General features: G+C 42.5%; 4 protein-coding genes and 1 long non-coding RNA gene across 5 annotated transcripts; 2 read left to right on the top strand and 3 right to left on the bottom strand.

Annotated features, from left to right (window-relative positions):
• Positions 1 to 39772: 39772 nt before the first annotated feature.
• MDFIC2 (MyoD family inhibitor domain containing 2) lies at positions 39773 to 87808 on the top strand. Its single transcript, XM_010390228.4, has 7 exons — positions 39773 to 40022; positions 40698 to 40785; positions 57665 to 57675; positions 70460 to 70487; positions 75045 to 75113; positions 80057 to 80278; positions 83821 to 87808. Exons 2-7 carry the CDS (start codon positions 40698 to 40700, stop codon positions 84078 to 84080), a joined length of 678 nt encoding a protein of 225 aa, XP_010388530.2. The 5' UTR covers positions 39773 to 40022; the 3' UTR covers positions 84081 to 87808.
• Positions 87809 to 130538: 42730 nt separating this feature from the next.
• LOC104683367 lies at positions 130539 to 164264 on the bottom strand. The gene is made up of 11 exons (XM_019280192.2): positions 164031 to 164264; positions 160252 to 160411; positions 158524 to 158615; positions 157264 to 157496; positions 150075 to 150311; positions 149359 to 149436; positions 147915 to 148131; positions 143051 to 143259; positions 142458 to 142530; positions 137156 to 137273; positions 130539 to 131145 (listed from the first exon to the last, which is right to left on the bottom strand). The coding sequence occupies exons 1-11, from the start codon at positions 164044 to 164046 to the stop codon at positions 130950 to 130952; spliced, it is 1629 nt and encodes a 542-aa protein (XP_019135737.1). The 5' UTR covers positions 164047 to 164264; the 3' UTR covers positions 130539 to 130949.
• A 2233-nt stretch (positions 164265 to 166497) lies between these two features.
• Positions 166498 to 174452, top strand: LOC104683510 (2-epi-5-epi-valiolone synthase-like). The gene is made up of 5 exons (XM_019280413.2): positions 166498 to 166778; positions 169086 to 169719; positions 171349 to 171582; positions 172252 to 172504; positions 173124 to 174452. The coding sequence occupies exons 1-5, from the start codon at positions 166606 to 166608 to the stop codon at positions 173261 to 173263; spliced, it is 1434 nt and encodes a 477-aa protein (XP_019135958.1). The 5' UTR covers positions 166498 to 166605; the 3' UTR covers positions 173264 to 174452.
• Positions 174453 to 179229: 4777 nt separating this feature from the next.
• On the bottom strand, positions 179230 to 280522 carry MITF (melanocyte inducing transcription factor). The gene is given in 11 exon segments (XM_039558834.1): positions 179230 to 183257; positions 185347 to 185494; positions 186582 to 186657; positions 187657 to 187713; positions 190254 to 190371; positions 195876 to 195971; positions 197319 to 197402; positions 198525 to 198752; positions 224825 to 224856; positions 224859 to 225070; positions 280419 to 280522. Coding segments are annotated over 11 exon segments (1557 nt in total). The 3' UTR covers positions 179230 to 182855.
• On the bottom strand, positions 255267 to 273395 carry LOC120410652. Its single transcript, XR_005602953.1, has 3 exons — positions 272868 to 273395; positions 263553 to 263616; positions 255267 to 255347 (listed from the first exon to the last, which is right to left on the bottom strand). It is a non-coding gene; the product is annotated as an uncharacterized LOC120410652 (long non-coding RNA).
• Positions 280523 to 288358: the final 7836 nt, after the last annotated feature.

The raw sequence follows: 288358 nt of genomic DNA, 5'->3' as shown, positions 1-288358 counted from the left end.
AAGTTATTTAGCTAATCATCCCTACATGAGTATCACTAATGTAGAATTTTGTTCAGGTCCAATATAAACCAGGACCAGAGCAGGTCAGGTCTTAGTTGAATCCTGTGGCTTTCCATTGCAAAACTGGTCACTGAAACCATACATGGACAGTCCAGTATTCAATGGCATCAACCTAATGGTATCTGTCTCAGCCTTTCCTGTCATGACATATAAGGATCCACTGAGCAACCTCAAATTACAGGATGTTGGGGCTGTGGTGGGGTGTTCTTTGTGGTTTTGTTTAGTGGTTGGTTCAGTTTTTATTCAGATTTTTATCAACTAGCTGTCTTTTTAAAAACTTATCTATAGATTTTATAGGGTATATTTATCCAAGTTGTTATGGCAATGGTACATTAGAAATCAAATGAAGTATTTGTTGGCATGACAAAATTAATTGTTGCCTAGGGTCTGGAACAAACAACAATAGAGATAACATGCCACTAATATGGCTTGTTTGAAGTGACAGTACTGTATCAATTAAATTGGGGCTATGGTACACAGCCTGCCTAAGCTATTTAGCTGATGCTTGGGGATGTGAAACTTTACATTCTATGTCAGGGGAAAAAGGATAGACTTACTGTGTTAATGAGGAGCTGGAATTTACCATTTTCTGTAACACACACTCACTTTCTTGTCCAGTGTTTTGTAATCTTGTTTCCTTCCTCAGTTGGGAATATGAACAGTATTTCTGTCTGTGCCTCCCATAGAAACAGCATTACGGGTGTCTATTTTTCTTCCAGGTGTATAGTGGACTAAATTAAATTTTGTCTCAACTTAAGATAAGCTTAAGTCACAGTGTTCTAACATCCAGGCATCAAACTCACAGGAAAGGCTGGAGCTGTAGGGTTTCAGGCCATTGCCTAAAGCCCTTTTTTTAGGATTCCTGATCATGTCTCCACTTTGGCAGTGCTTATAATCAAAAATTTGTGGCAAGGTGATCTCCTGACTAAGGGATACAGAATCACTGAAGTTCAACTCTGCAAAGAGGAAACAAAGGCCAGGACAGCCCTCTTTTGGAGGGATTTAGTCGGTGTATTAGCCTCAGCACAGATTTTTGGAAAGGAATTAATTTCATCTGCAGAATAGGACATAAATCTCTCTGTAAGGAACATCAGTAACACCACTCACAGATGCTATGGAAGCTTTTAACCCTTCACACTCAACACAGTCAGTGGACAAACTCGAGTCCCAAAACTCGTGAGGTGAATTGTGCTCATCAGGTGGAGCATCCAGGGTCTGGCAGTGTGAGCCACATTGACAGGAGAGAGCATTTCAGTCCCGCTTTCCCTGAGTTTTAACCCTTGGTCCTGTGCAGTAAAGGCATATATGTGACCCATGTACTTGTTCCAGTGTGCTATCTTAGCTGACACTGACAGATGTTGGCATGAGATGGATTTTGATATGAAAACACCAAGGGTCTTATCTGTTGCCCAGAGAAAACAACTTTTACTTGCAAAATGCAATTTTTTTTTTATTTGTCTTACCAGGGTGCAGCTGAGCCTTGTGAAGGAATGCGCTTTTCAAACCATACACTCAAAACCAGAAATCGGCTGCTAGAAAGACCAGCACACATAACATAATAGAAAAGATTTTGGCCCACAAGTGTAGCCAAGAAACAAAACAAAAGCAAGAGTAGCTGTACACAATTGTATTCCATCCTGTCCTAGTAAAATGCATGTTTCATCTCGATTCTTTTGCATGCAGCCAATTTTTCCATACAGCTGTACTTACAGCATAATGCAGCCACTGAATGCAGCTATGATACTTTATAGGAACCTTTAATAAGACATCCTAACTTTTGTGTCCATCCACCAGGAACGTGCTGCCAGGAGATATCATATTTACAATATAAAAGGGGACGTATTTTAGATTTGTCCCAATTAACCTTGTAATGAGATGTATTGGAGTGCTTATTAATGACAGTAATGAGATGCAGACAAGACAATGTATTAAACATCATTGGCATATAAATTGAATTCATATACACAGATACCTTTATGCACTGGACATGGAGGGAAAATATGAAGGGGCAATTTTGGAAGGAAAAAAAGGCTAATTAGAAAAAAATTCAATACTTTTCCTAGCTTGTATCCATCAATGTTAGAAAACCTGTTTGCCCACTGACTGAGGAATTGTTTCCACTGCTTTTACTGTACAAGTCACAAAACTAATTTTATGATGGTTCTCTTGGAAGTATTTACTACAAACAGCAAATATCCATTATCCTTGAACTATGTATTGTTCTGTTTAATTTACTTTGGTATAAATACATGATTTAGAAATACATCTCTCTCTTTTGAAAGCTACTCTAAATATAAGTTTATTTCTCATTGACACAAGTTTCAATGACCTTGTTTACAAAGATCCCACAAGTCTAGATTTTGTAAGGCAGCATAAGAGCCCTAATTCCCTGCCTTAAAACTAGCATTCTCAAATTATGTGAAAAATATCCACTTAAAAATGTAGATCTACTCATGTGAGTAAACTTATTCACAAACTCAAGTGTCCTGTTCTACCATCACATATCTTCATTAAAGTTGTGGCTAAATCCCATCCAACTTGGAAAAAATCTAAGGTGTGCCATTAACAAAATGGAGACTTAAGAATGATTGTCATGGCCAGCAATAACAACAAACTGATTACCATGCTGAGCTTCATAATAGCATTTCCCTTTCTTTTCATTACTGGAATTATAATAAACAGATAAATTACATCCACACATACACAAACAGCTAGGTAAGCATGGCTGAAAAAGTCAGAAAATCACTTTATCAGGGGAGTGATTGGATCTCAAAGGATAACAGAAATTATGTACAGTAAAAGCAATAGCTCATGCATGACTTATAGTGATCAGGAGAGGCAGGAGGCAACAGAATAAAGCTTCAGATACCTCAGAGTTTTTCATATTATTGCAATTGTATCCTGCCGTGTTACTTATTACTTCTTTAAAATACTAAATGAAGGGAAAGTATTTTTTTCAGTGCTGTTTAACTCTGAAAATCATCACACCTCCCCAATAACTTTAATCCCAACCCCCCCCTTTTTTTTTTTTTTTCATTATTTGGAAGGAGAGAAAGAATAAAGGAGAAAAGAATGAGTGGGAAGATGAGGGAAAGGCAGCAACCGTCTGGGAAGGAGTTCATGCAGTGAGTCAGACAAGTTGCAGAGGTGAAGGACAGGCCTCCAAAACATCAGAGCCTGTCCTCTGCCCCATCCCTCTCTGCAGAGCTGCCTGTCCCTGTGCAAGGGAAGGGACCAGGTGCCCAGACACCAGGTGCCACCAATCCTGCCATCACTCAGCCAGCACTGTGGAGGTCAGTGCTGCTCAGCACCCCAGAGGCAGACCCCAAAGGGGGTTTCCCCAGGATCTGTACAATATTTGGCAGAAGGGTCCCAGACATGGGTGTGGAACCACCCTTGCCCAAGGAGACTATAATCCACATGGACAAACAATGGACAAGGGCACCCTGGAGCCTCACTGAAGGGAAAAGGTCAAGTCTTCTGGTCAGTGCACTATAATAAGCCAGTTATCTTCACTTTCACCAGATGGGTTTAAGCTAAACTCATGCAAAATCAGTATTTTTCCCCTAATGCAACAGCTTCTGCTCAGCACAGGTTTGAAATCTGTGCTGTGAAGGGAGGGGAACCCATTCCCACAAACTCTTATCTCAGACTGGTGCCTCTTTTCTAAACTGCCGTGGAGTTTTTAAAGTCTACAAAACTTAGCATGTGACCACGTGAAATGTTCAATATCACACCATGTGCTGTTAGTTTCAAGTTCATCCTTTGAGCTGCCACAGACAGGTTTAGGGGAAGCTGTCTGGGTTTTACACTCCTAGAAGATTTTACCGCTCCTTCGCTTAGGGCTTTAAATATGAGCTGATGGCTACTGTGCACAGTATCTTAACTTCTCCATTTTATTATACAATATTACTCTGGTGAAGTGATAAATGCAAAGCAAGGCATGACTGAGTGACCAAAGTACTGGGTTGGGACTACCTAAGCTGCCAGATCCACAGGAGTGTACCAGCAGTGTCAAACCAGCTCTTCTGCCTCAGATAAATTAAGCTCCATGTAAACTACTATATGGGGTCTTTCACACTTGTCTTTGGAAAGAACTTGTTCATATGGCCAAATCTATTACCACTTTTAATTTTTTTTTGCAAGAGAAACATTTATTTTAGTGCTCTTGCTTCAAGTGTCACAGCCGTATGTTATTTTGTAGAAAGCTGTAGGTTTCCTTTATCTGGATTACTACAGACCTGGGCCTGGCACCTTGACATACAGCAGGCCCCATGCTGAGAATCAAGTGGGTACTAAAGTCTACAGGTATTTCCTTTACTTTATACTCAGGGTTTGTGGAAGTTTTGCTCATTTCTTCTCATTTAGCAGAACAGAAAGCTCTGACTACCATCACCACCTCCCCTTAATATGCAGTTATGACTGAAAACAGGAGATCCAGAAAAACAATTAGCAAGCAGTCTAATTGCAATTGATACACGAAATGCCAGGAGATGAGTGGCATCAGGAACGAAAATATGCGTTTCATAAATTCTAGTTTTTAATTCAGGGATTTGTTTGTTCTTTGCTGATGAAAAATCTCAGCTAAGGGAACTAGGCACAAAAATCTTGCTGCTGAACAACAAAAGAGCTAAATTAGCTATTGAGTACCCATTGCCAAGGGCAATACATTCAACAGAGGATATGATAATGACAGATGAATCCTCACTAAACTCTCACTCTGCAAAATAAATGTACAGTGTCTTAGATAGTTTCACTCATGCTCGAGTCACCTTCCTTCCACAGCAGCTGCTTGCAGCTCTGCCAGTGAAAGCCAATAGAGGTATGGTTTCCTGTCATGAATATGACAGAATCACTCCAGTTTTCAGCTGACAGCACTGGATTTTTATGGCTGTTCATGCCTTTTTCTTTCCTGCTCCTCCTTTGTATTTATTTTTTTCCCTGGGAGCTTCATTCTCTTCCTTTCCCTGTTTCCCCTATTACTATCCCTTGAGCCAACACAGATTCCTACCCCTTCTACATCCCTTTTTCACCTTTCACAAAGGTTGTTTTTTGTGCCAGACAACAACAGAAATGAGGTAATGACAGCACAAGGTGACTTCATTCAGTCCAGCATCTTTCAAACAGATCCAAAACACAATCTGGTGATGAGCAACACAATTTCAGCACTAAGAAACAAGAAAAGACTGGTCGGAGTGGGTAAGACTCATTCCTGAGTATTCAAAAGCCCTACAGGAGGACAAGTTTGTGAACCTTGTGGTGGTGGGTCCTCCTGGAAGAGTTGATTTGCCATGAAGTGAGAAGCTCAGGTAATCCATAGCTGCCCTAACAGCACCCTCAAATGGACATTTCTGTTGTCAGTCCTTGTTGTCAGGGATCCAGCATCTATCAGCCACTCTCAGCCAAAAAATGCCATCCATTATGTACACGGAAACACCATAAATTTAACCTGTCTCCTTGTTTTTGCTTGGGATGTAAAAGTCCTGAAGCTGCTTGTGGGCTTGGCATGGGGACTTGTTATAAAAACACAACATCGAGGTCATCCTCACACTGGCACAAACTTTGTTGCCTTCTCACAAGCACAGCCCCAACCACAGCCATGCCCCCATGGAGCAATTACTCACTGTGCTCCAAGATTCAAATCAAACTTTCCCTTTAAGCTAAGCAAGCACATTCTTAACAAAGCCATCAAACCCATCAACATGCTTGCTAATTATTAGGAAATAAAACCATGGCCCATGCTCCCAGGATTCTGAAATTACCAGAGACCAATAGGAAGATCCAGCAGGAAGTGCATGAAAGTACCTTTGTTAACGTTCTTTTTATTCCTTCATCAAATTCATTTTGTTTAGAAAGAATATTTCTCCTTATTTTCTTTTGCCAGATAAGCCCAGAACTGGGGAGCTTTTTTAACAAGGGCTAGCAAACAACGTAGAGCTTCGGAAAAAAACCATGTTTAGACAGGCAAACCACGGATAACAGCGATATTGTGTGTGTCAGGCAAGAGAAAGGAGGGACTACAAACTAATAATGACAGGGCTATTTATTACTGAATAACCAGCCTCTAATTTTAGAAACATAAGATCTCCTATTTTCTATTGTTCATTTTAATTAGTATTTTCCCTAAATAGCCTCCCTCTTCCTATATGCTATTTATACAATTGCAGAGAAAATATAAAGTACATGCAATGTTAGCAGAATGGCAACAAAATGTGCTGTGAGTGGTATGGGAGCTGTGCATTGTCTGCAGCAGGGACAATCCAGGGAATGATTTTGTCTTTTGCAACAGGACATTTTTATTTCCTTGTAGAGAAAATATTTGGCCTTGAGGATCCCACCATAGCATCCCATCCCACAGACAGAGTTACATGAAGTACTTGAACCCTGTAAATAGGGTGAAGTAGGTAAATATTTCTGTGAAGAACAGCCTGGAGCAGCTGGAGGGATCAGCCCTGAAGTGGGCTCTCTCTCTTTAAAATTCTTTTAGGTTTTTTTCCTTACCAAGCTGACAAAATGCTTGGCAGTGGCTCAGAGGCTGGTGCACTGCAAGATATCCTGCCTTGCTGTTTCCTTGCACTTCCCTCATCTGCTGTAACCACTTGTTTCTTGACATAAGTAGGTGAGAAACCTGTGATTTAATATGCAGGGGCCCTCAGCTACGCCCTTCACTCACATGATGAAGGGCATTTGGCAAAGGGATATTTTCATCATGGGCAGACAGGGTTTGTTTACCCTCAGAGTACCTAAATATGATATTCAGAATGATGTTGTATTTCTCCTTTTTTTTTCCTGTAGGATGGCACAAAATTTTCTGCCTGGCAGCAAAGAAGTCAAACAACCATAAAAATGGCTGCACTGGGCAAAAGTCCTTCTCAGCCTGGGTCTGCCTTCACCTCCAGACACAAGTAGATGCCTGGGCAGTAAACAGTGACAGGTCAAGCTTAAATAAAACTTCTTCCCTTAAATGCTACTTAACTCTGGTTTTCAGTCGTGCAATTTCCTTCTTTTGACAGCAATCTGTGGATTCCTCCTCTAAGAACTTGACCAGTCTCCACCTGGACTCATGGAAACCCTTTCTGCAAGGAGCTTCTCTTATGCAAAAATCCTACAAAATTTTTGTATGCTTGAACTCAACTCTGCTAAATTATTTTGATCTTCACCTATGATGCTCTTGCATACAGGGACTTGAGAGCAGATTTTCTTTTGACTAGAGCACATATTTTCTAGGCACTCTCCAAAAGTTCCAATGCCCTCACTCTTATTAGTGCTAACTTAAAATCCAAAATAAAGGAAAGTAAAGGAAACAGAAGTGGCAAATCTAAAGGTGAACACAAAAAAGTTCAAACTGGCTTCCTATAGGAAAGTGGTGCTGCAGGGTTTGTGTGCCTCTGCTCATTCGTGCCATCTCCCCACCACACACAGCATTTCCATGGGGAATGCATGTGTATTTGACACTGTCAGCTCTTACAAATAGGAATGGGAAAGGTGCATTTGGTTCTAATGCAGGGGCTCTGAAAAAAGGGTCCAGCTAGAACCAAATTATACAGATCAATGTAAAATGCTACTTGTTTCTGAAAAGGATTCAAACTCAAATATTTAAATTTAGTGCATCTCCAAGTACTATAAATGCATATCCCAGGAGGGGAAAACAAATAAATAAGCAAAATCTGTCAGAGCAGTGTAGATCTCACCATAAAAGACAAGGGGAAATGGGTTTAAACTGAAAGAAAAGAAATTTAGAATAACATGAGGAAGAAATTCTTCTCTGGCACAGGGTGCCCAGAGAAGCTGTGGCTGCCCCAGCCCTGGAAGTGTCCAAGGACAGGTTGAATGGGGCTTGGAACAACCTGGGATAGTGGAAGGTGTCCCTGCCCATGGCAGGGGGTGGAACAAGATGATCTTTAGTGCCCCTTCCACCCCAAACCATTCTGTACTTCTGGGATAGAATATTCTTCCCTGGCTGCTCAACCCCCAGGACCCCCGTGCCTGCCTGCACTCCTGAGGGTTTTCAAGAGAGCATTTCGCACCGCCAGGACCAACTGCAGTTGGCTGCTCCGCCCAAAGTGACAAGAAAGCAGAGAAAGGCAGTCCATGCTGGGATGTTTTGCCCTTGGGCAGGGCTGAAGCTCGTATGAGGACTCAGGCATTTCCTTCATTGACAGACTCGCTTCAGCCCTCGCCAAAAGTGCAGTGAGAGAGCTGGCAAAAACCAGCTGAAATTCAGTTTCTGTTGTGTTGTGCCATGATCCTCCACGAACTATTGGTGCCAAGTTTTAAGCAACTCCATGTGCAGCGTTTTGTAAATCACTTCCAGATATGCAAATAGCATCATTAAAACATTTGCATATACCCGTAAGTTTCTGCTTCAGGTCCATATGCCCAGGCTGTAGGAGAGGGCAGAAAATAACACCTCAGCATGGCATGAGGCAGGTACGTGCATGGAGGGTGGGGAGCAATGGGAGCAGGGAGGTGCAGAACGTCCCTGGAAGCCCTGTGAGAGCTGCTCCAGGAGCCCCAGGAGCTAAAACCTATTTTGCAAAGGAGAAAAATGCAAAATACACCCCCCCTCTGCTCTAGGCAAGGAGCAACTGGCCTGAGTGAATGGTCTGTGACATCTGCAGTAATGGGGACACCTGTCCACAGACTTGCACAAAGGTGGGGATTTTTAACCACTTATCCCACTCACTTCAATACTCTCCCACTCTGCAAGCCCTTGTAGCATCAAGGCTTCCTCAGCTAATGACATGCAGCACTAAAACTTGAGAAGTGTGTTTGGAGGAAGAAGAAAACCACCCATGTGCAATCTGGAAAGTCATTGCAGGGGTACAGACCACAGGGACCTCTGGGGAAGTGAGGACTGTGGTGGCTTAGCTTTAAGAAAACAAGTCAGGCAGGGCATTGGAGAGCAGAGTCAAACACATAAAAAGCTGCTGCAAAGAACAGGGTGGAATCTATTTTCCATGCCCATGGCAGAGAGGAGAGGCAGTAATAGGATTAAATTGAAGGAAGAAAGATTAAGGTTAAACATTAGGGAAAATTACCAAACAATGAGGCTAAGGAAGCACTAGAATAGATTGCTTGGGGAGGATGGAGAGACTGACCCTGGCGGTCTTAAATAGATTAGACAAGTGTCCATCAGATGTGACAAGTACAGGTGGTAGTGCCTTAAGGTGGAGAGAGGGGGAAGATGGGACTGATACCTGTCCTGCAGCCTGGGGAAACAGGCAACACACAAATCGTATCTATCATATCCCAACCTGCAAAACTATTTTAAATAACATTTTTAAACTACTAAAAGTCAAAATTGTAGCCCTCCTGGGGGAAAAAAACCCAAACATCACATACATTTTACTCATAATGCTCTTCTAATTGTATCAGCCCTGATTTTAGTCTTCACTGGTTTAGGTTTTTGTATCATCAGTCATGCTCTGATGAAATCACTGGGATTTCTCAAAGCTATAAAAGGTAATTTTGAAAGATTCCAGTTTATAACAGGAACATTTTCATTATTACTTTTCCTAAAAGGAAAAGTATCAGGAAAAGAAATAATTTCATTGACTAATGCAACTGTATTTTTTTTTCATGTTCCCCCTCAATTATCTTCAATAAACACCAGTTGCATACTTCATTCACTGAAGTCATGAAATATAAAGACAAGCTGAAACTGCCAAATTATTTGTTGAAAAACTATCTTTTAACCCAGCTCTATAATGAAATGCAAATACTCATCCTGTAAACCCTTCAACACATGCCTAAATCCATAACAACTACAATTACCTGGTCATAATGCCATATCCCTAAATTTTCTATAACATGCATATTTGACAAAACAAAGTGGGCAAACCCACTGTCCAGAAAAGGCAAACCAAACTGCACTGCATTTGTTCACAGAAAAAAAACCCCCAAACTTTTCCAGCTTCTTATTCTCCCCGATTCCAGAGCTGTTGCAGAGCTGAGTATTACTGGCCATATTTTTCAAGGATAAACCAAGCATGTGCAGCTCACCCCGTCCCACACAAGGAAGCCGAGTCTGGAGAAGAAGCTGTCAGAGATTTTGGATGTGTTTAATTCAATGAGAATTTTCCATCCACTCCCATGAAGCCAAGTTTTCTCCCCAGATCTGCTGTTGCTCCAACAAGTGAGGCGTGCTGTCATGTGGCTTCCCTTACTCAGACATACAGACCTAACACAGATGAGTCTATTTATGGATGATTAGAAATAAATCTACAGAACAGAGTCCTAGAAAAAAGTAGAGGAGAGATTTGCCAGTGCAAACAGGTGCAGAACGTCGTCTGGAGGGGACCTGTGCTGCAAAATGAAGCATTTTGCAGGATGGTATTTGAGATAAAAGTGTAAAACAGTTTACACTTTAAGTGTAAATGATCAAAGGATCCTAAACAGGCTAGTGAGGCTAATTTGTGGCTTGGACATCCACATGGAAAACACCGTCAGGTTTACTGCAATCCTAGTTAAACGAGCAGTGACTGGCATGGCTTCTGCAGACCACCACTCCTGCCTGTGCAGAAAGCACTGAGCATACATTGGTTTCTTTACACAAAATCACTTTTATTGTTCAATTGTAACAACTGAACTAATAAGATATAAACAGACACACAATTCACACTGCCAGCTTCATAAACAAATCTTTGCCCTTGGCCACAAAACATCCACAAAAGCAGCACTCCTGCCTGGCACTAACTCATTCACAACAGCCTGTTGAAGAAAACCTTTCTAACACCTTGCATTAAAGAACATCTGCTCAAAACCAAACCATTGCCCTCAGAATAATAAACCCACAACTGCCAAGGTGAAGATCCCAGCCCACTGCCTCGTGGCAGCATTTCTGCCCAGGGGGCACACTGTAGACAGGCACATTTTTCTTAAGAGTCCCAGACAATGGGAAGGTGCATAAGTGATAACATGCCAAGAAAGATAAGACTGAATTCTGAAAGAGGGGATTTCAGAAAGCTGGGCATCCCCCTTCTCTATCCCTGCAAGAACAGGGAAAAGTGCACAGCCCCCCAGCTGACCTGCCATGCCTCTCCTCTTTAATCAGACCAAAATATTTAAACAAGGGCATAGCAAAAAAGCATCATTAAAAAAGCAGGGCACTCTAATTCTTGAACAAAAATACATAATTCATAACGAAAGTTCCCAGTTTGTCAAAAACCTTAAATTCCTAATGCTCCAAATTCTTTGTGAGCCGTGTCCTATATGACAGGTTCAATATGACACATCCCTGCAGGCCAGCACAGCCTTCTGCCTGCACTAACAGGTCTAGTGGATAGCAAAAGGGACTTAGGATTGGCCTTTTAAAAGAAAACACGATTCAGATTACTCATCTAAGAGCACTAGTTATGCAAGTTTCTGTGTCAAAAGAGTTTCTGGAGAAAGAGTGATCTGTGAAAACAACATTATAATTTGTTCTCCAATTAAAGTAACTGTAGGAGTAGGCATGTTCTGTTAGAGCTTGGTTTTGGTAGGAAACATGGTCAGCTAGCAGGAGAGTTGGCTGTGAAGGTCTGACCAAGCCATTCCAAAGCTGCTATAATGTGCAAATAGTCTATAGGAAACTTTTATACATATTCCTGACTGATTCCTTCGCTGAGAAGTCAACATTCAGATCCTGAGGTGCTTGCTAGTGCTTGGCAGGGGGGAAATATCAGTGTTGTGCTGGTTTTAAAAGAATCAACAGATTGTCGTTGTGTGCAGAATGGAACCACCACTGCTGCATCTCTGTGGTGCGACAGAGAGGAAAAAAGCAAGTGCCAGATATCCAGTCAGGATATGGACCATCTTCAGGGTTCAGCTTGCCTTTGATTGCAGAAAGAAACAAAAAATGGGCCCTTGAGAGTGATAAAGTAAAGCATGATAAAAATGAAACAAGATGAATCACTGAAGACCTCATAGAAAAAGATACCAGAACAGGTGGCCATCCAAAGCTATGGAAAGATGAATTTCCAGCATGGAAAAAAGTGCTAAGTGAAGCATAACTATACCAGGAAAAAAATTTTATTAGAAACAGATTTGTTAAAATAAAAACCACCCCAAACTATTTTAAAAACCAGTTTTCAACAGTGCTGCAAACATCTCAAAAGTTTAAAAGGATGATTCTTCTTATCCTCCATATATTATCATATCATTTGCACAGAATAAAGACCCATCAGTTTAATTATACAACTAAAGACAGGTGGTTGTTGTTGTTTGCTTTGATGGTGATGCACTGCAACAATAAACAGGCCTGTTATTTCTATATTAGCATATGGGTTCTTTCTTTGATGATACAACACCTGTGGTTACAGTGTATGTTGAACTGGAGAAAATACCTCCTGGAAACATCTCCACAGACTTAAGATTTCAAATTTAGAACAACAAAAGCCCCGCTTGAGTCCCCTGTTGTTGGAAGGAACAGCAATTAATTATCAGAAAAGGAACCAAAACATTACCATCAATCCTGCTGACAAGAGGTGCTGGTGGTTGCAGTGGACAGGGACAATTAAGCACATATCACGGGGCTACAGACAACTTCTGAATTACAATTACACCAGGAAAATAACTACAAATACCACAGATGAATACCACTGAAAAACATTATCAGGACTGGCTTGAAACATGTGTTGTACTAGTGCTGGGGGGAAATAAAACATACCCCAACTTTGGAAGAGGTGCCTGTCCAGGCAAAATACATATTTTAAAATTCCTGTGCAAAGAAAACACACACACAAAAAAATCTTATGCTGCAGTAACTATTTTTATTTAAGATATTTAGCATCACATGTTGTTAATATTACTAATATTTAGTAAGAAAGTGTCCAGTTAGAATTTTTTCAAGTGCAAGAAGAAGAAATGCACTCTTGAAGGTTTTTCTGATGGAGGTAGTCACGACCATGCTGATGAATTCATCAAAAGAGGATGATCAAAGGGACTTAGCAAGATGTGCTTCAGCTTGAGCAGGCATCACTAGGGTAGATGGGCAGGCCAAGACAGCTCATCATCTACATCATTCTCAGACTCTCTTACTGGCAATGCCATTTGCCCAGGATTCTCTTCATATAAGCTCATTGAGAAAAATAGAGGTAGAAGAACAAGGAAAATAAAATCAAAGCAGAGAAATTATAAACTGGGGAAAAAAACCCCTTTCCTTTGAGGTGGACCCTGAAATAAGACACTGTGTGTTATTTTCGTATCAATATTTAATATCAAGCAGGATACATGTCCTGGGTGTTTGCTATAATGGGTTAAATTGTCTTTAGAAAGAGGTAAAGGAGATGGAAAATGCCAACTGAGCACACCTGTAAGAACAATTGAAGTGACCTGGCCCTTCTTGGTTTTAAAAAAACCTTGGGTGAGCAGAAAAATGACTAAAGAACAATCTGTACACAGGAAATGGGGAAGAAATAAAGAGGGATAAAATTGGAAGGTGATAATTAAAGAGATGTTAAGAAATCCTATAAATATAGATTCAAAGATGGAAAATTCAGCAAACAAACTTCAGTAGTTGGCATTTCTTATTCTCAGTCCAGGTTTCTTTCCATCAGTGGATCTCAAAGCAGTTTACAAATATTAACTGATGAAATTTGTTCTTCTGCCAAGTTCCCATTGACAAAAATCACATCTGTTAATGCAACTAAGTAATGGAATATAGTTTTAGTCATGAAGATTTGAAAAGCATTTGGATGTTCGGTGTCAAAATATCATCTCTAAAGTTTTCTAAAGTAGCTGGCCTGGGAAGGGAAGGTTTTCAGGCTGCTCTTAACATGTACAATTTCCATCAGCAGGGAGTTTTTAGCAATCCTCCAGTGTCCCAGTAAAAAAAGTACTGATCAGTGAGAATAACTACATGACACAGACCTAATGGTGCTTTAATTCAGTCCTTACTTGTTAGATATGAAGTAGCTGAGCTTGGAATTACAGAGTGCTTTAGGTTCCTTGGTCACATCCTCATCTGCTGTAAATTGGCATCTTTAGTGATTTCAACAGGGTTCTAATACTTTATTCCAGTTGAATAACAGGACAAATATCACTTATGAATGTCCCCACTGTGGTCTCATAGCACACAAAATTTAAAAGTCACTCTATTTTAGATAGCCACTGTTAAAACAACAAAAAAAGACACAATATAGCCTAGAGTGGCGTAATAGCATTCTGTGATTCTGCTATCTTGACATCATTTACCACTTCTACTACAACCTCTTTTTTTCTTTGCCATGTTCCAATTCTTCCAGAAAATAAAATCTATAATACGTAATAATTTAGAATTAATATCTTGATTCCCTAGATCCTTTAATGAATTCAAATGCACCTAGGGAATCCAACCAAAGACATCTGTTCATGAATAGTGAGAATTATTACCAAGTCCTGGTGGAGACGGCAAGATGCCATCTCTTCCTGAAGTACCTCCCAGCTGAGAAATCAGCTGTCTCCTGGCTGAATTTCCCTGTGTCAAGGTTTTACCGTGTTATGTCTCTTGGGATTACTTACTAACAAGAGCTCCCTCCCAAACTTTTACAACCCCCAGAAAGAAGGAAGACGAGCCTGGCATTCTTTTGTTGTCCAACTACACCTGCATAGTACCTTTACCATATAAAATAATGATGGCCTCAATTAATACTAATTACTACTCCAAACTTTCACAAATCCCTTTTTAATCATCTTTGGGTTTAACTGATTTACCCTAAACCCCTCTGACTGCCAAAAAATTAACATTTCATTAGACAAATCATAACCTACTCCCTATTCTCCAAAATCCAACCCATCTGGAAATATTCTACCTCATCAAATGTCAGACTTGCACAGTATAATGGGAAACTATTTTTATTTAAAAACCACACATACATACACATAGCAAGTGTGATGCATCTATAAGTATAGATGCAGATCCAGAAATATCACCACACCCACATCCCACCCACCACTCACTACATTCCAGAAGATGTCCACTGCCTTTACCAGTTACCATCTTACTTCTTCCTCACTCTTTGCAAATTTCTCTCCCCCTTCCAAACATCCATCAGAGATTAATTTACCTCTACTGTCAGAAATGTAAACCATCAGCAGCTTGTTATATTGAAGAGGTTAAATGAAACATTTGACATGACTTGTGTTTAAAATCCATCTTTAGCTGATGGGATGTCATCAGCTAGAAAATGTGTAATCAGGAGAGCAGACCTGAAAGTCTGAAAAGTCAGAGAATGCAAAGTTCTGCTGGAGGCTTTTCTTTCCTCTTTTTTTTTTTTTTTCCTTTAATTTAACAAGTTCTAAAATATATTTTCTATTTTTGGCTTCAAGTGTGGCTATGGTCTGAACAGTGACTGTGTAAAAATGGCACCTTCCTACTCAAAAGATCTGCTCCTTCTATGCATTCTGAGAAAAAAAAAAAAATAAAGCTGCTTCAGAAAAACTATGGACCCAATCTCCAGATGGATAATCAAGGTATGGGAATGCAACATCCATTCGAGACCTGCCCCTTTGTTTTCCTGCTTTGTAATTTGTTAGGCCCACATAAATAATAACACATAGCGATGCATATGTTTTAATCTTTCTCTAAATTGTCAGTTTGTCTTTTGTTGGTTCATTTTTGTCTTTTACAAGTTCCTGTTTGCAGCTGTCAACAGCACATCTGATGGTACAGGAGATATGGGACAGTTACAGCATGTTTTGTTCACATCCAGCATTACCCACCAGGTTAAGGAGCATCTCTTGTGCCTTCCAGCACCCAAAGTGCTCAGACTCACATAGCCATGGGGGTTTTACCCAAATTCTGCTTGAAATCCTATTATCTGACCATGCATCTTGGCTGGACCTTTATGTCCCAAATGCCTGTCTCAGACCAGTCTTGTGGACAAAAGGTTGAGGAACAAACTGCGGTGAGCTTCTCTACCTTCAGGTCACAGTCCAACCAATACAGCATGTGCACCTACCCCCTCAGCATCAACACCCCTCTGCATCCCTCACACTGATAAGATCATACATGAAGGAAGATGATCATGCAGGAGGGCACTGCAGGGCCGCAGAGACCGGTGTATCTGCTTTTGTATCTTTACCCTCAGTTTGCAAAGCCCCTTATTTTAACTCAGTCCACAGTGGTCCTTATGAAGACACTGAGGGCCCTGTTTCACAGTCAGTAGTACAATTCTATGGGCTCACACTTACCAAACACCAACTCGTCACATCTCCCAGGAGCTCTCCCTGCACGATTTCTAAAGAACCAGCGAGACACAGCGACCACAGAATCCCAAAAGACCAGTTCCCATTGATTCCCAGACTACAGCCATCATTTAACTCCTGCACCAGCTTCTCCCTGACACCACTGGCTCACAGCCAAATCACCTCCAATTCATCCCCTGACCTGTGAAGCACAGATTTGGGATGTTCAACCCCTGTTTGATATTGTACATGTTCTGATCTGTTCAGTGTTTTTTCATGCTTTCTGATTCACTTTTATCCATAGTACTTTCATTCCCCACTAAATTATCCCAATGCATTTCATTAAAATATCTCATCATCAGAGGTATTATTCTCCACTTTCTACCTCTTTTACCTCGTGTGGATTGATTAAATCAGCATGATGGTAGCTGAGTAGTGTTTAGGACTCAGTGTGACCACATCTGATTTGTTCATAAAGGATTTTCCTTTCTCTGGATGCCAGGGGGGTGCAACTTGATGTTCACTTATTAGTGCCTTTTCTATTTAGAAAATCAGTTACTGAAATTGTTCCAGGTTAGTTTGTTTAATCAAAAGCACCTGATAAAATTAACACAATATTGACAGAGAGAGAACTTTAAACTCTGCAACTGTGCCAGTATTAGCTGCTCCAAGGTAATTCTTGCAGTCTCGTTCTAACTTGCGGCAAACTTGGGATAATAATACCTTAATAATAATAATACCTTAAATTTATATAGCAGTTGTTCTCCAGAACTATCCAAAGGCACTTTAGTGACTATATATAGTCATTACTTCACCTACCACCAAACTGCGGCTACCTTAGGATGGAACAAAGCACTCCCAGCTCCCTGCGTCTTTTAGAGTGGGATTGCAAAAGACAGAGAAATTCTCTATCCTTTCAGGTAAGCAGTTAAGTACACAGAGGGCTGATCTCCAGGAGAACATTCACAGGACAGCTTGCCCCAGTCCTGGGCAGTGTTTCCATGCTTGGTTAGATGCCCCAAGTGCCTGGGGTATTTGTGTTTTCTATGCACATAAAATGCCTGTGTCTCTCTTAGTGGGGATGTCTCAACCTGCAGCAAACCCATGAAGGGAGGATAGTACCCAGAAGACTAAATTACACCTCAAAGCCCTTAGAATGGATCTATTTTCCATCTTGTCAGTCCACAAAGCCATGGCTTCCCGATATTTGCAATTCCAAATTTTCTGTGTGTTCAGTTATTTGCATGGTAATTTGCACCAGAATTTGAGCCTTTCACCATGTGCTTGTCACTAACTGCCTTGCTGATAAAAGTGGGAAGATTTCATCTTGTTCCTAAGTCCCTGCTTGCAAAAATACCTCTTTTTCTGCATGCAAACAGCAGAATTTGTTGAGTGAGAAGCCTTATTTCTACATATGCTCTTCTCTCTCTCTCTCCCGCCCGCCACAGTCCCTACATGGCTACTCAGTTTCTTGGCTACAGCAGCCACCAGCAAGTTAACAACATGTCCCCCTACATGCTTGGCGAGGCTCCACGACGTATCTGCTGGCCCATTCTCTTGCTTGAGAAATGCTAAAAAGCATTGCTGGCATTTACATGTCTCATTGCTGCACTGCCATCGGCCCAAACACTCCCCCTTCCCTTCCCTTCCCTTCCCTTCCTTCCCTTCCCTTCCCTTCCCTTCCCTTCCCTTCCTTCCCTTCCCTTCCCTTCCCTTCCCTTCCCTTCCCTTCCCTTCCCTTCCCTTCCCTTCCCTTCCCTTCCCTTCCCTTCCCTTCCCTTCCCTTCCCTTCCCTTCCCTTCCCTTCCCTTCCCTTCCCTTCCCTTCCCTTCCCTTCCCTTCCCTTCCCACCGGGTACCCAAGCAGCAGGAGCAGATGACAAGCATCCTAACCTGGCCTCATGTGGTAATCCCAGCCTCGGGATTGAACAGCCAGGCTTGCTGGAAGCCTGCTTCTGGACACAGGGATTTGCAGAGTAGAAGGATGGCCTGTGCTGGAGAGACCCGTGGCAAAAATATGGGATGCGCCATGATTTACAGCACTGGCAACTGGTGATCTGCCACAAGAAACTGCTTCAGCCATATGGTCTCACTCCAGAAATAAACTCATTACACCAGATAAATACTGTTTCTGGGCATAGTGGAAGCATTTATCCTCTCTGGAAAGATGCAACATGCCTCGGGACATGGCAAGAAGCCTGGGATGAGATGACCCAGCTGTTCCTACCAAGTGGTGACACCCTGAGCTGGTTGGTCCTTGTAAAATCTCCAGTTCCTGTTGCCTCCCCACAACCAGAAGGTCTTGCTGCCTAAACCTTAATCCCATTTGGATATGGGCAACCAATGGAGCTGGAGCAAGGCAATATTTAGCCTTTTATGGTCAGACTGAACCAGAGAACAGCCTACTTAAGGCATCTTTCCCCACAATTGAGGCACATGCAATTAGATGACGGCAACAGCATTACAGCATTGGGAAAATGCTTGATCAGAGCTCTCATACCTGTTGGAGCAAAGTCCCCATGGGATGTTTACAAATGGTTTGTCAAAGCAGAGCCCTAAGCATTCACATGGTACCCTTTGGAGACACCGCCAGCACCAGTTCAGGTGATGGCTGCATTTGTAATACACAATTTTCGCACTTCGCGTTCTGTGGAGTGTGTGAGGTGGCACCAGGCTCTGGTGGCATTGGGTCCCACAGAGGTGCTATGAATGTGTCGGGGCACCTGATGTTGGCAGCGAGCTGTGAGTGTCATTGCAGGGCCAGCACTTCCTCCGAACGGAGCGGGACCTGGATGATTAACTCTTAAAGGAAGGCTGCATTGTGCTCCGAGGTAATTTCACTCTGGCATTGATTTGAGGTGCAATTTGAAATTCATGACAATCTATGTAAACGTGCTTTTGACACTGAAGAGACACACAGTGCGGATTATGCGTGACATCTTAAGAGCACACAGATTTTTTCATAAATACTTATACAGTGTCTGCCTTTTAGACATCCTGGACATTCTCTGCTCTCGGATTACATCCATCACATTTTAAATAACCCCCATGATTATATCAATACAAAAGAATTTAGTTTGGCTTCTAATTCTATCTGCAGATTTAATAATCTTCTCTGTGTAAATGTAGCAGAGAGTAAGATATTTAAGGGTCACAGGTACTGATCGTCCATCTTTTAAAGTGGGAAATGTAAGAGGAAATGGAAACGGTGAGGAGGGGAAAGGAAATGCTGGACAAAGGAGGAGAACGCAGCACTCCCTCCCTTTATTTTCCCCATGCATTGATAAGGCTGCTTGACCACAATGTGGACACCGGTGATATTCTACTGTTTCTTAACACAGGATGGCCTCCCAAATGTCAATAAAACAGCCATGAAGAATTAGGGACAGACAGTGATGTCCTAAAGCAGACAGTGTGCTGACACTGTAGATAACCCTAAAGGGGTTAAATCCAAAACGAGTTAGAGAAAGAGGCTCTTTCATGAGTGAGATAAATATGACTAATGCACTTTTACTAGAGACAGTTAAAAATAAAACCTTAAAGAAGAAAAACCTGCATTCATTTTACCCGACAGACACTATTATTTCTAGATATTTCAGATTCATTTGCAACTTAGGAAAATTGCAGCTGGGGAAAAAAAAATAATGTTAGCAATCCCATTTACAAGCAGAAATTCTACTGTGTTGAGTCATAAACTGCCCCCTTGCCTCAGCTGTATTCGGCTCCAGAGTTAAATCTATCCTTGTGCTCTTTCCTCACCTCATTTAGCAGTGGGGATATCTCTTGGATTAATTAGAGCAATCCTCTCACTCAGTAACAACCAATTGTTTCCTGGTCAACCATTCTGCGTAATTGTTTTCTTTGAGCCATACAGACTCAGGTTATTTTTTACGCGCAACTATCGCGGCCGCCCCCGGGGCGCTGCGCGGGGCGCGGAGCCGGGCGCGGGGCCGCTTCTCGGCTTTGCACCGTTCGGCGAAGCCGGCAGAGGGCAGCCAAGCAGGAATAATCCCAGCCGAGCAGGGATACTGGCTCCAGGTATTCCTCAGATCGAACAATTGGCCTCAACCCCCTTTTTTTTTCTATCCCCCTCTCCAGTTTTTCCCTCCCCTCTCTCCCTTCCCGACGCGCGCATCCCTGACAGGGCAGCTCGCTGCTTCCTCACCCTGCTCTCTCCACCTGAAGAAGAGGCACTGCCCTGGCCAGATAACTGGTGAGATTTTTAAAAGGCATGTTTACTAGAGGAAAAAAACCTCCATCCTGAAAAAGTGACCACCAGAGTGGTAACTGGTGTTTGCACAAGCTTCCAGTCTTACTGCGTGATCTCGTTCTAACGAACAGCAGGAATAAAGCCGTGCTTTTTGTCTTCAAATTATAACAGCAAACAAAGGCAAATGTGTTTTGCAGTGGAAGAACTGCTAGCTAAACCCTCACAGGAGGGCAAAGACCTAGGGGTCAATCTCGAAAACATTCATTCATGGAAAACTTGAGGCTTCTATGACCATTCTCCATGAGTTTAACATGGATATCTTCTACAGATATTTATAAATACCAACATACATATAAAATATATGTAAACACAAAATTTCTTAATACTTCTTACTAAATAAAAATTTCTAGTTCCTTACAATTTGTGTGTGCATATGTATTTATAGTTGTTTGGATCCTTTTAAGGACATATTTCCTTTTTTAATGAAAAATCATACTTGAAATAGGATTTCAGCCATCAGAAAAGAATGTGACATACACAAGAGCAAAATAACACCCAAACATCCTCTGTCTTAGGGAATAGCATTCAGACTACTCCCAGGAAGGTACAGGGATCAAGCTGAAAGGCTCTAAACTACTGGGAATGTTCAGCATAGTTAGGAGCCACTGTGTATTCCAACCTATTTCACTTCATTATTGCTTATGAAAATTCCTTACTCTTCCCTCCAGCTTGAATAGAAAATAAGTTAAAATGTTTTAAAAAAAAATTGGTTTGAACAACCAATTATTTAAGAGTGTAAACATGACCAAGTTGCTCACTTTAAGTTGGACATTTTTCTCCCTCTGACCACAATTTCCTCCTGCTGAGAGCATGGGAGGGACAATAGGGATGCTGCTGGATCTCCTGTTCTCCAAGGCCAGATCCTGTTCCCTTTCTCATCCCGACAGCCCGGGAAGCAGAGCAGGGCCAGGATGTGTCCCATGATGAGCTGCCCTGGCTTGGGTCCAGCCTCAGCAAACAACTTCCACCTCTTCCCAAGATTTCTGCTCCCCAGGCTTCTTCTGGCCCTGTGGTCCTGTCCCATCATTTTTTCTTTAGTCAACCAGATCCTTCAACCAATTCCTTCTCCTTGGGATGTGTTTGAAGGCACTAAAGGTTTTTGGGGAACAATAACAAGACCTCACCTCTAACCCTGCTTTAAAGTGTCACCTATCAGGATGTGTAAATGGAGGCATTCACAACCCCTCTGGGATTCAGTGGCCACGGGGAGGGACCCCCATACCCCTCCTGCAACCCACAGAAGCAGAGATGCGCCATCATCACCCCTCAAATACCAGCCATGGATGTGGCCCTGGTCTTGCAACACCACAAAGTTATTTAAAATTATAATTTTGGAGAGAATATCTACTAGTTTTAGGTTACTTTACAGGTCCATCACTAGGTGCATCCCTCTATCAGCTCACAAAGAACAGTGATTGTTTTCTCCTTTTTATAAGCAGCAGGCAATGCTACTGTCAAAAGAATGTTTTTATAGTAGTGGAAATAATCAGTGCAAGGCTAGTTTTTAAAACCTGCTCCTAAAGTGCTTGGAACATTAAACAATTATTTATGAACACTTGAAACATTAGCTGTTCCACTTGAAACCATTGGCAGGGCTTTAATAACAGCCCAAGCAATGCTCTGGAAGCAACACCAAGGACTCTTGCTAGTCACAAACCCTTTATTTCATTTTTAAAGCTGCTGTTACTGTGCACCAAAATTAAAAGGTTTATCACTATGATTAAAACAAAATCTCATCACCAGCATGAGCATCTATTCCCTTCAATGCTCCACTGAGACATTCCCTTCATTTTTTGACTGTTTGGCATGCCTTTGCTTTCCCTTTGCTTCTTCCTAAAACTAGTTCTTCCTGGGGAAAGCTTGACTGGGGCACTGCCTGCCCTCTCTCCCAGGATTTGGGTGTATTTTCACATCAAGGAGGCCAATTGACACCAGGTTAAATAGATTTTCTAATCAGGATTGCAAACTCTTTGATAATGCAAGTACCCTAAACTTTTACTAAAATGAAACTCTTTCTGGTAAGAGAGGAAAAGGGGAATTCAATGACAGATTTCTCAGCATAGACCACATTTACTGAAGTTTGCAGGTATGCCTGTTCCTGCAGCCCATGTTGCCCAGGGAAACAAAAGCATTCAACCTTCTTAATTTAATTTATTAACATCAAGATGTTCCAACCCAAAGCAGAATCCCATTACATGGGCTGCAGCACAGGCACATGGTCCCACCGCTAGGATGGCACCTTTGAAGAGACAGGAAAGTAAGAGGCTTTCCTGCTTTGCAGTGAGGAAATCGAGGTGCAAAGAGACTGAGATACAGTTAGGGAGGGGCTGCCTGTCCCCTGGAAGGGAAACCCAGTCCTTCATCAACCTACCTGTGCTCCTGGGTCTGGTACTTCCAAGAAATACACACCCCAGCTTGAACCCATTCTCTATCCAGCATCCTAAACGTGCCCTACACAAAGACCCAAGGAGGGAGGCATTTCACAACCGCCTTTTAAATTTAAACTCATATTTCAGTTAAACAGTTTTTGTCCAGAATGTGAAAAAGCCCTGGCCCTGCTCCTGGGAGAACACAGCAGACATTGCTCAGCTGTAACCAAGTACCCAACAGGGCTCCTTTGTCATTCCTCATCTTGTGGCTATGATGTAGATCTAAACAATTAGATTTATTGATTAATTTTTACACAGAGGAGGATGGAGGCAGGCAGGGGGCACTAAGGTGTTTCCCACCTTGACACAAAGTTGTTGGCTGTTCAGTGGAGGAATCAAGCAGTGGTCGCTTGACCATGTGTGATAAACCCAAGCCTTACCAGAAAGGCCACTTTCTAGTGGATCGAAGGGAAAGCAGGCAGCATGGTGTTAAGAAATAACTGAGGCAGAAAAAGCAGCATAAAGAATCTGAAAGACATGAATGCCTGAGGAAATGCAGATTTTGGGGAATCTGTGAGTAAACAGGCATATGACTGACTGAGCCAAAATATATACAGGATTTCACAATATTTAAATCGTGGATCTTTGTGTTCTTAAAAATAAATTAAAACTATACCAATGCTTACACATGGGGATCTGACGCACGCTGGGTGCTACCAAACCTGCAGCCAAGGGCCTCATCCTGCAGCCTCCACAGGGGCAGGGCTGGGAGCTGTGCACAGCCCCTGGGGAGCTCACACCGACACCAGTGGGAGCAGAGGCAAACCAGTGGTGAGTGGCTTTAATCTCCCACATGAAGAGCCCTAACAGCATTTGAGAATCACACAACAGAACGTGCATTATCTGCCGTGGACCCTGTGCCCTCTTTTTAAGGTGGCTGTTAACTTGGGGAAGGTACTGTGCCAAAGAAGCGGAAAAATGATTTGATCACATTCAGTGATATTGCTGAGAGCAACAGGGAAAGACATTTGAAAAGTGGCTTGCAGTCATTTATATACCTCCTTCCACATGTTAACCATTTTTACTTTCAATAACCATGCACCAGCGCTCTTGCTGCATTACCTTATAACTCCTTTTCTTCTTTATGGTCCTTTGTGGACACATTTTCACCTGTTTAAATCTCTGCATATCTACTAGGAAAAAAATGAGAGACATACACACAGGTACTCTGTCCTGAGTTATAAATATATTAGGGACATACAAATGTCATCACAGCCCTCAAATGCAGCTTCACTGGCTCCCACTACAGAGACACATCGTTACCTGCTAGAAATGCACCAGCCAAAATCTGCGAGTGTTTCTAGGTCTGCTGCCTCTCTTTCACCAGGTAATCTCTCACTCAGTGTGTCTTGATCTTATTAAAAGAGCTATTCCTTCCTTTACAACTCTTTGCTGCTCTGCTAGTTTTCCCTAAAGGGATGTAAAGCCTGCTTTGCTTGTATTGACAAAGCAAGAGTAATTATCTTGTCACAATTCTGGAGTGGAAATCTTGGACTTACAGGGCTGCCAACAACTTCTAAAAACTTACCAGAAGTTTGGCCACCTAGATCAAGGGCAACATTCTTGTAAACCATGCATTTGCAAACAAAAGACAGACAGCTACCTGTGTTTCCTCTCTCTTCCTATCTTAGGTCCACTCACTCCTCCTCTCTAAACTCCTCTGTCATCTCCTGGAGGTGTTGGACCCAGCTCATCTTGCTCATCCCTGACACAATTATATGAATAACAGAAGTATCTGCAAAACCCCTCAGGCTCTTAGTGACTTGCCATTATTCTTGTTGACTTGGAAGAGATTTTGGATCCTCCCTGAATTATATTTTCAGAAAGATTTTGACCCTTCTCTAGACACCTGTGATCACCATATGTTCAGGAGGGCTCAGCATCTGGAAATGTTGGCTTTTTGGGAGTGTGGCTGAAACTTCCACTCCTGGAGATGCTGATTCTTGTGATGGTCCCTACCCCAGCTTTAGACATGGAAAAGGAAGTGGATAGATCTGGAATAGGTTCAGATTGAAAAGGCAGCTTATAGCTCATGTAGGACTCTTCCCAGGTGCCTCTGGGATCCCTGGTACATGCATCTTATGCAAGGTACTTCTGAGTTTAAAGATACTCCTTTTAACATGGCAAACAGCATCACACTGCATTTTCATGATGTCTCTCTAGTCACACTCTCACATTGGGTAGAAACATTGCTTCAGATTTCAGCAAAACCTTCAGAAAAACACCTTGAAAAAAGGGGATGGATTCTTTACCATTTTCTGTATCCTTTCTGATGCAATTCCTGCAAGCAGATAAAGCTGGGAAATCTTTGCACCTATAAGCAGTCCAGTTAGAAGAGCTGAGATCTATGCAGATATTGAAAAGATTGGGTAAAGCTTGGGTGAAGCATCTAGACAGCAGCCAGAACCACCTTCTGTCTCCTCAAGTTCCATGTCCTTAGCACTGCCTTCAGTAGAAGATTTTCCTAAAGGGATGGACTGAAAATGCATACAAGTGGCTGTGCAGCAAATAGCTTTATCAATGATTTCATTTGCAGTCTGGAAATACCAAACAGCTTTGCAATTCAAACTGTTAACACACAATCTCAGACCCGGGGAACTTGCCACTTAGAACTGAAAGTATATGACAAAGAAAAGGAATTAATAAGATGCTCAGGGTGAAGATGTAGAGAATAAATTTAAATTAATCTATATTTTAGGACCCCAAGCTCTAGCTATGGTTCATCTCTTTCCCAGTTATTGATCAAATTGCAACTTACTAGTTCTTTATGAAGGAGACAAGACCATTATACTACTACGAATGCTTGAGAAATCAAAATATCACCAGCATATGAAGTAGTTGGATTTCCAGTTATGAAACACACGTTTGACTCCTAAGAATGCTGGAGGCTGAATAAAGGTTAAAAACTCAGAAATAATATTGTTCCTGCAACTTTTGCAAAAATCTTTGAGAGATGAATTTAGCAATATGTGGCTTTTAATGGTGTTACATTAAACAGCAGGATTTCCATATGGCGTGAATCTGCTGAATTGTATCGAAGATGGGGATTTTGTTCCAAATTTCTATGGCATTCTGTGATTGTGTCATTAGATACCCGCAAGCCTTTGCTACAATGAAGAATACAGAATGTGCCAAGTAAAACAATCTTGAGTGTGCCTTCCAAGGGAAAATACTGAGACTAACGTTTAAAATTCCCCAGCCCCATTTTCTTTGAAACGCAGCGAGTTCTTTTTGTTAGAAAAGGGTTAAATGGAAATGTGTCATTTTCATAATAATAATGTGTTTTATATTGAAATTTGTTCTTCGCGTCTTTTCTTTTCAGTATAAGTGTTGGTGTGTATGAGTGATATGAGGATAAGTTTGTGAGGGCAATTACCCATTATTGTTGAGTAGCTGAGTAGTCCCCTGAGCAAACTCATGCATAATTTGTTTGTTCATAAGATACTGTAGAGCTGAGGCTGCAGTATCTTCTATGCCCCAGCTTATGGGAAAATGGAAGCATTTTCCCACTACTCTGCATTTCTTACCCTATTGTTTGAACTCTGATCATCCTTCTTGCCCCTCTATTATGGGCACCTTCGCTGAATAGGAATCACATATCAAGAGGGTAAAGGTCAGAAATACATCATATAAAAGGGGAAACAGCAAATTCCTTTTACAAGATTCATTATGATAATCATGTCCAAATACATTATCAGAAGCATTAAAGAAATCCTTTTCTAATTTATTTTTGTGCTTCTTACTATCTGCATATCCCTGTTATCTAGGAGAAACAGTGTGGTGTGCAAAGTTGAGGTTACAAACGTGCAGTGGTCTTGGGATAGACAGGACTGGCTTGAGATACAACTTCAATGTTAAACAATTTTCCACTTTTTAAAAAATTCTAATCTTTCCTTACATGGTTTTCTCCTCTTACAGCTCTCTCTTCCTTTATCTGTGAGAAGACTTGCCCTTTTCCTCAGGTAGCAGCATCCCTATTACCTCCTTCCCCTGCACACACTACAGCAGTGATTTCCTGCTTTACTGATCAGCTCTTGTGCAGCTTCACCCTGGAGAAGCCCCACAATTCAAATGTTGCTGTCTGCAGCCCTTCTACTCTAAAGAGCTGCACACATTTAACATCAGGCTGTCTGGGCAATGTGTTTTGTTATTAAAATTGCTGTAATAGGAATGTGAGCTTTTCAAAGTGATTCATAAGTGCACTAAGACAACTGTGTGCCTTCATTTGCAAGGGTTTTCCACCCACCTTTTTTTGTTTTTAAGCCAAGGCAGTTCTATCCTGTACCACAAGGAGGGAGGCAGGCTGATAAACAAGACATCTTAACAGGAGATACAGGTATTTTTGTCGAGACATCAGTTTTCTTACAGGAGTTAACACTTACTGTTACCCAAAGCCCCCCACTTATTTTTGCACAGGGGTCACAAATTTTTTATCAGTAGTTGTTCAGAAGTTGGAGACAGCACCAGAAGAAGAAACAGGGATGTACCAAACTGTGTGCCTATTTGGCATTGCTGCCATGCCATTATTTTGGAAACTTCCAGTTTAGGACAGAGACATTTAAAGGGTTTCTACTAATGCTGCTAAGACATGTCATACAAAAACCATACCTACAATTTTTGGAGTACATTTCGCTAATTCCATAACTGATTTGGGGTGAGGTTTTCACAAGAGACTAGATTTACCAAACCAGCAGAAAATTTAACCCTAGGTTTATCCTTCTTTAGGAGCATTACTAGGCCAACACAAAGCACTAGACAATCCCAGAGTTACGTTTTCCTGTTTGGACAAAGAATTATCATTTAAAATGAATTATATTTATATTCCGCCTGTACCAAGCACTTTTTTTTCATGACAAAATGCTTCTTTCTGAAAGTAATAGTACAGACAGGACAATGAAGCATCAATATCCAGATGTCAAAATTATGTATTTTCAAATTGTTTTAAATAAGACAACTGATTGGAGAAGATCCTCATTTCTTCATTAGATGCTTTATGAGCATTCCCTCCTATTGGTAAAGCAGATCAGAATCTAGTTGAAGCAAGATCATAGTATCTCTAATATAATTTGCATCAAGTCCTAATGCTTCAGTTTAGAAGAAATGCTGGACCAACAATGATGCATCTGTCCCTATGTAACTCTCCTTGGGGAAGTCCAGCATAAGGCATTTGTCAAAGCATCTCCCAAACTCACTCACACCTGGACAGAATGAGCTGAAAATTGAACAACATAATCCCATATAAGAAAGAGAAAAAAATCCATTATGTGCCTGAATTCAGTTATCAGCCTCTGCTTGTAACTTATGAAGACACACTAAGTATCCTCGTTCTAGCTCCAGAGAAATTAAATACTCCAAGAAGTTCCAATGTAGGACTCTCAGACTCACTTTCTCCTGATGAAATTTCCCAATAAATACATTGGGGTTCCAGAGGGATTTAGATGACAAAGGCAGTCATTAATTTTGGTACAAACTTTAGACCAGCCCTCCAAGACTTTATGACACCTTCCTTCACACATGGAACTCTGCCACCAGAGCTTTTATCTCCTCTTTTGCTCTGGCTCATGTTATTAGTACCAGAAATGCTGTTTGGATGGAAAGAGGAAATGGAGGTATAGCTAATTTCTTAAAAGGTGAGGCCATTAATCCTATCAGAGGAATATTTGGATCTCAAGAATGTAGATCCTCTCAAGCTGGTGGCTCTCAGTTATAGATGAGCCTGAGCACACAGTCTCTGAAGCCAGTTCCATCACTGCACAGCCCTCGAGTGCAAGGTGAAGTCTTTGTGAAAAGGATTATAAAAAGATAAAATATATTTAAAAGAAAAATATCCTGGGAACACATGGCACACCCAGTACTGCTGTAAGAACAGCCTATACTGGACAAGACTTATCACCATAAATGGTTAAGAAAGTAGGAGATTGTAGAACCTGATGTATTTGAAAAGCAGTTTCAGTGGTGTTGATCTTCTGGGGTCAGGACAGCCTGTCTGTGACCCAAGAAGAACTGCCCCTCCTTGAGGTTGGCATCAGCCGACCATGAGCTGCCAATATCAAATGTCAATAGAGTTATGGGTAGGAAAATATAAAACACATTGGTTACAGATAACAAAGCAACTTGTGCCAAGAACTGAGAGATCCATTGAGATCACCAGCAAGGAACAGGGAAGTGGTGGGACAAAAAGGCCTTAAACAGCTAATTAACTACTGAGAAAATGTACATTTTTTCCCCACCATCCTCTGGTGACCCTAAAAATGATTCTGGGAAGGGACCTGATCTTTTCTTCAAAAGGGAGTCAGTAAAAGAGCTGTGCTGCATTTCGTGTTTCTCATGACCATAGCTCTCTAAGGCTTTGTATTTCTTGGGACGGCAAATTTACTGACAGAAGAACAGACCCTGAAGTTCCTAAGACCATCCTGTTCATTGTCCCTTCAGCTTTTCTTTTCACTCTCATAGAGTTTTAATTTAAATTAAATACTCAACAGCCTGAAAACAGACATGGTGCTAGTTGTGATCGTCCTCAGGTCTCTATAGGGGATTTACACAGATCCCTCATAAAACAAGGGACTGACCCTTTCTTTTCAAGGTAGCTGGTACTTGCAATACCACATTTTAGCTCTAAATCATTATTAGTTACTTGAATTTTTAGTGTACTTTAGTGCAATCTTTATCATCACAAGTCTCAGAGAGTGAAAGGAACACACTCCAAAATACATGCTATGAAGAACTGTTACTGGGGAAAAGAAAAATGTTTAGATCACATCGCTCAAAGCCACATGTAAGGACTAGAAATTTCTGTGCAATGGCTCCAGGGGCTAAACAGCAGCAGGACCATCCTGACATAGAAGATGTAGTATTTGAAAACTTGAAAGTAGCTCTTGGTGTCCAAGACAGTTCTACTCCTCAGCAAGAACTCATAAGAGCTGAGAAGACACTGGGGAATCACTTAGAAAATATGACTTGCAGTTAAGCCTTGATCAATCAGTGTAGTGAAAGGAGCAGTATCACTCTTCGGAAGTTAATTAGACACTAAGAGTAATACTCTAGAAAGCTTTGAGAGCAGATTGTGTAAAGACAGCTCCCCATATAAATCATTACTATACCTCAACTCTGAGTTTCCATTAATTATTAAAGCTTTCTAGGCAAGCTAAGCAGATATTTCAAGATGCATATTTCAGAAATTTCCACATGTTAAAAATTAAGTACTGTCAAACAAGCTGGGCCAGGCAATGAGAGCCTTTGGAGCTCCCCATCCCAATGTACTCATGTCACTCATCCCATCTCTGAGGGATGTGTCAGGCTCCACTGTGCCACTGCCCCATCCAACCAACGCTTTTGGAGCTCTTCTCCCTGTATTTGGGCATATCTGAGGATGTTCAGAAACTCTCCCTGGTTCTCAGAGTACTTTGGGTCAGCAGAGTTCTTATATTGTGGCACAAACTAAAGGAAAAGGGGGTGTGAAATAAAGGATTAGGCAGAATGGGACTATGGAGAGCAGCTTGTGTGAAGAACCAAAGCCTGGCTGGATGCTAGGAATAGAGGCACTTCCCCTCTTCTTCAAATTTCTCTGTGATATTTTCCTTGCTTTTGTGATCAGACTTGGAAAGAAACAGATCTGGACCAAAGATGTAATTTGAACAAACCCTCCTGGCATACTCAAATGTTGAGAGAACTCAGACTAAGCTGATCCATGGCTTTTTTTCAGAGTTTAAGTAGAAACAAAAATCCACTAAAATGCTCTCATTTGGGATGACGGCATTAAGTTCTCTCTAAGTCCAGCTTCCCAGTAAAGTATTGGAGCAGGGGTGTTGTTGCTGGTTTTACTTAGATTTCCAGTATTTCCATCTAAGACTAACAAAAATATGGTTTAAGGTATTCTGAAATAGATCTGCTTCCTATGTAGGTATCTCTTGAACTTCTGCAGTTAAAAAAAAAAGAAGAAAATCAAGGTATTTTTAGTTGTTGCAAATATGTGGGAATACACCCCTATTCTATTTGGTGGGTCATTTTTTTTGCATTAAATACAAGGTAACTTTATTTGTAAATAAAAAGTAGGCTTGGCTTCTTTCTTGTTTTTTTGGGTTTTGGTGGTTTTTGTTTGTTTTTTTAAACAAACAAAATAGAAAAAGATTGGCAACAAAAATATTTCAAGGATTTGGAGGGAATAGCATGGTTTGGATTTGCATGCAAAGCTTTCAATGTGATGAAATGTACCCAAATAGAGTGTCGCAATTTTCGATTATTCAAATCAAGATACTGCAATATTTTTGGACACTCAAGGCTTTGAGCTGTTTATTTATTCATTTTCTTTCCTTACTGCCTTTTTCCCCTGAGAAACCTAACAACTGAAATGCAGCAACAGCGCAGAATATTTATTGGAGAATACAGGCACTTAACAGGATTGCAAAATTCCAAGTTCTCAAGAAGAAAAAGCAGCAGGCATTAAACCAAAAGCTGCTGATACTGTACAACTTTTCACTTCTACAGATAAGAGACATCTTCTGCTTTCAAGAAGACGACTAAGCTAGCTGAATTGGAGTGTGGAGTGCTTGGAGTGCTTGTCATCCAAACCACACAGCAGAAGGAGAGCCTTGCAAAAATGTATAAACCCTGTGTGTTACCACCCAGGTAATATTTGAAAACAGAGTCACTGTTGGATTAGCTAAGAGCTAATAACTACTGAGGTAGCAAACCAGTTTTGGAAATAGAGCAGCCATGGTGAGTGGTTTGAAAGATTGCAGGCAGCGACATCAACAGTATTTTCAGTTGCAGTGTTGGCAAGGATAGGTGGTGCTCTACAAGAGATAAAGAGCTGCCTGGTCCCTGGAAGTCCGTGGATACCTGTCTGGGCAGAAGGATGCTGCCTAATGTGAGAACCACAGCTAAAAGAAATGGGCACATGGGGCTGTGGATACAGAGGCTGGACTGCATGGGCTGCCCTTGGGTAAGAGAGCAGAGGGTGAAGTGTTGTCCCCAAGAAGGCAGAGGGTCTCCATGCCAGGACCTCACAGAAGCACAGTTCTCCTCAAAGATTTTATTCACATTTGACAGATTTTTTTCAGATTGGCCACAGGCCTCCTGCTTGCTCCTCACACTTTCCAGCAAATCATGTGAAGTGTTTGAAAAACTGAGACCCTGTCCTCAGACTTTCCGTGGCAGGACAAGTGGTTTTGCATGAATCCTTGTCTGAACCCAAGATACAGCAAGAAATAAGAATTAGCAGCTTCAATCATATGATCACCTCGTATGTTAATGGATGAGGGAGTAGAAATAAGGTTGCCTGAGCAACCTCAGTTCTGGCATTGCTTAATATCAGAGTATTTGGCTAAGCAACAGGAATCATTTCCTTTTGCTGCTGAGTGGGTTTCTTGGACAAGTCTAGAGAGCACATTGCCTACTTACACTGCTGGGAGTGAGGATACAGATGAACATCTCACTTCCACTACCTCAGCAGAAAAGGGAAGGATCATCCCAGTTTAGGGTTTGAGGCTGTCCATAGGGCAAAATGACACATGCAAGTTCTGCCTGAACTTGCACCCAGGCAAGTTGTTCCCCAAAATAAAGCACGTTTCCACTCTGCTCTGCCCTTCCATGATTTCTCTCACTAGAAGCCAACTGTACCTCCAACAACTCGAACAAATTCCTTTCAAGCACAGGATGGAAAGCAATGCCATCCTCAAAACAAAACAGGGAAAAAGGAGACAGTTTCAAATACAAACATGAATTTGATACTATTTCACCTGTGGTACACCTTTCTCCACCTCATTTCAGCCTGCTACATATTGGAAAGATTTTGATACTTAAAAGTACAATACAACAAATACAATACAACAAATAATTAAATATTATGATTGTGTTTGAAGTATCATGGTACATTGAATCAGAAAATTCTCCCCTTTTATCTACAGTCCAGAGAACCGCATTTTTTTCTTGAAATTCTGTAGTATTTGAAAAGAAACGGTCCCGGTTTAGAATGACAGTGCTCCAAACAGTTCTTGTGTTTTCCATTAATTTTCGGTTGTATTGGTATTCTGTTCCAATTAGCCTCTGTTAGTGCTTCAAAGCTCTATCTTATCTGCAGATAACATCAAAGATGAGAGCTTCCAGTTTTAAATTTGGTTTGTAGTTATTTTAAAGATACAAAGGCATCATTTGTGAATAGCTGATCAAATAGAATAAATACGTCTTTATTTTGGCTCCAAAACTACTTTTCTTTTTGAAGTTCAATTTAGTTTAGACATCAGGCCTTATTTTCAGGGTGCTGAACTCCTGGAGCTCATGTTTTCTTCAGCTGCAATTGCATGTGCTCAGGCAGGAAACGTATTTCCTCTTACACAAAACTTTGAGACTTCACGATTTTCACCTTTCCATAAAATCGTAGGATGGTTTGGGTCAGAAGGAATCTCAAAGATCATCTGGTTCCAACCCCTCTTCCATGGAGAGGAACAACTTCCCTAAGACCAGGTTGCTCAGAACCCCATCCAACCCAGCCTTTAATGCTTCCAGGCCAACTTTTCATTAGTCCAAATCACAGATCTTTACAAAGCATCTCATAGAGGCATTACCAAGAAAGACTCCAAGTAACCCCCTTGATCACCAACCTGTTGGCTCCCTTAGGACAAGCTCTTAATCTCTCCTGCCAGACCTGTTTCCCTCCAGCTAGAAGGAAACATAATCATGCAGAAGGAGCTTGACCTGAGGTTTCTTATACCCCAGGGAGAGCCTACCTAAGAGTTCACCAAGTTGCTGATTTGTCATTATTGCTGCCTTCATCTGGCCTGAGCAGGGTTTAAACAAGCCAAACAAACTTAGAAAAAACCCCCCAAAACTCATTTCAGTAGTGGTTAGTGTCATGGTTTAGTAGAACCAAACCACTACAGTTAGCTAAGTAGTAATAGTGCTGACTTCAAGACAACTACAAATTCCTTTGACACCTTCCTGAAATAATGTAGAGATCTAATTTTGTCTTTTTCTTATAAGAGTAATTCAGACAAAACCCCTCCTTCTCAGCTCTACTCAGCACCTCCGAGAAGCGACCACATTTCAACCACTGTTGGGAAGCAGCTTATTTAAAAGCATGAGGGGAAAACACTCAAGTCAGTTTTCTCTCTGTTTAAAAAGCACAGTGATTTCACTGACATCTTTTCTGGGATAGTGCTGTTTAGGGAGCAGCTGTCAAGCTTTGCCAGTCAGCAAAGAAGTCCGTAAGTGCTCAGGTACCTCTTCATTAGAAAATACTTGCCACCAGCTTTTTACATTTGATGGAAGATGAAACAAATCACTCTTGTGCCTACCTGGCTCACAAATAATGTTAAAGACAGGGTGATCTGCCTGTCAGTGTTCCCAGTATGCATTTGCTGAAAACATGAGGGATTTTTCTCTGTGTTCCCACATGGGTCATACTGATGCTCAGGAAGCTGCCTCTGTAGTTTATCAGACTATGAAGAGTCAGAGATTAAAGATATGCATGGATTCCTGAAAGGGAATAAACTGTGGTGGCACATGTGCAGTTTGGGAAGCACAGAGCTTCATTTCTGGCCTGCTCCAAGCACCTATAAGGCAGAGGCAAGGGATTTCCACAGAAATTCTGCAAATGTCCACCTAATGATGGTGGGACCACAACTGGTCAGGGCTAATGAGCACTTTAGAGGACAGGAAGAAAGTTCAAAATGACCTTCACAAACCAGGAAAACAGTATGAAGAAGATTAGGGTGAAATTCAGGAAGCACTGCTGCACAATCCTATGCTTAGGTAGGAATAAACAGTTGCATTAAAAAGGAAAACAACTGGTTACGTTGCTGTGCTGCAGAAGAGAATCTGGGGAACAGTGTGAATTATAAACCAAACATAAGTCAACAATTTCATGCCGTCATGAGAAAGGCAAACATCATTCTGGGAAGTGCAAACAGGAAGAAAGCTTGTAAAACCTGCCAGTAACCTCACTGCTCTATTCCACCTGGGCAAGGCCTTAGGAGGAATGTGACCACTTCTGGACACCTCACTACCAGAAAGGTGACACTCCAACAAAAGTCATGACCACAGACAAAAAAATTTGATCTAAATGTACGCAGAGATAAATAGGGCACATGTGATAACATTGCTTCATATGCTGTAAGGATTGTTGTAGAGGGACAGGAAACTCAGCTTTGCATGAGCACTATAGAAAGGACAAGAGTTATGGGTTGAACTTACAGTGAAGGAAGAGTTAGGACAGACATCATGAGAAGTTTATGTATTTGTTACCAGGACTGAAAAGCACTGGACTGCCTGGAAGGGGCATGTGCCTGAGTGTCTTCATGGGACTTCAAGAACAGCTTGTCTGAGCGTTGGCAAGACAATCCTGCATTGAGCTAAACAAGGTGACTGTAAAAATACTCAGCTAGGGGCTTTGCAATAATCCAAGATATCCAGCTCCTAGACAGCAGTACAGAATTGTTTCAATGAAGACATTACCTTCATTTTTGCACATATTACACCTGTACACTCCCATATAAGTCATGTAACTATTGTTGGTTGCACCAATCTGCCAAAGGATACAACACCTCCATGACATGGTCACATTCTTGTCTCACTTATACCAGTAAGTACGGTGATACAGCAGCAATTATTCAGTTTATTTTCCATCTCATCATAACAAGTCTTTCCCAATTTTTGCTGTAATGCCCAAGAGGCTTTCAGTTATTTGTCCAGAAGGTCTCCTGTAGCAGGGATGGATCCCTCCAGGCCAAGGGACATGGGGGGCCTGTTTCACCTGCCTTTCCAAATGCACCAAACTGAGCCTCTAAAAGATCAAATCACCCCATAACCCCAATGTTTTGAAAACCTCTTGAGTTTAAGATGCTTTCTACCCAAATGACAGGGCAATGCAGAAGCACCTGTAAAGACAGCACATACAGAGGTTATGGGGAATGTGGCCCATGATGGGCAAAACATGACACAGTGTGGGAGGATTTCCTGCTACAGGCCAGGATGTACAGAGGCACACATAGCTCGTGTGTTACTACAATCTCATTATAACCTCTGGGCTTTAATTTTGACGGGGGCTTCTGGAGGGAGAGAGAGACCCTCTCCCAGTCTGCATGGGGCTTTCATGGCTCCAGGGCTAGTGACTGGGTCTTTCTGCCTTCCCCAGCCCAGCACCACACTCATCCTCAACTTTATTTCACTCTGGACCTTCATCCTCTTTTCCTAGCAGTGTCCCAATTGTCACTTTTTCACACAGAAACAAAGAAAACTCCCTGCCCTCTTGGGCAATGAAAGAGGTGCACTCTCTCTCTTTTCTTTACTGTTCAGTGGAAATATGGACCATTCTTAATTTCACTTGTTTGGGCTTTCTCCATGTTATTAGTGACCTCTATACTAACCTGCCTTTGCAATCCTTTTCAAGGTTTTATTCCATTCTCCAGCCTGAACATATTCCCAGACTTTCACTGACCTACAGTGGCACCGAGTGGAAAAGTGAAATAAAGCCCTGTGTCTCCTTTTGCAGGACACAGAATTATTGAAAAATTATCTGGAGTGTCTACAAGGCAGAGTGATGAGGAGTAAAATCCGGTCTTTGTACTGCTCTGGGTCTCTGCAGCATGTAGATCATTTGTCAGTGCCAGTTTGAGGTAGCCTCTCCAAACAGCCTGTTTTGCATTTGAAGCACTCACAGGACATGATGGTTCGGCTAAAAAACCATGCATTTTACATGAAATCACCAGGATAATTTGGCTGTATATCGTGTTCCCACAACTTAATATTCTACCTACAGATGCGTGATCAAGAAGAGATTCCTTAACTTTGACAGGGCACATCACATTATACTCACTTTATTATTGGAAATGATCACCCCAGGGTGCAAAATGGAGCAAAGACATAGTTTCATCATACTTTTTTTTTTTTAAATAAACCACATTTACTGCAGTGTGGGGTATTCCAAAGCTACAGAGCGCCACTTGCCCGTGGACAAGTGGCTATATTTTACCTGGATTGTGCAAGAAAGAAGTAACTGCTTAATTCAATACTGAGATGTGTAAAATTCACGCTGGAAAATTCAACTTTTAGGCACACTGTTCATATCCTCCAGTAAAAAGTCATTTTAGGGCATGAAATTAAATGTTTTAAATGCTGTACCCACAGATGTAACCAAAAACTCTCCTCACTGTGGCTACAAATCCTTGTACTCAGGATAGGATCCAGTACTGGACTCCTGACCTTAACATTAAGGAAACTTTAACAGTTTTGATGCTTGCTAGGACCAACGACAAGATTTTTCCTCCGCTTTGATAGTTATTACAACGAATTAAAGTTTCTTATTCTCCAAATCTGCAAAGACTTGACTGCAGTCCCAGCTGAGCAGACCAGAAAAATATACTCTTGAATCTCAACAAGCACTTGATACAGTACATTTATCTGGGAACTGATTGATACCACATCTATTTTGGCATTATGATTTTTATTTTTAATCCTCCATTTAAATACCCTATTTCACAATCTGGAAGGACAAGGAACATGGGATGGCCCATAGATATTTAGTAGCTATAAAATAAAACCTATGAAATGAAAATGAAATGAATTATCAAACCATAAACTAAAGTTCGGTGTTTAAAATGGGCCAGGGCTTTAAAAATTCAATTACAGCTTTAACAGAAACAAGTTTACTCAATATCTTAATAACCTTCTCTCATAATGTTTTTTTCTTCCTTTGCAAAGCCCAGCATTACTGAGGATGTATGGCAAGGTTGCCTTTCCTCTAACTACTTTAAGATTGATTAGGAAACAGAAATATTGATGCATTTATCCAAAATAATTAAATGAAGCAAAAAATAGCACACAGGAACATGTCTCAGTAGAAAACTGGAGCTGATCAAGATTATGAAAGGTTACATTTAATATTCCTGGACTGAAAACATTAGGACCATTAATGGAGAATACAAAGAGTAGGAAAGTTATTTAATGTTTTCTTAACTCACTGATGAGTTATTTCATGTTCATTAATTTCTGCAGGTTTACAAGCTACCAACACCTGGGGGTCCTGCAGGGCATCTCAGGACAGCAGGTGGAGAGAACATCTCAGAGCACTAATCTGCATTACCTTTGTTAAAGCTCAAAGTCAGGTGTAAGGTCAAATACGAAGGTATAAAACCCGATATAAAGTCAGGTTTGTGTTTGCCTGGTGTTGTCAAATCGGCATTGTCATGGTTTGGAGACACATTCAGCAATGGGCTGCCTTCAAGCACCACTGGCTGCTCACATTCCTGGAGGTTGAGTCCAGGCTCGGTCCTTGCTCCTGTTGGCTTCAAAGAGAGTTTAAGTGACAAAATCCCTGAAGGACAAGACATTGGGGGCTGCTATCTCAAGCAACAGCAGCTTTCAGGTCTGTGGTTTTAGAAGGGCTTTCTCCTCATCTGTTTTACTTTCTTTGGGAGATTTTGAAAAAACCTTTAGAAAAACAGCGAGAATGTGCCAGATGAACTAGAGAATTGTCACTCTAGTTTAGTTTGGAAACCACCCATATCTTCATTTTAAACAGTGGCTTCTGAAATGCAGAGAAGCACCAGGTCCAAGTTACAATCAGACAGGTCTAGACAGCTCTGTGTGGAGCGCAGATGATTTTATTAGGACCCACCAGGAGCTCCATAGCCTGACAAATCCAGCTGAAGAACCAGCACCACTGATAAATTTAAAGCATTGCAGATGCAAGAACATGAAAAATAGGTGTTTCTGGGAGAAAGAGGAACTGCAGTTGAAAAGATATGATTCTCAAAGCTGCATCCAAGGAGAATGGAACAAAGATCTTAAAATACTACCCCTAGAGTTTTCCCCCCTGTGGTTGTAATTGTTTCTGAAGTACCCTGCTTAAAATAGGTTTTCAAACTATGCAAGACTAATCATTGCTATTTGGAGATGTAAGTAGGCACTTAGCATGCAATTCACAATTAGCTAAAGATGATAGAAGAATCTCAGTCATGTTGGCACAGGAGATTTTAAAAAAAAGAAAGAAAACATTTTTTTTTCTTTCAAGAATGACATGTGATGGGAGAATAGAGGAAGATAATTGTCATAACAAAGGGAATATGTTATTATTTATTGGCCACACTTAAGCACTGGAATCCTGGATTATAGTATCTGGTGACAAATGATGCTTGAAATTTTGTAAATATCACTTAAAAAGTATGATAAATGACTTATTCTGCACCTACTTCACAATCAACCCTTTCAAAATTCAGTTCTGGGAAGCAGAGTGACTTTTTTTGTCCTATATGAAAAGATGAAATGCCTGAGCACCCTAAAATCTTGCTCTCTTTAGGCTTCACCCTACTCCTACTAGCAATATTGCTGGTAACTATGGCAAGAGAATTTTTAAAAACAGCTAACAACCTTAACTTTGTAGTGCCTTCAAGGCATGGCATAGTCCAGGCTGTGCTGCTGTCAAGCCCACCCAGCCCTTGTGCTGTCCCCAGCAGGGACCACTCAGCCCTGTGGCACTGGAGGTAAGGGCTGAGCTGCCCTTCGGGGTGAGGATGGATTGCACCCTCCTGAGCTGGGGAGAGTCAGCATTCAGCTCCCCATGGGCTGAGACCATTTCTTTGCCAAAGTGACAGCTGTAAATAGATATTTAGTGTCTAATTTCTGTATCCCTCAGTATCTTAACTTATATTTAGCCAAAACCATGACACATTTATCTGATTTGTTGCTATTAATTTCCTGGTTCCCTTTCTATTTTCTTCCTCCTCTCACAGATTCACTGGGTTATGAACTGCAGTAATAACATTTCCAAACCAATTTTTTTCTATTTGAAAAGCTTCTGATTTTTTTTTTTTTTTTAGAACTCCACTAGTGCTGGGATGCTGATTACCCTCCTCCTTCCCTACCCTCCCCAGCTCTAGAAGTGCATGCAAACAACAACGGAAGGGGGGGAAAAAAACCCCAAACCCTCAGCAGTAAGTTGGCTGATGCTGGCAGCAAGACAAATCTGGCACCACACAGCAGGCAGGCAGAGAGTGCACTGCTCATCCTCTCGGTTTGCCGGTGTGTGGGAATGCTGGACACCAACACCCAGCGAGGGATTCAGCCAAAAGCTCCTCTCCTCAGCGCCTGAACCCTGCTGCTCTCTGCCCCGGGTGAGAGATACAGGTAAAAATAGAGAAATGCTTGAGCTAACTGCATTCAGTGGCAATATAAAGCAGTTAGGAGAAGCCCAGACTGCCTAATCTTATTCCTAGCAGGCAGTGGAAGTAAACCACAGTGCAGGGGCTGTGCACGTAATGCCCTCAGGTACCGGGACTTGTTCGGGATTCTTTGCATTACAGCAAATAAATTGGTGCAAGTGCGGTAAAGATTTTTTTTTTTGGGGGGGGTACACTTTGTTCAAGTCTCCTTTATAAATATTTATTACTATTTATATAATTATACCTCTCTGACAGCAGGCTTTACAGCAACTTTGAGCCACAATAAACAGGCAGCCTGGATGCCTCCTCCTCAGCCTGACCGTACCTATTCTATGTGTTATGTGTTTATCTATTACCACCATGCTTTGAGCTTATAATTCATTTCATAATGTAATTTATAGTTACATTACAAAAGCCTCCCTCTACAAATAGCAACTATGTAATATTGATAAAGCATTTAGGGACAGAACATAAATTCAATGGCTCAGATATTATATAGTATCAATAATCTGCAGGAAAAAAAAGTGTCTGTGTAAGTATGCACAATTTATTATGGCAGGAATCTAAACAGAGAACATTTTTCTCTGTCAAACTTTCTTTAAGAGAACTTGACATCCCCAAATTCTTTTCTCTCCCACAGATGTCAGAGGATAAGACAGACAAGGTAAAAATCAAACCAGCTGAAAGTTTTGAACATGACAAGCAAAATATTTCTTGGCTGAGAAAAGGTAAGTTACATTGAGTTATTAGTTACTGGTTTGCGTTCAGACATTTCTCATTTTTAAATTTTTTTTAAAGAAAAATGCAGAAAAATACCTTATAGGCTAAAACATGGCCTGAAATTTCTACCATAAAAATTCCATAGCTTGACTTCTCTGTAAAATGCATGTACAATCTCTTTTGGTACAGAAAGGCCTAAATTACCAAATTTTAGGGTAACCTGAGAGCTCATTTTTCCAATGTCCTTGCATTCCTGGGTAAGTTTTTTTTTGACCTGAACTATAAGAAGTATTGGTGATCATCTTAATTCTGATGAAAAGTTTTTATTAACTGAAATGTTTAATTAATGTTTTTATTAATATTACCTGTTACTGAATTGGATTAATATTAATTTCATTTTCTCAAACTTGAGTAAAGATCAAGCCTGAATCTTTGGATTTGGCAGTGCATTATCTTAGAATAAAGTAACTTCAGTTGTCAGCGGTTTGTATGTACAAAACCACGGACCCTCAAATGTGGAGAAGTCATAAAAGACAAGTAAGGGGACCATTCAGGTTTTAAAGGCTGAAAAATAAAGGGCATTAAGTAACTAATTTGCAACAAATACCAGTATTTCAAATACTACATTCTACTTGTTAAGCTACTTTTTTTAAAAAAAAACGAAAAAAATTGGAAATATTTCCTTACTGTTTGTACACATAAAGAAGGAAGGTTCTTAGGATGTATTTCTTGCTGAAAAAAAATTGATTTGCCAAGTTAGGACACAGCTTATTACATCTTTATGCATATTTGTTGGTCATAGCAGAATCACTTTATTGCATTTCATACAGACAAGTAGGATTTGAATTAAATAGAATTTCCAAGAGTAGACTTTCAAGATGCACAGGATGGACGTTAAATGTCCATGGTTAGGTGCAAATTATGGCTTTTAATGAGAATGGTTGTATTCTAATCCTAAAAAAATTATTTTGTAAAGACTCAACAGGTGACCTCATATTTTGAAAACACCAGCTATGGGGGTATTGGGCAAAAGGCACATTTATAGCCACTGTTATGTTGTCTGCAAGATGTGCATCACTGTTTTAAGCTCATGTAGTTAATTGTACATTTGATCTTTTAGTTGCAGTGGGGGTTGCAGCAAAGTAGGCCTGAATTAATGCCCCTGCCTTGCAGCATTCCATGTTTACACAGCATTTGAACAGAATGAAAAGCTCCTGCTGGAGCAGGGCTCACTGACCACCAGGGCTCACTGACCAAGATGCAGACTTGGCTTGGCTGGACATCCAAAGTCCTTTGCTTGCAAGGGGTCAGTTAATTTCAATAACAACTCTGCAAGCAGAAACTTTGTAGTTTGAGTGTCCCAGAGAGGGATACAGCTGAATGGGCAAACAGCAAACACATAACTGAATTGAGTATCTATTCCATCACTAGAGAGTAGAACACAAGAGATTTGCAACATTATAAGGGGATTTAAAAGTCCAGAGGACTTTTCTCTGAACAGAGTAAGATGGATGGCAGGGCTCTCAGAGTCCCATATTGTTATTTACCCTCTGGGCCAGACCTCCTCCAGGAGCCAGGTACAGCCCTCACAGCTGTACATTACCTGAGCTCATTTCACTTAGTGATGCTGCTTCACAAGGTTTTATTTCTCCAGTTTCTAAGGAGACTCCATGCACAGTTTCAGGATCATTAGCAACGTTTTGATTGTTCTGTACTTGGAGGAGCTACAGTCTCTCAGAAAGAGCCAAGTGTTGGCTATTGGCAACTCTCTTTTCCAAAGTGCCACAGAGCAGAATTGGGCCTTGAAGGTCTTCTACAGCAATTGAGTCAATAAATGATTGTGTCTCACAAGGAAAGAAAATATTCCTCTAAATAAGAATATGGAAATTATTTTGTCTTAAATTGAAGTTTGTTTCTTTAAAAAAAATGTTGTTGTTTCTTTGCTTTAAGCACTTCTGTGGTAGGCACTGGGATTTTAGAATATGGTGAAACAAATTGTCTGGAGCAGAAGCTTAACTTCTATGTTTAAATGTTTTAAAAATACCTCATGTATAGATTTCAGGCATTCCAATAAACAAAGAATTGTGGAGAACAGACTTGTACTGTTTCCATCAGGCACAGTAAGAAGACTATATGTTCTTTTAGCATCCAGTGTTAAAGAAAAGTTATTTTTATTCATGGTTTTGTATTGATTATTTGTTCCTTCTAAAGAAACAATCATGAACCACATAGTATCAGAAATAAACAACTAGGCTGTGGTTTTAGTTTCTTTCCTAGACTTCATTTTTTTCTAATGCTTTGCAAAGTAAAAGCTCATGGACTGGTAGTACAGTGGGTCAACAGCAAAATAAGGTATCTATAAATTTTTGTTGTCTTTCAGCATTAGAACCTGTTTAATCAGGGCAGGGGGGATTTTGATCTGGCTACCAGTTATTTATCTTCCACTTTTTCTTGGAAGAAGATAGTTTACTTCTGTCTTGAACCCTCTAACAGCAGAAATCAAAGCCTCATTCTGAGGGAAAACTTCCCTAAAGCAAAACAAGCCAAATCAGCCTTGTGAAAAGTGTTAGAGAAAAAGAGTAGCTGGGCATCTAGGGTTGTATCTTATCAGCTGGAAGAGCATAAACAGTTCAGCTCATGCCTCTGTCTCTCAATAAGTCATTTTTACTCACTGATGTGCCCTCACAACCCTGCCACAAGTGCACCAGAAAACTGATAGGAGTTAAAGATGACACAGGGACATAAATGTTGCACAAATTAGCACAGTTTGGGACAGAAACACATACATAATCATAGCCTTGGTCTGTATTTTTTTTTAAAGGATAATAACACATCTATCTTTTCCTTTTCTTTCTTGATTGTACTACAAGGCTTTTTCTGGTGAAGGGTCCTCTGCAGCACCTGCAGATTGTAGAACCATAATGAAATAATAATCAAAATGTGAACAGGGGAGAAAGTGTTAAATGTGTTTCCTAGGTTTGCTTAGACTTTAAAAAAGTCCCAAAACATCTCTATCTCTTGAGGCAATTAGCAGGGAAGTCTAGATGTGGACAACATGAAAGACTCCCAGGGCTGAAAGTGAGAACAAGGATGGTGAAACGTTTACAATTCTATTCCAAGATGTCTCAGGGTAAAGAATATATACACCAGCAAAGTTTTCTGGTAGTATGGAATATTCTTCAGGACTATTATTTCTAAAGATCACACAACAGATGAGAAACTCTGCATCTGGAGGGTATGCATCAGACCATCACATGCAAATCAACCAGAATCAGTATGAACGAGCATGGAGAAAAGGCAGTTCTGCTTGTCTGACCTTAGCAGTGATGTGAACCAACCCAAGGAAAGCCTGGGATATAGCAGCAAAACCAGACAATGACCCCTACTTTACATAGGGGTGGAGACAGCTATTACTGGTGGAGACAGCTATTACTTTCTTCCTCCCATGGGGAAGAGCTCGTTGCTGGAGATGGGAGTGACTTTTGGATGGAGATATAGAGATCCCTGTGTTAGTGCTTACAAAACATCGGGGCAGAGTGAACCATTGGATTCATTAGCAAAGAAGGACTTCAAAAGTTATCTGCCATGAAAAACTAGAGCAGGAATCCCCAGTGTATGTGTTGTCTCCACTTGTCTTGCCCTGACATGCACAACATAGAATGTGAATGTACATGTATAAATAAAGAACAGCCAATATAACTTGAAGATAATATTAGAGAAATGTCCTCTGCAAGGCCTTGAGTCCCCACCTGCTTCATGCACTCACAACATTCCATGGAGACAGAGTGACAAGAAAAGTGAGAAGTGTTTTAAAGTGAAAAAAAAAAAAAAAAAAAAGGAGATATTTGAATTAAATGTTAGGAAGAAATTCTTCCACGGGAGGGTGTCCATGGCCCGGTTGGATGGGGCTGAGATAGTGGGAGGTGACCCTGCCCATGGCAAGGAATGGAACTGGATGACCTTAGAGGTCCCTTCCAACCCAAACCACTCTGTGATTGAATGCGCAACAAGCAGATCCTCACACTCCAAACAAGAAGCATCTCTGGGCCCCTAACCAAACATGGTCATTAGAGGGTCCTGTAAAATCTGGAAGCTACACAAGACATGCCTTTAGAAAGGCAACGCTCAAGGATGAGCAGCACTCCCAGGAGCTGACTCTGGGATGGTCCCACCTTGCACAGCACAGCCACGGCGCTGCCTCTTCCACAAGGGCCAGGGGCTCTTTCCACCGTGGCAGTGATTTAGTGCCAGATTAGCAGCCATCTGGTGGGAAAGGAGGGAGGTCAAAGCAGAGCTAAATTCACACCAGCCTCAGCATGTGGCTTTTGGAGTTCCTTACAAACAAATCTCTCGGTATCACTCGATGATTACAGCCATATGGATACGTGGGAGCAGGCAGGAGCTTATCTGACGGACATAAAGCTATAAAAGGTGACACTGATTTTGCACAGGGGCCACAGTGGTCTGTTCACTATTTCTGCATCCATTGCAAACGCAGGGGAAAACAATGTGTGAGGGCCTCACACTGCCCTCCCATGGTTTCATCCCAAACTGGCCACGGCAGTCCAGGAACGCAGATCCAAGTCACACAGAAATGAAATTTCATTTCAGGATATTTTCACACAAAGCCCTCCTGTTTTATGCTGCCCAGCTGTGTACACAAATGCCCTCCATATATAACTTCCAGTGAAAAGTTAATGAAATGGCTTCCTTGCTCTCCTGCCAAAAATATAACTGAAATTCTAATCTCAAGACTTTCTCAAAAATAGCCCCTTTTTGCACTAAAATTCCCATAAATCAGAGACATTTTTGTCTAAAATAAGCCTGTTTTCATTGTCTTGCAAATAGTAAAAAGTCTAGCCCCAATTTCTTTAATCCACTTCTCCAGCCAGCAGATTTTCGCTGTAGGGTGAAATTCAGCCCTGTACTGAGGGTCAGTGCAAGGTCAGCACTTAAACCATAAAATAGGGCTTAAGTGGTAAATAGAGCCTCTGTTCAGGATTATATTTCACCCCTTAAAAGGACTACATTTCATATGAAAAGAGAGATTTACTCATATCATAGACCTGGCTGTAGTGACATTATTCAAATAATACCTTATTCCAGTATTAATCCCATTGGGTGAGACTGGGCCACATTTCTTCGTGGTACATCCCAGAAATCTGACACAGGAGCAGACTATTCCTGACTTCATCAAAACTTCCCACAGCCTGGTCCTGGGATAAGAGGAAAACCTTTCTATATGGCAGCACTCAAAAATGCCTTTTTCCCAGAGCACTCCTCTCCCATTTACCCAGGGGCTTCAAGAGACTTTTACAAGCATTAATAAAATGGGAAGGACATAATGCCACAAGACTGGTTTTGCAGAAGGAGAGTTGTCCTGGAGATACTCGGGGAATTTCCCAGTTTTTACAACCTTCCAGTTTTATCCCTGGTTTGGGAGGACTGGAGTAAAAGTACAAGGCTTGTACTTTTGCTGAGACTATTCCCAGCAGAGTGTTTTGATCTGAATTGGATCCCTTCTTTTAGGGAGTTAAATGACATTTTTAGAATTTCTTCCTAAAATTTCACAAGTCAGTGAATGCAATTTTACATACAAGCTTGGACACTTGTTTCCTGAATTTTGCTGACTTGGGTCCAGAAGCTTTTTTCACTCTCTTCTTTCAGCCTGAATTAAGTCATTGCATTGAAAAGCTTTACAGAAGACTGATAGCAAAGAAAGACTTCTCAGTTTCATGTAACAGAAAATGCCAAATGCCTCTCAGATGAATGTTCTAATCCAAGCAGACTGTTTCCAGATAAGAACACCACACACACAAAAAGAGTGCATTTAAAAACTGATGACAAGGATCCCAGGGGGCTCAAATTCCTGAAAGATGCCTTGTCAGCTTCAGGACTATGACCAAATGAATTAATGAAGACAACCTTTCCTTTAAGTTGTAAACCAGCAGATTTAAAGACTCTTCCAATGGAGAGGGAGTATATGAAACCTGCAATGGTCCCAGCTCACCACTCCTAATTACAATGTTATAAACTGAGGGGTCCTTGACCTTTGAGCTGGAAGATCCTTGAAGATGTAAGACTTTGGATGTACAGTAAAGACAGGGGTATTTCTCTGGGTGATAAAGTTTTTAAGGCTTAAAGTCATGCTTCTATGTGTGGATATCCTGGATATCTATTATAAAAATATAGGTGAGTGTTTATTTAGGTTTGATTTCCTGAAGTAAACTTGTTCTACAAAGGAAAAGTTTATTTAATTCAACTGTTAGTGCTGGGGAAGACCTGAACACATTGTTTCATTCACTACTGGAAATTTTCCAGACCAATTCTATGCTTTGCTGTACTTGGGCAAAATATTCAGAATTTTGCCCATAGTTGTGTCAGTAGCACAAAACACGAAATAACAGTACAGACACTCTTTAGTTGTTGAGTATCTCAGCAACATAAACATTAAAGCAGAACCCACACGTCCAAGGGCCTCCATAGCACTTCCTACTTAAGATGGCAAACTGGTGCATGGAAAATCTTAGCCTAAGGGTCAGTGTCAAAGCAATGAGTAATTCCATTAAAGCAACAGAGCTGCACTGGCTTGCAAAAAATCTCATTTGTCCCAATATGCTTAAGAATAGATACCACTAATCATCCCAGGGCATCACTGCAGCAGGAGGAACAAAGCCATGGCTCATTTTACCACCTCATTTCATAGAGGGAAGGGTCAAATGCCAAACTGGTCTGCTAGATCTGAGACCATCCCAAGTACAAGCCCATCCCAACAAAAACTATGCAGGCCTGATTGAGTTAGAAGGCAGAATAATCATGGATTATTCAGAGCCAGTTTTTAGAAGATGTTTTATAGGCCTGGAAGATTACACACTGGTATGTAGAGCCAAACTGACCGTCACAGTCATACAGAGGTGTAGCAAAATCCTTATTATTGGAGGAGTTCAATGAAATATTCAGATTAAATATAATTAGGTTATGAAAAAAATAGATCTCCCCTCATCTCACTGAAGATTTGCAATCATTCTCTAAAATAAAACTGCCTCCAAGTACTCAAGACAAATTGCTGTGAGGATGGACTAAATACTGGACAGGCTGGTGGTCTATTGCTTTTGAAAGATATTACAGGAAAAAAGACCAGACATGAAATTAGTTTAAACATTTCTTGTTAGCTGAGATTCAACAGAATTATTTTCCAACTATTTTTAAAATAAGTATTTAGAACTAAGTCCAAATGGAGAGAGACATTAATAGTGACTGCTCTAAATGACCAGTAATAAAATCCTGGACACAAACCCCTTCTCCAAACAGCTTGGTGATTAGATCTGTGACTTCAGATCAGGGCTCAGAGCACATGAACATATGAAAATACTCAAATTCCCTCCTTCCAGAAGAAAACTCTCATCCCCAGCTATCAGATACTCTATGGAGTATCAGGGCTTGGAGATTCCCAAGTGGCTCTGTCTCGATTGACTACTTAAAGCTAATTGCTCCAGAGAGACAAAGGACACCTGAGTGAAGGGCAGGAGATGAGTTCTGACTCCTGTCAGGGAGATTATTCAGCTATCAGTAAAAAGTGGAAAATCCTTGAGATTCAACACCCCAACCTCTCCCCTCACTTTATTTGTCCCAGTTGCCCAACCCTCTGCGTGCACTGTATAGAAGGTTGAACCTGCTGCCTTCTGGACAGAAGGGCACATGCAAAAATTAGGTGCTGAAGCTCTCAGTGTCAGCTGAGTTCCTTAATAACTCTACTACTCCTGAGATTCATCTCTTTGAAGAGAATTGCACAGGCCCTCTTCACCCCCTAAGTGATATTTCAGTGTTGCAGGGATCTTTGTTATCCCCCTCAACTAAATTAATTTTTATTTTATAGGAGTCAAGCAGTCTCTTAGGGTCTCTTGATTATATAGTCTCATTCTAATTTCAGTCTTTAATCTGAATAAACACATTAGAAAAACACAGACACAATTAACTTAATCATAAATTCAGATGGATTGTTTATTATCTGTCTACTTAATGTGCTTATGATTGCAGCAGTTAAACATGATAATGTTGTCTTCTCTCACGTATAAATGAATACACACAGCATAGAAATATGCCCAGGAAGAAAAACTTCTGCCTGAATACATCAGTGGGCTCCAGAGATAGAGAAGTAGATGCACCACTCACTGCTGTGCTCTACAGAAAAACAAACATTGCCATGATATTGTTGAGACATGAGAGAGCTGATTACTGACAGATTATGTTCTTCTTGCTGAAATATGTCTACAAACAGCTTCAAAAGAAAGAAGATGCTACTGCAGCAGAGATGCAACTAGGAACACTCTTTGCTTCTACCACTGCACCTGTAATTTAAAGGAAGTGTAGATTTTGGGTAAATAAGACCACTTGAGTTCTTCAGTGTAAGACACAGGCCAAATCAGTGTCTTCCAATTGAAGAAAATTCAGACATCAGACTTAGAGAACTTTCTGCTTTGTGATCTTTGTAAAGATAGTTGTCTTAAATAGAAGTTAAACCATTCTAGCACCAAAAATTTTGTTTAGTTACACGCCCATGGCAACTAAAACTTGTGCCAAAATGCTTTCATGTATCCGCAAATGCTTGGATGCCAAAATTTAAATTGGAATATGATTCTTCCTGTTCCTACAGCATATTGAATATGAATAATTATTTCAAACATGCATCCAAGTTAAGCTGGCGACTATTACTCAGACTTCTCTGTCACTAGACTACTTTTTTAATAACCACACAGTATACCATGATGAAGTTTTATTTGCCTTCAGAATATTCAAGTTTTAACTAAATTTAAAACACACTACACTTTTTCCCCTCAAACAAGAAGCTCTGAAAAGTATTCACTATGAAATTTCACAGGCAAAGGGGAAGAAGGGGGAAGATAAAAGAATGGAAACTCAAAAGTCAATTCAAGTGTCTTCAGTTTCACTTTCTGAACAGTTTCCCTTGTCTATAAATATTTTTAAAAATATCAAATTTCCTTATTAAAAAAAGAAGTTGTAGGTTAATTTTAAATCTCTGAAATCCATGTTTATATTCCAGGAGTGGGCAAAACAATAAAAGAGATGATGATATTAGGGGAAGAAAGCCAAGGGAGGGAATCATAGGAAAAAGCAATTATGGCACCTGGTAGTCATTCTGGCTAGGTGATGTGGTGATCAAATTTAATGTCAGCAGATATTTTAAGTGCTTACTATTTAAAAGAATACTATTGCTACTATAAAACAAGGCATATAACGTATTGAAACTTATCCAATTCAGCTTCCAGCTAAGCAATATTTTTTCTTTTCCTAGTTTATTTATGATTTAAATAAATAAATAGCCCATGAGCTTCAGGAAGATATTCACTCACACTCCTGGTCCCCAACTTTATGACCAACCCTGTTCCACCAGAGGTGATAATCACTGAGCAAAGAAATTCCAAACAGCAGTGGAAGCTTCCCCAGCTCTGGCTTGGATGGAACCACCAATACCTGTAGAAGGATAGTACAGTCCCCATGCCTTGAAATTTTTTCATGAAAAATACATAAAATACAAAAACTAAGCAGTGGTTTTTACAGTATGACACAGCAGTATTACTTGCATTAGGCCAATTTACCACTTATGATAGCAGTAATAGCACTAAAAGCCAATAAAAGCGGTCTGTTCGTTCAGAGATTGGCTTTTATGGCTTATTCTAAATATTATCAAGTGAATCAAAAGCTGTCATTATAGTGTCTAAAAAGCCTTCGTACCTTGTAAGCAAACAGTGTGACTTTGACAAATAATCATTAATATGCCTGTGTGAGACCAGGGCTAAAAGAGAAAGAAAAAGGAAAACCCAATATTTCACTTTACATAAATCATTAAGATCATTTCAGTTAAATTTCACACGAAATAAAGCAGATTTATATGTAAAATGCCATAGTTTTCCCAAGCTGTTTTTTTTTTAATCTCTGTACATTTCCATAAAACAAAAACTTGTCAGAACACTGAGCAATGGGTGATTGGACTGTAATGACGCATTCTCATCAGCTCTGGGAAAACAAATGATGCACGTGTCTAGGTAGTGTCTTTTGGGCCACATCTAAACTAATCTTCCCTTGACTCTCATCCTGCCTGCCAAAAATTTTCTTTTCCATGTTCTCCTGCTGCACAGCCTGATGAACCTTACAAGGTGGTATTCAAGGTCACACCTCCCATGGCCAGATATCCCTGCTGGCTGGCTCTGTAGTGCCTTCATTTCTTATTGGATTATCTTGCATAGGCATTGCCTGGGCTACCTGGAGACAGGAAGAAAGATGGACAGGGTAGGAATGCAACAGGAGCTTCAGGCCATCATGTGGGAAGGGTGAGCACAATACCACATAAGAGCATAGGTATTGGAAAGGCTGGGCATGGATCGTAAAAGAGTTTGACTACATAGTCCAGACTTTTCTCAATTAAAAAAATTAATTAAAGCATAAAATAAAATAAAATAAAATAAAATAAAATAACAGTAAAATCTTAGCTGCACACACACCATATGCCACTTCTGCTCATAGAATGATTTTTCAGTGCAATGTCAGCAAGAGCATTTGGGAGTCCCAGTTATTCTGAGCACCTTACAAGGAGCCTGCCCTTAGGTCTGCAGGGCATAGCACCTCCTCCACCTCCCCTTGGCCCCCCAAGCCACCCCAAGTGACCTCTTAGCCACTCTGGCAGACATCCAGGCTCTGGGCATGTGACTGTGGCCAAGAGCCTGGGACAAATTAAGCGCCCTGTGCCAGGCACGGCCACCTGTCAAGTGGCCTTGACTACAAGGCTTGGGCAGCTGGATCAAGCATTCCTTCTCCCACAGGTAGTGCTGTGCCTCCGGGAGGTTTTTTTGCCCACTCTATTTACAGTTTTGGGGGCCCCCAGGGATGGCCAGCTGGCACTGACAGCGTTATGTGATCCACTGTCCAGCTGCACGGAGCACATGGACAAGCCGGAACATGTGGTGCTGCTCTGCCAGGGGAATTATCGCCCCAACACGGCCCTTGAACAGCCACGTGTGTTTTGCAGGCAATTTATGGGAGCAGAAAACCAACAGACCTCCAATTCCAAGCTTCTAATTTCTTTGTCTGTTCTTTCTTATTTTTTTCCCCAAAAAGAACTTTCCAGAAACACTACATTAACAGTGAGTTAGTTACCAGGTTTTGCCTAAGGTATCCTAAGCCATGGTAGGAAACCTGTTAGGATTTACTACATGCTTGTGTTTATCCAAGAGGTGGTGTATTATATCCTTGAAATTGACACCAAATAGAGCTGCTTCCATTAAAAAAAAAACCCCACCCACTGAATTACGGGTTAGATTATTTCAACCCAAAAAGTAAAAAAAGCAAGTAAGAGATGCTTATCTATTTAGAATCATAGAACATTTTGGGATGGAATGGAACTTAAAAAGACCATCTTGTTCCCACCCCCCTACCATGGGCACAACCTTACAAGGATAAAAGGACTTCAGTCCATCTGAACCCCCTCTTCCAGGCAGAGTCCAGCAACTAACAAGGTTCCTCCCAGACCCAAACCACAAATTAAATATCTGCTTTCCTATGCCCAGGCTTAGGTGGTTTAACAGAGGGTCAGCCATGAAGACCTAGAGACCAGAATCTGCTCACTGAAATTAATTATGTCAGTGTTCCTCTCCCATTCCCAACAGCATTTTGCAGTGCTGATTTCAGTCTCCAGCACTCCTATAAAATGGGAGAAAAAGATTTTGGCATTCAAAGATTTGGGTGATTTGGTCTGTTTGGTTTTCAGGCCGTGGGTCTGCAATGCATGTATTCATCGCACACAGTTTTCCTGTATTATTTTTCCCAAGTGTTTAATCCCCTCATACTTTAGCCCCACCTTCATTTCTGTCACACTCAAGTTCTCTATTACTGCTGAAGAAAATCAGAGCACAGGACACTGCAGGTTGCTGTGCAACCCAAAACAACCTTCACATGCTGACAAAATGAAAACATCAGATACGATTCTTTAGGCCAAGATTTCAAGAGCAAAGTCACCAGAATTACTCATATGTCTGAAGTTAGACTTGTGCTTAGGTCTGCTGCTGAATCTGCTTCTGATAGAAGATGAAGAATGCCTTGGTTTTGATTAGAGGCCGCATCTTGGCTATAGTGTTGCCCTGCTTCTAATTGTTGGTGTAGTCAAGAAACTCTATCCTTCCACTTGAGACCACCTGGAGAAATACATTCCCCACCCCACCCCCCTGAACTTCTCCCAAGACCCCAAAACTTGGCTTTAATATAATACATATTTTCCATTTTCCCCCCCACTAATGAGATGCATTGATATTTTTACCTGCTTGTGCTGTATTTTGTTAATGGGAAATGTTTCAAACACTGTGTGGTAATGGGATATGGGATTATATACTTATTAATCTCAAGAGCACAGTGTAGACCGTACCAATAAGTTACAAGCAAACTGGCAGCACAGGGTTTGAGTTCTGGCAGGGAAACTCTTCCAAGCCTTCCCTGTTAGGCTGCATTTGGCTCTGCTTTAAAACTTTATGCTGAGCTAAAGCTGCTTGGGTCAACTGTGCTGCAAACAGGCTGCACTGACCCCTCTGCTCTGGGTCAGTCGTGTCACAACCAGGGTGACCTCGTGGCCAAGGAGATGCACTTTGAGCAGCTGATCCTTATGGTTTGCTGCATAATACAGAAAACCTTGTTACATGCAGAGAAAACAAAAAACTGTTAGTCATGGTGTGTTTCCGTTGACAGAAAAAAGCTCTTTCCACCCGTGGAGATTATATTTATATGCAGTGAAGTCTAAATCTATCTGTATGTGAGTTTACACCAGATGCTGCAGTCAAATACACGCTCCACCTTCTCTCCTGCCCCAGTAGGTCAGCCTAGAGTTCTCAGTTTGGTGGCTTCTACAGAATTAAAGACATTTTTTGCACAACTGAAAGACTGTCACTTGAAGATGAAGCCTGATTCACTCCCCGAGGGAAACTTGGAGAAAACTTCATGGATTTGCCCTTTGTAATATTCAAGTTTGTGTGCAGCAAGAGGAGGAAATAAAAACTAATGGAAAGAGACATTTCCTCTAGGATCAAAGCTGAATTCTTCCAAGAATGCATTCCCAGACTTTACTCAGAAGAAACAGCTGTGAGGTCAAATGATTCACAAAGTCCAGCTCTGCTCAGGCACCTTATTTTCCCTTATGAGGTAAAAAAACCTGACAAATTTTTACTTTTCATTTGAGAGTCTCAAATCCTTTTCAGCCATTAACCACTAAAGCAGCCTATGTGCTCCATGAAGGTGATTAATAGGAGTGGAGGTGAAGCAATTACTTAGAAGTGTGATTACTTTAGGTACATGTAATACTTAGATATTCTAAATACCCAGCTTTATGGGTATCTGAGACCCTTGACTGCAGTTTCCAGTGCCCAGCACTTCTTAATGAAGATGAACTCTCAAGATGAACTCTGCATGTAGCCAAGAAATAAACAGAAATAATTTTAGCACCCAAAATTATTAGCTGCAGGTGAGGTAAAAATCACAAAGGACTGACATTGGTTTTAACGAGAGAAATGAGCCCTTAATAAAAATGCCAGTACCGAATTGTTAGAATCTGGCTTTCCCTGATTTCTCAGTCTCATTTTGTTATTTGTTTTATCACTCTTCACACACACACAAAAAAAAAGTGGCAACACCTACTTTTCTGGCCTCTGATAACCTTGTTTGTGCAATACCAGTTCAAAATCTTATATTTAATTTTATCAGCTCTGAACTGAAGCCTTAGAATTGGTTTTAAAACTAAACTTTCGCTCCAGAAAATAAATATTTTTGAGGCAGATGCTCACAGCTTTGTACATAAATTTTAAGAGGTGTCTCTCGAGGTCACTGTGACCTCCTTCTCCCATCAGTGTCCCCACTGGAATGCAGGTTTTGTTAAAAATTAGATCTGAATCCTGTAAGTACCTCCAAATCCTGGATTCCCTTGGACTGCCAGGAAAGAGACAACAGTCACCATTAGCCAGGTACAACACTGGAGTTGTTGGCATGGCTCATGTCTTGGAATGTATGTAAATTTACACTACAGTTATTTAAGCAGCTGATTTCAAACTGCTTTCTTCATCTACATTGTCGATAATGTACATTATAAAAATCCTTATTTTCACTATGGTGAGGACTGCCTAAACTCCAGCTGGATAAAGACTCTATTTGCTTTGTCTAAACAGTGCAAGCTCTCCCATATTCAATGACTACTGGAATTATTGTGTGATCTTTTCAGCTTCTAATGCATATTAATTTGTAATATACAAAACCCTTCAATAAATAATTGTGCAGACTGAATAAAAAAGCAATTTAAACTTTTTCCCCCCCTAACTGGAGACACTTTTTACAAATAGTTCTTTTAAGTAGTCTTAATAGTATCTCTTTAATATTGCCATTAAAATTCACCAGAGTTCAAGAGCAGAGCAAATTTACATCTGTTAAAATAATGGAATTGACACTGATATTACATCATTGCTATTTTAAATAATCATTCTTCATAATTCTAACCTACTTGCTTTAAGTTGCAAATAAAGGGCTTGTTCCTACTTTCATCAAAGTCGATGGCAAAACTCCCTTTGGCTTTCAGGGAGCAGCACCTAGATTTAGAGACAGAGTCTCTGCTGATGTGTTGGGGTTTGACTGTGTTCCCTAATGCAGCAGAGAATAAATCCCTCTGAAAGAAAAATTACTGAGGAGAGTTCTGTGAGCTCCAGACAGAGAGGATAACTGTACTGGGCTAGCCTGTTCCCAAAAATCACAGAACTCTATAGACCACTCTGAATTCCAAGGTAGTTACAGTTCTTTTGCTTATTTTCACAAGAAAGCAACATTTTATATAGGTGTTTTATGCCATTTTAGTGCAATTTTGTGGTTTTCCTTCCTTAAAATTTTGGGAGAGATTGTTTGAAAAGAAGCGCAATGACAACCCTCATGAATTCACCTTCTCTTGGGAGAACATTAAAACTTTCACTGAAGTTACATTAAGTGTTCTATGAACAATTCAAACTGAACCTATAGGAATTAAAAATATACACTGTACACAGCTGGAAAGCCACCTAGAAGGTGAATCAACGTAGTTCTTTCCCTGATGACAGCAGAAAATGAAGCAAGGATTTTTAAGATATAGAGAATAAATGCTATAGCTGAGACTATTTAAAACTGGAGAAGAAATAGACTTTTCATTATCCATTTAGCACTCAAATGAACACAGTTTTGTGCCTGACTTTACCTGAGCTGCTTTTGTGTTCTTCAGAAAAAATAAATCTGTGTCCACATTGCCAGTTATCATCTGTAAAATCACCGTAATTCTGCTGTCTATGTAGACCTTAAGTTTTCAGGGACAGAAACATTTCACCTGTGTCTGCACTGTGCATTTAGTGTGACAGATTTCTGGCCATGGCAGAAATCACCAGTCACTCCTGACTGCTAATGCACCACTGAAATATGCTGAACATCTACAGGACAATAACCACCAGCTGAGTCTTAACCATAATTTTGCACTGCAGTAACGGGGCTGTTACATGTTATCTAGGAACCAGAGAACTTTATTAGCACTGTCATAAAAGCTAAAGCAGAATCAACCCCTTTTCCTAGCACCACTGACACTGCCTATTACAAATAAGATATCCATCAAGCATACTTAGATCCTAACTGAAATGGCAATTGCCTTGGGTGTCTTTAAGGGTAATTTGATTTAAAAGAAAACCACATGAGAGAACAAATATGACCCTTTGCTGTGAAGAAAAGCACGAGTAAGCAGCACCACCAAGACCAGGAGGAAACAAATTATTCCAGAAATACCAAGTTTTCAAGAATCTGCAGTGCTGACTTCTTTACTCCACTTGGAATTACCTACCCGTTATATAACTTTCCACTTTCTCAGTGAGACACCTGTCCTTATGCTTATTTGGGGAAAAGAATGAAACAGCTTGAATGTCAGGGAAATATTTTCCAAGCAAGGATGAATAGGCAATGCTCTGCCCTAGGAACTGTTTCAGGCACCATCACTTGACGATGTTTAAGGAGAAATGAGAGGGAAAACACCTAAGGATTTAGCTCACAGAGATTTTCATGTCATGAAGACTGGGTCAAGCTGAACTAAGAGGTCCTTTGCAGCTGCATGACCTGTAATTCTTTTTGGCATCATTCCTCAGCTTTAAAATATTCCATCTTCCCCCATGCCAGTGGCCCTAACACAAGATGATGTCTGGTGCAACCCAGCCTTCAGGATAGTCCTGAATAAGACAGCAAACCAGGGAAGGGCAAAGGAAATATATTACAAATATGTCTTTAGGAAGAAACGTATTTTGTTGCTTTCCAACCATTCTAATAAGGGGAAACATACACCTGACATGGAAGACCAGCTGTTGGTCCCAATTCTTCACCACTGAAAGGAGGAATATTCAAATACGCCTATCCCTATCTAATTAAGCATATATTACACAGACTATTTTTATATTATAAATGTACAGTCTAGATTCTTCATTCCAACACTATTCTCTTCCAACACTAAAACCTGCTTATCTGAAGACTTCATGTAGCTGCAAAAATTTTTATTGGAAGAAATATGTTCTCATGTCATCTATTTTTGGCTTTCCATGCTGCGACAACAGAGGCTGGCCTGGTGTTTCTATATCTGAACATTTCTCAGGTAGCAGAAGAGCTGCCGCAGATTGCCTGGCACCTGCTTGAGGATGAGGTGAACAGAAAGCAAAGCAAAAGTATTTTTATTTCATCAAGAACGTTTTGGCCAAGCCATATTTGAAGAAGATAAAAATTGAGGAAAGTGTAAACCAATGGGGAATGTAATCTCTCAATATTTTGGGAGCATGAAATGGTGAAATCAGAGTTCAGAACTAGAGCAGGTTTAAGATGGAGTGAAACAAAAGTGGCAGGTGCTGGGGAGAAATATCTTTTTCAGGATTAGTGTTTTCATGACCTGGTAGTTATATTTTGGTAGTTCTAATCTTCCTTAAACAAAATAATTTCTGAGAAGGCAATATAAAAAATATGGAACACAAATGCCAATAGAAACCTATTGCAAGTATGAATCATCAGCAACAAGCCTATGGCTGCTGAGTTAGGAAAAAAAAACCAATGTACTTAGATGCATCGTCTTTTGCTAATATATTTTTTGAAGATCTGACTCTTTTTAATAGAGCAGCTATTAAGAGAAACTAATTATGATTTTATTTTTAAGGGCCTGGATTTTCTCTTACATGCATCATTCTAACTCAGGAGAAAAACCATTCAAGCAAATGAGATGAGGTTGGTGTGAACAAGTTTAAATGATCACACAAAGGCCTCAAGATATTTATGGATAGAATGAGTCATTCGTGTTCTGGTTGGATGATTGCATCAGTGGAGAATTAGTCTCTCATCATGCAGGGCTGGAGCCTCCTTTCTCTTACATCACCATACATCAGGAAAAACTGTGTCTCGGTTTTTGAGACAAAACTTCAGGAGGAAGCACTCTAGAATGAGTGTCTCCTCCGAAGGGAAAAGGGCCTCCCCTTTTCCTCCATCAATGAGACAAATGGGTCACAAGAAGTGACAGTGGAGAAAAGAAACTGTTTATAAACACACGAACAAAACAGGGCAGAACAGAATACAAAAAAACCTCAAAATACAACAAATTCCTGGAAAGGGAACAGACATGCGGGCTCAGACCAGCCAGGGCCACCTCGCGGGCCCGCCGGGGCCACCTGCAGGCTGCCCGGACCAGCGAGGAGGGAAGGGAGACAGTGAGGCAAGGGGAAGGAAAGGGAAAAAAGAACAAGAGAAAAACCCGAAGAACCTTTTCCCAGCTAGCTGGAACACAAAGGAAACCCAGAAAAGCAGCACAGTGCTCTCGGTGCACTCCCTCCCGAGCCCTGCCCAGACCCTGGAGCCGTTGGGCTGAACCGTTCAACCGCCCCCTCGGGTCCGTGGCTCCGGCCCCGCCCCCGGGTCCATCCTGAAGAAACAGTGTCCTTGGGCATTGAGTAGACAGTTAAGGAATAATGAGGCTTCATAACATCATCCCAGGACATACTGTGTGAAGTTAGTGTTTCAGTAGCCTAAAACCAACAAGCTGGTAGAACTGAGCCCACAGCCCCAATTCCACAAAGTAGCTGTGCACAGACTCTAAAGAAGCTGCCCCATCTAAATCAGGAGATCATCTGGTCTTTCTTCCTTAGTCTGTTTACCTAAAGTGACTTACTAAAGTTTAGTAAGACCTGTTTCTCATTTAAAATGTAAAGTAAATGTGGTCAAACAACATTCTTTTTTCTAGCAACACATCCAAAAAAGTAGCTTTTCTTCCATCAGTCTCCTGCAACATGTCTACAAAGAAGGAGATATTAAATAGATAACACAAGCTGGACTACTCAAACTCCCTCCACACCAAATGCAGATCTGTGAGAAATCTTCAGCAATCCAAGTCTTGGAGTATTTTGCGGTGATTTCTGGGTCAAAGTAAAACAACTATGCCAGAATCGACAGGATTATTGCCATTTTAGGCACACACCAGGTTTGGTGGTGCTAGAACACCATGAGATCCATCCATTTTAGCTCTAAGAACAAGCAATGCCAGGTATTCAAGAAGCCAGCTCACAAAGTGTTGTGGTGGGCTGCTGTGACTATCTAGAATAGATTATGGGAGAAAGAAATGGCTGGAATATCTCCAGCAACTGTTGGAGTTCCCAAGAAGTTTTTTCCTCACAGTAATGACTTTAAAGCTAATTAGAGGCAGAAAACCAAAATGGCAAATTCCCCAGGCACCAGGTGTTTACCAGAAAAATCTGTTCCCCAGCCAGACACCATCCCTGCTCTCAATGGTTTCCATGAGCCTCTCCCCTACCAGACAGGAGGTGTTCTGCCTCCCCGGTATGTCTGTGCACTTCTCACTTTGGAGAATTGGGAAGACTTAAAATCACCTTCAAGGTGGAGAAAACCAAGCGTGGATGCTGCTTGGATCCATCTCAGCAACCCCAGGAACTGTCTGAGAACCAGAGTGAGGTTTTTCATGCTGTAGGCAACCAGAGCATCATGTCTTGCTGCTCTCCTGTCCCTGCCCAGCCAGTAGTCCACCATGAACAAGAACCTGGGTAACGCTGGATTTAAACAATTTCCCATGCAGTTTTACTTCCTACTATTCCACCTTTTTCTCAAGATATTTAAGCACCAAGCATTGCAAGTATGATGGTTTCATATTCATGTTATATTTTTTAGTACCGTGTTTATCTGCATTGTGGTGTTTTTTCTCTTTTCCCACAAATAAGAGATGTCTGCATATAACAAATCCTATGGGCAGCTCTATTCATGTCTAAAGCCTGAGGATTTTTGGGAGGGGGAAAAAAAAGAAGATTTATGTATTTATTCAGAAATTAAATGAGATTAATAATTTTGAAAGCAATTTACAAATAGCAATCAGCCACTGCAATGAAGGTCAAAAGAAAAAGGACACATTAGCAATTGAATCTCTTCCCTTCCTTTAAAGTTTTAATACTGCATACCTGTTAATAATGGGAAATATCCTTCTTCAAGAGTAGCATTTTCAAAAATTGGTAGAATCCTTTTGCTAATTCTAATCTTCTTTTAATAAAATAATTTGCTAAAAAGGATTATAAAAAAGCATGAAAATTAAATGCCAATAGAAATATTGCCTATACAATAAATAGTTAATGTATTTTCTAAATGAATGATTTAAAATAGCTATTAAAGTAAAGAGAATGAGCTTATGTTTCTAGTAATGACTTCTCTGCCTCAGAATGAAATCTGTAAATCCCTGAGTGCAATTTCACATCCCAAAAGAACAAGCAGTCCTGGGACTGATGCTTATTGCCTTTATCATTAATACTAGCACACTACATATGTGATTTTTATATCACTGGTTTGAATATTTAGATTTATACTTGTGTATGCTTTATATTTTAAATCCCACACAACCATTCTGTCACAAAAATAAAGCTCTCCTTCAACAAGGCTTTTTTGTACGTACATGCATACATGTATACACAGACTTTCAGTATAACTACAATTTTATTCATAAGAGTGCATAATGATTCAGGCTGTGATTGTTAATAAAAATGCATTTCTAACCATCAAATTTGAGTCTATTATTCTAAGTTAATTGCATTTGCCCTAAAGAGACTTGCGACTGGCTGTCAGCCTATTTGTGTCAGTTCCATTTTATTCATCAGTCAATCTTGTCTCCTCTTTTTTCACATCCCATATATTGATCAAATAGATTTGTTAGCATGCCTCTGCAGCTTTAAAAAAGTTTTTGTTATTTGTCAGGTTTATTTGATTACTATATTAGTTGAGTGTTATCTTAATTGTTATTTCAATAGAAAATAAATGCCCTTTGATAGTCCCCCAAGATTCACTTTAAATATAATCCATATAACAAGTCAGTGGATGAAGCGAATGTGGTAAGAAAATAAACACATTAAACCTATTTTAAAAGGTGGTATTAATCTGCAGCTGTATTGTACTTGATCCAAAAGACAGGAATAGAAATAAGTACAGTGTAAAACAATTTTGATAAACATCAGTGCCGTATCATTGCATATTATGCTATGTATAAAATACCTTAACAAAAAGACATGTGATATAAAATAAACTGAGGTCATATCTGGAAGAATGGGGTTTGCGGTTATGTGTGAAATTGAACTGTATTAAATATGGCTTTCGACACTAAAAATTAGGCTAGAGAGGCAGTAAGCAAAGACAGGTGGAAGTGCTGTTATATGGGGCAAATTTTGGGTAGGGAGAGAAAAAGAGGAAACCAGCTTTCAGGAAAGTATTTATTGCAGCAAAAATAAGCATGTATGCAGGTAGCTTCTTCCTCCACAAAGCTATGATACACTGTTTAGTGAAATAAATGGGAGATAGATTAATATTTTGTAACAGCGTCTTGTGCACATCAGTCACTCAGTTTTGGTAATGAAGTCACAATAGCAAAATTTTTACCTCAACCTTATCAAAGGGGAAGGTGATGCAACCAGTTTTCCTATGTGAATGTCCCAGAAACCTGTCTCTCATGTCTTCATTATCAGCAAGGCTACATAACCCTGGCTCCTTGCCTAACCTTAAATCTGGGATCTGCCCAGCTGGTACCTGAACTTACATAGTGTCAGAAATACCGTCCATATGTTTTAAGTCCATATGTTTTAAGATAGCTACTCAAGATATAGAAGCATTGATTTAATAAAAATTTTAGGAAGCAAAATCTACTGCTTTACTTGTATTGAAGTACGTTGACTGAACCCATTACTCCCTGAAACTGAGATGAAGAAACTTATGAAAAGCTAAGTTTCTCTCATTTCTTTTGGCCAGGATCATCTGACTTCAGAGAAATTTGGGTTCTCATCTGCATAATTATCTGTAGCCAGCTGCAGGGGGAGGGGATGAGAGTAGGGACAAAACCAGACTTCCAAAAAAGCAATTTTTTCCTGGCTTAATCTCTTCAGTCAAGGTGAGATGATTTGCCAGCAGGATGGGCTTGTCTTTCATTGATTTCTGCAGGAGTTTAGGCCAGACTGAACACCTATCATACCTATGAGGTAGAGCTGGAATGATGAACACCACCCTAAGGAGGACCTCTCTCATTAGAGCAGGAGCATTTTCAAGTGCCTATACCTGGCTGAGGATGCTTGAAAAGTCCAACTCCCAGACTGTTTTTCATCTGGAACCTCTTTATCAGTATTTCATACTAAACTACCATGCTAAATCTTCAGATGCCCTAAAAAAAAAAAAAAGCTCAAATTTGCAGTTGTCCTAGAGCAGTTAGCAACACTCCTGTGATTCAGAAGCACACGGTGTGATGATAGTTTCAAGCTAAACAGTTATGACCAGCTAGTATGGAATATAAACAGGAACAGATGAGAAGAATACAGCCTCAACATTTGAGACAACAAAGAAAGAGTGAAATGATTGCTACATAAAAGACATTTCAAAGACCTCCCAGAAAACCAGGCATAAAAATCCCCAATAAAAAGGCTCAGCAAGAAAACTGTCACACCCCCTAATCCTCAGCAGACTCTAACAAGATGTTCGCATGAGCCAGAGATTGTCTCCTTCCCTAGAAGACAAAAGGCACAGAAATCAATACTGTCTAGCATAGGATTAGGAGGCAAGAGATAGATAAAAAGGATTCCTTAACCTTACAATTAGAAACCCAACTCTCCAGCCAAAAAGATAACCAGAAACAGACTGCAAACCTGTGTCACAGTAATTGCTGCATCTTTTACTCTTTGAAAACTGATATTTTTCAGAAGATTTTTTTATAATTTATTGCCACCCCAAAAAAGGTTTTGATGGCCACTTAGCTGCAGACAACTGCTGCTACCAAACCACAATTCAGCACACATGGCAATAGAATTATTTTTCATTCTTTATGTTTTAACCACCTCCAACCAAGCAAAAATTATATTACCAGTGCTTGCACCAACCTCCCAGTAAATTGTACCACTAAAAGCAAAATGATATGTAATGCACTACTTCTAACAAATGATCAGCTTACTGTGCCCTGAACCAAACACTTACACAGATTCTTCATGCCAAACCTGGCATAAGCATGTGCTCTGATTAAAAAGGAAGCAACTTAGTTGTTATAACAAGCGTCTTAAGCTTTATTTGGTATTACTAATGCTTTTAAACAGAAGGCAGGGTACTGGCAAGAGCAAAAAACAGACTTGAAGGGGGAGGAAACCTGCAGGCTGGGAAGAAGCTGCAGTCTCCGAAGTCTGACCCTCCTGCTGTAGATAACGAGTGACCATAAGCTGTGAGAGCTGGAGAAGTTTGCTGAATAGAAATTTCAGATTCTTCCTGAAGCTCAGCAAGGCAACCACAAGACATTGACAATGACATTTACAAAGCCTGTATTAACTTACAGCAATGACTTGAGCACCAAATCACATATGCTTAGGTACTACACATTCCCACTTTATAGGGGGCTAAATAGCATGAGCACTCATTGAGGGACGGTCAGAATTTAAGCAGTTGGCACATCCAGCGTTACGAGTCTTTCCTGGTCTTCCTGGTGCCATCAGGAGAGGAAAAGTCAAATAATGTCTTTTTTCTCCAAGTGCAACACACTTGCAAACCATCACTCCATGCTCTTGTGATCCTACTGTCTACTGAGCCTTACATTTCCTGCCTTAAGGCTAACTTTCCATGGTCTTGTTCAGTGCAAGTTAGACACTACCTCAGAGCTGCCTCATGTTCTGTGGTAGATGAAATAATCCCTGTAAGTAAACTACTTGAAACCACTTAGAAAGATGTTGGCAGAGATGCAACTTAAACCATTGTCATTTGTCATGGAAAGACAAACAAATCACCCTTCCCAGAAGAATCGCAACTCAAAATAAACATATGGAAAAAGGCATGAATTTCTGTTCCTTTTTTAGCAAGCTCAAAGACAGCATAAAGCTTGTCTTACACATTCTTGGAGAATAAAAGGGAGAAATGTTTTCTACAGATTTCTAAGCAAATCTTCTGGACCTCAGTCCAGATGGGAATAAGTAATTCCCTCAGACCACCCCCAAAGGCTGCAGTGTACCAGACAGAGCAGCCCAGGATGTGAATCAAACAGGGTGGGAGCAGAGGGCAGTGTGGTCTGCACGGTGGCATAAGCAAATTAATCCCTTCTCAGACAGACAGTTCCCCTGGGACTCCATGTCTGGCTTTTGGCAGAGCGTCAGAGACTCATGAGCCTTTGCCTACAAGCACACTTGTCCCCAAGCCACAAGAAGCTGCACTGCTGTCCTGCTGAAAGGCCAGCTATGCTGGATTTGAGTCTGGGAATAGGACCATGGCATCCTGCCTGTTATCTGAATGTTATTTCCAGATAACATTTTCCTCATTTTATAACAAAGCACGCTACTGGTTAGCACTATTAGAAGCACAACTTGAGATTTACAAGATCGGCTAGTGTTTTCCACAATTTGTGTTCAGATCAAGATTTACCAAAGAAACTGCAAAACATTATTTTAGTGACCCCTGTGTGGCACAAAATCCCACTTCCACTGGGATCACAAGACCACCCCAGTATTCAGTCATTTAGATAAGGACTACATCTTCCCCTCCAAGCAGGGGAGAAAGGCACAGTGCTACAGAAGCCACCAAGTTTTCAGCTTTGCCACTGTTAGCAATTTTGAGATTGTCAAAACCCATGGTGGTGAGAGGCAGTGCAAAAGCCTAATACACCTAAAAAGGTAGGAAGCATTGCTGTGCTGAAACAGGGAAATAAAGATGGGTGAGCTAAACTTGAACTTTCAACATATCCTAAGCCCTTGAAAGCTGGACTAGGGTTATGTTTAATAACTTAATCCACTATGTTCAAGAAGTCCAGCATCTTCATCTGTACCATTGGTAGGAGCGGGGATGTGATGAAGCATACAGTTCATTATCCATGGTTGCCTCAGTTGTGATCATTTTAATAAAGATTTTGCATAATTAAGATTTTCATTTTGGTGTAGGAATCAGATACAACACTTGATATGGTTTGCCCTGCAGCCAAACATTACCAGCACCTTTAACAGGCATTGGGATGGTCCCTCATGGATCGAGGCAGACTCATTTCACGGGTACATAAAGAAAACTCAGACACATGCTACCGAAAAAAACCAGCAAAAGACAAACTTTGCTCACTCAGAAGCTCAGGGTTCAATGCTGCATCAGTGAATCAGAATCCTCAAGCAGTCTCTGTCCCTTTGGGTAAGACAAGTTGTGTTGACGGTATGAAAATTGCTGTGTTCCCTGGGGAAAACACAGAATTATAGAATCATTTTGGTTGGAAAACACCTCCAAGATCATCTCAGTGAGAGGCCACAGGACACTAACTAGATCATTAAAGAGAAGGGGTATCTCCTAACTTCTATTAAGAGTTATTTTTAACATACTTGTGAAGTCAGTTAGGGGACATAGCTTGACTTTCCTCTTTCCTCTGATAACAATACGGTTTTGAGGTGTTGACAGAACACCCATGTGGGATAACAAAGGCACATCACCAGCTGAGAAGCTTTTCCTACTTAGTGAAGCTTTCTTTTCACGTTCTTATTTTCTCAAACTAGGCAGCCCCTTATAAACTTAGGCTTCATCTTGTCATCTCCTTCTCCCCATAGCACATAGGGCATGGAACCACAGCATTTCAACCACTGACATGGCACCTTCCATGCAAAAAAATTAGCTCCATTAGTGTAATTCCATTGGGGGATGTAAGCAAGAGCTTTTCCTTAATACTTTTCATCTGTTTCAGCCTACAGCCCATTTTTAAATCAAGATTATTTTTTGCGTTAATCACGCTAAAGAAACATTTTAAGGTTTACTCAAAGCAACAGAACAAGCACAGAAATGCTGCACAGGGGGCTAAGCCTAGAAGCTTTAAAGCGTGAGAAGAAGCTCTTTCTTATGAAAATTGAGTAGGAACCCCAAAAGGGTCAGTTTAGGAGCCACACAAAGGCTGCTTGTTCCCATTTGCAGGATCTCAGTTGATTACTTTGGTATCAGACAGCCCTCAAACTGTCTCCTTTCAGGGGCTACTAATTCTGCACATTACCTGGAGAACTGCCATGATGTTGTTTGCCCTTTTTCCTCTATTTATCTGCTAAAGGAGAAGCAAGGCCTGTGGCCCTCTCCCCTCCCAGCTGAGGATGTTTTCCTAACTGAGGCTTCTCATACCAATTAACACCATCTGAAAGCCTTTAGAATGGGAAGATATGCCAATTTATCTGCTTTCTACCCAGCCACTCCAGAAGTGGGTAATGCTTATCTGCTCCAATTACTTCTGAAAATGGCATTTGGAGAGTCCCAGCTGGAGCCAACCCAAGAGACCTTTCAGAATTTGGCAGTGGCCCTCAGTACTCCTCACCATGACCGTTAATTGGGGTGTTGCTGATTAAAGGATGAGTACACCAGGCTGGGCAGCACCCACAGGCTGGGCTCTTCCAGTAACAATAAGTTGGCTGTGTTAGAAACCACATCATCCAAAAATTTTAGAAAGCACCATGGCCCCATTAGGACCTTTCTTAATGGGGCACCCAAGACACAGTTGTTGCAACCAAAAAGCCTAAACCCAATGGCTTCAGTACATGATGGGGGCCTACAAGAGAGCTGGGAAGGGGCTTTTGACAAAGGCATGTAGTGATAGACTAGGGAGAATGGCTTATATCGGAAGCAGAGTAGGTTTAGACTAGATATTAGGAAGAAATTCTTTACAGAGAAGACAGCAAGGCACTGGCACTGGTTACCCAGAGAAGTTGTGAATACCCCATCCCTGGAAATGTTCAAGACCAGGCTGGATGGAGCTCTGAGCAGCCTGATCTAGTGGAAGGTGTCCCTGCCCATGGCAGGGGGCTTGGAACAGGAGATTCTTTAACGTCTCCTCCAACCCAAACCATTCTGTGATTCTGCTTGTACTGGAAACACACATGATGCAAACTTTCTCTGCTGCTTAGAGGACACTGATGAGGCTTTGGTAGGCAAGGTCAAGATGTTCGCCTGCTCTGATAAAGCATGAAGAGGTAAATCATCCTGTGCAACTCAAGTGATTCAGATGGTACTTTTGGCATTTTCCCCCCCTCCTGCTTTTGTTCTGTCAGTCTGAAGAGAACAGCTCGTGTGATGTAATTTAGAATGGAGCTTTTTTAAAGCTTTCACTCAGGAAAAGCTTCAGGAGCTCTGGGGGTATAGCTTAGCTCGGAGAAATAGAAAGAAAGCAAGTTTGCATTGACAGCTTGATCCCAGAGAGAGGTGGCTGCCTGCTTGTCTAACAGGTCCTCTGGGTCTGGATGAGGCAGAGACAGAGGAGCAGTCATATTAAGTGAACGCGCGCTGCCAATGTTAAAGGAACAATTACCATTATTCTGCATAGTTCACTGTTTGCTACTGCTATTTCCTTCAATAAAACCTCTTTTCACTTGGCAATTGGAGCTTGTCATGTAACAATATTTCTTATGCACAATACACATACTAAAATGCCCCTGTGTTTTTAATACATTTATAGTTGTTAACAATAGCGGTATAGCGACAGAAAAAACTGTACTTGCTTTGAATACAGAACAGATTGAAAAAAGAACAAACCAGTGGCCCTGATCTGAAGGATTAATGGGGGTTAGATTTTGCCTAAACTGTGTTAAAACAGTGATACCTCTTCCATTTCTTTGACACCCACTTCTTCCTCTCAGGGCCTGGGCTGTGACCTCCTTGCTTGGAAGGCGTTGTACACCTGAGCCTTGTGCAAAATTTCAGTCATGGTTTTGATGTCAGGGAGTGTTGAGGAGAGGGTTGGGCTCTCACCTGCCCCTGTGCCTGGGCAGCCCCGAGTGGGGTGGACAAGGGGTGCCACTCCGAGGTCCTTGGCAAGCCCAGCCTGCTGAAGGTTGCCCAACAACCCTTCGATCCTTGTGCATGGTGCACAGACAGGTGGGAGCAGTGTTACTGTCCAACAACACCTGACACTCTGGTGTTCAACTGCCCACATCAGACTAACAAAACTCCTTGTGAATGCAGCTCCTGGTGAAGCAGGACAAACAGACAGCTCTGGGCATCTCCCCGGGGCTGTGGAGCTCTCCAGCTCTCCTCCAAAAGCTCACACAATGGAGACATTGTGTTACTACTGAGCTTGCCAGCATCACAAAGCCAGGTGGAAATGACCGCAGTGAAGGTGCCACGGTGAGAAGAAATTACGTGTTTGCACTTCTGAGCAGGCTGAACCTCATATTTCATGCACCCAAAGGAACAAGCAGCTGTTCGGAAACCTTTGTAGCACAATCATGAAGGAAACTTTCTTCTGCCATTAGATTCATGTTTTCTAAGAACTCTATTTTCTTCAGAACAAGTTAATATACACAGGAAAAGACATCTTGAGTGTTCCTGACTCTCCTACACTATCCAGGAATAGTGATAGACTGCGAGTTTAAACACATTCTTCCACTGCACAGTGAGAGAAGTGTGTTTAATGCTGTGAGCAGAACACTTACCATGTTTGCCTTTGCCAGAGCCGGCAAGACTACACTGTTTTAAGAGTACTTATTACATACATAAGTAACAGTGGATGTCATCTGTCTGCCCCCAGAATAGATGTTCTGCATCTTCAGTGCAGGTTAAAAAAAGGATTTGTGAAAAGATGCACAGCATGATACATCTTCTGCTTCAGATATTCCTAATTGCTTTGTCTATGGCTTTTTCTGAGGAAAAGAGAGAAGACACCCAGAGAAGGCCACCATAATGGAGGCTGATTTGGAGCCTGATCTGAGCTCCCTGGAATTGTTTTCTCTGACATCTGGTGATACAGGATCAAGCCCTTGCGAAGATAAATAAATGGTTTTCCAGCATGGTCCAGCACAGGCTGTTCTGCAACACCTGGGGAGGTGCTCAGATGGCAATAAGATTAATAATGTTTATTACAGTGTGCAAGTCCAGCTCCCAGTTGTGTTCCAGCGTGGCATGCAGGCAAGAGAGAAACAAATGGAAGTGTTTGCTAGGAAAGTCTCATAGAAGATGTAAGACTCTCGCAGACTACCACTCACCATTGGGTTCAAATCAAAGAAAAGCTTTTATACCTTATTAGAAGACATGCAGGGTTGTAGTCATATATTATCATGAGTCAATTTACCACCAGTACAGCTCTGAGGACAATCAGTGAGAAATGCTGCATCTTCTGTGATTTGCAGTTCTATTTCACAGCGTTTAAAGTGTTTGAATGTATTTTAAGAATATATATGGGTTTGATGGTGTTAATATAGATGGGTTTGTTGGTGTTTCCCCCCACCAAATGAAAATGTTGACAGTCTTGGAGCTGCTCTGGCATTAATGCCATCCAGGGATATCTTTGTGACCATAACTGTGTGTAATGCCTGCTTTGGGAATAAACATAACTTCAGTGCCATTCAGAGAGTGGCACAGTTGTCAAGGACCTTGGGACGTGAAAGGAAGACACTGTGCTGTCTTTTCATTGGAAAGTTCACAAATTCTGCCTAGAGATCCCTCTGATATTTTCGCTTTTCAATATATAGTGCTTACCAAAAATAAAACTGAGAATTTTAAGTGCTTTCCAAATTTAATGACACAGAGTTTTACATGGAAAAAAAATTCTGTTGTAATAAACTCAGCATTTTCTGTTTTACATTACCTATAAATTTCCCCAGCTAAAGAGTGAACAATTACACAAGGATGTCCATGGGTGTGACCTACCTTTAGGTACTGTACCAGGGTATTAAATAAAGCCCCGTCCACTTCTGGCTACTCTGCTCTGGTTAGGATTTTGTTTCTGGAACTTGATCATATCGACAGACAACCTTAACCTTATTGTGGGGGGAGTCATTAACCATGAGAGGAAGGAAGAGTGAAATAATGCAGCAGGGAAATCGAGGCAACAACAACAACAACAATAGTAATGTTTGTTTTTTCTTTGCTTTGAAAACAACAAAGTCAATTCAGATGAGACAATGCATCAAAACCTCCAGTTTCACACTGTGCAGTGAGGAATAAAGAGAATTTGAGAGGTTTGAGTTAACCCTGCAAAACAACAAGCAGCTGCCCATGAGCACTGGGATGGACCTGCTCCAGCACCCGTGGGATGTGCAGGCAGCCCCATCAGAGGGTAGCCTCAGGGGAACTGTGTGGTGTTGTGCATCCCAAATCCCAGCCCAGGGAAGAGGACAGGGGCTGGCACAGCCATATGGTGACTGGGGTGGCCTACTGACATTAATAAAAACAAACATTGCTAAGCCCTCCACTTGGAGGGGGAAGGACAGGGCTGTGTGTTTTCAGTTCAAGTTCAGTTTGTGACTTACTTGTTCTGAGTTTTTTTAATTATCCCTTTTAGCAAATATCAGCAGAGTGCAGTCTTAAACAACAAGAAACAAAAGAACTTGGAAAGCAGACTTTAGCTTTCTTTACAACACTTCTTAGGGCTGTTTCATATAATAGGGCCACCACACACCAAAAGTTCCTCCCCATCCCTGGGGTGTTCAAGGCCAGGTTCCACAGGGCTTGGAGCAACCTGGTCCAGTGGAAAGTGTCCCTGCCCATGGTGGCTGGTTGGAACTAGCTGGGCTTTCAGTCCCTTCCAACCCAAACCACTCCATAATTCCATAAGACCAAAAAATCCAGTCTGGGGCTTAAATACAACTTCAGGTATATCCACTCCATCACAGTGACTCCCAGAGAGGACGATTCTCTTTCAAGACCTGCTGGAATAACAACAGGGTGCCAGGATGCTGTGATCATAAAATTCAAAAGAGGCAAAACATAAAAAAACGACCTAACAGCAAGAAGCATGTGAAATACCATGAGATCCTGCTGCTCCCTGGACTAACCCCAATTCCTGTAATAGATTTATCTCATGGAAGCCATTTCATAAAGGCACAACCGCCAGGACAGAAATACGGACCTAAAGAAAAATGTGATAGGGAAAGAAAACAGTGGGTGAAGGAAAATTTAGGAGATCCAATCTACAAACAAGTCCTGGGGGCTCAGATAAGGCTCTCCTGAAGGATGCACAGCTGTATCCCACATCCAGCCCCTTGGGTTTCAGGGATTGCCTTGCCTGTTGACCAGCTGAGGTTGTGTTTCTGCTGCAGTTAACACTTGATACCAAAGCTGTGAGGTTCCTGCGAAAATTCAGTGATTTATCTCGGCGCTTATCAGCCTAGGGCTCCCAAGGACCTCTCGCCAAGAGAGCGATGGACAGGGAGGGCTCTGGGCAGGCCCTGCAAACCACCCAGTGAACAAAAACCCACTGTGGATTTTGCTGTTGTGGTCATTTAGGGCATGAATTATGTCCAGCCTTTAACATAGATGATGATGTCTGATGCAACAGGGACTTTGGACTTAGCACATAAAAACCTTTTCATAAAGTGTTTGGTCCCCCTTCTTGCAAAGTTGTTACAACTCCAAGGTGTAAGAGAGCAGCATAAAATTCACACTAATCCCTTCAATTCTTTTTTAAGCATCCTTAAATCCAGCTTTTTTTTTCCCCTGCTATACATCTTACTTTTTATAGTTAAAAGTAATTTTAAAGCAAAAAAGAACATAAACAATATACACTGACTCTTGACACTCCATTGCTTTTTTAAACTAGAATAATAAAAATTTGCAAATGAACAAAAGAGTGGGAGGAAGATATCTGATTTACAATGTTTTTGAGATAAAGAACACTATAAAAAAAGATCAATGTGAATAATAAAGCATTGTTAACTGAGTCATGACATTTCTATTCTCAGTGAAGATTTGAACAGTAGAGCTCTGCAAATGAGCACCTTGTGCCATTTTCAAAGTGGGAGGAAGACATATAATTATAATTTTTAAAGTGAAGAGAATTAAAAAAAAAATCTCTGTGAAAAAGTTTATTGAAAAACATATCGACATATCAATATGACATAAATTACTTTAATTTTATTAAACTAGGATGGGGGAAAACCTCTTTTTGAAGACTGGCTGCAGAAAGCATTCCTTGAAAAGAATTTTCTTTATTAAAAACTCTTTGCTAAGATGAAACAGCACTGAATGTCAGCACTACCGTATATTTATTCTGTAACTCTTCCAACAGCTGAGATCTATAAAAGAAACATATTTTCAAAACAGTTTTAACCTCCATTGTCTTGATCATTCGTATTAGCATTTTTCATGTCACCTATTGAAATCCCTTAAAGGAACCTTTTATTCAGTCAAAATTAATGAAGCCGTTTTCTTAAAACAGCCTCCAAAAAGCAAAAAGGACGTAATGTTGTGCATTTTATTTGACATACGTTCTCTGCCATTTCACTTATTTGTGTGATGAGAGCAATACTTCATATTTATGCTATCAAATCTGCAGAGAAAAGTGATTTTGAGAGAGAAGAAAACCAACTCTGCTCTTGCTGTGTGTGCAATTTAAATCCACAGTGAAAATACAGCATTGATCAGATTACTCCAATTGAGTCATTTAGTGCTTTGGCATTCCTGAAGTTAGGGCCCAGCTGTGAAATCATAGTTGGGGCCAAACATTGCTGTTAGGTGAGTGCACATGGCTCCCATTTTCTTCAAAGGGAATGACACACATGGCCAATATTTAGCTTTCACCTCTTCCATTCTTCAGCTAGCAAAGCCAGAACCAATGGAGTATATGCAGGCAATTTAACAGAATTAAGAATACAATCAAGATTTTCCAGGACTTAGTAGTGATTTGGGATATATAATTCAATACACCTCAAAACGCAGATGCTCAGCATATTCTGAAAATCAGGCCATCTCAAATGTCTTGTTTTAAGCAGGTAAAATCATAAATTACTCTGAGTATTTTGGCCATTAGATCCTAACAAACTGGGTGTAGTACACCTCTTCAAAATTATAAGCTCCAATTTCTGGCTTGGCTGGGATGCCTGAGAAAATTACGACATCCCAACCCATTTTTATTCCTGTGCTGGCACACAATTCTCCCCTTCTATTACCATTATGGGACTTGAACACAGTGCAGGTGCCCTTCTGCAGCAGGTGACCCCTAGGGAAAATCCAAGTCCTGGCTCTGTAGGTCCCCTGGGATGGACTGGGCTGCTGGGATGGCCCACAAGACCTTGCAGCATAAGTGCCATGGAGAGAAAAAAGGATGCATCCCAAAAATCTAGCTGCCCCATGCCGCCTGCAGATCTTCATTTCAACTCAAGGTCAAGTGGAAAACTTTTCTACCATCCTTGCTGACTCTCCTCTTCACTTTCTCCTGACTCCATCTGTTCCTCACCCATCTCCTTCGTTCCGCACTCGCCTCCCTCTTCTTCCTGTGTCCATCTGTTCCCTCCTTCCTCGACACAAGTCGGGGAAGGGAAGTAAATTCAGTCATTCACTGAACAGATTTCAAGATGAACCCCCTCCCTCTCCAGTTCTAACTTCATTCATCATGGCAAAAATTATAATGAATAGAAATGTTGAAGGTGAAAATTTATTAGGGATTGTGTTTCTTTCTTATATGAAAAGCAGTTAAAGCGGCATATAAACATTGGCTTCATTCATTTTTTCTTAATATATGGTATAATTAGTGAGAAATATTAGTGGAAGTGCTTGCTATGCAGTCCATCAACACATGCCTGTCAGAGCTTAGGATCTGGGCCAAAAGTTTTTGCCAGTCCTGTGATAGATTTATAATAAGCCTATAGAAGGCTTTACAGTTAGCTGGGTCACTAATTCATGAAGTTAAAATGTATGCAATGAGGTCAAAAATACACTATTGATAAAATACCCCCTCCCGGGATTGCACCATTAGCTTTGTTACTGCAACAGCAAAATAAAGTAAACCCAAAGCTCCTGTGAATTACCAGTCCATCATCGTAAATCAGCAGTGAAGCACTTGCACGAGTTCATGATGTCATCTGAAGCCCGGGATGTATTTATAGCCTTGTGTACTATTTCCTGTTTCCTTATGACAAAAATAAACAGTCTCTAAATCCCCTGCATCCTTATGCCTGAGCTCAGCAGAATGTAATGGGCACGAATCTCTGAAAGGCCCTGTGATATATTGGTCTAGAGCAGCTCCCTTCTGATGGGCCGTGGCGCCCACGCTCCCTCCAGCCTCTCCCATGTGGGCAACAGCAGTTCCCATGGATTTTGCTCCATCTGCTGCACTCACTGCTGGGATAGTCCCACACCCCCTCCTGCTTTCCCCCCCTGACACTTAGAGAGAGGAGGAAAGAAGATTTAAGCCCAGGCCTTAGGCATGGAGTGAAGGGCCTGGCAGGCACAGCCAAGGTGGAGGAGCATTGCTCCATGTGGGGGCCTGGGCTTGCCACCACGGGGACCTTGGGCATCTTGTCCACCAAGACTGCCAGGCCATGAAGGTTGGAGTTTGGGCTGAAATTTCCTCTCTCCTCCTTTGTTAATGACTTGGGAACCTCATCTAAGGTTTCTGGGGTCTGTGGGCATGGATGATGCCCCATATTACATCTCAGACCTCCCAGCTCTCAAATTTTCTGTACCTACCTGAATTTCTGTGTTTGCCAGTGGTCCTCTTCACCTCTTCTCAGGTGAAACTTTCTCTCTTAGCAACTTGTTTGATTTTTTGCTTCCTTTCCAGCTATGAGACAGAGGGTAACACAAACAGCACACCATCCCATGTAACCTCCCTTTGCAAGGAAGCGCACTTGCTTCTGTTTGACCTCAGAGCAACAACTGCTGAAGTCAGTGACTGTCACTAAGTGGCTGAGAGTGATAGCTGTGCCAAACCACATTTATTTGATATTTATCCCTCTTCAATTTTGGATTTTTTTTCTCCACCAAGACCGTCGCACCAGCTCCCTGCCTCTGCTGGCCCTCCCTGGGGTGACATCAAGCAGTGAGGACCATCCAGGTAAGCTGCTGGCCCCGTGCATGCAGATACTGCCTCCCTGATAGAGAATTATATCCTTTAAACTAGCAAGAAAAAGTGTTTTGTTTTTCTTTTTACTTCTGCTTTTTTGAAGCACTGCCATCAAACCCTGAGGTTTGTGTTTCATTGTTCTGTGAGTCCTTTCAAACCAAGTGAGTTCAGAGCAAGCCTTTATATGTACAAGTTATCATCCATCAGGTCTGATGTGGCTCTGCCTGTGTCATCTCAAGACTGAAAGGACATGACACACAGCTCTTTCAGTGATGAGCATGTGATACATTAAACAGACAGGTAGCAAGAGCAGTGCATGGGATAGCGAATGGCAGGGGGAGCAGCCAGGCGTTCTTTGGTGCTTTCGCTGCACTGATACACAAAGATGCCTCGGGGGAAATTAAAAAGTTACAGGTCCTAAACTGCTACAGTTTTCCACACAGTTTAGCATTAACCCTTGGGATTCCTTGTCACAGGGGCGTGAGGCAGAGGGCCATTGCCAGGATGGATTGGAACAAATGCCAGTGTCGAGTAGAGCCACAGGCTCCCTCGTCCTTTGCTTGTAAGATGTGGATGAGCCCTTTCAATTCTCCTTCTCTTTCAGTGGCATCTCCCCCTAAACAGTTGCTCCAAGAGCTGCTTTGGATTACCTGCACTTCTGCAGTCCCTGTCCAGCAGAACAGAGCACCTCTAAAATCCTCTGTCCTTTATCAAAAATAGGCTTAGAGCCCTTGTATGCCTCTATATTAAATCTAATTTCAGAAGTATGCAGGGAAACTGCAGACTCCTCTTCTCCAGGACTGCAAGATGCTGGTTTGTGCCTAAAGCCAATGAAGAGAAACAGAGGTCAGGGGACATACTGCAAATGCAAGTCTTGGTATCACTGCTCCTCCCTATTAACCAGAGGGATCTGGGGCTGGCATCAGTGGAAAGTAAGTGATTTACTTTCTGCTTTCATGAATTTAGACACTGTAGTCAGCCATCTGAATCACCCAACTCCAAAAAGAAAAAGAAAAAAGAAATTCCATGCGAGTATTGAGACTATCTTTAATACAAACATGGGTGAATGATCCCAGTCTTCTTCTGCAACAGCCAAGGCGAGTCCCAGCTTCCCCATGTGAGGAAGAAAGTTGCTACTTCATACTATTTAAAAATGGCACATTGTGGGGGTGTACCTTTAGCAGCCTCTGCCTAACAGTCTAACACTGAATAATCTGAGATTTCTTCATCATGATACACTTATTTTTCCCTTCAAGTTCACTTCAGTGGTTGATTTCTATATGTTAAAAACACAGACATATGTGGACATCTGAAGTTGAATACAGGCTCTTAAAAGAGAGTTGGAAAGTTTGACCCTCTTCACATCTCTAATTGTAATTTAGTTTTCTTTTTATATTGTCATTTAACAGTAATCATAAATAGTATCAGTGGTATGTAATATATTTTTAAAGCCTATTTGGCTACATCTATTTGTTCCAAACTCTCAAACTACTGCTGTTCTACCCAGCAACAAACTATAATAGAAAAAAAAAAAACTGCTAGCCACCTTTTTTTTTTTTTTCTGCTGGTCTAGCACAATCTATTTCTTCAGACACTTTGTGCAAACATTAAATTGATAAAAGACATAATGTAGATGGACCCACAGCTGAAATGAAGGTAATTGCATAAAAATGAAATGGAGACCTATAATTGTACACTGCTTTAGCCTCTCCCGCAGTGTTTTCTGGAAGCAAGGATCTCGCTTGTCATAGCAAGTTGCTTGTTACAGTGATTGCATGAAGACTTGATCTAGCTGTACAAGACAAGTATAACATTACTGAAAGGGAGCTTTTCAAACTAAGAGTCTGACACTAAAATGTACTGTATTTTCCAAGATGTAGTATGCTTTAACAAACAGAAGAGTCCCTGAGTGACAGCTTTTGTTACCCTTTTGTTTGATGGTGCTGTATTGAAAAATTCAGGTTATGTCTATGCCTTTCTATTTCTGGTTTTGATTTCTCTTCAACGGCACTTCAAGAATAAAAATTGACTCAAAGTATGAATAGTAGAAGTCAGTGGATACAGTAAATGTTAGTCTGGCATTTACTGATTACTTCTGTCAGACTTTTTGCAGTCTCGCTCTTGAATGCTTAAATGCATTCAGTGGGCCATTGTATTGTTGCAGAATTGGGGAACTCAACAGATATATTGTTAATTAACAATATGTCTAGTTTAGATTTTTGGGCAGATTTTGAAAGTGGAAAATAATAGTTATTGTTGCCTAAGCCTTTTGATCTGATCCATGTGTATCCAAAGGCCCAGCCTGGGGGTAGCTCTCAGTGCGGACACACAGGATCCATTTGTAATATTGGCACCTGAATAAAAGCTGAGGCTTGTGTTTTTTGGACTCAGAAATAAATTATTGTCCAATAAATCCAATGCATAAGCAGGACATCGCTTCCTCCTGAGCCCTGCTGCTTCAATTAGCACAACTTTTCCTGGTGATGGTTTGTTATTGAATGGAAGTGCAGGCAAACTTGTGGAATGTCATTGATTCGTAAACACTGGAAAACAGTCATTACTGTACAAGTAAGGACATCCAAAATACATGAGTTTTCACATTCTGGATTCAAGAGGCTGGCCAAGAAGTCAGAGAGGGAAAAAAAACCCTTTATTTGCTTATTCTGGGGGGAAAACCATCAATAAATCATCACAGATGGGCAAACCCAGACATGCATAGCCCAGGATGCTGATTTCCTCTGACCAAAGGCACAACCTCAGGGGAGAATTGCTGTGCTTTGCACTGCTGGGTCACACCCAGCAGAGCCACTGCCTCTTCTGCCCTTCCCATCTCACCTGCGGCTTTCCTTTATCTTAATGCTCACAAAACCTGACAGTTATAGGTTTCTGAGACTCCTCTCTGTGCCACTTCTCTCTTACTGCCTCCATCCCATCGTTCACTCCCTGCCCAAGGCCAACCTGTAAACTCTCCAGGACAGGGAAACTCCACATTTCCATCACAGTAGACTTTGTTGTCATTAAGACTTCAAAATCATGGCAATACCTCTGCCACACAACTTTAAAGCAGTGACTTAAAATGAAAATGATAGCCTAGTTTTTATGCTTACCTTATCCCAAGGTCTTACTCTACTAACCTCTACCCAGATTTTCTGCTTCTACATATTTCGCCAGGTAAAAATTATCTAAAATGGCATGAGACCCTACTACGAGCAGAAATTTAAATGAATTGCTCACTCATTCTGTAAGTAAATTGAGTCATAGAAATCACAGAAAGATTAGTTTGGAAGGGACTTCTAGAATCACATTGTTTGGCCTCTGTCAGAAACCTGCAGTAAGAGCAGGTTGCTGGGGTCCATGCCCAGGTGAGCTCTTCACACAACCACAACCTTGCTGGGGTCTGCTCTGGTGCTTTACACCTCCCATGATGAGAAATTCATTCCCTAGGCAGCTCCAGCTGCCCTTGCTGCAGCTTCTGACTGTGCCCTCCTTTTTTCTCTGCACACTGCTGGGAGGAGTTGGGGTGTGGCTTCTCCGTCACCCTGGCTCTGGAGGGGAGCACAGCATCCAGCACCCTTCTTTGCCTTCTCCTCCAGGCCAACCAAGCCCAGCTACCTCAGCCTCTGCTCACACAGAAGGTCTTCCAGACCCCTCACCACTTCAGTAGCCTTCAATGGGCTTGTGCCAGATGCCACTTAGCCCTCAAATCCTTGCTTCCCCCCTCTTCAGGCCTTATGGTTCCCCTGTTTTTTCACTTACCCTGCAATCCATCCATCCCATCCACACTTCCTCCTCTCGGCCGCAAGGATACTGGGGGAACAACTACAGTCTCATCAAGGTTTCACTCTCTGTGAGCCTTTCCTTGGCTTTTCTTTAATATATGTCAGAAGTCAAAGGTACCTAAAACCCAAGAGATGTGCAGGGTCTCTCTTCAGGCTCCTTGCAGCTGAGTGTAAACAAACCACTTTAGAGCACTTACTTACTGATCTTCTCAGAAAGTAGCATTTGCAAAACTGAGGTGTTTGTAAAGATTGATTTTCTGTATATAGCTCAAGAGCAAGCATATCACAAGATTTAAGTAAGATAAAAAGTGAGGCTGTGCTTGATGTGAGGTGCAGGAGTTAATCAGCTGTAGATAAGAACTGATGAGGTTTTATCATCCCTGCCATGGAGTGAATGACTGCGTTTCTTGGCCTCTTGATCACTTCAGAGAGTGAGTGAAACTATATATCAACCCGTGTTTATCTGTGCCTGAGAAGTTCTTCAGGAATAAATTGAACTCAGAACTCTTCTTAACCTTTCCCGTAGTTGGGGCTTAAAATTAAGCTCTCCCTCTGGTTTTTGAGCTGCCTCTCTGGCACGCTGACAGCATGTGAAGTATCCCATCTCCTAGTTGACTTCCAGGCCAACAACGTAAGTGGGGATGAAGTTATGAAATAAGGAATCTGGATGCTAAACAGAGACCATCTGGCTTTCTTTGCTACAAGATTATGAGCCACAGTGAGCTGGCACATCTGCATCCAGATACCGCCCACGTGCACATTGTTGGCTGTTAATTTAGGGACACAAAGTTGCAGCTGAAAAATAACAAGATAATTGTTTTGCCTTCTTTTATGTCACAAATTGAAGTTAGGATATCAAACTCAAAATCGATGTCAACTGAGGCAATAGTTCTGTTTTCTTTCCAAACCTAATCCCACGAACTGGAAGTGAATTATTACTTAGCCTCTGAGTCCTCTGGGTTTGAGAGAAAACCTTAGAAGGCAAATTCACAAATACCTTTGCTATGAATAAGCCTCTGTAAAGGGACTGAAATCACTAGGTACGAAGGGTTAGGCCTTGGAAGTAAACAACTGTAGGTTTGAAAATTCTGCATATGTTATTCTTTCAGATCTCTGCCTTGGTATCACAGTCTTTTTTTTCCCTAATCCCACCAGATAACCAGCTTACAAATGAAAAACACACAGATGAAAAGCCTATGAAAGGTATTGTTATGAGTTCTGTCGCAGAATTCAGCATCACAGACGCTTCATCAAAGGGTACCAAAAATGAGAAGAAATTGTCAGATGCAAGCAGATCATCCATTGCTTCCCTGGAGAAATGCAGAGAATTCACTTACATTGAAGATGATGCATCAGTACATCAGAGAGACAGTGATGGTATGTTTTATAAAACAGATCACATTTGAGCTGATTTCTAAATAATGCCCACTGCAAAAGAACTATGTATAACCAACTCGAAATTAAATGTTGAACAGGAGGTTCAAGAACATCGCCAAAAGCAATGTTAAGTTGCCCTGCAGACATTTGTGTGATAGATGAGAATTTCTAGAAGATGATCTTAAATTGTCAGTGATATTAAAGTCATAGAAGAGGAGCTTAGAGCCTATTGTGCCACAGAGCATTTGTACTTTAGTAATGAGTGTTTGCACAGAGGCACCAGTGTCAGTGTCAGATAAATGCTATTCCTGCTTATTCCAGTGGATGTTGAAAAAAGGCTCTGTGAAGCATTTTAGAAGTTTCTTTTGAGTGCCTTTCACAATAATGGATTGGTGTGTTATATCCAATGGAGCTGGCATCTATCGTGCATATCATTTAACAATTCCTAAATTGAGCATTTCTAAATACAGATCAACACAATAAAGTGCCATGTTCTGCAGGAATCCTTAACATCTCTATTGTGTCACTGATCCTCATAAAAGGGATGTCTCTGATATATCTATTGGAATACACTTAATTTCAAGGAAGGATCTGAAGTATTTATTTTATTTAGGGGACTTGTCCTCTTGTCCAGATACTCCCTGTTTGTGAGTTTGAGGACTATCTCAACCGTTACTGGCACACAGGTGTGTCCCATGTGATGCAAATAACAGATTTCATACTCCTTAAAAAAGCTGAACATGAAGGAAATTAACAACAAAAAAAAACCCCAATCTGTGCTTAATTAATAATGTTAAGGGCTGGATAGAAGCCAAGAAAACCAAAGGAAGCCAGATTTGTGGTTGTCACTGCATACTCAGCTCACTCCACTCTGACAACTTACTGCTTATTCCACATAGACGAGGCCAAATCCTGTTTGCTGGTGCTTGGAGAACCTCTGAAGGCAGAGCAATAGATGAGGAAATTGGTGATTATTTTGTTCCCTGTGCTCAGACAAGAGCAAATCCAAAACTCTTTGGTTTCTCCAAGGATGACCACCAAGTCTCCAGCAAGCTTTGGACCAGGGTTGTTCTGAGCCTCATCTGTGTGGGCAGATGCCAGCAAACAAGAGCAGGAAAGATTAGAGATGAGGCATGCTAGAAAAATTATTATAAATTCTTCTTTTGTGCTAATTAATCTACTAATGTAGAGAACAAGAGTTGAGGTCATTGTTCTCACTGAGATAAACATTGTAAAGCCGTTTGGCAAACAGCAGGGAAAACAGAGGGGAAAACAAGAGATTGCATCTTCTTTTATGCAGTTTGTGGGTAATTTATTTTCAAATATATAAATGAATGCATAGGAATGGATGTCTAATTGCTAATATCTATTATTTATATACATTACCCCACTTAAAACAGGACCAAAAAGCCTCACGCATGCAGATTTTTTGAAATGTGTTACATCCATTATCACAGTTCATGGTGTGTGCTCTGATGGGAATTTAAAAGCATCTTTACTGCACATCACAGAGTCGGTGCTGAAACATTACTTTATTATTAAAATCTTGTGCTTTTTGTGTGCTCTCTTTCCTGGATGAAGCCCTACGAATCATATCTATTCTTTCCAGATTACATAAGCACCATTATGGTTAACACATTCAAGAAAAAAAAACCTGTTATTAAAAAAATGGATCTTTGGAGAGGGAGAAAAAAAATTGCCAAATCCTTAATTAAGACATAATTTTGAATTCTGTCTCTCACATCTATGTATAGGAAGGAAATTTCAAAAACATAAGAGATCTAAAAAGAATTGTCTTAATTACACCAAGGACTACTGGATAAAATGATTACATTTTCTACACTGTAAATTTCATACAATTAAATGCAGTGGTGTCACCTTATTAAATGTTTCAATTTTATAATTATTTCAGTTCATTTAGCTAGAAAAAAATATAAGAATGAATTTACTAAGTATCACTGAAATCTAGTCATTCTTATTCAACAGAACTGACTTCGAAGTTAGTTGTGCTTGTCTGAACCTAAATAGATTTTGACATATTTAAATAAGTATTAAAATTGATAACATTGGTGATGATATGCCACTTAGAAAGAAGTTCAATCATATGCTATTTATTCTTGCTTCCTGCTTTAACTGCCGTTGTTTTTTTTTTCTTAATAAAGAAGCTGGAATGTTTTTTTTTTAATTTTGTTTTTCATCAAGAAAGCTTTCTAAAAAAAAAAAAAAAAAAGAGCATAATTCTGGAAACTTCCTGGCAGTGAACTTAATGTTACGTGAGATAGAAAATGCCACAACAGAACCAATGCAGTTGAATGAGTTCACAGTTAGTCATCCTAGGGCAAGAAATGTGGTTATAACCATATGCTTTCCTGAAAGAACCAATGAAAAGACATTCATATTGTTGAAGGCATTTTTCCTTTCCAAAAACAAGAAGGGAAAAAAAAAAAAGGAAAGGTCTGGGTCTGTGCTCCAACTGGATTCACACAGTTGGAATCTCACACCTGCTGCACCCGAGCAGCCTCCCCAGATGCTGGAGGCTGAGGGATGGGGAGTTAATTAGTTGATTTTTGGAGGGCACAAACATAGCACAGAGTTTTAGTCATGGTGACCAAGTTTTCAGGAATATTCACTGGCTCCAGACACACATCCTACATGATCTATTTTCCAAACTTTTGACTCCTTTGAAAAATTGACATTTGTGAACAAAAAAATGAGAACCACATTTAGTGGGTAGTTGGCAGGACCCTGAGCTGAGACTCGACCAGCACACTGCCCTCTCTGAATGCTCTTTTCCGGACCTGCTCTCCCTTCCTGTCCTTGGTGGTCATTAAACTTTTTTAGTGTAAACTCTTGTGAAAATGAAAATAAACTGCAGCGTCACCTGTGCTGGCATCGTGGTTTAAATCCTGGGCAGCAACCCAGCCCCATGCAACCCCTCACTCACTGCCCCTCTGCAGAATGGGGGAGTCAGAAGGGTAAAAGGAAGAAAACTCATGGATTGAGATAAATACAGTTTAATAGGACAGAAAAGTAAGAAAATAATAATAATAATAATAATAGTGATAAAATAATTAGAATACACAAACATTGCAATTGCTCACCACTCACCAACTGATGCCCAGTCAGTTTTCAAGCAGAAACTCATGCTTGTTTTCTCCCTAATTTAAATTGATGCCATATGGTCTGCCATATCCCTCTGGCTAGTTAGGGTCAGCTGTCCTGGCTGTGTCCCCTCCCAGGTCCTTGTGCCTCTCCAGCCTCCTTGCTGTCCGAGCATGAGAAGATAAAATTTGGTTTAAAGGGCTTGTTCTTCTGGATGTCACTGCCACAGGATATTTTCATTCAAATTATTTTCATGCAGCTGTTGCTTTTCCAGAGCAAACAAAATAGAAAATAAACTTTTCACTTGTCTCTATAGAAGTAGTTATCATCAGTGTATTTTTAGCTCACCCCTCTCACTTCTGTGTAGCTACACTGGCCTAAAACTGGGTAATCTCAGCTCACCCTTGTTCTTACATCTCCCTGCTTTTCCTTTCTCTTAGATGAATGCGCAACACTTATCCTGGCCTGCTTGTTCTGCCAGTTTTGGGACTTTCTTATAATGCTGCCTGATACCTGTGAACATTGGCTGACAGATACCTGTTGTCCATCCAATAGATATTACCAGACCTCCGACGAAGACCACGGCAACAACGACTGCAACTGTGACTGTGACATTGATTGCAGCCTCTTTGAGTCCTGCCACGAGACTGGGGAGTGCCTGGAACTCGCCATGGAGATTTCGGAAGTCTGCTATCGCTAATAGGAAAATAATTGACAAAATTCCTCAAAACAACCTGACAAATTACAAAGGAGGTTTTGGTTTGTTTTTTTTTTTAAATATTAATCATAACCAGAGGTTTTGCCAATGAGGACTATGTGCATCTTGCTGCTCCCTCCCTGGAGGTCTCTATATCTGTACCATTCTGGTGGCATGATATCACAAACTGCTGAAGCCAATAAAGGACAAAAAAAGGTCTTCTCTGCCATAGATGACAACAGAATTCCTAAGTGCCAAGCATGCTCGCTGCTTTAGCCACTGTAAATCCAAGGCTTTTATAAACCTTTAATTCCTTTAAACACGGATTTCCCCATTCATAAACACAGAACAAATTACGATATTATTTTAGGACTGATATATATATTAGTTCATCTTCCTAATGGATTCATACCTAAACATGTATTACACATTGTTGGTTATTATAAATAATTTATGATATAGCATCATTTTATAATTAAAAATTTATTTATTCAATCTCTTGAAACACTCTTATATGCCAGTATAGGTAGAAAAAAAAATTAAATGAATTAGAAACCATGCTACTGGTAATTACAGCAAATGTCACTAAAAATCTCCAGCAAATTTTGTGGAGGAAGCATTTTCATGGGGTAGTGCAATTCAACAGTGTATTAATGTGCTGGCCCACGGTTATGTAATAACAGGTTATGCCTATTGTTCATTAGTTATAGGAAAGGGCTCCTTAAGTGTAATTAGCCTAAATGGGAATTGACTGCAGACTTCCAGAGGAGAATTACCCCGTGGATAGCCAGTAACTCCTTTGCTTGATTTTCATTTGTAAGACTTCTGCAAGAAACAGAATATTGCCACCTATTCTAGCGCAAACAGGCATCTCCACCTGTGCACCAAAGATTACAAAACGACAGTATCTATCCTGGTTGTGCTTTCAAACTCCCTCTGTCTCTTTTCTGATGGCAGGTCTGATTGATAAAAAGGAAATACATGTTGCACATTACACATGACAACGAAAGCATGTAAATTCTGCTGCCTGAGGGTGCAGAACACAGGTATTAAGCACAGAGAAAAATACAGAGTTGCTTGCTCCCATTCGGTATTTATAGACTAACACCAAAATCAGTGTTTGCTTTGTATAAGCACGAAAATTTCTCCCAAACCCCCCACTGATCTCAGTGCAGAAGTGCCTGTGGAATCCCAAACAAGGATCCTGGGCAAGATACTGGGATATTAAGCATTTCTAAAATAATTGAAGCCACTTGCTTATTAATCAGAGTAGTCCTGATGCACGAATATTTAATAGGAAAAAAATAATAATGAGATTTTCCTTTCTTTCTGTAAAACTCACATTTTCAAAAAATCAGAAAGTAAGAAGTAGAACCACTAACAACCTTTGTCCAGGTGTCTTACAAAACCTAGTGACCAGAAGACAGCAAACCTCAGCAATGCAGTGAGCAGCCCAGAACACCTCGTTTCAGTGCTCCTTCCAGGACATTGGTGGGGAATAGAAGAGATTTGTTTATCTTACATTGTCACATCATGAGCTATAGTCACCTAAAGGAAAAAAATCATTAGTCCTTCATCACCACACCAGTACCAGCCTGCTGGCTGTGTCTGGACCCGAACCCCAAAGCACAGCCCACTGCCCTCCAGGAGGCACTGGTTTGGGTCACCCACCCCAGGATGGGCAATGCTGAGTTTTAATGCTTCAATTTGCATTCTCCCACAGACTTTTGATCTTAAATCTTCCAAAGCTAAGCTAAACTCTCACTGCTACATACCAGGCCACGGACGCTTGCATCATTCCATCCTTTCTACCACATGTTGTCCTTGACAAAGTGGCATTTGAGTATTTGTGAATAAAAACTCTGACCCGAGGCATTTAGGAGTCAGAAAAGCAGAAAGCTTGTTCCACATACCATTTCCTAGAGAAGTACCAATAAAGATGCACATTGGCAGTCCTTGCTCTTGATGCCACTCTCCAAAAGGGGAGATTTCATGTCCAATGGCTGGAAGGAGCCCAAGAGGGGAAACTAGAGGGTGGCATACCCCAAAATGTTGTCAGTGAGAGAATCAGAGATAGGGAACTCGCCTTTCAAGCCAGGATGTCTTGTTCCAGTTCTGAGTCTGCAAGAAAAAACACATTGGCCACACTGGGATAACTCAGGGCAACTGAAGTCTCATTCAGGTGTGGAACTGTACCGGGGACTTTTGGCTGAAATGTGGAATTTTTTTCAACTCTTTTCCTAGGAATCATTATTCAAAGATTTTTCGTGTTGTAATCCATAAATTAAGGCCTACTGAGGTCATGTCTACTATAGGACACAGGTAAGGTCAAAGACAGAATTACAATGGTCACAGGTATAGCCATGATTAGACAGGATGTCCCAGCTGCTGTTGTAGTGAACGGTGGTGTTTTAAATAACACAGCAACATCTCCCTCCCTGAGGTGTACAATGGCACATTGCTCAGTTCCCTGCTTTAGGAAGTAGGTTTTTTGAGACCTTTTTAAGCAATGAAACCTTGAAAAACATGTTTTTTTCATACAACACAGTAGAATCAGCAGCTTATGATAACTTTGTTTTCTCTCATAAAGTTGTTAATTCCAACATTGAACATTTAATTATATTGATACCAGAGAAAGTCAATCAGACTTTGCCATTAACTATTCCAGAAACTGTGTTTCCTCTTTGAAATGCCATCCTATTCCCAAACTAAACTGACTTCCTGGTGCAGAAAAAATACCCATTTATCAGATCTGAACATGGGTAGATACTCCAGTGAAACCGAAACATTTGGAACAATTCGGGGCTGTCTCTGTATTTTTTATTTACTGGGAAGGAAGGTCTGGGTGCTTGAGTAGGAGGCGTTTGGGTGGATGGCTGTTGGGAACATGTTGGACTCAGCTGTGCTCCCGGGGAGATGTCAGCGTGTGAAACCAGCTCCTGAGAACAACAAATAGAAGTTCCCATTTTGCAAACGGGAACATCGCTCCGACACGACGCCTCTCCCCAGCACCAGAAATGCGCTGACAGATTGCTTGGGGGAAGAGAGAGACAGAGAGAATAACGGAGAGCTGCATTGCTACCTTCCACAGGAAAGGACCATGGGATGCTGTCTAAGGATCTCCTCTTGGAAATGACCCAGCAGTCTCATCCTTGAGACAAAAATGTCTTTTCACCTCCTTTCACTCTGTTCTCAGAACACAATATGGATTAGGATGTAAACTTTAGAGGAATTGATGTTTGCTAAATATTGGAAAAGCCTCTGGGGGCTTGCAAAAGTTTAAAGATGAGTTATCTCAGAGGATATTAAGTTGTCTGACTGACCATGAGCCCTTCCATAATGTCGTTCTGGTGCCTTACTCTCCATGTACAATATGGGTCCCATGTACACCCCCAAGTATAGGAATGGAACATATTATATTACCTCATTCAACTTTCCTCTGCTTCCTAAAGCACTTTGATCATTCATACTCTCTCAAGCAATCATCAACCTCTTCCAAATGTCCAGACAATGCACAATTCTGCCTTAACTCCAATGCTGCTTAGGGATTCAGGCTGAGTGCTACAGCTGAGCTCTAGAAGACTTTGGTTCTCAGGAAGAAAGCAAAATACAGGAACAATTAAGATGTTTGCAATTGTATTTCTCCTGTTATGCTTGTACAGTATCAAGAAAAGTTCAGTAGTGTCGAAACTAAGAATGTATGTATCTATTAAATTTTTCTTTTAATTATATGAAATGGGTGGTTCCATTGCTTTCATCTTTATCTCTTTGGGTTCTCTTAAATGCAAGGTAAGTTTCCTATTATGCAAGAAAATGAGTTTACCAAGCAGACTGGGATTTCCAGGCACTGCTCCACTATAATTCACTGTAACTGAGCATTAATCATGATTAATAATCTATCATTCCTGTGGTTTAGGAAAAAAAAAGGAGGAGTTCATTGAGAAACTGCCCTTTCTCTTAGCATACCTCATATAATTGCACAGTGGAACAATTCTATGGAATTCATTATTCTGCTGGTAATGATCTAGATTTCCTTAACATTGCACATGAATGGGAATCGTTGCCATCTGATGGATGTTCCATGGCCTGTGCAAAATGAGTTGGTGGGTGCAAGCCAATTCATAATGGATGTGTGCCCATATCACAAAAAACACCATTATAATTGGTACCCTTAGGAAAAATGCCAAGGTCTGAGTGTAAACAGAGCACTTTCTGTCCCAAGAGCTCGTGCTTCCATGGTCAGAGTTGAAGCACAACAGAATGAGCAATGCCGAACTGCATCTGCTGCCTCTGTAAAGGGCTTCACTCTCCTGAGGTAGCACTTGGCATCTTGGATGCTCGGTAAAATTAAAAGAAAACTCACTCTGAAGGGCCACACTTGTGTCTCTTCCTCCCACAGTCACTACAGTCATCATGGGGGCTGTGCAAGTATAAAATGGAGTGGAGACGGTCATTGTTACAGTCCATAATTTGTCCTCTTTCTAAGTGTATCCAGAAAAAAGATATTGTCACTATATGAGAAGAGTCTGTTCACTAATTGTTGTTAGAAATCTGAAAAATCTTTCTATCAGAAAATGCTGAAAGTCACTGGCTTACCATCTCCTAGTGCTTTCCAGTGGGAGACACCATTTCCCTTGTATTGAAGAGGGACCAGAGACTTCCCACAGAGAAGTTCACAGGTCGCTGGAGTACATTGCTTATAAAATGAAGAAAGAAGAATGAAGATATCTCATGGACATCCTATTGGTGGCCTGCATGAACAGAGCAGTTTAAGCAGCAAAGTAATATTGGAAAAGTTTTCTTCCTTATTAGAGAATCCTGCAAATCAACCAGTCATTCACACGCTCACACCACAGTATATTGAAATGACCATGGTACAAAAAGAGGGAAAAAAACCCCACCTTATCCAAATGCATGCAAAAATCACCATCAATGTCATTAAAATGCAGACTCAATTTATATTGCCAGTTTTGCCACGCTTCCTACAAAGTAAAAAATAATGCCAGAGAGCAGTGAAGAAAATATTATTAGATCAACTGTATAAAAAGCATGAATGATTCCATTAGCAAGCACAGCTGAGAAAAGACAGGATTTAAATCAAATCTAAATATGATAAGATTATACAGCCAAAGTGACATGTCCATTTTAGAAAACATACAGAAGAAGCAAAACAAAAGCAGAATTTTGGTTTTATGCTGTAAAACATGTTCCATCTCACACAGCATTTAAAAACCTGATGGAAGCATCCTGTCAGCTCCTCAATTTTATACTGCATTTGTTCTAGGTGAGTCACAAATGTGCAGATAATTTAGAAGAACACCCTTCATCTCTGTTGCAGTATATTTGCATCATTCTTTCCTTCAGAGAGTCACTGTGCTGCATCACTTGATACAGTCATCACACAAACCCTTCTAATGGAACAGCAAAGCTGCCCACAGAACCATAATTCTACTTCATAAAAGCTTTTGGGGTATTGTAACCTGGTGTTGCTCCATGTGGAGAGTGAAGCAAAATGTACCAAATTTTGGTGTTAAATGGGACAGCCAATAGTTTTAAATAAAATGATCAGGTTTTCTAAGGAGTTCTCTTCTGGAACAGGAGAGTTCAGCCTCCGCTTCACAAGGCTTTCAATCAAAAATACAGCTGGAAAAATCTTTCTCCAATAAGCATTTTTTGGATACTACTGTGTCAAACAAAGTCTCCCATATATGTGTATGGAGATAGAGCTAGAGAGAGAGAGGTAGAGGATTAAGAAGCAGAAGGAGATGGGTATCTTTGGGCAATGTAATTGAGAGCAGTTGTTTCTCACTTGTGGTCTCCAATTGCTCTGTGAAGTTTTCTCTTGTCGGGGTAATCCTTGTGATTTCTGCTGCGCCAGAGGCAAATGAGCCATGGGATGAAAGCAGGATGAGCCTTTGCCCCAGGTCCCAAAGGTTTCTGCTTCCTCCTGTGCTGCTCACTCCTGTTCTTGTTTACATCCAGGTGGTCTCTCTCATATAAGTTTTGCTTGTAAGGGATTTCCCCACAGTTCAAAATCAGGAGTGGAGAAGGACACACATCAGTATTCATCTTCTCAAAGATATAATCAAATATTAATCCATTTTAAACCCCTTGTTTTACTATGCATTTCAATTTTTCCTGTAATCTATAACCTGTACACACCATAAAGTCATCACTGAGAGGGGAAGCTGGAAAAATCCAGCTACCTTTCCAAATAGAAATCAGAATATATATTTTTAGCTACATTAAGCCAACTGCATGCAGCTCTGCACACTTATGTAATTCCCACATAAAAATAATCCATAATATTCCAGAGGAACAAATCCAATTCTTAGTCATATAAATTTTCATATAAGTCCATCAAAACCTATTCCAAAAATGTCTCAGTCTTTTTGAGTGCTAGAGTTGGAACAAAAGAGCGAGTCCTTTAAAATGGCTTTGGAGCTTCCAGGGATGTTAAATCTAATTGCCCTTAGCATAGCACCGATCCACAAAGGTTTAAGTCATGGAAAATGTATTTTACCTTTATACAAGGTATACTATGCAAAGTTTATCGTGGCACAGTAAAGCCATGTCTAACTTGCTTCGTGCAAATTTCACACAGAAAGAAATTAACCTTTGATGCTTCACTTTGACTAACCAGGACAGAAAAGTGTGTCTTCTCACTACAGACACACAATATTATATTAAATGATATGACGCAGCATGGTATGACATGATAAAATGTCCATTTGTGCACTTAGGTCTATATGTGCAAATAGAAATCCATATTTAGACTCACAGATATTAATAGCAATGTCTCTATGTTCCAAGAAACAAAAAAGGATGGAGACTAGGCAAAGATTAATTGTGATAGAAACCTTCTTAAGACAAAGCCAGTACCAATGCTATTTGTTAATACCCTTAGAAGCTGTATAATCATCCCACATGAGGCTGAGGATAAATTTTCCAGTGAAAGGGTTATTCATGACAGAGGGATCACTTGCTAAAGCAGACCTTGCAGCACCATGGGCATTGGGAACTGCTCAGTTCCCTGGAGAGTTCCACAGATCTTTGGCAGCCCACAGAAAAAGGAATGACCCAAGCCCTTGCCTGGAAGCCTGGAAAGTCCTGGAGATTCAAGTCAACCCTCTGTTCCATTCCATTAAAATATTAAAACATAACTAGAAGAGAAACCTTCCTTTTTTATTCCAGAAAGAGTTGTCTTTGATAATCCTCCTGCATGAGGTTTTTAATTTTCTAAAATCTATCTGAACAAATATTTTTCCCCAAACTCCAGAATCTCTGGTGGAATAAATCACTCTGGTTTTGCCCATAGTGGCTCTGTCACAACCCCTGTTTATAGGCATGGGAGAGACAATGTCTGAGCCAGAGAGCTCCTAATTTTACAGACAAAAGAGGGAACGCTACAAGACTGCACAGTCTGCCACAGAAAAGCAGAACAAAGAGACCAAGGATGGATTTTTTCCCCCTCAGAAAACTTTATTTCTCAGCTAGAAACCTGATCTGCAGCAAGGGGAGCCAAGGGACAAGCCGTGTTTATAACACAGCCAAGGATGCCGTTCCCTCGGTTCAGTCCCCCAGCGCACTCAACACTCCTAAGCTACATCTGCTCTATAAAGGCCCAAGAAAACTTAGGCAGCCTTAAAAAAAAAAAAAAAAATTTGCAATGGCACGTCTTCTTAACCAGCATCATGGAAAAGTCATGCTGCTCTGCATATAGCCTTCAGGATTGTGTCTGTAACACTTGAAATCCTGCCCAAGTCTGGCTCCGCTCGCGCTAACAGGTACTCTGTGTGCTTCTGCATCTTTTCCTACAAGCAAATGTTGCAACTTTCCCATTGCGACAGCTGTAAGAGGCATTCACTTTACTCTGTTTTTCCTTAACACTCCCGATTCCTTTTATATCTAGTTGGGAATACACTCAAGCGCTAATGGCACTTGTTCAGCCATCCAGGGAAGGCGCAGCGTCGCCTTCCTAGCTATTTGTATTTCTTCATTTTGGCAATCTGAACTTTGCCAAGATCCAAATGCTTGATATTTAACTTAAGATTCCTCCCTCTTAAGGTCAGAAGGCACCAGTAATATTATCTGGCAACACAAAATCGGCATCCACTTGGAGAAAGGAGGTTTTAAATCAGTCATTTCTCCCTCTTACTCGGGTAAGTAAGAGGATTCCAGGTGCCAGTTAATTAAGTCACCACTGACAGATGAGCCAAGTGATAGACCTGCATCCCCATGCTATCACTGCTAGTTTGGTAACCTCAAGGCTGCTGCTGCACAATAGGGATCTACAGCTGCTGGTGTTTGCTAATCAGTCAGGCTCCTTCTGCCACCACCTGATGGAAAAGTCCCAAGGGGACTAGCAGAAATGTAGCTTTTAAGGTTCCAAAGACACTGGTTCATGGAAAAGGACCTGCTCTGGGGTTTCAGACCATAAACACTTTCAGCTGTAAGCCCTGTGGGGTGGTTCAAAGCTTAGGGAACAGCATCAGTGCAGCCCTGCACAATGGAAACTAGCCCAAACCACCTTGCAAGCCACTTCCAAATCTTTGAATCCATGTGGAGAAAGTGGCTTGAGCGGTATGAGAGGAAATGGCATTAAAAGCCCTATGAAAGCCATTGGTAAGGCAAAGCCAGCAGAGCTGCAGGGGAGCTAAAGGAGCATGGCAACAGCCAAAAAATTCAGAGACTCCTTCAGCAACCAGGAGAGAGACAACCCACCACCCAGGCAGGTCTGACATCAGGGTTTTGAACAGGAGCCTTCAAAGTTTTATTATGAGGCTCCTTTTCGTGAGGCAGGGCACAGCAAATACTCCATTTAAGGCTTCCATGGAGTAGAACCAGAAATATCCAGCCTTGCAAATATCCTCCCCAGCCAAGCGCGGAGCCGAGACATGCAAAATGAGCGCCCGTCAGCTCCGTGCCAGCGCAACAGAAGGCAGAAGTGCTTCAAGGAACTTGTGACAGGTTCTCTGGATGCACCAATTCGAGATGGGCCAATCCCTGCTTGAAATGTGCAAACTCTCACACTCCCTGGCATGACCGCACAGCCAAAATGCACATTTTTTAAAGGATTCAAAGAAAACACGACCAAAGGGACAGGAACGCAGAAGAATTTGGCAATGGGGAGCAGATGCTTCCTAGGGAGGAGACAGGACTTAGTTCGAAAAAGGTTTGAGGGAAACTTTATATATAGAAGTTGAATGTAGTTGCTGAAATCTGTTTTATGGAAGAATATCTAACTTACAGGGAGGACTGTACCCTAAGCAGTCACACCTAGAGGAGCAGCTCTGTGGAGATTCACTCAGGGGAGTGAGGCAACTTAAATGGTACAAATATCAGAGTTCTGGTTTACCTACAGCAGCTGCTGCTGGCAGCCACCAGCACCATCCATCACAAGCCAGGTTAGCCAGGTTTTGTCATCGTTGCTCTTTAACAACCCCTCTGGAACCCCACGGGTGACGTATCAGGAACGGCTGCAGCCAGAGGGTGAGCTGGTGTGTGGGGTTGGAGTGGGAAAGAGAGGGGATCAAAACACATTTAAGGCACAAAAAGAAAGGGCAGAGACTCCAGATGAACTCCAAAGTTGCCGGCAAGGAAGAGAAGAAACCTGACCAGCAGTCATGAGGAGGGAGGTGGTACAGCCCAGGCTTGTTCCTGGCTAGTGGGATACAGAATTTGGTTGAAATTTGCCTGAGAACTGTAACGGTGCCAAGAACAAAATGGAAAAAAAAGGAAGGACAGGCTGACTTGGGAGAGATGGAGTTTCCTACCCAAGAAAAATAGCAGGTTTGAGGGAAAATGTCCCAGGATAGAATAGAAAGTCCTACAAGCGAAGGAAGAGAAAGAGCATCACTATTCTCCTTTACTGCACTAAAAAAGTGTTTGCATCCATAGGCAAGAATGAAATACTTTATTCCAAATGGACCTCAGTTACATCTTGAGCTGAGCTTTTGCATCCTTTCGTTAAAAAAAAATAAGACATTTGAGGTTCTCTGGGGCTCAGCCCTTTTCATACTGGCGTTAATTTTATTTTTCAGGCTGAACAAGATCACTCCTCATTCACATTTTAGGGCCTCCTCATAAAATTAGCCTGGGAAAGCAAGACAATTGGACTGAAAAGTTTTGGACTTGCCTTGGCTTTGGGACACTGTAAAAAAACTTATGTTTCCTTGGAAATGCTCCCCATTTGACCAAACTAAACCTGCTATATTTCCACTAAGTGTCACAAGACCATACCTCCTTCCAGCGGGACCAGAAAATTTCCTTCCTATAAAGCTGGTTTTAAAGACCAGCTGCACTCTTGAGGCTCCAGCACAGCCTGCAGCCTCCAGCACACCCCATGCCAGAAACCAGCCTCTCTACAGACTCACAAAGGCTGTAAAATATCTTGTGCAGCATGGCGAAAAAAAACCTAAAAACCTAAAAAATGCCAAGGAGCTTTGCCAAACACTTTCTGCTTCCTCACACCTATGCAAAATGCTTTGCAGTCTTTTTGGGGGGGACATCAGACCCTCATGGGTCAGCCCAGATCTGTCCTTTGCAGAGAACAACTGATTTTGAGTTAGCTGTGACTCACCCTCAGCTCCTGCAAACTGGCATCTTCAGGCTGGAGTGAGGGTTCCTGCCAGTGACTGCCAGGGAGGACATGCTCCTCTGCATCAGCAGGTGATACAGAGGATGGACAAGCATCCTGAAGGCACAGGATGGATGGTCCCAGCCATCCCACAGCCAAAGGGTTATCCCTTCCCAGGTCCTGCCTCATCCCTTGCATCGCCTCCTGCACCTTGTGCAGGCGTCAGTGCAGGATCTGCCCTGATAAAGGGATCCAGAACCACCACATCTGATGTGGGCCTGACTTTTGTCAAAACCTATCATTACAGCTCTGTTTCCCTGCTGTTTTGAACCTTTGTACCTACAACATTGAAGCCTCAGATTTGTCAAAACACGCAAAGGTGCTGCCAGAGGCTGAGCAACTCATTTTAGTCCCTTTACAAAGCCATTTTAAGGAAAGAAACAACATGTCAGGGCAATGCCAACAACTGACTGTACCAACAAGGAGAGATTTGACGTACCTTTCTCTGCTGCAGTGACTGTTATAATAAAAGACAGCAGTGCATTAGTGAAAGATTTATGCTCGTATTTCAACAATGGAAAACATGAGCTTTGCTGTATTCTCATTCACACCGAGACAGGCAGCGAGGGCATGTCATGTAACACTATTTCCAGGAAAGATGTTACAATTGAAGAAATGCTGATTTGCTGGTACAGTAAGACAATTCCTGGAAGCAGGACAGGCTCTTGTGTTATTATCATTGCAGAGGGAGAATTTGACTGAACAGCCTCTTCTCCTGAGCTGTTTAGGAGGGGCGGCTCTCCTGCTCCTGGAGGGTAGGGAGAAAAGGTGAGCCAGGAAGGCTGGGAGAGCTGCCGTGGCCCCCTCTGCTCAGCACCAGCCTCCCTGGCACCGTCAGAGCCCTCCATGCCAGCAGGCACAAGTGCCAGCTAATTGAATTTGCTAATGATACATTCTCTCGAAACCCTTCGCACTGATCCCACCATTTTGCACTTGCAATTAAATTACAAGCATAAAAAAAAAAAAAAAAAAAAAAAAGGAAAAAATGCCATGTGGTGTCATTTGACATTTAGATGTCAAAGTAACTGATTGACAGGGAAAAAAATCAACAGCAAAAGGCCCGTTCCTGCCAAAGCCAGTGGGGAGGTTGCCAGCGGCGTTGGGAAGAGCAGGATTGGGGCCCTTACAGGCCAAAGGGATGAGGCAAAGCATGGGGTGAGCAGACAAGCCCCGTGCCAGGCTATCCTGGCCCTGGGAGATGCAGGAGGAAGGAATCAGCCACCTCCTGGAGCATGCTTCCCCATCCCTAGCCCTCCAGCACAGCCGTTGGGACCTTCTGGGGGAGCAGACTCCAATACCTTCATGGGAGGATTGCTCTGGGAAGTTGGGGTTCTCCCACCTTGTCAGAGGTTTTGACCTCACAGTGGTTTTTTTTCTCTCCCTGTTTGGGATGAAGAAAGGAGGGATTGTTTAAAAAAAAGTATTTCTGGGCTGACCACTGGGGAAAAAAATGCAGAGTTAAACAAATCACCAATTTTGGTAATTTTGAAACCCTTTCTTCAATTTTTTTACCTTACAAATTCTTACTGGTTTTAACCTAAAAAGGAAAGTAATGACTATTTCAAAGAAAACAAAAAATTTAACAGTCAAAACATGGACAGGTTCCATATTTTGAAAAAAGCATTTTTTCACCACAAACCTTTTCAAACAGAAAAAATTCATCAAAATAGGCCCCATCCTGCAAAAAGACTCAGCAATGTTTAATACAACATTTTTCCAATGGGATTAAAGGTTTAGACACGGAGATTCCTGGTGAACGAGGGAGACCTGCCTTAGGGGCATTGAGGTGGGAAGGGAACTGCATCCATGTCCCAACAGCCTCCATCAGCATCTGGATGTGGTCCAGGAGTGCAAAAGAGAATTTGGATTGGGAAAGGGAAAAGAGAGGGGGAAAAAAGGGAGTTGCAGGTGCACGTTTCCTCATTCACAGCTCTCACATGGATGTTGGGTAAGTAAATGAGATTTTGGGTCACCACTGCAGGCAGCCCCAGCTCCAACCACACAGTGCCCTGCCTCTGGAGGCGTGCAAGTTCCTATAAGAGAAGAAGAAAAAACAAAATTTATAAGACAAAAATAGAAGCTCTCTCCCCTGCCGGCTCACTTACACACTGTCCGTAGCAAACACAGCACATCAGTGAGCCTCCCTGCCTGTCCCCTTCCTGCCTGCAGCAGTAAAGTCCCACAGATCTTTCAGGATGTGGTTTTGGTGGGTTCCCACTTCCCCCCCCCAGACCAGCACTGGACAGGCAGAGGGTGCTGACGTTTGTGTGTTTTAATGGAATGGACAAGGTATGTACGTGGAGTTAAAAATAAAGCTTTGGGGCTTTTTTCCTGCTTTAGATGCAGGTGGGGCTATAAAACCCTGTTAGCATGAGTCAGAGAGCCAGACTTGGCAAAGCTTGGCTTGCCACTTTAAAAACAGAGCACTAATTAAATCAAGTAACAACAAGGGAAAAAAATATCTCTTTTTTTCCAATAACTAATCCAGCCTGAAATGAATTAAAAATATTTTACCTGGACGCTATTCATGTACAGAATAAAGCAAAAAAACATGCCTGAAAAAAAAAATCGCTTGGCAAAAACCTAATGCAAATTGATCTAGCATGAAAGTGCAGACTCTTTTTTAAGCAGTTTAGATAGACTTAATCATGAAGCTGAAAGCCTCCTCCTTCTCTAAGGAGAGGTCAGATGAGTAGCCCTCCACTAGGTGTTCTTTGCAAAGGAGAGAGGGTGAGACTGTCAGAGTCATTCCAAGTATCCCATTACAATCTGACAGGAAAAAATGTATCCTTTATCTTCCAGTGTATAGTTTACACCCCAATACTGCTGTGAGTGGGTTCATTAAGGTGAGGTTATGGCAGAAGTTTAGAATTTGGGCTGGTCCTGTATCCCCTGTGTAGAGGTCAGCCTTCACTGGGCGACACTCGTTTGCCTCAGAATTGTCCCTGACACAGAGATGCTGGACTGGTCCTTGCAGTACATCATACAGGCACAACCAACCTGGAAGATTTTAATAGTCATTACAGTGATTTCTTTCCCCAAGTGTTCCAGATTCATGCAAACTTCAGGAAAATTAGATCCATTTTCAACCCGCATCAGTGCAGAAAAACATTCATTCTTCCAGCACTTCACAGTTCCTTGGCACTATCCTTACAGATTTTTTTCCAGGGTTGTTTTTTTCTTTCCCCTAATAATATGCTGTTTATAAAAAAAAAAAACAGAAAACCTTCAGAAATGTCAGTATCAGTGAGACACAGAAAATCAGTGTGAAAAACACTCAGTAAAAATACTGGGATGTGACAGGAAGTAATCTATTTTTAAAACCAGCTAATTCCTCCTGAGCACACCGCACTTGCAGAATTAGTTAGCAACAGCCAGGCTTCACACAGGAGTCATGGGACAAAGCTGTACAGTTGTGCAGGACATCTGATCAGCTCATCATAGGATGCACTTGCCTATAAAATTACTTGGGGCAAAACCCTGTGCAAATCCAGCTCAGTGTACATGACAGCCGTGCCATTAACTCCAATAGAAACCTGCTCACCCGAATAAAATGGGAAAGACTTGCCGGGGAATTTCTCCCAGCACAGCGAGAGGTAATAGGTACAAAGCACACAGCCTGCAGTTATTCACTCTGGAAATTTATTTTTATTGGGAGCTATTTACAGAGGTAGCTGCAGCTGCACACTTGTGGATGCTTGGGCCAGCCTGGACCGTGGAGTGCGATCCCAAGGGCCACCAAGTCACACAGGCTCCTCTCCCCAGGGTTTGCTGCTGCAGGCTGTGTTCTTGTGCTCTGTGTGCACCCAAACCTGCCAGTAACCTCAGGGACAAATCTGGCTGCCAAGGAAGGTGATGTCGGGTCTGCTCAGCTGAGTGGGTAGAGGGCACACCATGGGCTGCATCACCCATGAAGCCTAAGCATCAATCCCATTAATGGTCATTAAAATTCCCAGCTGGCTGGAAGGAAAACAGACATTGGTTGGCATGCAGGGAGTTCAGGAGAGGGAGGAGGGAGCTCTCCCATGTTTCTCCAGGTCAAACTTGGTTTGGGTATGGGTCACCAAAGCATGGGGACACACAGCCACAGCAGCTCAGTGGGCACCGTGCCGAGCCCCCTCACAATTTGTCCCCTCACTGTTCCAAGCACCTCACGTGAACCTGGCTCCCTGATATTTCTGCAAGGAAAAGAAAACTCAAGGACCATACCTGAAATTACAGAGGAAAGTAGTGTCACCTGAGACTTTCCAAGTCCCATCCTGGAGTCTTTCCACTAAAGGCTTCTTTGGGTTTTTTTCCAAGTGCTCATTTAAATTACGTTTAATAACATAGGCACGTCACATTTTGTTTATAGAAGTTTACTCTTCAAGTCAGTAGGGAAAATAAAAATCTATCGACTGTGGGTTTTAAACAATAAGAACACAGATTTTTTTTATTAGCACTTCATTTCAGTGCAGACAGAAACATCTCTGACTATCACTGTTGTTTACTGTTAAAGGCACAGCTCCTATTGCCTTTCCACACATAGAATATTCCCATGGCAATCAATGGAAGTTTAGCATAAAGAGCAAAATATACTCCATCATGTTGTCTCTCTATGTAGTAAATGCTAATTTCTTGCCAAATACAAACCTGAAAATTTCTTGCAGTACATTGCAACACAAACCTCTTCTCAGTGTGTAATTTAGATTTTCAGGATGTGTACATTCCCAGAGGAGAGTCATTTGTGTGTGTGTGCGTGAGCACATGTATAGAAGAAATGAAATGTTAATGATTTCTCCATCTCTGTTTCTTTACTTTTTAGCTTTTCCTATGAGTTTTCTTCTGCCCTTCAGAGTGCTAATTGTGCCTGTAAAAGTCCAGGAAATTTGTGTCATAAATAGTTTCTGCTTATTATAGCCAATGAAATACATACTGAGACAAATATATGGGACTGAATCACAAGTTATTTCACTGAAGTCAGTGGGGTTACTCTGCATTTTGACTTCGATTTGGCAAAGCATGTGGTCTAAAGTTGGTCTTGGAGACAGGAATAAAATTAAGCACATGCATACATTCTTGTCTGGGGCTTTTTTTAAAAATTGATTCCATACAGGGAGCAGAATTTAGCTAAATATATTGAATATTGCTTCCTTCTGATTTTCATCACTATAGATAATAGCTTGTATTAGGAAAAGCGTGCCATAAGTATCAGGCATTTGCCAGAGAGTGGGCAAATAGGAAATAATGATGCTGCTTTTGAATCAGTAGTAGTGCTGATTTATGATGGCCAGGTTACTGCCATCTGGCCATTAATTTTTCTGGTATGTTGGAAAATAATTTGCTGTTCTGTGTTAACTAATTAATTTTTTACTCAGGAACAACAAAAAATTCTTTGGATTCTCAGGAGCTCAGAAGTATTACTGTTTCTTTGCCTGTTCCCTGGTTTTCAGGGTGTGTCACTCTCTCTGGTGGGTCTATTCAGCTCTTAAAACTAAGTTGTTCTCTTTTTTTCATGTGGTACAGAACGGTGTGCATGTGTGTTTTTAAACAAGGGCACCTGCATAAAAAATGTCTATCCTCATTAGATCCATTTTCTCAATTAAATTCAAGTTTCTATGTCCAAAAGGCATAAATCTGGGTATCGATTTAGCCATAAAATAATGAAACTCCCAGCAGTCTTCTAAACCCATTTTACTTGGATGAGCGTATAAGCTTTTAAAATATCGAGTTATTCCAGTATTTAATACACATAACTGCTTCCAGAGGTCTGAAGGCAATAAGGCATATCTTCCCCACTCCATTTGAAGCACTGCAGTGAGAGCCAGCCAGTCCCTCACTACTGGTTTTAAGGCTTTTGACAATTTTACTCAGTGTGAGTTTGATACTTTCTCAACAGGGGCTATATCCCCCGAAGCCAAAATCAATAACCTATCAAATCAAATCTCTATAAAATACCAATGGGCTCTTGGTGGTTTGGTCCCATAAATACAATTCAGCTTAACTCTACACTTTCAAAACAGGCTGATTCTAGATTTTCTGACTTCTTCCAACATGTTAACTGTGTCAGCAACAGGCACTTCCAAAAACTTCTTTCTAGGCAACAAATAATGATCTGTTCCTCGTAAAGTAAAGAATTAAAACCAATTCCACTCACTTGTATTCAGGGATAACTCTGTGTCTGGTTTCTTTTTTTTTCCAAATGGGACAGAACTTTGCTCCTCCAGTGCCTTCTTTGCTGGTTCAAAGGACATCCACAGCTGAGCAAGTGCAACCTTTGTGGGGATAGCAGGAGCCTGGTAAGAGACTTATAGTCCTCTTTCAGGTTAAACTGGATTTCACAGTGCACAGATAAATGTTGCTAAACAAGAAGGTACACTGGCCTCTTACTCAGCCCTATCTATGCTCAGGGCAGTTTGAAAATATAGAAAGAACAGTAAATTGAAGCAAAATTTTTTAAATGCCACTTTGTTTTATTTGAATCTTCTCCACTCCTCACACACATGTTGAAGTTGCTGCTTGATAAAGCAGAATCTCACAGAGATGAGCATTTTATGAGCAAAGAAACCTCCTCTCCTACTGCAAAGTTTAGCAGTGCAAGGAGTAACTTACCTTGCTAAATAAAAGCAAATTCTCACGTGGTGTTTTTCCCCAGCTGACAGAGTTTAGCAAACAAGTCTGACCTGCCTAATGTAACAAATATTCTTCTGATAACTAGGAGCAACATCTCAAACTCAGTGGGGTTGGAAGGTGTTCACTCTGTTGATGGAAGCTGTGGTTCCTTTGCTTTCCTCACCTTTAGCACCACGAGCTCGGTCCACTGCCACTATCCTGTTATTCCAGGATTTGCGCTGATGCACAACTGGGGCAAAGCACCTGTACTGGAGGTTTTCAAGTTGTTTCAAAAGAAATTAACTCTCAAGTTTCACTGAAATTACACACACCAAACACTGAAGTAACACAGCAATGAATTAACCTCCAAATACAAGTGTTCTGATTATTAATGAACATGAAATATGCTTATTCCTAGAAGTTCCTTGTATACCACCTTGAGTTCTGCTCAGCAGCAAGATTGGCTTCTAAATATAGTCTTGAGGTCAGCATGTAAAAACTGTAAAGTGTAGCCACATTTCAAATGTGGTTGTATATCATAAATCAAAATTAATGCCTACAACTTTCATTCAAATTAGTGTCTTTTGGCTCTGCCTCTCCTTTCTTCTCTCTGATTAATGCTTTTCACATAAATATAGCAAGGTAGTTGCTCTTTTTTTCTCTGAATGGCATTTACATAGTTCCCTTACAGCAAACATCACAGGATCTTATTTGTGTGTTGATCTCTGGTGTCCTGCAAAAAAACAGTTCCCTAATGCAGCACTATTCCAAATGGGTTCTTACATTCGTGATTCTGTTCTGCAGAATTAATAAACATGTTTTCTTTTATGTTAATAATAAAAAAGTTAGAGTGGTTGTTCAGATCGACTGATATTATCTGGAGTATTTCCTTCCACTACTAATTCCATCTCTGCAGCTAGCAAGGATGATGGTCAGATTTGGAGGGCTGAACAGCTGCCGAGCAGGGCCACAACCTTTGTTTCATGCCATCTCTTGTTTTGACCCCTGCTTTCTGGTCACCGGAGAGATGATTGACTAAGTACACAGCAAAGTCCTTTTTTAGTGTGGAGGACTGGAGCACGGCATGACAAACTGTGATGTCTGAGTTTTGTGTTACACCATCTGGCCTGCCACTTCCAGAGCCTCACATCAGAGTCCTGATGATGTATGTTTAAGCCTGGCACTATCATTTATCTCGTATCTTGTGTTTAAACAGATGCAAGCTGAATATAACAGGAAAGGAGACCTTGGTGCAGGAGTTGCTGAAGAAAGCGATGCTGTTGAGCTGTCTACAGACTCCAAGATTAAGTGTAAAATCTGACAGGGAAGATATGTATTAAAAAATATGTGTTGACAGAATGATTTAGCTAATATTTTAAAGGCAAAACATCAACTGAATTTCCATATCACTTATAATGTTAGTGAACAAGGTACTACAAAGCAGGCTATCCCCTTCTGTCACCAGCATCTTATTCACAACTTTATTTTACAGATCAAGAATGTTTTAATAAAAGGAAGCTCTGGAGCTTGATTTTCAGCTGTTGTACATCAACCCAGCTACACTGATAGCACCGGAGTAGCCACATTAATGAAGTGACACAATTTACATCAGCTGAGAATCTGTTTCGTAGTTCTAATACAAGTTTTTATACACAGGGATAACCTGCTGCATTGCCAAGAATAAAAGACCTCCATGATCAAAATGAGCCCATAAAATGCTGTGGGTGGGAATGCATTCAGCCCAGGAGGAGGAGAGGAAAGGAGAGGGGTCTGCCCTGTGCCACAAGGCCGTGTGGTGGTGCTGGGTGTAGGGTTCCCACTGTCCCAATTTTGCTCAGCTCTTTTTTAACTCCATCCCACATTAAAACTATAGAATCAGAGAATGTTTTGCGTTGGAAGAGACCCTAAAGACTATCTTGTTCCACTCCCCTGCCATGGGTAGGGACAGCTTTCACTAGACCAGGTTTCTCCAAGCCCTGTCCAACCTGGCCTAGAACACTTCCAGGAATGGGGCACCCACAGCTTCTCTGGGCATCCTGTGCCAGGGCCCCACCACAAAACACTTCTCCTCCTGGATCTAGCTTACATGAATCAGCAAATCCAATGGAGGAAAGACATTTCACACCAGCTTTGGAGTCATCCTCTGAAGCCTACACAATGTTCAACAAACTGTAGAAATTCGACTAATGGCAATACTTAAATTGGCAGTCCAGGTCTGCACTCCTAATCCACAGAACGAAGAAGACCTAACCAGATAGGTATTCAGCCCTTTTTAGGAAATGAAAAATTAATTGAGGGGTGAAAATCTAATTTCACTGACAGCAAAGGGAGTGCTGAGTAACTGCATTGTATCTTGGACAGCTCTGACCCAACACCCAAAAGAGAAAGTATCCCACGGCAAACAAGCTAATTGATGCAGGAAAATGGGAACTCTGGAGGAGAAACTGGAAGTTGGAAGGGGAAGAAAATGTGGTGAATTTAATAAAAGAAGTAGGTAATTGAGACGTGAGCAGTTTGGGATGACTGAACTGCACAAAACCTGGATATCCCTCTTATTCCCCCAACACTGCTGTAAGTGACAACAGCACTTCCGTGATGTCCATGGCACATCCCAGTGCTGAAACTGGACAAAGAGCAGCCCCAGTGCCAGGGGAAGGAGGCAGCAGTCCCTGAGTGACATACACCCTGCAGCAGCTCCTGAGCAGACAATTTTCAGCCCTTATTAAAATGTTAGCAGTTTATTTTGTGAATGGAGCAGTACTTTCATTGCATGCACAATTAGCCTTTTCGTATTAGCAACTTCCTAGCAACTCTGTTTCTTAAAATAGGGACTTACAGTGCAAGCTTTTATCTTATATAATCCCTTAGAAAAAGATAGCTCAGACACCTTTTGGGGGTTTTATACATCAAACCTTCAGCTTGAGACCTGTCTTTATCAAAGGAACTAGCAGCTCTATCTAGGGTTTATGTTCTTTAGAGGAATTCCAAATTGCCTGTTTTTTATAGACTACCTACATAACAACCTCCTACAGTATTTAAATTTTTGTAATTTTCTACTCCTAATGTGATCTTCACATTTAAATGCACACAGATTATTTTACATTTATCTATTTAATATCATAGTTATGCCTTTCTTTAAATGCCTGTTATTCAACAACTTATTAATAGCGAGCTGTTTTTTTTGAACAGAAGCCATTTAAATTTAGTTAGTTTATGGTGATTTCTTGTATCTTTTCAGCCAGGAGAAAAGCCTTAATAGCCTAGAAGACTATATTTATAAAACATATTTGTCTATTTAACCTCAGATATATCATGATTATGAGAGGACTAAAGTATTTTTCCTGACTTTTCTCTATACAGATATTCCATGGTGGTGCATTAATAAATGGGTCTCCTCTGAAACAGGCTTGCTGGCTATTACCAATCCATACAAAGAGTTTTGGTATTAAAATAGTCCTTCACAGAGTGTTTAAGCTGTCCTCAGAGACAAAGGTCACAACTAGAGACAAAAATCACAGCAAAGCTGGGCTTACCTTGGCTGTCGCATTATGGGGTCCAAGTGAAACAGTCCCTCAGCCATCAGCTGCCAGATGTGACCCCACCCATGGTGACACAGAGCACCCCAAGGCCTGGGCTGTGCACCGGGGTGAGCGGCTTAAAGAAACATCACCTTGTCTGTGGAGGGTATCTACCATCTCCTGGGCAGGAAAAGATAAGGGAGGAGAAGCGATGTGGGGTCATTTTGCTCCACACTCAGCCCTGCAACCTTCTGACTCATGTGGACTTCATTTTGATGCACAGGTGGGCTGAGGTCTGGAGCAAAGCCTTGGCATGGGCTGTATGTGATGAGCAGAAAAACTCACAGGGTCTCAAGGGTGCCTTTGGCCACTGTTCTACATGAGTGGAATGTGTGTTTTCCCGGCTCTGTAACACATGGACAGGAAGAGAGGAGGGTTGAGGGAGAAATGGGATCAGCTGAAGTGGCATTTGGAATGACCTGCACAGGACCATCAGTGGTAGCTCCAGCTGACAGTGTCGCTGACTTCACCCACACCGTTGACTCCAGAGCATCTCCCAGGCAGGAGGGAGGTGACCCCCTCACTTCTGATGGGTATCTGAACATCATTCCTCTGGAACAGGCTGAACAGGAGGAAATGAAGGGTTTCACAAGGATGGGAACAGCCCTGCACCCTACATTCCCACCAGATGATTGTGAGAAAGATTTGGCTGTAGGGGTGGCTCTGAATGCAGGAAGGGCCTTGGACAGGGAGCATCTCACCCACCTCTTTGGGCTGTCCTCCTCCCTGCAGGACCTGATCTGCTTGCAGATCATGCAGCTCCTGGATCCTCCCCTGCTGTGGGTACCTAACAGAGAAGCTTCAAGGAGTCCTTTTTCTCCTTTTTATTTATCCACTGAGCATACTTTGCAAGAGCTAATTTATATTTGAGCAGCAGAGTGTATGAAGGTCCACACAAGGCAGCTCAGCCACCAGAAAAGTTAATATGTGCTTTGCATTTGCGGTCTCTAATTACAGAAGGGAAGGAGTGGAGGTGCAGCCATGGCTCTGCACAAGCCACTTTGCCTATTCGAGAGCTAATTAAATATGTCTCCTGTATATAAAATATATCATCTCCAGATAACAGCATACTGTTAAATTCTTCATCTTATTAAAAGCTTGCATTAATGCTTTTCCAACATAAATTTTAACTGTGGACAGGTACTATTTGAGGAGCCTGACAATAGGACTGACCTAGATTAGGCTGACAGTGCCAAAAGATATATCACCTCTAGCTGTCTGGGGGAGAAGAAGGATGAGGAATACATTCCCCATTATTGCCTAATGCTGATGTGCCAGCATTATCTCCAGAAACCCGGTGCTGCTTCTCCTCCTGCTCCCTTGGTGTGGTAGGTGGCTGTACCATACTGAGGAATGATATTCTCTGCTTGCTGCCTCTTATTTCCCATCTTATAACTCAGCTGCGGGGAGATTTAATGGGGCATTGGGTAATGATTTTAAAGCCATTGATAAGTCCCCCTACAGTTTACAGAATTACAGGAGGAGTCAGATAATTCCAGGTGGTTGGGTTTGTGCAGTGAGTTCTTGCAGGCATTTGGGTCAGGGCTGTCTGCAGAGGGGCAGAACGAAGCCAGACTCAACACTCAAGCCTTCACAAATTAAATTCTTCTCTAAAGTTGCTTGGATTCTTGCTTGCAAGGGGCAGTGATGGCAGCTTTAGAGACCTCAGGGTGTTTCACCACACAGGGAACATTTTTTTTTCTTTTAGCATATGTGCACAGAGCTGAGCAGAGATCTTTTCAAGGCATCCTTGTAAAAAAAGGAGACAGCAAGTGGGCTTATAAAAAAACCTTTACTGTCACACAACTTCTAATGCAGAAAACAAGACTGCTGAAGAGCAGCAATATTTCTCACATGCATTACTGAATATTCAAGAGATATGAAAATAGCTTTAAGAGTCTAAGAAAATAGAAATTCCAAATATTAATAGGAACTCTGCCATTGATTTTAGCACAGAGCTTGCACTGACACTGTGAGATTGCTCTGTGTTAGACACTTGATTGACACAGTGATGGCTCATTCAAAGTGTATGCAAAGTCAGTGCAACTGTATTAGGCTTTTCTCTTGACTTTGGATTTTTTAACTTTTACCACTGACATCCCAAGGGCCATTGTATTGACAGAATAATGCTTCTTTCACAAAGCTGCTGTATGAGACACTTTCCATTTTGGGAAGGGGGAAGGGAAGACTTTTCACTGCTGTCCTCCCATATGAAGAGCTCAAGATAGAGTGAATGAGGTGCAGCTGCAGAATCTTCAGCCCACGAAATTCTTTTTGGACTAATTGGTGGGTTGCACATGCAAAAATTCAGTGAAACCCAATGTGAGCTCCCTCTACAAACCAGCACCTCTGAACGTGAGAGCTGATACCTACTCTGCTATGTGGACAATAAGGACAAGGATCAGTTTTGGAGCCACACCTCTTTAAGAGCTGACTGGGCTGTTTCCCAGAGCTGGCTCAAACCTCCTCAGCAGGAGAGCAGAAAACCAGCATTGTCACATTCCAAAAGAGGACAAAACTGCTTCCCAGGACAAGAATGCCATTTGGCATGTTCCTTCCCCATGTACCCAGCCAGTCATCTGCTGAAAGGGATCCATCCCTTCCCCAGGCAGTGAGCACACGGTCCCTCAGTCATTGACCAAGATACCAGTGCAGGCAAAAGTGGCCTACTCAGAGGGGAAAAAGATCCCATTGCCATCTGCTTGTGCTGTACAAGTGAGTGAAAAAGAAAAGGAAGGGAGAAAAACTGATGGAGGGAAGGCCTCTCTGGGGGAAAAGTTATTCCTCGAGCACAAGGACAATAAAGAAAAATTTATTGCATCTAGGGATTCTGTCTGATAAAAAGAAAATTCAGTGCAAAGCAAAACTGAGGATTGGAAACACAAGAAGTAGAGGGTCTCAGGATCACTTCCTAAGCAGTAGTAAATGGCTATAAATGCACTGGATTTAATACCAAACAAGAATATTTCAGGGATCTATCAGTAATATCCTACAGAAACAGATGTTTCCACCTACTCAGAGATATGGACAAGAGTCTCGGTTACCCTAAATCCTTCTCATGCTCTTCTAAATATATACCCATCATATGCCCCTTAGAGTGTGAGAATGATGCAAGACAGACTTCACGTGTATGAAAATTTTATCCTGGATTTTTACAGGGAAAAGCATAGTTTACCATTAAACTTTTTTCTAACAGTTCCAGTGGCTGTGGAAATTCACCTCCTCATTTTGGAAGGTGCATACAAAAATATGTCCAACTCAAGGTAGAAAAATGAAAAGTAACAATGAACTATTACAATCTGCTTTATCAGCTGGAGCACAGAAATAAAAAAATGCTACCTCTTAAAAGAGTAGTTGGAATTATCTTGATTTTTACATAGAAATAAGTGACAACAACCTCCAGATAGCACCACTTCCCACCCGCATATTTAACTTAAAAGTCAAGATTGAGTGAAAAAATATTGCTGCCTTGAAAGATAAATATATTACTTATATTAGCTATATCAGGAATATGTGCTAGAGTATAAATATTTAAATTCAGGTTTGGAAACCATATATTTTGAAGAAACCTAGGCCAATAAATATTGGATTACAAATTCATATTCACAATTTTCTTTAAAAAAAAGTTACAATTTCTGTTTCAGTAAAATGGGGTGATATTAATTTATCTGTGTTGTACAAATGCTTTATTTGCGCTCTGTTCTCCAAGCTAACATTTCCTAATGCCTTTTAACTACTAGAAAAAGTGAAAACATTGCCCTAGAATATTTCCATTCAAATTTCTTAGATTAAATGATATGCTTTTAAAGCTCACTCTGTGATCAAGACTGCTCCTGCAGCACTGCAACCCAGCTAGTTGAGAGGCATGAAAAGCAATAGAGTTGCTTTAACAGAGCAGTACTAGTTTGGAATAGATAAAACAGGAAGGTTTCACAGTCAGCAGCTTACGAAGCCCATAGCCAACAGAAAGATCCTCTTGAAAGGAAGATCTTTGCAAATTTTTGAAAATGAAGAGGTGGGAGGAAGAGACCATTGTACATAATTAGAGCAGAAAGGGCTTGAAATGTCTTAAAATATAAGACGTGCCAGCCTGTAAAGAACATGAGCAAGGAGGAGGCATTTCCTTTGGCCTCCTCTTTCATTCTGACCTACTGTAAAGATTACTGCATTTAGCTCCAGGGCAGCTCTTATGGGTCATTTTTACCTACAAAATTATGCCTCCATAGCCTGGGGTCTCATATGATCTGATGGTTTCTGCATTAATTACTGAAGAGCAGGTTCCTCCCTTCTTGCTCAGATAAGCTGCTGTTGGTCTCTGATGGTGCAGGCTTTGAATCAGAGGATTTGTAGCTGTGTCATGGCAGGAGCTGGGAAATGATAAACCAGGAGTAACAAAGAAAAGACTGAAAATTAACTTGTCTAAAAGCACTAAAAGTTTAAAGTATGCAAAGGACGTTTTTATAAAGTTTAGGAAGAATATAGACTGCAGTCACATAGATTGCATGGAATGAAATGCTTGAGTGGTGCTAACAGTAAAACAGTGAAGGAAGAAAATTATCTGATTGTCCCATCCTGCAAATCAACAGCTGCAATTGTTCATGCTAGGTGAGATCCCAGGGGCTGAAATATCATGTCAGACTACTGTCCCCTGGGGCTGGACCCCCATTTCATCTCAGGACGGAAGGCAGCACCTCCAGGCAGGCATCCCAGGAATGCTGAAATCCTCCCCAGCACAGCTGATGGTACAAAGAACAGTACATCACTCTGGATTTCAGAACGAGATTGCTGGGTTTAGTTGCTCTTTTTGGGTGGCTGCCCAAGAGAATTGATTGCCAGAGAGCAAAGGCTTGGGCTGACTGTGAATCAGGAGCTAATAAAACGTCCCAAGGGACAGGTGAAGGCATGCCAATTGTTTTGGAAAGCGTAGGCTTTTAAACATGACATGACTACCAAGAAAACCCAAAAAAAAAAGAGAAAGAACCCAAGAAAAAAAGAGAAAAAAGAAACTAGTTTTTGTCATAACTAGCACAATAAAACATATTATTTCAAGGGAAAAAAAGAAAATAAGGGGTTTTTAATGCAAAATCTGACTAGAAAACCATTCAATATTTGAGCATCCACAATGCTGACTCAAATAGGTAAGACTTTTTTTCCTCTGGGAAAACCTCATTATCTTTTACATTCCCCTCCTTTTCTTTCTAGAACTGACTGCTGTGACAATGCAGTGTAACTCTTCTCCATTACTGGACCAATGACAGTAGCAAAGAAAATGCTGTGTACAGTTAGTGCCTTGATCCAGAGGGAAACACTCATGACAAAGGAGTTCAAAGAAGCGTTGGGATAAATTCAGTTTCACTAATTTAAGTTACTTTACCACTCTTTCCACCAAGTTTACCTCAGCACTGATCACCCACTGCATTCACATGGAGTGTGGCCATTATGTAAAATTAATTTTGACAATTCATCTCTCTCTCTCTGGGACAGAGCAGGCTGACCACTGTGTTTCCAAACCCTCCCCTTCTTGGGAAGTTTTAGCACTTGTTCATTAATACTTAGCTTAAAGGGCAATTTGCTGCCCATTAGAGTGTGGCCAGCATTTTTAATAAATAATGCATACTGTGTAATGAGGACAATAAAAGCCAAGGTAAAAAATGTAAAACATTTTAAAGGGATGTCTTGATAAAATCTTCCCATCACCTTCTCTAAACACTTTACTAATGATCTAGCTTGGGGAGATTTTTTTTCCCTTAGGAAAAAGTTCATAATGTACTAATGATACGCTGTTAATTGTTGATGTAGCAAAGTTCAGATGTGTTATTCCAGCTTTTATCACTGAGAAAATGTGTTTGTGTCACACACCAAAATGTTCAGGAGGGTGTAAGAGTTACATATCTGGGATCCTCTGCAGCTCTGCACTGTCTGGGACAACTTCAGCCTCTCAGCACCAGGGTGGATTCCAGTTTTCAGTGGTGGAATATGGAATAATGAAGTGAAATAATAGCATTAACCAATACCTAATTAACACACCATCTATTTAATTTCTAGCTCCACCATTAGGTTACTATTAAAGTATATTTAGTCGGCCTGTGTAAAACCACATTATGGCAGCTTTTCAGAGTCAGGCTATTCACAGGCCATTTACAATGTTCATTTCTCTTCTCTTTAATGTCATAGATTTAACTTCATGAAGGTCTAGTGCAGGTTAGTGCAGAAGATGGACGATTACAGCCTAATAGGTTTTCCTCTTGGCCCCTCCAGAGGGTGTATTAGAAACCTGCACAGATTCAGAGCAGCAATGTGTCTGTCTCCTCCTGGCCTTCCAAACTGAGGGGGAGCTGCATTTTTAGGTAAGAGGAACTGGGATTTTGGACAGAGCTGTATGTTTCTCTGCTGGGCAGCAAAGCATTTAATACTTTTGGAAACTCAGGCATGTAAACACAGCCAGTGCCTGAAAGAAGACTCTACATCCAATGAAATGCACAATGTGTAAGGTCTGGGTCTGCACATTCACAGTTAAACTGTTCTGTCTGCCTCAAGCCTGACTGTGGTCACAGGTATTATGGTCAGCAGCTGAGACCTCGGGGAGTCACAGTCCCATGTTCTTCCCTGCCAAGACACCCTGCAGTGATGGTCCATAACCTCAGCTGGTAACTTTAGTAAATCATTCAAAATACTGCCTAGCCCACAACATAAAGGACAGCTGTGATTTAGTAAGGCTGCAGAGCATTCTGTCTGTGTTACCTCAACCTAGAAAAGGATGAGTTTTCAACAGACCTCCTCAGGATATTTTAATTTGTGTAAGTGCATTCAAAGCATGAAAGCAGACGGACAATATGTGAATTATGAACTAATTGGGGGAAGATGAAAATGAGAAGGTAAATTTCATTTACATTATCTCCCTTTTTATGCTTGCTAAGGTCTAAGGTAAAGGCATGGTCTCTTTCTGGTCCATAAAATATGGATTGCTATTTTCAAACTACATCAACACTGCTAATAGCCATTCCCATTAGTCAGCCGTATAATAGCATTATGATGCTATGAAATATTGACATGATAAAACAATGTAGCCAGAGGTTACTGACAGTGCACACCCTGATATTGACAAATAAATGCTGATTTTTAATGCACTCCTTTTGCCACCTTTCTACCTGGCTGGCAGTGTATAAAAAACATTTTTCCAGATCCTTCACTCACTACTGTTAATAACGCCAGCTGATGGCAGAGGACCACTGAAATTAATGGGGCTATTCGCCTGGTGTTTTTCAGGGTGGGAAAAAGATTCAGAACTTTGGTTAAAATGGGGCCAGCACTGCAGATTTTATATCCCAGCCAATGTAGTGAGAAAAAAAATCCTGTTTGTGGAGGCAAAACAGGGGTGGAGGTTCAAGGAACCAACAAAGGAGTTGCAAACTTGGTGGACAATGTCCAGCTTTTGGGAAATGTAAGCACACAGAAACGATGAAGGGAGGAAAAAGTGACAGACCTGGTTGCTCCAGCACCTCTTTCTTGCATCCACATGTCTTCTCTGGAAGGGATCTGCCCTGTACTCTGTCTTCTTCAGCTACTCCTTGGATATCTCCTTCAGCTACCTGCAAAGTCATCTTTGTGCAAGACAAATATATATAAACACATATCCAGCTACCCCAAGGGAGTCTTCTGCTGGGAATTTTTAAATATTAAAATCAATTATATCATCAGTTCAATGCCTAATTTTATACCCTAAATCATATCTGCAGTAGTATTTATTTAGTGTTTAGGCAAATTTCATGTAACATTTGATAATACAGTATAGATGAGAGGGAGAAGCCTAGTTTCCAGAAATAATGATTACTAGTCACCTACTAGAATGTATTCCAGAAACATTGAACCAGAAATTATATCTTTAATTAAATACATATCCTCTGGACCAGAGGCACTGTACCATTCATTAGTGTTTTCTTCTCCTCTTGTTTTTAATTTTACCCAGTTTCACTGTGTTGACTCTTCCTTTGTAACCAAAACATGTCTACATAAAATTTCAGATGTGGCCATCTTTCTCTGTCAGTCATTTAAGTGTTGTTTCTTCATTTACAGCTTTATGTCCCGTCAGAATTTGGAATAAAGACTCTTGCTAGGCAATGGTGCTTCACTCACTGATGTTTCTAGAGCAATTGGATGTACCCAGGTGCTAAGGTCCAGAGGACCTCTCCTGCATGTATTTCTGCTTCCTTTACACCCGAGAGGAGCCCAGAACAGTTTTTTGTGTCTCCTGGATGATGTGTCTGCTGGACTCACTCCCCTCCTCCCAGGACTCTACCCTCTCATCCCTCCAAACCCATCTGGTTTAATGATGACTAATTTCCACTGCACATAAATCACCAGCTCCCCCTGGTTTTCCTGGATGAATCCTTATTCTGTGGTACATACCTCCTTATCTGTTTCTGTAACCAGCTGTCCTTCCTTTGATGGTTTCTTCCAGAACTGCTACACAAATCCCCAGACTATATAAATCCCATCCTGTGGAAATGTGGTGGTTTTGCCACCGGGGTGTCCAGCCCACTCCTGAGATGACAGGACCCGAGGAAGGGTCTGTAACAAGCACTGGCTTTGATGTTGTCTTCCCACACACTCTGTCGCCTCGTGTCTGAGGCTGTTTGTCCCGCAGGAGGGTACAACAAGGGCAGCCTGAGGAGAGCTTGTCTGGTGGGGCTCGTTCCAGGAAGATTCGTGTTTCTGGTCTCCATTATCTGCAGGAGTCAAACAGAGGACATGTCAGAGCGAGTTGCTGGGGAGTGCTGAGCTAGGGAGAACACAGCTGCCTCTGAACAAACACAGCTCCTGTGTGCCTTTAACAACTTACACTTCACAGGCAAGGTCTGGCTAAGACAGGAAATTTCCCCACCAGATGCTGCAGCCCCTACCTGCATCACAGACCACACAAGGGAGCGGAGCAGCGCGGGGTGAAGAACAGAGGGAGGGAAGGATGGGGTCACTGCTCACCTCCTGTGGTCTGGCACTGGTGGGACAGTGAGATCTCCTCTTGCTTCCAACGTGTGACACACATCTTGCTTAAGATACAAAGAGCGGCTTTTGAGTACAAAGGCACAAGGATGCTCCTAACTTCTGCACAATAAAAACAAGGATGAAAGGAGAAACAGGAGAAATAGGAGAAAAAGGAGAATAGAAGCAATTAAGAGTTTGCAACTGTCACTGTTGTAGTGCCATAGGACTGACAGAAATCCTGGAGGAAGCTTACATCCCTGCAAATCCCAACTGCTTTCTCTGGTTTTATTCAGGAGACAACTCATGAGAACAGGAACTCAAAACCAGACCTTCCTGTACGATATACCATTACCAGATTGTAGCACAGGTCTGAAACCTTGCTCAGACTAGGACTGGATCCTTGGAATATCTTCTCCTGAGTTAGCACTTTCTCTGCTGATCTGGCTCCTTACCTGAGCAGTACTTAATAGCTATGAAGTAGCAGGGAGCATCCCAAGTTTTGTGCTACACTGCTGAGCTGGTGGGTGAAGCATGGGCAACTAAAAATGCAGTCAGAAATAATTTTTCAGTCACAATAGATAAGTGATATGCAAAGCAGTTGCTTGTCCTTACTACTTACCTTGGTTTAGAAGCTGATGGCAACCCTCCAAAGAAATAAGTTTAAACTGAACACTGAACTCAGTTTAATTAGTTTTAAGGTATTGACACCACAGCAAGAGCCATCAGACAAAACTTCAGTGCTGGATCAAACATACGGCTTTATCTACGTCCGATGTGAGGCTTTTGCAGCCTAAACCCAAAAAACTTCTTATCACTTAATGGCTTGGCTCAAAGGAAAGCTGATTTGGGATGGTAAGTGGATTGACTCACCAGTTTGTGTTTTAAGACTAATCCACATGTGCTGCACTTCACAGCGCTCCTTGGTGAACTACTCACCCTGTTCTGAAGCTTTCAGTATAAGCTATCTTCTGTGACAAGTGCAGGGAGATGCAGTGAAGAGTTAAAAGTGAATCTCCTGCCTCTTTGAACTGTTTTCTCAGTACTTCATGTACACAGATACACTTTTGATGTGTTAACTAGAAAATCTGACTGAAAAAGAACAAAGCAGCTGTCACTGAAAGGAAGACACTGACGAAGAACCACACAGCCTTTTATTGAAGAACTGTCAAGATTGATCCTACAGCACTCAGTTTGTCTGTAGTATTTATCAAAGACCTAGATCAGATGAAGGAAATTAAAAAAAAATAATAAAATTCTATCCACTGGACATTTATAAATGGTATCTGAAAATGCATTACACTTAAAACACCTATGAGAATGTTTTTTTTAACAGTTCAGGGACTGGAATATAAGCACACTGGCATTTTTCACAGGTTTTGGAGAATAATAATTTGCCGTTGTTGAGAAACCCCCTTAACTGCTTGCAAAGTTTTAAAATCATTATTAAATGATTAAAAATCATTCTGTGCTAGTAAATAAATAAACTCATAGAAAGTTCAAAATCTCTTGAAAAGAGAAGCAAAGCATTCAATGCACTCTTCTAAGCACTGATATTCACGTCATGGTTGCACTGCAAGAGCTGAAAACAAGATCAAGGCACAAGAGCACCAGGACCTCCCCAAATATCTGGGCAGGGTGCAGATGGCCACATGAGCAGAGGCATTAAGGTGTTTGGCCAAGGTCACACCAGGAGGCCTTTGGACAGTCAAACCTGCATCCCTGAGGGTTTCAATCCAATACTCCACCACAAGGCCAGCTGCTAATTGAACATCCTTGCTGGCCTAGGGATGAAGCGTGTGATGCATTTCTCACAGGACGGTCAATGAATGGCATTGAAAGGATATTGAAAGCCAAAACCCTCTCTGGATCAATACCACAAGTCCTGATCCTGAGCTCCTGGAGAAACCAGTGCTCCATGGTGGGTAGCACAGCAAAACCTGTGGTTACTGCGTGGTGTCTCTTGGCAAATGCTGACAGTTAAGTGGTGTCAGCTCTGAAGTTGTCTCCAACACAGAGACAGTAAGACCTCTACTTAAAAGTAATAAAAATACCTTCCTTTTTTCCAGAAAAAGCAGTTTCTGCACAAGGTGCTCTGAAGTATTATTCAAATGTTAATTAACATTCAGATTCTACTCATCTACACACACATATGCTTCAGGAGAGGAGGACAGGTTAGGGTTTCTGTCAGCCATGGACAGAAATTGCACTAAATGGAAATTGCACTAAGGAGACATGGAAACCTTCATTTAAAAAAGTGCTTTGTGCCATTGCCCTTTGTGAAATGTACCAGTAACTCCTGGAAATTCTGGTGTGGAATTCTGCTTCCTGGGTCTTCTCTGGCACTGTTTCACATGGACTACAAGAGGGGTTGCTGGCCTTTTTTAGCCAAGCCCCGCCTGAAGAAATTGGAAAAAATCTGCACCTCATTGAGTCCAGGTCTTTACACCACCCTCACAGATCTTCACTCATGATGGTTAACACCTCCTAGCTCCCAAGGCTGCCAGCATTCCCACCTCTCCTCCAGAACAGTAAACCCACATCCCTGAGCAGGGTAGGGCGTATGGCCAAGAGAGGCAGATACATGGTGCATCTGAGAGCTGTCCATAGCGGGGTCAGGCACTCTCCTTGCACTGCCAAGAGGAATGTTTGCTAATAAGGTAGTCAGGCCTTCATCAGTAATTCATGTGCCTATGGATGAGCACAGCTCTGGCCTGCCTCTCCCATGAGAAACGGCCCTGGGAGACGTGGCAGTGGGTTAGGCAAAGCAGGGGTTAAGGAGTTGGATTGGGAATAGACGTGTGTCTCAGTTTGACAGTCATACGCTAACTGGGGATGGGTGAACAGATGCTCTCCGAATGCTAATGTCACTCATGGTGTTCTACTTTGGGCAGACTTTCTCCACCAGTACAAGTCATTCGGGAAGCAGCTGAGCTTGGAGGAGCTGGTGGCCATTCTCCTGGGGCACTGGGGCTCTGCCCAGCCAGAGCTCACCCCAGCACTCGTGGCCAGGCTAAAACACTTTGCTCAAACATTGCTTAAGTGCCTTAAGCCAGCATTGCCTCTTTTTGCCAGCCCTTAGCAGGGGGTGTAATTTCTCTAAGTCACTTGGGAATGAGGCCTTAGCCATTCAGATACTCTTGGAGGAATTTAAAAAGTACATTGAACTCGCCATGTATACTGTAAAAAACATTTACAAGTCCTTAGCCAGCATATCTTCATCGATTTAGACACCAGTTCTGTATTCAGACCGGCTCCTACTCAGACTCCACTTCTGAAGCACCTTTTGAAGCTGAAGTGTCTGTGCTATCAAAGCCAGTGCACGGTCAAGACCTCGAATAACGGGCTGCTCAGATCGAGGATGTACCACAGGGACCTGCGACACTGTATAGTGATCATTAACGAGGCTGACTTAAACTGCACTGGGAGAAAATAGAGATTTATATAAACTTTGAGCAGAAGACCCTGAAATTTTAAAATCACATTGGAGCTGTCCATAATAAACAAAATAGCAGAGCTCTTCCCTAGCTCTACCCAAGAGAGAAGCAGGCAGAGGCTTGCTCACATATGATGCTGTCAGTGCAGTAACACTGATTTACACCACTGAGAATCTGTCCCAGAGATTTGACTTTTTCTGAAAAACACTTCCCGCTGTGGCAGACATAACGCCATATCAAAGGCATGTGCTGTAATACACAATAAAGATATAGCTTTCATAATTTTCAATTACACTTCCTCTGCAATGATGTTAGTGAATCTCACCCAAAAGTAAATTATTCAGTGCAGATGATATAGAAATCGTTTGATGAGTGTCACTTTTCCATTTAAAGTTTTACCAAGATCTTCTTGGATAAGGGTCTCAGGTTTTTTTTTCACATGACACATTTTATATTTTGTTTCTCTCCCTTACCTTCATTCAGCAGGCTTTTTCAACTTTTTAATATACTTTTCTTACAAAACATTGAGTAGCCATTCAAATAGGTCTATTCAGGAGAAGTGCTCTTTCATTCTGCCAGAAATACTAGTATATATGTTTTATTTAGTTTTAAGAATACTATTTTTTTTCATTTTGAGATCTTTGAAAGCTGGAGCCAAATATGAAAAGGCAACCTTCTTTCAAAGTAGGCTTGGAGGGAGAAGTATTGTGGGCTGCACTGGAAATCCTTTTCTTTCATGTAAATAAATAGTTCATTTACAAGAGCTTTTTAAATGGAAAAAACATATCCAATACACCAATACATTTAAACTCACTCATATGGTAAAATATAGCAAACTGAAAAGCTGAATTCCAGAATGTTTTTATCTTTCTTTTCATGAAGTTACAGTTACATTGAAATCTAATTCCAAACAAATTCAATGTCCCTTCAACTTCACAGGGTTTTTTCCTACTTGCTGTGCTTCAGAGGTGTACAACAATTAATCATTTCATTTTTCAGTCTGGTCTTTCTCTTCTACCAAGCTATTCAGAATCCTGCCCATGTGACATGGCCAATAAAGGATGTCCAAGTTAACTTTTTATATGATGCAAACTCTTACTTTTATGTCTGGATGACTAATACATTCCTTATTACCTCAGTCATACTGGTCAAGAAACACCAGGTACTAGTCCTATAAGGGTTCTGTCAATTATTCCTGGTTGGAAATGGGTGGGTACCCTTAACTCCAGCCATAACTATTTTTTCACTCATGGAAGCAAGGGAAGGAGCTGGAGGAAGAAAAGGAGGCTTGTACTTTATTACAGTGTTTAACCAACAGACAAGGAAGCCTCTGTACCACTGTATTAAGTCAGCAAAAAAAGACCCATCTTTATCTACTGATGGAATGGTGGAATTCCGCTGATGAACACATAGGTCAAGAGAGACCAATAAGAGCCTTGAACAGGAAAAGCAGCAGCTTGTGTCTGACACAAAAAGGGGCAATTGCAAAGGAGATGAAAGGTGATGGAAGCCTGGACAAAAGAGATTTAGCGTGTGTTGATGTACAGGAAAGGTTGCATCAGCCATGAAGGGAGGAGAGATGACTTTTTTCACTGTTTTCCTCCTTCTGCCTTGAGCACTGTGCCTGCCTGCATTTCCCTGACTCTAAAAAGGGCCTGGATCTATCTGCAGCTCATGACAGGTGACACATACCCATGAAAACCTCCAGGCTGCAGCATCTGTCACTGAACACGTCCAAAGCTTAGCAAAGTATACCTGTTCATCCTGGCTTTTATCCTGCACTTGCCTTATTTTTGTACTGCTCAGGCAGTGCAATGCAAGTCAGGTTCCAGCTTCTTGTAAATAGCCCACAAGCAAAGGTCAAAGACAGACTTCAATCTTGTGCCTTATACTAATGGTGTTTTCCTTGATGCTCTAGAAAAAGCTTCCTGAAGATTAAGAATTCTCACTAGTGCACAGACATGGACAAGATTTTGTCTTCTACAATGATAATCTGGCAGCAGAGACATGCAACACCTTTTGAAAAAAATCGGGGAGTTTTTCAGTTAGAAAATATGCCACTAACGTCTGTAAGTCCAACTGAAGTTCTGCATATGCAAATGATGCACAACTTTGGCAGAAGAAGCCAAAAAAGTAATTTATAGGTGAGTGATAAAGTAATCAAACCTGTGCAATCTTTATGGGAAGAGCTGGAAATGAGTTGGTTTACCTTAAAGGAAGGGATGTACAAGAGAAGCAGGTAATAGAGATCAGCCAGGACTTTTGGTCTCCCTGAGTCAAAACATAAAGGGAACATTAAAAATGGGAAATTGAAAACTGATGGTTACTTGTATTTTCCCAATTTCTTCAAGTGCAACAGAAAGCCCTCAAAGCCTACAACCTTGTGAGAGTCAAGAAGGGACTGGACATCTGAACAGACTTCACTATCCAGAGGAGTTTTAGCTCTCTTAGCAGCCCTCTGGTAAGCACAACGTGCCACCATTTTACCCGTTCTTAGACTGTAAATGGCAGACCAGTCTCCTTGCTGCTGGACTTTCCAATACAAATGTGAGAGTTCCCAAACTTCTGGGGCTCATGGACCACCATAAAACCACTGATGCCCCTACAGATTGCCACCCTAGCAATGGAGAACTGATAGACTTGCTGGTGTTGCCATCCAACACAGATCCATATATCAGCTACAGATCACATCCCCTTGCCATACAACCAGATTGACAGCCCATGCTGGGAAAGCCAGTACAAACTTTGACTACTGTTGGCGTGCTCCTTGTGCAGACTTCAACTCAAATGTGCACAGTACTCAAAGAAACAAGGCCACAGCCCAAAAGACAACGGGACACCCCTTTCCGCAAGCCGGCTTATCTCCCTAAACCAGTGATCTATCAGGAACGTGATTCCTCCCTACCACAACCCCTCATCTCTGAAAGAGGATTTGTAATTCCCATTCTTGATTTCCTTTCAACCTGTTTCTCTAAAACAATCTTCCCCTCAGGCAACGTGAGTCTCCAGCCTTTGTTTGGCTGAAGATGTAAATATTTGGGCACTCACTGATTTGATATATATACATATTTGTTGGAACATTTACCACCTGCTATTCAAAGTTAAATCCATAGATTACAGAAAACAAGTTCTTTATCACTTTTTGTCTAATGTAAAATTAAAGACAGCTGAAAGCCTACAAGCTTTCTCGTGCTTGTGAATCACTTGTAGCATAATTACCCCTCCAAGGCTTGAATAGCAGTGAAGAGCCAGACCTCTGCAAAGGCCCATCATCCCAGCAAGAGCTTCAGGAGTTTCTCTGCTCCTGAGGACATTAAATCAGAGGTCATTAAAGCTAAGGTCCCAAACTAATGAAAACTCCTCGGCTGTACTCTGTGTGAGCTCTCATCTGCCAGTGCTAAAAGCTCCCTTGTCTCCTGAAGCAGGGAGACCCAGGATCTCCATAAAGCATCATGTGCCTCCTTCTGAGACCAGTGCTGATACCACTGTAGTGTTGCTTTGCACAGGGTTTTCTCAGCCCCATTCTCAAAGCTGAAAGAAATTTATGGAGGTCCATTAGATCTTTAAACAGCCAAACCCTTCCTACGTGTGAGGTCAGGTCTACCAAACTGGCATTGATTTCCCAGGGTGGCTTTTCTTCCATAAGGCACTGAAGCCATTCTAGGAACAAGATCTATCCCTTGCTATGGGCAGGTTTCTCCTCTCTCCAGGTTTTTTGGAAACTGCCTCTAACTCAAAATTAGCTGAAGCATCTGGAGGCAGTGCAGTGAGTTTCTGCCAATGCTCAAAACCAAACTAACAAAACACCACCAACCAAAAATCCAAGAAGATGTGTTTTCCAGGAAAATTGTGCTGTGTTCTTGTGGTTATTGTTTACAGCAGGTTTTCAGATGGTGATCTGGGGTGGTATGAGCAGAAGAGAGCAAATTACATAGGAGCAGGACATGTGTGTGGAGTGTAGGGTAAACTGATACAAACTGCAGCAATGCCATGACTTCCAGTATCAAGTTTGGCTTGATGGTCAGCGCTACACACAGGCCTCTTTAGGCTTATTTCACTCTGGAACATTTCAAAATATGCTTGAATAAAAAAATTACATCCCTAAAAGACTTACCAGGCTTACTTCAGTCCCTTGTGACTCCTCCCAGCAAAGAGGTACCAGCTCAGTTTCAACACTCACACCATCCATACTCTAAGCACAAAACCAAACTCATCACCTGGTAACTGCTGTTTTGCACTTAATTGTATGTGTACCAAGATTTTGGAATACCCGGCTGTGTGTATGGGACTGACACGACACACACCTAACAGGACACACAGCAGCACAAGCAATATCCTTCAACCTGGAAGGTTTAGAAATCTGAGAAGCAGAAGAGCTGATGGCTGGTCATTAAACTGACTGCTATAGGAGAAGAAGAGTATGTCTCTGCTCCCTAATGAAAAGGATAGACAGATATTGAAGAGGAGTAAGTTGGACTTTAATTAGTTTTTGATGTCTGATCTATAACTCCCTAAAAGTTTTGTACAGGAGTAATAGGGAAGCATCAGAAAATTCCACTGGGATATAGATGAGGTCCAGTTTGCAAAAATATCCTCTTCATAAAGAAGCTCAATGCCCTCTTTTACTTGGCAAACCATCATGAATTTATGATGCATTACATTTGGAAGGCAACACGGCGCACAGCTGAGGCAAGTAACTGAAACGCCGGGAGAGTAAAAGCAAAATGTTCTGAGAGTGAGGGTGCATATGGGGATGTATTTGAAAAAAATTATATCTGTATAAATATACACACACATTTGCTAGAGAAAATGTATATGTATTTATAAAAAATCTAAACTTCTCACCAGTCAAAAGTTAGAAATGATGCAAAACGCATCTGCTTTGATAAGTCTGTTATAAATCTCTTAGCTTGAAGCTTTTAACTGACCCTTTCCAGTTCATGAATATTTTAAGGGAACCCAGTTTAATTTAAAACAACCCTGGATCAATATATGCATTTATTCTGGCACTGTCCAAATTCCAGATCCTTGTATTATCAAAAATTGTATCATACATCTCTAGTTTGGCTCCAAATATAGGGTTCATTCAAGGCTGGAGCTCAAATTAGGGGTAAACCTAATTGGACTGAAACCTAAAAATGTTTGTATGGAACCTGGACAAGGAAGACAATTTGCCAAACTATATTTAGAGCAATCCCATGACAAAGTCTCCCCTATTGCCCGATGCTGATGTTCAGAGAAGCACAGAAATGTCCTGGGGAATGGGTGGCTTCCATCATCGCTTTGGGATGGCGTTCAGCTTGGGATAGCAGCACTTCTGCATGCAGAGGAAGGCCATGCTCCCCAGCTTCAGAAACTTGCCTGCTTGTTCCCCAGAGCACTAATGGGGAGAAGAGATGCCTGCCCCACCAAGAACTGGCACCTCCAACCTCACTGGGAGCACCCTCCATGTGAAAATAATTTCAACAGCCCCAAACTGCAACTGCCCTGAACACCCTTTGGAAGAAGCCCTCCTGCCTGACATCAAGAACTGCAAGAAAGAGGATGAGAACTGCAAGGCTGACAAATAATTCTTTGAAGATTTTTAGAGTCTTGGAGCACTGGCATGACTTTGCAAAGCTTGCAAAAAGCAGCTATTTATAAGAAGAACTCCAAACGTACTGTCCACTTTAAATATTAATGGCATTAACAACTCTTCACTGTCCCACAGATCAGTGTTCTCCACTTCTCATCTTCACAATAAGAGGCCTTTCTTAATAACTACAGTGAAAATTAAATCCTGCCTTCCTCTAAAAGTCAATGAGAGTTTTGCTCTGACTCATGATTTATTGTGTACTTATGTTTTTCCTTCCTAGTGCTGTTCATTTTTTTAAAAAAGTTCTCTTGAAAGACACTAGCATATATCCTACTGCAATAAATATGTTTTTCATTTTAGAACCTCTCTTTCCTCACATCTCCATCCACTGCAAAATTCATTTGGTGCCACAAACACAACACAGATCCTGTATTAATCCAAGCAGGATTCTGTTATCACCATTAGGTTTTGTAGCAGCGATGGCTGCCTGGCAGTCATCCTCTCACCTGGTGCCAGATCCTGCACTGGGACACCCTTCTGGACACAGCACCCTTCAGAGACTTCCCAAAAGCATGGACACAGATTTACAGGTGTCTCTGGGGAGGGCTGTGGTGTTTTTTTCTTCTCAGGCATCATTTTGATGCCTGAAAAACAATTCCCATAGGAAGGAGAGCCTGAATCAGCTTCCAGATGCCTTGGTTAAAAGGAAAGCTATTGGTCATTTTAAATCCAATGAATAACAGCTATTAAGTCAAGACTGCATCACAGCACCAACACCTCCAGCCTGATCACACATGCTACTGGTGATGAAAAGGCAGAATGGACTGATTTTGCATTTGAGGTGTATCTATGGGGATTTATTCTGTGCACAGATTGTGTAACCAACCTCTAAGGAAATACCTACATAAACATCCAGCCTGTGACTTCATTAAGCTGCTCCCTGACTCCATGGGAAGTCCGGAATAATCTCTATAGAAAGAGCACGATCAATATGTTATCGAGAAGATAAGTCAGTGTCAACGCTAATGTTTAAATATTCATCTACTTGTACCAACATCTTGTCTGTTACTGAAACAACAGGAATATTCAAAGATTAACTCTACATAAAAGACTCGGTAATTTTTTTCTCCAATTCCTTGTTTTTCTCTCGTCAGTTCTACGAACAGTTGTTAAGTAGAACAGGTTGGCATTTTTTCATCAAAACGTTACTTATTTGAAAAATGGGTCTTGGAACAAACCAAGACTTTTGCAGGAAATTTTCATTTGGGGAAATTTTTCAGCTTGTTGTCAAGAAAAGTGAAAACTGAAAAGAATTCCTTTTCCAGGATACACAATAGTTCTGAATATATAATCAAAAGAGCTAAAAGAACCAGACGGTATTTGTTTTAATCCAAAGAATTTGAAGGGAGAGAATATAAAAGGACTCATATTAACTGCAAGCACATTTATGAGGAGCTTCGGAAGAGAGAAGATTTGCTTCTTCATTCAGGACTACTTAAACTAACTCTAGAAAGTACCAGAGGAGAGAAGGAGGGACGATGACTCCCGAGCATCTGCGACCCACTCAAGCCATTTCTAGCACTGAGAAGAGACTTTCCAACATTTCTGCAGTGAAAGATGTGTTTAAAATTAGAAATTTAAAAAAAAAAAAATCTTTGTAGACGATTCAGAAGCCTGTGAAATGCTTGGACAGAAAGATGCTGAAGTTCATTGAAGCTTGTGTTCTGCGTGGTGCTGCTTGGAGGATCTAAATATAACCAATGTTTCTGCCACCAGAGGCAACAGTCCCCTGCAAAGGAGGAGAAAAGTGGTCTCCCAGATGATCATCACACTGTCTTGAGAATTCCTGCTGAAAGGCATTGACGTGGTTTCATGCAAGATGCTGAGCACATCTACCTGAGGTCTGGCAAAAGTAATATATAATGGTGAACCCAGTCCTACATCCAATTCCTCTGTTACAGCATAGGCACTTTGCAGCGTGTCAAAAGTAAACCAACACTTCCAACACCTTATTCACAGGTAAGCATTAAAGTAGAGCCTGTTACCATTTCTTAGGTGAGATTTGAACATCAGAATTGTAAGAGTGAAATGACAGTAAGAGGCGTAACAGAGACAAACCACACTCCCCACAAGGGAGGCTTGTAATGGAACAGCATAGCTTTTGCCATTTTGTTGCTTACCAAAAACCTTGTTTCAATCAGGGCTGTAATTAAAGCCCTTAATTGTTCTGAACAGTTTCAAGTGAATGGCTTCTCTCATGTGTTAACATATCATGTGTGCAACAACTGTACACGTAAGATAGTGTCAGGAGTCTGTCTGGACATTGAAGTAGCCTATGGAAACATAAATCTATTTCTCAGTATTTTAATATAAATCTGAAAATGCCAGTTTACACATCTAAGAAGCTGTTACAAACTGTTAAGAAAAAAAAATATGTATCTTGTGAATTAATGAGGCTTCCTAAAGACACAAAATGTGTCTGTACACAGCATGCTACGCCGGAGAGAGGGGAGCAAATAGAGCATGGCAGAGAGTACTGGCAGCTGCAGTGTGGGGTTGTGTCCCAAAGGACATCTTCCAGGCGAGGGAATATCATCCCCACACCCAGCATATATTCAAGAACATCTTCATGTCTTCAAACAGGAAGGAACTGAGGTAGGAGTTACTTGTACTCAGCCATTGACAAGAGCCTTCCTGCTTTTGCTCTGGCCGATGCAGTCCTGGTACCAGAAGCTACATGGATTGTGATGGAGTCATTTGGGCAAGTAAATGAAGCTTAAATCCAAGCCTTGGCATTGAGAGGCATTTCTGGGCAACCCGCACTCTGCTTTGTCCTTCTCCAGTGTTCTTCTTTTACCTCGTGCAATGGGGCAGCAGAAGGAGCACTGGCAGCAGAGCAGGGAAAAGAGGTCAGGTAGGACAGGTGGGGAAAGGAGAGCTCTAGAGAAAGAGAAAAGAGGTGTGAATGGAGAAAAGACACCAAGTGGGTGAGAATCGAGCAGCAAACACTCACTGTTATTCAAGAGTTTTGAAGAATTCCAATCTATTGTGGTGAGAAGGCATATGCTGTAAGACTGCATTGGAGTTCTCCAAGGAAGAGCATGTACTTTCCTTCCCTGCTTTAAAGAATTGAAACAGCGTGGAAATTGGTATATAATCAGACTATATATATTATAATTACAGTGTAAAACACTTATGATATTAGGCAAAAGTTATCTAATTTTCAGTCCTCAGCTTGCATTTCCCCTCCCAACACCGGTTTAACTCTCTTGAAAGTTCATATCTTTCTTGTACCTTGTACTACTGCTCCATTTTTTTTCCTCTGAAAAGTTGCAGGAAAGGCAACAAGAGCCTCTCAGATTTTCCTGCTCCCTAAAGCAGTGAGAAGGGCAATCCCTTTCTAACTTGCTAGCCAAAGATGTGGGAATTTGCCAAAAAACCTTCTGCCCTAATAAGGGCTAATTGCTTTAAGAAAATGTTCCAAAATAAGTTTTGCTGAACTTCCAGTAAAATACTGGCATGTTTCTGAGGAAGAACTGGTAGACTCACAGTGCTGTGATGGACTTCACAGGGAAGTGCTGGCAATGGGATGGACTCTGCAAGCTGGGCATGTCAGAGCCTGGGCCTCCCAAAAAGCAGAAAACCATGAGAATTTGTGTCCTCACAGCACCTGGTAGGTCCAGTTTCCTTCACAAGCAGCAGCGAGCCCTGAGAGCCACATCTCACAGTGCAATGTCTCCTCTCCTCCTTCACACTGAAAATTTGAATGGTTCCCAGCACGTGTGCTGCAGTTCTATGCTGGAACAGAAATGTAAAATGCACCTGGATGAAACACTTCACTGACCTGCTGCCCTTGGCCTTGCACACCCACATCCTTGAGACTCCTGTCTCCCAGACATCTTCCAGCACCAGAAACATTATGTTGCACTCCGGGGCGGGGGGGTACGATCAGCAGGTACTGCAGGTCACCGTCCTTGGGTCACCAGATGCCACCCACAGCACCTCTGCTTTCAGAGGTGCAACCTTCAAACCTTTCTTTCTGGGTGAGCAATGACGGATGGATGAGCTAAAGGTGTAACATCCCCCTTTTTCTCTCAGACAACAGTAACATTCAGCCCCACTTCCATGTCAAGCTCAGGTTTGCATTTTAACATATACGTCGAGGAGACTGTGTAAAAAAAACCCCTGATATTATGCTTTTGAATAAAGAATTTACCTAAGTAAATAATTATTTTTAAACCCAAGATTTAAGCAGCTTTAGTATTCCACATTATGCTAATGTTTGACAATTACTAAGTGTGGGTATCAGCCAGCATTTTTTTTTAAAGTTTAATTTAAAGCAATTTGACATGGAAAGGTTATTACTTTAGTTGCCAATAAAAGCTGTACTTTTAACATAAGTGTACACCAAGCCCTAGGGTATGTGACTATTATCTTTTCTGCAATTATGTGGTGTTCTACATAAATGTTTAAAAAAAAAAAAAAAACTTAGAAATATCAAAAGTACTAACTTAGCTGTAATATAAAAGTTGAATAGCAGAGCCGGGAAGGCCGGCTCCCGCAGACACAACACAGGTTGAGGTTTCCTCCTAGAGGTACCACCGGGAACGGCGCCTCCGCCTGCACAGCATCGCATCCCCCGCACTGCATCCCCCGCACCGCATCCCCCACACCACATCCCCCGAACTGCTCCTCCTTGCTCTGCATCCCCCCCCAGACCGCATCCCCTGCACCACATCCCCCGCAGGTCTTCCATGCTAGGAGGCGAAAAGGCTTTTCTCACATTCGTCACAGAATCACAGAATGGTTCTGGCTGGAAGGGGCCACAGAGTGTCTCCTGGTCCCACCTCTATGCTCAAGCAGGGTTATCCTCAAATACATAGCACAGGATTGCAGCCAGACAGTTCTGGAATAGCCCCAGTGAGGGAATCTCCACACTCTCTCTGTGCAATCTGTTCCCATGGTCGGTCACTGCACAGCGATGAAGTTCTTCCTCATGTTCGGGTGGAACTTCCTGGGAATCAGTTTCTGCCCATTGCTTCTTGTCCTAATGCTCAGCATCACCACCATCCTCTCGACACCTTCCTTTTGGATACTTCTAGTCATTGAGTTAAACCTCTTGAACTTTGTTTTTCCCTTTAAAGTGGAAATCGGTGCTTCCACTTGGCTTTAGGACTGTGTCTCCAGAAGAGACCCCATGGCCGTAGCAATGAGCCTCCCCCTCGGCACAAGGCAGGGTGTGGGGAGCCCCATGCCCAGGGAGCAGCCACCCCACAGCTCCCAACCCAAATGCCAAGTTTGGTGCTATCAGACAGAAGCAGCACTGCATGGTCACAGCCCTGCCTTTGAGTGGAAATCCATCACTTCCCTCAGGAAATCCTGTAGGATAGGATGAAGGGCCACAATGCCATTGCCAGAGGTCCCAAATGGATGAAGCCCTGGGTTCAAGGCCAGGTTGGATGGGGTTTTGAGCAACCTGGTCTAGGGCAAGGTGTCTCTGTCCATGGCAGGGCGTTGGAACTAGTAGGTCTTTAAGGTGCCTTCCAACCCAAACCATTTTACGACTCAACAGGTGTGGAGGAGATTAAAGTGTTTCCTTAGGAAGAGACAGGCCAGCTCACACATACAGGGGCAAAGACATTCCCCTTCTGACACATGGTCTCCTCCAGGATGTTTCTCTGGCCAAAATGAGGATGCCATGAAAAACAAAAGTGCTATGACAGTATTTGCCAATTAGCTTGGGAACTTGGCACCATCTCTGTGTTCCCTTGGGCTGCTTAGTTCTGGGCCCCTCCTGTGTCATGGAGTGAGAGACAGCCCCTTCCACCAGCCTCACTGGGCCAACATGGGGCAGGGCCAGGGCCCACATGGGCACACAGCAATGTCCCCAAACAGGAGCCAAGCCCCACATCAGCCTGTGCAGGTAAACTCACTCCTCTGCTCTGCCCACTCAGCCCTTCAAAGGCAGAGCCTGGGGGCAAACAGAGCAGGCGAGACAAGCTCTCGTCCAAACACCAGAGGCTGCTTAGTTAAGAGATCATTTTGATTTTTTTTTAAGTCTAGGTGAGGTTTTTTTTAATGTCTGGGTTTTGTTTTTAACTTGAAACTTGTGAAAATAACAGCATGACCTTTGCTGGCTGAAAGTCTTCCCAAAACCAGCCAGCACTAGGGCAGTGAAGTTCAGCTTCCTGGAGTGCCCTGCCAGTGCCTTTTGGTGCTGAACTGCAACCATCTCCAGGAAAGGAACAGGGGTTCAGATTCAGCAGTCTGTTCAGCCCCAGCAGCCCGTTCAGCCCTTTGTCTTTCTGCTGAGAAAGTGAAAACACTGCTCGTAGTTGCAGTGCCAACTGCAGTTCGTGTTTCAAATTAACTAAAGTTCATTATTTTACACTTTAGGTAGAAGCTGCAACAAACCATTCACCAGCAGTCCAAGCAACAGTATACAAGCCCCTCTAGGATCCCTTGGAAAAGCTCCTGATGAGTTCACCAATGTTTGCACATTAACCTCTGGGTGAAAAGCCAGCCAGAGGGATGTGAGAACTCTGCCGAGCCCTCCAGAGCATGACACAAAATGATGCAAGTGTGGGAGCTAGGAGAGAAAAGGTTTTGTGAGCCCAGAAAAATAATAAAACGTTTAAATCCTTAATTGTTTTTCTTGAAGATTTATCCAAAATCAAGCTCTACTTAAGCCTGTGAGTTTGCAGAGCATTGTCAATAAATTAGATCATGCACACAAGGCAAGGATTTCAAGCCAAAAAGCTCTAGCCCTGAGTCGCTTAACAGCAACACTCCCCAGAAAAACGGCTCGAGATGAAACATGAGATATGTATTAATTATCAATGGTCTAATAGAAAATTTAATGAAGACAAGTATCTTCTTGCACTTTATCCACGATAACGATGGTAGTACGTCAGCGAGGCGCATACCTTACAACGTAGCAGTGAATGTCAAGTCTGAAGCCATTATAGCAATTCCCCACAATAATGGCCAGCCAATGCATGGGCTTGTAGCACTTAATCAAAGTAATGACATCCATCCACAATTATTTATGTTATGGTAACAAAGAGCTGCCAAATGGAAAACAAATGACATGAGGATTTGTGAGCGAATTTCTTCCCGTAAATTCTCCTTAGGTTATGCTTAAGGGCCCTCAGGATGGAAGTCTGTGTATATCCAGAGCAGTATCAGAACCGTGTGGTTATTGTGCCACATTTTACTGCCTATAAGCAATGAACCCAATGCTATCACCAAAATGAGCTCTTCAGCCAACAGAACTGTATCAATATCATTTCAGCTGGCCTTGGTTTACACCCAACAGCTGTCTTCAGAATGCTACAAGAGGAAAAAAAATTATTTGGAAGACGACCTTTGCTTACTTCTGTCTATCAAGGAAAACAAAGACCCAGTTGTATCAACACTTAAACATGCATTTAACTTAAAGTATATGAGCAGTCCCTACTTACCTCAATGGGTTTGGATTAGAGCCATTATAATTACCAACCATGAATCTCTATTAAGTGCAGCACTGTTCTTTCAGGGGCATTTACGTGGGTGTTTGTATAAAAACACTGTCAAAAACTAAAGAACACCAGTAAATATAAAATGGCAACACTCAGGTTCAAATGTAATGAACTAATTTATTTTTTTTAACACTACATCCAACTGTTTTTCACCACTCACAGATGTCACTGGAACAACTTGAATACAAAAAAATTGCCTAAGAACAATAAACTACACAGACCAGCTAATATTGCTTTAAAAATGCCCCCTGTTAAACTTAAATAATAGCCAAATCTCACTGCAGTAAATGTACTTTTATATCATTAAATACTAATTTAACAGAAATGTGACTGCGCAGTGAAAAACATGAAAATGCTGGGAGTGAAAGATTGCCCCTTTTTTGCCTTATTTTTCCTGTGCATTATACAAGTGTCCAAATTAACACCCAAAAGAAAAAAACCAATATTTTCATATTAGCTGGCCACGTAGTAGCACAAGCAAAAGCTGGGACTAAACTAAACTCTAATATGCCCTTTCCAAAGCTCCTGAGGGGGAGAGACTGGCAGACACCCCTCACCACAGGCTCTGGCCACCCTCGATGACCAGGTTATGGCCCGTCATGTAGTCTGAGGCTTCGGAGGCCAGGTAGACGACGGCAGCCTGCAGGTCGGTGGGCTGGGCCAGCCTCCCAGCGGGAATGTCGGCCAGCCAGCGCTGCACCAGCGGCCGCAGCTCCTGCGAGCGGATGAGCGGCGTGTCAACGATGCCCCTGCAGCGAGCACACGGACCAAGGGTTTAGCAATGGGTCCTGCCCAGAAGGAAAGGCAGCACCTAGAGGTGTTTGAGATGTTAATTCAGAAGGAAAACAGTGTAATAGCACAAAGGAGATGAGCACATCCAGCCTGCCGTGCCCTTGCTGAAAGTCATGGTGCGAACTTCCATGACGCTCCTTTCCCATCATCACCTTTCGCTGCTGATGGGCAGCTCAGAGGTTTCCTTTCAAGTAAACACACACAGACACATCTTCTTAGCTAATAGCACAATCCCCTTACTTTTAGGTTGCTCATAATCACCAGTTTGAATTTTTTTTCTAGAAAAGAAGCACAGCATTGGAAGCAAAAGTGCCTTGAATCGGGTCTGTCGTGGCTCTTGGGAACTGTTGAACTTCTACCAATTTCTCATCACTCTACAACTGTCACACACCGTGTTTGTGTACAGCCCAGAGACTGAAAACAGACCAACTCCTCATTGTCAAAAAACAAGCGTAACAAAGGCCAGTGCCCTTCTGGGCACCTGACCCTTTCCACACAAAAAAAGGAGAGGCAGAAATAAGCACAACATGCTCAGTGTGATCTCCCCTAAACCAACACCTGACAAATCACACTGATTTACTTGTCTTGCCTCTTTTACACTAATGAGTGACTCCACCATTTACTAAAACTCTGGTAAGTTTGGTTTTTTTCAGGTGCCCTAAAAAATGATGCTGCAGGAAACACAATGCAGGGTGAAGATTTGGCTGGCTTTTATGACTTTAACTGCAACTGATTTGTCATACTCCTCCTTAACAACATATTTGTATTTTGTGAATTGTATAATTTTTTCAGCCCCTGAACAAATATATTTACATAACTGTGTCTAACGAGAAATTACATTTAACTTCTCAGAAATGACAATAACTAAAACCTGAACTGCCAATTCCACTTCATTAGTGTGGTAGAAATGCATTCCAAATGTTAATAAAAATTCCAACATGCTGATAAATTAGCGCTTCTAAGGAGCATGTGACACCTTGGTTAACATATTCAACCTCAATTATATTTCTCTTCAGCACCCTGTTATCTGGAACCTTTGCTGGCAATCAGAGGTGCTGTTTTTCAGCGGCCAATTTTCTAGATAATGTAGCTTATCAACACTGTGGGTAAACTTGCCAATGAAATCAGGCTGCACTGAACCACACACACGCTAATTGCATCTCTTTTTTATGCATATTTACAGACTGTCACTTCAAAGAAATCAGTGGCCCATTGAGGCAGCCAGTTAGCTGGAAGAATTGCCTCTTGCAAATGAAAATTAGCAAACAAGCTAGTGATAAATATGAAATGAACAAAGTATAAAAATACCCGTTTTGTTCTGAAACTTCATCGGCATCCCAATTTAGACTTCCAAGGAAATAATTTTTTGAGACAGACTGGATTCTGGGTATGAGATTTACCTTTTGTTTTAAATGAAGGCTGAAATCCACTATTTACTCTGTTATGAAGTGGAACTAATTCAAATTTTCCCCCAAATATTTCTGTTTGCACTAATCAGGCAGGATTTAAATATCGGCTTTATATTTTATTGTAATTGTCAATAAAGAGCAGAGCAGTTCAGAAACAGAGCGGTGCAGCTCACTTAAGTTCTGGCAACGTAACAAAATCAAGCACATTCCAGTATAGGACTGCGAATGGTTTATTTATTTCCTTCAAGCACAGCCCCCTGCTCTCCCTCCTTGCATTCCCAAACTCTTCAAGAACTGGTTTTCTTCAGAGAGAAACGTGCTTTGAGCAGCAGACATGAAATACATTGAACTCCTTTCCCTTACATGCCTCTCACTGCGCTTACAAAACCATCACCATCATCATCATTCTGGCTTTACACTATCCAAGAGCAGAACAAGATCCATATGATTTTCTTATTTTTTTCATTTACAGATATATTTTAACCCTGAGGGAATGCAGATTAGGGAATAAAACACACAGTCCTCCATCACAACAGATTTTGCTAAAAAGAGGACGTTTTTCAATCTGTTCAGAAAAATGATCTTTGGTCTGATCACTGCAGCCTGCGAATCACCACGCTGTGCCTCTTGCTGGACCTTTCTTTAGGTTCACTCCATGTAGCAAAAATTTAAACGTATAACCAAACTTCACTACAAATTTTTGTTATAGAAATGAGAAAAAAATATAAGGCAAAACTTAAAAGTTGCAAACACACATACTGATGGCACTATAAATATTAGGCATGTCATTGATACTACACATCTTCTGGGAAAGCTTTGGTGCCAAGTTGGGCAATTTAATGTTGTCGAACCCTTTTAGGCAGATTTTAGTTGGCTCCTAACCAGTTCCAGCAAAGACAACTGCCAATGCATTAATTCCCTACCTCATCTCGTATGCAGTGCTGAGCCTATCAGTACTTTCTGTTGCATGTCAATGTAATATCAAACTGCTGGTTCCTCAACATTAGAGATGAGCATCAATATTTCATTATTGATACCCAGGACAATTTGAGACATGAGGGTAAAAAAAAGACCGCAAAAAAAAAAAAAAAAAGAGAGCAAAAACAATTGCCTAAAACATTTCCACTTCGAGAGACACATTAGGAAAAATATCACTTACCAGATACTTAACTGGAATTGTTACGTGCACTCAATCCCCAAATGAGAGCAAAAAAAGATTCCATCTGTGTGTAACTTGATTTCTTTCAGATGAGTTATTAATTTGAATGAGTTAAGTACACTCCACTTAATCAGGAAGTGTTTAATCACAAGATCCACTTAATTGGGACATCTCCCAAGGAATTAAGATTTAAGTCCAAAGATACTTACCAGCAACGACTGCTGCTTAATGGGGATAGTAATGCTGCTTAATTGGGATGCCTTCAGGTGATGCTGGGGTGCTCCTTCTCCTGCCAGCTCTGCCTCTCCTTCCCCTTTATGGGTTGTTCCCCAAACCTGCAGTGATCCTGCCCTGCCTGCTTTCTGGGGCCACAAGCCTGGTGCTGTACTGTGTGGCTACCTTCATGCTGCCCCAGAGGAGCAGGGCAGGATGCAGGGCACACAAAACCTCTTTGCTCATCAGCCCAAACCCAAATCCCTGCAGCCCATCAGTGGGGAACGTGGTTTATCCCCCAGGGCTGCTGGCCTGGCTGCAAGTTGACCTTAATACCAACTTCCAGCTGCCCATCCCAAAGGTCATCACATTATGGCATTTCATGTCTTGCTAATCAAGAAGGCAGTAATTAGCCAAAAAAATGAAGACTGATTCAGTGTAATGGCTGCAAAAATGACGTGTTCTAATGCTGCACATGCCAAAAACCAGACACCTTCCAGAATCCCCTCTTCTATCACACCCAACACTCTTCCATGTCCTGGGACCAACAAAGAGACTAAACCCTGTGGGCAGCTGGGCATCAGCCACCAGTCAATATTCTGTAAAAGTCCCTGTCCACATCCCGGTCCCCTCTGCAGTTCAACCCCCCTATCCCTTTCAGGAAGACTCCAGGACCTTCTTCATTCTTTTGGCATCAGTTGTGCAGCAGGCTGTGAGGTGATGGCACTGGACGGTGGCACAAGGACTGAGCACAGTTTCCATGATAGCAACAGCCTAAGCCATCCAAAACACCCAGGGAATCTCTTCTCTCCCTGGGCATCAGGTTTGCCTGGCCAGCAAGAGAAGCCTGCATGTTCAATTTTATAAATGCAATAAATCATCCTAAGAACTCTGTCATAATATTTTATGCATTGCTAACTTTTATGCATTGCTCTGCATAAGTTTTATGCACTCATTAAGAAATTAAGTTGATAAAAAGTGACCAGATAGGAAGAGGGGGAAAAGGCCAAAAGGTTTGCATGGTGAAATAATGTTTAAGGCCAGACTGGAGCATTTGGAGCTTCAGACAGAGGCATGCTGAGAGTGCCTTAAAGCTTTAATGCAGCCACGAATGGGAGGGGCAAAGTACTTAAGGACACAGTTATTTTACTTATCCAGAGCTGATCTTGGGTACCATCATGCCCCATATCTACATCTGTGCTCCTCAGACTCCTTAAAATCCCATCCTGTTATGACACTGAGGCTCCTGTTGGTGTTGGGTACTCAGATCAAGTGGGTTGAAGGTGTCCCTGGTCCTCGGTGAGTCCCATCAAGAGACAGTGACACTGGTGGGGACCACAGTTCGGGGGATGGGTCCAAATGTGCACTGAAATGCAGGTTCACATCTCACACAGACAGAAGTGCAAATGTGGATAGCTATTCACTCAGAATATTTTGCTCATGTGATGCGGGATCTGAGCTCTATGAGCTACTGCAGGCTCCTTCCTCCTGCCCAGAGCTCCCTGGGCAGCCCCACCACAAGGTGCTCAGCCAGAGCTTGGAATCTCTGTGAGGGAAGTTCTGCTGGTCTCCAGAGCAGCTCAGTCCAGGCTCCCACCTGCATTAGGGAAAACTGCTCTGTCCAGAACAGGGAACATAAAAGACAGCAAAATATTTGTTCTCCATGCGCCCTTGTTGGCTGTTTCTCCAAAAAAGCAACACATCACCCCTTCCTGTTGTAGGATTTTAAGCTCAGAGCTAGAGTTTAAGACAGGTAGAGATTATCAAAATGCAACCCTGTGTTGCTTTGAAAAGTAGAAAGAGAATCTGTCTATTTTTTCTCCATGCTCTGACAACTGTCTCCAGGAACATAACTTCTCTAGATGTGAGTGCTTGCTTCCAGCTTGTACAAAACAGTGAGTTTTGATCATTCGGTGCCTGTTTATTAAATTTATGTAAGCCCCTAAGAAACAGGTAATTCCTCCTCTAAGAGCCTTCTCATCCATAATTGCTGTGAATTTGGCAAAACCATCCCACCTCTGTCGGTGCAGATTACCCGTATGTTTTCAGATACAATTTCTGCCAGGTCCTGCTGAGCTTCCCTAATTCCCTTCATCTCCCCAGCTCCTGAAAGCCAGTGTAAATTCACTAGCACTAGTTGTGGGAACACCATTACCGTGCTGCTAGCATTGGCATGGGGAAAATTCCATTAGGAAGTAAGATGCTGTTGAAAGAATCTGTGGATCACATAGAGCGACGGCTGGAGTCACTGGTATAATTAGTAATAAATAGTCATAAGGAAGACAGCTAGCACAAGCAAGGGGAGAGCAGACCAGCAGTAAAAACAGAGGCACTTGCCATTAAGCTCTGTGATTTTTTTTTCCCCTCCACTTCGTGGATTAAAATACGTAATTTGTTTTCCCTAATTTGATGTACATTATTATCTTCGTTATTACAATTTAACTCCTGGGTTAAAATCCTGCCCTTCTTACTTACTCTGATTGACTTCAATGGTCTACAGAATTTGACCGCTTCCAATTAACGCTATCCACTTGGGTTTCTACTCAGCACTATCATGCACTGCTAATTGTTTAATAAAATGACTGGTTGGGCATGTGTGTGAGAAACAGGGAGAGACAAAGTGGATCTGGTAGGAAAACTTTTCTTTGTGAATAAGTACCCAAAACATAGAGCTTGAAGTCTCTAAGAATAAGGAAAATGTAATTTGTAATAAATATATATATATATTTACAAAACTGCACCTGGCCTCCTGTGACTGTCAGAGCTGAACAGCAGCTCAATAACAGCAATAAAATGTAGCTTTTAAAGTGCCTATATATTTGTCTCAAGTAAAAAGGGAAAAGAAGTATTGTCTATTAAGTGTCAAAACCCTTTCTTTAACCACAGAAGGCTTGGACAGACTAAGGAAATATTTCATCTGGAAGGGAAATGCTAAAAACTACCCTTCACATTATTGGAAAACCTATTATCAAATGCTAAAACCTCTCCTTAAATCCCTGAGTATACACAGCAACAGAACAGGCTTGGTTCTAAGTATTTAAACCTTTGTTAAGGAAAAGACAACATAAAAAGGGATGCAATCCACCTGCTAATTAGAAACTTTATTTGCTGAGATAGTGTTCATTTGAGCTTTGTAGAACATTTCATTCCCTTTGTACTTTCAAAATGAGACTACATTTTACTTACGGGGAAATGCAGTTGACTTTTACTCCTCTGTCAATCCACTCGGTTCCTAATGTCTGTGTTAATTTTACGACCCCGGCTTTGGAGGCGTTGTATGCCAACTGCTTCTGTGGGTGAGGGACTACAAGGGATTCAGAAGGAGAAAATTATTTATTCTTCCCAAATTAAGATACCTTAGGCACTACACAGACAACTCCCTGCATTGAGATGAGCTATTTGCCCTTTCCCCAGGTACCAGGCAGGGAGCAGCAAGAATTCAGCCACCTACAACACAAATCCCTAAGTAGTATTTTGCCATCTAACAATTTTGTCTCAGCAGATGAGCTATTTGAAAACAGCGGTGAAAAAAAAATAAAGACACTTAAAAGTTACCTTATTTGGGCAAAGACAAAACCAATGTATTGAAGGTATATATTTAAAGATTATATAAATATAAAAGATTATTTATTATAAAGATATATATTATAATACAATATTTGACTCCTCTGAAGAAAGATAAATAATCATATACACATATGCACATTCATATATTATACACATATGTATGTTTATATACTTGTACACTGTAATACTAATAAAATATGCTACCATATAATTATAAAATATTATATAATTAACAATATAATCTCTATTATAGATTATGTATTCCAAGTTATGTAATATATTAATATTATTTAAAATATGATATATAATAGATAATATATGATGTGATAACTGAGTGTAACAGTAAATTGTTTGATATGACATTATATGATAAAATATGATATAAGTGCATAACAGATTTTATATAACATATTATATATAGCTTCTTGGAACAAATTATTCTCCCTAATTTTTAAATTATCCCTACTCTGAAGCAAACACATCTTATTATCTAACGGGTGTTTGTGTGCATGTGAACACAGGTGCATCCCAAAAATTCAGAACACCCACCACTTTCAAAATCTGAAGCTTTTGAAAATGTTTCAGAGATGTCACATGTCAGTCAGAGACAGAAAATGATCAGCTTGCTAATTACAATGTTCAAGCTTGTTAGTGCCGTGTGCTCGGGTGGCTCTGCCCCTCTCCAGCTCAGTGAAAGCTACTTAAGGACAAATCCCCTGTGGGTGTAAAGTGCTTTAAACCCACGGGAGTCAATCCAAGTCAGTCCAGGTGTTGGGATTTACACCCACAAAGTGTCTCTCCTTGGACTTTTCTGGCTGCCATTCGGACTTCATTAATAAACCCAGTGCAAAGCATCAATCCGTAATTAGCTCTGTATCAGCACCGAGCCTCACTGAACTGCTCACTCTGGTGGAGGGAGAGTGGGGAACGTCAGGGCTAAATATCAGCAGCCACAAAGACAGGCAATTCCAGCCTGTGGGGTTGGATAATGCTGAACCCTGGAAGAAAGGGAATCACAGGGTTTGCGCAAGGTTCAGCAGCAAAACCCCAACTCCCAGCATTTTGATAAAAGCACATAAGCAGCACTGGTAGCTGGCATTAAACTGGTCTTAATAAATTAAGCTGATGCATCAGTTCTATATCACTCCCACCCATGGCATCCCAACGCATCCACTACTGATTTTATTGACTTAAAATCTTGGGTTTGAATATATCAATGTAAGGGGTGTAAAGGAGGTGATAACTGAGTTCCCCAACCTCTGAAAGAGCCAAAAGCCGTGCTATGAATTATTGAGCATGTGAACAAGGACCTTTGCCTTGAACAGAGATGTTTGTGAATAGATTTAAAGCACACACTTGATGGGAGCAACAATTAGAGGGGTTTTTTTCTGCGTGTGCTGCAGGTTTGCTCAGAATTCAGCGATCTCTTCCTTGCTACAAAGAGCATTTCATACCATGGCCCTCCTCTGCCAGCATTTATTCTGTGCTCTTTTTTGTTCAATATGAAATGATTTGCATTTTGACCAGCAGAACTGCTTTGCCCTCAGTGTGTGCCTGTTGCCCCCTGACGCAGCACGCCATGGGGGCTCTCAGAAAGATGTGGAACGTAATTTCTTGATTAATTGCCATGCATCAGCTCCAAGTTACATACAACTTCGGTAGTTAACCTTGTAACCTCCCAAAAGCAGTTCTTTGCTAAACTTTCCAAACATGTCTGTCTGTGATAAATCATTTTAGTGATCACTTGCTAAGAGGAGACGAGTTCTGGCACTGGCTCTGCACCTACAGTGCATATGGGTGAGAACAAGTTGCTGCAAGCAACGAGAATCAGCTTCTAACTTGGGGTGGGTGATGAGACAGAGTTATCAAAAGTCCTTCCGTGGACTTTTGTCTTTATAAGAGTATCTAAGGAAGGTAATTAGGAGGATGAACTTTTTCCCTGCTGAGACACTCAGCCCCTCTCAATAGGAAGAACTCAAGAAGAAGTTAACGGGTGCTGTGAAGCTCTGGCTCTGGATGGGATTTTCTGCAGCAAAGCACCCCACGCCACTTCCTCTTCCCTTACCTAAGGCGGTCTCTTACAGAGAGAAGAGTGAGTCTGGAACCCTCCAAACTCATACAAAATGGGGCTCGTGAATAAATCTATGCCTCCAGCAGTGTCACCAAAAAATCTGCATTGCTAAGGCTTGAGGGCAGCAAGGACACTCACTCCTGTTCAGGACGGAGATGATAGAAGAAAGCAGATCAAAATTCTGCCAAGATTAGCTTCATTATGTTTTAAACAGTTCTGACTTTGGCTGGGACAGTTGGTTTTTTTCCCAGTAACTGTTACAGTGCTGTGTTTTGGATTTAGGACAGGAATAACGTTAACACATTGATGGTTTAGTTGTTGCTGAGTGCGTCTTACTTTAAACCAAGGACTTTTCAGGGCATCATGCTGCCCTGCTAGTGAGGAGGCTGGAGGCACAAGAACCTGGAAGGGGACACAGCCAGGACTCCAGCTGGCCAGAAGGATATTCCAAATCACATGGCATCATGCTGAAAAATCAGACTGGAGTGAGCTGGGAGACTGACTGGACATGGGTCAGTGGGTAGTGAGAAACTGCACCGTGCACCACTTGCTTTGCATGTTGTTTTATCCTTATTATTATTTGCCCTTCCTTTTCTGTCATAATAAGCTGTCTTTATCTCAACCCACAAGTTTTACCTTTTTTCCTAGATCCTCTCCTCAGTCCCAGGGGGGAGGGAGGGAAGGGCTGTGGGGTGTTCACTGCTGCTGTGGTTATACCACAACAACCTGGCACTCTGCTTTTGCACCCTTGTTTGGTACATCGGGCTCCCAGCCTGACCTTGAAGCAGCCACACAATGTTAATGAGAGGTGCACACAGACAGAGCAGAGCAGACCACTTCCCACTGAAGATATTCCCTGTAAAAATCACAGCTCTGAGTTACACCTGTGTGAACCGCCGAGCCGCAGCAGCCGAGCCACCGCTGCTGGAGCGTACGCCTGGAATAATTCCAGTGGAATACCAGAATCAAAATGCACATATGCAAAATGTATGCAGCTTATCTTCAATTAATTAAAGCTGATTCTGAGCAGTGTATCTGGAAAAATCACAAACAAAAACCTCCCTATCCTGCTAAGTGTCTCCTCATTTTCCTGTATCTCTGAGGAAGGACTCAACCTACAACAACAACAAAAAAATATCCCCTAACTATTTCTAGAAACATTTCATACTATGCCAGTTGGCCAACATACTTAAATAACCAACCAACCAACATATTTATTTAACATTCAGCAGATGGACATGATATGAACATCGTGGTTTTCAGTCGTAGTTTCATAACTACTAGATTTTTTCAATGCCAAGATTCAAACAGGTTCAGAAGGTAAACACATCTCTCCATCTCTTAACTTCTGGCCTAGCATGCACTAACTTTCACTGACATTTAAATGCATCTTGGGATGACCCTTCCAGGCTGCTCTCAGGGCTGCTTTCCAATGTTCCTTCCTGTTCTAGGACTGGTACTGCCCTCAAATGTGATCCCCAGGTGGAGCTCTGGACCTGGCCCACCAGCCAAGGAGGTGCAGCTCCAAGCTGGGGCTGGGATGGATGCTGTGTTGGAATGGCATCACAACCCAGCTCAGCAGAGCTGTGCCAAGCCCCAATGGAAAAGTTGGAAAATACCTCTCCTTAAGCAGAGCACACCACTGCTGGGCTGCAGCAAGGCTGAGAGTTCTGTGCCAAACCAGCAGATCCCCTGTTTCTGCCAATTCCAAGAGCTTCCTAACTTTCTCCAGGATGGACCACCTCCCAGGAAATTTTGCTTTGTGACAATGATGTGGATGGTGACAGCCCAAGCATAGACCAGAGCCTGACTGCTTAGAGCAGAGCAGAAAAGCCTGAGGTATTTGAAATTTAAAGCCTCACAGTCTTTCCAGAACTACTTTTCTTTGGGGGATTTTGTAACTTTACAAAGCTGGGATGGAGGGATGGTGCCTGTGTTTAAGCATAAGTAAAACAGCTGGTAAAGACACTTCAAAAAAATATTAACAACAACATTATAAATGGATTTTTGAAGAACCATTTAAAGTTACTGTGCAATAAACTGAGTAGAATGTCATAGAATGTCAAACTGGGCACAGTAAAAATAAACATTATTCAGAAGGAAAATAAAAAGACTGCATATTTATGTAACATTCAGCAGATGGACATGATATTAATACAGGGGTTTTCAGTTGTACTTTTATAGCTACTAGATTTTCTTGCCTAACTTGGCAACCCAAGGCACCATTTGATTTTTGGATTTGGACAATACTGCAACAGATGTCCAGACCAATAAAATAAATTCCTAAAGGGCTATGCTTAATTTGTGTAATTGATCAATTTTTGTTACATGGGCTTCAGCTCAGCAGCCTTCCAGATTAGCTCAGCAGTAGGGATTGCATTCCATATGTTACAATGGTTTATTGGTGCTTTTGATGACGCTGCTGATTCAGCAGCGTTGGTGCAGGCACCTGTTGGCGATGAAAATGTTATAAAACCCATGGGTACCAGGGCAAATATTGGCACAAAATCTTTTGGGTGGCTTGTAAGCATCTTGTGGGCTCAGCTTCCCACATGCCAAGGAATTTGCCTGGAACAGCATGGAGGGAAGCAGCACTTCTCCTGTGGTATCCATGCACTGGAGTCAGAGAATGCGACTCCACCTTTTCAATAAAAAGTAATAAGTGCTCTAAAACATTGAGGACAGATAAATGTTGAAAAATGATATCAATAAAAATTTTGTAGTACATTTCCTCTAATATGAAATGTCAGTGATTTACTCCTTCCCAATACAGGTTTAATTGATTCAAATAGCATCGGTAGTAATTAAAATATGGATTCTGAAGCACAACTGTTAGCTCTCATCACTCACCTATTAAACTTGCCATAGATGCTGTGTTAATTATCTTCCCATATCCTTGATTCAGCATAATGCGGCCTGCAGCCTGTGACAGAAATTAAAGGAAAGACCAGTGACCCTTTCTGTGATTGTGCTAATAATGACATGATAATAAATTAGTCTTCACTTTTCAGAAGAGTTGATGTGCTAACACATTTTTTTAAGCACTTGATATAAAAACTTGGTATAAAAATGGCTGATGCAGGAAAAAATTCCATTGCCATTTCACACCTCTTCACTGTTGGCAATATTTTTTCAAAATAATCACTAATGCTGGGATTTCCCCCCTCCAAGCCTTCTGGTTTTCAAATAACCACCCTTCAAAAAAATTTTGGCCATTCTTTAATGCCTGGGCTTGGGTAGCCAACAAGTACCAGCTGCTTTTGAATGTATTGACCGAAATCTGTAATTCATATAAAGCAAATCTCACCTAAACTCCACCAAAACTAGGACCAATTTTATTGTGATAATTATTAATAAAATGTTATTAGATCTTGAGATAAAGTAAATACTTAGAATGTTAATATCCTCTTGCAAAACTAACCAGTGCAGTATTTCACACTTACTTGGCAGCACAAAAATAATCCTCGTAAATTAACATTGAAAGTTTTGTCCCATTCCTCCAGGGAAGTCTCTTCACTTGCAGAGTTGAGATTGATTCCTGCATTGTTGCATGCAATGTGGACTGTGCCCCAGCGAGCCACAATTGCATCCACCATCCTTTGCACATCCTCAGGCTTGCTTACATCTGCTGCCAGAGCAAGGCTTTTAATGCCTGCATTGAAACGAGAGTGATGGAGTCAGTACAGGAATTCACAGGGAAAGAAAAAATTCTATTTTATGATTATTTTTTTAATTCATATATATAGAGAGAGATTTTTTACATGGCTGTATTTTAAACATATAAATATATTTTATATGTATATTCCACCTTAATTCATTGCTCCACAAGCAGTAGCAAAACGTGTGTTTGTTGCTGCAGTACCATTATAAAGTTGCTGACTGGTGCGAGGTTTGCTTGCTGGAGCCCAAGCTGGAGCCCAGGTGTGGGAGCGAAGGCTGCCACTCCGGCAGGACGAAGCTTGGAACACTGCACCATCTTCTGTCCAAACCCTCAACTGCAGCTCCCCCAGCCACCGCCAGCTCTACAGATGCTTTTCCTACGCCAGGTCCCCCCCAAGATGCTACAGAAACCAAATTAATTTATCCCAAAATGCTCTCTGGATGGATTACAGCGCCCAGAGAGCTGGGAGGCTGACAAAACCAAACCAGTTTTAGGTGGGAGTTAAGTGGTAATACCTGCAGCTGCACAGGTATGGTACTCACAGTGCCTTATTAATTGCTAATCACACTGCCAGAATAATGCAAACATTTGGAAGTGAAGAGATTTACAAAATTTGAAACATGCAGAAGTTTTGCTTTTTTCCTAAAATTATCCAGCCAGTGACTTCCGCACCAGTGCTGATTCGTAAATAACTTCATTTAATTTATTATGAAAATCAGCTTTAAATACCCTTATTATTATACAACTTAAGAAGCCTGCTGAGGCACCCAATGCCACTGGGATTATGCCCATCCTGAAAGCCAAACAAGGCTGCACCAATAAAGGCTGTGGTGAAATGGGTCTTAAGGAAGGAAGGAGGGAGGCAGCTACTGGGGTTGGATCATGGATCAGCAGACTGGGTAGGAAGCTGCAGCTGTTAAAGCAAGATTTTTTTACTTCTGTATAAATGACAAATTTGTTCCACACTGGTCCCTCTTTCAGATCATTCTGATAAAACATTTTAAAAAAGGGATAAGCCTATTCTAGGAGGAGACTCTCCCAAAATGAAGCTGAGATGGAGGCTTCCAGGAAAGCAAGACAAAGCAGGAATTGCCCAGTGGTGTGTGAAGAAAATGGCAGGAAAGAGGCTTTTGCATGGAAAAGCTCCTCCTCATCTGCAGTGCCTTCAGGAGCCTGTCAGAGTGCACAGCCCGAGGTGATGCTGCTTTGGGGTGCCAGGGCGTGGGAGCTCCTGTCCCCTTCAGCGATGACACTGTTCTCTTGATTTCCATGGCAGAGAAAAAATACAGACAACTAAAAAATGGATGCATGCTCTGCCACAAAACAAGATCTCTTCTTTTATTGCAGGTTTTATGCTAAATATGCTGAAAGAATAAAAATAGCCAGACGGCCCCTGTTGGTCCTCCTAATTGTTATCAAGACATGTAACGCACAGGGAGTTGCTGCAATCTTTCAATTTACAGACAAAATGGGTGCAAGCCTGTTACTAATGGTAACAGAAAGACTCTTCACCTGCCCTCCAACTCTCACCCCATTTAGAGCTTCATCTTATAGGTCAGTTCATAAAAACAAGACAAAAGGTGCCACGTGTGAGTGTCTAGCGAAGAAGCAGTGAAGCCATGCTCACTTCAAACCAGAGTCCCACACTCGACCTTAATCAATTCAGCTGATATCCCTGCACTCTGACAGGGGGGAGGAAACCACTTTCTGTGTCTTCACAGTCCCCACAACCCACCTGTTAAAAATAATAAATAAAACAAACTGTGGAAAAATAGCTTCAAATCTACAGACAAGACCAGAGGCAAGACACCCAGCACAGGACGGCTCTGCTGGGTGCATGATGGGGCCAGTGCATCTCCACAGCACTCAGTTGGGTTTTGTGGGGCTCATGGAGGCAGGTTTGTGACGAGAGGGGCAGGAGAGTAGCCCAGGGGCTCTGTGCTGGAGGGAATCACTGTGCCAGATCCTCCTGAGGTGTCCTTCTGCAGGGACACACACGTCCCCCTGCCACGGGCTTCATCTCTGGTCTCTCGGTATAAATGGAAGTAACACGTTGCATATAGGCAAGGAGATCAGGAGTGACATTGCACAAGGCATTTGCATAGTTTACAGTGAAAATGCACATTTTAAAAATCCCATCAGACTAATTCTTCCCTTAGGGTAGAGGCAGTGATTCCCCCTGAAGACAGAGGTGTGTGTAGTGGAAGGTAACCCTTAGGATTTTTTGGTTATGTTTCATCATTTTTGGTTCTTCTGTCAGGATCCATTAGCAACTGTTGAAAAAGGTATTCACACAGGATCTAAAAACAAAGACCCCTGTAGCCAAGGGATGTACACCCGAGCTGTCTAACAAAGCTAAAACTGAGATCACAGGCGTTCTGATGTTTAAAACTTGTCATGAAATGATGACACCATCCCAAAAGGCAGGAAAGGGCTCCTTGGTATAAGAAGCAGAGTGGCTCTAAGCAAGCTAAGCAAAATGTTTTTAAAAAGTATCAGTATGGGAATGACTTGGGGCACTGAGCTTCCAACTTTGAGTTAGAGATCTACAGCCATAGAGGAAATATTACAGCCTCTTTGTCCTTATTACAGCAGGAAAAATACGTATTAATGTTATGATTGCTTCAATTTACTCAAGTGAATATTTTGAGAGTAAAGCTAGCTGAACCTTTTTGTCAAAATTTATTTCCAACAGAGCATGATACTTCTTTGAAGCCAAAATGTTTCGTGGAAACATTGATTTCAACAAAAAGTTTTCAAGGGAAAGCTTCTGAGGTCCAGGCTAGACTCTCTAGTTACCTCTGGAGAGAAAGAGATTGAAAACCTGACCTTTTAGATCCTTTCCGAAAACGGGCATTTGGATATAATTCCCTTTCACAAAAGCTTTACAAAGTTTGGGGGTTGTTCCAACAGGGAACGACAATAAATTTGAAACCTCAAAACCCATCATGAGATGGAAGAGATGTGCCCTGACCAGCTGCACTGGTCAAATTGATAGATAATATTTGACCTCAAAGGATAAAGATGTGTAAAGAGTGAGAAGTGAGATTTTCTTTACTTTAGACTGCAATAATATTTGCTATGCCTCATGACCTCTCCAACTGCATTTTGGAACAATCCCCCACCTCCTCCAGGCTGGCAGCCCACAGCTGAAGGAGCAGAGATGTAGGACAGCCATTGAAGGGTGGATGATCAAACACCTACTGAAAATGCCCTGGAGATGTGCTAAGTTTGTTTCCCAACAGGCTGTTGGCATCCAAAGTCTCATGGCTCTATCAAGTAGCCTACTTCTATCCAAATAGCTCTGCTTGATATGCAGGATGTTTCAGGGAAAAAATGTCCAAAAGGCGAGTTAAGGTGTTGGGCACAGCTACTTTGTGCCAAAACCATATGGCTCCGGTGCATGAGAGAGAAAAGCTTCAGGGAAAGAGTGACTGAATGACCCAAGAATTTGTAATAGGAACTGGTCTCTTCCTTCTCGGTCGTTATTTGGGATCAGAGCTTTAACCCTTGCACTGACACTTGAAGTGTCTCCTGCTTGCTGGAGCTGGGATTGTGGAGACAGGGATGTTTTGTTTCAAATGTTCTCTGGAGAGGCTCAGGACAGGATTCAAAGCAGAATGACACCATTCCTTGCCCCTTCCTGAGACTGGGTGAGATAAATACATCTGCAGGGGCTGGTTTTGCTGGAGAGTATATGGTTTCTATGGCCCAATCCCTTGCAGAAGTCAGAGTGGAAACAAATACTGGTGACTTTATCCAGATGGCAAAGTGAAAATTTCCTACGTAAATGTCCATCTTTAGAGAGAATGAAGTACTAAACTTTGAAGAAGGCTCAGGAGCAATCTCACAGAAGGAATTATAAAATGAGTAATACATCCTTTCTTTTATCATTAAAATTATATTTCCAGTTTTCTTTTTCCCCTTTACAATTGCAGTTTAGCACGGCTCGAGGGGGAAATTCAATTTTATGTTACATTTTCTGGTTTTACTGCTAAAACAGGAGTGGCTTGTAGAAGATTTTACCTCTTATTTGGGATTTTAGTTATTATTTCTATTAGTTATTTTGTTCCTATATCTGACCTTGTATACATGTTTGAAAGAGGACTTGAAAAATGACTTTTCTTCAGTTTAAAGGGCACAATGGGACATCCAGACTGGCACTACAACTACCTTGTTTTGGTGTTTTGGCTCATGACACAGACATTAGGTCTGGAAGAATGGGTAGGTGAGTTTGTAGGCCATATTCACCCATAGTGAAGCCTGAGGTGCTGCATGATTTACTTTGAGCAGCACCATCTCTGTTCAGTGCTGGTTATACAGATCTCACTTGTACAAGGTGACCCTTCTCTGTTCCTGTCAGCCATGGCTCACCACTTTGGGCACTTTTGGAGAGGAATTTTGTTTGGATCACTTTGCCTCTCTAATAGAGTTTATATTGATAAATAGCTCTCTCAGATAGTGTGGTATGAATGACTGCTGGGACAACACCAACAGGGCAGGAGAAGCTTTGTGCCCATGGCATGAAAATCCTCTGCTCCTCCTCAGTTCCCTACCAGGGCTTGATAAGAGGAGATTGCACAGCAGAGTAGGGTCAGGTTTGAAGAAGGAAAGCCACCCATTACAGTGCCCATCACAGTGCTTACCTTTGAGGCTGAGCTCACACACCACCGCTTCTGCCTTGGCAAGGACCAGATCCACGACAGCTACTTTAGCTCCAGCTTCCCCCAGTGCATGAGCAAAGGCTCTCCCAATTCCCTGCCCTCCTCCTGTGACATAGGCAACCCTGCCGTCCAAACGCAGCCGCTCCAGGATGCGACGCCGGTTGCAGCCCCAGAAGACGTCATCTCTCACCACTTCTTTCTGAAACAAGAACATAAACGCCTTGCACAGCAAAGGGCAGAGCTCACCGACCGCTCTGAAGGACTCTGCTGGTGAGAACAAGGTGGGAGCATGAACAGGGATCCATGTCTTCTTGGCCCATTAATTAATATAAAAACTATCACTAATTCAAGCCAAAAAGCCCCCTTATCCATACAGATATTAATCTCAGGTATAGCACTAAGGTGCCAGGCAATGGAGCAGAAGGGCTGTGCTTTGGGGAGATGCTCCAAACACTCCGCTTTCAGGAGAGTAGGGTATGGCATTTCCTTGCCTGGCTCCCCATGGGAGATGGATTGGGACCAAAGTCTTAAAAGCTGACTGGTTAAGTCTTCCCGTTATTTCATCCTCAGGGCCCAATCTTGCCCTTAGGCTCAGCTAAGGGACTAAGAACAAGGTTCCAAAGGCAGGATTTGGGTCAAGCATAGTGCAATAAAAATATCTTCACAAGGCTGGTGCACAAATAAAGATACCAGCCAATAACTTAAACCAAGCTGTCATCTGATCAGCTGCCATACATCATTTCCCCCTGACTGGAATCGAAATGCAAAATACAAGATGTTTAAAATATTGAGTTTGAAATGCCAGGAACTACCAGTGGGTGTAGCTTGGGGAGTGCTCAGAAACCGCAAAACAACCGGGTTGTTTGGTTCTGGGTTTACTGAGTTAGGCCATTATGATTCCAGATGGGAATTTCATTACAGCTGGATGACGCCCACGACAGAAAACAGAGAAAGATACAAGCACCGTTTTTTCCTTAGGACAAGCAAAATGTAAGGCCATGAAAATATCCAGCTCAGAGAGCACAGGAGGGCATCCTGTGCTGCCTTTGGGAAAAAAAATAACTACTTCGGAAATATTGTATTGGTTCATTACAGCTGGTCCTCAGCTCCATCTTCCCACACTCCTCTGCATGGGAAGGATGGGAGAGCACCAGGCACTGACACCTGGTGAGCAGCATACCAGTGACTCCAGAGATTCATCACAGGACCAGCTGATCTGGAAGACTTTGAAAGGAATCAGGATTTAACAGCTTTAGTGTAACTCTGGACTAGTGAGGCTAAAAGGTGGCAAGCCCTAAGCTGCTAAGTCCATGATCACAGCAGGAAATGTTTGGGTTCTTGCCACCAAACCCCTGAAAATTATTTTGTCCTTGTCCTTGGCAGGACAAAATTTTCCCAGAAATGCTCATAGAGAGGAAATACCCACCTTGGATTCAATCACTGCATCTGGAGGCACAGGGCTCCTTCGAATGAGGCTCAGTCCACTCTGCACAGGTAAAATCACCTGCAAATATAACACAGTTCTCAACTGCTTTGTACCTGGCTTTCTGTCACCCAAATTCCAGTGATGTGAAGGATAGTTCTCAGGCCACAGTAGCTTCTCCCCTACTCCTATTCTTTAGCTGAAGTTCCCTCCAACACAAACATGTCAGGCATTTGTATTTGCTCACATTCCTCTTCCAAACTCATTGCTTACACAAATGCCAGGGGGAAAATTGCAATCTTGTCTCTCCAGTTTCTAAAATCACAACATATTGTTTGTGCATCCTATTACTTCTTTTATTTCTCTTCTGCTGGAGTAGGATTTTGCTGACTCCTGTTGTGCTGGTGATGCCCTACAGCCCCCAGAGCCTTTAAAGCAGAGTGGTGATTCTTTAGTTGTGCTGTAGAGCTGATTATTCACTCTTAAGTGCTCTCCTTTTATCTTGCCTTTAACACTCCATAAGATGTAGACAGAGTAGGGACCACTCCTGAATATAGAAACTCATACCTGGAGCTCAAGTGAGGTGAATTATAATAAAATCTGAGTTCATTTTAGGTCCTTTGGATAATGGCACTGACAAAAGAAACATTTTGAAGAGTACTTTGCAAAATCCATAGATACAGCGCCATGGGCACCTTAACCAATGGCATTGCACTAACCTGCTCAACACGAGGATCTGAATTAATCACTGAATTTAATTTTCTGACAGCTAGTACATTTTCATCTGATACGTTCTCCAGGTAGACTTGTCCTTTCATGAGTGTATTCTCTACACAGATCACTGCATCCATGCTCAGCAAGTGGTTATCCATGACAAAGCTGTAGTACTGAACAGCATTCCTTTGATCAGCATCAATAAAGACTATATCAAAGTGCTCATCCTCAGCATGTAATGCCTGGGGGAAAAAATGGTGTTGGAGAAAACACTAATTATTTACCTGAAAGTTTAACATGTTGCCATTAATTTGTCCTTTATATAAACCCCAAACCAGAGGGAAACTTGTTCAAGCTAGACTTGCTTGTTCTGGGAGTTTTCCATGCTTTGCAAACAATTCTTCAGCAATGAATCTCTGAACTTCTCAAGGAAAATGAGGATATAAAAGAGGATGGCTAATCCCAGCTTGTGGTGTTGAGAGTCACAGCAGAAACATCTGCATACCTTGAGTCAAAGCAAATTGATCCATCAGGGTAAGACTGGCATCAAACCCTGCCACTGAGGTGCTGCAATAAGTTCTCTCTTCTCAAAAGAGAAACTATCAACAAATAGAAGAGTGGCAATTATATCAGTCTGGGGAAAAAAGAGGCATAAGGCAGATCTGGGAATTGCAAACTAGTGTGTCCCACTTCAGTAGCAGGAAAAGGGTTGAAATCCCAATTAATAATAGAATTATAAAGCACATGAAAGAACAGGTCATGATAGAGATAAAGCAGCACAGCCCCTGTGAAGGAAAATGATGTTTCTTTAATCTAAAAAAATGCTTTGGATGGCTCAGCAACAGAGAGGATAAAAGAGAACTAGCTGCTATCATCTAATTGGATTTTCAGAAATGTGGCACACCTTCCCTCCAAGCAGGCTGCTGATGATAATGTATAAAAGTGTTGATGGATGACCAGATGGGAGCCTTTACAGCCTTCTCCTGTGGCAGTTAATGCACTCGCTGCCCAAGAGGCTGCTATGGAATATTTCAGATTCCATCTGGGACTATTTAACTGCATCTGTGTGCATTGCAATGAAACAACAGCTCATCCACCTATCTCAGCGAGCAGAAATGCTTTCAAGTCTTTGCATTTCAAGGGAAACGAGAAGCAGTTCTGTTTTCTACCGCAACTTTTAACTGTACTTCTTGCGTCCAGATTTTCCTTTTGTGTTTGAAGATATTGTGCACAACAAGTGATGAGCCATCCCTTGGGATGTACCAGCAAAAGCATCAACAATGGCAACAGAATGTGAAAAACTAATTTGGTTTTGGGAGTAAGGTTAATGGCTCCCAAAGAGAGATTTCAGGAGCCTTTCTGAGGCAGGGACTGTGTGGATCAGACAAGGAAATGGAGGAAAGCAGATCATTGAAGCTCTGCACTCCTCTGTTGTGCAAACTGGTGCCATTGTGAGCTTGTTACTGGTGAGGGAATTCAGCTTGGATAATCATATTTAACTGCAGATGCTTGATAGCGCAGAAGCTCTGCCAAAAGCATTCATGAGTCCACATTTAGGACGCTTTTTGATACTACACTATAATGAAAGAAGACCTTAAGGCCAAATATATGCTGGTTTATAATAAATGTAGAAGAAACTGGGACATCTGGATTCCTGGAATTCATCTTTTCATTGCATGGCCAATAAGAAAACCTTGCCCTGGTTCCCTCTTGAGCCACATTGGTTGAAAGCAGCAGGAACATTTCTGCTACTGTGGAAGAGTATCTTATGTCATGTTGCACCTCAGTCGGTCTGTCCAATGTAGATACTTCGGGAAGGGTCAGAAGATGAAAGCTGGGCAGAGGAGCCCATCAAGAAGAGAGATTAGAGGTCTTATTCCCCAGGGAGAAGAGCCAAAGCCAAATTCAAGTAATTATCATGACTTATCACTACTTTCTGACTTGTAACCTTCCTGGGTGGAGGAGGTGGGGGGCAGACATCCAGAAACAGATGTGGCCATTGCTGAACATATGCTCCTCCTGCTCCGTGGGATGGCTCCCTAATGAAAAAGAATCTCACTTTTATGCGTTAACTTCATTAGGTCCATATGGAGTTGTGCAGCTCTCTGGATATTAGCTGGATTTCTCATTTCAGCCCTCTTTCTGTACCGCCTACCTGCTGACAGCTTATCTCTTTCTTATCTGTCTTCTGACACAGATAAACCACCTTTCAACATCCCAGCATCCATCCCAGGAGGGTGCCTGGGTTGGATGTGTAACTCGTGCACACCTGGCTTGCCCTTGCACTGCCAGGCCATGGTTTCTAAGGCATTTCTCTTCTGCCACTTCACTGAGTCCTGAATGGCCAACCAGGAAGGTCACTTGGGCACCTTTCCTGTCTTCCAGATACCCAGTGCCTGACACAGGTAAGGAATAGCCTGAGTTTGTACTGGGACCTGCCATCATTTAAGCTTCTTGTTACCTCAGCTTCCTAATTGCTGCTGGGTTTTCCATATTTAGCTAGAAACAGCTCCAGGGCTATAAGAGGAATCCACGAAATTCCTTGAACCAGCCTTGCCTCTAGAGCAGCCTCTACATAGCAGGATAACAGCCACACGGAGAGGAAACTTCCCTGTTTCCTGGAGCCCCTTGGCTAGCAAAACACAGGTCACCCAGACAGGTGGTCCCCATGGCCAGGGCACCACACGGGAGAGGGTTCCCTCACTGCCAGCACCCGCTGCTGAACCAAGACAGCCAGAAAGGGAAAAATCCGCTCTAACTGCAGAGCCAAGCACTGGAAAGATGGGTGCAGAGGACAATTCCAAGCTGTCCAGCGTGGATGAGGAGATTTAAAATGAGGGACTGACCTCCCTGGCCCTCCCAGCACAGACTGGGCCAGGCCCTGCCTGGGACCTCACAGCACTGTGGAGATGCCATTGTCCTTTGCTTGGAGAGGCAAATCCCAAATGCCTCCAACTGTGAGGAAAGCTGAGATCCAGAAGGAAATAATCTGCCTGCAAAATATCCTGCTGAAACTAATTTCCTGAGTGTTTACAGTGCAATCCCTGCTCCTTGCTAAAGAGTCATCATAGATGGTAACATATGGCAATAAGAGTTTTAATTCAGAGCAAACTTGGCTAAAATTAATGCTTTTTCTTACAGTGAGTCATTAACTTCCTTTTGGATTAAAAAAAAAGAAGTGTAACACTGCATTCCACTGAGGAGATGTACCAAAAGTCACCATGAGAAAGGGCACAGCAAGAGATCAGGGAGAGGACATCCCGAATAAAAACATGAATGAATCTTCTGTCAAAGCTCAGAGAAAACCTGATTGGAGTCCTAATCAGAGACAACACTCTCATAAGGCACATACAAACTCAATCAGAAAAAAATGACTGCCCAGTTCCTTTGATATGTATCATACAGTCACCATATTTGTAATAAAGATGTACTCAAAACTTATTACCTTTCCTGTGCCTTGTTCTTGACCTAAATGTAATAGCAATCCATCCTTGGGGTGCACAGAATACATGAAAAAGTACAGTCTCCTTTTAAAACACCATTAGAATATTTTACTATGTGTAGACATACACTCTTGTTACTCCTAAATGCTATTCTATTGAGTACAGTTTATATTCACCGGCAAAGCGAAATCTCTAGGGAAGCCAGAGAGGGAATGCAATTTCTAGTAATAACAGCTCACAACAGTGAATACTATCCACTTATCCCCACAATTTCCAGCTATTTTGGACTCCTTTCTGAATTAACCTTTCATATCAAAAGGAGCAATTCTAGAGCACACTAGAGACTCCGACACAATTTCATGCATAATTTATTCACTCAGTTCAACATTAAACGCAGAGTCCTTGACTTTGTCAAGGTGGATTCTGTTGGCAGACTTCACAAGCAGCAAAACAGGAGAAATGAGATCTGCAGCTCAACCTCTTCACCTATTCTGTCTGCTAAAAGGAGGGAAAAAAGAAGAAAGCAAACCCTGACATGCTTCCACAATGCCCTACAATCAACAGAATCGGCTGCAAACACCATGCTATTTTTTGTGTTGCATTTTCAATTTTAAAATAGAAGGATCAAAATAATGGATGGGAATAATTTCCTGATAGTTTGCATTCCCTCCAGACTCAATCCTGCATCCATTGTTCATCAAAAGCCCACTGGGAATTGAAGGAAGCTCTTTGTGCAAGATCAGGCTCTTGCTGGCAGCAGATCCACAGCAAGGCACATTATCCAGGCATGGCTCAACAGAGCTTAGACTTAAGGGAAGATTTGTTGGGAAATGTTTTTAAACGATGGCCCAGGACATGTTGAATAGATAGCTAATTCCCACTGAAGACACCTGTACCTGAGAAGAGCCCAAAGAAAGGCTTCGCCTCAGCCCACATTTCAAAATGTTAGGTAAAATTCCTGAGGCCCTTGGGCACAGAGCGTGCTGTGGTGCATGTGGGCTCTGTGCTCTGGTGGGGACCTCCCCCAGCTTGACAGTGTCTGTCCCTCTTGTGGGGGGAAGGTGGGAGTTTATCATCATGCCCTCAGATACCAAATGAACCCTACTGTGTATTTGAGCTCTCTGGCTCCTGTCAGACACTTAGCATCCCTTGGCAGGTCAAAATCCCAGATGTTTTGCGCTGGCTGTGATCTGGGACAGGAGGGAAGGAAACAGGCCAACCCCACCAGTGCTGTGTGATAACACAAGGGAGCATCCAGAGGCGTCAGAGAGCCTGGTCAAGGTGCTGCCATGGACTGGTGTGCTGCCTTTGCACTGCCCTCCACTCACTCTGATGAGCCCTGATGAGCCATGGATTTAGGAGGAAGAGCCAAAGCCACAGGGGTGACATAATGGCCCCACTGTCTGAGGTGCGCTGGCACCAATGTGTTGCATCCTTGTGGTAAAGCTGCAAGATCTGGCAGCTTCCTTGTAAAGGGCAGCAGCCAAAGATGTGGGGGCAGCACTGGACACATCCTGCAGCACCTGGATGACATCCCAGGGGCTGGGATGCAACTCCTGAGTAGACTGGTTTTACACCAGAAGGGAGAGATCATACACCTTCTGACAGCTGGGACATGCTGAATCACAGCTTCATGCAGCAGAAGAGGAATTCCCTGACAGGTAGTTAATCTATGGATCATAGGACATTTTCTTGCTTCGAAAGGGCCAGGGCAGTGAGGCAAATCCTACTTCCAGGAGTTGTATTACTGCAAAAACTTGAGGAGCAGCAGATAAGCAGAAATCCTGCCCTGTTGCACTCAGCTTAGAAGCAGAATTCAGCCACCATCACCAAGCAAGGAAACTGCATCAGACAAAGACCAATTGGTGGGTGACCATCTCCGCCCTCTAATATCTCCAAAGGGACAAGAATAACACCTAAGGATGTAGACACTGTAGGCAACAAGGAAGATCCTTGCCAGAGCTTGTTCCAGCTCTTCTAAACCTCACTGTGCTCTTTAACAAGTGTTAGACTGCTCTGCTCTAGACCAGCCTCCCCACAGACCGCGGGGGACAGAAATGTTCTCCACTTCCTCTGTGAAGCTGAGCTGTGAGAGCCCTGCTGTGCCATCCCTCACCCATCTCCTGCCTCTGACTGCCTTGTCCTCCTGCCTCTCTTTGGGCAGTAAAGGAAGCCTGCTTAGTCTCCAGCCTACACTGGTCATCTGGGAAGGAAAAGGCAGCACACTGTCCACAGCCTGAGCCTCTTCCACACACCCAGGCATCCCATGCAGCTGCCACACTCCAGCTGGGCAAGCCTCAAGGAGCCCAAAATGCAAAGCCACCAGAGAGGCCACCGAATTCATTGCTTCAGCATTTACAGCCATTGTGGATTAAACCTGTAGGACAATCCTGATTGTCCTGATACCAATGACAAAACATCTGCCACACTGAATAGCAAAAGTTCAGAGCCCAGTGCAGAAATCGTGCACAGAGAGGTGTCCCCATGCTGGGATCTCTCCTGCCAAACACGAGCATCTCTGTTCCCAACAGCTCCAAGAGGTATTTGAAGTTCTGAGCACCTGCAGAACTGGGGTCAGGATGTGCCTTCATGTTGCAATTGGAGGATATAAAATCAATTGCAACATTCTGTTTTAAGGATTTAATTTTCATGTCTTTGCTCCCTTCTTTAATCTCTACACAGCATGTACTCTGCCTGCCTCTAGATATTTTAATTCAGTCACAGTAAGTCAGTTGCACAGAATGGGCACTAGAGAGCAACAGCAATTCAATTAATTTCACACTCACTGCAGGGAGCTGGGATTTTAAATGCTGCACATTGCAGGTGATCTGTAACATTTCGTTTATTCATATACTTGCAAAGCTCTTTGTTTCTTTCTTATCAAACTTGGAGGTCATGAAAACCAGAGGTCAGAAAGCTCCTGGCCATTTCATTTTAGAAATAAATATGGTACCTGCTAATGCAAATAAAGTTACAATTGAGCTCACACTGACACATCCAGATTGAAAATGAAATCAGATCAAATTGATTTGTATTAATAATAGAAAGGCTTTTAAATGAACCTGCTATGGGCACCACCTGTCTCATGCTGGACCAGCAGCAATGTCCTGGAGATCCATAAACTGGAATTAAATGTGAACTGCTGGCAATCATAAGATTTCTCTTTCTTGGGACAAAGGCACCAGTCAGAATGAAACAAGTACAGCTAAGGCATTATTTGTCTGAGGCTTATCACATTGCTCTGGAAGTGAGAAAGCAGGGTCTAATTCCTCTAAGAGTTTGCAGTGGGGAAAAATAGTAAGAGGTTTTGGTAGAATTACAAACTTCTCCAGGACTTTCCCAATTCTTGTGAACATTGGGAGCAAGCTGTCCTTCTCAAAAGCTGGCTCAGCAGGGTACAGATACACTCTTCCTGTTTGTTATACTTGGAATTAGGGATCCGCAGCAAAGCCAACCCATGTTGAGTTAAACTGCCATTGAAGCCTATCGACCTACACTGAGAGCCTGTGATCCCTCTGATCAAAAAGCTGCAGGATTTTAGTTAAAAGGGAGAAAAACTCTCTTGTGTGACAGAGCTGCCCCATCATACATCGGAAATAAGAAATAACCTCAGTGTAAGAGTGTGTTCACACATTTGCAAGCACACCAGGGCCACCATCCAGCATCTTGTGGGCAGGAAATAGGACCTGTCTGAAATCCTTTAATGTGCTCTGCACAAGAGATCCCAAACTCCCCTTCCAGCTGACTTTACCTCCAAGGTGTCTGCCACTGGTCCCACTCGCATGCTTATCTTTTTGCCATCTGAGGAATAATCAAATGCTTCCTGGCTGTTCACTCCGAGATACGGCGCTTCTGCACAGGCAAAGATTTTGCCATTGTCTGGCAATTCTTCTGCAATTGCAAGGATACTGTAACCTTTAAGCTTGCCAATTAATAAAATCTTACTGGCTCTGGTCATATGAACAAACATCCTAAAAATTTGGCCTGTGGAAAGACAAGAATGAAAATTCAAAAATAAGACCATGAGAAAGACTATACTTTGTTCACAATGAAAATTAGATGTGCCTTTTAAGTGATCACTAAAAAAAAAAAAAAAACCCTAATCTTAAAACACTCTCAAATAAAGGTTTAACAACAGAATCTGACAAAATTTCATCTAAAATGCAGCTAAAAGACAACAGAATAAAAGGACTGGTTTTAAATGTAGAACCTTTATCATCAATGCTGCTATTGTTCAAGTGCTTGTTAAATAGTGCTTGAAATATTGCATATTTTAACATTCCCCCCATATGAAAATGGCTTTGAGATGGTTCCATATTCTTTCTGGAATCCAGTATTAAAAAAAAAAGTCACTACATTACCTTGCATTTGCTCTTAGAGTCATTATCCCTAGACAGCACCATCATTTAAGAAATTTATCATCAGTGGTGTCCTTCGAACAATGTATTAGTGTAATAGATTATAAGAGTACTTCACTGAGATGATATATTACTCCAAAGATGACAACATCTGGGAAGAATGAATCTGGGAATAGATTTAGTGTAATAGGCTTAATAAGGGGATACAAGCCTGGGTATTGCTACTTGTAAAGGTGCAGGGCTTGGCCACAGCCACCTCCACCACAAAAAGCACATAAACCCCTATCAGACACCCCGAACCCAAACCAAAAGTATTTCTCCATCCCTTTTCCTTCCAAGAAGGGTGATGATCTCTGCTGCTCACTAAGGGATGGGGCTGGGTCTGTGAATTACAGCACCTGGGTGCATGGCCATGTGTGGGTGAATACAAGGGCACAAGAGGCAGGATACAGGGAAAACTCGTGCCAAAGGAAGATTAAAGCCTACAGGAAGCTCATCTGTTTCTTTTTAAGTAATTTTCCACATTTTCTGAGCATTTCCATGGCACTCATCCTACCCTTACTCAAGACAAAGTAGAGAATGATAACTTAAACTTCAGTGGCAACCTTTACACCAATCTGGTGCAATTTTACCCTCTTGGCTGACCAACTTGCCATTCAAAGAGCCAGAGGAATGTGTTTCCTGCAGCCTGACTCTGCTTTCGGCTCCTTCAGCATCCCCGGGGATGTGGTCAGGTGAAGTTTTTCTGGAAAAAAAAAGACATTTTGATGTTATGATAACAACCAAAATCTGAGAGCCAAACATAAAAAGCAGCAACCAAGAGGGAACTCCTGGAAAAGCTCCATCGGTGCGTGACCATGAAAAATTAGCCCAGAAGCATTGCAAGTATCCTAAATTCCAATCCTTAGGGGGCCTGCCTTGGCAAAAAGCACATCTCAGTGCTGGGAGCCACCCCAGCCATAGGGGCTTGGGAAGAATGGGGCATGGAACTAAAGGAAAGAATTCCACACTGTTCAACCCCCAAATTTTCCCATTTTCAGCTGGTCCCAGACAGGTACTCTATCTATCTGCTGGTTTGGAGTAAATTACTCTAGTTACCCTGGCCAGGTTTTGTTCAGTTCTACAATGATTATTTTCTTTCAGCCAAAAATAAGGTTTCGTTTCAGCATAGGGAAAAAGATATAAAATCTAAATTTTTTTACAAGACAGGAAAAAGAAATGTTTTTCCTCACAAAGTGCTCAGAAAAGCAGGATGCCTCCAGATGCTATTTCACAGAAGCCAGGCCTGTGACAATGTCCCTGGATGAAGTGAGATGCTACCTATTACATAGAGAAGGCAATAGATGACTGGAAGAAGTCCATAGCCTCCAGACAGGTTAGATTAGCCTATCTGAAGAAAGTAACAACCAGAAATGAATGGTGATCATTCTTCAGGCCAGAATTTAGAGCCATTTCAATGGGTTTTTTTCCTCCAGCTCCCCCCTCCACTCCTCAGTAAAATGAGAAAGAATTCATAACCCGTGTCAGCCACACTCAGATAATCCAAGACTTAAAGAGTAGAACATTTCGTATAACCTCTTTTCTGCCCCTCACAAATGCTTTAACAACTTTAATAAGATAATGTATAGCTATTATCCTACAGCAAGTGTAAGTCAAACAACTATCAGCTATTATTTCAGCAACAGAGCGAACGCTCAGCGTTCCCATAATCCACAGCCTGGAACAGTTTACACATTGTCAATTTTAGACAGAACTGGCTTTTTCCACGTATCAAAATGTACACTGATAAATGGGAATTGCTTAGCAGACCCCACATGGCTGGGTAATATACTGTAGCTCAAAAAAGAATAATGAGGACTTCTGAATTAATGATACCTTAAATTAGTTTAATTAATTAGTTTAGTTACTAGAGTAATTTAGGTAGCAGATTAATTAATGTTTGTTGAGTGCTTGGAGATAAAAGCCACATGTAAAGCTGTTATTAGAGGGTGGATCCTGAGGCGCAGGTTTTCCTCACTCTTTATTTATCCCAGCACCAACTGGATCCAGGGGCTCGCTCTTCAAGCCTTCCAGCAGGCACTGTGTGGAGGTTGGTGTTCCCCAGGATATGCTCCAGCTCAGACACTGCCATAGACAACAGGCAATTGGGAGAATATCTTCCAAAATTTAGAGCTAAAGCTTTTTGTTCTCACGTCCTCTCCTCCAGGCTGTGGTCTCTCACACACATCCATGCACGCTTTGCTACATGTTTGGGTGCAGTTAAGTCTCACTCCTCTTCCTCCTTCCTCCCCCACATTTCTGGCATGTTCTGGACAGAAAATCTAACAACATATTCATCCAACCACCAACAAAAGCACAAGGCTACAAAGGAGAATCTGTACCTCTTGGAAGTTGCCATTGCATCCAGGTAAGGGTCTAGTCCAAGAGCAACATCAAGAGCTTTTTGTAAGTAATTCCTGAGCTGCTCAGGTACACGAGAGTCATTGAGGGCTATTTCTTTGGCTTTGAGAAGGTTCTCAGCAATGTGCCCAGAGAGGGTTTCTGAAATGGAAATTAAAAGGAAGAATAATGATTTTGTAACTGCTGAAATCAGTGGAAGTGGAATTTAGAGTACATAAACACAAGTGTGCATTTTTTTATACAAAATACAGGATTTTGAAGGACTATGAAAACAATTGTGAAAACCTTTTCAAATTGAAAAAAATTGTATACTTCTAATAGATTTTTGTCACATGTATTCTACCTTTTCCCCCTCAGTGCTGATCAAGCATAAGAATATTTTAAACACATTAATTTTGCTTTTAAAGCTCCAAGACAAACATCTAACACCAAACAACCGCACACAAACCCCACTCCTCCAGGTGCAATTTTCCTTAGAGGAAAGAGAATGCTTCTGAAACTGCTCCTGCCAAACCCGGCAGGAGATGCAGGCAGTGGGTGACACTTTGTTAAAAGGAGGATCTGTGTCAGTGGGGTGCAGAAGTGTCCCCGAGATGTGTCTGTGCCAGGAAGGCTGCTGTGCACCACACAACATGTCAGGGTTTCACAGGCTGTGGAAACACCTCCAGGATCTAAATCACCCTGCTCTGGGGGCCAAAGCAATGCCGCCCATGGCACTGAACCTGCCCTGAGATCCCAGAAAATCCTTATGGCAGCAATCCACCATGGATCACAGCCAGCCATGACCCCAGAGAGCAGGCGTGGTTCAGAGAAAGTCCCCCATGCCTCAGGTGTAAGAGCACGTGCTGGGTTATGAAAGCACCTGTGAGACACAGGCCAGGAGGCTGTGAGGGTAACTGGGGTGGAGCAGATCGCCCCTGGCAGGGTTTTATCACCTGTGATAGAAAAGCTGCAGAGAACTAAGTGGAGTGAAGGAAAGGAGGGTTTCCAGTGGCTTTCCCGTACCTGAAGGGAGCCTACACGAAGGATGAAGAGAGGCTATTTAAAAGGTATGTAGTGACAGGACAAGGGGGAACGGCTTCAGGCTGAAAGAGGATAGGTTAAAATTAGCTATAGGAAGAAATTCTACACTGAGAGGGTGGAGAGACCCCAGCACAGGTTGCCCAAAGAAACTGTGGCTGCCCCATCCCTGGAATTGTCCAATGCCAGGCTGGACAGGGCTTGGAACACCCTGGGATGGTGGAAGGTGTCCCTACCCATGGCAGGAGGTTGGAACGAGATGAATTTAAGGTCCCTTCCAACCCAAACCGTTCAGTGATTCTGTGATACGATGCTATGATTTACTTCTCATCCCAGTCTCCAGCCATCAGGGGCAGGTTGTATCCCTTCCAGCAGTAATACAAATAATTGCAATTGCAGGAATAACCACCCCCTTCCCAAACCGTGTTGGTTTGCTGACCTCAGCCCAGCTACATTTCGAGTGGAGAGGACACACACTCTTCTTGCAGCATTTTCACCACTACATGAGGGAGCATCCCGGGGTTTCCACTGCACAGCTGCAGAATGCTGGAGGCTGGGATCTGCTCATCCTCCCTGCCAAGCACTCTGAGGCTTTTTGTTAATTTAGGGGGAAAAACATATTTATAATCCATGTCGGCTTTTAGTAATCATCACGTTATGCTTCTGGGTAAGTGACAGACAGGGATTGCCTGTCACACAAGGGGAAGGAAACAAGACTTAACTGCAGCTGTTTCGTAACCTGTGTTGTAACACCAAAGGTGAGAGCCAAGAGGTGCTGTGGGGAGAGGGCGCAGGCAGGGCATGTCAGGAGCAACCCTCCATCCCAGATTACACAACCTTTGCAGAGAGTGCTGCATTTTTGCAGCCTGGTGATGCTTTGGGCCAACAGCAGAGGTCAGAATTGCCCTCATTTGTGCAAGCACCAGACAAGTCAGAGCACAGCTCAGGGCTGGCTGCCCAGCCCAAGGCTCTGAGCACTAAGGTGAGCTAAACTTTATGTAACTACACCTTTTTTTAAGGTTATTCCAGGAAAAAGTGCTTCATTTCAGTGCTCAGTTTTACACAACCCCAGCAAAACTGCTGGACTATATTAAGAACTAAACTAGATTGCCTGATTGCTTCCTTATGGCTCTATGCATGCACAGACATCTCTTTCCTTTCCCATCTAGTTGTGCATTATCAATGGGAAAAAAGAAAAAGGGCTTGCTCTGAGGAAGAAAATGCTGAAAATAGCCCTACCATGAAGGAGCAGGAAAGGGCTGCTTTAAGTCTCCAGCAGCTTGAAAAAGAAAGATAAGGTGAGAATTCTTAAAATGGACCATTCTTGCCAGCAGGATGGTTCCCAGCACCTTCCTGGGCAGGTGCTGAGAGCACAGCCACCCTGTTTTACAACCAAGCTGAATAATAAATTGCAGCTTCTGCTCCCTCTGAAATCAGGCACTTTTGATTCACACCAAAGTCAGGAGCCAGGATTGCAAGGTTGAATGCGTGGGGTATCAGTGACCCCTGAGCAGAAAGGCAGTGCAGTGCCATGGAGGGTCCTGCTGCTCCAGAATCAAAATTAAACTCTGCAGTTTGTGCTCAGATGGCACTTTTTAGGTGGGGAAAAGAGGAGGACACTTTACTGTTTGCAGGGGGCTACCCAGAAGGAGACACGGAGACAAGACAGTCTGGATTTGGCAAAAACAAAGCAAAGACATGAGACCAAAAAGACCAAATCTTTGGTTCCCATTTCTGAGCTATCCTCATTTCACCTTCCAGCCTCTAGATCTGTTTTTCAGCCCCAGCAATGCCTTCCAAAAGAGCCCCCCTTCCCAGCCAGGGCAGAGCACTGAACCTGATCCACCTGAACACTTTGCTGCCAGACTGGTGCTCCTGTGCCAAGCACTTTGGCAGGAGCTGCTCCATGCTAAGCACTTGGAAATCCAGTCTGCTAAAATCGTCCTGAACAGTTCCAATCATCATATTCAGCAAGGCACCTCAGGCACTGACAGCCTATCCCAACCCTCACTTCTTTGCCTTAGTGTGTAAATACATGTCGGGGCACAGGGCACGTCATGGCCCGTGGGGGGACAAGGGTGGGCTGGGAGTGTGGCCAAAACCTGAATGCATGGCCATCAAACACTGCAGGGGTCCCGAGGAGAGCTCAGCCTGCTCAGCATCCACAGTGCCAGAGCCTGCAGCAAAGCCAGCAGCAATAGCCTGGGGACAGGGAGCAGCTTAGGGATGGAGTGGAAGCATGAGGAGAAAGAGTGGGAGGAAGCAGCCAGAGAGGGGAAGCTGCTGCTCATGGCAGGAAACAAGGATCTAAATTCTGAACTTCAGGGGAAAGCAAGGAAAACATACACTAGCTGATGTGTTTTCTACAGGTTCTACTGCTAGAAAATAAGTAGAAAAGCTGAATCTCCCCATTAGGGAGAGAAATTATCTATAACAAAAGCATCACAATCCATCAGATATTAGTCACAGCCAAAGCTCTCTCGACATTGCAAGTGTCCACCACTCCACCATTCCTTTCTCCTGGGATTGTCCTGCTCCCTCCACTCCAGGTTCCTGCAGACCCATCTCCTGTGCTCGCCTCTCTCCTCCTCCTGACAAACTCACCCTCTGCTCCTTGCTGCCAGAGTCTGCAGGTCCCATCTCCATGGGGAAGGTGGGGACCCAGGACTGCGGCATCACACAGTGTTCCCTCCTGTCACACCACTCTCCTGGAGCTCCCCACCCCACACAGGGAGTTTACCTGAAGGGTAATGCATGTTCCTTCTTGTCTCCTGGCCTCAGAGGATGCTGTGGTGAGTCTGCTGCCTCTGCAGAGCAGGAGGTCAGTGCTTGGGTGCCCGGCAAAGGGGCAAAATCTCCTCCCTCAATCACTGGGCAGAGTCCCAGTGCTGGGGAGAGGCTGCACAGGGAGGATGGCCCCGGGCTGGGGCTGCACCCACCTGTCCCACCCAGACACAGGAAGCAGGTGAGATTCAACAGCATCTGACATGAAAAAGCACAACAAAAGAGCCGACTTTCAATGCCTTTGCTTTACATAAGAGTAAGTTCACATCCTGACCATGGGAAGCTGCTGGCTCTCAAGGAAGTAATTGGCAGTTTCATAACCTTCTAGTTACATATCACAGACATGCCCCAGCTAAACCACCAGGTGTGGGGCCAAAAATATCCCAGGACTCTGAACCCCAGGTTATCTATTAGTGGTCCTTAGCCATAACGTCACCACTGCCCCGACAAGCCAAACACTGGGGTAACCCCTGCTCTGGGGTCCGGGCCTCTGCACGGGCTGGGGCAGGTGGTGTCACTTGGGTACCAGTTGATCTGCACCCCAAGGAAGGGTCCCAGGAATGAACTGGCTGAGGGAGGCACCAGGAGCAAGCAGTGGGAACATCCAAACTATCCAAAAGCCTAAGGTGGCCTGCAGCAGATCTGGGCAGAAAGGGCTGGTGAGGAATTAAAGCAAAGTCCTTAAAGAACACGTGATGGAGCTGAGGTGGGCTGGCCAGCTCCTTTTCACTCAGATGAAACACGAACTGAAGCTCATGAGGAAATATGGGCTCTCCCATAACCGGAACAGCATCTTTCACCTCTGGGATGAACCACCTGGGCTCATTCACTCAAGGACCCACTTGATGTACCTGCAAAGTGTGCAGAGAGAGCCCAGGGCTGGGCAGGGGAGGTGAGCAGGCTCGGGGAGCTCACACAGGGCTCTTGGCAGCCCCTCTGCAGGATGGAAGGTACAGAGACATGGCAAGCAGCTGGACTGTGGAAAGTTAGTTTGTCAACTTCTCAAATGTAACAGAAGATATTTCAGTGCCCCCAGAATAGCACAGGGAAGTATAAATAGAAGATAAGTAAATGCACACAATGAAAGGGTAAAAGAAAAGCAAATAAAAGAAGTCTCAATGCTGAGTGTATTGCTATTAATTAAAACAAATAAACAAGATGAGAAAAACAGACTTCCTGGCATACCTAAGATTATTCTGTTTTATGATTTAGCAAACAACAAACTGCAGTAGAATTGCAGTTCCTGCAGAAAGCAATAAAAATTGTGTTTAGATTGGGAGTTAAAATTTCAGATGAGTATTTGGTAAACAGGCTACAAGCTTTTGTATGCCATCTAATCCACACCCACCACCTTTAAGGTGACTTTGGGCAAGTTGTTTCACTTCTGGGACTCTGTTTTCTGCTTCTACAAAATGGGGTTAACAGCCTGTCCTCTTTAAAAAGCACTTTGCCATCTGGAGATGAAGCCCACAGTGAGGACTGGAGTCAGGAGTTAGATACTTCCTGGAGCACGGCTACATGGTTTTGGAGATTGTTCCTGTAGCTCTTTCCCAATATTAATTTTGAGATAGATGGAGGTTCCAAAGTGAGTTTGGCTGCAATTAAGCCTTCAAAGCAATGACACAGTCTTGTCCAGTGGGTTCTTTAAGACCCACTTTTTCCTGCCTCTGCTTTTATGTCTGCATTTGATTTTCTTGATCTTTGTTTCAGAACAAGGACAGCTTTCAGAAACACAGCTGAGAAGGTGGCAAAGACGGGTTTGTGCCTTCAGGCACTGCTGGTGAAATCAAAGGAAGATCTTCCTGTGCTCAGCATACAGAGCTGTATGCCAAGGGAACGCTTCGCGTGGCAACCTGAGCCTGGGGCCCTCCAAAATCCCCAGCTGGAAGATCATATGGAAAAGTGAACTGTGCATCCCCCAGTCACGTGGGGATCAAAAATCAGCTCATGCCCCAAACAGCCCTTCAGGAGATAAATGCTCTCTGATAATTTTTTTAAACCCACCATAAAAGCTAAAATATGTATTATATATATAGTTTTGTTCCTCAATGTAAGAGAATCCCAGGAATGTGAGCTCAAGAGAGGTTCAACCAGCTGGTATTGATCCCCATGCTTCTGCTCCTGTCTCATCCTATAAGAGCAGCTTAGAGCTGCAGCCATATCAGAGGTTCTGCTCAGTAAAGGAGGTTCCTGAATGATGTGAAGAATCACACAAACTGCCTTTCATAACTTCAAATTTGCTGTAGGGCATCATGTTGGAAGTTAACGTATGCACTCCCATTGTACTACTTAAGCATTATAAAACCAGCTGATTACACAACCCCATCCTGGTAGTTGCACGTGTCTTCAAACGTTCCTGCCACCCCAAATGTGCATCCCAGATTAGGTAATCTCAGTTTTGTAATTAGTCTCTCACATGGAGACGAGACTTCCCCTCCCAATGCCTGGTCACCCTGGAGCCTTTAAAAAGCACCTCAAAGGCACCCAGTGATGGGAGATCTCTGGATAGGGAGATTTCAGCTTCTGGAAGCATGCTGGTGTCAGAGGAGGCCGGTGCTCCAGCAGTCCCAGGAGCCACCATGCCCCAGGAGCTCCAGCAGACGGACTTCCAGCTGGTGCGAGTCAAGAGCACGTGGTGCCGCATCAAGAAAGGAGAAGCCCTTTCCAATGATGAGGACGAGATCACTCTCTCTGAGGCAAAAATGTGAGTATAGGAAGGAGCCCATGTTGCTCTGGCCAGCCAAAGTGGGCAGTCTTCTTGGTGGGATGGAAAAAGCATCTCAGGTGCCATGGCGGCTTCAACCCACAATGACAGAATTGCAGAAAAGTTCAGGTGGGAAGGGGTCTTTGAAGGTCAAGTCCAAACCCCTGTGATGGGCAGGGACACCTTCCACTAGACCAGGCTGCTCCAAGCCCCATCCAACCTGACCTGTGGGTACAAACCTGTCAGCATGTCCTTGGGAACACGTTCAGTATGGCAGCATGGGGGGTTGCTGTGCTCCTTGGCACAGCTCGGAGTTGCAGAGGGAATTTTATCAACAGCCTCCATTTTTGTAGATGAGAATTTTCTCTAAACTTCTGAAAAGCTTATGCAGGGACATCTGTGCGCTGCACTTGGGCTCTTTTCCTCCTCTTCTGTGAAACTGCAATCTGTGTGTGCAAAATCTCACATGGAGGCATGGTGGACGGATGGGTTTATGGAGGTGGTTGCAGACAAACGAAATGGGTAGGTGGGAAAAATAAACTGTCACTGACAGGAACAAAACCCTTAACACACCTCTCAAACTGCAGAAGTCACCTAATGCTACTTCAGACAGAACAGAGACACAAATTTCCCCCAGGGATACATACAGCTCTTTGCTGTTAGTACATCTCTCCAGTTAATTATCTTTTAATTACAGGATACTCCTTTTCACGAGCACATGGAGCCCCATTCATGATGCAGATCTTTCTTAGTACAGCTCTCTTTTGCATGTCAGAGGTTTTCTAGCCTTTGTCATACTCAGATTTTAATGGCACAAGTATAATCCTTTTCTCAGTCAGGTCAGAGGGACCTTCACCAGCGCTGGCAGTGGGCAGTGACCGGGCACGAGCATCACCCAGGCAGAGCTGCAGCAGGAAGAGCAGGACTTTGGCAGACCCAAAAACAGCCTGCCGGACCTCAGTCAATACAAAGATGAGCCTAGGGCCCAAGAACACCCAGAAAAATCCTCAGCTGACATATTGTCCTACAAGGGAATGTTCAGCCCCAAATCCACTGATTTTCATGCAGCAGAGGGGTGGCAATGGGTACTGGTTGTACCATCCAGCACCCAAAGCTGATTCCACCAAATAATATTCCAAACCATCCTGTCTCTTAGAAGGGTCACACACCAGAGATGGATGCACATGGAGTTAAGTACAGCTATAAGATGGTGCATTAAAATGTACACAATGATGCTTTTTTGCAATACCACATTTGAAAAGACCAGAAGAAATTTTCTGGAAGATGTAAATCCTCACTGGTTTTTTTTAACAGCTATGAAGGTTAAGGGCAGACTTAGAGACAATTTGGTAAAGAAAGCAGAGAAACATCTATTTCAACCTCTAAGTGAATGTTCAGGCATGTGAAAAGAAATTGGGCATGTAGGGAAATCTGATTATCCAATGAGCCAGCTGCTCACTCAAAAAAAAACAAAACAAAGGCTCACAGAAACTTTCATTTTTTCCCCAACTGCAGCTCAAGAAACAGTCTTATATAAAATACATTTTGCTCTTTTCTTCTGCCTGTTTTTTTTTTCCTTTTTTGATTCCCAGCTTGTTTTTCCCCTGGCTTGCCCATCCCACAGAAGGAAGGCATTGTAGGGCTGTGTTTCTCACTGCTTTAGACAGATAATTAGTTTTGCTTTTATCTACCCTTGAAAACTCCAGTACAGAAATGTTTCCCAACCCCCGAATAATTTTCTTTCCCTCTCCAGGAGCACTTCCTATTTCTATCACACCTGTTTCAAGGTAGAGATTCACTAATTTGACTAAAGCACTGTAGAAATACTGGTCTGAATGGAGATGAGTGGCTGTGTATAGATTGACAAGAATAAATTAACTCCTATCACCCCGATATACCATCAGAGGATGCGTCTTCCATAAATATGGAAAATTTTGTCAACCTCTTCTCTTCCCCACTCCCTTTTTGGAAGCTGAAATGATTGGGCTGGGTCTTTTTTTATGGGTTTTCAACTTCCAGCATGAAAAACATGTTCCAGCCCTTCCTGGTCCGTGTATTTTCAGTGCTATGTAGGAATTCAGACATTTAACTCTTCACTAAGACCTTGGAGAGCTTCTCCATTAATAAAATTGCTGACCCCTGACACCTGGGAGGGTGTCCCACCCTCACAGCCCCACATTTCTGCAGTGCATGGGCAAGAGACTCCACATTCTTCACCTCCCAGCTACATTCTTAAACTAGTTCAGACACGCAAAGGTCAAAATAGGAATATAGTGATTTCAAATCATGTTTTCTGATCCTTGCTAGAGGTGAGTGCATCTCCAAAGGAGGGATTTCCTGGATAATTGAAGCTCCCATCTATTTTTGCTACAAGGTGGTAGAAACATACAACATTCTGGAACCCTCTAACACCACCCTGCTCTGGGGTCACATCACTGACCCCCAGCAAATAGAGCTCACCACCGCCAGCAAGAGGAAACTGCGGCGCTTTATCGTCATAGACGAAGTTGTTGACAAACTTTATGGCTCCAAAGTCAGAGAATACTTCGAAAAGAACAACGTCCAGCACAAAATCCTCTCCCTGCCAACCACTGAAGAAACAAAATCCATGGACTTGGTCTTGAACATCTTGCACGAGGTCCAGAACTTCAGCCTCGACCGGCGAACGGAGCCCATCATCGCCATCGGCGGGGGCGTGTGCCTGGACATCGTTGGCCTGGCCGCGTCGCTCTACAGGAGACGCACCCCCTACATTCGGGTCCCCACCACCCTCCTGTCCTATGTGGATGCCAGCGTGGGGGCGAAGAATGGGGTGAACTTTCTGCAGTGTAAGAACAAGCTCGGGGGCTACACCCCCCCCGTGGCAAGTTTCCTGGATAGATCCTTCATCCAGAGCATCCCTCGGCGACACATCTCCAATGGCCTCGGGGAAATTTTAAAGGTATGAACTTTCGCAACTGCAGTTTTCAGAACTGAAATCATGCAATGGTTTGGGTTGGAAGGGACCTTTGGAGGTCATCAAATCCAATCCCTCTGCAATGAGCAGGGACACCTTTCACTAGATCAGGTTGCTCAAAGCCCCATCCAACAAGTTCTTGAGTATTTCCAGGAATGGGGCACCTACCAGTCCTGGGTTTCACCACCCCCATTGTAAAAAATTTCTTCCTCACAACTAGCCTGAATCTATCTTCTTTCAGTTCAAACCACTATCCCTTGTTCTATCACAACAGGCCCTACTAAAAAGTCTGTCCTCATCTTTCTTATAAGCCCTTTTTAAGTATTGAAAAGTAAAATGTCCCGGAGTATCCATGGCATTGTATAAACAACTTAGAGAAATCAAGGTGGGCCATCAAGGGTGCATGGGGACTTTCAACTCTCATTGAGTCTATATATATATATTTATTTTACAGCTGCTAAATTTGTTAGAACACCCCTTACACTTAGTGTCCAGTGCTAACCCTGTGGAGGAAACTCCAAAACACACAGTCAGAAGGAGACAGAGGAAAACCAGGGAAGAAAAGCCTCATCTTTTCATTGAGACTGATCCATAGCACTCTGTAATGAACTCCTGGCAGAGAATCTGAGGCTCATTTTACTGGGGATTAATAATCTGCAAGATCATTTGCACCTACCTCACTGGGTATGTCGAGTGTGCTCAATCAATCTCCTGCGAGGCAAATACTTCTAAAATTACCTGGAAAGTGCACAGTAAATGGCTTTATGTCTGGAGAGCTTTGGAAACTTTTGATAAAGCAGAGTTCAAGCTATTAAAGTGTATTAGAGATGAGTTCATCAGCAGCAATTTTCAGTGCTTGCATAGTGAGAAATCCCCAGGATATATGGAGGTTTCTGGCAGGCACTCTGAAACCCTCAGGTCACCATTCCCCACTGCATGGGGGGATAATGCCTGACTCAGAGAGGGAAAAAATATGTACTTTTAACAAGCAAATCACTTCTAAACCCTCATATTCTCTATACTGCAGTGTTTTCCCACCTTCCATTGCCTGAAGAGCAACCCCAAGGATTAAATGAGACTTGTCCTGGGATTGGCCACCACCCAGTCCCCATCCTGGGGATGGCCACCATCCAGTCTCGAGTTTCCTTTCAGGCACACAAATAACCAAAGCTCATTACAAGCCACCTGCTGGGCTATGGGAGCACACAACAAACTCCCAGCACAGGCAGAGCTGCCCAGTAGTGGGGGAACTTGCACACCAGTGTTCCCATCATCCCTGCCATTTTACCAGAGTCACACTGGGCATTTCCACGCTGCCTTTTGCACACACCTTCACTCAGCACAGCTGACAATGTGTGACACAACCAGGTCACATTCCACAGACACCTGTTAAACATACCCCAAATACATTTGTGCTAACCAGGAGCTGCGTCTACAGAGACACCTTTTCAGGTTACAGAGGTACAACTTGTCCATGTACCACATGTGCAGGTGTTTCTTTGCTAGTGTACAACATGTTATTGCTGAAACAATATCCACTGAAAACACTCAAGTTTCCAACAGCACATAAAAGTATCAATTATCCTTAATTACCTCTTCTATTCTTTGTCCCAGATGGCCCTCATGAAACACAAAGGGCTGTTTGACTTGCTCAAGAACCATGGAAAATACCTGCTGGACACCAAGTTCCAGTCCTGCAACGGCTTTGCTGACCACAGGGATGCTGCACTGCAGACTACCAGGATTGCCATCGAAACCATGCTGGAAGAGCTGGCTCCCAACCTCTGGGAGGATGATCTGGACAGACTGGTTGACTTTGGCCACCTTATTAGCCCAGAGCTGGAAATGGTGAGTGACAGACTTTATATTGCAACATCCACTTTCAATATAAAATAAAAAAATTCAATAGGCTGCATGAAAACCTTGTGAAAAGGAGCTGAGAAACTCCAGATTTGGACGTGCTATCCCAGGTCACCCAACACACCAGCCTGGTCTTGTTGAAAAAAGGGACCCCTTCCCCTGCCTCATTTCCCCCACACCTCCACTGATTTCCAATCCAGACCTCACTCCAGTTGTTGCTTCTTACTGGGCACTTACTGAAACTCAAAGACAACCAGATTTCAGTGAAGCCACTAGAAATCACCAACATGAACTGTAACAGCACAAAGGCATGGAGACCATAGCCCATATTACTGGGGAGAAATTGCAGTTGAGGAATGAGAGGCAGACACCTACACTTTATCCAATATTCAGAGTTCATCCCTCCATCTCATGGTGTTCTTTCAGTGATTTAGATGGGAGGAGAATTAGATCCTAGATCCTTGTGGGATATTTTAGCTGCAATTAATCATGTGTAAAACGGATCATCCTAGCAACCCGTAAATCACGAGATGCCAACATCCAGCAACCGCAGTGAGTCAAATGTCGATTTTCAGGGACACTTTTAGAAAGAAACCCTACTTATTTCCTATTTGCCACCCCAAACCTTTTCTGCCACCCACCTTTGCTGTGTTCCAGAGGGTTTTGCCGTCGCTGATGCACGGGGAGGCTGTGAACATCGACATGGCATTCATGACGTACGTGGCCCACGCGCGCGGGCTCCTCGCTGCCGAGGAGAAGGAGCAGATCCTCCAGTGCATGCGGGGCCTGGAGCTGCCGGTCTGGCACAGCGGCTGCAGCTGGGCCCTGATCCAGAGAGCCCTGCGGGAGCGCCTCAAGCACAGCGGGGGACAGCTCCGGATGCCCCTGCCCACCGGCCTCGGCGTGGCAGGTACTGCCTGAGGGACCCCAGGGAACCCCCTCAGAAGGCACTTGGCGGGCAGTGACATCCTGGGAAATGTGCTCTGTGGTTTGCAGTGGTGCATTTCTTGTGCTCTTTTTCACATCTTGATAAACCCATCAAGAGACAGGATCCGTCCTGTGTACAAGCCCCAGAATTCCATTAAGGACTGAGGTCTAATTAATTGCATTATGATTAACCAATTCACCTTGCAAAGGTAAATGCAGTGATCTGGCAGACAAATCAGCAAGGGCAAAAGAGAAAAACAATTCCTTTGCCATACCAGAAAAGATTTGTGAAATAGTCCTTGGCAAAAGAAATTTAATATATTAGTGTGCCTAGAACTAATACCTGCAAACTAAATAATATCTGTTCAATATCTGGGATGAAATACTCGTAAGATTTAAAAATAAAAGCCAACCAACCCCTAACACAGAAGCAGGTTGTGGTCTCTGGCATCTGTTTCCTTTTCACACTACTTCCACGAAGCTCAGTCTCTACACACAAGGCAACAGGCTCCCACAAGCTGGAGGGGCTCTGCCACAGTCAGTGTGTGCAGGCAAGAAGAGCTCCTCTGGATGTCCTATTAACTACAACTCTTATTTTCCAGAGATATTCAATGACACCAGTGAAGAGACCCTGGAGAGAGCATACAAGCTGTGGGTCAGGGACTGCAAGACTGTGCTGGAGGAAGAGCTGCAAGCCCAAGGTGGTGGTCCTGCCCCAAGCCTGACCTATTTGCCACTGTAAGTCGGTGGGCAGAACTGAATTTTGAACAAGATAAATCCAGAACCACCCGTGAAAATGCATACACCCCAGAGCAGTGTGGGTCAAGCAGAATATTGGCATCTGACGTGATTTACCTTTTTCAATTGCTTTGTTTGAAAGGGAATCTATTACTGTTCAAGAAGTGATTGCTCACAAGTGAAACCACCAAGTGCCTGTAGTGTAGCTCATAGTAAACTATCTTCTTTCAGGGAAAGTGAGCAGGTTTATTCATTTATTTAGTTAATCCAAGCTGGGAACTGCCATGGCCCTTCCCACTGTAATGCACCATTGCTTGTGCTTGGATCCCTGACATGAGCAGGTGTAGCTGAGTCATAGACCATGGTATGGCACCATGCAAAGTTTCTATGCTGCATAAAATATTTGAGGTGGGTTGTTTCCTTCACTGGTTATTCTTTTCTTCTTGTTTTCTCTCATTCAAAAGAGAGAAAAAAAGAAGCTCATCTGCCAGCCTTTGCACTCAGTGTAAGGGAATGACACACTGATTAGAGGCACCATCACAAGTCACAGATCAGTAAATATCACTGCTGTGAAGCACGTGGGGGCCGTCTCTTGGCAGCATGGCAGCCCTTTGTCTTGGGACTCTCAGATACTGAGGACATGCTGGCAAGTCTCCTCTTGCTGCCCAAATGTATGTGGTGGTTTCACTGTGTAACCCCTGCAAGCCACCAGTGTGACAAACAGGGCACAATTTGCAGCACTGCTGCCTAAGAACAAAGTTGGCCTCCTGGCAATATTGCAGAACCCCCTGGTGTCCCCATATTTGCCACAGGGCTGCTTGTACCTGTCAGTCCCTGGCTCCTTTCCCATCTCGTCCCTTTCTGGTTAGATACTAGGCCAGCTGGGGAAAACCAAGAGAAATTAGAGAACTCCAAGCAAGTTCATAATCTTCAAGCAGCCTCAGTGTCATGTCTCAGGATCCTGGCAGACTCAGAGCAGATTATATAATGGATGTTGATGGTGAAAAATGTAAAAGTAATGCCATCCTTCTCCCTGGAGGTCCAATCAAAGGAATTGCAATCAACAAACAGCCTTTGAATTATTTACAACGTTATTTGTTTTTTCCCCTGGTGCTTACTTTTCCTACACCAGTTTGTGCTGATGTGCTGGCTTCTGTTTTGCTAAAGTAATAAAAGCTACCAAAATTGAAAAACTTTTGAAATAATGATTGCATTGCTGCCCGCAGTGTGTGCCTGAGTACATTTGCACATGCTTGAGAGACAGAAAGAGACTGCGGAAGCGAGGCATACAGCTGACATAATAAATCCCTTTTCCTCTTGAGTCTGGAGAAGATGTGCTTAAAACTATAGAGAAGGCCCTCCTCAGCCTTCTCCAGAGCAGTGCACCTCTCCAGTTTCAGGACAGGGTTTCACAGAGGTGGTACCATCTTACCAAGAAGCTTTAGAGCACATCCTCAGAGCCACAGCTTCTTAGAAATAAACCCATAATTCCCAGAGTTAAATAAGCCTGGGACTGAGGATATCAGTGAACTTGTCTCCTTTTTCCAGACCATCAAACACAGGCTCATTCAGTGGGTTTCTGACAGTAGCTACTGTGTGGGGAGAGTATCACTGCTTCTCTCAGGGATCCACCAGCACCACCAGCTTTGCTAGAACTAACGGGGACAGTGCAACAGGAGAGCAGGTGAGGGCCCATGAGTGTCTGAAGGGAGGGTCAGAGGATGGACCAGGCTCTGCTCAGCGGTGCCCAGCAACAGGACAAGAGGACAGAGGCAGAAACTGATGCACAGAAAGTTCCACCTGAACTTAAGGACGAACTTTGTTGTGCAGTGACTGAGCACTTGAACAGACTGTCCAGAGAGGGTGTGGAATCCCCTCACTGGGGATATTCCAGGACTGTCTGGACACAATCCTGTGCCCTGTGCTCTGGGATGACCCTGCTCGAGCAGGGAGGTTGGACCAGATGACCCACTGTGGTCTCTTCTAGCCAGAAACATCCTGTGACCCCAGCTCTTTAAGAGCATGAGAGAGCCCTAAGGACAGCAGTCTGAAGGGCAAAGGTGCTGAGAGTCATTTAATGTGCTTACAGTGATCACCTGGGCACACTCACACACAAATGGTCCTCCTCCTCTCCAGCAGCTGTGTGGGCCATTTTTCACACCAGATAACCTAGAAATGAATGAAGCACAACAAGGATTATCATCTGCCCAACAGTTGGTGTCCTGCAGCACAGTGTCTTATTCCCATCTACCTGTGAGGAGGAGGTACAATACCAACATCAACTTGAGTTGCTTGTTTTAAATGTCCACAGAGAGACTCTCAGGAGCCCAAAGGCATTTAGCACTCCATTTCCAGGGAAAGCCAAGGTGCAGCTTAGCAGAGTCCAGGTGAACTGAACTAAACAGAGTCACAAAACCACACATGCACATTAAAAGCCCAGCATCCAGCACCAGTGTGTTACTGGTGACAGTGACCTGGCTGTGGGTCACCTGCCAGCTATTCCCCCATGCTGGTTTTGCCTCTGCCTCCAGAAGCCAGTGGTTGTGTCTGTGACAATATATCCAAGGAGCGGCTGCACAATTAGGACTGAAAAGTGAACACATGATTATTATTATTTTTTGCCCTCCCTTCAAGCTGTGGGTGACAGAACACAATCAGCCCCTGACGAGCTTGGTTGCTTGGTAGCAGACAGGCACATTTTTAATTATATACTAAAATATGCTACAGAACATAAAACGGCTGTGTGACTAATATGTGTGTATCAAGAAAGGCACATGACAGCAGCAAAATTGCTTCAGTGTCTGATAAAAAGTGCCTCTGCCAGGCTTGTCATCAAAAGATCAAGGGAAAGGGGTGGAAAGTATTATTAATAAAACAGTGACTTTTTAAAATACCCCTCATTGTTTGAGGTGCATTTTTTTTTTTATGTCTAGCATGAATTTAATTCTTTTCCATTTATTCAGCTTTGATTTCGTTCCTGCTTTTTCAAACAGAACTATTATATTAGACCTAAAATCTTTGCTTAGTCTCTCATGACGCATTGCTCCAAAGAGAAAAGCGGAAAGTCCCAGCTGGGTCCTTGCAGTGCAGGTTCTTCATGGATTTGTTTGAATAAAACTACTTTAGTGGTCAGAGAATAAGAAATTATTTTATTATTTACAAGTGCTGAAGTAATTTCTTTTGCAACAACCTGCTCTATAAACTGCTTTTCAGCAGGGAAAAAAGAAGAGAAATATTAATAAAGTCCCTTCCAACCCAAACCAGTCTATGATTCAGTGGTTCTGGAATTGATAAAGGAATATCTAAGCAGTAATTAGTCATGCCCTGTGAACAGTAGCATTCAGTGTACTCAGTGTAAAATGGGAATCATTTTACAAGGCCAGAGGTCTTGAAGACATTAAAAGATTTTGACTAAACGTATTTAAAGTGGCTAAAGAAACAGCAACTGCCCCGTTCCTCATAAAACACAGCGCCTGCTCCCCTGCTCTGTGCCTGCCCCTCTGGAGCCGACACCTCTGGTGTGAATTACACGCTGCACTCAGAGAAAACAATCTACAAACGACTTAATTAAATCTCAACTCGCCTTGGAGCAGGATGGGTTTGCTGGGCCGTGCCGGGCACCACGGGGAGATGGTGCCGGGTCTGTGCTGGGAAGGACACAGCCCCACAAGAGTGTGCTGTTCCCCACTCTTTTAATTCAAGTCTAACTCCTGCTGCTGTCACAGGCACACAGGAGGAAAGCCAGCGGGAGCAGGGAGCTCTGGAGAGGCACTGCTGAACAGCAAGAGAGCAGGCAAAGCGTTTGAGCAAGACCAGAGCCCCCAGAACCGCGTGCCCCATCCACCAAACCCTGCCTTGAGGCAGCTTCCACAATAGGTACATCACCCCCATGGTGACATTTATATACATATTAGAGAACAATCAATATTTAGATACTTTGCATATAAATATTTTTGTGCCCTGGTCCTTCCTGCTGACCACAGCAAGCCTTCTTCTTGCCTTGCACAGCTCTTGGACAGCACTAACACAAAAGGGTCTGTCACATGAACTATCGCTTCCCTCTATGGTTCCAGAGCACAGCTCCTGTTAAGAGATTCACTCCCAAAAACTGAGCTGGAAAAGGAGCAGTTTCAAGGAAGGGTGAACCTCAGGTCACAGGCAAAGACAACAGCGTTGCTCAGAGCACACGCATTGATCTGTGAGCCAGCATCCTGTAAAGCCTCGTTGGTTTTAATAAGTCAGGAACACTTTTTCAAGCCATTCCCCTGCAATTTTAAAGAAGTGTATGTCAAAGGAGATGGAGCAAGAGTGTAGGACAACTTTCAGTGCTGGGACCACTCCCAGATGTGAGAGCAAAAGTAGCAGCACTGCTGAGCCCAGCGAGGGAGAGCAATCACCACCTGCCTCCCGGCATCGGGAGCTGCCGGGCTCCCAGGTCTCCTGGGAAGGAAAGCACAACGAGGTGACACAGTGGCAGTGTCCTGCTGTGCCACCATGCCACACAGCCGAGCCCTGCAGCGTCCCCCAGCCCGGCCACGGGGCTTCCCAGCAAAACAGACCACACCGGGCACAGCTGGACTTACTTTTAATATCCACTTTCTTACCCTGCACTGAATTTTTCAGGCTTGTCCAGCACAACTGGAAAAGATTCTAAGCAGAGCTGCCACCAACTCTTTACTGTCACAGAGCTACTGCCTACAGCCAATACCCCCATCATGGGTGTTCTGCTCCTTCTGGGTTCTCCAACACAGACAAAACTTTTAGGTGCTGCCACCCACAGCAAGAAATTCACTCCAAGCTGACCACAAGAAAAACAACTGACCAACAAAAGCAAAGTCAAAATACATCTAAGAACTCAAACTTAAAATAGAAATTATATCCTAGGCTGCTGATAAATAGACTTTTTAATGCAGTACTTCTACATTCTAATATTATGCTTAACTTCTAAAGAAATTACATTACAAAACCTGCTGGAAACACTCATGAGCTTTTACTCAAGTATTTTCTACAAAGAGGGAGTGGGGCTGTTCAGCTGTAGTCCTAGTAGAGTCAGGCATTTTTTGTTGGGTTGGTTTTTAAATTGAGCTAGTAATATTTAATTCAACTGAATTAGGTATTTTCTACTCCAAATAGGTATCAGACTTTCAAGTCACAGGTCAAATTCAATACTTCTGTTTGTACTCAGGGCTCAAGCCCCCTGAGATAACACTCAGTAACCCCCAATGCTGCTGCAGCAAGGTCCACAGAGAGCGGGAACTCAATGCTGTGAGCACAGGAAGCAAAAGGCTGTTGAAGAACAAGACCAGAAGGGATGAGAGCACAGAGACAGAGAGAAATAATGAAGATGGGAAGACACAACAAGACCACAGCTGGTTCCTCACCAGCAGAAGCCAGGAGCAGCTGTTTGCATGTTGGGTGAGAGGAGGTTTGGGAGGAGTGGGCAGAGAGAGGACGGGGATCCTGCCATGCACAGGTCAGCTGGAGAAGGGGGTGAGGTGCTCCTGTGCAGGACTGCTGGGGACAGGTGACCCTGCAGGAGTGAGAGCAGGGCAAAGGGGGCAGGTACCCTGAGGCCTCACAGAGCCCATGACCTCACAGGGCAGCTGATGGGCTGCAAGGACAGGGAGGGAGGGAGGCAGGCAAATGACAAGAGCCCATGGGAGGGGACAAAGGCAATGACATTTTTCCACATCCAGCTGTTTTATTCCTTACTCTGGACCATAAGCCCTGGGTCTTTCTACCTTGGGGTGTATTTGCAAAGCCCAGGTGGGGTCTGGCTTCATTCTCCCGTGTGACTGCCACACAAACACAACTGGACAGCTCTGGTGGAACCAAGGATGCCAACCAACACCAGGTCAGGGACATGGACACATCCATGGCCAAGTCACAGACACGGAAGCACTGCAGGGACTTCAAACACACAGGAAAACAAGATCCACTCACATGGAAAACGAGTGACTTACACAGATGTATGTGAAAAACCAAATGCTTTAATCCATCTATCAAGAACAACAGTTCAAATTATTTCATTGGATACATTAATATTGATCCATAATTTACAGTGCTATGGACCATACACAAATTATTGCTGCAGTCAACAGCAGATGAATATCAACATTACAGTACCAAGCATCATAGCAAGAGGCAGTAATTAATGTCACTTTTTCAAGAAATATAGGTATTTATACTATTATCAACATCAGCTTCCCCCCCAGTGCATTTTATATCAAACAACATAAATGTAAGTGCATTATTTTGTGCTTTGTGCTTTCCTTATGTACCTTCTTTTTGCTTTTACAGGTTGTAAGAGTTAAATATTGCTTTATAGGCCAAAAGCAGTAAGGAAGAACTTCATGGTACTCTGCATGTCCCTGCCTGTTGCATGGCTTTGGCAAAGTGAGAATTGGTCAGTTCCCCACCCACCTGCTCAGGGAAGCCACTGCTGCCCAGCATCACACAAGTCACCATCACCAGAGCGGGCAACACCTTCCGTCCATCTCACTCCACTGAGCCCATGCCAAACCCTGCCTGTGACTGCTGTCTGTCCTCTGCCACCAACCCCTGCAAAATGTCACAGCCACACCCTCCACAGTGCTCAAACGGGCAAAAGCACCCCCCCATTAGCACCCACTGGGGTCTGTGTCTCCTGGAAGCGTCCCCACTGCAGTGTCACCATTTCAAGGGTGGGCACACTCAGAGGAGGGCTGTAACCTAAGGAAACATGGGGGGAAGAGTGAGCAGGGCATGGCCAGGTTCTGTTATCCCAGAAAATACAAGGTATAGAAGCACACAGCACAGCTGCTGTGGCCACAGAGACTTCTGCCAAGGAATCCAGCTCTTGATGGAATGGTTGGCCTTGAATCCTAACTCACCTCCACACAGCATGTAGCAAAAAAATCAGAAGTCATGGCTGTCAGTGAGTACCAGTGGTTTCACATAAGCTTGAAAAATATTCATATACCACAGTCTGGAGTTGAATTTCTGAACGCCCAGGGCAGGCACCAAACCAAAAGCCTCACTCAATACATTCAGTGGTTCTCAGTTACTACACTCCAGCATGCACACCCCGATTTGTTGTACCAATGCTGCAGAGCTGTCCCATTTTCTGAGGAAGGGCAACACAGCCCCATGTTACAGCTCAAACATTTTCTACAGCCCTGATTTTCCTACCTGTCACCCCAGCCAAACAGCAGCACCAGAAGCCTGCACCCCCATACTCGACTCGGAGCTATGGCACAGCTGCCTTGCTGGGAGCATTCTCTGCCACAGGACCACGGTGACCACAGCACATCCTGCAGCCTCCTGGGTCCTGCCTGGGCCAGAGCTTCTCTATCCTAGGAAAGACATATTCCCAAAAGCTGTCTGGGGTGGGGGGGAGAGGTATCATTACAACCCAACTCCAGCTCCTCCTTCAAAAACTATAAAAGAAAGAAAAAAAGCCACAACCCGGTGGTTGCATCAACGCTAACACATTGCTGGCGGCTCAAGCGGGAAGCGAGGGCCGGACACAGCCACGGGAAGAGTGACAGGAACACAGACCCCGAGTTCCACAGCTGCCACTGCAGCCCTGCTGACACTGAGCCCCCTGTGCTGGGAGCAGCGGTGCCAGGCTGGGCACACCAGGAGCAGCAGTGCCAGGCAGGGAACACCAGGAAGCCTTCCCCCGGGGAAATGGCCAGGAGAGGGCTCAGCAAGCTGCACCGTGGGAACTCCCATCACTACCCCCTGGCCACCCCATCCTACCCAGTTCACATTTGGTTTCTGAACACTATCTGCTGAGCCCAAGGTTTCCTTGGAAAGCCGGCCAAACTGGCACTCAAGTTACTCACCGTTGCACTCATCCTATGTAATTTCCAGTGTAGCACAAAGGAGAACGGGAAGCTCTGGTTTTCTACATGTAGGCACCATGCTACACCTCAGCGCCCTATACACCACCACCCTAAAGCTCTGTCTACGCCACACTTCAGTCAGTGCTAGTCGAGGAAGACTACAACTAGAGTTTAAGGCACTTCATTCTGAACGAGCTACGCCTGCCAGGCAGCTGTAGGCTGCTGTGGAGAATTCCATTCCCTCCGTCTAGCTCGGAACACCACCTGTCACCTCCATGGAACACCTAGGCTGGATATAATACAAGGAAAACTACCGTTATTGCATAGGACTACACTTGAGTAGATAATGCACCGAACTACTTTTACAACATGGTTGCATGTTAAAAATTAATAACATTGTTATCAAGTAACAGTTATTTGCAGATACAGTAATTTACTCTTTTTTTTTTTTGTTGTTTTTTTTTTCTCTTACATCAGCCCCAGTGCTGAAATAGAACACAAATTGCTCTAACGGGTATATTAACTACATAGTTATGTTTCCAAGCATATTACTACTTTTTTTCTGTATCACTAAAAATAAATATGTAAGTTCAGTTTCTCTACAGAGTTGTTTTATTACCTAATCTAAATTTTTACTCTACCTTAAATGCGTTTAAAAACATTTTCAAAGTGAGACTGTAATATACAAAATATTCTCAAAATCTCTCTTAAAACACAGAACCCTGCATAAAAGCTTCCTTTCAAGTGTTTACAAAGAACGCAGAAAACTTCCAATGAGTTTTAAAAATGTCAAAAAATCGCTGCAATATTAAGAGGCAAAAATCTTACAAATGAAATACAAATAAATTTAAAACAAAAAGTTGAGTATAACTAAGGAATCCATGCAAATCAAAAGAAACTGTACAATGCAATTTAAAAAAAATAAAGCCAATTAGATATGTACAACATAATGTGCCCAGCTGATAATATGCATCTTTTTTTTTTGTCCAAAGAGTGTATCCCAACTTACAGTGCTCCTGCTTGGTTTGCCATTGGCAAAGCCATCCATGTGTGTTACGAAACAAAATAAAAATTTAAGAGGAAAAACTTGAACCATGATCAAAAGGAAAACCCAAATCAGCTCAGAGTAAAATTTACACTCTGAGACACTCACATCTCCCTGCAGTTTCAGCAACAGCATTTTATATCACAATCAACACAATCAGGATGTCTTAACACTTGGGTTTAGTTTGTTTTCTGAGTGAAGTCGGGTGGGTATTTTCCTAAACACTTGTCATGTAAGACCAACATTTGAGGGACACTGTATCTTTAAGGCAGCACTATTCAATTAATACAATTACAAATTGGACTTTTTGTTGTTGTTGTTTCTTTACATTCATTAACTTTACATTTTGTTTCCAAGTAAATAGGTTGCATTTACAATCCTACAATTGCCCCCTCCCCCCCAGTAGAAACAGACTCTTCATCTGTAATTCTATTGCTTTGAGTAGATTTGACCAGTTCAAAGTTCTTGGCGAATCCAGTTCACAGATTCTGTACATATGCTGTACAATATTTTGGAGGCATTGGTAGTTTAAAATAGAATATACAAGTTTCTTCACAAAAATTCTAAAAAAAATCCTATATATATAATATATACACACACGCACACACACTGATGAAGCACAAGGGGGAAGAAAAAAAAATCAAAAAATTCTACAAAAGGTAAATTATTTTCATCTACTGATCACGAACCAAAGCAGTTTATGAAAGGTGTGCCAACAGATGCTAACAAGCATGGTCAGTGTCCTCCATGCTCACGCTGCTCCGCCTGCTACTCGTCTTTGACGCCCCAGGAGACACGGAGGAGAGTAGTGGGTCAGTCACTCCCACGGGGGAGAGGGTATCGTCCATCAGGATATCTTCCAGTTTGGATCCCATTTTGGCAGGAACACTGTAAGTGCCAGCTGGTTCAGTCACGTTTCCCAGGTTGTCACTGAAGGTGATGGTGCCGTCAGTGAGGTCCAGGGTGGTGGTGCAGGACAGGTCTGTGTGGTGTGACATCATGTCTTGGGTGCAGTTGTCCAGCACAGGCTCCTGTTTGATGACCCTGTTGACCATGTCAGGGGAGCAAAGGCCTGTAGATGGGACAAGGGACAGTCCATGTGCCCGGGCTTGCATCTCAAGTTCCTGTGAGGGAGAATAAAGAGCAAATGAAAAGAAAATCTGGAAGTAAAATCCCTCATCTTATGCTCGTCTTGCAGCTTCCAGTTTCCTTCTCCTGTACACATTTCCTCCCTTTCCCATAGTGACAAGTGCTTGTACCTTGCACACTCCAGCCCTGCAGATTTTCTCCAAAGGTGGGTGAACACCACCCCACACAGGCCCTTCACACTCCTCCTCAGCACCTATACCAGGAGCCAAAACCCAGCACCTCGCAGCACAGACATGATCCCCTCAGGCTTCTTCCCAAACCAGTGCCAGGACAGGCAGGTTTGGCATCAGGTAGAGTGAGGAAAACATTTAAAAATAGGGGGAAAAAACGAAATAGCAGAAGCATGTGTTTAGTACTTTTTAAAAAGTCGTATGTGAAGGCACAGCATGTCTACATGATCCTTGCCAATCCCCACTGACACAGGAGGGGACATTTCTCACTCTTCAAGTCTGGCAGAGCTGGAAGAGGTCAATCAAAACTGAGCAACAACACTATTCCTGTGCAGAAAAAGTACAAGGAAGTCACAGGAAGGCTTCAGACTTCACACAGAGCCAGGATTCTTCATATCTCCATGGAAAGTTTAAATCCCACCTTCACATTTAATCATACAGATGTACTTGACTGAAGACAGATAATAGAAGAATTCATTTAAATGCCCTCTCACAAATACATCAGTAAAAGAGATGTTTTGCTTCTACTTCTCCATTATATTAGGCAATCACGATCTCTGTTGTGATTGTGCTGTTTCTGGATATTCCTCTCACTGAGGTTGATTAATACCCTCTTCCATCATTTCCAGGCTAAAACAAGCTTGTAATGGCACACTGCAAGATCAGAGGAGAAGGTGGAATGAGCAAGCACTTCTTCCATGAGCTAACATGCCAGAATCAGGAGTTCCTTATTCCATGCTTAATCAGAATCAACACAGAAAGGGAAAATACACACACTTGAGGTTATTTGCTGCCAGATGTATTGCCTGTTACTCAAAGATCTGGGTTTTATGGTATTTTGATTGAAGGAGCCAGAGCAGATGCAATACAAAGCAAGATAAAAGATGTTTAAAAAGTGATCTCACCTAGCTTTGAAACACCACTGCTTGGTGTCACTCTGCAGAAGAGCTGTGTGTTTTTATCATCTCATTCTAGCAGCAGATTGCTCAACTAAGTACAAAACTGTGCTGAGGCTCAACCCGGCCTGTTCTATTTTAAAGCTGTTTACTTCCACACTTGACTCTCAGGTATTTGCAGCTTCATTATCTCCCTGGTGGATTAGCTGGGCTGTTGAGAGGTCTCCTGGCAGGCCACAGCTGCATGCAGAGCTCAGCTGTTTGTGCTGCAGGGCAGCAGCAACACAAGGATATCTGGGATATCACTGTCTCCATGTTAGGTGTTCTTACACCCAGTTCTGGCACAGTTCTTTAATTACCCTTCTATGGAGAGGGGTGGCTATCCAGAAAAAAAACCTGTGTAGGCTTCAGGGTTAAGGTTTCCCATCCAGCTTGAGGTGAAGACAAAGGAATTCATTGGAGAAATGGAGTTTTCACCCTTAAATTTCTATGTAGCTCAGAACATTGGGAACCTGGGTGAATTTAACAAGGCAACAACCCACGGAGAAAACATATTCATGCCACCTACTGCTTTTCAGTGCTGAAGAGAACTGTTGTACAGTCCTACAGACTTCAAGGAGAAGGGAAGACTCCCAAACAGCTGAACCTAATTTCCTGACTATCAACAAATATGTGATATGTGAAGTCCCAGTTCCTTAGCCCTGGCAAACAGAAGAATGTATCACCATATAAAATCTTTTTTATGGTATGGTTTGGGCCTGGTAGAACAAAAACAGACCACTCTTAAGTGCTTTTACTGGGGTGTTATGATTCTATTTTACCTTTTTTTTAAACTAAGATATCTTTGGCTCTTTCTGGAAAAATCTCTGCAGGCATCTCAGCACTGGCCACCGTTAATTTAAACGCTGCTTCCTTCTAACCCACACCCCACAAGTCACCACTATTTGCAATCACACGCTGCAACACCAAGAGCATTTGCAGCACGTTTCTCAGCAAACCTGTATTCTGAGCAGCAGGTGCCTGTTGGCATGTTCCAGCTTCTTCTGCCTGTTCTCCAGCTCCTTGGTGCGCTGCTGTTCCCTCTGCAGCTTGCGGATGTAATCCACCGACGCCTTCAGGATCGTTCCCTTGTTCCAGCGCATATCCCTTTGGGATCAACACAAAAGGACAAGGTAAGGCTCTGTTTCATAGCTGCTCCCTTCACACCTGTACCTGTGATTGCACCTTCTCTAGACGTGACACCCAGCTACTATTTATTCCAAGTTTGTGGATACAGAAGGCATTTGCAGTGCACTAGAGGGGGCTGGAGCACAGCCCTTGGTTAGCGCATTTGCTTCACAAAGAGAGGCTGCTGCATCACCATCTCCTCACATCATCTTACTTTCTCTAAATAAGCAAAAAAAAAATCTTACTGCAGACTGTCAGAGCAAAGATCCACCTGTCCTGTAGGTTGATACTGAGAGATATTGTCTTGCTGGCCTTGGAGGAGGCTGCAGAGCCTCTCTGCAAAGTAGCTGTAAAGTTGCTCCACGAGCAACTGCCTCAAAACACTGGAAAATCTCCCCAAAAGCATCACAGGGCATTGATGCAGATTTAAGTGGACTTTCAAACTCCAGAGCAAGAAGGTTCCTTGCTACCAAGTCACCATTGGGAAAGTGCAAATACAAGCTAAAAGCAGTAAAATCAGTGTAGAATTATCATAAAGAACATCTGGGAAATTACAACGAACACTGGCAAACAACAGGCACACAGTTACACTCTTTATTTTCCTTCTTTTTTTTCCCTTGGAGGGAATGGGAATGTGATGGCTTCCCAGAGAAACTGCCTTCCATTTTCACTGAAAGATGGACCAGTTCTGTCTTGTCAAGCTGTAACATCTAATTAATTAAAAGAATCATTTAGCAAGACATGCAACCATCTAAGCAGCCAGACCAGTACAAGGGTTCCCATCCCCACAACTCTGCCTCTGGTATGGCAGTCAGTCACTCCCAGCACCAAACCCAACTTGAGACAAAAATCATCGAATTAATACAAACACAAGCAGGTTCCAAAAGGGGAAAAATGGACCCCCCCAAAAAATCTTCAAAAAATGTAACAGCATTTCTACAGTCACAGAGCCCTCAGAGCAAGAAGAAAACATTGAAATTTGGGGGGTTTTTTGTAAGTTCTGGTTCTTCCCTAGGATTTTTTTACCTCCTCCCTCCCACACTCTTCCTGGGCATGTTATACTTACGGATCATTTGACTTGGGTATCAAGGTGCCCAGTTCTTTTATACGGTCATTAATATTAAATCTTCTTCTTCGTTCAACTTTAGGAAAAACAGCATGAATGTTACAAGCAATATTCACACTTAATTACAACTTATTAAGTGTTTCATCAAAGATTTCTTTAAGCACCATTGAAATGTCTGCCTGAAGCTTAAAATCCAGTGATAATTTATTTTGCTCTCCTACACATAGACACACTAAGACAGAAGTCCTGTCTATACTGTAAATTTTGGGACTGCAGAAATCAGAGTGTTTAAAACTAAGACTAAAATTCAGGATGACTGAGAAGCAAACATTTTTCTAGCGAAAAGCATCACAGATAAATTCAGAGACAAATACTTGGACGCTCAAGGAAATCCCAAGACAGAAAAAGGGATAAAAGGCACAGTGTCTTTTTTAAAGTACTCTTCCATGTGCAACACTTTGAGGATCCAAAAGTCAAATTTAAATACCAATTTTCCTGCATTACCTTTTCAAGCTATGGAAAAGGCTTCTGAGCGGCTCAAGGCACGAAACAGTTTCTATTTTCTACTACTATAATGTATAAAAAGATAAGTTATGGATCCTTTAAGTCATAAGATGATCATTATTTTAAAATGCTTTTTTTTTCCAACTTGGAAATGCAAATTCCTTTCAAAAAATGAAGTTTATAAAATTGCCACACTCAGGACCCACACTGTTGTTTAAAGTCACAAATTGACCACATATCTAATACAAAACCAAATTAAAATTAAAAGAGCAAAATCGTGCAAGGTGGATTTGTTAAAAGCAATTGGGCCACATATTGCACACAGCAATTCCATTGATAACAACCACTTGGTTTATTGAAAAAAAAATTAAAATAGAATTAAAATTCAATAGCAGATTTAAGCACACATTTCATAAGAATTTGAGGTATTTGATCTGTGGGCATAACACAATGATCTAGTGCTTCATACTATGTGCAGTACCTCATTCAGATTTAAAACATCAGTACTTGAACACTTAATGCCCAAAATCATTCCAAGAATCAGTGCAAAATGTGAGGAACCAAAACTTACTCAAGTTGTGATTGTCTTTCTTTTGCCTCTCCTTAGCCAACGCTCTTGCTTCCGACTCTGTAGGAAAAATACATGCTGTGCATGTGAATGAAGTAATTAGAATTAAAATAATTCAATCACAACGTTTCAGCCTGTGAAATATCTGCACAGGAAGCCTGACGGATATTTGTCACACCAATTATTACCCCCATTCCAAGGAGCAAGAAGGGCCTCTGGATGCCAAAACACATCGCTGGGACTGAGCTTCACCTCTGCACCTGTGGAGCATCTCTTCCCACACTTCCCAGAGTGACTTCCACAATGGGAACGTTTCCCACGGAGGCCCTGACTCAGCAAGGTGTTTGAGGACAACAGACTGCTGAAATCCAACATACCTTCTCCTACGTCTGCACACGTATCCCACGGGAGCTGAACCTGAGGAACAGCATGCTTATGGCATTGCTGCCTGCTCGGGACGTGACACAGGCAGGAGTCAGAGCCTCTGCTCACCCAAACTAAGGCTACATCCTTCTGTGGCACGTGCACACACATCACCACAACACTCAAGGGATAACTTAAGTGACCTGTTAAAAACAGCGGATTTTCCAGCTACACTAACTGTTCCTACGACATGAACAAAAAAAAAGGGTGAAAAATTCAACACCTTTCTTAGCAATAAAGTTGGAAAACAACGGTTCTTGCTTCAGGAAAAGCAAAAAGGAAAGTAATGGCAGCCATGCCGCACAGAACTTGTCTCCTCAGCTCGGAACTGCCCTTCACTTGGCTCCACACACTTATTATCTATTTTTGATTATTCTATTACTGTTGCTATTAAATCCACATAATTATTAACTGTATATAATTATTAACTTCAGCATGCAATAGTATGGGAAACAGCACAACTAAATTTCTTCTTTTTAGTTCTTATTTGATTCTAAGCTTCTCAAGCAATTTAAAATATTTTTCATTTTTTGAAAGGTGAGGTCATTAATCCTTGCCCTGTTGCATTCAAATCCCCAAACCAGCAAGCACTTTGCAGTTCCACAGTAGGAGCAATGAGTGTATCATGTTTTATCACATGTTCCATTGTGGAAACAATCCCTCGCTGTCTCCAATAAGTTTCTTTCCTGTATTATTTTATTTCGATCTGAAAAAGACTCACCTAAATGAATTCTGTGTACAGGTGAGCCTAGCATATAAACATTAAACTTATTTCAGTTCTGTTTTGATGTATTTGATAGATTGAGGACTTCCATAAGACCACTTCACTCACAACTTCCCTTCTCTTTCTGCTTTCTTGGCCTGAAGCCTTAACACAAGCACCTGCAGCAAATCCACCAATCTGCACATCCAAGCTGGGCTGAGTTTGCAGTCTACAGCCCCTGAAACTTTCTAAACTTGGGGCAATGAAACTGCCTGTAATGCCAAGACTTTGAGCAGCTCTCCTCCCTTCCCACCCTCCTCTTCCACAGTTCCATCTCTGTACAAACTCTGCTATTTTCTAGTAGCCACAAATCATTGTGTGCTCCATGTGTCTTCTTCCGGTGCCGAGCTCAAATTCTGCGCAGTCTTATAAATGCAAATATCTGCCAGCTCAGAGAGGTGGCATTTCCTCCTGGCCTATTAAAATTGCTCCGCTTAAACTAATTCCTGCCCAGAACCTGCTTTGCAGCTGAGTCAGCCTGTGAGTTTTCACAACAGAAACCCAGAAAGATGACAGACAAGAAAGAAACCGGGCCCCTACCCTACTGCATAGTCAGTGATTCTGCTGGGCTTAAGAACAGGCATTTCTGGCCATTAATACGATTTTGCCATCAGTTCTAGAGTGGATCTCCATCTGTTCAGCTGATTCATCTCTTCAACCTTACCTTGTACATGTACCCTATGTGTGGTTATATCCTTCCAAGCAAGCAGAAATAAAACATGCAAGAATATGAAACTTTGCTTCAAACTATCTCACTCCTGTACACATGTGCTTGAGAGAAAGAGGCTTTAGTGTCCCACTCTCCTTCCCCTGCCTCCCACAGCTTGTTCTGAGCATTGCTGCAGGAACCAGCATAAAAAAATTTAAGGAACACATCATTTTCATCTTAATTTAGTGATGCATATTCATAGAATCATAGAATGGCTTGGGTAGGAAGAGACCTTAAAGATCATCAAATTCCAATCCCCCAAGTGCCTAATTTTACATTTTAAAGGATCTACATGTCCAGATTTCACATTATAACAGGTTGTTTGTTCACTACTGCCCACCCCTACTGAAGTAAAGCCCCAGTGTGTATCATTCCTTGACATGAATCCCACAGAGACTCCAGATGTGAAGTTTAGTTAAAGTTTGGTGTTGACAGAGCAAACAGTGACCCCAAACTAGAAAACAGCTCTGGAAGAGATGCATGGAAGCTTCCTGGAACACAGTATTTTCAACGTGCAGGCGGGACGATAACAATTAAGGACTTTTCTGAATTTTTGACAGTGAACACACACATGCCCACACATGAACACAGGCTAAAAGTAATTATTCACCCATATATTCTTCCTCTTAACAGAAATTGTCCAGTATCACCTGAATTCAAACCAATGATATTATTACTCCAAGGTGGTATTTTAGATGTATTTACCTGTGAGCTCCCTTTTTATATTAGGAAGATTAGCTGGACATGAGTTGCTGATGTTTAGTCCTGGAGGAGGCATGCTTTGGTTGCCATAAAGGTCAATCAAATTGCCAGACACAGGCAACTGGAAAAGATAAACAAGGAAAAGGATCATTTGGTTTGCCTTTATGAATGCCTTTGTACAGAAGAATACAGTCAGGATGTGCTAAGAAATCTGTGCTCTTTTCCATGTGCAAACAGAGCCTGCAAGAAGGTCAGCAAAATTCACAGATACGCACAGGCATGAGGGATAAAACATCTACACTGGGAAAATTCTGTTCTCTCTCCTCAAAAGTATGCAGACTTAAAATATTAAGAGGTAACAGAAGAGGTAAAATGCTGATGATATTGCTGGATTGTTGCTCCTTATTTTTCACTAAAACTATTACATCTATATCCCCAAAACTTCTCTGGTATCTGAAAGAGCCTACAGAACTCTCCCAGAGAAACCCTCCCCTTTTTCCAGGGATACGTGAGTGGAAGTACTTTGCAAGTTGTCACATGCTGGAGGAAGAACACTGTATTAATTAATCACATTTTTCATGTGATTTGAAAGCTACCTACACAGAAAACATTTCAGTTTACTTTGTTTTTCGCCTTACATAACAAGAACGCGCATCAGTAGGAGGAAGATTATTTTTACAGTAAGTTTCCTCAATTACTTGTTCACTCTGCTGTATTTTTTTAGGTATTTAAGCAAGAAGCTTTATACAGAAATAAGACAGTATTTCAACAAGACCTATCAAACCTACCCCTTTATATTGAAACATATTTAAAGAAGCTTGCAATTATCCTGAGTGGATTATTTTACCTTTATCTCATCTCTTATTTGTTTTTGAAAAGACAGGTATAAAACACTCTGGTATCTTATCTGAGTGGCAACACTTCTTATCATCACTGCTGCAAAGAAAACCAATCCCTCCAAGACACTGATCCTGCAGAGATTAGAGTAAGTATTAACTTTACACCCATGTAAATAATGCTGGTGAATACAATGCAGTGAGTCACAGCCAGGACTATTAAACTCCTACTGATGGGCCTTGCCAGACTGGGACCTAAGAAAATTTCTCTGCCATATGGAAGCAGATGAAATAGGAGTTGATATGTAAAGTACCACCAGCTAGAAGCCATGCTGATAGTTGTTGAGAACAGATAGTGGCCCATGACAACACAAAAGTCCCCTGACTCAATCTTTAAGAGACAGAGGAAAAAATGTAAGTGAATTCTCACTGAGAGTTAGCAAAGAAAGAAAGAAAGAAAGAAAAAGAGAAAAAAAAAAAAGAGTATCTAATAATGCTGCTCAGATCACAGCTGTCCTGGTTGTGACCTGCCCACATCAGTGTCAGGGTGACCACTCAAACTCACTGCTCTACAAGGCTGACCCTTGTCTCTTTGGGTCCCCCAAACACATCCCTGACACCGGCACAGCGAGAGCGTTACACACCCTTCTGACTTGGATGTGCTCATCCTATTCATGCTCCTAAGCATGGGGAAAGCACAAAGACCTTGTTTGTAGCCCAAGGACTTGAAGTTCATAACCAGACATGTGAAATGTAATTAGGAATTTCAGGGAATTTAGAAAAAAAAAAAAAGGAGATTTTTTGTTAGAAAACTAGAAACTGGCATCTCAAAGCCTGGGTAAAGCAGCCAGGCTGTAAAGAAACATGGAGAACACCAAGCTGCTTTCTTTACTGCAAGATGGACCCTGATGGCTACAACAGTTTGAGATTGATTTTTTTCCCCAAAGGTGTCCAACACTATGCCAGATTTCCATGTCAATAAACAGGACCAGTGTGAGCAACGACCACAAAAGGGGACAGTGAAGGCAGGCAGCAACTGCTGAATGTGCACATGTGCCTGGCTGCTAAAGGCTGTCCACAGGAATGCTTATCAGGGAAATTCACATTTGGGGGAGGGAGATGCCAACAGTCTCCACTTGAATCAGTGATCCACGAGCAAAGAGACTGATCAGCTTCTTTCTTTGACTGCTTTCCCCAGCATCCGAACTCCACAGGTCAAAGCTTCAATTGTAACGTTTTCCTACACGTGGTCCATGCTCGGTATGAGTCTCTGAGAGGCCTCTTCTCCAGGACGGCTGCAAGTCACATCTTTGGGACTAACTCATATTAATTCCTTCCAAATGAAAACATAAAGTACATGCAACACTCTGGGTCACCTCACATAAAATACCTGCAGCTAAAGGTAAGTTAAAATCAAGGCACATCCTCAGTTCACAATTACATAACAGTTCCCAGAGGAATAAAATCAGTTGACTAAGGTAAACCCAATAATCATTAGTGCAGGGTTTAGGGAACTGGCAAAGGGGAGAGGACCCCTGTGCTGAGGGCACTGGCTTGAGATGTACAAGACAGCAGTGTGGTGAGCACACAGAAGCAGCCACTAGACTTAAATGGGGCAAAAAAAACCCTAAAGGGGTTTATTATGTGCCCATTGCAGTGACACCCGGGCATTTATTTCAAATTATTCTTACTGGAAGAAACTGGAAAAAATTACACATTGTCTGCAAACATTTCAGGTCTAGGACCCTCGAGCCTTTCACTACCATCCTCAAGTACAAGATAGGAAAATGTCAAAACTTCCACAGCCATTTCATAGGGAAGATGGCATCTCACACTTTGAGAAAGACATGGAATTTTCTGGAGCTAAGGATGCTCCTTCCCTGTCTTCTCCAAATTCTAGCATGTTTCCAACCTCAATATAGTTTTCCTTACAGCTTTCTTAGCTATTTCTGGCTAAGAAGAAATTTAAATACAGCATCAGCCAGATCATCCACCTTTATTCTTCCAAAAAGCAAATGAAGGAAGAGTGGCTTATGCCAGGCTTAGTGTGTTATCTTCATTGAAACAGCATGGTTGAAAATGCTCTCACTTGTGAGATTTCATATTTCAAGGTCTTGGTATCACAAATTGCACAAACACACTAAGTAAAACAAATTTCAATCTTCCTTTCACTTTGCATCTGCTTCTTTTTTTTCTAATAATGGCTTTTATATAACAGAAATTTGAAATATGGTAATTATGACTGCAGATTCATCATAGTGTACATTCATGGGAGTCTGAGGCTTTCATTTCTCCTCCACTACTCCAACAAAACAAGCACCCACATTCTGTCTAAAATCACTGAGACATCATCTGTGTGATCAACAAGGCTGTTTCTAAGGTACCAGTACACACTGGAATGGATTCTGCATCCCAGCTTGCGCAGCCCACAATGTATTGTGATGTTCCCTGACCTACAAGAACATGTTCAGCAGCACTCCCTGTAACAAAACTCCTCTACAGTGGAGTTTGAATTCCAGAAGAAAGCCACATTTAGACAGAGCTTTCTATGCCAGGCTCTGGCTGGAGTTGATTAGCTGGATGAATTAATTGCCATCTCCACAAGAGCACTTTACACAGTACTCATTAATTCAATTACCAGGTCATATCTAGGCAGAAAACCTTCTCTATAAACTAGTCACCATTCTGTGATACTTTCCACCACAGATCTTATTCCACCAAATACCAAAGCTGACAAACACTCTGACAAGCAGTTGGTTGCAATGGGCCATTTTCAACTCGAGGTACTTGGAAACTTCCTTAGATTGCTCTGCACAGAAATCTCTGATTTTGCTTATCAATTAAGTACTGTTATCAACTGTAACAAACTGGTCCTTTTGTTCTTTGTTGGTTATGGAACAACAACTGCCTTTGTCACAGTCTCAGCGCAGCTATTTATAGGTTGTGTCTCTTCAGAGACCATTTCCTCCCTTGATTTCTCCCACCTCGATTTAGGCTCAGTATGTAGGCACTAATTCCTTATTAATAAAATGCTGTGTGTTTTAAGAGCTAATCTCTGTCCCAAAAGAAAAGTGCATGGTTCATTTTTTTCCCTAAACCAATTGTTGAGAAACATGGTTCAATCTCCATCTCTTCAGGATTGGTACCAGGCTGATTCAGAGACTGAAATATGCTTTTTTCCCTCCAGTTATTTAAATGTATTAATAAAGAAGTCCTAATTTGTTTCATATCCTTATTTTTCAAACTTCACCACACAGAGTGGGAAAACTTTGAAATTCCACAGTAAATGTGGATCAGGCAGTCTTTACAAGGCTTCTTGCCAGGCAGTGAGCAGGAGGGATGCAGACTACCCTGAACACTGACTACAGGCACTCCTTGCACCAAGAGAGTGCAGAGTATCCTTCTGTCCCTGTCTGGAAGCAAAGAGCCATGCTGGGGTCCCTGTGAAACAAGAGAAAAAGAAAAGCACGAAGATATCCAAGTCCCTTCTGAATTAATCGTCCCAACCCAATGGAACTTCAGAGAAAGGACTCCAGAAGAACCTCATCCCTCAACGAAAAAAAAAAAAATTGAAAAACAGATTAACTTTTTGAAAGCTATCTTCTGACCGTTTCTTGAGGTTTTCTCTCAAATTCCAGGACAGCTGCACTTTGCAAGTCAGATTAAAGGAAAATTTATTCTCTCTAGCAGGACAGTGCAGCTATTTCCCTGTGTACCCAAAGGGCACTATTTAGAAAGGGAAGCAGGTGGGCCGCTTCCTGCGTCATCCACCACGTCTCTGAGAGGGCTGTGGGAATCTGTGGGAGCACAGGACTACGTTAACATGACACCAGACAACTACTGTCAGCAAATGTAAACCTATGCCACAAAATCAATGCTCTGTGGTAAGCTGTAAATTTTGGCACTAGATAAAACAGAAGCAGACGCCAGCACTGGCAGACATCTACTCAGCCAGATCTAACAGCATTTAAGCCTAAGGCAAAAAATTCACCAGAGCTACCCTCCACAGAAGATCAAAATCAGATTATGCCAGAAGTACGATCATATTAATTCTCAAAGCAATGTGAACCAAACCAAAAGAGCCACTTGGAGGAAACCTGTGCCTTCCCTCAGTGCTTTCTGCACTTCTGTGCTCTTGGCTTTTATCACAGGCTTCCCATGTCCCCTGCCTTGTTCAGTTTTCAACCTTCTGTATTCCTTCCCCTTTTGTTTGTTTCAAAGATTGCTTTTTAATTTATTTTTTCTCCTGCTAAATTCTGTAACATCTTTGCTGTCATCTAGCTGGGGACTTCTCTCCAACTGAGCACAGGCTGAGCTAAAGCTGTGATGTTAGAGATAACAGAGAGTGTCTCTGGATAGGGATGCTAACACATAGCATACAATTTCTTAGTCAAATATGACAACATTCAGGAACCTGGGATGCCAGAGGTTCCTTCTTTTCTGAAGCCAAGTATAAAGTCCATGGCAATATTTAATATCAGTGGGAATGAACTACTCCTGGTAGCAGTTTACTCCTCTGTTGCAATCCTCTCACCACTAACCTGGAAATAAGAAAAACAAAATTGTCCTTTGTAGTCTCTCAACCTGACTCCAACTCGTATTTTTAAATTCATGTTTTTCATTGGAACTGTATTACCTTAAGATCTTCAAAGAAAAACTAATTACACTCCATGGAACAATGCAATAACTACTTAATTGCAAGGAAGAAAAGTTCTGCTGCAGTTTTGCTTCCTCTCAAGGAGAAACAATTAGACTTAACAGGGAAACCAGAAGGAAAGGACCATTGTACCGTGTTTGCCATTTGCAGGGCTGGGTCCACTAAGCCGAGGATTTCTTCATTATAACTGGACTCCAAACTGATTATGTCATCAATCACATCATCCATCTGTAGCAGAAAAGGTGGACAAAGAAACAGAACAGTTTTCAGCATCACTGGGACACAGGAGCCTGACAAAGCACTTCAGCCCCACAGCAGAGGCACCTGTGCAGTTGTGCAACCCCTCAGTCATGACTTCTGCTATCCAGGCAGCATACCAGGGTCATGGCAGAGCTGATGCTTCATGGTCCAACTCCCTCCTCCCACCAGCAGTTACCCTGCACTATCTGCCCACGGACACACTGTTCCTCCCAGCAACAGCAGAGGAGGAAGCTGCCCGTGGAATAAGTGACTGTAAGGACACGTCTCCCTCTCCCCACTGCAGCATCGCTGCCTCTCCTCCACTTCTTCCCTGCATGGGACCAAAACCTGGGCACAGACAGGAACAGCCCTGGACACCTGCAGGGAAGGAGTGGGAGCAAAGATTTGCTGCTGGCCCTCAACAGCAGAATCCATTGGATTTGTGTCCCTCATACACCCTCCTGGGAAGCACCACTCAGGGGCAGCTCAGAGCTGATTTTAGGTGGTACAAAACATCTTCTTTCAGAGGCTGGGCTGGAAGGTGCCTCCACAAGCTCCTGCACAGGCAGGAGGAAACAGCCCTTCACAGCACCCACGCACATGCTCCAAATTGTCCTGCAGAATTGACTATTTCAGGGCAGGACTGACTATTTCCTTTTTGCTCATTATAAAAAAGGAGCTTAAATGACAGAGATCTACAAAATCAATGCATAATGGTGATGGTAAAAGTAGCAGTACATGGGATTTTTTTATCAGCTCCAGAAAGTGTGATCACAACAAATTACATCAACTGGAAGTGAGGGCAAGAAAGGAACTAACAGTTACAGCCCATACCCAAAGTCTTGTTACTGATTCTGGTAAGAATAAAAACCCCTTAGTTTTAAGAAAAATAATGAAAATACAAAAGGGTCCACCTTTTTCCACCTGAGGATGAGTTACCACAGATGGATTAAAGCCTTCTCATAAAATTTTTTAAAACGCAAGTGTGATCTGCACAGAAATGTGGACTTAGAGGTTATCAGGGCAAAGCCACATCCATGCAGTCTTGGAAAATCCAGTTAGAAAAGATTTCCTGATACAAGACCTTAAAGCATGGTTGATGTGCTCTTCTGCTGTGGCGTGACAGTGCTAGAACAGCATGAGCCTTTTCCAGGTATCTTCAAGCAACTTTTAACATCAATGCTAATAAACAACATTGCTGTATTGTACCTTAAATACGTCCTATATTCAACTTCTTAAAGACACTGTGGGGCAAGTTTATTTTTCAACATATCATGAAAGAAACATGCTCATGAGAAAGGGGAACTGTGCTCCACCTCCTGTGTCATCCAGTACCTGCATGCATGATGCTCGTGAGTGTGTATTCAGAGCCGGGCACTCACTCTCAACCCTGCTTTGCTCTTCAAATTTATAAAATCCCTGCAGAAATAAGGGAAAAAAAAAAAAACAAAAGAAAAGAAAAAAAAAGGAAAAAAAAAAAAAAAAAAGAAGAAGAAGAAAAAGCAAAGCATGGATCCGAGTTCATGGCACAGTCTCAGTCCCAAAAAGAGCACGAATTAAATAGTGTCATGCACACATGTTCCCGATGACACAGCAAAGTGAAGCTGTAAATATCCTCAAGAAAAAATTGTCTGGGTACACTGGGACAATAGGATGGAAATATCTGATTTTCATTTTTTTTGAAACTATGGAGCACAAGTATTTCCCTTGCATGTGCAAAATACGTTCTGTGATAACTGTTTCTCCGAGCTGTGCAACATTTTGCTCACGGAACGCATCTGTACTAAAAATCTGGCACAAAGGCTTGAAGGAGGGAATGAGGGGACAAGAGGAACTCTACAGTTGCCTCCTACTTTTCATGTTACAAAAATTCGGACATGATTCTTATACTTGTTAATATCTTCCCAACCATTTTCCTTTGAAGCCTGAGCGCACATGTAACACCTAACTCAGTTTTTGCCAGCAAAGATTAAGACAAGATTGCAAAGGACTTCTAGGCGTAGGCTATTGAAGTCCTGTATTTGCAGCACTGGAACAGCAGTCAGTAACATTTTAGGGCATATTAGCTAGGATAATCTGGCCTTCCAGCTACGCAGGAGACTTACTCAAATTTTACCACAAAAATACCTAAAATATCTCAAAATAGCTTTGTGCAGTTATTTTTGCTATACTCTTTGCACTTTCTAGACGAATGAGCCATAAATAACATTATTGCAGAAAGCTACATCTTACAAAGCTGCTTTGTATTCTCCAAAGGTCAATTATTCACTGTGTGCATCAAGGAATAGGATGGGGAAAAAGAAAAGTAGTTTTAGTAAGTATAAACTAGCTAAAATAATTCAAACAAGAGGAAGCTAGAGGGACATGGGTTTTTTGCCAAAAATATCTATTAATCAGGTGGACACAGAAGTAGCAGTTACATTTCCACAATGAACAGAAAAGATAAACAGAACATACAGTGAGCAAATATGGTTTAAAACAACTTAATTAAAGCAGATTACAACTCCATTTTACTGGAAACACCAACAGGAGAGTTCTTACCTCTTTCTCACAGTTGGAGTTGAGGGTGAGCATAGCCATGGGGCTGTTGGGTGCGCTGCTCCCCGTTCCAGGTGGCATGACATGATCCCCAGGCTGGTTTGGACATGGCAAGCTCAGGGCTTGGTTGGCATGTTTATTTGCTAGAGTGGTAGAGAGGTACTGCTTTACCTGCTGCCGCTGGGCCTGCTGAATGTGGTACTTGGTTGGATTCTCAAGGTGAGTCTGCACCTGTACAACACAATTTAAAAAGGATTTTATTGTTTTACGACATCATTGCAGGTGCTATGGACCTGAGCTATACATTTGTGACATAAGGACCAGCTATTTGACAAAGCACAAACCTGTGAAGCTCCAAGAAGTCCACAGTGCTTCACAAACTGGCATTTGGTAGCAAGGAATCAGTTTATGATTCGGTCTTTCAACAACTGACTTATTGTCGCTACACCAAGAAGTTCCAGATATTTTTCTACAACGTGAGATTTCTCACTTAAGACCAACGCTCGGGTTTTCAGTTCCTACAGACACTCCAGAACAGTCAGTTCTGAGTTCAGACCTTCAGCTATGTGACATTTAGTTTTCACTAAAATATGGAGAAACGAGTAGTATTGCAGGACTCATTTTACTTGTTAGTAGCTAACAATTAAAACCAAGAAGTATGGATTGCTATCCTTAATCCACTGTCAAATAACAGAGAGATAACAGGTTTGTTATCAGTGGTTTAAGTTTTGAATGTTTGGGTTTTTTTTAAATTAATACCTTGGTTAAAATAAAAGAAGAAAGGAAGACACCTTTTTCTGCCTACAGATTATTTATATCTCAGATATACAGCATAAATCATATACAAATAAGACAGCCTGTTTATAAACACATCATGCAAATAAGATGCAAGAAAAGAAGTGTTTCAGTTCAGATCAATCACTGTCGTCAGCAACAGCTATTTTTGTATTTAAGATAAGCTTCTCAGTACTTAGAAATTTTTTACATACAAAATATGAAAATCCTCATACTGAACAACTGTTGCACACCCTAAATAAGCAAGAGAAGAAAGGCCATTTTTTTTCCCCATTAAAATTTTCCACCATATCCTGGAAACTCTGTTACCATTCATTGATCATTAACGTTGCTTTCGGAAGGTAGAAATCAACCCAAAATACAGCAATACACTGAGAAGTTATTTTGTTTTAAAACAGTTCCATTAGAGCAAACTTTTGCTGTTACAAGAGACCATGCATGGCCCTCACTTACTGGTGTGAAAGAAATTAAATAAAGAACCCAGGACACCAGAGGAAAAGGGTTTCCTGTGCACTGCACACCTTCTTAGCAACAGGTTTTACAACAAGTCTCCAATAACTCACCTGATAATGGTTATACTCAAGCATTTCCAGCATGCTACCTAGAGGTTGCAAGAGAAGAGACTGCAATATCCTTTGTCTATGCTACTCCAGTTTGAGGGATCCACATATGGAAGCGCAACAAAACCCAGAAGAGCAGAAGAAACTTGATGGCCACTGCTCAGACTTTTAGTAACCTACACTAATTAGCATGCAAGTGGAGAAACAAACAGTTCACACAAGGCCTCTTCTTGGAAGTTATGCAAGTTTAAGTTAAGCTTTAAGTATTGGTATCTTTTTTTTCCCCCAGCTTTGATGTCATGCTTTTTCATAAACATAAAAGGACCTTTTAAGCAATGTGCTATCAAAGTCAGATTGACAGTTCGCTCAAGGCTAATTCACTATTCAGCTTTCGTTCCAGTCGTACTAACACACAATGGTAGTTTTCTTTAGCAGGAAGGTTAAAAGTTTTTAAGTACAGAGTAAGAAATAACTGAATAAATGCCCTGTGAGCCTAACACATATTCCCTGGCAGTGGCTGCCCTGGATAAACCCACAGGGCTCTGCAGTCCTGTCCTCAGCTTTGCAGCACAACCCAGGACTGGCAGCAGAATGTGAAGCACCTGAAAAGGCTCTACCCCATCTTCAGCTTCCCTGGCGCTTCAAAGCCATTAATTCTATCTCAACCTAGAGTTGCAAGAAGTTTTCCAGTTGAGGAATGGCTGACAAAGAGCTAATGCATGTTCCAAATGCACTTTTCTGCACTTGGGCACAGTCCCCTACACCTTCCAGAACTGATTTTTTCATTCTATCCAACTCCTTGACAGAAGTCTGTACTCAAACACAGGTATAAAAAGTGCCCAACTGGCATTATCTTCTGAAGCCTCAGCTCCCAGGGAAGCACATTAAGACAGCATTTCTAGAGAGTTTAATCTGCTTTGTTGCACTGTATCAATAGACAACACTGTGCTGTGATAAGTACAGCACTTACTTTGTCAGTCCCAAACTGCATTACCAATTTTCCTATCATCAGTGCTAAGAGCTACACTACACCCAGATAAGTCTGGTTTTTACTAAATTTTCCTCTTCCAAGTAGATAAAGTCGGCAGTAAACAAGCTATTTATGTAACCCTTATCTTTGAATATGTTATTTTAAAGAACAAGCCCTCCTCGCCTGACAAAATCTGCACACTCCTTTTCCTCCACAGGCATCAGGTGTCACTGCTGTTCTCCATCCCGGGATGGGGCAAAGTCCCTCCTTTCTGCACCCGCCACCTGTCCACTCTGCACACTCCAAGGAGAGAGACCAACAAAGCTCCAAGATCCACATCTCAACACTGTATCATCAAATACTACATTATTTATAACATAAACCAAAACACTTAACTGAATCCACTACGTGTCAAGTCTTGAAACACACACTGCCTAATTGACAGGATTTTTGTTGGCAAAACACAAACTTACTTCACAAGAACATACTCCCCCTCTGACTTTGTTGTGCTATTCTACACTAAAATATTTTATTTTGCTACTCAATTATTAATTTAGGGGTTTTTTTAATGGCCTGTGCTGCTTTCAGCATGCCAGGGAAGGCAAGTTCTGAGTTCACATGCCACAAGCTCACACAAGTCCAGTAGTGAACCAAAGAACACAGAGAACTGCCTTTTCTGTCATTAAGTTGCTCCAAAATGACACAAAGATGATATTCAAGGACTAAATATTCTTTTAATCCACAGCTGCCCAAGCACACTTCCACATTCAAATACAAGCACATACAATTATTCTCCAAATGGAGGAGCACGTGATAACAATTCCCACAAGAACAGGAGCTCCCACAGGACTGAAGCAGCTTTAAACGTGCTTCTTCTTGGACAGATGTACCAGTTTGAACTGCTCCTGCTCTGACTGAGTGTGAGGCCCAACTGGCTACACAGAGAAAACTTGAGTTTGATTCGCTGTTTTGTCACTGGTTGCCCTCTTGAGCTGCCTTAAGAGTTCCATCACGGAAATCTGGTGGGGACTACCTTAATGAACTCCATGCTGTTTGTTGAGACTGCCTTTAGCCTAGAGCATCCTATTCTGCAGACTCTACAGCAAAGGCAACCCAAATGTGCCTTCTTGGGCAAATGTCCCAAGATGCCCCAGAGTCACCCTGCAGATAAGCCATAAAGCATTCTTCCTTTTTGACAACATATCTCATGAGCAAAGAGTAGCAAACAAACCCCCCCCACAATGAAATTCCACTACCCTGAACTTGAAACCGTAAATAAAAGCTTTGACTTAAGATCTAATTTTGGTTCTCAGCCCCTTCTAGCATTTTGGGTGAAGAATAGTTCTTGTTGTTCATTCAAATTCATGAGACACAAAGTGCAAGATGGCAAATTATTGGTTTGGATACACTTCCTAAGAAATGTGACTGAATGAGAACATGAAAGGAAAAATAAATCAACTTGAAACCAAATCCTCTGGATCTCCAAACCTCTATCTCCAGCAATCTCAACCAAAGTTTTGGCGCACAGTTACTCAATTGAGTAGAACACTGGTTTTTGGGCATTTTGGTATTGACAAACAAGAAGTAATGTAACAATTATTATCATCACCTGCAGAACTTCAGAAATGAGCTAAGACAAGATGGCAAAGACACTAAATTTATCACAGGAGGGTAACACAAGAATTTGGCTACAAGAGTAAAGCACTGCCTTAGAAGTAGAGCCCCAAAACTGGTTCAGTTCCAGAAGAGCCTTCAATGCCACCTCAGCAGCATCTCCACGGTCTCCATGGGCTGCCTCCAGTATCAGGCACTCCTGCACTATGAGTCTCTCTGTCAGCCTTTCAAGTTTCATCTGCTCTTGCCATGCTGACACTGAGAAGGATCTTTTTTCCTCAGATGAAGCACAGAGAAAGGCAGTAGAAAGAAATTAACTTGACTGCACCCATGTGTAACCCAGCTCAGGCCCTACAAGGCTGAGCTGGGCTAGAAAAGGGTTGGATGGAGCCACCCTGATTACTTGGCACTCATCCCTCACACTTAGAAGTACCCTGGAGAACACCATTATCTGAAGCAGGGGAAAGGCTTTCTCATACCTTCACTCATCTTGACATCTACTGCTAACTCCAGTGCATACATCCAGTTCAAGTATCTGAGTAGCTGCCCGTCTTCTTGCACATCACAGAAAGAACAGTAATAACCCATATAAACAGAGCAGATTCCCAGCCCTTGGGTTTGGTATCAATCAAGCAAACATTTCATCAATGGCTTTCACCAGCTTTAAGCACACACATCATATCAGTGGGAATTTTAGGTGTACTTCAGACTACATTCTTCAAAATCTGCATTATATTACACAGTGACAGAACCTCTGAGTAGACCCACACTTCCTTCAATTTCCAAAAGTAAAAATATTTCCCATTAAGTGATCGGGGGCTCAGGAATTTAAACACAAAGCACACGGCTCAAGTAGTTCCTCTGCATGAAGCCAACACAAACAACTGAAACAATACTGCTGATACTTGCTCCTTCTGTCAAGTCTTGCTGGGAATCACTCAGACTTAATTTGCTAACGACTTGCTAATGATGGCAAGAACTTGGAACAGTGCTTCGAGGCAGCAGAGCAATGCACCACCACTTCCAGTGGGTATGCACCGACCAAATTCCTTCTGGAGAGGCACCCAGGAGAGCTCACTCTTGGGCAGGGACAGACCAGGGACAGCCTAATGGCTTGGTAAATGTGTTTTGCACAGCGTAATCCAGAAACCAAACGGCCAACAATAAAACTAACAGGGAACTTACACCAGAATAAAAATATTTAATGAACTGTGGCGTTTACTACCAATCATCCTCTAGGAAAACTTCAAGGTCAGAGAACCACAGAAATATTGAGGTTGGAAAAAACCTTTATGATCATCAAGCTCAACCATAGCTGGAAGTCAATTAATTGCTGTAGGATCAAGCTCTGAGCCACTGGTACATCTGGATGAAGGTAACCAGGCTCAGTGAATTGGTCTGGGTTACTCACACACTGCTGAAATTTGTCCTTGCACAGGTTTGATTTCTTTGCAATGGGTAACTTCTGGAAGCAAGCACAAACCCAGCAGGTCTTGTGCTGAGAGTATTTCTTCAAGGTGGAACACCAAGTGTTGGTTTTCCCATGTCAGTTACTACTTCAAATCACAATATCTTACTTATCACATCTCCAAGTACTGCTGCTTTCAAAGCAAAGCTGAAGATGCCCCAAAATCCTCTCTTGGTGCAACACAAGTGACCAAAGGCCATCACAATGCCAGCAGCTCCAGGCTGCCCCACTGTTCTGGCCCCCACGAGCTGGAAAGGAGCATATTCCTGTTCCCAAAACCACACAGAAGATTTTTCTCACCAAAAACATCACTGAAGCTTCCTGTGACAGTAAAACTCGGGCACAGGGACATACCAGAGATGTTCAGAGGACAGTGAACCAAGGGGGAGGAAGACTCTTCTCCCTCCCCACCCCCCCCCCTTTTTTTTTTTTTTAATTAAAAAGACCATTTGTTTCAAGCAAATTGCCTAAGGAGTTACAGTTTATAATTACAAGTAAAATACTTTTTGGTCAGTTTTCTCGGTTCAATAGAACTTTTTGTTGCCTAGACAGCTAAATGTCATGGGATTTTTAAGAAAAGTTAGAATTCTGTGTCATTTAACAATTAATGGTACCCAAAGAAAAATGATACAAAACCACATCCACTAACTGATGTGTTCTTCAAGGGCTCCAGGCTTCAGCTGTGTCCACTGCACATCCATGCCTGTTAACCACGCTAGTCCTGGGCTTCAAAGCTGTTTCAACCCATCACTTCCAAGTACAAAAACCCTGCAACAGCAGGAACAAGTTCTTTTCTAGGACTTTGAACAAAAATAGGGAGCTGTATAAATAACCGTTCTTTGTGACTAGGGGAAAAAAAACTGAGGAGGATGACACATGAGAAAGATAATCAATTAGTGCCACTTACAGTGAGAGTGATTTACTCTTCTGAAGTTTTCCAGTACAGGTTCAAGATTCTATTAATCATATTCACCACAGTTTGGTCACCAAGACTGAAAATCCTAAAGACCATAAAGCCCCTTCAATTAACTTCATTAACTATTGACCGTGGGTTTCACTGCAATGACAGGAAGTACACTCCTACCACCCAACTCGGAGCAATCCAAATAACCAGACAATGGTTTAACTCATTCTCAAAGACATCTTCTCACATGCTGCATTCAAACATTAAACAACATCACATTTTCCCCCCTACAGACGTCAGCGGCCTGAAGTAGCTTCACACGAGAAGTTGAGTCCTCTTGCTTGCTGAGACCTTCCCAGTTCTCCAAGATGGAACAGCCACCTCATTTATAATGCCATCAAAATTGATTCCCCATAGGGCCACTGTGAATTTGGTAAAAGATAAATCTTTTCAGTAACTTCTCCAGCTGCCATTCTCCCCTTAATGCCAAATTCTCTAGAGTACATTTGTTCCCCTTTCTTTTAGCACATTACCCAGGAAAAATGGCCAGAACAACACTGACCAGAAAGCCCAAGAGCAAGAAAAAGATGAAAAGTAACTTATACTGACTGGGGAATGACAACTATGCTGAGCTTATTCCATCATTTTACCTCAGGACACAGCAAACACAAGGAAACTACATCAGTTAGCACAACAAAACTCTCTGGTTACCTAATTCACCCCAAACCCCTCTGCACTTGAAAACCAAAGCAGATAGGAGAAAGTTATTTAAGATCTGGCATTATGATTGCAGTCCAAGTAAGTGGATCCAACAGTCATCTTCAAGTACAAAGTTATGAAAAAGAAAAGGCACATTGTACAGAATTATCATCATTTACACAATCAGGGATTGTTTAGTCCATCACCAAAAATTCCTCTGCGTAATGTGACTTTTCATCCAAGGGAAAGACATGAAGCAAACAAGAATAAAGTTTTTGTAGATTAGTATTTAAAAACTGTGCTTTAGCTATAGAAGCACATGACAATGGTATCTAAGGAAATTAAAGAAAGGTTAGCCAAATGTATTCTAGGAGATAGGAACTGATGTAATTTGCAAGTTAGTGGCCTGCTGGCTGCCATTCTATGAGTGTGGCTTTCAGTCAGGACTAGGTCCTTTGAAGTCCTGCTACTTTTCTGTTAGGAAACCAACATTTCAGCTGTTTACTTCCCAACACACATGCCATAAATTTTTATTTTATACAATTTCTGAGACAATACCAAAAACCACTGCAACATTTTAGGACAGACAAGGAACCGACTCCAGAAAACGTCAGGCACAAATCTTTTGCAATGATTTTACCTACCCCAGGTGCTTCAGAGCGTAAATATTTTGACTTCACAGGGAACAACAGCAGCCACACAACTGCATCTGACACACAAGTTTGAGTTATGGTACTACCACAGTGAAAAGCTTAATTCAAGCACCACATATTTAGGTCCACTTCTGCCACCCTTCTCTGTCTGAAGGAAGCTGAGAAGCACTTGCATCAGCACGAGAGGGTTTCAGATTGCTCACAGTAGGACACCAATGACTCCTCCTCACAGCAATTGTCAAAGATAGACATAAAGTTGCTTCCAAAATGTCTTGCAAGACTTGGCATAGAGATGTGAATTCAAGAGGGAGCAGAGTCACAGGACTACAGATATTTCAGCTGCCTGAAAGCCCAAAACCAGCTCAGGCAGATGGTCTGAAGCCACCTCTTCTCCCTTGCAAAGCCTTCCATAGCACAAGCACAATTCCCCACCCTTCCTACAGCCCAAGCAGCCCCAACACAAGATTCACCAGACCACTCTAACACAGATCCCTACTGGCTTGTAAGAGTCACATTAGCGGGGTAAAATAACTTGTCCAACCTTATCTTCCTCTGGGGGTTGCCAAGCACAGCGTCAGCCAGCGCCAGCTTGGAGTGGCAGTCACGTACTGGCAGCCTGGGCAGGACTGTCAGTGACATTTCCCAGGGGTCACTGACCCTGCCACTGTTCCAGCCCTCAGTAACCCCTGCTAAACCTGAGGGACAGAGCATGGAGCTCCCAGGTCTCTGGTGCACTGTAAGACAGCTGGAAAAATGGGTGTTTTAATGAGCCCACTGCATTTGCCATGGCATGGAAGAGGTGCAGAATACCCATCCTCTGCCCAGAAGGGCCCTGACAGGTCGGACTGCAGCTTAAATCACATCAGCCTTCACATGTGCACAGGGTTTAGAGATTCTGGGTATATTTCTGGAGCTGAAACCCAAGACAGAATGCACTCTGCTATACAAAAGGAGAAACATGAGTTTTCCCTCAGCTGCTGAGAAGCCCTGAGGATGCAGTTTCCACAGGTGAGAAGAGGCATCCTTCTCCTCACCTGGTTTTGCTCAGGTTGCTCATCCATCACTCATTTGTCAAATGTGAAGAACACAAATGGGGCTGGGTAAAAATAATGGCACCTTTCATAGAAAATGAATAATGGAGAAAACGGAAATCAGTTTTATAAAAGATGTTGGGTAAAAAGCAACCAGAGCTAAGCTTAAAACAGTACAAGAGACAGCACATGCTGAATTTTAAATAAAATTCCTGAGTATCGACTTCCTAGAGATGTAAATTTACCCATGTGCAGAATGGCACAAGTTGTTTGCTTGTCCAGACTTTAAGAAATGAAATTCAAGTAGATTCAAGATTTTAATGCAGTAAATCTACTTTGCCCCTGCATGAGCTTCTCTTAATGTGCCATGCAATACTGATTTTCACAGGTGAAAATTAACTTAAAATTAGCTATTTTGCCCAAACTGTAAATAAAAAGTGCAAGAGTGGGAAAAGCACCCAACCTGTTGCTTTCATAAATCTTAAAACCTCATACCCTCAAACCTGGTCTCATTTGTCACTATAAGGTTTGTGAAGGGTTGCTCAAATATATAGCATATGGACACAGACCTGTGCCGAGATAACTTCCAGTGCTGAGGAGTGCAATTGTTGGCATTTTGGGGCTAAGCAAGAAGGGAGTTTGATTTACAAGTCTTTCAAATCCTCAGCATTAGCCTGTGAAAACGAATTGGTGTTCAGAATACTGCCTGTGGGTCACTGAAGCATTTATTTACAAAACTTCAACATCCAGCACTGAAACACAAGAGACATAAAGATGGCATGAGATCAAAATCTATCAAACACCCAAATGCCACACACAGAAACAGTTGTATCCTTCTCTTCTTTAAATAAAAGCCATTTGTAAACTCAAACACAACTCTTGGGTTATTACAGAAAAAAATCTCCTCTTTTTGGGGGCACACTGTACATCAGCAGGATGTCATAGAATAGTTCGGGTTGAAAGGACCTTTAAAGGTCATCAAGCCCAACCTCTACATCTTATTGCTAACTTGTCCAAAGACATCTACACTTCTGACCTACTTGTCTGGAAAAGATCAAGTGAAAGACTGCTCCATTCATCAGTCACATAATTCCACAGGACATGTTGGGCCGCTCTCAAGGTCACTTACAGAGCGCACACCAAGAGCATGCCACCAATCATGATCCGAATGTGAAAATACAAACCCAACCTTTGCAGGCTGGAACAGCTTTTAGCATTGACTGGAAAGTCTTCCTACCAAAGCTTTCAAAGAAGCATCCCAAAAATAAGAGTGAAAATAGTTTTGGAAGGACCATTTATTTTAACAAAGCACTTGGCAAGACACTGGCTACAGCACAAAGGACACTTGTCCTGGAACACACCTGTTTGGAGGGGATCTGCTTTACAGCAAACACACAAAGCCACCCAGAAGACAGCAAGAGAATGAAAACTGTGTTAATTCAAACCAGTTTTACACTGCTAACATGCTCTGAGCTTCTACATGTCACAGCAAATAAATAATTTGAAGGACTTAGCTGGGCTCTATACCACTTTGCCTACAGCTGATGATGTCTCATGTCAGCCCCAATATGGAAGGCTTGAGTAAGCAGAAGAATAAAGCACTCCAGATACATCCATTTTATTCACACCCCTAATATGATCATTAGACACAGCCTAAAATAATAATAAATCGCTGACTTCCCTTACATAAAGGAAATGCAAGCTGGCTTACCACTGAACTCCTTGATTTTTATCCTTCTGCTCAACGAGCTGTGCTGTTATTTATGACTGTATTAAAACCTACTGAGTTACAATAAAAGAGTTTTGGTACCTCAGAGGGCTTGATCATCACGTCCGCTAAGGTAAGATAATCCAAGTCACCTTCATGCAAACCCAACTGGTTTTGATTTGAAGCATTGTGCTAAATACCAGAACAGCGGTTTTTTTTGAGGACTTTGGCAAGCCACAAAGGTAGGTCACTCCTTGTGTGGAGTGGCATGACACCGCTCTGGAGGAGAATTAACCCAGGGAGCCAAATTGATGCCACACAGAGCATTCAAACTGCAAGCCAACACTGTCAGGGTTACTTCTGAATGATGGTGGCTCTTCCTTGGGAGTAGAGTACTGAAATCCAACACTTTCCCATAAAGCAACATCACATCTTTTCTTTCCTGACATGTCACTCACAAAGTAGATACCAGAGCAGACACCACAGCAGCCACAAGAGATGAAAAGTAACAAGAGTAAGAAATTAAGTATGCTTATTCCCCTCTAATTTTAAACCCAGAAACCACAATGGAATTTAGTGTTTTAGTTATTTCTTAGCTAAAGGCATGTTACCATAATAATTCTGCAACGGAAAGACATATTTAGGACAAATAGCCATTAGGCTGCATGACCTCACCTCTGCACCCCATGATCTTATTCCCGTAGCAGTCAGACAGTAGCGACCGTCTGGCTCCCAGAAAAAATAAGAGTAACATGGGCTCATTTATTAAACAAGGATGCCAACACTTCAGCCCTTTAAGATCTCAAGCTTTACATGCATGGAGTCATGACATCACAATCTATTTTATACCTACACAAACAAGATACAGCCCCTTGGCTGATTTTGTAATCTTCCCCACACCTGCCCCTTCACGTCTTCCTGGGATGAGCTATTGAAAATCCTCCTCCTTATGTTATTTCACATTTGCAAGCAAATAATTATTTACACTGTGAAATGAGAAGTTGCTGTCCACACAAGTAACTCTTGATGAGGCCAAAGGATGGGGCACTGGCAGGACCATCAACTGAACAAGTGAAATCTTTTGACAAAACCCCAGTCCGCTGTCAGGAGCCCTGTTTATATTGCAGTTGTAATAAAGAACTGCACTCAGGTTCATTACTTCAACAGATGTTGCACAAGCATGTTCCTTACCACAAAAACTTTAAAACTGAAAAATAGGTTATATAAAGAGACAGTCACAATTCTCCCATGATGTTTTTCCAGCATATGCACAAACCTGTCACAGCAGCACTTGCAGCACGTGAGCAAATATAAAACCTCCAGCCAGCAAGGGACTACAAGCTCTTGATTCTCTCCTGTGTGAAGTCCTGTCAAGGTAAGGGTTAGGGCTCTTTCTGCAAGACTGGAAGCACATTTTATTACATAACACCAGAAAAATTCCACCTTTCCAAACATCTTACAGAAAACTCTTTTTAATGATTTCATCTGAACTTCAAAAAAGCACAAGCCATCGACTCACCAGGGGAGGCACACTCACAAAACACAAAGGAGAGTGTGTGTTATATCGTTCCAGTTCTCCAAAGGTTAGCTGCAAATACGAAGCACCGAGAAATTCAGAAGTAATAGTTTGTCAGAAGATCAAAATGTCTTTTGAGAAAGAAATTCAGGGCCTCCAGGCTTGGTCTCAGAAGAATCCTGTTTTAAACCACACTTGACCCACACTATCGTAACCCTTGAAGTGCTATTGCAAGAACAGAATGACGTTCACAAGGGGAAAGAGGCAAAGTATCTTTCACTAAAGCTGTATTTATGCAAAAAATCATGCATCTCCTTTTAATGCTGAAAAATACAAACATGACAAATTATGACATGTATTTCACAACATACCTCTCATCACTGATGGACAACATACACAAGGTTTTAGCTGCTCAAGAAACTGTATAGGAACATAACACAATTCAAGGCAACCAGATGCTAGAGTTAGGGATGTAATTAGAGACTAGATGGGGATTAACTAGATCTTAACTCAGACTTCCCCACCTCCCTTGCCCTTTTTTAAACCTCAAGTATAAACCCATTTTAGCATGTCACTACTTTACATGATGGAATAAATTTTTTTAGAGATCTTACTGCTTAAAAAATGCAAATTAGCTCACACTGTAGAGTTTATTTTAAATCAAGTTTGAACAGATGAAAAGTAAAAGTTTAGGGTATTTGAACATCTGCTGGAGCCAAGGAGATGCCAATACATCCACCATAGCCAACAATGTGGTCTGAGATGTGGGACCCACAGGGGAGTGGTTCAGAACACGATGATGCATTTCATGCCATTGGTTTCAGACCAGCTCTGGTCTGCTCTCTCACACTGGACTCCCAGGAGTGGCTGGATGACTCATGGTCTCCTCATTTAATTTCCTCTAACAAGAATCTAATTAATACTCATCAACAGCACTGGGCAAAAATAAGCTAATATGCAATATGTAAGGGCAACTGGGAATTTACTTCAAAATCATGTTGCTGCTCCACACTGAAGGCAGAGCCAACCCCAGAAGGTGCCAGGGCTGACGTCCAACTGCTTGTTCTTGCCCTGCCACAGCAGCTCCCTGTGACACAGGTACAGATGTTTGCAGGACTACACCAACCCATGCAATCAAAACCACTAAACTGATTTCTAAGAAGTCACCTTCCCACGGCATGGGGGTTAGACTAGATGATGTTTAAGGTCCCTTCCAACCCACATTATTCTAGGGTTCCATGACTGAGTAACAGCTAAAGCTGTTTCTGATTTACTCCATCAAGTTGCCTATCGATTATGTAAAGCTGGCAGCAATAGCTATCTGGGCATTTTTTCTGGAATTGCAGCTACCAGAGAAGAAAATGCAAAGTTGAACTGTGTTCCTCTAACATTTATCTGTCATTGTTCCCTGGGTCCAGTGGCAGTCAGCACATTCCTCACTCTGCATCCAGAGAGGAGAATCCAGATACTGTGTTCAGATCATGCAGAGCCATTGAGACCCAACTCAGTCCTTGCAGCCTTTAACCAAAGCAGACAAACGGAATTAATACATTTCCTTGGGGAAGGTGCAAGTTCAGAGAGAAGGCTTTTCTAAGGATAATCCTGCAGAAGCCCTGGCTGGAAGCTTTTTCCTCATTTCTTAGATGCAGGGAAAGGCAGAAGGCAATTCAGAACAGTGACCCACAGAGAAAGTGGCACTTTGCACAGAGTGACCACTGATTGCATAAGCAGCACTCCAGAGCAGAAGGCACCACTTTTCTTCCCTCAAAAAGCCAGTGTACGAAAAGGATAAACTCTTTTGAAAAGCCACAGTAGCATGATTAAATAGTAATTTTCCTTTTACACAGCAAACCGTACAGGGCTGAACCCTTAAGGAATATATGAACTTTCATGTGAATGGAGACCATTAAGTGCCCTGCAATGAATGGTGCCTGTGGTCCAGAATTCATTTCCTTTTAGAAAGCAAAGAGGATGGAAGGCTTATGATTGCTACACACAACTGCTGACTCATTCAAGGTCATTTTATTCCCTCCCTAAGCAAACTGTTTCTTTGAGACACAGGTATTTCAGCAGAGTATGGTTTTGGTGGCAGTCAGGAAGCAGAATTGTATAATAGACAAATTAATACTACAGAAAAAATGCTTTCAGACAGCTCAATGGACAACTTTTCAGTCAGTAACTTATGATAATATAGATGACTGCCAGTTTTTTAAATAGACGTCTCACTTCCCAGAATTTTCTGCTTAACAAGACAGAAATTAACTTTAAAGCACTATTTTAATAAAGCAGGAATTAATTTTAAAGAAGTTTCTGAAATGTTAACGTTGGTCAAAGGGACAGCCCTACTTCACCTGAGGCTGTAGCAGAACTAGCAGCAGGTCTTCCCCTCAGTAAAAACAAGCTGTCTCACCAAAAGCAGGCTTATCACTTAGGTGCTATCAGGACACAGATGCTGGTTAAGGGCAACAGCACTCTGGATCACTGATATTGGTAACCTGGAATAAGTTTTTCCTGACAATATCACTCCCAGGGCTGCCCAAACCCAGAAGGGAAAAAAAAAAAAAAAAATCCACACACCTATAGAAAAAACACAAGCAGAGAAGTCACAGCCTGAGGAACTTAAAAGTAGTCTTAAAAACGTAAGTTTAGTGTGTTGCCTGCAGGTCCTTGGCACAACCTTTATCAAGACCTGAGAGAGGCAGAGAGGCTGTTTGCTACACCTCAGCCTTCAAATGTCTTCCTTTCAAGGAAGGGACTATTTCCAAGAAGAGAATTTCCATTAGTTGCTTGTTTATATCGTCCTCTGAAAGAACAGAAAGATTTAATTCACAGCCAACCGTTACATCCACAAACTAAAGTTTGATGGTTTCAACCAGGAACTTCTTGGTGACTTTTAGGCAGGCAGCCTGAAGTACAAGCTTTGATTCACCTTGCTTGACACACAAGCTTCCTCACAGATTAATGGACTGGTTTTGATTCTAGGTCAGGATAACTTCAGGTGCCTGATTGCTGCTGGTGCCCTGAGCTTCCAGCACTGCCCGACGCTCCGGATCCGCGGCGCGTGCGTGGCCTGTGATGCTCCCTGGTGAGCAGATCTGCCCCTCTCTGCACTCAGAAGGAGAGGATGGACACACAGATAGATACAAGAAGCACATTGTTCCAAGACAGAACACCAGTTCTTTGAAACTTTGGTTTCCTTAGACACACAAGACACACTCCTGCTGATGTCAGTGTGTCTGTGGGGAGATAGGACACGGATTCCAGACAGGTCAGTAACCAAAACATTGTCAGAAGTTAGGGATTCATAGAGGTGGGGTGCCCGAAAACAGCTGATGCCTTCTATGCTCTGCAAGCCACAGTTATTTAGAAATACACTAATATTTGCTACTGTTTCCTCAACGGCATCAAATACTGCTCCAAATTATTTTCCTTTACTAGCTGACATTTTCTACAAAATCCAGGATTTACAGCACAAAGCAGGAAGGGGGTAGAACTCAATGCAGTGTGTCTCACACAGCTTTGAGGACTGGAAATGTTCAATGGAAAACGTTGCCTCTTAACATTTTTTTAATGCTCTAGTCTTACATGCTGAAAAAGTCTATTACTTCTGCTGGACACCAGTAGCAGTTTTATTTTAAAAAGGCAGCCTGCCTTAGTTTTTGAATGCAATAGCTATCACATACAGCATTTTTCCTGGTTAATGGCTTAAAGGCACCTCTGGGAAAATAAATACAATAACACAACCAAACAACACGATTAGAATAATGTGTCAAAACAGGGTTTAACATCTGAGTATTAGCCTTCATCAGTGAAAGGAATAGTCAAGAATGATGAATTCCCTGGCAGCTGAGAGCTTTCCCAATGAATACACAGTCTTGGAAACCATAATGCCATCTGCTGAGAAATGATGGAAGTGCAGCACCATGAATTCCTGTTTCATTACTGCAACGCTGATGTGGAAGTGCCTGCTGCTGGGGATCAACTCGAAAACAACCTGTTTGGGCTATAAAACTTACACAAGAATTTTCAAACAACTGACTGGAACTTCAACTACTGATACTCAGTAAGTCTAGGACACGAAGTCACAGAGGTCCATAATAAATATTCTTCCAGTACATTAAGATAAGAATACGATGTGTGAAACCCAAACTCTTAATTTGGCATGGACATTCCAACTTTACAAAATCTGGTGTTAAATAGTTTTGTTTGTTGGGGGTCATTTCAGGGTTTAAAAGATACTCGATTTTCTGTTCCATATTGTTACAAGCTGGAAAAAAACAAACCTAGTTTAAAATCAATTTAAGCTATCTGAGTTTATTAACAGGACTCAAAATAATAAGCTAGCAGGTAACTGGCATCCAGTGGCAGCACTTCCAGTGACAACCTGTGGGGCTGAGCTGTTATCCCAATACCCCAGAGGCCTCCCTGTGAGTGTTCGCAGGAGCAAGTTATTTTCATCATCAGTGACAAAAGAATTACTGGCAGCGTTATATTTCCACAGAGGCCATCACATGTAATTTCTTTTTTAATTTACTAATCTGCCAAGCGTATAAAAGCAGACACGTGGGTTTTGCTGGGTCACCAAAGCACCTGTGGAACACAAGATCCCCCAGAACAAGCACTACCCCAGGGGATGGAAGAGGAGCAGGAGGATGTTTTTTCTTATGTGCACTGAAACACTATATCCAATTCTGCTCCAAATGATAGCGAGGAGTTCGATGTTCAAGTCTTGTAGAGGATTCCAGACCTGGCAAGCCTACCATCAGCAGAAGGCCAGCACAGCCTGCTTTTCCTCTAGCCCACAACAGTTCCAGAATTGTTGCTACCAAAGACTAACATTAATTACTAAAGGAAGAATTATAGTAAGTTCATTCTTCAATTCAGGCAGACTGACCCAACCAGATCTACTGGCCAGCAACTGTTGCTGTAACAAACTCAAACTGAACACTGAGATGCTCTCCCAGACAGTGCAAAGGCAGCAGTGTTGATCCAGTGTTAGCCTGATCCTACCATTTAATTTCCAAGTAATGGTAATCCCATCTATAAAGAAAAAGAGAGACTGCTGCATGGTTTCCTAAGCAAATACAAACTAGACAAGTTCTGTCCTCAGCTCGGGAAAAATTTTCCACTACAAGCACTAAAGAGATAGGTTAATAAAATGGATCATTTTACTCCAAGAACAAGGCCTGTACCTGGCACTCACTTCTGAGAGACAAAGGGTTAAAACAGTTACCCATTTCCTCAACTGGACAACTACTACTATTGTAAAGTCCTTATTCAGCTGAATTCCATCAGGCCATGCTTTCTTAACACAATCTGACACGTACCTCTTCAAGATCTTGGATTTTTTTTTCCTCTTCTCTGCCTCTCAGCAGTAGACATCAGAAATAAATACATCCAAAAAGCCAAATGCTAATCCAAACAAAGTAATATTTAATTATCAAGTTGGGGAGACGGATGACCAGACAGAATAATTTCTTTTTATAAAAAACAAAACAAAACACACTTGCCAGGTCCTTTGCAGACTACACAATACTGGGTTTTGTTTCAAGTTCATAACTTGGCTCTTAAAGTAGTTGATAATGAACCAGCAGGCATTATTTTAAATCAACCAGTTTTATTAAATGAGCCAGAAAGGAAAGAGGCAGGGCTAATTACCAACATTCCTTGATGAATTACCTAGCGGTGTGTGGTAAATCTCCAGGCGTCTTTGTCTTTATCCCCAAATTTATCCCTTACTTATTTCTCAAGAGGTTAAAGGACATGGGGCTAATTAAGGAACCAATCCAATGACAGACAGAATCATTCAAGGTAAGGCTGGTTTTCACTCTTTCAAGCTTTTGCATCTCTGCCTGGTACTTCTTAATCTAAATTTTTTTTTTTTTAAATTACTGCTGGGGAGGGGGAGGAAAAGTGCTAATCTTGTCACGGTCAGGCAGGTTGAAATTGCCATGCAGTGCTGGGCAAAATGCTACATATTTGTAATTTAGCCAATAAGAAATTCCTTAAGCCTCTCTTGAATGGCAGGAATGTCTCCAGCTTGTCACTTTGAATTCATTCACTGCACAGGTTCAGCATCTCAGAGAATAATGCTGCCAAACCGGCTGCAGAACTGAAATATTTGTGAGTATACCTAATACCCAAAGATTACTTTAAGCAGATCTGAGTTTTCACATTTAAAATCTAACGCCTATCAAAGGTGTCAGCAGAGGCCCCCCTGGATGTCCCCCCAGCCCCCACATTTTCCAGCACTGTGTGTGGCTCTGGGCACTATTTTCTGCTAAATTAAGCCATGGCTTCAGCAAACACAACTGCAGTGACCAGCACTCACCCCGTTCTTACAGCCTTGGCTCCAGGACTAAGGTGGTTATTAAATTCATGTTGCCTGACAAAGGACTTGGTACAAGCTGCTCAAACCTGTTAGCTGGGGGCTCTGGAGCCTCATCAATGCTCTTAATACCCACAACTACGGGCACCTACAAATCTTAATCTGCAGAAGATTAACTCATCTTCTGCAGGTCCAAAACAGCCACTGACACGTGGTGAACCACCATTTTCCCAAGGTCTGGTAACTCAGCCAGCAGATAATATGTCTAGACCATAAAAAAAAGAGTTCTTTGAAGCTGTAACAGACCGAACTTAGCAAGCTCTTCTTAATTTTGTGGATGTTACCCTGCCAGCGGGAAGACAGCAAATCCTCAAGACCACCAACTAGGATACAAACCACCAAGAATTTCCAAAAAGCAATCAGAGCTTGGACCTCCAGATGTCTGTATCATTTTGTCTGAGTACATCCTGATTTCCTTTGTGCCAGAAATATTATTTCAAACTTCCAAGTAACTACTGTGAACCTACAAGGGCAAGAGCTCTGTGATGAGGAGCAGTTTCTCAGCTATTTTCCCAATCTGCTCACAACATCGTTTTCCCAGGAAACACCCCCACCCCCAGCAGCACAATCCAGCAGCAGCACAGTTTGTCTCACAGATCTGGGAGCTGCATTTTTGTGTCACAGTGACCACAGCTGAAGAAACAAGATGGAAAGATCAGACATCTTCATCAGCAACAACCATTTCTCTCAAAAGCCCAGCAACACATGTGTTTGCATGCACAGGAAAAGGGCATTTGGGACGAAGGGTGAGAGCAGTGTTTTGCACTAGCAGTCAACCATCAGATACTTGTTCACGGAAGTATGTTGCCCCCTCGAATTCCATGCATTTTTAATGTCTAATACCCTGGGTGTTAAGCAAGAGTTTACATTTTACCTCTATTACTGACTGCAGATCTCAAGGACCAGTGCTTGTTTTTTAAAACAGCTGTCAACCCACTGAGCAAGCAAAAGGTTTAAGGCCTGAGACGCACTTTTACTTACATGAAGGCTGAAGACACAAGGCACACTTCAGTGTTTCTGTAGTTATATGCAACTTCTTCTTTGAAGAAGTTCTATGAAGAATTTGCTGATGGCTTAAAGGTATGTCACCATAACCTTAGTTTAAAAGTTTTATCTGCAGCTCACCAAGACTCAGTCTGGCAAATCACTTGTCTAAGTTCTTGATTGCAAATACACATCACGCTTACCTAACACACCAGCACACACTACTATCCTACCATTGTCAGGTGAGATTAAATTAACTTTTAATCAGATAAGTGTGTCCACAAACACACATTTGCTGGGGCAGGCACTACCACACATTTATCTTGCCATCCCATTGTTCCTGCTCTTCAGAACTGTGAGATAAGTCCTCTACACAATGAAGTTTTATGGTAATTATTACACCAGGAACACTACTGCCAGCTGCTGAGCCTTCCCTGCCAGGCAGAGCTTCCACAGGTCGCTCTCTGGAATAAGCACACTGGAAAAAGAATAGGAGGAGGTATTTTTTGGATATATGTCCAATAGTCACTAATATCAAATGGAAGAAATGCTGGGCATTTCAAAAATGAAGAAATGCAGGGTTTCTGATGCAAAGAGCTTATTGTGGTGGCACATTTGAGGTCTGAATGAATAATGACATGAAGGTGAAGGAGAGAGGCTGTGCTGGTGCATTCACTCATTCGTGACAGAGGCAAGGCTGGCTGCCTGCTCTCCTGTCCACTCAGAAGAAGTAGGGATGTGGAAACATGAGCACAAACTGCAGCAATGGGATGGCACTGAGTAAAAGACAACCTCACCCACTCTGGTATCAGCAGTGATCAGCCCACAATACTGCCATGAGGCGGGCAAAAGATGTTGGAATAATAAAGCAAGAGAGGGAATTCAGTAAACAGTATCTGGCTGTAGGCTTTGAAAAGGTTCCACCTCGCTTAGGACAAGAAAGAAGGGCCACAATGAAATTCTGGCACCAAAAGAGCAATTAACATCTAACATGAAGACACCAACCCAGGCAGGGGAAACCCTAATTGAGGGCTTTAGTGGCAGACAATTTAAAAAATATTTAGCATATTATAAGCATTGTTGTATGGAAATGGACTATTAAAATGTCTTAATTACAAACATTAAAAATGGGTTTGTGGCCTATGCTTCCATACATATGCTTTTATATACAAATAAAATAAACACTTATATATTTTGGGGTGAACAGCAGTATGTGCACAAGTAGAGATTCTTGTTCAGAGGGCAGAGACCTCAACATGTAGATCCCCAAAGCAGGACCACCTTCTCCAGATCCCCTGGAGCAAGGGAACTGCTTTCTTATTCTCCAAAAACAAGCCAGAAGGGGATGAAATGGACCTTTTACATCATCTGCTGGTGAGGAGACCTGCTTTTACCTTATTACCTGCAAAGAGTTTATGCGGTGCTCAGAAGACACCACTGCAGGTTCTCACTGCAGCCCTCGAGGCTGTTCTTTGCAGTAGTATCATGCATCTCCCATCTGTGCCAAAGAGAAGTTACATTCTTCAAACCCCAATGGCAGACAAAGAAGGAGGAAGGGGTGTGGTAAGTCCAGCAGTTCTCTATGGTGCTATGCATTTGGTGTGACAACACTCAGGAGGAAGGGGACGTGCAGCAGCCTCATCCCTGGGAGCATTTGCATCCAGCAGCAGGGGGACACAGCACATCCTCATTTTAGGTTCCACCAATCCATGACCTCGTACAGCACATTGAAAACATGACAGCAAGTGTCACATCCACGCACCAACTGAGAAATGCCAACAAGTAACATGGAGGGACAGAGGGAAGAAATGTTCACCCTCGATTTTCCACCTCCCATCTGCTTAGTGAAACATGCAGAGGGCTGGGTGTCAGCTGCCCACCAGTAATGTTTTCAATCCTGCAAGAGCTGGTAATATTTTCAGTGGAACTGATTTGCAATTCTGTGGGCCGGTGCTGGCCCTGAGCCTCCCTTGCTGCCTCCTGAGGATGCTCCTGTGCTGCTTCTCCCATGGAGGACACAAGCCAGCCACAGTTTCTGCAATGCCACACTGGGCAGGTGGGTCCAAAGGACTTAAGGGATTGTGTCATACTTGTTCTATACAGAAAATGTGATCCAGAAATAAGGCAAAGCAATGCAAGACACACGGCATAGCTACAATTCAGTTTTTGTTATGTCTCTACATGAGCAGACAGATGAGTCCCTACTCCTCTGGATTTCTGCAGTTCACCTTCAGGATCACCGCCAATTCTGTACAGGAGACACATGGACTTACAAAACTAAATAGAAGAGAGGAATCTTCAAAGGAGAGCTTTAATCAACATGTTGGTTCTACTTCTATTAGCAGAACTTCTCAAAGACTAAATCAAAAATCAAGCAGAGCATCCTGCAGTCTTTCTTGTGGTAATAAGGCCTGATGGCTGGTCATTTCAGCCTGTAGAGTCATTCCTTGGTTTTTTACTCCTGGGTATTACAGATGTTTTAGAAAAGGAAACCCCTTTTCCTTTTGTGTCTCTTGAAAGCACATAAAGGGTGGTGTGCTCCAAACCCAGACTGCTACAGTGCAGCTTTGGTGAAGACGCCAGAGGGACATCACGTAAAACTCTGGTCATACAAGTCAGTGTTTCTGTCTGCTGAACAATAAAATTCTAAGATCAGCTACCTGGATTGACATAGAAGACTGAAAACTATCCTATAGGTGAGGCCAGGGTACCACAACCTATCCCAAAGGCAGGGAGTTGTCCTGCTGCCGCCAGGAACTCGGGAGGCAGGAGATTACTCAGTTTACAAGAACCCTGAAAGTTGCTTGGTAGGAAAGGAGCAGGGAATGGGCGAGGGGGAGGGCATGAACAACATGAAAAGGAGAGCCCAGCAACTCTATCATGTCAGCAGGAGATGCTCCCTAAATAACTGCTCAGACTACAGAAGAAACACTAATTCAGTGATTTCTAGTAGGAAGACAGGAAACGATGAAGTCCAAGACAGCTCTGGGGAAGCTGATCAAGAGACCAACCTCACTAGAGACCCAAGAGCATATTCTCTAAAAGCCACGGATTTCACAAACAAACTCATCTCCACAAGGTATGGGATCAATAGCAGCACTGTTTTGCAAAGGAATGATTGAGGAACACCAGGTCTAACCTGTCACCAGGCCTCGGTGATTGCAAGCAGGGACCTGAGCATGACCTCCTCAATTCCTGGGCTAACCCTGCCCACAGAAATGCAGCAACCAGTTCCCAGAGACGAGCTCTAGAATTCTGAAACTCAGATCTGACATGGTGCTTCTGCTCCAGCAGATAAGGACTCCCACCAGACAAGAGAATAACTTCAGTCACCAACAAAAAGAACAGCTCCGTAATATTAATTAGGTGTACAAAACTAAAATACACCTGGATGGAAGAAGTAGTATGAGGACATCTTAAGATGAACTCTTTGCAAAGATGCTAATCCTTTTAAATTAAAAAAATTAAATAAATAAAATAAAAACATAAGCTTAGTTTGTACCTCAGGAATGGGCCCTGATTTTTTAGGGCTTGAAACTACTCCAATAAATAACTTTTTATGTTATATCCCTATGCCCAAGGCAGAGAAAGAAGCTGAATTACAGAAGAAGCAAAGAATTCCTGGTGACGTCCCTCTGTAGTGCTGCAGATGGATGAAAAGGTGCTTAAAGACAAACCAGCCCATGAAGCCAACCCCAGCTCTGCAGAAGGTTAACCAAAAGCTGTAACAAATCTTCCTTTTGCTATTAGAGTTGAAGAGATACTGTTCTGAAAGCATCAAACCTACTCCCAGTCCATCTCTTAATTAGGCAGCACAAAGCAATGCAAAATTTGAATTCCAGCAGGTCATCTCCTACCTTGCCAAGCTACATTACTTGGCAGAGAAGTGATGCAATGAGAAGTCATTACTGAAGAAAATGAAATCCCATTTATTCACATGGCCTTGAGCATACTATGTTATGCAATTTGGAGATTCCTATGCAATGTGACATAGATTAGTACATATTTCTCTTTCTAAATGGACATCTTGAAAACAAATACAAAATCCAAGCTCATTAACACCTCTGGCTTCTTTTTAAACCAGTCATTCTGAATTACCATCCTCAGATATACAAGTATTATTCTCCTTCTCACACTGTGAGATATGGGTGAAAGGGCAAGTCACACAACATAATTAAAAGCACAAAACACTGGCAAATTCAACAGGCTTAGAGTGGGATTTTTTGATGCAAAGTACCAAAACAAACAAACAAAAACAACAACAAAACCAGCTGCTAGATTTGGTCTTGTTTGTGAAGTAACATTGAAAAAGATCACTTTTAAACAAAGCTGCCTTGCAGAGCAACGTTTCTGAAAGTGTAAAAATCCCCTTTTTGTCTATCTCATTCTTTAAGGTCACTAAATCCAGACCATCTGGATAATGAAGTTAGCAACTTAGTTCCCTATTTATCTATTAAAACTTCTGTACAGCTCATATGGAAAATTTGTCTGCAGCTAAAAAACAACTGAAGTGTAAAAAGCAGCTGCAGGGAAATGATGTCACTGCAGGCAGAGCTGGCTGTCAGCACACTGGCACCAGGAAGATCCTGAGTTATTGTTAATCTCAGCTTTTGAGCCAAATATCCTATTTGGAAAAACAAAACAAAACAAAAAAAAAAAATCCAAAACAATCCCCCAAAACCACAAAGAAAATTATGTGGATCTTTCAGCCAAGTCCTACTCTCACTGAAGCTTCGGTGGTAATTTTCAGGAAGACCATGACTTCAAACCTGACATTTCGTACTATATCTTTCTTGTACAGAACTGGTCCACTGTTATGAGTAAGGATAAAAAGGTAAATCTTTCACTGCTCTCCTCCACCAAAAACACAAGCAGCAAAACTCTGCAAAACAGTCTCTCTCCTCTCACAGGCACAGAGCAAGAGGACTTGTTTTTGCTAACTTTGACTGTTACTTATGTAAATGTGGGTGACGAGAAGACAGACAATTTTGGTCCAGCAGGTTGCTCGTATTTCCACACCTATCACCTTCAAAATGCAATTCCATTGCCAAAAGGTACCTGTTGCGAGTTGTAAAATTTTTATTTTACAAGCTTCTTAAGGACACATTCTCTTATTTTTTTATTCTACAGGGTAATGCACTCTTATTTGGGCTAAAGACGAGTGTAGGAGAGGTGTCCTACCTCCTTCCAGGAGATCCTTCTCCATCCATCAGAGGGAAACAGGGGACAAACACCCCTTTTGGAATCCTAAAGGACGAGGGTTCAGGTTCAAGTCCTTCGGGTGAAGTTCCCTAGCAATGCTCCAGCAGGTTACAGCTTTGCACACAGACCCTGTGACAAGCCAGGTCCCAGGAAGCCCATTTGCAATAACTGAGCATCACCTTTTGGCTGCAGAGATTTCAGAAGTTTGTCCCTCAGAAAACAAGGGCTACCTTCCCTCCTCTCCCATAGAAAGAGGCATTTGCAAAATGAACAATAAAGACAACAGCTAATGCTTCTTCAAGATGTTACACTCGTTCCTTATCAGTAAAACATCATCAAAACATAAATGCTTTCCTACAAGTTTTCACAGAGGTTTAAAAAATACCCTAAAATTCATGTTGTAACACATTAGGATGAAAGGATGTAGAAAATGTAATATATGCTTATATAGCTAGGTGTATTACAAAAAAACTCTAATTCATAGCACGTACACATCTGCTGGATCTGAATTATAACTACAGTCATAACATGGAAACAAGCTTAAGAAATTGTTATATACAAACATTGTGAGTAATACACAAACATTAGACAAAACAGTTCTTTCCAGACAATTTCAGACTCCTTACTATAGACACATGCTCACATCCTCAAAGAATATTATATTTAATTTTCAATGGAAAAGAGTGTGTGTATGGAGAGAGAGAATTCAAAATTCAACTGCTGCCTTTTTGCTTCTAGATCACATACTGGACTATGACTCTACTGTCCCAAATCAGTGTTAGTTTTAGCGCTGACAACACAACACAACACCATAATGCAGATTCAATAAATAAAATTACCCTGTGTTTTCCCCATAGACCTGTCACACAGACCACCTCGAAATCTTGAGCTGGGCTGGCAAGTCTATTTTAAAATTGAATCTTTGACTGCATATCATTGGCATACAACAGCAGCAAGCAAAACATGAGCAGTTTGTCACCAAGCTCAACTAACTTATGTGGTAAGAATATGCTTGCTGACTAAACAACAAACTGTAATAAAAAGATCCAGCAATAATGCAGAACAAACTCTTCAAAACTGGTGAAAATCATATTTTCATGAAATATGTCAGCAAACTTCTCCAAAACATTTGACATTGTTTTACTCACACATTTCACGTTGCTTCAGCCTACTTGAATTTAAGCAGTGCGTGAAATTATCTCTTTTCTTATAGCTGTTCACGTTTTCCCCCAAGTAATTAGCAAGCTACATCCCCTTTGACAGAGGGACACTAACAAGCTCCTACAGTTTCCAGTGGGACAAGGAATCCAAAGCTACTAATAGCAAACAAGTCATTTAAACAAAAAAAGGATTACAAAGACTCGTTGCAAGTAGCTGGAAACTCACCCATATTTCAGATTAAGGCTTTCTGAGGAGCTCTTTTGTAAAGAGTTTTGACTCCATCTTACAAAACCATTTCATTGTTTTCCTTTAAAAACCAAAACACCGATTTGTTATCTACTAATAATTTCTTCATATTGAAAGTAATTAAGTACTAGAAAGATGGGGAAGCATTTTCCAAAGAGAAAATGACGGAAACCTTAGTTCTGTTACAAAACCGCCCTCCGGAGATCTCAAAGTTGAAAGGAAACAAAAGTTACACAAACTTTTCAAAAAGTTCTTCCATTCTTCGCTCCCAGGCCACCAAAACAAGCTGCAAACCAAGCCAGAGTGCAGCTTATTTGCAAAACTCCGTTCCCAAAAATGCCTAGAACCACATCCCTGTTAAATAGAGCGGGTTTTGAGGAGCTCCTGAGCGGAAAGGTGCGTACCTTGAGGACCTCCATGGGCACCTGGGTGGCGGGGGCAGGCTGGTGGGGACGCTGACGTTGATAGCAGGTGTCTGGCTCACGGGCACTCGCTGCTGCATGAACTGGGCTGCCTGCTGCTTCTGCTGCTGCTCCCGACGCTCCTGCTCCTGCATCTGCTCACGCATGAGCTGCTGTCGGAGCAGGATTCGTGAGGTCATGCTGGAGGAGCTTAAGGGAGGCTTGGAAGCGCCAGGATGCTCGGAATTGCTGTGGGAAGACCAGAGAAAGACAGCTCAGCTTCCACAAAGCGGGGTGGAGGCTCCAGCGGCACCGCGAGAGGGGAATCCGGAGCCGACCTACTTCAGGTACTTAGTGGCCACATTAGGCTGTCTTAACTTGACTGCAGCCAAACCATTCCCAAACACCAACATCCAGCTGTAAAGAGCCATTTGCTCTTTCAAAACTTACAGCAACCACCCACGAGAAAAACAAATGCTTTTACAGATAGTAGTAGGCACAAATATTCCTTTTTTTAAAAAGAAAAATAATAAAGATCTGTAGCAAGTCTAACGATTGGTATGGATAACACTCCAATCCAATGATCTAGCTCAAAGTAAAGAAAATCTACCTCTCCCATGGAAACAAAACACAACATAGTTCACTTATTTCCTGCAAAATCCTACCTTAGGGTTGGACTTGCTGGCAGTGACTTTTCAGAGTTAGAGAACAGACCTCCACAAAAAACCCAGCTCCCACCCAGGCCTACCAGCATCTTCTGAGCACCATCAGATACAAAACCAGGCAAAATAAACAACAGTAACAGCTTTATTCCAGTCATACTTCACAGAGAGCAACAGTCTGGCCCAAGTCAGCACATAGCACAGCTTCACCACCTAAGAGATACTTCCAAGACACTGGCAAGCAGAGCATGGGACTTTGCTATGGACTGCAAGGACACTTTCTGGAGCAACTCATCATTTTCTTAGCCTGCAGAACCAAAATCCACAGGCTATGCCTTGGGAAGCCAGCAGTAACCCTCCTGGCTGTAGGAGGAGGCTGCTCTTGAAACCCCCACCTCTGGCTCCAGTGCTGTTACCTGTGGGATGCTGGCAGGACACAGGAGTCTGGGAGCCAGCATCCCTTCCAGGTCTTGCTCGGAAGCTGCGGGCACCGAGTGCTGCTTGTGCTCGGACAACCAGAGCCAGCACTGCTGGAAGTTTTCTGTCTTTGTTTAGGACTGATGTTGAACACAGTTCAGGGCAGAAACAAAAAAAAGGAGAACCCACACTTAACTGCCCCAAGAGATCAAACTGCTCTTCCAGAGCACACATTTTGGGGGCAGGGAGGCAGGGGACCATCTTGCTATTTAAGACCTGTCATGTTGAAACATTCACAGAGACACTGATCCTTTTGATAAAACAAGAGAAAACCTTTGTGGTGAAACTAATGCAGCTGCGGAATAATCGTACTAATTAGCTGCTCAAGACAAGTCATTGACTGTGATACTTGTAAAAAACACTCCCTTTTCAATTAAGGGTGAAGCATTCTCACATCTAAATCCAGCAGCTTGTTTTCTGGCTGCACATCTGAACCACTCTCACATTCCCAAACCGAAGAGATGCTTTATTTCCATGACCAGGATAGTTATAGATCAGTGGTCTCTCCATTGTTTTGATTACACATTCCTACCAGGAATGTTTGAACATGCACCCCCAAAATGTTTACTTACTTATTTATGAACTATATACATGTATTACTGAAGTGCTCATGTTTTCTTTCTGCCCACCAATAATAACACTGTGCATCCCACCTCAGAGACCACTGCAATACACGAGAAAACAAAAGGCACCCAAATGCTGCTTTCAAGGAAGGATTGATTCTCCTCCTGTTGGAAAAAGGCCAATTTTGTACCACACTTGTCAGCATTCTCATTTGTGTGCTACTGGCAATTTTTAGATACCTAATGCTGCAAAATTGGTAACCCAGCAGTTCCTCCTACCTTCTTTCATTTTGAACTGTTTCTCCACCTACCAAAGCCAAGTGTGATGGAAACCATCTCAGAAGAACCTTCCCATATAAAAAAATGGTTGAGGAAAGAGAGCAAGCAGGAAGGAGAAATTATTTCCACAGCATTTCAAACAGCTCCTGTCAGGAACCTCATCTTGCCCACGCAATTATTTTACCTACTTGCACCAAGTGTCCTTCCAGCTTCCTGCAGGTGATTCAGGGCTCTACTGTTAATCAAAAATGTCAAACAAAGCTTCAAGTATTGTGTCTTTTAATGAGACAACAGTCCTAGAAAACGCTGTTCTTCCAAATTCTTCCCCAAAGAGCAAAGATGCTCCCAGGCTTCATTTCTTCTGCAATTCTGCTCAGTATTTTACATGGCAAATAGGCAGATGAGCCCTGAATGCAGGCAGTGCGGACAGCCACGTGCTGCCAGACTGCAGCTACTGCCACAGAATCATGGAATTGTTTAGGTTGGAAGACATCTCCAGGACCATCAGGCCCAACCATTAACCCAGCACTGCCAAGCCTACCACTAAACCATGTCCCCAAGTGCCACATCCACATGTCTTTTAAATACCTCCAGAGATGGTGACTCAACCATCTCCCTGACAGGCTGTTCCAGTGCTTGACAACTCTTTCAGTGAAGAAATTCTTCCTAATGTTCAATCTAAACTTCCTCTGGCACAACTTGAGGCCATCTCCTCTTATCCTATCCATTATAAACTGGGAAAGGCAGATGGGCACCCAACCATCACACCATCAGTGCAGGTGAATTAAAATAATGCTTATTCTGGGATAAAAGCAGCTGCACAACACCTGCCTACCTAACCAGATGCTTCTATCACAAGCACTGGGAAGGAACACGGACAGACTTCCCGTTATTTATTCCCAGAGGGCTGTAAAGCTCCTCCTGTGTGCACAACAGTCTCCCCACACCAGCATTCCTTCCACTCGCCATGAGCAGCACTGATCAAACATGGAAAACTCTGAAACTTTGGTATCTCATCCTCTAAGTCTGTCCCATGCACCACACAGCTCATCCCCTCATCCAGCTTCCCTTCTCCACCATGTCTGCTCATCTCCCCAAGCACAGAATAGAAGGAACAGAAGATGGTTTGGGTTTCACGACCACAGACCTCCACAGAGCAAACAGGAGGTCTGCCAGAAACTCACTTTTGCAACCTAAGAAGCAATTAAAAACTTGTTATTTCAAAAGCTTCATCCAGACAGTTTTGAAAACGGTTATTTTTAAAGCTTCTCGACCTTTATGCGCTGGTGCACAGACAGATCTCCCATGACCAAGCTCAGTGCCATGTACCACAGAACAACCCAGCAGGGGACACGTGGATCCAAAACTCTCCTACACGAACTGATTCACCCCCAGATTACGTGGAGCCAGGAGCAGAGCCCACACACAGCTAATACAGATGCAATTCAGATACTTCCTGCAAACAGTTTATGGAAACCATCTAATTGCAATAAATGAACCCGACTCATCCTTTTAATTGACACATGATTAAACCAGTTATCCATTAGCACTCTAATAAGCACAGCGTAATACAGACTGGGAGTTATTAGTTATGTGTCATGTGCTGATCCAATTAATCATGAAGTGATAACGCTTTATTAAATAAGTTTAAATTACATATCCTTTGCACAGATGCCTGGGAAATGTTAGTTACTGCATACATGAGTTATTATGCAGGTGGCCATTGCATAATAAAATGCAACTGATCACATTAAAATCAAGTTTGATTTTGTTGCCATCAACCCACAGAGACCATAATCTTCCCAGATGTTTACTGATTATTTTATCTCTCTCCTTAGGCAAAAAGACAAACTCGTCTTTTGTTGGACAGTTTTGTTTTCAGATTCTATAAATTGATCAAACAAATGCTCTGGGTCAGATGCATTAGTTATGAGTTATCTGATGCACAAGCATTATTTTGCACTACCTATGCATTGAATAAGAAACTTCCCTGGAGACTTTGAACTGGAAAAAAAAACTAACTTTGCTTTTTAGCTACTTGAGAAACTTTTACTATTTTTGAATTTTTTTTAAGAAAAAAATGTCTCCAATGTAATGTTTCTTAGACAAATTGGACAAAGAGCCTTCAAAGCCACTTGTTCTGGGCAGGATGCTCTAAATTGAGAAATGGCACATAAGACGGAAGCTGCTGCTCTCCTCCCTCCATTCATGCCAACTGTTTGTTAATGGTTTAGTCCACGGAGAAATCAGCCAAGAAAAGCAGATTTAGCACCTCAAGAAGTCCACTGAGCTGCACCAGATCTCAGAGGTAAGAAATAACACCGGATTTAAATGCTTTTGTTTATATCTTACCCTTATCCCAGTCACAATTAGTCATAGAGAAAATAAAGGCATCCACATTTGAGTTGTAATGTTGGCAATCTCTCATCTCCTTGCTTTAAAGATTAAGATTGTTCTATGCTAATGGTGGCTACTTAAATACTTGACCTCCAGAAGACATTTTCAGAGACCACCACACAGCTCCCAACACCCCTCGTAGAAAATCACTAGAGTTTCTTCAAAATTAAAGTTGATTTGTACAAATTCTGTTTTCCATCTCTCTACCAAGCAGTAAAACCTCATGAAACTTTTTGTTCCCTGTATTGTATATGTGGCTGAAGCAACAACACCTGTAGGAGCTTCTAACCTGCCAGCCAGCAACGCTGTTTGCCTCAGAAAGGGGTGACAGAAAAGCGAAGAATAGCAAAAGAAAAAAAATAAATGCAAGGGGAAGCCAGATTACACACACCACCACCCCCACCCCCCAAAAAAAGTCTAATACGAAACGCAAAAAGTCCACAAACAACAAAAAAACCCCCACACAGTCCCTTTTCCCCCATCCTCAGACAAGGTAAGGGATTCCAACTACTACAGCATTTTCCCTGGAGCACTTTGTACTTCATTCCTAACATTTAATAATTGACTGTGGGTTACAGTGACGCTCCGCTCACCGCGCCAACTGCCTGGTGCTGCTTGAAGTATCAATGCACAAAAAACAAGCCCAAGATCTGGCACCCTCCTATGCCCTGACTTGCCAAGGACAGAGCAGTTACAAAAACCGTGTGGAGACCTTTATCAGCCTTTATAATAAAGCCAGGACTATGTTTCAGGCTCCTACATGAAAGGTTTCCGGACTTGAAGGTTACATGTTTAAAGAGACAGGCTGCCTGCCCCTGCTCCATCATCGAGTTAAATGTTTTCTGTGCCTCCTGTGCTTTTGTATCCTGACCTGCACTGTCCTACACCATGGGCTGCACCCACAGAACAGCCCACAGCCCAAAAGGCACCCAGCCATCTGCCGGATTGCATTGAGTGCACCTGGTTGGGTAAGGAAGGAAAAACCCTGCAACATCCACCATGCACGCCAACTACAGCAAGGAGCTAAGGGTTGAATTTCAAATCAAATTAATTCGGTGGACCAACCTGCTTGGAAAAAAAACCCAAAAAACAAAAAAACCACACATGCACACACAAAAATCCTCTCCAACAAAACCCAACCTCACAAACAAAAATATTCAATCCTCAGCTAAGAATTTTTTTAAGTTGTTGTACACCATGTAGTAGTTTTCCATTTTTCTTCCCGTCTTTAAAACACACCTTCACAAGTGGCTGAACATAATGCTTTCTGAACTTAATGAAAACCTCTCTCATGACCCAGGAGCACTCAGTAAATAATTATTAAGCTCCGGAGGCGGCTTTTGCATGAGTGTTGACTTAATAAAATGCCGTAAGTTGATCTGCTTGAATGCCCATTTAGTTGGGGACACAGCTTGCAGTATAGCCTGGAAAGCTTGATCTTGACCAGATTAAGGAACAAGGTAAAATTAAGAGGTTCAATCCAGAAACAACAAAGGTCACATTTTACAATCCTTTACTACCACTGCTGATAGAAGGGAGATGAATAATTGCAAACCTAAAGTATCCTCAAAGACTTCCATATTATAATAGTGACAATGCACCAAGTCTTTTTACACCGAAACTGAATCTCTGTTAGCCCAGAGCTGTGTTTTTGCCACGAAGTTTCAGAAGAAGAGACATATATATGTATATATATTTAAACACAGTATTATGTGTCTTCCCCTCTTGAAACCCACCATCATTAGCTGAGCTGGTCAGCCCAGCTGCTGGGGCTCTGTAGAGGACAGTGGCCAGTCCCAAGCACGGTATCTTTAATTCCCAGAACACAACCTCCACCACACCAAATCAATCCCGCAATAATCTGCTCACGGTGCCCCGGGAAAGCATCACTCACAGACGGAGGCTGTCAAAGGAGCAGGGCATGAACATCTGAACAGCTTCCATCTTTCCCCCCAATTTTGTGTCCAAGGGCTTTTGCTGAGCACCCCCGGGAGAAAGTCAAGCGGCGTCCGGGCCGGCTGTGTCTCCAGGGGAGGCTCCAGATAAGGACCTGGCAACTCCAATCCCCACGGAGCAGCAAGGCGGGCAGCGGCTCCCGGCACTGCAGACCTGCGCAATCCAGCACCTACCGAGGAGAAAACAACGGGCTTGAGGCAGCACGTTCAGGGGTATCATGAAAGGACTCCAAAACAGCCGAGGAGTTTGGAGTCAGCACCTCGCTACATCCCGTCTCACCTGCATGGGAGCGCCGCACAGCCTCCTGGTGGGCACGGATCCGCAGGATCTGCGATGAATTCCCGGCACAGCCGTGGGCTGAGCAGATCCCAGGGGCTGCACCACCCTCACCACCCCGCGAGGAATGGGAGAAACCGAAGACACGGGCTGGCATTGAAAGCACTTCTGCCATTCATTAATTAAAAGGGGTGTGATCAGGCCATTAACACCATCAGTGGATAAGGGCTGTCTGTTAATAGCACCGTTTTCTCACGATCCTTATCACCAAAAAGATGAAGGGAAAGGGTGGGTGCAAGACAAATTTGTTTTCTGGGATGTAACTTCTTCACATTCAAAGCTCACCCAGGCAAACCTCCACCTAGGAGCCACTGGACACGCATCTCTCAAGAGCTTGAACCACATTTGTAAAGGTACAGAGTCGATACGACAGTGCACACACCATTTCCCCAGCTCCACCTCTGCTCAAACAGGCTGAAACCTTCACAAAAGCAGCATGCAGGGTACACAAAATACCTCAAAAATTGTTCCAAAAAATTGTCCCAAAATTGTTCCATGAAGGGCTAAAGGAATTTAAAATATAGCTGACTGTGTTACCCAATACTGGTTTACTGCTTTTTCTCAAACTTTCAAAGTTTCCCTCACAAATTTAGAGAAAATATTACCAAAATATAAAAGAGAAAAAAAATGCATGAAGCAGATTTGTCTTTCACTTAAAAGTCTGACCCTGTTAAAGACTTTTTGAACCATTTTTCAGACACCACATCTATGGGCACTTCCCTCTCTAAAGGGCTCTACAGAAATTTGCAAAACAAAAAGCCAGGTTGCTAAAACAACCAAGAGGTGATAAAAGAAAAAGCAAGGAGATAACACTCCACTAGCAATCTCTGTAGTTTTTGTAATGCAAAATTTACCTTTTTTTATCTGGGTCAATAGAGCCGATAACACCGTCGCTGAGAGGGAAGATGACGTATAACCACCACACTTTTTGATACTTTACAACTACATAGTGCCCAGGTCTGGCGTCACAGCACCTTTCTGTCATATCTTGGCTTAGAAATTATCACTTCCACAGCTGGATAGCCAGTTCATCCACAGAGGCAGTTTTCAGCAGAAGACAAGGCTCAACCATATTGTGTCCATAGCTTGTATCCATAATTCACATGACCAGACTCCTTCCCAGCTAAAAAGCCACCATGCTCCTCAAGGCTTACCAGGACCAGCAATTCCCAGCCTAAACCCTTCCATTCATCCAAGGTTTTCTGCTTATTGACTCCACTGTTACAGCACTATTCATTGCTTTCCAAAGAGGATGAGGCAGCTGGAAGCCTCATCTCCTGCAGATGACATCCTCGCTCTGGCATGCTGAGCAAACAGGATCTTGAGGAGCAAAAGGGAAAGTTGTTTATGGAAGATTTGCTTTAAATGATTAAGAACCCCAAAGAGTCATGATGAAAACCACGTAGTGAATTCTGTGCTTGGTATGCTGGCATTATCAGCATGTAGGACTTGCTCACAACAAGGGAGTACGACGTGCAAGGGAAAAAACAACCCCTAACACATCACTGCAGTAACTTCAACATTAAACCAGTCTTGGACAGATGTTATGCAAACTCTCGCTTCAATCTCTAGCCACAGCACTAGCTGTCCATTATGGGACCTGATCAGATCAGTGTCTTTAGCAACTCTTCTTTCTAACAAATCAACTCTCCAGGCTGCAGAAACCAATGCCTCAGCACACCCATGCTTGAAACAAACTTCAGTGTTGAGTCCTTAAGCATTGCTCATAGTTCTTCTACATTTTTGTCTATTTGTGGAAGAGTTTATTGGGGCAAAGAGGATTGTGTGACTGTGCAAGCTGAACAGCTGGGGGTGGGGGTAAAAAACCCCTTATTCAGCAACAAGTTACTCTACCAACCATTTGGATATTTACACTTCAATTACAATTTGCAATTGCAGGACAGATGTGCCAGACTTGCTGCCTTGGGTTTTCACAGCACAGACAGGAAGGTGGGATAATCTCCAGCCATCCATGTAAGAGAGCATTAGCGATGTTTACAAACTCGCTAATTGAGGCCAAGCAAAATGGAGGAGTTGCCCAACTGCAAACAACTAAAGACAGGTGGCCTTCAATTCTCTTGCTTAGGCCACTCAATGCCCCCCACAACATCCCTGACAATGAGATAGTCCCAAACCAAGGCTCCTAGAGGAAGCAAACCTCTTCAGTCCATCGGTATCACCAGCAGCATCCCCAGCATCCTCAGGCACATCCAGCAAACAGCCCTTCTGTCATCAGGTACCTCTCCCAAATCCCAAGTTCAGGGATTCCCCAAATTGGGTACAGTTTCTGTGTTCTTACAACCTCGGGGTGTGCACTGTGTGTCAGGATGGCTGGGGCAGGACAGTGCAAATGCCAACAGCTGTAAATCCTATTTTAAATTTGTCACATTTGCAGGAACTGCAATCTTTCACAGAAATATTTAGCCTTGATTTAAAGCCTTCAGCAGTAGGGAACTGCATCTCCAATGCAATGTTATGGTAATTCCTCCTCTTCCCTCATCAAAATAATTCTGCATCTTGTTTCAAACCAGAAACTGCTCAGGAACATCAGAGAGAGGATGAGGAAAATAATTACTTAAACGTAGTATTACTTAAACATGTAAATAAAAGAAATACCAAATGAAAACCATGGTACAGAATGAAGTCTCATTCAAAATAGAAACATGCAAGCAACATTTATACTTCTTGATTTCACAGAGTCAAAATATATACAAAAAGATCCTCCTTAATCTATTTATAGGTCTTTCAACACCTCAAATATGGCCCTGATAATACACAGCCTTAATTTAATTTTGCAATCACCCTTCTGCTCTGCACGTCTTATGTTGCATCTAAAATGCACAAGCACATCTCAAAGATGAGACATCAAGAAAAATCCTCAGAAATAACTTTATGCAACCAAATACAATCTTAAAAATTAACACAACTGCTGGGTTTCTAGAAAATGGGATTTTCTCAAGTAAAACTGTTCAGCACAGCCCATGTTTTGCACACTTTAGTGACTCCTGAGCCATGCTGTCTGTGTCACTTGCTGCAGGAACCACTTCTTACTTTTCAAAAGATATTACAGCCTTTGGTTTACTTTTGAAAAAAAGCAGCCAACTCAAAACTATTTACAAGCCTTTCTGTTAGACCCTCCTAATCTGTTCTGCGCTGCCAGAAGCACAGCACTTGAATGGCTATTTCTGTTCAAAGCTATATTTGTTGTGGAACTACTGCAGACTCCTGAATCATGTAAACAGAGGCCAGAGCCAAAAAATGTTTCACTGGACTTGAAGTTCACATCTGCCTTAGTTACTAGGACAAAAAAAAATAAAGGCAGGGCTTAGGCTATAACCAATAAATCCTGCAAAGACTAGGGTTAATAATGAATTCCTGCAACAGAGCTTTGTTTAATCTGGTTTACTTAGCATTTGCGACCTTGGCAAAGTACCTGTGTGAGCACCCGCCATTGTTGTGGAGCAGCGTTTCACACCTTCTGTTATTTTAGGCTCCAGCAGGCGACTGTACAGTGCTACATTAGTCAGGCAGGTTCATAAACACGCAGCAAAGTCACCTGGAAATGATGTGCAGTTCCAGACTTTTTGGAGCCCAGGAGCCAACTGTATTGCTGTCCCTAAAAAGCAGTATTGAAGCAGCTCTCAGTCAGGACCTGCAGCTGCACCTTTGGGCAAAACAAATGCTTGGCAAATGTGTTGCTGGAGCAAAGTGACCCTGTCATTTCCTCAGCTTCTTGGCTCAGAAAAGTTAATGCTACAAACCATGCCCTCACCTCAGCTTGCCCATGTGGATGAAAACTTCACCTGAGCACTCACCACCTTCTATTCCTCATGATCCTTCTCCAGCAGGAACAATCTCCAATATTCTCAACATGCTGGAAACAAAAGGCAGCCCAATATTACCAATAAACTGGAAACCATGAAAACCCCCAGAACAACAACGAAAACCCACACAGATGTTTGATCCAACTTCCCACAGATTACACAGACCTACCACTTCAGGCAGGGACACATTCTGCCCAGTGGTCTTTGGCACTGAGCTGCAGCAGAGGTACTACAGGCAGGAGGACAAGCAGCATGTGTTTGGGTAAGAGTGGGACATCACAGGTGGATCAAGGAGAACAAAAAAAATGTTTCTGTCATAACCCACATAAGAAATCTGGATTTAAGTGTAGTAACCTTTTTTTTTGGTCATACAAGCATTTGCTGAATTCAGAAGTTTAGTAGCTGCCTGATACTTAGTTGCCAATATATGTCTAATACAATGAAAATATTTTTCCCTTCCTTTCAGAGAGGCTGATACAAAGCCACATTCAGGAACTGTAACTGGCTTTCCACTTACTCAGGGGGAAAAAAAAAATCTTTTTTTTACAAACTCCAGAACAAACAAGATGATTTTCTATTTTCTTGCTTTTAAAAGCTGACAATGCAAGTACAAATCGATAATACATTTCATCATCTATGTTACTGTAGTTTATTTTTGTACAAATCTTGACCTTCATCTTTAACTAAGATATTCTACCTTAAAAGTGTTATACTTCTGTGTCTCTTCCCTTCATACAGCTACAACCTGGATATGGAATTCCTAATCTTAATAGAAGGATATATATTTAATTTTGCCTTGAATTGACACTACAGACTATTTGAAGTTGCATTAAAGCTGGTATTATCCTGTAAACACTTCCAGAGTACCAAAAATGAACACCAGCTGTCAGGATGCCAGTTACTCAATTAACACTTGCACAGCCAAAGCACTTTGCAATCCTATTCACAAGCTACCAAAAAAAACCTCCCCAAAACAAAAACAGCTAAAAAAGCAACTCCCATGCCTGGGCTAGCGAAAGACAGCTTCTGCAGGATTTCTCATTTGGCCAGCTCCCAGACATCTCCCTTTCCACACTAGATGGAGCTTTGTCCCCTCTTCCCCAGCTGTCTGGCAGTGCCCTGAGCTGGGATAAAAAGGGTAAAGAGGCAAAGGGTGAAACAGCAGCAGCGCCACCCCAAACAAACAGCCCGCAGCAGTGACCTCAGGAACAGCGGGATACCAGCGAGGACCTGGGCTCTCACCGTGCCCTGCCGGCTCCCTGATTTTAACACAGCACTGGTTTGCCATTTTCGAGGAATGAAAGATTTCAGCAATTCCAAATCCCTATCCATGCTGAGCTCCTACCAGCGTTTAACACGACTGCAAGGCACTGCCTGAGCTCACACCACAGTAAAACTACACTTCTTTTCCTTCCCTTATAGAGGGACAGCATTTAAGCTTATTCCCAGATTACACACTTGAGTTGCTCACTGGCTTTCCTGTATCCCTCTTCATACTCCCAGTTATTATCTTTCAAAATATGCTCTTCAGTCTCTTCTCTATTAACCTGAAACATCTGTCCCAAATGCCTCTGCTCAGGCTCCAGCCTTGGATTCACTGACACTTAGGGGAAGCGACTAATGGATAAAATTCCCCTTGATTTGTATCTGCTGGATTTGGTCTGTATTGTTTCAGATCACAGGTCAAGAGAAACAGCTCATCCTTCTGGTGAGCTGCCACAACTCCATTAGGATCTTTCAAAGCACAACAGGATATGGTACATCATCAGTACTTCTCTGATGAATTTAAACTCAATGGGACTGAGAGAAGCCCAGGAGAATGAGTCACTCCCGATGTCACAAGCGGCCTGCACTGCAAATCACAAAAAGCAGCAGCCTCAGGCTGTATCAGACAAGGCAATGCCAGAGAGGATGGAGAAGCACCGGTGTTCAAAGTGCAAAACCTCTGTGTGCCTTGTGGGCAAGGGCTCCTGCTTAGGCAATGTGCTCAAGAACAAGGAGCTAAAATTGAGGGGACAAGGAAAACAAGCCCACATTATAGTGGGAAGCTAAAGAAAAGTTTGGAGGTTGACAGGGGTGAGTGTTGCTGTCTATAAATATAGCAGAAAAACAAACACCCAGGAGAGAACAACCCTGGCACGTCACCAAAGTGATATAAACCAGCTATGAACAAGATTAAATTGGTATCAACAGTCTCATTCTGAGAAGTTCAGACCTGAAACCATTTCCAGCTAGAGGACTGACGAAGGAACAACGTGCTCCTTTGCAAATAAAGACTGGTTGCCTAATCAAAGTAGGTCACTGTGGAACGAAGCAGCCAGTAACAAATTACGGGACACAGAATCACAGAATCAATTAGGTTGGAAAAGACCTTTATGATCCTCAAGTCCAACCTTTGACCAACCACCACCTTATGAACCAAAGCAGAGCACTGAGTGCCATGTCCAGTCATTTCCTGAGCACAGAAGATGCCTGGCAGCCAGAGGCTCCAAAGGGCAGATGCAGAGCAAAGCAACTCTTTGGCAGAGCAGATGGATCTGAAGTAGTACTGGAATATTGCACACAACAGGAGCTCTTGCCTTCACATAGACCATGCTGAGCTAAAGCAGTAAATAATACCTCAAAAATGCAACCCCTCCTTTCTAAATTAAAGATTAGAGGTTCCCCAAAACAAACATAAAATCAAGAAATACCTACTACAAAAAGAGACATCCTAAAGTAGATAGAAGGCATGCAGAGCAGGTTTCATCCTGAGCAGATTTAAGAGGGATACCTTTTGAAGACAAGACAGCAGCTGGAGGGTCCAACAGCCACACATCGCCTGGCCAAGATAGCATCACCCGTCATGACTTCCAACACAAGGCTGTAGAGCAGAGCCTCTTGGGGACACACAGCCTGGGCAGTACAGACAGGAGCTGAAACCACATCTAAATCCCAGTATCCTCCATCCTCTGTAGCCAACATCCATGTCCTGTTATCCTACCCAGCACTGACAAGCAACACAAGACATAACTGAAGGTGAACCTGCCAGGCTCTTACAACTCCTACTCATATGTTTAGTAGAGAAGAACCTTCAGTTCACTACAGCAGCATGAAAATCCAACCCCTTGACACTCTGTAATTGTTCAACATCCTGGACATGCCATCCAAAATTTCCACTGAAGTTCAGGAGTGCAACATAATGAAAACACCCTCACTGACCATGTTATTTACAGCCTGGGAACAAAGAACTCCAGCCTCCAGTGCGCTTTTAATACAGACTAATTTATTCTGAAAAAAGTAATAATTAAGTACACAAAACCAAAGTATGGAACCTGAAAAACACCTTCCTGTCTGGCAGAGCAAGTGCTTTCTAAGGACACTTACAGTAGCTCCTACTGCTAAAATCGTTTATTAAAAATAACTGGGGGAAAGCAAAGATGATCTTGAAAATACACAGCAATGCTAAGCTGAAAAAGTTACACTGAAAAAACCCCAAAGCAGGTCAAATGCATTAATATATTCTTGTGATTAAGTCCATATCCAAGTAGTTTGAAACTGAAGTCTTCAATATTTGAATGATTATGCACATTTTTAAAAATCTTCCAAGTGTTTAGTACTACTAAAAAGCCAGCACATTAAATCTTTATGGGATTTAATATGGGATTGAGAAATTCCCTGAAACAAGAGGAAAAAAGCCCTAGGCAAAAAACCATAATAATCAATTTTCTCCACCCATCCTACCACATGCCTCTGCAGAACCAGCATCAGGTAAATTGGGGATTGCAGAGTCAGCCAGCATAATGTAGTTCCCAGGCCAAAGGGCTTGTGCTTTCAAACAGGTCCAAGACCTCGGTACTGTGGTGGCCCAGGACAGAAAATGCAGATGAAGCATTAGCAAGTGCCAGGAGGGAGGTACTGACACCAAAACCAGCCTGACAGTTACTGCTTCAGGTAAATTGTACCACTCCTTACTTAAGGGAAACCTCAGGATACTGCCATTAAAAATAAAAAGGTAATAAAAGGCTACTGTGATCCCAGTGAATGTAAAAGGTGATTGTTTGAGAGGGTGAAAAGCCCTTTCCACGTCCACATAGAAATAACAGCTGGAGTTGGCAGGGATGGGCTGAATCACTTCAGCCTGGTGAAAAAACAGGTTTTAGGAAGAAAAAAACCCCGATTTATCATTTTCTCATTGCATTATTCAACAGCAGCATCATTTTATCAACTTCTCAAATACTATCCCTCCAAGAGGCAATAGATAAGGCTTTTTCTATAAAGTCTTCCATAATCACTAGAGCACAAAAAAAAAAAAAAGTTGGCAGAAAATTGCTAGGTTTTCTACAGCAAAGTCCATCTATAATTTTTCATTTGAGATTAAATGCAATAAAATTCCTTAGAACTAAAAAACCAAATATGCAAATCTAAGGTGGATCCCAACCTGCAGGCATTTTTGTACCAGTTAACATTTCACATGCAAAAAAATGTAAACAGTAAAATTGAAGCCAGAATGAAGTTCTTTCCTCACTTCAATTAAAAACATGAATATAACTATTTATCTTAAAATAGTTTGAGCAACCTGGTCTAGTGGAAGGTGTCCCTGCCCATGGCAGGGGAGTTGGAACTGGATAATCTTTTAAGGCCCCTTCCAGTCCAATCCAATCTATTAGTCTATGATTCCCAGTGGTGTTGGGGAGCTATAGATGCATGGGAAGACGACAAGGAAATGAAAACCAAAATGAAGCGCCTACAGAAAACATTTAAAACTGCATTTCCGCATGGCAACAAAGAAACGTGCAGCTTGGAAACACCCTTCCATTTCTGTTTAACACAATGGTGGTGGGAATTCCTGCCAAAGTAAACTTCAAAAATTTGTTTGCCATGGAGGAAAACCAAGCAAACTGGAGTTCTGTGTGCAGAATCCTTGTTCAATAACGTGAAGGTCTCTTTGTTCCCTTTAGTGCCTGGTCATTTCAAACTTTTGTACCTACATTGTTTTCTATGCTTGCAAAACCTTCAAAACAATTAAAAGAAATAAAACTGGAAGGTGAAAAATTTTAATAACCCACTCCTAAGAATCAAAAGAGCCTTCCAACATGCCATGTGTAAAAATATCACCAAGTGTGACAACTTTCTTATTGTATCAGTCTACTTCCAAAAGTCTGGCATCTTTGAAAGCAAAATATTATTTCACACAGTGCAGAGAGAGAAGGTTTGTTTTTTTTAAGAAAATGTTTGCATAAAATCCAGGAAAAAAAGATGTATTTACAACGTTAATGCAAATTACATAATCTGTCCTCTTAGATGGCAGTTTCTGACCATTAACAACCGTAAATACAGATAAAACCTTTCATTCAATTATCGTGCTAAATGTCACATTTCTGTAAGCAGCACGATAAAGCAGGTCAATCACTCCTCCCTTGCTGATCTGTTATCTGAAAACCACAGACAGTATCATTTCTGACACTAGAAAAATAATTGCAACTTTCTAGGCTGTGGCTCAATTGTCTCAAGAGATCCTCTATGCACTAGCAAGAGTTTTCCTTTCACATCTCTCCTTTCCATTTAGGTCTTCTGAAATTCCATGGGTTTAAGTTTCTATCTTTGGCACACAGACATCTGGGCAAACAGCAATTCCTGAAATTTGCTACTCATTCAAGATATTTCTCGAGGTATTTGTCATAGCAACCTCAGGATGTAAACTCAAATTGCAAATCAGACTTTTAACCGCTGCAGGATTGGGGAGAAAAAGAGGCTGATTGCGATTATTAGACAGCAACTCTCACTGAGCATTTAATTCCAACATTAAATTCAGTCATGTATTCAGCACATCACAATAGAACTCAGGTGGGACACGGTCCCAAACCCAAGGAAATCAATAGGAGTATTTCATTCTGATTTCCCATAGAATCTTTGGGCATGCCACAGCATTTTGAGCCAGAAACCTGCCTGCCCTTGCTGCACCTGAGGAAACTGCCCCTGCAGGCAGCATGGATCCCACCACGCACAGAGTCAGCTCTGCAGTCCACGGCATCTGCCATGGAGCAAACCCTGACCCAGATGGCTGCACATGAAGGCACATGCAAAAGGTCTTGTGCATGCTTGTTCAGCTGGTTTGAAAAAGAAAAAAGAAGTGAGCAAGAAAATATTGGAGTTTTTGTGGTTCCAAGCCAGGTAATTTCTCCATTTTATTCCTACCTGGACCAGAAGAAGAGAGGGAAAACTAAACCAAAATGATCACATAGCACTGCTTGCTCTCCATCTCTGCCAGCCAGCTGCAGGAGCTGATGTGCAGGCACAACACCGGCTGGCACCAGGAGAAACAACTGCTCTGTGGAGTTCTGCTGCAGCTCAGAGAAGAAAAAGGACCAAGGACTTACCCAGGGGATTCATCCTTTCACGTTTCAATCCAAGGCAAGGCAAGTGCTCCCTGGGACCTGAGCTCCTGATGGCCCCAGAATCAAGACTAGACAGAAAGGTCTTAGTAAGCACTGGCTTCCAGAAACTGCACTTCCACTCCTACCATCCACCTCCTAACCCCGCTGCTGCATTTGTGGCTGCCTTTGTTAGAACACTTCTGCAAATGAAAACAGATGAGTAACTATTGCTGCTTTAGCAAACTCCCAAGCCCATGGTCACTAATAATAGCTTTGTTCCTTTTATTACTAAACAAAACCAAAAAAAAAAAAAAAAAAGTTTAAATGCTTGCATAAAATGCACATTGCTGAATGTTTTCTTTCATTGATCCAGGGCTGTTTCCCCATATGAGCTTAGGCCCAGGACTCTCGAACAATTTCTGTGATACAATGTGAAGCAACCTCAGGCTGTTTGAAGGGGCTTCCCTCACAAAAAAAGTTTAAAAATCACATTTGGTGCTCTTTCATTGCGACATTGAGAGTTCAGTTAAAAAAATAAAACTGGACAGAGACATTGTTGCACAAACTGGAAGGCAGAGGCAGGTCTGAGCTCCCTGGCAGGAGACAGCCCGGAGCTGATGGATCCAGGGAGACAGAGGTGCTCTGCCAGCTCCTGGGCACGGCGCCGGCCCCGACTGCGCCAGCAGCAAACAGGTGGGACAGAGGGAAAGGGCAGCATGTGGGGAAGAGAAAGTGGAGAAGGGCAACAAGAGAGGAAGAAAATGGAGAAGGTATGAAGCCATTGCTGTGAAGAGAATGACCGCAGGAAAGCCTCCCCTTGTGCAAGAAAAAAGAAACAAGAGAAAAGCTACAAGAACTACTTTTTGGTACAAAATTCTGCTTTTCCTCTCTACAATCAAATCAATTACAAGAACTTCTGAAAGCAATAAAAATAACTGGGTCCCAAATCACCCCAAGTCTGCCATGCTCTATTTGATGGAGCCTCCCACTGCACACCCCCTGTGGCCTGGGATCTGCTGTAGCCTCCTGCTCCTCTGATGCTCATGCCCACGGCCAAGAAGAGGCCATGTCTCTCCCCTTTCTTCTTTTGGGTGGTTTCATATCAATCTTGGATTGAACTGCAGCACAACTAAGCCCAGGGCCTCTGTTATCCTGCACAATGGTGCAGGAAAATGACTCAGAGCTGCCGGGCTTTGGCTGCCCATGCTGGAAGGTGAGTAGAATCAAGAACACAAAAAAAAAAAAAAAGATGCTGAATATTCAAAAGTCAGGCCACAGCATTTTCACATTTTTCACATCCTAAAGCTTCTAGGGGTTTTTAGCTTATTAATTTCTATTACTGGTCTGACTGCTGCTGAATGATCCCAAGCACCGCATGGCAGATGTTTCTTTTCACAGGAAGTAACCAAGCTAAAAGCAGCGAAAGCATCCTCTTGTTCTTGTGTGAGCCCTTTTTTATTTTTTTTTCCTTAGTTTATTTGAACAATAGCACCATGAAACAGCCTACAATAATGACTGTTACAAAATAGGAAGCTGAATTATTAGGCAAGCTCTGTCTGCATAACTCAATCAGCCTAGGGAGGATATGACAGGCACGACCAGGACAAAGGACTGGACTCTGTGACCCCAGGCATCTTTCAGGACTCTGTTTCTGAATTACTAAGAGCTGAAGTTTACTTTTACTCCTTGATTAGAGGCACCATTCCTATAACTGCAGCAGCAAAGCACAGGTATTTCCCAAGGAAGTGGATCACCAAGTGTGCATGCAGAAGGCAAACACTTTAGACAGGCTGGGATGAGAACTTCACCTGAAAATAAGGTTCAAAATGGAAATTCAAAGTTTAGTATTTAACCTTTTGAGCATTCTAGGGGGACAGGTAAATCATGAGGTAGTCTTTAAGCAAATACCCATCAACAGTTTTTGCAAACTAACAAAAAAATAACGGGTAAAAGATGTCTTTAAGCAGCTGCAAGGTTCAACAGCACAGAAGTTCTACAATCCTGCCAAGAGCATCATCAGGACCAGCTCTGGAGGGATATATTTTGGACCAGACGACCAGTAACCAAAGGCAGCCACCCACCATCCTGTCATTACAACAACCCTACTGAAACTATGAAGAGCAGGTCTAAGTGCTTGGCTGAGCAACACTTTGGAGCCAACAGCAACACCAGTGACTGAGCAAGAGCAATACAGGAACCTGCAAGTGAATCATTAACGAGCAATGATTTCTCCATTACTCACTGTGGATATAGAGTTACTGCGGGTAAGATTTGTTTCTAAAAAAAGGGAACAGCCACCAACATGAGCACCAACACATTCATCAAAGCCCAGAACAATGCGGGAAGAAAAGAGGAAGGCACAGCTATGGGTCAGGCTTTGTCCAAAAGAGCTGCTCATCGAGGAAGGCTCTGTGGAGCAGAGCAGACGTGCTGGGAGCAGCATCTCACACCATCCCCTGCCACGGGGGTCACACTCAGGGGCTCGGGTCAATTGGGCGTTGATTTTGCATCACACCAAGAAATTATTAACTCATTCTACAAAAGCCATACAACTGTCAAGCTGCTGATAGAGATCAATAACCAACTACTAAAACATCAACAGTTTGACCTCTAGGCAAGTGTTTCCATACCTCGTCACCTATGTTCTACAGTAAATGCTCCCAGTACATTTTCCCCAAGCATTTGCAGTCTGTGCTACTGAGAATAAGCAACAGGAGAACCGAGCTGACATTCTCAGCCAGTCTTTAGGCAAGATTAGCAAGCAATTAAAGCTGTTGTATGAGGAATTTTAAGTGCTCTACAACTTCATGCCAAACAAGAGCTAGTCAAGCACTGGAATTTATTTTTTGCAATTCTGTTCTACACAGAAACAGAGACAAATTTAAAGAAAAGATTTTTTGAAGGAAGGATTCAACCAATTACCAAAACATCTATTATAGTTTAAATACTAATATATGCTGAAAGAAAATCTGCATCAAAAAGGGACGTGCAAAGCATTATGATTGCTTCCTACCAGAACATTTCAATTTCAACTGAACTCGGGGGGGGTGGGGGGGCTTAATCACTTTTTGTTCTTTTGTTGGTAAAACATAATTAATGGTAATGCTAATTGCACCCTAGCCACTTTGGGTGCAGCACATCCTGGGAACACTTTTGAAGGCCAGAACTGAATCTCAGCCCCAAAAGCAAATGAGAGCTTTGCCATCCCTTACATACAACCAGATCTCCCAGGACAGGGAGCAGAGCATACAGCTTTTGTCCCAAGAGCAGATCATTTAGTCCCAGCTAAAAAGTGTTTGTTAAGTTGCCAGGAAGACAAGACAGAGCAACAGAGAAAGCCACACATTTCATCAGGATAAGAGTTACAAGATGTTCAAGAGGAAAAGCTTGGTTTTAAGTACAACAGAAAATAAGGCAGATTTGGGGAACTGTCACCCCCAGCAACAATTGCACAGCTCGCATGGGTCTGACAATAAGGACTGAAAATAATGATTTTCATAAACACGCTAACTAGAGCAGAAAAAAATGTTACAATGAACAAAGCAAGTAAGCAAAGTTAAATAAGGTAAGTGAAGCCTGAGGTACAGTTTCAGACTGATCTGTTCACATAAAGAATGCTCTAGTTGAAGATTAGGGGTGAGAAATAAGAAGTCATTAGCTCTTCTTCAAGGTTCATGATTCAAATCTGACAAAACACACACTTCAGTGTTTCCAAGCTTAAAGAAAATTCCAGCAGGGTCACAGAAGACGCTATTTTTAGCTGGCTTAATCTCTGTGCACTCAAACACAGCTTTTGTACATGCACATATTTTGTCAGCACTTAAATAAAGAAAAAAAAAAATCTCTGCTACCAAAAACTTAATCATCCACAAGTTCTGAAAATGCAAATGAGCTTTCCTCTTAATATTAGCTGCTTTTGACTGAACAGCACTGAAAAACAGCCTATAGCTTTTCCAGCCAAAACTGCCACCAGAAAAAAACCCCCAGGTCCTGGAAAATATTCAGTGACAAAACCGAGAAAGAAGAATGTGGGAAGTTACCAGCAATTAATTTCTTCAATAGGAAACAAACTCTTCCCACCCACAATGTACCTATCAGTACAGCTGAGAATGTTCTGAAACCCAGAACATCCAGGCAGTGAAGTGCATTGGGAAGTGCCCGGCGCTGGCAGCCGGAAGGAAAGGCAGCAGCCCCGCAGCCCTGGCACTGCTAAGCCCTCTGACAAAAAGGAAATACATTAGAAATCAGTGGGCCTGCCTTGGTTCCTGGCTGGCTGCTCAGTGCCAAGACAGTTTAGATCTGGGGCTGTTAGAAGGGCAAAGTGACGGGGTCAGATATCTGTGTACACTAAGCCAAGGGGTTGGTCAGACGACCTTCAGGGGTCCCTTCCAACCTATTCCAAATTATTTCTGGTCCAGAAACAGTGACATTTAATCCTTGTCTCTTAATTTACTTACCATATACTTTAAAATGTTTTCATCCATGTTAGAAAGGTTTCAGCTACAGGACCAAGAATGATGTGGCCCAGGCACTGCATCACCCACTGGAAAGATCAATAAGAACATTTATAGTTGCAACAAGACTCTTGCTACTCTTCAGTAACTCCTCTGTGCATGTACTGCTACACAGGCTCTACACAAGTCATTTATTCTCTGGGCCCTTGTTGTTAAATTCTTTATCAATCCTTGTAAATTTGTCTGTTGACCTATTGTAATTTTAAGAGATTGAACATTTATACCAGCCAAACTCTTTTAACAGAATTAACTAGAAGTATCATGTAAGCTTTTAATAATGTTGACAACTACTAAAATGCAGTTAGCTAAGCCAACAAGGAACCACTGAAACCTTACACATGTTCTCCTCTCCTCATCAAGCACAGAACTTCATGTGGAGGCAGCAAATTTCCTGACTGCTTCCTTAAACACTAATGGATCAAATCTGACTGCAAAGGAACACTAAGTGGCTGAACTCCCCTTCTTCCCCCTGAAACAAGAGTCAACCTTCAGCATTTCTCCTGCTCAAACCCAAAACATGCGCACACACACAGGTTGTGCAGCATATTCCACAACAGTGTCAGTGTCCCAGAACAATTTTATCACCTTTAAGCAAGTTTAGGAGAAGATTATGGCTTGGAGAAGCACCTTCTTTACTGAACATCAGTATCAGTGACAAATCCGCAATACTGAGTTAATAGTTATTCAGAACTGAAAACAGAAGTACTTGACTAGTGTAAATGCATTGGAAAAAATTCACCAGACTCAGTCAGAATCTCTCCTTGTTAGTTTTCTGTAAGTGACAGAAATCTTCAAGCAGTCATAATTCATAACTAGCCATCATTTCTCTTAAGGTACGCCCCAAGGAAACTTGATGTACATCCAAACTTCTGCAAGCTTGCTCCTTTCTGTTGGATGCATCTTTCATTTTCCCTAAGAGTAAAAATCATGTTCTGGAAAGGCTACAGCATGCCAGGGATTCTTAAAATAGAAAGGCTGTAGCTGGTGATACTGCAAATATAAATACAGCTATTAGTATAGCAGTGGGAATAATAGCAGTGACATGGACCCAGAGCAGCCCAGTGGCCAAACTCTGCTGGCAAGCTATCCATGGCTTCCCAAAACACAAGCAGGAGAAAGAGAACTGCCATTTAACAGTCTGAATGGGCATAATGCACACCAAATGAGTTGTGGCAAATTCACAGCACAGTCTTGGGCTTCAAGGTTTCTAAATTTAGGTGTTTCAGTGCAGGAAGGGAGGTAGGAGAGCTACAAAAATGCTTTAGTAAGGTAGCAGAGTGAGCTGATTGCAGGTCTGTGTAATTTTGACCTTGCCGTACCAAAAAAAAGTTGGCAGCTGGGGCATTGTGTCCAAGTGCCACCTTGGCATGAGCAGGGAAAAGCACAACCCTGGCTTTCTGTAACTGCAGCCTTCAGAGAAGGATACAAACACCAAAACAAGAACATCAAAGAAGAAAATGGACTGAGAAAGGCTTATCCACCAAACTACCAAAGCCTGTGAACCTTAAAGTCTGCTTAAAAATCTTAGATGTCAAAGTTATCAAAGCACACCACCAGTCAGAACTGTGGCCAAGTCTAATATAATAATGTCATGTTTATTTTTATCCCTGACTCCAGACTAGGTGCTCCAGCTATATTTGTGCTTCTTGTAGCATTTCTTAGGAAACACACACACACACTGACTGAGCAGAGCAGTAGAGGGTATATTAGACAATCTATTCCAGACAGCAGCCTTGCTGTATCACCAAGCTAATAAGCAATTTCAGTCAACAGAAATACCAGAGCATATCTTGGAAACACTTTCTCCAAGCATTTTTAAGTAACTGTTTCTATTGGACTCAGGACAAACAATATTGCATAGGTTTTGGAATAATTTAGTGAGCCTTGTTTGATTAACTAAAAGAAAACAAAAATATTTCATAAACTTCATTTAATAGGTGACTAAGCCCCCAGACATGCAGTGATCTGGCCAGTGGTCAGAGCCACTCAAGCACAGAGTCCATGTGGCAGTGTCACTCAAGCCATCAGACCCTGCACAGACATCGGCACAGACATCTTGATACAGCAAGTCTTCCCAAAACTTCTGAAGAAAACACTCATGAGCTCTCCAGTTTCTGCACAGCACAGAGCACTGGTGGGGAGAGGGGAGACTCCAGTGCCCCAGCACTTGCCTCTGATTTCAGCTGCATTGTCACTCACTACAGCACAAGTATTAATTTCTATGTAGAAAACAGACATGCCAGCAAATCCTACAGAAGCCCCCACTTCTCACATCACCTCACTAAGTCAGGCTTTGAGCTTCAAGATAAAGTTGCCTGCCTGTCTCTATCCTCTCTTTTCCTCCTTCCAGCTTGGTCTTTTTTATCCCTCACCCCACACTCAGGATGACAGGCTGCAGATACCATGAGCTGGACTCAGGTACCCACACAGAAAAATCATTGTTTAAAGATCTTGGGCCAGAACTCCGAGACTCAAAGGACACGGCTCAGACCACCCTTGGTCAGTCTTGACAGTATTCTGTACAGCTCCTTTGCCTTGCCTAAATATAAAGAAAACCAGGACAGATGACTGCAGGATACATCCACAAAGTACTTGTTAAGAGCACCTGATGAACAAACACATTCAGCCGAGACAGCAGAAGTTATATTCTTATAATAACAAAAAGCGATGTGCTCGCAGCCACAACGATCACGGGGGCATGAGCAATTCAAGAGTTTGCAAGGAGACTGCTTCATTAAGTCAACAGCAACACTTGGAGGGGAAAGCACAAGCTTTTAGCAGACAAATTCTTCATTAGGCTTCCCAGTGCTCACAGCACACACACCACCACCAGGCTCCAAAATACACCTTTTTGGTTTTGGTGCTTCTCACACAAGACAGAAGCAGGGCACTGGACAAAGCTATTTCTCTCCTGTGAGCTCTGCATGGTTATATTCCAGTTCCTGCATCTACAATCTCACGTGATTCAGGAAAACTACCAAACTATCAGAAAACACTCTGCTTGATGGCTGACCAAATCTAAAATAACATGAAGTGTACTGCTGTTCCAGAAGCATGTCAACATATGGATCACCTTTAGAAACACAGAGTTTTGTCATATGCTACTGGTTGCATAAACCAAGAAAAATGCTGCTATTGTGGAACAACTGAGATGTTGCTATGATTAAGTTCATAAGGCATTAATTGATTCATTTCCACCGCATTTTTCAGAAGCCCAGCTCTTAGATGCAAAGCCAACTCCGCTTAAATTCAATTAGTTTTGGGGAGGGAGGGGGTGGGTGGACAGGAAATAATAATTTATGAACAGAATAGAAAAATGCAATCAAGCCTCAACTTCCAATTCAGTTTTCCTTTGCTGTATGATGGGAACATGCAAATTCAAGTCACCACATCTGAATTCCTCCTCTTCCATGACAGAGGCACAGCAAGGCTTTAACATCACTGGCATCATGCAGTACAGCCTTCATGCTAAATCCTGGTTATCCCACTTCTAGCCACAGAAGCAAACAGTTCTGAGCAAATAGGCAGAAATAAATCACAGTGAGATGACAGCTACAAAGCACACATTATGGTTAGTTTGGGTCATGGACATAAGGATTAATGGATAGCAAACAGAGAATAAAACAAAAAAAGTGGCAAAGAGGTCAGAATCACTTGTCACCCTACCCTGAACACAAAACAAACTCATGTCCTGCCACAAGTGCTTGCTCTCCCATCCTAACCTGGTCTCAAAAGTGGACAGTTAGCAAAATCTTTACAATTTCCACTTGTTAACAAAAAGTTTTTAATACAGAAAGCAGCCTCTCCTTGTCCTGCAAGCTGAATTTGTAACTATCACTACCATACTTTGCTTCTGTATTATTTTCCTATCCTTTGCACCACAAATTAAGTAAGTTCACAAAACAAGCGTTGTGGGGATCATCCTCAGGTTTGTGCTGTACAAAAGACTATAGAGAGGTACAGCTGGGATTCCTTTATACTGTGAAAAAACAAAGAATCAAGATCTGGCTATTAGGCATAAAGCCACAGAAATTTCATTTCTTCAACAGTACAAGGAGAGGACAGCGAATAAAGTGAAAAGAAGAAAATGTAGCACAAAAGGAAGAAGGTAGCACAAGAGGCCTTCTCCTTCAAGAGAGAAGGGCACAGGAAAATGCAAGAAAAAAAAACAGATACAGAAAAGAAGCTGCCAGGACACAGGCGGTGTATGAGGAACAATCCCAAGGGATGTGGCACAGGGGGAGTCTGAAGCATCAGCAGCATGAAAAAGACAGGGCAGGTGAGGTAAGAGGCAAAGAAAGACAGGACCAGAAAAGTGTGGAGAGCACAACAGAGTATCACTGTAGTAAAGGTGGAAGAATACTTGTCAGGGTGTATGCAGAGATAGACAGATGGGACAAGAGATGAATATTTATGAACCCAGGAAGAACTTAACCATCAGATCTTAAAGAAAGGGAAGTAATGTAGAAAAAGAAAGCACTGAAGAATTGAGAAAGTAAGAACAAGAAACCCCAAAGGCTTTTGGGTTTTTTCTGTTCAAGGAAAGGACAAGTGTTGCATAACAAAATCTAAATGGCAGCTTCATGGAGTGAGCTGTCAGAGTTCACTCTCTGTGCATGGGACCGTGAGAAGAGCACTTCCCAGACCCAGACATGAGCAGACAGTACAGAAACTTCCCTTCCCAGGAACCTGAAGGATGAGATGCAGCCTGCTGTTTCTGGTGTTGTCTGCCAGGTCTCTCCAGCTCAAAGCTCCAGCACTATTGAGCTATCCCTACCTGTCAGAGTATCACTGCCAGTACCTTAAGGCCACGATTACCAGTAATTGCAACTAATCCAGCTCTAGCTGCATGGAGGGAAAGGTTGTTCATGTTCTGAACTATTTTACAATAAACTCATATTTTACAAGCTCACAGGAGAGTTTTACTTGATGGCACTAACATCAGATGAAATAACTGCAGGACTTGTCGAGGACAAGGATTCTGTTCCTCACTGCTGCTCGTCTCCATCACCTGAGGGTAAGCTGCTCCCTTCTCTCTTATTTCCCCATTTGCAAAGCAGGAATGATGATAAAGGCCTCTTCTATAAGGCATTTTTCGAATTAGAAAACACAGCCACTGTTGTCCAAGCGCAAACAATGGTCCCTGTTCGAAAAGAAATGGAGAGGGGCCAAATGCTTGGCTGTATAATCCAAGCAGAGCTGCACCGAGGGACTGCAGTCTGGCAGAAGGTACATGGCAGGCCCAGAGATGCTCAGCAGCACTGGCACAAAGCAGAGGAAGCACACCCTGCTCCCTGACCGCTGTCCCCCTTCCTCCCTGCACCACCCACAGCAACACTCCACGCACACAACGTTGCACCACTCAAGCAGCTCAGTGCTGACCGTGTTTAAGCTCCAGACATGTATATAAAAATAATTACGAAAAATGCTGGGATGCTGGAAAATTTGCTTTCATATTCACAGCATGTTCCTTTTGCCTCTGCAGTTGTCTTCTGACGCCTCTGCCCAGATGCAAACCGAAACTGGTTAAGTAACAGTGCAGTTCACCCTTGATGATGCAGAGTTTCTAATGAGGGACTTCCCAAGAAAATAATACCCAGACTTTGAGTAATAATTATTCATACATGTTATAAATAAACACAGCTCCTAATACTTTTAATTAGATGGTTTCCACCGACAAGTTATGTTCCCTTTAAATATTTACATTGTGAAAAGAAACCATACAGCATTTATCCAGTGATGGAGGAGTTGAAGAGTGGACTTACGTCAAAATGGACTTGCTGGAGACCCTATTACAGCTTTCTCTTTCTGACTAGGTAAAAAACTGATGAGGACCAAAAGCATTAATACACTCTATTGTACACATTTGAATAAAATTAATTGTTTAAATGAGTAAAAGTTTGCCCATCTGCATTAAAAGTTACAATAACATTTCAAAATATTAAACAAAGCAGCTGCTGAATGACTTGCAATTCCTGACAGCTCCCCGTACTCAGAGGCTTCTATTTTGCCACATTCCCTTGAGCACATTGGGTGTTTTACCCACTGTCCCACTACCTAAAACCAGTTTATTTATCAAAGTCACAAAACCTAAGGCTCTGTCTGTATTTCCCCTTCCATATCAGTATATCAGGGGGGTTATGCATATTCACTCATATATACACCAAATCTCTATCTGCTACTTAATTATTTGTTTGCACTGCCACAGTGCACAAGGGCAGTCAACATCAATCAGCATCTTGTACAAACAGCACCACACAAATAGCAAACATGACCACTCATGTCCTGAAAAACTTTAATTATAGAAGACAGACAACATAAGAAACATGAGAGGAGACAGAAGAGTGCCAGGAGACAGTAGCAGTCCTTACAATAGATGCTAGCCAAAGGGTTTGTTTGTCTTTTTTAATAATGATAAAAAACCCCCAACCACTTCCTACTGTGGATCTCATCTTCCCTTCGAAGGAAGGAGAAATATCTTTTCCGTATGAAATGGTCGATTCATTTTGATGCAACAAGGCCAAGACGAAGTTTGACTTGAAACAGCATTGTGTCTGGGAGTCCTCCCTCTCCTTCCTCCCCAGGTGCAGCTCTGCTGATCCTTTCCCCTCATTTTCTTGGAATGAAACTGATTTTATGCCATGCTGCCATAGAAGTGTTGCAGCACAAAGTACCTCAAGATCATCTTTACCTGCCAGTTTATCCCCTGCACTGCACAAGCTAAAGATCTCGAGGGAAAGAATGGAAGACAGATGGCAAAAAGTAAGCTAACAAGTCTCTTTCTATAAGAGCCCCTTGTTAAACAACAACCCAAAGAAACTGGAGAAATGGGGCAGGAAAGGACTGTGAGTTAAGAAAGGTGGGTAAGCAGATTCAGCCAGACACCTGCTGCAAAAGCTTTGTGAGATGACTCACGCAGTGTTCTGCTCCCCTCTCCAGCTTAGCTCACCACTGGATCAGAGGGATGTGCTACATATCAGGAAAGAAAGGGTGGAGTTGACAGAACATTTCCTGGGCAATCACAGGAACAATAAGCAGCCTGTTTGTCCACCCAGTGCAATTACAGGAACATCAACACTGCTCAAGCACACTCAGCATGCAAGAGAGCCCTGAGAACTGCTCCATCAGCCTCAGCTGCAAGAGGCTGGATAGAATCTGTTCCTGGAACAGCAAGCTCCGGAGTACCTGGCATCCACCGGGAACAGTGAAGAGGCTCCTGTGTGCCACCAAGAGCTGTAAAAACACAACACCCACTCCCTGCCATCTCTCAACTTACAGCACAGTTCCCTAATAAAATCATTTGAAGTGGTTCACAAACATAACAATCATGGAATGCGGTCTGTTGGACACAGCAAAAGCTTTGGGAAGGTGAAGCAGATGTGCTATAACACAAGACAAATCTGGAATAATGACTTCCAAGGTGGGAAGGGAGAAGGCTAAGAACATGTAGGAAATTATGGCAGCCAGCTCACTTTACTAACAGACAAAACCAGCTCCATGTTTCAAGAGCAAGTATGGGAAGAAAGGGATGGGAAGCATCCTGGCGAGAGAAGATGGACATGGAAGGATAAAGAAAGTTCTCACAGCTACAGATATATTTGACATACTTAATTTCAAGCCAGAAAGAATGGGCAACAGACAGATTCTAAAGGCTTTGAGTTCCTCTTTGTGCTGCATAAAAAACCTAAGGATCTTGTAGGGATGTAGTCCCACTTATACCATCAGAAGAGCCAAAGGCACATACACAACAAAGAGAGGGACTGAAGCCAGAGAGAGGAGATTAAGCAGAAACTCACCTTGACATCAGCTCCCAGCCAGCTGCTGACGCCTGCCCCAGAAACCCTCCCGAAAAAGCTTCCTCCAGGCCGGAATGTCTCACACTCCCCTGCTGTCTTGTACCCCGTGGAACAAGACTCCCAATACCCCATCACCTCCCCTCACACATCCAGCCAATACCTCCACATCCTGTGCTATTCATCTTTCTCATCTTCTCTTCATCCTCATAGCAGAGCTATTACCTACAACACTCCTAATCACAGTTAATTGGGTGCCTGCTATATGGAAGAGATCCATAATCTTCAAAGCATCTCCCAAAAAAACTGGAGCAGAAGAGATTTCCCCCTCTGCTCAAGGCATTTGGCAAGAGCACAGCAGCAGATATTACACCAAGTAGCCTTTTTGTTTCCAGTCCCTGAGTCACAACCCTATGCATCAAAGATTGATTTCACACCTATCTGGGATGAATGAGCTTTCCTAAACGTTTATGACATGCTTAAGAAAAAAAAAAAAAGGAAGGGGAAGATATGACTCACCAAGTATTTGCTAATCTATAGCTGATCTTCAGAAATTATTACATTTCTATCGTGTTTCAGAAACAAACATGCAGATTTCAACACTTATCTCAGACCTACAGCACAGCACTCTAGAGTTAAGGGTTACCACAGCTGCTGGATGGACAAACCACACACAGTAGCCTTTTCCAGGAGACAAAAAAAACCATCAAGGCACACAGATCAATCAGAAATAAAAGGCTTCCTTAAAATTACATACTCATAGATTCAAGGCTTTTTTCTTGAACTCTGCTGTAATCCCTACTCTCTTCTATTAGTGCAAATGGCAGCACAGACTCAGCAGATTCAAGTTTATTTTATTTCTTTTTAACCACCAAAATTCTTCTCAGGTTTCCAGAAGGACCATGTTGTCTCTTCCCATCCTCGAAGGTATTTGGCAAAAGAAGAGGCAACGCCTGTACCAGAGCTGAACAGATAAACTGTCTCCCTTGGCTGGCTGAATCACCGTCTTAAATTAAGCTCAAGAATATGGAAAATCCCAAGCTTTCCTCTGCCTCCCCATATTCCTACTCCCTGTTTCAAGGGGGAAGTCCTACACAACTTCAGGAATCAGTTTTGCCCCCAGGTACAGACAAGTGAAGTACATGAGAGCAGGCTCCAGATTCCTTGGCCCAGCTATGTTTTTTTTTCCCAAGAGCTGACCCTAAAGTTACCTTAGGAGATGAATCCACACAGAATCCAACCACACAGGTGGTCTTTATGCAAGGAAAGGGACTGCAACACTTAGAGCCAGACTCAGAGCAGTAGTTCCTTGTTTAGGGAATCCTGCAAATAGCCCAGCACAGATTTTTTGCACCACAAATGTTGAAGCCTGTAAAAGCAGAGCAGAAAGAAATGCCACCTATGGAAAAAGTTTTAAATTGCTGAAAAATCGATTTTTCTATGAAACCAGCAGGGTGGGGAAGGGACAACTCCCAGGGAGGTTGGACCTACCACAGCCAGTAGTGCCAACGAACTGAACTCCGAATTTGGAAGATGAGAATTGACACTACAGACCACACCACCAATCCCAGCAACCTTCACAACAGCTATTATCAAGGTCAATAAAAGAAAGTACAAAACTCAGTTACTAGGGAAGCTTATCCCCTGCTATTCCCAAAGCACAGAGCTGTGTCCACTCTAGCAGATGCTCACTTGCCTCAGAGTTATCCAAGCACATCCAGCTCTGCCTATAGCTCAGCAACAACGCACCAGCAGCGATGTTCACAGGACACAGGCAAAGGGTTCCCTCTCCCAAGCTAAGCCATGCACATTGTTCCACATGCTTTCACAGAAACTCTTTTTTTCCCTTGATCGTCCAAAGATTTAGGACTGTGCTGTCCCACATACAAGAAACAATGCAATCTTAACAACAGAACTTAAGACATGCACAAAAATAGAGATGCAAAAACCTCACCACCATTTCTCTAAAATTGTAACTTATTATACATAAGTTACTGGACACCAAAGCAGACAGAAGACAAGTAATTCTGCAGCGTTCACACCTGATGCAGAACCTCCATGTTCCGCTGACACCTGTCAGATGTGGTGGGACACAAAATGGACATCATGGCAATCAAGCTGTGTTCCTTAACCTCCACCAAAACAAGGTGGGGTTTTTGTTTGGTGGAGGGTTTTCTTGTTTGTTTTGGTTGGTTGGTTTGGGGTTTTTTTTTATACTTTCCCTCATTTTTTCCCCTTTACTTCAGCAGACCCAAAGCCTTTTTGCTAGTTTTGACACTTTCTTTTCCCCAGCCATATTTTTACTGTGTGTGGGCACTTGAATTCTCTTTGATTACAAAAGAATTAAGCACTCGACTACCTTAAAAACCGTGTTTCTTTTCAGTATGTTGTTCCTATTGTATTTCTTTTATGTTCCACTTCAATGGCTACTAACATACCAAGCCCAGGTCTTTGTTTTTTTTAAATGAAGCAGATCTCCTGACAGCACTGGCAACAGAAGCATTGCTTGAACAGAGGAACCAACAGTTGCTCTTAACAGTGTATGGTAATGAACGAGACAATCCCCATTAACCCTGGCTAATAACCACAGTTTCACACCCTACAAAAGTCCTGCTGCTTAGCAAAAGAGGAACAGGCAACCTTCAATTAACTCTTTCTTTCTTGTTTAAATATAGTTTCCTGAGTTTACTGGTGACCAAATCCTTTGCTTAACTCGTGAGAGTTTCATTTTAGTGGGAAAACTCCAAGAATTCTGCTTTCATTCAAATAAAATCTGAAATTGACTTCGGGTTCTCTTATGGGCTTAATGTCGCTAGGGAAGAGTCTGCATCTTTTGCCAAGACATTAAATCTTCCTCCCCACCAGGTAAATTCTCACTGGCTAACAGCTGGAAAAGAGCTGGATCACTGACACACACAACAATCCGACAACTGAAAATAAGCAGATTGATCTGTTATTCCCATTCTTGCCAGCAAGTGTTGCTGTTTACCAAGTGAAAGCAAGAATGGGGAAAAAAACCACAAGCAAGAAAAAAGTATTGCTAAATTTTCTTATTGTGTTTGTACCCAAATCTTTCCATGCAGAATTCTGATTCATCAATTGAAACTCAGTGTGGCTTCAGAAGAACGTGCTTTCAATAGCTTCTGAAAGCAGAAAGCTTGCAGACTATTTTCTGAAAAAAAAAAAAAAAAAAGAACATGCATATGATCTTCTGCAGTGTTGATAAGCACATAGCAAATGCCCAGGGAGAAAATTTGTGTGGGGAGATAACTGTAGAAACTATTCTTAGTAACAGAGTTCTGCATCTGTTAAACTAACTCTGTTGGCACTGCGCTGAAAATTTATATTCACGAACACGTGTTCCAAATGTTGTGAAAAAGATACTATTTTAAATCCTGGTTTATGTAACCTGAAACATCTCTGAGAGCTCATGGAGGTATTTTCATTGCGTACCAAGGAGGAGCAGAGCCTGGTGGTCCCTAGCACAGGGGGGATTCAAACAAGAGCCACTGGTGTGAGGGCAGCAGAAGCCCTCACGTTAAAATCACCGCAAAAGACAGAGCAAAGCCCCACCACCCACAGAAACAGGTTATACAATCACAGGCCTAAACGTGGATGAAAACTAAAGGCTTTAAAACTGGGGTTTTGCTGTTTGAACCACTGTCACAGCACGGGGAACTCATCTTTAGCAAAACATTTAAGCAAATCCTCGATGTTCAGTATACCATGACATTACAGTCTCTGATCATGCACCAACATAGGATCCCAGGCAAGCAATAAAGCCCTTAAGAGGCCTGCAGATGAAAAGAATATAGTGCAAGCCTCGTGCATGAATAAGATGGCAAATTCATCTGAAGACAATGATTAGATCCCCAGTTTTAATAGACAATTTTATTGATCAAATTTCAATACTTGTTTTAGCCATCTTATTTCACGCCGCAAACTACTTTTGGTAGGAGAAAAGTTCATTACAGACTTTTTATTCCCTTCTAGCATCAGCCATTTTTTCAAGTCCTCCCATAGCGTTTTATTTTTGGACACTCTGGGAAGCTGGGGTAGAAGGTTCCTCTCTCCCAATACGACAGTGCCTCCAAAGGTAGAACAAGCAGAAACCGTGGCAAACTATGCATTTTCAGTAACTCCTTTGTGGCTGTGCCTCTAAGTACCAAACAGAGCTGGACCCCTGGATGTAGCTGTAAATAACTGCTGTCAAATGGAGTAAGACCATTCACCTCTAAACCTCATCAAATGGCTGAGAATGGTCTCTGTGTTTGACAGCACCTGAAGACCACTGTGACACCTTCCTGCAATTTTAAGTGAACATGAGAGACTCAAAGTCTGAAAGATTTTGGAGAAAGAAAGACAGAGAAAAAAAATAAAGCCTGAAAGTTGCAGGGACTCCAGCAAAACTGATTTTTATTCGGTTAAACAGCCAAAAGCAGTATTAGATTGTACCACCCACACCAGACTTGCTCATAACCCCTTCCTCCTGGCTCTCAGGGGCCATATTCTGGTACCCATTTTGAAAAGCAGCCTCCTTCCTTAACCACCTTCTATTAACATGCTTTTTCATAAAACTGATGGTACAGACAAGCCCTACAGTAGTTGCAGAGAAGGTATTTTTTCCTGCTAAGCCATCCTCATGGCAACAGCCAGAAATACCCTTCAGTAACCCCTACATGTCAACAAGCTCCATTCCAGCCCAGGCTGTTTGGTATAGCAGTTCTTTCACAAGTCTCTGGTGGGACTGTAAATTCTGGCAGTGTCAAATGCATTTCCTTTTATTACAAAACCATTTTGAAGCCATCAGAAAGATTTCTCATTTGTAAACTAGCACTTCTATATTTAGGATGTTACTTGGATTACAGATTTATTTTTTCTTCCTGACACTGCAGAAATGGAGGAAAATAAAAGGCAGGAACACTAGCAGAGGCGAGCAGGCAACTTTTCAAATACTGGAAAAGGGTTTAAGTTCTTGGAGAAGGGGACTGTTCCTCTGGATTAGAAGGAAAGCCTGATTCCCAGCTTCCAGATGAAACACTGTCCCTGATTTCACCCCCCTGTAAAACAGAAACTCTTCCTCTGGCCAGGCTCACCTGCAGTGTGACTTGTGGTCTGCTGCTGAAAGCAAAGGGTCAAGGTGTTACAGGGATGTGGGGTGAAAAACCAAAGATTCATTGAGTGCCCAGTAAGGAGAAGACCATACACTTCCATAACTCCCTATTTCTTCTCTGTTGAAAGCACAAATGCAACCTACTGAGCCCTCAGCCAAACCAAGGGAAGCAGATCCCCCTCACAAGGCATCTGCTCCCCAGAGACAGCAGCCTTTTAGAAGTACTGGGCTAAGTTGTTTTAACATGTACACTGAACTACATCATGATATGGACTTTGTGAGTCAAATAAAATATGACAAATAGCTGATGAAAGTACAGATTTCAGTTTTTCATCTAAACTAAGACACTGGGAAAAGAAACAAGTCACCTGTACCTGCAAAAATGAATACAGAACACAGCTTGGCATGAGAGACTGCTAAATAAATTCTAGATCAAACTAACAAACATGACTGACAGCATAATGACTAATACCCCACGTAAAGCAAAACTCTTTCTTATGGACTTGGGAGATTTTGGTGTCTTGGACTGGATTCTCCCAACTCAGATGAGTTTGTTTTCATCAATTCTGGAATAGCTGGCTCAATTACCTTCTCAGAGTTAAGTATATCCAAGATTTTGATTCCTTGACTAAAACCTGCTCTGTAGCTAAAACTAACACCAAGGCCTACCCAAATGGCTTGGTACAAATAAACTGGGGGAGGGCTGCATACATTACTTCCCAGATCTCTGGATAGACTTTTTTTGGGGGAGGAGGGCACTGTTCCAATAGTTTCTTAAAATTACGGCAGCAGAACAGAGTGTGAAGCTGGGTGGCAAGGAGCTGCCAACACATCAAGCACTTGCAATGATTCATTAGTCCACACTTTGACGAGTTGTTCCTGGGTTTGAAACAACGAGAGAAAGAAGGAACGAGACATCCAACCTGCCAGAGCTCGGCTGAGTGGTTCTCACCAGAACCCAGGTGCTGGAGAATGCATGGGAGAGGCAGAGTCACATCCTGTCCTGTTCAGCACCCTGTCTCCAGTGGGAAAGGACACAAGCCCAGCTACTCTCTGTGGTCTGTTCCCCTCCAGCATCCACAGTCATTAACTGAGGGATAGAGCAACCCCAGTCCACCTGCCCTCAGTGTCTGGTTTGTCCATTAAACTGCCCAATCTTTTTGAGACTTCCAGTACAATCTACCTCCACAGCCTCCTGAGCAACCAAATCCACGTGTTAACTACCTGCTTAAGCTTATTACTTTCCCTACAAACCCACATTATTTAATTTCATGTGTTTACTTTTATTTTAATCCAGGTAGCTATCTTGTGAAATGATGGAAAAGTGGTTTGCATCTTGAAGTCATATACATTAACTGGTAGAAAAAAGAATAAACCAAGAGAACAGCCACTGGCAAGGGACCACTTTGATGGTTCAGCATTTGTGTTCAATTATCATCTAACATCTCTGCCTGTGCATTTTCTTTGAATGAAAACATTACCATAATTTCCGATTTATTGAACCCTAATCTGTCTGTTTTTCCTATTAAAGCTTTTTCCAGGTTTCCATCCTCCCTTTCCCCACAGAAAGAGTCTTTGAAAAGTTTTTATCAAATGTAATTTAGCCTGCTTCAGCTATTTCCAGATGGCCTGCAGTGTGTTGAAGTTACACACTCATGATTTTCCAATGGAGAAGAAATAAATGGAAGTAAGACAGGATTTCCAAAGCAAGAACCTCGCAAGTACCTCACGAATTACAATACTTCATTTCTTCTAATAAAATCACACTGAATTGGAATCAGTTCACAGAGATACCAAACACTCCCAATGACTTCACCGTTGTCTCCAACCCAAACAGCTTTTTCATGGAAAGAGGGCCGCGGCACATGCAGGTATTCAGACTGTTGGCACATCTTACTGGAATCTCTTGCCTGAAAATCCAGCCATTAACATATGGAAGAATTGGAGCAAGTGCTTCTATTTTTATCATACACCATCTTTTCTGAGTTATAATGTTCTCTGCATTAAAGGTATTCGGCAAAAGACAAAAAAAAGACAAAAAATTGTGAATTGAGATCAAGAATTACAGCACAGAGCTTAGCGTGGCCATCAGTATGATGGCACTGTTTTCTCTGTAGAATCCTCATTCAAGTTTCGTGCTGCACAGTACAAATACTCCCGCAAAAGGAGCTCCTGAATAGCATTATCAGGCAGCTCTTATAGGAGGACAGCCTGGAAGATCAGGAGACAAATGTGTCTCCACATTCCTGTCTTATACCACAAGCATCAGTAAAGCAAATATTCTGCTTTCGTTACAACAGGTTTTGTCACTTCACCACAGGCATTACTTCCTTGCCATGTCACATCTTACCTGAGACCCTACACCTGTCCAAGGCCCTGCTGCCATGAATCTCTGGCCCATACTGAGCCACCACAAATACCCAAGGGAACAGGGCTGGGATCCAGAGCCACACTTTCCTGATGCTCGAGAAGGAAAGCTGGATGATGGTCACCAACAATGCTACATTTCTCCCAACAACTTTCCAGCGCTGCTCAGTGCTTTACCCCACTTGCAAAGGAAGATCCTCAGAGGAACCTCCAGGTGTACCTGCCCCGACCAAGTCCATCAAGAGCTCACTCCTGGGCAGGACAAGGAGCAGGGTTCTGCCAACAGCAAGGCAGTGGGTGTGCTAGGACTCCATCCCATCACGCTGACAGCTCTGCCTCATTGTTTCCCCCTGCAGCCATCTGCTTCTCGTGTCTTATTCTCAGATGGCTGAGCTGCTGTGAAGCAGCCCACCACCTCCCCTCATGCTCACACAGCACCTACCAGCAGCACGGGACGCTATGTCCCGAGCAGGGACCTGAAGTGTTACAGTAGAATAAGTCATAACACATAGAAAAAAAGCTTTTTACAGAAGATGGTGTTGTTGGAGCTTCCCAGATATACTGCTGACAAAATAATGTCACGTTTCATCACCATTTCCCTGATGTGTGTCAACAACAGGGGAGCCCTCTTCAACCAGTACAGCTGAAAGCACCCTGTATCAAAGTTGTAGGTCTATATTCAAAGCTGCTGAGGAGAAACAAGGTTTATATTCTGATTAATTGTTCAGGACGAAAATATGAGCTCTGACATAATGTAATAGCTATTTTGGCACAACTTTTGAGGAGCATGAGTAAGCAGCCTCTCCTAATTGATGTGCAGATCCTGGAGTGGGTAGTAACTGCATAATAGCTTCATGTTGTCTTCTGAAAGTTAACACAGATGTGAACCCTGTCAAACTAGTCCACAGTTACCAGCAGCAGCTACTCACTGGAAGAACTTAACCCCATTTCATCCTTTATCTACATTTTCTGTCTTCCATGGAAAATGGATTAACACAGGATGACTTGGCCATCACAGCCTCAGTCAACACAAACGGTTCCAGGCCTCAGTGGTGGCAGGAGGACTCCAGCAGTCCCTCAAAATCTCTTGGCTAAAGACGTTACCATCCAGCAGCGGAGCAGACAGAGCAGCCACGTGTGCTGTTAGACAACAGCCAACCTGTTCTAAGACAGTTTAGCTTAGTCTGTAGTCAGAGGGGTTAGTGTTAACCTGCATTACGTGGTATTTGCTGTGAACCAGGACTTTGCACACAGATAACTCTTGCTGTAGAGCTGACAGCAGTAAATTATTACACAGAATTAACTAAACTATGCTTGAGCTGTAAGATGATTAGCTCAGTGAGCCTGTATTTTTGGGTCATGGTTCCTATGGAGTAAGCATAAAGCTGAAGAAGAGAGCCCTGGCAGGTTAACAGACCACAGGCATATGCTTCTCCTTCATGTCAAAAATATCAAGAATCAGTCACAAAGTCCTCAAACTGCACTCATTGGTAAAGGTGTCACTGGCTGTAAGCATGGTACTTGTCACACTTTCTGCTGGAATGCTGGTTTTAAGACAGTGAAGTTCAACTGCACACAAACAACCACAGGCCAGCAACCGTGCAACTCACACATGACTTCTACCATGTTTTTATAAGGTCAGCAGCATGCTTTTAAGTTCCATCCAACCCAGCATAACTGCAAGCTGCCACAGCAGGAGGAGTCTGGCCCACAGTCTGCTTCTCAATCCTCCCCTGAGTTGGGTCTTGTAACTGTGTGGCTGTAGCACAAGTCGGTTCTGTCAGCAGATGGAAAACTTTTTATTTTGAGCATGTGTGGTCCTTTCCCATTGAATCAGCAAGATAAACCAACTCTACTTACAGCTGTTTAAGAGCCCAGATCCTTCTCAGCACTGGGCACAGCCATACCTTGCAGACATCAGGTGTAGCACAAAACCACACCCACATAGTGCAGAGTCCTTCTGACACTCGTGAGGTGAACTTTTACCCCATGTTACTGCCTTGGAAATCAAGCAGCTAAGTAAGTGATAAGAAGCTATTTTTTACCTTAAATCACTCAAATGATAACAAAGAAGAAGCCTCTGATTTCACATACCTAAGTTAGAGAGGTGGTGACTGGAAAAACGCTGAGCCTTCTGCATCTTCGCCTTCAACATTTTCTGAAGTAGACAATGACAAATAATTGGTAAAAGTGCACTTTAACGTGAGAACACACATTACAGGGCAAAAGAATAAGACAGCATTGCTCTGCAAATGTTCATGTTCTAAACTGGAGTTGTTACACAGCATCTGGTTCACAGACCAAAAAAAGATGTGTAATCAGCATTTTGTGCATGCAGTGTCCAGTATAAAAAGGGAAGGCTGTCCCTTATCCCTGCAGTCACCCAAAACTCCTGGGCAGCAGAAACTGGTGCAGTTTTCCAGGCTGTTTGAGAACCTGTACCTTATATCTAAAGGCAAGTCAGCCTGTATGAACTGGTGTGATGCCAGCAGCCCAATCCTGAAAAGCACAGGACTTACCAGCTGGCACATACCCCACACATACACGCAATAAACTGACACTTTCTGAGGAAAATTAAACCCATCTGTATGCAGTGCCGGGAGTAGTTAAACAGTCCCCTTGCCAGAGGAGCTGGGGACTTGACTTTATAACACTAATGGCTATGGTAGGATGTAAAATACAGGCACAGCAGCATGAAGAGCTCTACTAACTAAATCACAAAGACCAGGCCAATTTTTGTGAAGCAACTCTGCTGCCTGGAGGTGTAATTCTCCTTCATGTACCACCTTCTGTGCCTCTCTCCAACAATAAACTCTGCAGAATATGCTGGAGTTGGAACAGAAAACTTCCATTAGAACAGAAAAGGGCATCTTCATCTTTATACACCCCTCCCAGCCCCTGCACATGCCTCGCACCTTTTGGTAGTTGTACAGTCACAGCCATCCCATGTCCAGACTTCAGAAAAAGCTGTACAATAAACCTCAGTGCAACAAAAACTCAGTGTGCAACATGACAAATACCAGCTCCATTACTAACTCCCAATTTAATTCAGAACATCCCTTAACCTTGCAAGTGCAGAGGCAAGACTGTGCCTTTAACACACTTCTCATTAAGAACGCAGCTTCTAGCACAGCTCTCTGTAAACTGCATATAATCAAATTTCTGCACTACCCTGTTTCAGTTTCTCATTACTGCATATCTTTCATGTTTTAATTCACATGACATTAGATTTGCTGCACTAAATGAGCACCTTCTGAACTCCAGAATAAAATGGAGGTTAATTACTAAACCAGATTTTTAAGTGAGAGTAAAACTCTATTAATGCCTAAAGCAATGCTAAACTTGACAACTTAATTGAAGTTAAGCATTGCACAGTTAAACTGCCCCAACAGCTTTATTCAAGCTGCAGCCCACACATTAAGACCTCCCAGGATCCCACGTTTTACCCAGATGACAGAGGACAGGACTCCTCCTGCTCCAGAATCTTGCATTTGCAGTGAGCCACTCAACAGGCATTTTGTGATGGCCTTGTAAGCAGATATCCAGACCTCTCCCCCACCTGCTTCTCACCTGCCTCGTCCACACCACTGAGCCTCGGGATAAACGTGGGGAGACAAACAAAAGCAATGGGTAAAAAGAGCTCCCACTTCATGAATTACAGGTAGAGGCAAAAACTGCTATCAAGATCTGCCAACATTCATCACTCACATGGTGTTAATTCTGTCACCAAAGCACCAAACAGCTAACTATGCCATAGGCACCTGGAGAGAGCAGCCATTGCTGTTCACTGTTAACCATCCACAGCCACTCTAATTTACACAAGAAAAGCCCCAAAGGACTGCCTAAATGCTAATATCATCCTCATCTAAAATCATGAAGTAAGAAGGACCACTAAGTCCACTGGGTCTCAGGTTCCTTTGGAGCTTCTAGAAGGCATTAAGAAATCTAATCTCTTCCCCAAAAAATGCTGCTTTGGGAAATCACCCTTAACTTTCTGCTTATTTCTCAACAGTTATTGGAAATGCAAAAGGAACAAAGTCTGGAACAGTAAACATGGCTTATTTTCTATACTTGGTGTTTTGTTGTTGCCAGTCAGCTCCAATTATCCAAACATGTCAGAGCTTGAGAATACAGAGAAATTAAGGCAGCCTCAGAAAACAAACTGGAGACTGTACATGGTCACCTCGATGGCTGACACCAAGTAAATCAAGTAAGACTGCTATAGCAGGGCATAGCACTGTACTCTTGCTTGTTATTGACAGTACCCTTAAAGATTTTTATTTAATTGCTACACTTCATTTTACCCTGGAAGACAGCTCTGAAAGAAACTTTTCCAGTAACTCCAACAAAATTATCATGCTACAGAATGCAGTCTTTAAAATCTCCAGTTTGTTGGCCCTTGAAGCTGCCAAAAACAATCTGCACAAAACTGAAGTGCACTCCTAGACAGTCAAGACAAGATCAGCCCCAGCTGAAGATTAGATGCTCAATTCCATGTCATATTTTTTTAATATAGCTTGGCCAAAGTGCACTGTGTGCTGTCCTGATGAACAGAAACAGCTACAGGTTACAGAAAGCCACTTTGTGCACACCAAGGAACCGATTCTAGAATTATCCCAGAGCAAGAAATGGCCAAAGTTCATGTTTACTATTTTAGAAGTAATTTCAACTTCAGTGTGTGAATTCATAGCAGACAAGTTAGAGCTGGTGCATCAAAGAACAGGAATATTTTAGTCAACAGCCTGGCAGAATTATTAGACATGTTAAACAGCCCAGATAACATCGCAAGTGATGAGCATCTGTCAAATGCTCTGCACAAACAACACCAAGGCACAGTTCTGCAGCACTGGACACAACCTCTGCTCTGAAGCTGAAGTGCTTATTAAATGCAAGGGTTATGCTGTAGGGTGCTTTGCATCCATCCACAACGGGCAATGGCAGAGTGAAAAACTAATCTGTGTCACACAGGACTGAATCAAAATGAGGAAGAAAACTTGGTGGCCCTTGAGTCACAACTGAAAAGGATGCAGAAGTTTTGCCCACCAGGTCTTTAGCTTGACCTGTAACAGTCCATTGTTTTTAGGGCAAAACCCAATAGTGCAGTCCCTTGTTTTACTTCAAAAAGCAAAGCTGAGGGAGTGCAGCTTGGGGAGGAGACGTGCAGCCTCCTGCACAGTCCGTCCTGTGTGCACTGTGACACAGGAGTCAGGAAACAGTTTATGTATAACTCAAAAAACAACCCAAAACACAAAAAAAAGCCCCACACTTTTTTCCACTGTGAGGATCATCAATACTGGAAGAGGTCATCCAGAGAAGCTGTGAAGCCTCTGTCTTTGGAGATACTCAAAACCCAGCATGACACGGCTCTGAGCAATGGAGCTGGACAAGATGATCTGCAGAGGTGTCACCTCAGTGACACTGTGAGTCTGTACAGCCATTGGGAAAAGCTTCAGACTGTTGGAAATAACTGTATTCCAAACTTTCAGATCCTGTCCATGTGACACCCAGCTTCAGACTTGACAACACTGAGGTTGGCTTTGAGAACAACCCAGTTTTGGATCCAGAAAGCTGTGGTCATATCCAGCTCCTTTTCCAGGGAAGCCACACAAGCACTCACTGTCACAGTAGGCAAATACACATGTGGGGGGCTGAAGGAACTGTTCTGTCAGATATAAGCATGTGCAGCTCTAAATACTCATCTCAAAAACTATCATCAGGACATCAGAAACTAAATGGGCAGTTAAATCTTTTGGGGGAAAAAAAGAAAAAAATAAAAACCAGTTGATAGTGCTCATCCTCTACTAAACAGACTATACCATAATTCAGTTAATTCTGCATCTCATGTTGAAAAGATTATGAATTTATCTTTTTCTAGTGGGATTTTTTACTTTTCTAAGTAGTATTTCAATGAAAGTGGAACATATTAAAATCACAGTGTCAGGCTCAAAAGTACATCAGATTTAGGATTTTGCCATATGCTGAACACTGTTCTCCCAATCCAACAACACAGATTTCAGCTCCAACCATGAGCTGAAACTGAAGCACAAATAGTCCTGAGCAGCACAGCTCACACACTTAAGGTTTGGTGGATCACTCCTGTGTTTGCTACAGGCCTGGGTCTGCAACAAGATGAAATCTACGAGTACAAAACCAATTGAATTATTTAGGATTCTGAAATAAAGACTACGCAGAAGTGTTGCACTGAACAAAGGCCTGATTAAGGCAGATCTTTAAACATATGCTTAACTTCAGCTGGCATTTAAGCCTGATTTCTTTCAAAGAAGCCTCATCCTGAACACTGGATGCTTTCTTAGCTTGCAGCTCCAACTACGCCAAGGATTTAAAGTACATTTAGGGGGGAGCACAGTCCATGCAGGCATTTGCTCAGGAATAATGCTTTTGGGAGACACTATACATCATTTTAATATTTCAATTACTTCTACAACCTCAAACAAGACCAAATTGTTTCTAAAATTCCAGCACGTAGACACCTCCCTGAATTTTAACTCAAATTCTCATCTTCTTCTAACAAGATGCCAGGAAACAGAAAAGAGCCTGTTCCCAAAAACTTTGATAAAATTCAGTTAAATTATCCAGATGGTTTTCATTCCACAGAAAATACTAAACCAGCAGTCTGCAGAGCATAGCATTTTCTAAATACACAAAATAAGGAGAAAACAATGCACAAATGGAAAGTGCAAATGCTGAGCCCATTATATTTTTGTTCCAGCAGAAATGCAGCACAATCAATACAATCTTGCAGTTCTAGAGGACCCATCTTTCTGCTGCCAGGGGTGCTCTGCAGCTGTAAGCACCACCAAATAAACTGCATGCAGCTCAACCACCTAATTTTTCCTGTGCTACATGCGGAAAGGAGGAACTGCATTCCCACCCACTTAACCTCCAAAACCCAGCATTCCTTACAGCACGAGAAGCCAAAGAGCACCTGCTGAACAACCTGTGTACTTTGAATGACTCTGCAAGCAGCCAAATTTAGCAAATTTGCTATTTTCTCCAAAGCACAGCCTGATTCTGTGGCTCTTAAATACAGGGAAAACTGTCTTAGATTAAATAGTGATTACAGATTTAGAATTTCAAGAGCTGTGAAAGTCCTTGCCACAGAAAATAAACCCACTGAGAAGAGATGAGGACAGATACTGCAATTTTCTGTGCTGTGCTATTTAATAAATCTCAATGCAAAGGAATTAAATTACAGATGGGGAAACAAGCATCTATATAATTATATGACAACACCTGGAATCATTCAAATCCACCACCCGCAGAATCAGAAAACTGATCAGCAAGAGATGAGCCATGAAAAAAAATCTCTCTGCAGTTACAGATGGATATTCATCCCTTTTACCTGGCATCTCACTAAAATGTTTCATAGCAACAAAGCAGGAGTTATCCCACAACAGGGGACAGGACTGGTTATCACACAAAGCAGCACCATCCTGCACAGTACATCCCAAAAATGAGAGGAGAAATCAGGCCAGTGAGCAAACTCAGTACTTAAACTGAGTTTCTTAAACAGTAAGAAATCCCTGAAGGATTTCTTCTTTAGATCATTAGTATGTTTTCTCGTGCAGTGCTGCTGGTTGTCCTCATCACCCAGCCAGGAAGGCACAGACAAGAGCATCCCCAGCCCTGCTGAGCACTGCAGCACAGTGATAGCACAGTGATGCTCTCGCAGTCCTTGGGGACAGCGGGACCCTTCAGCTCCCCTGAGCCTCCATCTCTGTGCCTTCCTAAAACAGCTCTTCAGGCTACCTAGGGAAAGCTCTGAGGATGGAAATGGTGGGATCACCAGCTGATAAAGCCACCATCAGGTGCCCCAGGTGGAAGCTCACTGCAAGAGCCACCTTTTCTCAGTGGCCTTCTTTTCACGGACCCAGCACAACTCTCAGCACAGCAGAGAGCATTCAGGAACACAGGATCACTGGACCTGTTCCTGTGCAGGTCTATTTATAGTCTCAAGTGGTGCTGCAAGGCAAAATGCCAAATGGTCCCCAGTTTCAAAGAGCAAGTCCCTGAAGTGCTCCACCTGAGAACCAAGAACACGTGCCCCAGACTGGGGCAAGAGACCACTGCAGGCACAGTGACTTGTGCCTGCAGTGGCAGGGAAACTTTGCCTTATGGACATCTTTGCACCCCAGCACAACTCTTACAAGCACCTTCATTAGAAAGGCTAAGTGAGGGATAATTATGACTCCTCCACAAAGGAGGACTGCTTTGGAAAGACAGCAGTTACTGCCTGCTCAGAGGGATCTCTCCCAGAAAGCAGGAGGCTGCCATAAAGGTAGGGCGGCCAATTCCTTGGGAAATACCAAAAAAAGCTGCAAAGAAGACCCTCCCCAGCTCTGAAAATGCCCAGCAGCAACACCAGGCTGCTTCCAGCCAATGCTGGTTTTGTTGCAGGGGCAGCTCCAGCACCTCTGAGAGCCTCGTAACAGGCAGATCCATTTCACACTTTTCTACGTTCCTTGACACACTTGAAAAACACAACGTCCTTGCTGGCCCACAGCATCTTCAGGGCTAACAGCCCCTACAGCACAGCTTTGTACAGTATCAAAAGTTGCATTACCTGGGAACCAAATTATCACTTGCAGAGCAGTTTTGCAATTAGATTGAAACTGTAAATTGTGCAACAAGCTAAATTAAAAACAAGTTTGTGATACAGACATAATCTTAGTTCAACTCCTCTTACTCACCTTACTCCTTTTTAACTCGTTTCTACACAGATTCAAGCTCCTTTTGCTGGACCACAAATGACTTTGCATTCCTAAAAAATTAAGCACTCCTAAGAACTAACGTATGTTTGTCGTCACTCTTAATATCCGCCTTTGCCTGAAGCTTCTTCACCAACACTCACCACTCTGAGAGGCCTTTTGGGCATCAGAGTCCATACCACCCTTCAACTTCCTTGCCTTCCTGCAACATTTCAGGACTCCTTCCCTTCATTCAACTCTCTCTGCCCCAAATATCACCACTCTTACTTTGAGCAGGTCCCCATATTTCATGCTGTGACCTCAATTACAGAGGTTTGGACAACTACCTTTCAGATGGGGCTGAAAACCATCTAATTTCTGAGCACATCTTACTTGCTTCCTGGTTAGAGCTGTTCCACTTCATACAAGTAACTATTTTCTGGAGCAAAGTGAGAACCATCCCATGCAAATACTCTTTCCCTTGTGTTACACCAAGTCACTCCTGCCCCTACCAGGTTCAAACAACACTATATAAAGGCAAAACCGAGTAGCTTCTGCAAAAAAAGACCCCGGTTTATTGGTTTGGGCACTCCCAAGGACAGTGGGCACTTTCAATCCTATGTCTTGAGTCATAGTCAGGACTGGAACTCAAAACTTCTATGTGCTGAGTGGATAAAGCTGGGGCAGGGGGATGTCATCCTACCTGCTCTTCCTCATTTCTCTAAGAGCACACCTGCCTTGGGCACGTCACTCTGAGGAAGGTTTAGCAACAGCTCCCCTGGACCTGACACCCAAATCTTTGAGGGACAGCATTCAGCACCACCAGCAGCCTCTTGCAGCCTTCCCTGGCCAACTTGGGCATTCCCAAACTCCACAGGCCAGTGTTCACCAGCCTGCTTTGAAGCCACCCCGAGGTTCTTTAAGGAACCCAGACACCCACCTCATGGGTTTTTTTTAAATTCCACTAGGCAACAGAACACATAAAAATGAGATGACGCAAGGCTAACCCAAAGCTCCCCTAATGAACATAGCCCCAAGTGTCCAACAGGATGTGACAGGTGGAGGGGCAGGCGAGCCCAGCCAAGGATGAGGTCACGAAATGAGCAGTTTGCACAGTACACTACTAATCTTAAATTCCAAACTCATTATGCACAAGCCTAACAAACAAAGGAGCAGCGTAGCAGATTTACAATGTACCTTCTCTGAGGGTGGAATAATTATTTACCTGATAGCAACCTTCGTGATACAACAGCAATAAATAAATAAATAAATAAATAATCCCAGCAACTCTTGTGAACCGTGGCTTCACTAGACAGACTGACAGCTGGAACGTGCCTTTAGCTAGCTGAGCTCAGGCAGAGTTGTAAATATTTGCAACAAATAAAATAAAGCTTGCTAGACTGAGCAGAAACCCAAACATAGTAGTTAATGGAATCCAGGGAGACACTGCAAGAGACCCACACCCCCCTCAACTCCTTCCAGCTTCCAATGAACAGGGGTTTTTTTCTCTTGCTTTTCTCTAAGATCATTCCTTCCTGCACATATACACATGTCAATACCATTCTGATTTCATTCTCTCAGGTTGCAACTGTTATTTATCCAGGCTGAAGTTACTAAACATTACAGAAAAGGTTTGTATTCCTAATTCAGCTTTACAGCAGCATATTACCATGCAGTGACACATCCAGAAAAAGCATTTCCAAAGTCATACTTCATACAGGATCTCTCCTTTATTTAGATAAAAACCCAAAGAATCCTGAAAGGAAATAGTACATGTGCACAAAACATGCTCAGCTAGGCTCTCCCACTCAGATCTCTCAATGATCCTTTTCCACTTCTATGGCATTATTCCGACCTCCCAGTTTGAAGCGCCAGAACCACATGTTCCCCTTGCCCATATTCCCAATTTCTCACCATCTGACAGTTTCCAAAGTCTGCTCCCAACTTCTCACCCTGAAACAGTACCTCCGGCCCAAGTTTTTTAGCTGGCTGCTTCTCCTCCAGAAAGGATCACAGTAGGTCCTGTTTTCTTTATGCATTTATATGTCACAACAGGATGGCTGGCAGCAAGATTAGTAGCAAGCATTGATTGCTCCTGTCTCCATCCTACAAAGTATCCTTCACCTAGGACATTCCAGTTGTTTCCACATCTTGTTACTTTTCTCCGACCTCCAGACCCCAATGCCCTTGCCCTACTTGTTTCCCCCATTCCTGCAGCAGCTTGTGTTGTCACATATTTGCAAAGAAAAGAGACAGCATCTCAGAATTTGGGTTACAGGCAAGCTTTAACAATATACTATGTTATCATCGTGCTGCTTTAAACACATTAAAACTGGCAAGCTTCCAGCACCTAAGTATCTTAGAGATTATCAACATCTTTCCAGGAACCCAAAATAACAATATTCACCCGGATTTTCTCAGAATTCACCCCAAATAAATTATTTAATGTGACAGTACGCCAAACCAGGCACTTAATCCTTGCACAGAGACAACGATTGCCTTTGCAGGTTTGAACAGACACAAACGTCCTTCCAACTCTCCAGAACTTCAGTGCTCTCTTCACAAGCAGCCTCACAGGGTGGTCTCCGAAGACCAGACCCCCAACACGCTCCCCCTGGCCACACCAGCCCAAACAGCAGGTTCAGGTGGGTTTATGCCCATTTTGTGCCAGAAGAGCAGCACAAAGGAAGGTGCAACATACCTGTGAATCTAGATCAGTGTTTTTTGGGGAGCAGTTAAGGAGGATGAATCCAGGTCTTCCCAGAGGTGGCAGCTGCACCATCATCTCCAGTGCAACTCTTTCCCTGAGCTGTAATATCCCTATGAAATACCACCTGCAGGACTGGGCTCCAGCCACCTGACACTGCACCTGAGGTGCTCTAGAGTAAAACAGTCTGCAAAATAGGCACTTGCTTGTTCTTGATGCTCATTTCTGCAAGGAACACAGAATTCATAAACTCCACATCTGCAAATGTATGTCTGCCTGCACTGTAAAGGAATAATCTTCATGGGAACTGATTTAAAAAAAAACTTGTTTACGGTTAGAGGCTGCTAATTACAACATTAAAATACTAGCCCGAACCCCACATTACACTTGCATTCTGTTTTACATAGCAGTATACGTAACAATCATCACAGCAAGCTGCTCTGTTGGCTCATGCTGGAAGAAATAATTATATATCACAGCAACACAATTTTGCCCTTCAACCTGCCAGTCCAGTCCATGCAGCAGCTGTGAGCAGCAGGTCAGGGTGGGGGGAGCCTACAGAGTGTTTCTACATAATCACTTAGCACTGAAGAAAAAAAAGCTAAAAACCATCAGCCCCTGGTTTGCATGCTTGGCAGAAAGCTGCTAACACAAACATAACAGCAGCCCTTGCAGCAGGGATGTTACCAGAAAAAATGAGCTCGATCCAAAGGCATTATTGGTGTTGAAGTACTAGCTGGAAGTTGTAGTGCCAGCCTTCCTTAGTAACTGTCACCATTCTTGTGCTTGTACCAGTGATACCAACACTGTCCTGTTTCACCTGGACACTACTGTGACCTCTCTGAAACATATTCTCACATGAAGCCCACAGACAACAGTGACTAAGGCCTATGCAAGTCCCAAGCTGAATTTCTGGGCAAAGATACTGAGACAGAGCCTTTCAAAAGGCACCCCAAAACTGTTAGTGCCCACCCACAGCAAACAGAGCCTTAGGGTGCCTAACACTGAAAACTACACTTAACTTCTGCCTCAGATGGGCCAGAGAACAGGCTGACCTCTCCCAAGACTTTGGTTCCAGTGAATCAGAGTATTTCAATCTTGACACTCAAAGCAGCATCAGGTTTTTTACAGCTGTTGTGGATAAAGCAGTGGCATTGTTATATTATGAATATGCAATAAAATCAGTTTTCCTGTGCTGTTTTTTCCCCCGTATGAAGTGTAAAAACTACACATAAGCCACTAGTTGTGCTGTTACTGTTTAACTAGAGATTATTAAAAATAAATCATCACAGTTCTCGTATAATGTGATAGTGATGCAACAGTTAACTGTCCAGCAAAATCTGCCATGCCAGGCTGCTTAATCATGTTGTCTTTGTTACAGCAAAAAATTATATTAAAAGACACTGAATTTTTCCAAACAAAAACATTACAGCCTGTGTATTTCAAAAACTTTTTGATTCCAAAATAGAACGAGACAGACAATAATGGCCAAGAGCCTGACCAGCTTAATGGAAGTTGGACTCTCATTTTGTTCCCAGCACTAAAACAGCAGATTGTTCACAAAAGACAATTAAAAGCCAACAATTTCAATTTTTTTAGCAGAAAAGTAAACAGAAAATTACTCCTTCTGTTTCATTTTCAAAGTCTTAAAGCATGTTGCTTTGAAAAGCAAACATAGAAACACGAGGGCATCATTAAAGTGTCAGAACAGGTTTCTCTTGTACCCTCATTTTTAAGCAGCTGTACTGATTTCTTCCCAATCAACTTTTAATCAGAGAACATGGTTAAGAAGCTGAATTTGCTTGTAAAATCTCTTCTGCAAATCTCTTCTGCTCTTGCTTCCCAGTTTTCTTCTAGCTCCTGACCAGACTGTACAGCAGGAATTAGTCATGTTGCCTGCCACCATGCTGGAAAGGACCTCTGATACATTGCCCTAAGTGCCAAATAAAAACACACACAGTGCACAAGAGCCTCTGCAATGACTTCTAAATGACAATGGGTAAGTTCACAGCAGACCCACAAATTTTAGACCAGAAGGTTATGAAATGACCTCCACTCTACATGGGGTAATGAGCAGTACCAGGGCCAGTCCAGCTTTCCATCAGCAGGGCTGCACGGGCTTATTTCCAGCCTTTTAAGAGACAGAATATATTGATTCAAATTATCACCTGGAATCTGTAAATCAACAGTAGCTAGCTAGGGAAGTTTCCTTCTCACCAGAAAAGTACAGATTTATTTCAAGCAGAATGCGCATGTACTTACACAAAACTAATGCAGCCAGCAGTCTGATAAATAAAAAGCAAACACATGTGCTTGCTAAAAGATGCACAGTCGGTGCAGCCAGCTCGGCCTCAAAATATCTGTGCCCTCTCTGATCAGCTTGGCAGTCACACAAAACCCTCCCGAGGAAAGCAGGCCAGGGAAGCAAAAAGGTGATGCTCAATAGTTCGTATCAAAGCAAATGCTGAACTGAATTTCATGGGCTATTTCTGTTTCCTTGCTAAATAGCAAAGGCCTACTGCAAATAACAGAGTGAGAGTTTTGCAGGAGAGAAAAGGTCACCCAGGATCTCTCACCATGAAAAATGCTGTGCTACAGACAGGGAGCAGCACTGTCTCCCTGTGTAAAGAAATATACAGAAATACTACTTATTGTCTCCACATGTTTATACAATAGACACTCCAACTGCAGCCTTTCCTTTTAAGACTGTTTTCAAAAATAAAAAAGTACAAAAAGATGTGGTGAGGGTTTCCTTCCCAGTGCAGCAAATTTGAGGTGCAGAATAAACATGGAATTATTGAGTCACTCACAAAAATGTTACCGGAGAGATTTCAGAGACATACTTCTGGCTTAGCTCTACTCCCACTGACGTCGGTTCAGACTTTTACCACTGATTTCAGGCAGTGCTGGCCTACGTAGCACTTCCAGCTCAGCTATTATTACCTTTTAGTTTAAAATATGTAATGTTCCTCTGTAACAGACGGAAAAATATTTCAGGAACTTTTTAAATCTGTTCCTCCAAGATACATTTTTATTTTTTTTTAAATCACACTGAGACACGGTTCCTGGATGCAAGAACATGTGACCATGTTCTAAATAAAGGATATTTTCCACTTCTTGCACAACTGGAACAGATATAAGCAGTAGCTTGAACAAACTGCATTGCAGAACCCAACCAGAATATAAAACACTTGAATAAGATCCATAAATAGCAGTAATATGAAAAGACTACCTCCAATAAGGCACAAACTCAATGTTAAGCCTAATGTAATCAAGTTCAAATTCAATCACACTGCAAAGTTCATTTACAAAATTTAATTTGATCATCTGCAGGCTAAGGCACTAGGGCACTTCAGAAGAGTCCTCTTTGGCTCCAGAGTAAGCACACATTTCAAATATGTGTGCCTATTTGGCAAAATTAATATTTCCTCAACAATCATTGTGTATTAAAAGGGAAACTTTAACTAAATCAAGATTTCCGTGTTGACCACCAGATAAGAGGAAAAAACCAAAAACGAATGCTTTACAGAGGATCCTAACTGGACAGAGATGGGGCACCAGCTGATACAAGTAAATTATTGAAGGTTTGCACAATGAAAAAGGTCTTTGGGCAGCAGGAATGATGAGAATTTTATAAAGACATCACTGCTTTAATAATGACAAACTCTACATCTCAATGCTATTGCTCATAAAACAAAAATAAGCTTATTAAGAAACTATCATGCAAATTAAATGCATATTTTTTCCACATATATAAATACTTCAGTAACGGCATCATTTGGGTGCTTTTTAACCAGTCTGAAAATATAGGCAACAGAAAAGGGCACAAATGGCAGTAATTTATCTGCAGGTTTTATTAAGAGCATGGCAGTAAATTACAACAGCTGACAGTAATTTGCTGGTGCTTGTGAGGACCATCCAAATGGACACACATTGCAGAGAACAAAAAAATACAGAGAAAATCAATTTAATATAGAAAATTTTGCTGCATTTGCCACACCTGGGTTGGTTCAGATTGCCCTGTGGAGAGGCAGGCTGTACAGCCTTTACCTCCAGATACCAGTTTGACATCCAAAACATTGCCAAATGATTTAAAGAATCCACATTAGAGACATAACTCAAGCCTCCAGCACCCTGCTGACTGCATGCAGACATGTCGGGATCTGTGTTTACTTTTGGTTATAAAACTCCACCAATTTCATTGTACACTGCTTGTACCAGGAAACAAATCTTATTTGCTTGTTCATTACACAAACACATACATATTTAAGTGTATGTACTTGTAGATTAAAACTATTATCCTTTGTGAATATGGCAGGAGAGGAATAAAATATGAGTATGAGGGGGAAAAAATAGATCTCATTGTCTTACTGGTAGTCTTAAAGCCCATTTTCCTCCCACAGTGAAAAGTGACTCTGAAAAAACCAAAGCAACTGAAACATCATCTCAGTTTTCAAAGACATTCAACCATGGCAAATTCCAGAGACCCCATGAATGTAGATATTACTTTGCCCAAGGATCTAACTTCTCATGAGTCGGGAGGGTTTGGGAAGTATGGGTTTGACTAATCTATCTCGGCCCCATGTATCCTCTCCACCCCCTGTGATTAAAGCTTTTGCTGGGCTTACATTTTAACTTGGCTTCTAGCAGTCAATTGTGGCTTGGCCAAAGTTAGTACAGTATTTACTGCAAAAAGCTTTTATTATTGGACCCCTTGGAGCTTTGGATTGCAGACTTGAATTATGAAATAAGGATGGAGTAACTGCGAGGGCACACTGGAGAGGAGAAACCTTTAACTGGATGTTACATATTAGAAAACAAGCAACCTGGGAGGAAGCAAATAGAGTTTTGCTGAGAGAAGGACAGCAGTATCAGCAGGGCTTAGTTAAACTGGTCAACAAAACTGTTTCTTCTTGGTTCAGAGCACCGACATTCTTACCTATTTCTGAGCAGGATGGAATTTTCTCTGTACTCACAATTTCAGCTGCTATGAGTAAGCCCAAGATGCTTCTCAACTCTTATGGTTAGAAGATCAGAGAAAGCCCTGAATGTTGCTAGGAAATCAGCAGTTCTCACCAGGGAAAAGAGCAGATTGCTGTTTAGACTCAGCTCCTCACATCAGCTCTGGTTTGCCTGCTCCCCAGGCACCCTTCCAGAGCCAGGCTGCGGAGAGGGTAAGAAAGCAATTCCCATGGCCACAGTCCCACAACTACACCACATTGACCTGCTGCTATTCCACTTACTGCTATGCAATTACTCCTGATTTACATCCACAAGAGAAAGCAGCAGGGTGATGCTGATACCCCTGATTATCATCAGTCAGACGGGTTCCAGGCCTGAGCAAAGCTGAAGGACTACAGAAGTCCTCTGAGATATGATCACGAAACAAACAGGTTTGTGAGCAACTTCTACCTCCTGTTATCATCAAGTTTATCAGCCTGGCTCCAGGGACAGGTTTATATGGACCTGGCAGGGCCCCTGACTCCTTTGCATCTTCATCTCCCACAATACCAGGATGACAACTGAGTACCTCTCCCTCGAGGTACGAGCTGTACGTGAGCTGGGCAGGCTCCACGCTGAGGTTAACGTGTCAGTTCACTATCTGCCAGAAAAACCGTGGATTATTATTCCACCCTCAGGGCTCCCTGTTCTCATACACATGGGTACATGTGGAGCAACGTGAGGCAGACAGGGACAAGCTGGTCACTCCTCCAAAAAGCTCCCCTAGAAACATCAGGACACATATTGGTCTGAAGCACCACCAGGATGTCAGGGTGACAGACCCCTTTAAACTCAAAGGGTGGGCAGTGCTGTCTCTGCAGGAATATCAGGTAAGGAGGTACTGGGGAAATTCACTCCAGGGAAGTTTGAAATGGCAACATTTAGAAGACAGTAAAATACTCCAGCGCTTCATTAGAGTTTATTCACTTCTCCCTGAGAGAAGTGAACAATGGAAGGCTGCACTTGGGTTCCAAAACATCAAGTCAAAGGAATTAAAAGCAGTTGCAACATCTGTGCAAGGTCAAATGCAGACCTGCTATCCATGCTCACACCAGGAACGCACAGACAAACTGCTGACTACAAAGAGGACAGCCACAAAGGGACAACTCCTGCACACCAGTTAGGACATGCAGCTGGTACGAACAGGGCAACTGGACCACAGCGAAGTAGTCATGACTGCTGCATTCCACTGTCAACACAAGCACTAAACCCGAAGCCCTGTGTGTCTCTCAGCTGCCTCCATCACAGCTGGAACCCATCAGTGCCAGTGAACCCCATCTGCTCTGCACATTAGCCTGGCTCTCAGATAATTACCTGGGTAATGGCAACTTCCCTGCATAACCTTGGGGAGCAAAGGAGTTCTGGCAACTTCAGTTTGGTTGCATGGCCTGTCAGGCTGCACAGCACCACCACTACCTGCACCACTACACAGCACCACCATTTACCTGTACCAAGGGTTCAGTGTAAGCAGGGCTGCCGTGAAGACAGGCCACAGGAGGTGGCCCCACATCTGTCAGCCCTTTTGACAACAACAGAATTTTAACACCTTTTACTATAAACCTTCAGTGTTTCTGAAGCATTCAGAGGATTGTCAAAAAGTCATTTATTTACTTTGAAGTTTGTCTGACAGGCCGTACAATCTAAACTCATTCTAGCACTTTTTTTTTTTTTTAAATATTTACATTCTTATTCATTTTTCCACTGCACACAGATGTACAAAGAGCAGTGTTCAAAACTAAAATATGAATATAGAGACAGGCTAACAACAGACTCGATTACAAACATGATACACTCGTAGCAACGACCTTATATTCAGCAGAGTGCTGCTTAGGAGAGTGTTGAGGTGAAATGGAGGGTTCCTTGAATGAAAAAACGGAGGGAGAAACGTGCCATCGCTGCCAAGGTGGATGCCCAAGGTGTGGGAGAGCACTGACTTTCTTTTTCCAGCAGTAGGACGGACAACGGGTCGCTCACAGCCCACAAGGGAGGGAAACACACACAGACCGCCTTATTTCCCTTTACACAGCATATCTACGCGACACAGCCGCTCCAGATAAGCAAACAGGGTCTATCTAAGGGAAAAAACACTCTAGGAAGAAAGTGACCTACCTAGCAAAAGTTTCCAGTCCCCAAGCAACTGCAAGTAGCAAAAAAAAAAAAAAAAAAAAAAAAACCAAAACAAAAAAAAACACACAAACGAAAAAACCCCAACCAAAAGCCAAGCAACCAAAAACAACCTTAGATGCTACAACTCCTTGCAACCCCTCCGCGCTGACCCCGCCGGGGGTTCTCGGCCGCGGCCAGCGGCGCTCACCGGGGCAGGTGCGGCCCCGGCCTCGTCCCCCCTCCCGGCGGGGCTGCCCCGGGTGACAGCCGGGCCCGCACGACCAACAATGCCCTTTACATAACGCGGGCCCGGCCCGCCCTCCGCCAACAACGCCGCTATTATGGCAGGGAGCGCTCGGCGGCCGCCCCGCTGCGCAGCAGCGGCCGCGGGGATGCTCCGCGCCCGCGCACGGCGGGGACCCGCGCCCCGCGCCCCACCTGCTCTTGAGGGGCTGGCTCTTCAGCTCGTAGTACGTCTTGGGCTCCTCGTGGAACTCCTCGCCCACCTCGAAGTCCGGCACGATCCCCGACTCCGCCTGCATCGTCGCCGCGGCCGCTGCGAGAGGGAGAGACGGGAGGTTACGGCTGCGGCGCCGAGCGAGCCCCGGCGCGCCGCCCGCCCCGCTCCGCTCCGCTCCGCTCCGCTCGGGTGGCTCGGCTCACACACAGCGCCGCCCGCCCCGCCTGGGACTTGTAGTCCGCCCCGGGGCCGGCCCGGCCGCCTCCGCCCGCCGCGCACTACAAGTCCCGCCGCGCCGCGCCGGGAGGGCAGGGCCGGGCCGGGCCGGCGCTGTCAGCCGGAGCGCGGGGCCGCCCGCGCCGCCCCGTCCCGTCCATCCCGCCCCGGGCCCGGCCCGGCCCGGCCGTGCGCGCCACCTGCCGCCCCCTCCCTGCCGCCACCCCGCCCCCGCTGTGACGTCACGCGGCTCTGACGCCACAGGTGCCGCGCGTGACGTCACGCTGCCCGCAGCACCCCGGCGGCGGCCGGGGCCTCGCCCTCCGCAAACCGCTGCAGGTGTCCCTAAAATCACAGAGTCATGGGATGGTTTGGGTTGGAAGGGGCCTTAAAGCCCGTCTGATTTCACTCCTTGCCATGGGCAGGGACACCTTCCACCATCCCAGGTTGCTCCAAGCCCCGTCCTACCTGGCCTTGGACACTTCCAGGGATGGAGCAGCCACAGCTTCTCTGTGCCAGTGTCTCGCCACCCTCACAGCAAAGAGTTTCTTCTTCATATGCAATCTAAACCTGCTCTCTCTTAGTTTGAATCCATTCTCCCTTGTCCTGTCACTACAGGCTCTTGTAAGAAGTCCCTCTCTGTCTTTCTCATAGGCTCCCTTCAGGTATCATGAAAGGACCAGCGTGAAGGGCTCTTCCTCTCCCCTTGGGAACATCTGGCACAGGCAGCAGGTATCCAGCTGCAAACAACATTCCCATACTGCTGCAGACCCAGGAATCAGCCTAGCCAGGAGTTCAGTTAGAGGGGAGGGTGTGATGGGTTTGAATGCCCACAGCAAAGGTCAGCTGGCGATAGAATGTCGGACATTTATTGTGACTTACTTTGAAAAGCAATGAGTGTTTGCATCCCAGGATTTTGCGCTTTTCCAATTAAGTTCCCAACACAAGAACGGACAGCACTAAGTGGCTTCCTCTGAACTTTACCTGCCTTTTTATAAAGAGTCCAAAGCTCATAAACATGGCAAAGAATGGTTCAGTAAAATGGAACATTTGAAGCCAGCTGGGCTTCAGTTATTTCTAACAGAAAAGTTTTAATGCCACCTCATCTTCCAGTTTGGCTCCTGGCATGTTGGGATACTAAGAGCAGATAATCTCAGAACATGGAGGTGCGAAGAGCCTCTGCCACACACCATTGTACCCACAGGTGCCAGCCCCAGGGAGAGCCAAAGAGGGACAGCTGGGTGGAAGGGTGGCAAGGAGGTCTTGGAATGGGAGGGTTTGGATGGTGTCAGGGATTACAGAATTCCTGTGCCTGCTCAGCCCCTGTGAGTGATGGGGTTGGTCCTTCCATGGGTTCAAAGACCCAGGACGTGGAAGGTCCCATTCAGAACTCATTAAATGATACTGTTTGGTCTTTGTTGTTTTCTTCAGTTTGGGGGTTGGTGCCACAGGAAGGTGGATTTCAGGAATGGGGCTCTGTCCCTGTGCTCATGAGGGGCCTTCTATCAGCACTGACTGAGACTCAGGACATCTTTAATTTCTTTAATCTTTACAACACAGAGGGCAAGAAACCTTCCTCAGCTCTGTCTCCTTATCTGCTGTGACAGGGACTTCCCTCAGTACAGAAATTCCATAGAGCATTTCATTCATGGCATTTTCCCAGAGCTTTGACCTCAGTTCATTAAGTCATAGCACAACTCAGAGATCTGGGACATTTGAGCATGCTGTTGATAACTGATGCCTAATAATTCTGGTGCTATCATATCACTCACAGCTAAAATCACACCACTCCTGTTGTGCCAGTGGAACACCAGTAACTCCAACACACCAGATAAGCCAGAAAAAGAGTCTTTTCCATACATCCCTTTCCTCTGTCACAACTGCCAAAGCTGCTCAGTGCTGCACCGGGGACTGCTCACACCTGGGCAGACAAGACTCCTCCTCATTTCAGGCAATGTGAGATTTGATAAAATAAACCCAAGAATTTTAGCTTGCTTCAGAAATTTAAGTCCCAGATTTTATGCAGCTGCCAAATTCCATGCAATGACTTAATAGCAAGAGTAATTACTTTAATGAATCAGATACAACAAATGGATAAGGCCCTGAAGAATGTTCTTTTGAGCCCACATTGGCAGATGGCTGGGATGGCTCGACAAAGGAGTAGGCTTGCTAACAGTGCTTTGGGGGAAAAAGAAAAAGGCAACCAACAAACAAACAATAACAACTTAGAATAAACCCACTGCTCAGCTACATTTACAGCCTGAGCCTCTGTGGGTTAGGGGGTGTTGCTGAGGAACTGTGTTTTCACAAGTGAGGAATCACTCCATGATTTGATGAAGGCAGTAAACAACAGGACTCACCTCTTTGCAATGATTTTGCTTCTATTTTTCCAGGTGTAAAAATGAGATATTCTCTTCTGCTCTTCAAAATGTACAGCTTATGAGCCTTCAGCTCTATTTTAATTATAGCAGTAGTTCTAAAGAGCAAAGATCTTTTATGCAAATACGTGTCCCAGGCAATGCTGCTTCACTTGAGATCCCACAGCTTCAGCAGGGCCAGTATGTGCAGCTCCCAGGGAGAAAGGAAGCTGGTTTACTTCTCATCAGACCATGAATCTTTTGATTCCATCTTGCAACCTCTGTGCAATGCAAGGTTTTACCTGGTGTTCAGATCAAGGCAATTTCTCATTGCACCTGGGCTAACCAGGACCTTCACACTGCTTTGCTGAGTCATACAATGTTCTTCTATTCATAATAGATGTCATCCATGTTTATAGTATCTTTCTAGAGTTCATTTTAAGGGTGAAAGAGCAATGCTTCCACTGTGCCTAAGCACGATACTAATAAGTAAGCATACCCGAAAACAAAAATGATGCTTAAAAATTAATCCTGTTATGCCAATATTGCAGTTAAATTGACGTAAAGAAAACATGCTGCAGGGTTTTGATTTCTGTAAAGTTACTCTCTATAGCTGGAATTCAACAGCTCTGTTGATTGTTTTCCAGTTATGAATGTCAAACTGCTTTAGGGAGGTGAGCAAGAACGATTATCCAATTTAGCAAAGTGAAAAACAAAACACAGAAGGGTTATTTGTCAAACATCAAATCAGTGGCAGAACATGAACTTCAATCTAGTGTTCACATCATGGGCATAACCCTACTTAAGCTCTTGCTAGGTGGTATTTCTGTAGAATTGTCCCTCCCAAAAAGGGCAATGGCCTAGAAGCAAGTCCCAAACACTCTCTAGGGGGTAAAGTCAGGTTTCAGGAGGGACAGCCTTGTATTCAGATTTAGGGCTCACTGGGAATGCTTGACTTGGTTTTCTATTGCTTTTCAAGCAAGTCCTTGCTAAGTCCTTTCCGGAGCTGGAAATTAACACCCAGCAATAAAGGCAGCCTCAGTGCTTATGTGACACTTCTGCCTCATTCTTCACCCAAACTAGCACAACCCCCTCAAAAGCCATGAGCAATTGGGTCTGAGCTCCCCAGTGCCATGTAGACACTGGGTCAGCATTGTTCAGTTATTTTTCAAATGATGCATCTGATTTTGCTAAAACCATTAAAATGTATTCAGTTTATTGGGCAGATTCTCCTTTCCAGAGTGGATTCTCGTCAAGACTGAGAAAGCAGCGCGAAGGTTCAGGAGACTGAAGGACTTTGGTTGTGCAGCTCCTGAGAAAGGTTTATCAGGAGACACAGCTCTTCCTCATTCTGAACCAATATTTCCTGTGATTTCAGCAATGATTTTCAGATACCACAGGGTACACAATTTGATGTGCAGCAAGCACATTGGGCAGAGTTGCTACTTCCCCCCTCAACCCCCCCATTACTCTTTGCAATTTGTAATATCCTCACTTATAATTCTCATAATTTGTATCTTTCTTCTTCTGGCCTACAAGTACCATTTAAAATGATTCTCCCATCAGTAATGTTACTCCAACAGCAGTCTGGGGATCTCTAGTTGACAGCAGGGAGCAACAACATAGATTGATATCTCTATAAGTAGGCAAAAATTGACACAAAACTCAGCAGAGTTCCCAGTTTGCAAGAATTCCCCCGCACCAACTATTTGTGCATTCATGTGAAGAGGAAAGGAAGCAGTCAATGCTGCTATTCAAAATAAAAAATAAACAGACATGTGATTTAATTTTGAAGAAAGTTGCCAGACTTTTGCATTCATACTCTGTATTGTACACTGCGAAATTCATGAGGAGAATGCAATTTACCCCTGCAGACTAAAAGACAAGAAGTTGTTATCGCTCTTTATCTCCCCACAAGGCAGAAAACTTGTGTAAAAGCATTCAGTATTGAGTATGAAAGAAAGGGGGCATTTAAGTGAGAGCTTCCCGTAGCCATGGAGAGATTTTTGTGGAGTCTCACAGGAACATCCCTGTCCCATTTCTTTGCTCCACCAAGCACAAAAAATGCAAGTTAAAATCTCCCATCTCCAATATCTCATTTCTTGTCCCAGTTCCTTTTTCTCCAGCCACACTGTTTCTTTGCAGACCCCCAGCCTATCACCCATCTCCTTCCTTCCCCAGCTGCCATCTCGTCTCTTTGCCCAGCCAAGGCACCTTCTCCCTCTTTTGGACTTCGGCTCCCTCCACCTCCCAGTGATACCCACACACATTTGTTTAATCACAATTTCTGCCTACCCTGGGTGCTGTTTGAGCTTTTTCTCCAATAAGGTGCAGTTTTCACCCTTTCTGCTTTCAAATCAAGGATTTCCTTTTCCCCACTCAGGAAAAGAAACCAAACAATCTCCTCTCAGCTCCCCAAGTGTAACAGACGGGAAATCCTGCTCCCATTTAGGGTGGGAAATGCCTGAGAGGGATGAAACCCATGGAAATTTAACTGCTGCTTTGCTGTGCATATACCAGGTACAGTTTTGCCAAAAATTATCATTTAGCCTGATTGTCGCAAGAGCAGCACGTGACATATCTCTGTCATACATGAAAACCAGCAGCCACATACAGTGAGATAATTTCTCCATGCTTTGTCAGTTTTCATGCAGGGCTTTGCTAGATAGCCAGAAACAACCAGATGGTTTAAGAAGGAATCAAAAAATCATTTTATGAGGGAGAACAACAGGCCAGCTACCCCATGTCTCAGCAGGACAGCCTTGCTCTCCACAGCCTGCCCCATGCAAGATGCTAAATAATTTCACTGCAAAGTTTGCATTTGCTTCTCTTAGAAAAAAGTTTGGAGCTCTCAGATTGAAAATGGGCCCCCTTGTTACATGAATACACCAGGAGAAATGAGGAGAATTCATATTTTAAAATATAGTTTCTAAGAATGTGTCATCAGTTTGGAACAAAGTCTGAAACCCTGTCAGTCCCAGAGTGGTTTTATCAGCAGAACTGAGGGAGATTAATTCTGCAGCTGGGGCTCCTGAACAAATTATGTTACTCTAATGAATCATTCACTAATTCCTAGTCCTCCCTTTCTTCATCTCTGCCATATTTGGATGGGTAATGGAAGAATTCAAGGGGGAACTGGACAATCTCTCTTGTTCAATATCCTTGTTTTGATTTTCACGTGTTCCTCTTTCCAGATGCTAACTCATGACACTGGTTAGCAACAGGAGTAGTGGCGCAAACAGAAGGTGGAAGAGCAATGTCATTCTGACTTGGCTTTAGGGGGAAAAAAAAGCCTAGACTGGGATTAAGTCATTCCCTTTGGTTCTTCATCAAAAGAATTGCCTTCATGATTTCCTTGCCAGAGACTGAGCCTGGTGCTCGAGGCAGATGTTCCTGGGCTCAAACAGAGGGTGTGGGGGGATCACAGCTGCCTCTGCAGGGACGAATGGTCAATCCTCCCTGGTTTGGGGAGGTATTCAGGGAAGGGATTTGCAGGATGTAGAGGAGAGCCTGGGGAGTCCTGCCTTCAGTCCCTGGTCTGGAGAGCAGGATCTGACAGGATCTGACCTGGGCTTCCAGCCAGTAACACCCAGTCACCTCGGAAGTGGTGACTGTGCATTTACGAGTGGAGAAGTAGGGAGCTAGCCTTTTCTTTGAGTGGAAGCTGAGGTTCTCCTGAGCTAGAACAGCTCTAAGAACTGCTGCCTTGAGAATGACAAACCCAAGGCCAAGAACAGGGTCAGAAGAGCTGGCAGCAGGCTGCGTGTCATCGGCTGCTCCTGGGGAGCAGAGGGTTATTCCTGCAGTGGGAAATCATTTGAGTCTTGCTCCTCAAGGAAGGCAGGCTCATCCTGCTGAGCTCTCTGTGGGAGGGAAAGGCAGTGGCAGAAGCAGCCAGAGCTGGGCCCCAGCAGGTATCACTGACTGGCACTTGGACACGGCCATGGACAGGCTGGGAACAACAGCTGGAAACTCGGTAAACGTCTGTGGAATAAAGTTTGTGAGGCCAAACCTCATCTGGCCAACATGGAATTGCAAATCCAGTTAATTAAACTGGTGCAAAGGCCAGAGCACACGTAGATAAACCAGGTTAAACTCTCACTTATGCTGATTTAATGTAATTCAGTACAGCATCAGTGGTAGTTAAACTGATTAGAGAGTTAACTGGTTTAAATATATTTGCCCTAAGTACTGGCACTGGTTTAACTGGACTGCTTTAAAGTGAGAAGCAAACTGTAGACCTCTGCCAAACTTACCCTGTTGTTTTTAAACCAGTCTCTACAACCTGTAGAGACATGTAAGAAACTGCTTTTAACCATGAGCAAAGAGCACTGAGAACAGGGGACTTGGCCCAGCAGCCCTGGTCTTTGGTGCCTTATTCTCCTCAGCTTTCCTGAGAAACTGAGCCATCTTCACATCAACAACACTCAGGTCTAAATTTGCTTCCCAAAAATCCTTTTATTGAGGGAAAATGGATTGAAATCACAGCCCATTTTTAAAATACAAAATCTCATCAATTTAGAGGGAAGGTGTTTGTTTCCCTTCCCACTGTCTAATAATAGTTTTGACTGGAAAAAGCAAAGATTTTCTCAGGCTGTTTCTATACCATCCCACGAATGATTCCTGTGCTTTATGTGTCTTTTGAGATATTTCATTACAAGCACTATCTGAAGAGAACAAGACTTTTTTCAACATTAGAAATATGAATATTAGGAGGCACAATGTGTTCAAATACCAAGACTTTCATGTTTCTGCTTTACAACAGGCCTTTACACACACATCATGAAATACAAACCCTCCTCAAATGTCTTCAATTACTCACTCACCTGAAATCAGAATATCAAATATTATTCTAATAAATACTAAAATATTCTCCACCTGAAGTCAGATTCCCTTTTTTCCCCTCATCTACTGTATTTCTACATTTCTATGTCACCACCTAAAGGGTTTGTCTTCAAACAAAAGCTACGCCGTGAGAGAATCACAAATCCAAAGCAAAATAAAAGTCTTTAGTACATAAACCCTGCTGAGACTTGTGGGGTTTTTGAAGCAGAGGATTTAAAGGATAAAGGCTAATTTGCTGAATTTTTTGTGTTACCTTTCACACTTTTGGATGTACAGAAAGGATGCGTTCAGCTAGCAAGATAGTGTAGCAAGTATTTTAAATCCATATTATACAGAGGTAATTGGTAGCATCAAGGGCCAAAACTATGTATAGTTGAGATCAAAACTGCCCATAAGAAAAAAAAAAGCTTCCCAAAACTCTTATTGAGTGATCATTAAATGCTTTACTCAGAATGTGGGCCTACTTCAGATCCCCATAGGGATGTAATCCTTTTTTTTCC

This window comes from Corvus cornix, chromosome 12 (genome assembly GCF_000738735.6).
Source record: "Corvus cornix cornix isolate S_Up_H32 chromosome 12, ASM73873v5, whole genome shotgun sequence".
In the NCBI taxonomy this organism is placed as follows: Eukaryota; Metazoa; Chordata; class Aves; order Passeriformes; family Corvidae; genus Corvus; species Corvus cornix.
Note: the sequence above shows the minus strand (reverse complement) of the source record. Positions and strands in the feature narration are given on the sequence as shown.

What these genes read in the sequence shown, in the direction of transcription:
- MDFIC2 (XM_010390228.4), top strand. Translation starts at nt 40,698, where the DNA reads ATGTCAGAGGATAAGACAGACAAGGTAAAAATCAAACCAGCTGAAAGT. An exon ending in AAGCAGTGAGGACCATCCAG is followed by an intron (nt 75,114 to 80,056) that starts GTAAGCTGCTGG and finishes TAATCCCACCAG; the next exon opens with ATAACCAGCTTACAAATGAA. An exon ending in ACATCAGAGAGACAGTGATG is followed by an intron (nt 80,279 to 83,820) that starts GTATGTTTTATA and finishes CCTTTCTCTTAG; the next exon opens with ATGAATGCGCAACACTTATC.
- LOC104683367 (XM_019280192.2), bottom strand. An exon ending in CAGTGGCAGACACCTTGGAG is followed by an intron (nt 150,312 to 157,263) that starts GTAAAGTCAGCT and finishes TTTTTCCCCCAG; the next exon opens with GCATTACATGCTGAGGATGA. An exon ending in GATTATTTTTGTGCTGCCAA is followed by an intron (nt 142,531 to 143,050) that starts GTAAGTGTGAAA and finishes TTTCTGTCACAG; the next exon opens with GCTGCAGGCCGCATTATGCT.
- LOC104683510 (XM_019280413.2), top strand. Translation starts at nt 166,606, where the DNA reads ATGCTGGTGTCAGAGGAGGCCGGTGCTCCAGCAGTCCCAGGAGCCACC. An exon ending in GCCTCGGGGAAATTTTAAAG is followed by an intron (nt 169,720 to 171,348) that starts GTATGAACTTTC and finishes TCTTTGTCCCAG; the next exon opens with ATGGCCCTCATGAAACACAA. An exon ending in CACCGGCCTCGGCGTGGCAG is followed by an intron (nt 172,505 to 173,123) that starts GTACTGCCTGAG and finishes CTTATTTTCCAG; the next exon opens with AGATATTCAATGACACCAGT.